Source organism: Anticarsia gemmatalis, chromosome 9 (assembly GCF_050436995.1).
Source record: "Anticarsia gemmatalis isolate Benzon Research Colony breed Stoneville strain chromosome 9, ilAntGemm2 primary, whole genome shotgun sequence".
NCBI lineage: Eukaryota > Metazoa > Arthropoda > Insecta > Lepidoptera > Erebidae > Anticarsia > Anticarsia gemmatalis.
The window spans coordinates 8,423,656-8,694,804 of record NC_134753.1 but is presented as its reverse complement, the minus strand read 5'-3'; the positions used below and the strand labels follow the sequence as shown (position 1 = coordinate 8,694,804).

The following is a 271,149-nucleotide window of genomic DNA, read 5'->3' as shown; positions in this document are numbered from 1 at the left end:
ATAACAAAGGTTAGTAAAGCTTGTAATAAGGTGATAAAATAAATATGTATTTTGTAACATATTTAATTGAAGCGAATTTGTTCAAGGTTCAAAATCTAAGAAAATTGTCGGACAGCCAACCATATGTCAGGTTTTCTCTCTATTATGTTAAAGCGCGCTTCAAGCGGAATAATTTGTAAAATTTCAGGGATTTGGGTAAATGGTTTTAGTAATAAAAAAGTTTTCAAATTGCGTTTATTTAGAAATGTTATTAGATTTTTCTATAGGTAAGCTTTGGTTTACTTGTCTCCCGTAATTTAACTTACAAAAACCATTGTTTTGCTATTTTTTCTGTAACAATAAGCTTATACATGAGTAACTTAAAATATGTATAATTTATTATTTATAGTTATAAGTTATGATTTACGAGTTTTGTAGATTTCCCCAGAAGGTTAAAACCACCCCCTGGGGGAGCTATCACACACTTTTCGAGTTATCCGTCCTTTACAAGATAAGTTTCGGGGGTCATGGTCGCGGCATTTTGTTCGAGTTGATAGATACTTATATGACATATGGGTCAGAACTCTGAAAATATTATTAACACCATATTGTTATAATATGGTAAGTTCACTATAAATGTAATTAGAAAGCATTATTGAGTCTTTAATATTTTATTCCTAGAAAGGAAATTGAGTACTAAACACTGGTCATATATTAGCCGTTAAACGCAGAGTTGACGATCGAAAGGTGTGGTAACTATTGCATTCTTATTGTTATGGCTAGATCTAGGAAAGCTAAAAATTATGAGAAGCTAGAGGTAAGTAAACATACATCCTTAATACGATTACTTTATTTTCAAGTTGGAAGAAAAAGTAGAAATAAAAAAAATAAAAATCATTTATTACCTGTCCAGAATTACAACCTGTATCGGGGCTAATTATTAATACATTCAAATCAAATTAGTACATTTTTTTTACTGAATCAATAAGCTTATCATCGGTGATGTAAAAATACATTACTGTAATAAAGCACTTTGGTTTAAAGGCAACTTGCAGGGAATCGTCGTCGTACAATAAACCTAATCTATTTTTTTTCTAATTTAAAGATCTTGTCGTCGTATATGTAATATCATGCTATATCGTTATATCAGATTTGGATTTATTTAAAACGATGTACAAGTGAAAACTTCAAGTACAGCTAAAATAAGGGTCCTAACAATGTTGAGGGGAATAGAGAATGAAGGTCGTAAGAGCTTTATAAGTTTTTTATTATTTTAACATATTATAATATAATTATATGATATATTATAAACAGTCACACGTCAGAAAGTGTCTAATTAATCTTAAGTTTATTTATATGTTAATTGTCCTCATAGCAATACAATAGTTCAACAATTAGCGCTCATCACACATCGCATGTGATGCATATCACAAAACGACTCATTGTCGCAATGCGAAAAACAGCCGCTTTAGTTATTTTTTTCATATTTTTTCTCTATTTATTTAAAGTAATTGGTTTTAAGCATGCGTTATAACAGCATTAATTACTAAAAAATTAATAAAATAAAGAATTATTGCGACATGTATCTTTCTGACTGTTATTAAGATGAAAACTGGTAAGAAAAAAATGTGGGCTGCCAAAATATTTACTGTGTCAAGAGAGAAAACGCCCTTTAAAGTCCGTTGAGTACTAAATATTTACCATTATTGTGTATTAAACAGGTATATAATAGCGCCAACAACGATAAAGTATGACATATAATCATTGACATAGGTACTGTAACGGTTATTATACTTGCATATTTTTCTTTTCCCTTCCAAGTGCTTTCTCATCAATAGAGTGTCCTTTTTAAATACATATTTGAGTAAGTAGATGAGCCCTTTTACGTGAGAAATACTTTAATCATATAGCTGCATCCCTTGGAGTGCTAGGTTATAATCCGCACGCCACTCGATTGCCCGTATTTAGACCCCACCACCAAAAGGGGTGCCCGAAGCACCTAAATTTGTTCCACATTGATGAACCGGACACAGCTCTCTGCCCATCGGCAAACATAGAGATGACCCTTTAATTAGACTACGGTGTTCTCGTAACCGCAGCCCGAAGTCCTCGCTAGGGGGGGAATGCGCCAATCTTGCTCCAGACCTTGAAGAAGACCTTGCTTAGAATATGTCTTGCAACGCATGTTAATGTCATTAATATCACTGAGTGCAGGTTGTACAGGTTTTACAACACAAAACAAAACCGAGGTGCTATCATTTTGGATGCTGAACTAGATCAATAAATTAGGCTGATTAGATAAACGATTAATCTAACTCCTTTCGTTTTGCATCACTCCACGACTTATTCAAACTTGTTATCAAGACCGGTGTTGTTCATAAACTGACTGACTATAGATTAATGAAGTAACCAAAGTATCTGAGATATTGAAGAAATTGTAGGGCAAAGAGAAATTCAATAGAAGAAATAAGTAGAAAAATAATTATTTGGTAGTTTTAGAAGAATTATAAACAAATTTGTCCTAAAGAGAGCTGATTACGAAAGTAACATTTCGTGGAGCGAGAAATCGGAGACCTGAACTAAATCCTTTTTCTGCACAAAGTGGAGCACGGGTCTTCTTTCAGTGCGAATGAGGTCAGTCAAATAAAATAGTCTGAAGCTAATTAGCAGACTAAATACGGCAGCCTCACAAAAGTCTACTTTATTTTACCGCAATTTTATTGCATAGAAAGGAAAATATTTTCCGTTCACTTGAAAGGTTTAATCCAAAGTATTATTTGTTTAGTACTTAATTATTAATTTAATGTTCTATAGAATGCGTAATGAGTTGCTACAAATGTCTTTATTGTTGATCTTTGAACCAACAATGCACTGTTCAAAGTTTAAATAAGATTTAAAACTTAAAAACATCTTATTTTAAAAAGACTTCCTGCAGTTATGTTTATGTGTTGAACATTCTCTGTTTACATACATTCAAGTTGTCTTTACAATAAATGACAAGCCATGTACATGCACACAGTACAATATTATTATTATAGTAATTTTGGACGATGTTTTTTTGTGGTCACATGTCATTCTGTAAGTATTAACTTTGCTCCAATTTTCAAAAATATGTACAGATTTTGGGTACTACCAAGTTGTTTTCACTATAAAATTATATTGACTATTGTTAGAAGACAATAAATACTGATTTTAGTGTTGTAAAATATGTCAAATCTGGATAAGGCTGATTTAAATCCACCACTTTCTACAATTTTCAACACAGTTGTGTAATCAATTGTCACTGCATTTCAGCACGCATACTCGTATGTTTGACGTTGATATAATTCAAGGTTCACGAAAACCTGTAAGGTCATCTACTTACAGAGGGGCGATTACAATCTGCTATCAAACTAGCTATCCAGTTGCTATCGTAAATTAAAAGGTATATCTATACTGATTACTTATTTACTTATTTACTTATTACTTATATAATATTATAAAGCTGAAGAGTTTGTTTGTTTGTTTGTTTGTTTGAACGCGCTAATCTCGGGAACTACTGGTCCGATTTGAAAAATTCTTTCAGTGTTAGATAACCCATATCGAGGAAGGCTATAGGTTATATATCATCACGCTACGACCAATAGGAGCAGAGTACCAGTGAAAAATGTTACAAAAACGGGGAAAATTATGACTCATTCTTTCTTATGTGACGCAAGCGAAGTTGCGCGGGTCAGCTAGTTTTAAATAAAAGCTCAATTAAATTTTAAATGTCAAGCGTCTTGCCAACAAAAGTTTAAGGATGAGCGCCTGAAAATTTAATAATATGATGCTTAGCAGCTTAGCTGATTAAAGGTATTATTTTAAAATAGTTTCTTAACGTAAATGACAACGAAAAATATTTTTACTAAATTTTTTTGCATGTTTTTGTAATGTTAGTAAGATGACTTGCATTGGCAAATCCAATTATTTATAGATACAGGTAGACTTGTCTCTAAGTGCTCGTAGCTCAATATCTTGACATATTTATTAATAGACCAATTAGATGAAAGTAAGGCCAAAAGGTGTCAAAACTATAGCTTTATACCAATCTGTAAACGAATTTCAGTGTGTCAAAATCAATTCAGCGACATATTATTTAGTAATGTGGCGAAATTTCTTAAATCACCGTGTATTGCTGACTAAGAGATATTCTACAAGCCCCTAATGACGGTGATATATTCAATTAATGCTATAACTTGATAACTTTACACACAAAAAAGCCAAATTAAACGTTACGGACGTCTGTTGCATATGTATGTATTTTTTTATTAGTCGTATGGTTAGGGGATAATCTAGTGTCGAAGCTGTTCAAGCCGCCCAAAGGCCTTTAACATTTACCGAGACCTACGACTATTTCCTGCGACTCCAGTCAGAGGCGCTGATCAGATTTTCATACAAAATTTCTCGATGACAGGACGGTTGTTGGTAGTCGATAATAGAACAGAATCGAGGTATAGGGCACAACAATTTTGATTAATAACAAACCAACATTTATTCTTAGCATTCAATTGTTTTTTCAGCAAGTATTCTAATGCCAATTATTGATTGGTTTAATATCCATACACACGTAATCACGTATAATCACTAAATAAGTATTAAACGACCGTTTAAATAGTTACTATTATAATAATGATATTCTCAGAACACGATACACGTGTCTTGTTAACATGACTTTAGCAAGAGTTACTGTTTTCTTACTCTAAAATAATATTTTATTTGTACGTAAGAATCACATAGAAATATGAAAATTCATTAAGACTTAACTAAGATTTATTAAGTAAGGCTTAACTATCACTCATTCCAATTGTGAACGTAAAAATCGTGATATACCCATTGAATTGTTAAACCATTAATGTTCCATTGCTGGGCAAGGGTCTCCTTCCGTAATGAGGGAGGGGTTAGGCCTTGAGTACACCATGCTGGCCAAGTGCGGGCCGGGGACTTGATATACCCATGCATGCGTAAAAATTGTTTAATATTCTTGTTGGCATGCGAATTCTTCAAATGCTTACATCTTACGGCGTAACTTCTCTCTCTCAATTCAGGAGAACCTTGCCCAATAGTAGTAGTTTAAAAAAATAGCAATGAAAAATGTAAGGTAAAGGCATGTGTCCAATAATCCAACAAAATATGTAATCAGTATTATAGTATTACTATTACCGTTGTACGGAGAATTGATACAATGATATAGGAAGCAAAAATTACTTGGATGTCAATGAATCGCTCAGTCACGGTTACGTCACGCTGAGACAGTGGATTATCTGATTATACATAATCTCTTCATCCAATTAGTATTGTTCCTGGCTCACTCATGACTTGTCAATAATTCACGAGTCATTGACCCTGATAAAGGATAAAGGAAGATACAGAAATATTAACTTTGAATGGTTCACAATGATGACTGAAGTATCTACTTGTAAATAATTTCGAATTTGAGTCGTACAGTTAGGTATCGGTCTCTAGGTCACAATTAAGTTTGAGTAGCTTTGTATAAGTCTTCGTCATCTCAGGTTTACTAAGAGGTCAATAAACTGCTTTACGGATGCAATATGCATCTCTATCGAAGATGTTCAGCAAAGTATTTTTCTGGTACTTTATTTTCGAAATTTGTGTGTATATGAGACGTAACAAATTTTGTACAAATTTAAAATTTGTACAAAATTTTTTATATCTCATATCTTTACAATGTAAATTTAAGCATGATTTTTGGATCAATGGAGCAATTCAAGACTATCTAGGGTTTGACATTTAAAACGCACTACTAAAATAGTTCCTAAGAAGTCCGCCAAAGGCGCTGATGAGATTTTCGTGCAAAATTTCTCGATAGCTAGCAGGTTGTTGATAGTCAATTGTGGTAGAGAATCGAGCTGCTTATGGTGAGTTATGTTTTTCTCTTACTACAGGGCATTTTTATTAAATTAGTAGGTAAATAAGAAGGCATTACCGAAACATAGGTGTATTTTATATACCACAGTTTAAAACCTTTGTATATTACAGACGTGATTTTGTAATGTTATAGAATATAAAGAATAAATAACAATGCAGATAATTGCTCAAATCATCAGAAGTTAAGTGTTGTTTATCTCCACTATATAGGTACACAAGTAAATATCTATTGATTTTATAGGCCGTAGGTCAGAACAAACACAACATTTTTCCTCGTACAGGATTAATTGTCCATTAATAACAATTATTAACATCTAATAGCTGTCGCCTGAATCGAAACACGTGTGTCCTTCTACTTCGCATGATTTGACAATCTTGTTAAGTTATGTAATCTAGTTCAGGAACACTACCTTTTATGGTTGATTACGCCTTTTGTAGAACCTACATTGAGAGTAAAGTAAAAATTCAAGCGTCTTTTAAAATTTGATGCATTTTTTTGTGTAATTGTAGATTAGTTTTTGTCATTTAACTATTTTATTTACGCAAAGAAAAAACATTTTTGTTGTATAAGAACCAAATACTTATGTTACTCCGATTTTAACGGCGCTTACGAGTCTTTCTCTTGCTGTAATCAATATAAACGTTATACATACAGACAGTATTAAAGTTACTTAGTATTTGGCTCATATAAACATACCCTAAAACCACTCAAGATTTCGAAACTCCCCTAAGAATTAGGTTCAGCGTAAACTTCAAAACAAAGATTTGGTTACACATTGCACCTCTTCGTTTTGTTTACTCGCCTTTTCATGGAAATTAGCCAGAACGCGTAAGATTCATGCGTAAATCGTCAGTAATACCATAGATTTTTATTATTTGATTCGCTTTACCTGAATACATGTTTAAGTACTAAAGTAATTTAACGTCATTATACTTGTAAATGTTAAGTTCTAGAGAGTAAAACTCTCAACAAGCTTAGGGCGAAAAGCGAAACGTTCTCTGAACAAATAATGTCTCTCGGCTTTTCACTAAATAAAGTTCACTACACTTTGGATGTTAATGAACGTGTACATCGTGTAAACAAAATGCTCTTTACGAAGCTTCTATAATTGATTACATGTCAATATTTCAGGAGCTTATGAAAAAATATTGAAAGTATATTTACTCCGTAATACTGGCAATTTATATTTCACTGGAAAAGTTTCAAATTAAAAATAATTTCTAACAAGCACTGCAGGCAGCCCTTGGATTTACAGCATGCATGTTATTTGATAGTGCTCTCACTAAACGTAGTGAAACGACACTAATGAGACTACTGGCAAGGTCGAGAAGCTCATTACTTTTACGTAGTTCGTAAGAATTGAGTATGTTTTTAAAAATTCCGAGATAGGTTAAAATAGGGGACTATAAGAAAAACAATTTTTAGTAAATTCTTGTATAGTTGTAGATTAATTTTCATAATTTTATTATTTTAATTACCCAAAAAAAACATTTTCGTTGCACAAGAACCAAATAAGTACTAACATATTGTTACTCGCTTTTCAAACGGCGCTCACGAGTCTTTCTCTCGCTACAATCAATAAACGTTATACAAACAGAATGTATATTCCGTACCAAAAAAAAATCTAAAAAAACAAATTTATTGTATGAGAAGTAATTTTTAATGGCAACGGAAATAAATCATGTGTAAAATTTTGAGTTTTCTAGCAATCACGGTTTATGAGATACAGCCTGGAGACAGTCAGACAGATGGACAGACAGTGGGGGCTTAGTAATAGGATCCCGTTTTACCCTTTGGGGTACGGAACCCTAAAAACTAGAAGAGTCTTCCTTAACAATAAATAAAAAAGTCGTTACATTTTGAGTTGAATGTCGCGTGTGTCTGAAAGTTGTACCGTGGTAACAGCAACTGAAGTCTAACTTCGCTGTTCGTAAATTCGACATGGTACAAAAAATGTGCTAGTTTGTTTCGGACGGCATGGCTCCTAATAAAAAAGTGCGGGTCGCTTCCGAGTTTCATGGACAAAAATTAATAAAAGCTTTTGTTTTCTTTTTATCTTTTGCGAAGAATATTTAGATGATTGTTACTTCGATCACATTAAAATTACTACTAAACAATTTTTGGTGAAATTCGATATATTATAATTCTTCTTCTTATCGTATGGTTAGTGGACAACCTAGTGTCAGAGTTGTTCAAGCCGCCCGAAGGCCTTTGACGTGGCTTAACGACTGTAATCTTAATTGACAACAACCGGAACCGACTTTTTACGTGCCCTCCGAAGCACGGAGACGCCCAGTTCAAATACCACTATGCGGTCACCCATCTATGGATTGACCGCGCCAAGGGTATGCTTAACTCACAGATCGTTCACCGACCGGTGAGCGCAACTGGCTATGGGCGCCTCTATTATAATATGAACAATTAATTCTTCACGCGGTCGCAGTCGCCGGCAGAGGCTAGTATGATTATATATTTTAGTACAAGAAGTTGGTTGATGACGTACGTGCCAGGTGATTATGGAATTCTTTTGTCAGCAGTTCGATTACCGAGAAGGGCAGATTGTTATTCTAATATTCTGTTCGTATGGAAATTCTTGGTAACAGCAGTTTGGTAATATAACATATTGTGGCACGCCCACGGTTATATTGAACCGGAACAGAAATGGTGAAATGTGGGAGGATAATAGCTATCTGTACTTAACCCCTTAGGGAGATAATATAAGGGCAATGTTTAGATAATCATGTTGAGGTTCTCTCCTGAAACTCTTTTTTGAGGAAAGTGAAAAACATGAATGGTTCCAAAAATATGTTAATTTTGGTGATTATGTATTATTTTATGAATGTTATCTTAGTTTAGTCACTGTCCGTCATTAATTTATGACTTTTCATAATTGACTAATTAGCTAATATGCTATTAAATATTGTATAATAATTATCGACAAATTAAGGATTAGGAGAAATCATAACGTAATGGCGTAACATAATTACAGGATATTTATTCGTCTGCAATAAATTACGCAATATAACAATAATTCAAGTCCAATGATTGATAGCTCTCTGAAAAATCAATGCCAGCAGAGAGAAAAAATAAACTCCAATACTCAAAATCACTGTGACGTAGATGAAAATCGATGGTGCTTTTCATAGAGAACGAAGCATGTTTCTGTGACATGCTTCGGGCGCAAAATACGTTCGGAATTCTAATATGTGCCCGAAACATCTATGCTAATATTATAAAGCTGAAGGGTTTGTTTGTTTGTTTGTTGGTTTGAACGCGCTAATCTCAGGAACGACTGGTGCGAATTGAAAATATATAAATTTTCCTATTCGTATACGGGATATATTTTGTCGTATTTTAGAACATGTATAACTTGCGACATTTTCTCACAACTCCTTAAGCGTTTTGTTGAATCTTTAACCACCAGTGTGTGTGCAGGAAATGGCATCTTCTCGGCCTTGCCGTACTTACGTGTTATATGCCGGGAACAAATAGCAAACATTACTTACTCGGACTAAAATGTCTATATGAACAGTTTACAGATAATATCATTTATATTTATGTACTATAACAAAAGAAGGTTGAAGTCTTTGTCCAGAAGAAAAGGTTAATCTAGATCTAAGGTTTAATTCCCGTTAATTGCGAAACGTGGTTGCATTTTATTCACATCTGTCTGCACCTTCGGGTACAAAAGGTGTAAGATACCCTAAAAGTTTAAGAATTTTACGATACCTGTTATATAGTTCCTTTAACTATACGAGGGAATTGTTACGTTACTTAGCCTCTTGAAGATACTGTAACTATGTACAAGTGTGGTGTAAGGTGAATGAACTCTAAGGGTTAGGAAATTTTCAATGACGATATATGTAAACATACATATATATGTAAGCATACATATGTGGTTGTCTATTGTGGTTTGAAATCCAATTTCACCTATAAGAATCTTCGAATTCGTTAATATGGTTGTTAAAACTAACACACCTATTGTTACACACACATCTTTTTGGTACTTTTACTAACACTTGTTGGGTAAGGATCTCTTTGCAGAATAAAATAGTTGAAGCCTTGTCTGTCAAGGCAACCAAGTACGGCTTCGAATTGTTAAAAAGGAAAGAGAATAAAGGATAAAGTATGACTCATTTCTGACTCATAGGGACGAGGTACATCCGTGCGTAGTGTCCAGGTTGTAATGTTAAGGAATTGTTACTTAAAATTGAGTTGTTACAGTAGTACGAGAAGATATAGGGGTAAAATCGAAGGTCTGTACCTTCGTCTTGTAAAGGCTTCATCAGGACCTGAACAAACATCTCCTTAAATATGTTTTTTTATACTTTAAGGTATAAAAAAACACTTTTTGACTGCCTCCGTGGCGCAGTGGTTTAGGTCACCACGCTGCAACCATTGCGCCGGGAGGTCGTGGGTTCAATTCCCACACGAGTTTCGGGTCTGGTTGTGCTTTGTGTCCGTTACTTGTATCTTAGTGCGGGAGTTGTCTTTTAAAAAAAAAGCTGAATGAGTATAGGAAGTTCATGTAGATTCTCCGTATTTGCGTAAATTACGGGGAGATATCCGTATAGGGCGACACGTGTTATCTTAGCTGAATATATCAATAGGGTTCAAAGACCCGTTCCCACCTCTTGCTTATAATATATTGGGTTCACAATCGAGTTTTGACCACAACAACGTTACGCCGCCACATACGGAAGTACTACCCGACACCAATAAATGTTATTAATCTGAACATTGCCGGAACTAACACGTTCCCAAATAAATTCGCATTCGATTTTCCTCAATCATTTCATTCAAAGATATCAATAACGTTTATATGCATATACTGTAGTTTCATATGTATATTATTAAACAGCTCTCTTTTGTCAAAAAGTTACTATAGTTGAGTATAAATAAGTAGAACATATTTATGAGCTTCGACTTATAGAAGGAAATATTAATAATGCCTTCTGTTACTCTTTGAAATCGTTTCTGAATATCGAGATTTTAGTCATCGTTATGGATAAAGTTAACCTACGAAAACTTAACTAAAGTGCCCTAGCTGTTTACAGGAGGCTCAATACAGTTTGTCTGAAGGTTACTAAAATGCAAAAGTAAAGCACAATTAAAGCTGCTATCTATATGTAATTCAATTGTATTTATCGTTTGACATTTCAATTACTTACAAAATAATGTTTAATTAAAAATACGTTAAGGACTCAATTTTCCAAACCAAAATTGTCAATAGCAAGTCAATAGTCGGCTCGTAATGTCTTTAATATAAAACTTTTGCGACTAGTGCTACAACAATAATTTCTACAGTAAACTAATAAAAATATAGTGCAGTCATGTAACATGTATATAACTCACCCAGTTACGTAGTAAGAGGTAAATCTGAAGATGTTATAACCGATGTTATCAAATTATTTTGTAGTCGTAACGCCTATTTGAAAAGTCGCTAAATTACTCAAACGTACTACTCGAACCCAATGTTTATACTTTTCTATACACTTAAATAAGTCAGTTTTTCGACGTGTTTTGACACTTAAATATTATTTACATTTAATTACCTCATGCGACAAAACATTTGTCTAAATTCTAGATTGAAAACATACCTACAGTAAAAAGAAAATTAAGCATGAAACTCATTGCTATATAAATATTTTAAGGGTAAGTAATAAACACATCAAAAACTAGATTAATATAATAATATTAGTTTGTTCAGTATGTGTTTATACTAATTTAAAGTTTCAGTTTAGCTCCAGAATAGTCTCAAGAATTGAATGATTGCCTAAGATTTATTACTGCTCATATAATTTAATTAGATCTTGTTACATTGTAACATGTACATATATTTTACAACGTGTAGTAATTAAACGAACATTTTGCTTATTAGGTTGAATCACCTGGTACTGTGGAAATGTGACGTCACATCCCTCGGGCAGCACGCGATATTGCGATCATAAAAGCAATGTAATCTCTATGGAAATCGCTCTGTCGACCTTTTCTCTTTATTGTTACTAATCTATACTAATATTATAAAGCTGAAGAGTTTGTTTGTTTGTTTGATTGTTTGTTTGTTTGTTTGTTTGTTTGTTTGAACGCGCTAATCTCAGGAACTACTGGTCCGATTTGAAAAATTCTTTCAGTGTTAGATAGTCCATTTATCGAGGAAGGCTATAGGCTATATATCATCACGCTACAACTAATAGGAGCAGAGTAGTAGCAAAAAATGTTACAGAAACGGGGAAAATTTTGACCCATTCTCTCTTATGTGACGCAAGCGAAGCTGCGCGGGTCAGCTAGTATATTATATTAGACCACAACTATCCGTAGAAGTATTGTAATTATAATGAAAAGCTATATACAATTACTTTTGTTTCACCGATAAAAAACATCCTTCTTGAGAATTTTCAATTGATTCTCATTTCATTCACAAGGTATCAATGTGACTTGGCAATGTTCCAACCTGTTATCTATTTATTATTCGAGCCCTAACCCTTTCATCATCAGTCAATTTTACGAGTCGATAAACGCCTGATAAATTCTTTTTAGCAACCGAATGGAAAGTAAATCATTTTCTCGTACATTGTATTCAATCATAAATAAAAGCTCCTATGAGATACTTATGGGAGTTTTTAGGATCGAAGCACTCTACATATCTATACTAATATTATAAAGCTGAAGAGTTTGTTTGTTTGTTTGTTTGTTTGTTTGAACGCGCTAATCTCAGAAACTACTGGTCCGATTTGAAAAATTCTTTCAGTGTTGGATAGTCCATTTATCGAGGAAGGCTTTAGGCTATATATCATCACGCCACGACCAAAAGGAGCCGAGTACCAGTGCAAAATGTTACAAAAACGGGGAAAATTTTGACCCATTGTCTCTTATGTGACGCAAGCGAAGTTGCGCGGGTCAGCTAGTCGACTATAAACTGAGGATATTTGGTCCGTGACGTAAGCGAAAATAGGAATAGATTTTTTGCTTTAGCCCCGAGGAGAGAGTTCCACTTATTTAAGATGTTTCGAAAATAAAGCGAAGCGGTTTCGATATTTTCTAGATAAATCTTTGACTAGCTGACCCGCGCAACTTCGCTTGCGTCACATAAGAGAGAATGGGTCAATTTTTTCCCCGTTTTTGTAACATTTTTTACTGGTACTCTGCTCCTACTGGTCGTAGCGTGATGATATATAGCCTAGCCTATAACCTTCCTCGATAAATGGACTATCTAACACTGAAAGAATTTTTCAAATCGGACCAGTAGTTTCTGAGATTAGCGCGTTCAAACAAACAAACAAACAAACAAACAAACAAACAAACAAACTCTTCAGCTTTATAATATTAAGTATAGATATACCTAATAACATCGTTTTGGATAGAGACCCTGCCCAACAATACGAAAGTAATAGATTATTTATTAAGAAATTGCCCTAAATAAACTTACTTAACTTGTAGCTAACCAGAAATTTCTTTGATACAATATAATATTGAATTATATACTTATAAGGAAATTTCGTACTTCCATCATTCAAAAACATGTTTTCATTTCTGACAGAATATTAATGAATACTAAAATTAATATATGCAGTAAAAACGCCTGTGAAAAATGTATAAACTAACCAATTCTCAGAATTACTACTGGCCTTATTTTGTCAGGCGCTTTATTTTAGTACAATAATTTATTAGTATTGTTCCATAAAACGAATAACCAGGTGCAGTAAAAGTAGCATTTATTTTAGAAAGTCAATTTCTTTGCTCCTGACATAAATAATAATTAAAAAATAATAAATATAATTGGACAACTCACACACGGTTATTTGATTCCAAACTAAAGCAGAGCTTGTACTATGGTCATCAATAACTGATAAACATAAACATAACATACTATATACTTTTAAATACATAGGTTAGGTTAGGTTAGGTTTCCTGGGCTTTTTCCGCACTTAGCCTCTTAAATGGGCCTTTGTGCGTGTATCTACCCTCTCTCATTGTTGCGTTGATTCACCCTCACTCCAGCCATCCTAGTTCTTCCCAGAACTTCAGTAGCTTTTTCAAGTTGCTGCAGGCTTCCTGGAGTGTTGTTGTCAATATTTTTGTTCGCGCTCGTTGGTCCGCCACGCTGTTGCATTCCACGAGTACATGTTGTGGTGTTTCCTCTGCCTCCATGCATCCTCTGCACAGGGGGCTGTCCGTCACACCTATTGTACATAGATGTTTGTTTAGGGGACAGTGGCCGGTTAGGATTCCTATTACCTTGCGTATTTTGTCCCTTTTTAGACTGATGAGGTTGCGGGCAAGATTCTTAGGTGCCACCGGAACTGCAGCCTTAGTTTGCCTGCAACCTTTGCTGTTGTTCCATTCTTTTAGGTGTTTCGCTTCGGTGTTTCTGTTCAGCCAAGATTTAATTTGTGCTTGGGGGATAGGCAGTAGTGGTTCCGGTCCAAGTACTGTTCCATTTGATCCCCTTTTAGCTAGTTCATCAGCTGCATCGTTTCCCATTGAATTGCTGTGCCCTTTGATCCATTGCAGGGTAACTGTGTTCGTACGTGCAATAGCCTGGAGCGCATTATGGCATTCCAGAACAAGGGCAGATGTTATAACGTTATTTTGTAAGGCTTGTAGCATGGATGCACTGTCCGAGACAATTTTTATTTTAAAGTCTCTGACATCTCTGGCTGCGACTGCTTGTGCTGCCTTAGTGATTCCTATACATTCTGCTTGGAAGATTGTATTTAGTTTGTCTAGGGTGGCTGATATTTTGATATTTAGATCGTTCGAGAAGACGCCGGCTCCTGTACCAAATGCGGTTTTGGATCCGTCAGTGTATATCCTAACTTCGTTGATGCCAGAGTCATCTTTAGATTCCTCTTTGAGTTGGATATTGTATCTTCTGTCAAAAACGTGGTGACATGGCGTTTTATCTGTAGGTGCATCGAGAAGTGGTATTTCCTTCAAGATACATTGCAGAATTTTGGTGTGTGTTGTTTCTGGGTTCTGCTGCCATAGCCCGTTTGCTTTTAGTCTTAAGGCAGCCGCTTGTGCCTCCTCCTGTATAACCAAATCTAAGGGCCTGAGGTTTAGGAGGTACTCAAGTGCATTTGATGGAGTGGTTTTCATGCATCCAGTGGTGGCTACACATGCTAGGCGTTGTGTGCTCTGGAGTTTTGTTTTTACCGTTGTCAGTTGTGTTCTGGGCCACCATACAACTGCTCCGTAGGTGATAGAAGGTCTGATAACTGATGTGTATAGCCAGAGTGTTATGTTTGGGTTGAGACCCCATTTGTTACCAACCATTCTTCTACACTGGCCGAACGCTATGCAGGCCTTCCTAGTTTTTGCTTCAATATGACTCGCCCAATTCAACTTGTTGTCAAGAACCATGCCCAGATATTTCACTTGAGTAGACAGGGTGAGTTTGGTGTTAAATAGTTTTGGTAGTTCGAGGTCCGGTAACTTCCTTTTGTTGGTGAAAAGGATAAGTTCTGTTTTTTTGGGGTTTACTGATAGTTGGTGTTCTTCACACCAGTTTTCTATAATCTGAAAAGCTGAGCGCATTATTTTGCATAGTACGTTTTCAGCTGTCCCATTTATCAGTATTGCTAGGTCATCTGCATATCCAATAGTAGTGTACCCTTTTTTGTTTAGACTAGTTAGGAGGCTATCCACTACTATGTTCCATAGAAGCGGTGAAAGGACGCCTCCCTGGGGGCATCCTCTGACCACTTTTGCTCTTATTGTGGTGTTTGCCACTATCTGTACCGCCCTTTTGCTGACTAGTTCAGTGATCCATCCAGTTAGGACTGGTTCTACTTTAAGTCTTTGTAGGGCATGTTTGATGCTGTTGTGCATGGTTTTGTCAAAGGCTCCTTCTATATCTATGAAGGAGGCTAGTGTTGAGGCTTTGTTTGTAAAGGCCGATTCTATTTTGTGCACAACCTTGTGCAGTGCCGACTCTGTTGATTTGCCTTTTCTATACGCATGTTGTTGGGGATGTAGTGGGTTGTTCTTTAGTACTCCATCCCTTAGGTATATGTCTACAAGTCTTTCCAGTGTTTTTAAAAGGAATGATGTAAGACTGATTGGCCTGAAAGCTTTGGCATGAGTGTAGTCCTCCTTACCCGGTTTGGGGAGGAAAACTACCTTTGCTTCTCTCCACAATTTGGGTATGTATTTGAAAGCTATACAGGCTCTGTAGATTGGTAATAGGTGTTTTATCGTCTCGTCTTTTTGCCATTGTAGTAGCGCCGGGAAAATCATGTCTAGCCCCGCTGATTTGAATGGCTGGAAGCTTTTTATGGCCCATGCCATCCTATCCGCGGTTACTATTTTGTTGGCGATTTCCCAGTCTAGGGTTGTTGGTGAGTTGTGGTGCTCGTCTGACCAATCAAGGCCTGATGTCATCAGACAGCCTGGAAAATGTGTTTCCAGCAGTATTTCACACGTTTCTTTGTCGTTATTTGTGTAGGTGCCGTCTGCTTTCTTAAGAGTGCCCAGAAGATTCGGGTTCCCTTTGGAAAGTATTTTCTTTATTCTTGCGGCTTGGTTTGTCGAGTCTATGTTGCTACAGAAGTTGTGCCAAGATTCCGTTTTTCGAAATCTGATGCGCTTCTTATAGTGTTTTTGTGCAATTTTGTATTTGTCCCAGGCCTCAGTAGTTCTGGTGTTTTTTGCATGGTTAAAAAGTGTCCTGAGACCCTTTCGTAGGCGTTCAAGTTCCGGCCCCCACCATGAACTTTTCCCGGGGTCTTTGGATATTGAAGTGGGGCATGCGGAATGATAGCTATTCAGCATGCTTTTGGTTAAAAGTGCTACGTTTAAATCTATATTATTAGTACTGAGAGTGACGTCAGTTACTGGTCCGTCACTTAGTGCTTTAGTAAGTAAGTTTGTGTACCTTGATATATCTGTTTTTCGGGGGTTGCGATATAGGTCAGGGTCTTTTTGCTTGTGTTGAATTTGAAAGCACACGCGGCGGTGGTCTGCCAGTGCTGGCTCGTTTGATACGTGCCAGCCCGCAATCAGATTTGCAGCCGCGTGTGTTGCCAATGTGATGTCTATAATGGTTTGATACCTTGAGCTTACAAAAGTGGGTTCAGTGCCCCTATTTATAATGTTTAGGTCTGTTTGGAATAGGTATTCGGCTAAAGACTCACCTCTTTTGTTGGTATCCTTACTTCCCCACAGAGGATGGTGTGCATTACAGTCTGCAGCGATGATCAGCTCCCAGTCTTGTGTTTCGCAGTGTTGTACAAGTTCGGCCAGTTCTCTTGTTGGAGTTTCGCCGTCGCTCGGCATGTACACTGAGGCTAAGACTAGGGTTGTGTTATTTTCTGTGTGGATTGTCACTGCAGTGAGGTCTCTAGAACAGAATTGGTTTAGTAGCGTGGTTGTTATGGTGTTGGGCATGAAAATGCAGGTTCTCGGTTTGTCGACTGAGGGTTTTACCAGTAACTTACCGCAGATATTGCTTAGACCGCAAATTTTGTTGTTTCTGATCCACGGCTCCTGGATCAGGGCGACGGTCTTGTTGTTAACCTCCAGTGCTCTGCGTAGAGTGGCCGCCGCTATTTGTTTGTGCTGGAGGTTGGTTTGTATAATATTTATGTTTAGGGGACTACGGGCTACGCAGGACGTCATCTTCGTCACTGGTAGTCCCCTTGTTCTGCGGCGGCGGGTCTGTCTCCATCTCGCTCGAACCCTGTTGGGGAGCAGAGGTGGACGGCTTGGGACCGGATGCGGCCCCCTCCGTTGACTCCTCCGTCGCCGTTGGTCTGCTGCTGCTCGTGGCTTGTTCCTCTGAGGTGAAGAACCTGATGTAGCCACTCCCAGACATGTGCGCTACTCGGCGATCACGGTCCAGGATGGCTTGCTTCTGGTCCTCAGGAATTCCAAGGATAAGATGCACTATCTTCTCCTTGGAGTTCACCTCTTGTGGTTTGTCATCCACCGTCATGTCGTAACACTGCCAAGAGTCTACTTTGTACCAGGGGTTCTGGGCACAAAGGACTCTCTGCAGTGTAGCAGCTTCGGTGATGCGGGTGTGGATGAGAAGCCCAGCCTTCAGCTTCTTTTTCATTTCTGACTGCTTTATGACAGTCAGAGTGGTTCCGGGGACTGGTGACGCAATGTGCCCTATTTCTTTGCCCAGCCAGTCGAGAGCATTTGTGTCCTCACACCACATCGCTAAAGCCCCGTCCAGAAGGAAAGGGCGGCCGCGGAAAGATGGAGCATGTGCACCCGGAGATGGCGGAGCCAGTACAGCTTGCAGGATGCTATCATCGATAGCTTCCCTCAGCTGATCTGCCTGGCTTTGCGAGAGGTCCCTAGGCGGGACGGTGATAATCGCTACTCGCAGATGCGATTTGTTCGCATCCGCGTAGCTCATCGCCCGCTTCGGTTTCGCGTCGGTTTTCGCGCGTTTGGCTTCCCCTCTGGGAGACTGAGTATCGTCCAGACGAGACCGCTTCGAAGAAGCGCGCTCGTCCGGACCATCCCCAGTCCCAGACTGCTCCTTTTCAGGTGCAGTGGGAGCCGTCGCAGCGTTCCGCCGACCACGAGTTCCTCTCGGTGTCCGTCTCTTACTCGACTTGCTGGGTGGTGGTGGTGGTGGTGGTGCTGGTGGTGCCGTTTTAGGCTCTCCTGAGGTGGAGGGCTGAGGGTCGCGCTGCGTTGCCGCTGCTGCGGTTGCCGTCTCGGCTTGTGTTGCGTTTTTGGGCTGAAGGTGTTCCCTTCTCGCGCGCCTGTTGGGGCGACGGCGTTCCGGTAGTTCCTTCAGCCTTTGTTTGGATTTTGCAGGGGCGGTAGGTTCCCTTTTGCAAGGTCGCTTATGAGCGGCTACCGTCCACTGCGAAGTAGTGTTTGTTCCCTTTTCGGGTGACGAGGAGATGGCCTCGGCGAGGCCAGAGAGGTCCAGGCTTCCGCCTGGTTTTGGGCACAGTTTGTCCCCCCCAGAATACGTGGGACGGACCGAGCTAGGCTCGGTGAGGGATTCTCCACTATCAGTGGTACCCTCCTGGGGTAATTTTCTATGAGACTGTGCTTTCATTATGTTTTGGTTTTTTTGTTTGGGCGAGATTGGCATAGGATGCCAGAAGAAGAGGGGAGAAAAGAAGAAGAACTCACACTACCCGCCCAAGGTAAGTGTGGTACAATTTTTTGGGGGTATTTGGTGCCCCAAGGCTCTGTGTGCCTGAGTGGATAATGCGCCGCCACGGTTCGGCTATGCGGGATTGGTTTAGGGATAAGTGGGAAAGGAAAAGGTTTGGATATAGAGTACCGGCCAGAGGTTTTTGTTGTGCCAATTACAGAGGGTAATTGGCCAATAACGGGCAGCAACCTCGGGAAGGATAGTCCACTGGCCTTGTTTAGGGGATCTTTGCGACTTGCGCTACTCCCTAAACCATTTGCTAGACCCGGCATCGGACAGATGTCGGGAGTAGGAGAATCATCAAGCATTGTGGTAATGCTTGACCATTCCCCCGCCCTAACTTTTAAATACATACTATTATAGATAAATTGAGAACCAGGCATCACACAAAGATTTGTTCCGGGTGGGTTTCGAACCCGGCGCTACGGTTATTGCGGCGAGGTACTGTAACCACTGCGCCAAACATGCAGTTAAATACATTGATACATTATTTCACGTTCATAACTTTAATCATACTACAAATCTATATTGAACCAGACATGAGTATTTTCATTGGCTACACGTGCAAACAACGGTAAGTGAATCAAGCAAGACCTTTGCCAATTTAGAATATAATATATTATTTCCCTGAAACATCTCTGGTTTAAGGAAAATTTTATTGTTACATCAATTCAGATTTATTATGATAAGGTTATCACAGTTCAAAAACGTACATAGATCACTCTATACAACCAAAAAGAACCCGTATTCCACGATTTCGTACGCACCGTGTAAGTTCTGGAGAAGAAAGCATTCCATCAAAATACAGTAGCAGAAATTTCCTGGAAAAACAAATGATACATCATAATATGTAAGCTTCTTTGGAGTTTGAAATGTTATGTCAAAAAAATATGTATTTGTGAGTTTTTGATAACTGCCAGTAACAAAGCATGTTTGTAGGAAACATGATTCCTTTTCCACGTATAGACGTTTATTACATTAGTAATGACTTGAAATGTACGTTCAACATGGCTTTTAAGTTAATGGAATTAACACGTAAACGAACGGTGAATGAACTCACTTGTCTACCTATGTGTATCACTGATGTACACTTAATTCAGTTAATGTTACATTTACTGGAATTAACATACACTTTTCAATTAAACGAGAAAGCCGGTGCCGAGCTTGGTTAGCAACAGTCACACCAAAATATTCAACAACGACATTGACAAAGTCTTAACGTATTTATATTTAATTGAAAACTTCTATATTTTCTTATTTACTCTGTAATTTATCTTTCATAATTGGATTTATACATTAGTATCAAAAGTATTGTTTGCTTATAACAATGGAAATTACTTTTTCTGTGCTACTGAATTTATTATGTGGGAAAACAACTATCATTTTAATTTAATACTTTGATGACAGTTTTATCACTTATCTAGGCAAGATATATTATGGAAAGAATGCAAATGCATTTTACATTGGGTGTCTATAACGTTACTGCGTAGGTCAATTTGTCAGTGGTCGCAGACTGGCCTGGACTGGACTGACTGTAACCTGCCCTCAACATCACAGAATCAAAATTAATGCATATTCACGTTAAATTCCTCCTTGATAAATATCATAAACATGCAACGCGAAACTTCAAATCACATTTGCAAAAAGCAGCGCATGTATACAAAAAAATGGAAACTCAATGATTGCAAGAATAGGAAAATAACGAACGATCGGGACAATATGTTTCAAAGAAGCTACTTTTAATAATGTATGACCTACATATAGTTAGTGGCACTTACACTGGACTTCTTATTAACCCCGCACGAGGACTCTTCGAATTGGTTCAATAGCTTTCATGTGATGCAATATTGATTGTCGACGCATGTATGTCAATTATTGTTCTGTTTTGTTTGTCGCGCGTCACGTTTGCTAATGTACTTATTGAGTATTGAAGATGTAGTTCAATTATGGCATAGCACGTTTTTAACATTGGTATAGAGATAAATCCAGCCAAACCTTAAATACAGCTGACTGAAAACTTAATAATGTTTAATTTTGTATAATTTAATTAGTCATGTAATTATATTAAGTAGTTTAATTTAGTATTTTTGATTATAACGCCTGTTTTTTGTAAGCGAAGGTGTAGGCAGGAAATTTACGATGTTAGTCGAATGTATTAGGGGGCGATCCTAGGGTTGAGCATGTTTTTGAACTCCAGGCTACTATGCAGAAATATTATATTAAACCTAATATAAATTAGAAATAGCCCAATAGCATGAAACCTCTCGATCAGTACTCGTATTATATAGACTACGCCCAGATAGGGGCAGTCAAATCGTACATATTAAGTTTTATTTAAAGTATGCTGCGTGAGAAATAATAACAAAGGCTCCACTTTAGGTTACCTCTATCCGTACTATCTGCAACACTTGCATTGTATGACGTGTTTACAAAATAGTTTAACATTACTTGACTATTATTTGTACTACTCTAAACTAAAGAGAATAAAAAGTATCCATGAGTACTGACTAGATAGCACTTTTATTTCCACTGTTGTATATAAAAGATGATTACTTACGTTATAATCCTACAAGTTTATCATTCTAAGACGCGAGCTAGTCCGATTTTCAGTAGAATATAATATTTTTCTTGGGAGATTGAAACTTTATTGATATTATTGCAAATTGAGATAGTGAGAGTTGTTATTTTAGTCTCTGTCTAAATGTATATTTGTTCAATAAAGTTGGGTGATAGAATACGGCCGAAGCAAACCATGTGAGTATATTTTTTCTATAAATAATGTGTCATATCTTTATCGCTAATAATAAAAGTGGATAATAATAATGCACTCTACTTAAAAGATACCGCAGCCGTATACAATCTGTAAGAATAGATAAACCGAATCCGAATATTTATTTTAAGTAGCAGCATTAAAGTACTGGTTTCCAGCTGCATCCGGTGAAACTGTAAGAAAGTGTGAGATCGGAAAAAAGGCTAAGCTGATAGATAGAATATTTCAGCGGACCCTGTTCACTGATTAAATAACTACGAAAATTTTAACATGTGTACTTCTAAGTGATATTTTATAATAGCAGTACGCATAGCTGAAAATAGATGTAATTGTAACAGAAGGCTTAAGAACAGCCATAGAGTAGGAGCCACAAACTCAGAATACCTAAGTTTTAATGTATAATAGGATACGGGAATTAACGCGAACACGCATTTTACCTCGAAACGCCTAACGTTTCGGCGCAGGTTGCACTCGCCGTGGTGGCAGCCCGCAGGCTGATTGTGACTAAATTTTAGCCAAGTTTCCACAATTTCTTAGTAGTCCCTGACAGCACTCGTAAAATCTCAATCAATGGTAGTATAACTACACACTATTTTGACGAGTCACGTGCGTCCATCTAACTCAACTTAAACAAGGAAAATCTAACGTTTTATTACTTCATCATTTTACTATAAACCTACCTATTATTCATATATCATTGATCATGACGTAATCAACCACCATGACCATGAATAAGATGTCACATAAAACTGTTCATAGAATACTAAATTTATTACTTTTGAAGTAGTATTTATAAACGACGTTATCTCTAAATACAGGGATATTCTTGATTATAACTCATAAGACTAGGTCTTTGCAGAAATGTCATAAAATATATACAATGATATGAATAGTGCGGTATTGTTGCTAAGTAGGAAAAACTTCAATATAAGGTGATTTATACAGGAATCAATTTATCCCATATACATATAAATATGATGTGATAAAAACGCTCAAAATTTAATTAACTAAAGGCTGTAAAAGAGACGCCTGTCAATTGTTGCGCCAACTCATAAGTACAACTTGAGTTCACGGAGTGTGAGAAGTTAAGTGAGTCTGACTCAAAAACGTGCCTGAAAATAGCTTAAACATTTCTACAACATCCAATTTTATTTCACTACAAAATACATTTTCACCTTTTATTATTCCTCCACTAATTCTATTTAATTGTAACCTTAAAGTAAAGGCTTTAAGAACCATTATCCAATAAATTGAAAGGAGTAATTAAGAGGTTTCAATCATTGGAGTGCATTAATCACGCGTTTATCCCTCTCTCTTTATTAAAATTATAATTAAATTTATTGTAAACTGAATATTTTTTTACCAGAAGAGCAACATCATGTTTGTTTTCAGTTAATGTGTTACCCGTTAATACGGTGCCATTGATATATGAATTAATAAAATATAAATAATAAAAGATTAAGTTATGCTAGAGCTACGTAAATGGGTCTTTTTTTAGATTAAGTTCTTGAAAGTGATAAGACAGAATTTCATTTTCAACACCGCTACGTAAAGCTTCTACACAAAATATAAATGACGAAGCAAAAGCTATCATCAAACACTCCCGAATCGTAAATTACCTTTATATAATACTAAGTCATTACCAGTGTGTTGACCGACATCAACATTGCCATAAAACTTATAATTCTGGGGGCGGCTCATTGAAACCTTTATCAATATGCGTTCAAGTAAAATCGATAGATAACAATTCTATTCGACGAGCACAAGCTTATCGATGCCCATCTAACTAGCTTAAGCACTGTAAACCGATAAAGCGTATTCATTATTTACTAGCTGACCCGCGCAACTTCGCTTGCGTCACATAAGAAAGAATGAAAAAAAAACCTCGTTTTTGTAACATTTTTCGTTGCTACTCCGCTCCTAATGGCCGTAGCGTGATGTTATATAGCCTAAAGCCTTTCTCGATAAATGGTCTATCTAACGCTGAAAGAATTTTTCAAATCGGACCAGTAGTTCCTGAGATTAGCGCGTTCAAACAAACAAACAAAGAAACTTTTCAGCTTTATAATATTAGTATAGATTTATACAGGAAAATGATAAAATTTTTGAATAACAATAAAAGTATTCACAACTTCCTTTGGTACGATTACAGTTTATATTTCCAAGGATTATTATGATGTCGAATAATGTCGACTCATAGATAATGAACGAAAATACATGTTTTATAGAGTGAGTAAACAAATACTATTGGGTAACAGGTTTATTTACAAAGCGACCACGTTATAGTACCGTTACCCACGCGGTGCTTTTATAATGCTGCTGTGAAAAGGAACATTTGTGTGTATAGAAGAGTATAAAAAAGCATGTAAATAGAAATAGTGAATGTTATCGTTATAAATCGCACGTGATTTGTTCACAAAACTCTTGTGAATTTTTGTCTATTTTGGAAAACTGCCCGCTTTGCCGCTGATGCTATGACATTGTAAAATATGGAGTTATTATGATACATTCTAGAATTATAAATGTAAAGTCTGCTTGCCTTTTTTTTATGAAATTTATTATGAATCTAGTTGAAGACCCGAGATCGCAGACAATTGTTTTATTGACGCTATCACCCTGGGGTGACAACTGGGAATTTTCTTCCTACTCTTATTCCCAGTTGTCATCCCGGGGGACAGTGTTAGAGGGAACAACTGGGTATATACAAGTATTTTGTTCCAACAATTTTTTTGTTATGGCCGAACCACACACAATTAGAGTCGGTTAGTCATTACTATGGACACTTCAAACGTGAAGTGGAAAACTAGGTACTTTCTTAAGGACGTTTTCAATAGCCTATCTGTCCACCGTTTACCTACTAAAGACAAGCACGACGTATATTACCGTAGCTCTTCGCTGTTCACAACCCATTCATGGATAGCAATCCCTACCAAACCAGTTGAACATATATTTTGATGTAATAATCTAAGACAGCTATCTATAATCTGTGTCTGAACATTGAGAATGGTCGTTAACAATCGATCTGTTACTGTAAAAGCCCGAACGGTGGTAAATCCTAAGATTTTCCGGTATAACCTAAGATTTACCAACTCGCAATGGTAAAAGTCCGAATAATTATTTTATTTCGAACTTTTACCTATATTCCCTTGATGATGTCGAGATGTCGCCGGAGCCCCGCTTCGCGGGGCTCCTCCTTCTGGGTGGTTAAAAAAAAATAACCACGAAGGCTAAGGTGGGAGCTTCGCTTCGCTCGCTCCCACCTTAGCCTTCTAACCTAACCTACCCATGTCGCTTTGCCCAAAACTCCTTCTTTATAACTATGTCACAGTTTATAGTTATACCGTGAAATAGTTATAAACATAGTTATGAAGGAGGATTTTTTTATATATCGTAACATAGTTTTTAAACTCTGGCTTGTTCGGACTTTTACCATTGAGAGTTGGTAAATCTTAGGTTTTTCCGGAAAATCTTAGGATTTACCACAGTTCGGGCTTTTACAGTAACAGATCCATCCATTGGTCAACACTCTATCACATGCTGTCGGTGCGATAAAACTAATTTCCATACATTTTATTGCTTCAGTCACGAATACATTGTAACTGTATACGTACTAGAGCTTTCCATGTAGGTATAGCTAATTGAACCCGCTATGTAGGGAGCTGCGACAATAGCTATGATGTCATACAATACTCACCAAGGATTCTGTGTGAATAAATACACCTATTGGTTTTAACATTAGTCAGTTTGAAACCTACGGTAATATCCTAGGTCGTTTCATCATTTATAATTTAATACCTACATATTTACACAAAACTTATTTTCCCTATTTCAATTACACGTGACTAAATTCTAAGTTCCCATGCACAGATTTGGGTAAGAAACATTTGGGATTTGGTGCCGTACAGTACATTTACATAGGTTGATAGCTAGTCGTAATATTCTGGTGGTTAATTCTCATAGGCAATTTCCCTTCAATTTCCATGGAATAGTGTGAGCAGATAACGCTGTAACGGATCTGCGTTGAAACGTATTATTCCCATGACATTGATCTGGGGGCACGGAAGTGCCCCCGCAAGTCGAGCAAAAAAAAAGCGGCACGGCCGTAACATCCTTTTCTCGAAGCAATTCGGGCTATTTTTGACACCCCTATAATTTCGTTGTGGATAAAACAAAAAGCCTGGATTTTCAGCAACTAATCAGTCATTGTATAAACACGGTATATTTAAAATTTCAGTCAATTTGAACCAGTAGTTTAGGAATTACAACTTGTTAAAATTTTGAATTTTGTCACTCACTGATTCACTGACTCACTGACTCACCGATCATCAAAAGTCTAAGGTACTTCTAGCAGACTTAGAAGCTTAAAATTTAGAATACAAATAGGGTTTAGTGTCTTAATCATGGGAAAATTTTAATATTTTCTAATTTCGGTCCAGTTTTCTAAATACACCAACTGCAACAATAACTTTGTAATCCCATATAAATGTATAAGATTACAAGGTTACATTTGCAGTTAATGAATTATTATTACAGTAGAAAATAAAATAAATAGGTGTAAATAGGTACCTACTATATGAGACTTAACGGGGGAGGGGTATAGGGTGGATAAGGGTGTTTAGCCCATGAAACTGAACAACATTCCCATAGGAAAATATGTTGAATTATGAAAAAAAAACGTCTTTCCATACAAATTGGACTTATGTTCGCTCTACAAAAAGAAGTGAGATGCCATCAAAAACATTCTGTAAGAACCTCAAGTCTCGCCGTAAAAAGTTGTGAGATCGATATAATACCAAGTCGATTAATCTATTTAGTCTCTACTTAAAGGACCTTCTGTCTTAAGTTATTACGTATGTTATTATCATGCCAATTTAAAAAAAAATACCTTTAAAACAATTAGATCGACTTGGTCATCGCAAGAAAACACAAATTCGCCATTAACATTTCAGGAGCATTAACTTCTCGTCGTGCTGTGTAGTGTGATACATACTAATAATTAAATCATGCGATGGCCAGGTCGGTCTATTTGTTTTAAAGGTATTTTTTTTAAATTGGCATGATAACAACATACGTAATAACTTAAGGCAGAAGGTCCTTTAAGTAGAGACTAAATAGATTAATCGACTTGGTATTATATCGATCTCACAACTTTTTACGGCGAGACTTGAGGTTCTTACAGAATGTTTTTGATGGCATAAACTCTTACGAATAACTCGAGTTTAGATAATTCCATACACACATAACATCACGACTGTTACACCCGAAAGTAAAGGCAGAGGTGTATGAAATACACCTTCTTCTCGCCATTAACAATAATAGTTCCACGGGGATGGCTTTATCGCCACTAACCGGACACGTTACCTAACTACAAGTTCCTATATTTATAAGCACTACTACAAGTTACTATATTCTAATATAAATAAGAACATATCAATAGCACTTTTTCCTGGTCCCGGAAATCGTATCCGAAACCTTATGATCAGCAGTGATATTCAATACAATCCAGACCATAGGGGCAGATAATTGCATTGCAAGAAAATCGTCTGCACAAAAATACATTTAAGTGTCAATACTGCCTCCGTGGCGCAGTGGTTTAGGTCGCCACGCCGATACCACTGCAAAAGGAGGTCGTGGGTTCGATTCCCACACGGAGCAATTATTTGTGCGATCCACAAATAATTGCTTCGGGTCTGGTTGTGCTTTGTGTCCGTTGTTTGTATGTTTGTAAAAGTCCCCGCGACACAAGAGCAATTCTTAGTGCGGGAGTTGTCTTTTAAAGAGAAAAAAAAAAAAACAATAAAACATTACATTTGATTCTGTTATGACAATAGTAAGATGTCATATTGTTGAACTCCTTGGTGTACATGACACGTAACGGCAGTAACTTTATTTTATAGTCAGTCACCATATACATAGACAATAACAATAATTACACTCATGTCTAACAATATTAAAATGTAGACGAGAATTTTATCCATGGTACAGTCGAGTTCTATAATAATAATATGTGACCGTGCTGATGAATCAAAAATATATAGGCAATGTTAAGTTTCATAAAAATCTAAACACAATACTTTGAGTCGTTGTCTGTAGCAATATTATTGATATTATGTAGTTAGTAGTTACATATTTATGATGTGACAGAATGTAAACATTTCATTACAAGGCAAAGCTGTTTAGATTTTTATGAAACTTACCGTTGCCTATATATTTTTGATTCATCAACACGGTCACATATTATAGAACTCGACTGTACAGTCAGCTCCAAAAGTAGCTGATCATACTCAATCTTTTGAAACCCTATATACTGAAGAATGCACATTATTCCATGGAAAAAACATTTGCCATTGATTGAAATATCTAATTCTAACTCTTTCTACCTTATTTCGATCAGTTATTTATTAAAGTTACGTAACACAGAGGTTTTGAAAATATGAAGTGGTTAAGCGACTTTTGAAACTGACTGTACCATAATCTCTGAACTATTTTCTGAGATAATGTTAAAATTAACGGTCTACTACAAAACTTGCAGACTAATATTGTAGATTTTATAATGAACCATTAATTTTACTTTAAGATTATCTACTGCTGACATTTCTCTGAGCTGCTTTCTGTATAAGGGGATAGTTTATATTCTAACTATAGTTGTTTCGGAACAAGTAACAAGATAGTATTATTTAAACAAACTTGACCTACATTATCAAATACTATTTTATCTTCTTCAGGAAAATCCTGTTAAAGCGATAACACATGAAATACGTACTAGGCACGTATAGGCACTAAGTGTATAATATACATTATTATTAACGGGACATTTAACTGCACGTTTGGCCCAATGGTTAACGTGGTCTCCTCGCCGCAATACCCGTAGCAACACGTGTAGCGGGTTCGAATCCCACCCAAGATAAATATTTGTATGATGAGCGCGAGTATTTGTTCTGAGCCTGGTTGTAAATGAATCTATATCAATATGTATTTAGAATAATACAAGTATGTTTATCAGTTATCTGGTGACAATAGTATAGATCTACAAGCTCTGCTTAGTTTGAAATCACATGCCCGTATGTGAGTTGTCCAATAATATATTTACATACGAAAATAGTAGTTGGTAACTAAAATAAATTCCCCGGCTTTAATAATAAATATTGTACTGCAAATAAATCCTTACCACTATGCTATCGGCACGGTCGCGGCCCTGGCCCTAAGTAAATAATGATTTCACTGGCCTTCCCATTAACTTTCATCTGAAATTCGACCAATTATGTAGGTACAAGGCTGTGGAAAAGTTACTTGATTTTGTCAGTTGTAGCTTCATTTTATAGAATATCACTAAGTAGCCTAAGATATGTACTTTAAATGTGTTCTGTATTTTGTTTTTGCTAGTGTGGTTGCACCTCACTCCTCTCGTGTCGACCAGTCTTGATTCAGTACTTAGTAAGACCCCGTAAAATATCGGTATTTTGCGGGGTTTTACTAAGTAGCTAGTATTTTCCTTACATACATTACTCATTTTTATGTTTTACAATCTATATACCTACTAATTAATATAATATTATTATTTTAACAATATCAGAGTGGAGAGCGTTGAGTGCAATGGAATTGGTTTCAAAGGCACTGAATATACCCAATAACGCAACTCGGAAATAATTTTAAAGGTTAATAAAAGGCATAAATCCTATTGATGAAGAGTTAATGTATATGAGCGTTTATCCGAGGCGCGTGAACGTCAGTGGTAAGCGGTGTGTGGCCGCTAAACGCGCGTCTGGCCCTACTCATAAGTGTGTCAAACACGTGCGAGGAAAATTACGTAGCGCCCGTCGTGTAGTGTGATGCGATGCTATGGACGCTATGCTATAATATACGTGTACTTCGTTCGGCGGTTCAGCGCACGACGCGTGGGCCGTCGCCGCGCCCCGCTGCCGCCACGATGACGCATCGCTGCCGACTCAACTGTGACCATCTATCACGATAATATGTCCCAAAATATTACTACTTCATCAAAGCTAAATAAAACCGTGTACCGAACCAGCTTTGCTGAATGCAAAGCTGGTTCGGTAATAGACATGACTCCGAAACCGAGTGCGAAATCACCCACACAACAAATATTTTCCATTAAATTCTGTGTGTAATAAATGCATCTGAACATTCCAACATAATTTTGTCACATATGAATTTGAAGATAACTTGAAAAAAAGTAGTATGTACAGCCGAAAGTGATGAAATATGTTGATAGATTTTAAATGTATACAGTAAAAATAAAGTATGGAAAAGAATTAACGAAAGTAAATAAGTCGAGCCGAGCTCGAGCGGGATTGTCCGTCCGTCGTTTACAAGGTGACGGAGACGTACTAGTTGGAATAGGTAGTGCAGTGTTAGGTCGGGCCGACCCCATCCCATCAGTGGTGTTGAGCAGCGACACCAGTCCACCATAGAACGCCGCGCGCGCCGCCTGTATCGAGCGATCACCACCACGCGCCCACCACCACAACTATTTGCCGGTTGTCGAACGTGAATTTAAGTACATTTTCTTCGCGCGAAAATCGTCAAGGTCTCTCATTACATTATTTGTGTTAAAACCGTTTCGTGTGACTGAACGTTTTAGAAACAGATTTTGCGTGAATGCGTTTTTCTTCTACAAGTGAATGTAAACAGTCGCGGAGGCGACGCTTTTCAGGTAGTGTGTCAAGGACGTCATGTGTTCATCATTACGTTTGTTCAAAACATATTAACATTTATTTATTTACAATATGCTAAAATATTGATAGCCTCGTGTTCATTATAATAAGTATTACTTACCTACATAACACTCCCAGCCAATCTCATAATACTTACACATCAAAATATTGGAAATACCCAGCATCCGGATCATAACAGATAACTCAAATTTACGAAGCAGTAGAATTCATAACGTTACATTGTCAACATATTGTATTTATGTGTGTGTGTGTGTAACATCGCCATGAGGTAACTAAAAGTGTATATTAGAGATAGTTGTCAATACATAACACTAACAAACAACAAAAGGTACATGTTTAAGGTTGTAGCGCGGAGTTGTTTGTGTTCAAAGGGCATGACGCCCCCGCGCCGTCATTTGAATTAACGCACAAAACATAGATATTTGATAAGCTTTCTCTTTTTCGTAACCACAGAGACGGGTTAGTGAGTTAGTGAGTAGGAGTTGCTACACGCAGGCGGCCAGTGACACTGTGTAGTTACATTATAGTGATCTTCATTAGTTGGGCAACGTTCGATGATCTAGCGGTTTTATCATACTTATGTAAGAACACCTGTTGAGAGATCGCTTCACTTCGAATCTGCTTACTCGGTTACACGCTGTGACGGAATGTAGTCATAATATTTGAGTCGATATAGTTAGTGTACAATTCGTCATGTTTGTACAAAAGTCGACGCTCGGCTCGTCATTAGGTATTGAATAGATTCAGACAAACGGTTTGTTTTTCTAGAAATAATGTCCAAATGTCGTGCCGGTGGCCTCGGACCATTTATGCCTGACGATAATTTTATTATGGAAGATTCTGGACTGTGAACATTGTACCTTTAAAAATGTAATTGACGTTGGTATCGTTCTCTATAATAATAAACAGAAGTAGGAAACTATTATAAATGTTTTTGTACATTTACCTCCTCCGAAGTAGTTACTTATACCGTATCTAAAAGTGTAACAAAAACTGGATATTTCCATACAAGGAACATGTTACACATGTTGTGTGACGTCATCACATGCCAACACTTTCATTCGTTGTGTAGTTACACTCGAAGTCCCATGATTATGATACACCTCTGAGAACATGAAAGATAGAAGATGTTGATATAATTCATATAAATTCGGATGACGATTCAAATAGAACGAATGTAATTCTTGCTGGCGCTACATAGTGGCATGAAACTAAAAAAATATTTTTATCTATCGCATACATTTTTATGCACAAGACAAAAATAAAAACATGCCGCCATTTCCTCTAAATAAAATTAGCATATTAACACAAGTGCGATGCTTTCTCCGCGCCCTCCACGTTCGAACGAACGGCCTTGAACGATCGCATTAATTTCTGACACAATCTAGTCAATGATGTCATTTCTGAGAAGATAGACGTGACATACTAACGCAATATATACATATGTTTAATCTACTTGTATACATTCCCACTTTAGTATACACATACTGTAAAATAATATCTCTATCATAAAATATAGTTCATTTATGTATATTACCGGAGCACTAGACTTTCATAACACAATAAATCTTGAAAATTATATACGTGTTATATAAATGCACTATAAAAGACACATTTAGATGGCTGGACGTATATTTCAGCGTCACATCTTGTTGTCAAGCAACATTTTGTGTGAAAATTTCGACTTAAAAAAGATTAGTGACACGTATTATCGGCATTCGTTACAATTAATGACATAATATATGTAAATGTTCAAGGCTAGCTTTATTACACCCACGTGATCGTAGTAACATTACATGTTATTTCCATTTTGTATATCGCAATGAAATTATGCGGTGACAATATTTCAGCAAAATACAAGTTTAGCATTGATTAATTGTTGATTAATAATAAACAATCTAACTCAGTTGCAATCGTACCACCAGTAACGAAACAAAATTATTTGATAAACCAATTTCCATAAAGTGAATAAGTATCATGTGATGCTGCATACAGATATTTTAACAAAATCATTATCTTAACTCTGACAAATATTAGCAAAGCTTTAATCTAGCCTTCAGGAGTTTCTGGTTCATAATGTTTTACACGAATGATAGCGTTTGTGTACACTCAAAAGCAAAATATGACATACATTGTTACATTGAAACATCATATTTTGTCGATGAGAAAAGTAAAATTACAACTGTTTATTAACTTCAAAGTAAGTTTCAAATCACCGTGTATTTTTATATTGACTAATAGCTATAATTTAATTGATATTTTCACACAAAAGAGTACGACTAAAATGTGGCAGCGGGCACATAATATATGTTAAGTTTTTAATGTTGTATGGTTGCTGGTTAGCCTGTAATAATATTGAGTTCTGCATATTTATAAAGCCCTACGAAGAGTTACCAAAACCCAGTATTACGAACACTCATATCAAATTAAGTCCATATTTTAGATCTTACATATTTTCGTTCGTGACTGTACAGTGTACGGCTCCACAATGTTCATGTTAATTGAACCAAGCTAAATATGCTTGTGCCAGTTAATCCAGTGGCATTGTTCATATGCACACATGATCTCATAATCACAATCTCATTTGTAACTTTAATCAAATTTCATTTAAGACTGTAGCCTACAAATACAACAGATTATACGATGATAAGATTTACCTATCAACAGAAATTACACCTCGTCAACATCGTGTAATAAACTGTTCCTTTATCATTTTACTTCGAAGATTTTGCGTTTATTTTGTTTACTAAAGAATGTTATCATAAAGTATGTTTGAGTAATATGCTTTATAATGATTATTTTACTAGTTGGCGGAATTTCATCTCTATTAATATATGCCTTGTTGAGTTCTTTTGCTTTAAAATGTCAAGGCAAGGCCCGCCAAGCGATTCTACTTCACTTTTCGTTTGCGCACTGCCAGGTTGTGGAACTCAGTGCTTGCTTCTCTGTTTCCAGATAAATATGATTATAGTCAGTGTCTCTTAAAGTCAATAGTGAAAGGTTCTTTCTAGGAAAGCGTGCTCCATCCATCTAATCACTATTCAAAAAAAGTGTTGGCTAGTACTTTTATCGGAATAACAAAAACACGCATGCATATAATTTAAATATATGCATTTAATTCGGCCTTTTACCGTAAACATATCAGTATAGTTATTTTTTGTTTAAACAAAGCACTCAGATAAAACATGCCTGATATTTTACTATGAATGAGACTAATTTTTCCTCAAAACTATGGTTTTTCCGTCCACTATAAGACGGCAAAGGAAAAAAAACTTACTTAATATAAAATAATCGTCTAAAACGATGGTGTTGTAAGTACTATAACAATATAGGTAATATTATTATACCTTTTCCCTTTGCCATGTCTTTAAGGGAAAATAAAGCGCAGTGTGTTTAACAGAACGCCACACACCTCTAGGCATGAATTAACTCCCTCGCGTATAAAGTAATTATGAACGGTATATAATATAGTACCACTAGCTCTCCGAACAAACCTACATACTTTAGGTATAATTGTAGAGAACTATTGTGTCAGATGTCAGTCAAACATTAGTCATAAGTGACAAGCACATGTCACTAGTGGTGTGTTTTTTGAATAAATGAACAAACCACGTGCTATAATTTCTGGTCTCTGTGGGACTATTTTCTAGTACTATCGACTATCGATAACTGCCTAGGTATCAACTTGTTTGAAATTTGATCAGCGTCTCTAGCGGATGTCATAGGTATGATTTTGAAGTATATTTCAAACTTCAAACATTAGTCGATACTACCGGCTGCACAAAATTGTTCTACGTACTTATATCAGTTCTAACAAGCTATTTTTCGCTTCAGTTGATGACTGTTCAAAGATAATATACAATAAAACACAATGATGATACTTAAAGCATAAATTCTAATTCATTATCTCATAAAGATATTACGTAAGTACCCAACACTCGTTGGCGTCGTCATTTGTGACTTTTTCATCGGCTTCCATCTAAGGAGTATCGTGTTTCTAATCTGTGCTTACCCTTGCGTCAGCGGGCGCGGGTAAAGTGCCTAATGGGTTATATTGCTAATTCCTTTTGTGGTGGTAAGATCACACCCTCTATCGACAAAATATTTTCAAGCACTTTAATACCGCATTTTAGTAGAGAGAATGTTACGATGGATTTTTTTAATAAAGGTTAGTAACAAACAGTATTAATTTCGGAAACTGGCAGTTACTTAATCGTATTTTAAAACACCTTTGATAGACTTGATCACAGCTGCTTAAAGAAACAAATTCCTTGGTTGTCTGAAGTGCTCTAAATACATAATTAAATATTGCTTTCGGCCTAAAATTTAACAGGCGTATGATAATACTCTTAATTTTGTGAGATCTACATTGTAACAAAGTTCTATTAAAGAGATTCTAAAAACGAAAGCGTTTGATCTTCAATTCTAGTAACACTATACCAATGTAAATTCATTGGAAGTTTGTAATTATAAACAAAATTGCTAGACATGAATTCAAGACTGGTCGTGTACAAATGCCGGTTAAAACTACACATTTTAAAACATGTATTTTAACGTAATTAAGTTGAAATAGTACGAATACGAGAACCACAGCACACCTGTTGTATAAATTATCGCATTGAGCACGACCGACTGATAAAAGTGTAGTCACAGCAAACAAGATTGCAGCGTAGACGTATAGATAACTATGCATGTGTATATTGTGTAGACATAACGAAGTTGTTACCGATAACTGGCGATAGATAGGCTCGTCTACCCGATACTGTTATCTCTAGGTGTGGGAAATAGTTAAACAAATGAACACTTCTCCTTGAAGATAATTGTGGTATATTTACTGTCTTGTCTCATAATATTCGGTTTCCATATTCTACGTCATTTATTTGTATGGAATGTGTAGTGTAAATCAATCTAATATATAAAATTCTCGCGTCACCGTTTTCGTTGCCATACTCCTCCGAAACGGCTTGACCGATTCTCATGAAATTTTGTGAGCATATTGAGTAAGTCTGAGAATCAGCTAACATCTATTTTTCATACCCATAAGTGAAACTATTTTTTTTTTATTTATATGGCAAAGCAAGGTTTCAGCTAGTATCTAATAAAATTATAGACTCTATTCGCATCGAAAAATCATTTGAAGTATGAAATATGATATTAGTTCTAGATAGTGTAAATAAAAGGAGTAATTTTAAAATATATCAATTTATTTATGCTTGACATTTTACTCTGATGGTTTATTAAATTTCTTCGAATGTAGCAATTTTAAATATTGCTTTCTAGTAAATGTATTGGAGGCTCCAGACATCGAAATTCGATAGTCAGTCACACGTTATAGAACTCGTTATAGCTTTTCAATCATTTTGTCATTAGCAAACTTACGATCTTTGTCAATAACATTGAGTATAAATACGTTATTCATATTACAGAGGTTATAGACACGCATTTACAAGTTAACCTTAAAAAAAAATCAGAAAAGGATTTAGTATAGAATCTAGCGTTTAAATTGTTCAACTCAAGCGTAGATTTTGAATTAGCTTACGATCAATTTTAGAAACTTTAAATAACTCTTTGTTACTTTGATGTGCTGTACATCGTAGCGATAGAAATACTTTTGAACATTATTTGAAATCTTTATATACATATTTCTTCTGTAAGTGTGTATGTCACTGAACTTTTCTTAAACGACTGGACCGATTTTTATGAATTTTTTTGTGTGTGTTCAAGGGGATCTGAGAATGGTTTAGATTCACAATTTTGTCCGCTGGACAATGTCTCTTTAATTAATTTTTAAGTTATTAGACAGGACAACGTCTGTCGGGTCCGCTAGTTAAATTATATTTTTTGCATTCGGCCAAAAATTTCACAACAATATTTTAACTTTAACAACGAATTCACAACAAACTTTAACAACGAATGTTTGCACGCCACAGATGTCTACTTAACCACAGTTAAAAGTTCCACAGTAATCGTTTACCAAACGTTGAGAGGAACATACGTTTGATTAGATTGTAACGTTTTCATTTGGTACAGTATCACTGATCATACGAAGCAGACTAAACAATAAGTCAGACGGGAATTGATTGAGAATAAATGTTGAAACGTGACGTACTGTGACGTAAGTACACATTACACTGCATTCGATACGAGAACCGGTAATATTATAGAGATGGAAACATTGTATATGTATGTTTGACTTCGTTAGTCTCAAGAATTACTAGGCCGATTTAAATAGTTGTTTCACTAATGAAAAGCTGCATTTACTTTGAATGATTTTTTTTTAATTTTAGTAAGGTCAAACTTATGTTACCTTTCCTCTAAGTATTTAAGTTTGTTTTTTCTTTTCCCACTTGTATTTCTTAACGTAACTTTCATTTTTTCCAGGCTATAGTTAAACATGTGCCTGAATTTCACTTAATTCGGTTAGGCCTTACAGGAGAATGCTTGTCGTTAATCTGATTACGAATTTCGTGGCGACCACAATCAACTTTGAACCGAACATGAATACTTTGTCGGAATGCTTACAACACATATTTGAAAGGTTTATTTAATATATTAATGGTATTCCAATGGCGTATTGTTAACGATAACAACGTATTTTTTATGAAGGAAAGCCTTGTAGAACATAATTGTTTATGACACCTTTTGTTTGTAAGTTTATAATTCGACTTTCTTGTTTGCTTTGGATTCAATTACTTACTTATCGAAATATTATGTTAGGTTTATCTCAAGTGGTATGAAATATGTCAAGTGTCAGCACCTGTTTCTTCACTTAGTTGAAGAGTTTTTGTATAGATTTTACGATAAACATATCAAAATATGCAAAAATCCTGCCTGCATTTCAAGGGTGGTAAAATTAAATATCTATCTACTCACTTAATCAGCCCGTTTCCACCCACTGTTGAGTCTATATTCACTTATATACTATACTATAGTATAGGCCTATGCCTATAGTATTGTATAGTATTTAAAATTACCTGCGAGTAGTTAATTTAAAACAGCTCAACGATGCATAGAAAGACAATAATAGTGGTCAAATAGAATACTAGCGATAACTTTAAATATTTTGAATTGCACACAAACCTAAATTCTAGTTTACGATCAAATGAAATTTCTCAATATTCAAGTGTGCATTCTTATCTCTGTGGCTGTCTGTAAGGCATGAAGTATGTAGGTATTTCGGACAATACAATCACAAACAATATGATTGGGAATCTGTTGGTTAAGCTGCGTGTTATCACACTTTATCTAATAGACACTGAAGGCCGTCAAAGCTACAGGTAGCAACTACTTACATATCTTAACATAGTATCACTGTACTATTTTTGTTTGGTTCGTTTGAAGAAATACATGTTTCTTATTTCGTAAATTAGCATTTCGTTTCACACGTATACGTTAAGTTTAGAACTTTTTAATAAATTCGTTAATCCTACTTTCTGATAGAATAGTTTTTTTAAGGCCAGACAATAGTTTAAAGTTTTAATAAAATAGACGCGTCGCTTATAAATTGTTTGTGAATTGTTGTGCTAGCCCTTTGCCTGGGCATATTGTTTTTTTCTTTTAAAACCCTTTCTTAATGCTCTCTTATTCGTGAAATCTTTATATACAATTTACGTTTCTCGATCCAATGGTTTCGCATTGTTATGGTATTTCAACCCAAATTATTAGTCAGTCGACTCATGTATTCAAATATAGAAATTCAACCACAAGAATACCCAAACAGTACAAAAATAGAAAGATATTTTTCCGCCCGATTAAGCGTCAGCCATCGAAATTGTTCAATTATCCTTTCCATTGTATACAGTTACGGATCATTTCAGATAGGTATTAGAACAGATGCCTTTAACGCGAAGTGGCCGAGTGGCGTAGGTAGACCTTGAACATCAAAAGACTGTTAGCAAACAAAAAACATAAACAGTAACGCGACCTCACCTGATCGCTACACAATCTTGAGATCACTAAAGTGACGATGATTTGTTTATATTTAACATCTGTAATTTAAACACAATTTTTAGATAGTTTATAGCTGTTGTACAAGCTATAGTTTTACGTTTATGCAAGGCCGTTTCGATTCTATTAGTTTATTTAATAGAGGGGTTTTGATCGGGATAGGAAGTGATTATCTTTGTTAAGCTGAAAATAGACACAAAATAAAAGAGTTAGACTCGTCGATATTATTCTTGTTGTTAAAGAAAAGACGCCTCCCGCAATACAAATAAAGGACGCAAAGAATTGTTTCCATGTGGGAATCGAACTCACGACCTCTCGACCCAATGGAAGTGGCGTGGCAACTTAAACCACTGCGCCATGGCGGCAGTCTAAAATTATAAACAGATGTTGCGTTAAAAACGAACCTAATAACTAACTAAACCAATTATTGGTGGAAATCCAATTATTTTTCACAATTTCAAAACTTGTGAAATTTCGTAACATTTGCATGTAGTGACATAATTTCGACACGAACAAAATATGTAATTATAAACGCATTATCCCGCAGCCGTAGGTGCCGTCTGACCTGAGAGGCCAATTCTTAATAGAGTGATGGAGAAAAATAATTATGTGCGCGGTTCTTAATGACGTAACCACTACAGCGTGACTCATGGCCAATTACAATTGTGTACACCGAAGTGGTACTCGAGTATATATAGGTTTCCTAGTACAAGAGCTTAAAGATAATTTTAAGTGTTGTCAGAAATTGCCTATGTTTATAGCGCAGTGGCCCAGCTAGTTTGATTCCAGCGCAGAATAAATAGTTAAATAGTCACTGCGATCCAGAGTACCTTTTGGGTATGTTTGTAAACAGTACCTATGTTTTGTTTGTATATTGTAGTTTTGAAGAAAAAATATTGTCCTTTAATTAGATAAGAAGATTAAAAAAATATGTAGATGATAAAAAATCTGTTCTAATAATTGAATTATTGCTCTTAATTAAGTATTTCGGAAAGTTCCATAAGATTTATATTAGAAGGCGTATTTTGAATTTCAAATTATCGCTCAGTAGTTTAACTTTCGAGGAAATTTGACTTGCAATGCACTACTACGAATTAAAAAAGTACTATTGTGCAACAATAATGCAGGCAACGTTTCATTACATGCATGTATATAATTACTGTATACAATGACACTGGTAATAGAGTAGTTACGAGTTAATAAATATTCATTACTGGAACAATTAACTTGCTCTGTTTATTTTGAGTCATTACCATATAGGTTCTGAATCACAAGTCACTACATATCTATACATAGAATAATGATAAAGTAACATATTAGAAAGTAAAGTCACCTAGCCACGTCTGTCTGTCTGTTAGCTTTAAATTAAAAATTTAGTGAACGGATTTTCATTCGGCTACCACCAAATCAATGCACAGCAAAAAAAACAAAGCAGTGATAACCGAGTGGTATAAGTTGACACCTCCCACGCAAGTGGTCGCAGGTTCGAACCCGAGGCAACACACCAATGACTTTTCGAAGTTATGTGTGTATTAGAAGATTTAAGTGTATAATTGGTAAGGGTTTTGTTAGAAATTACTTTTAAGGTCACTAGATTCCAATGAAGCAGAGAGATGCAGAGTTTGCAGCATGTTTTGACAGACATATTTTAGTTCAGTAGAAATGTCGTAACTCGATACGTGGGCGTTACGATAGTATCGAATATTCGTGTTCCGTTACCGGCCTTGCGGTCTGGTCGTATGCGAATGTACATCAAAAATTCTAGCTTCATAGACTTTGTCAGGAAATTCTCGGTACCAGTTTGGATGGATATGAGCCATGTCAGTGTTTCATAGAAACTAGAAATAACTAGGTAAATGTTGAAATGTACGTGTATCATATTTTATATTTTGTACTCTGGGAAAACTAGTGACGTAATAGGAACATTGTACTAACTAATGAAGATATAAAAATTCCTACTTCTATCACATAAATATAAATTAGAAAAGAGCAAATGTCGAACCGGGAGTCCAATCCGAAACCTTATGACGGTACCACACATTACTCAAAGCTTTTTTTACTAGGTAAATTAATAATTACCAATATACTTAAATAAAATCGCGTAATACCTAGTACCAACCTAATAAAAATTCCTTGCTAGCGCGGGGGCGCCGAGTAAATTATCTTAATAACATTATAATGATAAATCTGTTTATAAAGTACCTCTCTAATAATATTAACCTCTAAGTATGTCAGGAGCTAAATTTAAACAGAAAACTTCAGTGCTTACACACATAAAATTGCTTTGATAACTCTGTATAATTTATATTCATTATTTTGTCTCAAGTTTACTCGTTAATATAACGTAATATCTAATGAGCTCCCCGATGTATGTAACCGTTTGATAAACGCAATCCAAAATTACATCACTGTAGAACTAAACTAACGGCTCTACAATATTCTATACTAGCTTTTGCACGCTTTTGCTATGTACTAATCCATGTTACAAACTACCGGTTTACCAAATTTTATAAAAATCTGTTCAGGATTTTCTATGTTAAAGTGTAACAGACATCTGTAGGTAGACATTTTCGCATGTATCTTACATATAAAATTTCCATGTCACAATGTTAGTTACCGTACTCTCGAGATTCTTATGAAATTTTGTGAGCATATTGATTAGGTCTGAGAATCGGCGAACATCTATTTTTCATACCCCTGTAGTGTATAATATGTGTATAATAGTTACACAATTTTTTTTTTTATTTAAATGGCAAAACAACTTTTCCCGTGTCAGCTAGTAATATTATATATACCCTATATTACAGTCGGATAAGTAAACTAAGGATTCCATCAGCTGTTTCAATTAAGCTAAAACCCATAATGTAATCCTTGGACACAATTCGATGTGGCTAAATGATTTGATAGCTCACTGGCTCTAATGAGAAATCAGTAATTGCTCTGTAGACTGACTAGGCTTATGGCCAATACATTGTGATGATATTCTTCCGTGGCGCAGTGGTTTAGGTCGCCACGCTTTATAGCATTGAGTCGTGGGTTTAAATCCCACACGGAACAATTATTTGTGCGATCCACAAATAATTGTTTCGGGTCTGGTTGTACTTTATGTCCGTTGTTTGTATGTTTGTAAAAGTCCCCGCGACACAAGAGCATTTCTTAGTGCGAGAGTTGTCTTTTTAGCAAAAAGCCTCTGTCCAGAAACTGCAAATCACTTAATATGTTTCACTCTCCACTTCATCACCTCGTCTCTAACGGGTTGGATATCGAAACATTCATTTCCCTTCAAACCGCTGTCGGAGCACTTTTCATATAACGTCGATCCTCTTTAAAACTCAATTTCAAAGAGACTTCAGTTTGATATCGTATGATCGCAAAATGCACATTTGAAAGATGATAAATCTGTTTCACAGTGTTTGCACGGTTCTTAAACTTTAACTATTTCTATACGTTTATGAAGTGTATTCAATTCTATTATATTCAGTCAACTATGGTTTAATATAATTTGTATCACAGAAAACGATGGCAACAAGATTTTATTATGTGTATACTTGTAAAATAAGGATAGTGTTTGTGCAAAGTGCTACCGTACTACAGTTTAACCGTGTGGCTGTTTTATGAAGACCATCAATTCATTAAAACTCCGGAAAAAACTGTTCTGGAAAATAAAGTTTCATTTTTCAGAACAGCTAAATTAATTTAATATTGAAGCCGTGAACAAAAGCTCGCATTTTTAACTCGAATTCGTATTTCGTAATGGGCAGTTCATGAAAATTGTATAGTAACAATAGTAGGCACGTGAGTCTCACACCTATGATGAGTGAATATTTGAGTGTCTCGGCCACGCAAATACACTGTAATAGTAACAACTTATATTTATACGTCCGAGGCCTTTTGTAACCAACAACAATGCGAAGCCATATAAAATATTCGTTTTCAGCAATGACCATGAATATTTATTACAATATGAATTGAAACTCTTTTGACGTTCCTTTGGGAGTTGAGTTTAGCTATTCTTGGAATAAAATAATTACTTTTTCAAGAAAATATACTCAAGAAGTTCTTGACAAATATGTTTATATATATTTTGGAAAATGTAAAGATATTTTGTCAATAAACGATGTTTCACCATAAAACTTGACTGACGTGTTATTGGTAAGCACTTCAAGGCCACTTCTTGTCCCTATCTGACCTTTGACTAGAAAAACAGCTATTGAACTTGCTCGATGTTGTCATACTGAGAGTTCAAGATAAATAAATGTTTCGATATTACCTCAATACGTCGTATTTTATCCTTGACTGAAAGAAAATGGAAATACGTAATATTTAAGTTCATTGTAGCGAGGAAGATAGTCAAGGCAACTTCACACTAGTGCAGATGTAAATGGTCATAAATCTCGTAGTTTAAGAGCTAATAACAATGGCGCACGTTCATCGTACACACAGAAAAACAATGGTAATTGTATATAATTAAACTGCGTGACTTTATGATCCATTCATATCGCTGCAGTCTACAATGCAGTCGTACGAGAATCTATATGTTGAGAGACAATTACGTCTTAGGTCTCGGTGGTAATCTAAAAACCCTATTTAGGACTGGTGTGTTCATTTACTTAAATAATAGCCCTAATTGCTGCCACAAAATAATTTATATTCAGTGTATAATGGCCGCAGTCTTAAGTTTTAACACAAAATTACTATCGTAGAAATAATTCCAAATGTCCTTTAAAACTTTTTTTTACTATGTGTCAACTGCATTTTGTGGAAGACATTGTGTCTGCAATATCTTAGAATAAACCACAATGCTTTTTCAAACTATCTGAATAGTTAATATTCCAATCCAATTTCATTTTACTCAAAGCAGCTGCAGTCTTTATAATTTTGTTCGATATCGTTACACATTCAGTAAGTGCAGCGGGTACGTACAATTTATGAACTTCGTAGAATCCAATATTGGCAGCTCAATACAAGTTTAGCGAGTTTTGGATACCCTTTAGTGATATATACACTGAACAATTTGTAGGTGCTTTTCCAACGGTTTATTAAATTCTTGTAATAAAACCTCGCAAAAGCTGTTAGGCATCAACAACGGGGTTCTAAAAATAGAATTCACCGTGGAATTTGATAAACACCTGGAAATCGACGAAATAAAAAGATAATAAAGTAAAGTAGAAGGGTAATTTTTTATTCCATTCTAGAAATCTGATCTAATCCGAAGACCTAGAAAGGTCATGGCCCATTTAGTGTGAAAACTATACCTACGGCGTACAGAAATGAAATATGGCGGGTATCAAAGACAAATGATTGTACTTTTCAATGGTAACTGGCGCATTATTGTGGCTGATGGGGAACATAAAATAATAATAATAAAAAATTGTAATCTACTGTAATTGAAAACTTAACTTATAACTTGTGGTTTTAGGGAAGAGAAAATAAAATACATGTTTTTTTTTTAATGTTTATTCAGCTTCATCAATATCTATTACATTGTCCAAGAAAGCAGCAGGTGTATCAATATTTTCTTGATGTCTGGCCCAGGATAAAAAGTGTACTACGCTTGCAATATGGGCACAACTTCCTATAGTGCGGCGGCCGTGAATACATGAACAGTAGTATCCCTCGATACTCTCTCGACCATGTCGTGTTGGATTCACCAAAACATAAGTATAATATTGTTTACTCCTGACATGTCGAGACTGAATTCTCCCTCTAATTAATATTTTGTTGTCAACTAACATGCGGTGTCTGTACACTTCTAATGTGTACAGACCATTTGGTCGCATGTGCTCGTGGCAGTAAGATCTGGCTAATCTCAAGTAATTATTTCCCAATTTTTAGGGGTCTTCTGAACGATCTCTCCATGGAATATTTTTTTTATTTTTACATATAATGAAAAGTGGGTTATACCTACATTATTTACCACCATTTTCGTTTATGTACAAAAACATTTTTGAACCGGGTCGGATTATGGGCCATGACCTTTTCCAGGAATTTACCTAACAAGTACCGAACGGAATTTCAAACTATGAAGTATATTATGTTCTTGAATAAGCGAGTCCCGTAAGACGTTTTATTTGCGAAGACTTAGTACCACGAGTACCGAGAACGGATAAAAATAATGTATTGACTGTACTACAAAATCTAAGTCGCCAAACCCAAACGGTTCATTGAGTCAACTTCCTCGACGATTTGAGGAACACCTGTGTTTACTAATATTGTGATAACAAACCACTACAACTGATAATACTCAAGTAAGCTTACTCATCGGCGCTGCATTATAATCTATACTCACATTTTTTTACCTATAACACATATATGACTCAGTGTTATTGAATTTATCGGATATATAAAAGGTAAATTGTTGATATTCTACTGTCAGTCTGCTATCAGAAGGGTGTGCGTTATCGATGTGCTTCGCGGTATTGTTAGATCAAATGTTTTGATTAAAGTTTTACTAAAATAAACCTAAAATATAATAGTTAAATACTGGAAAAAATACGGTAACACACGTTTCTTTTACAACAAAAAGTTTTTGTTGAACGAAGACAGAGCATGATAAAAAAAGCTTTTACTAGTCACTGAATATTTTCCATCGGCATAAAACTTTCAGTAAGTAATCCTTTCAGTTTGAAAGGCTTAGCAAAATCTTTGTGTGTTAGTCAAACATCAGGCATCAAAATTCATTCATTCATTTCATTATTCACATTTTATTTAAGAAATAGAAATGGACGTCATTGTCCTCGTTTCCAAACGAAATGTTTGAATGCTCTAAGAATGTAATAGATGAGATGAGATTTATTCTATTTATAAATTCAATTTCGTTTTTTCGCAGTATGGCTCCGGCTCAGCAAAACGTCGAAATGTGTGGTGAACAAATGCATTCGGATTTAAAAAAGAGACCAGCTACTTACCAAAGTGATGATGTGGTGTATGAAAACAACAACACAGTGTTGCGTGATAGTGATCAAGGGAAAGTGACAAGTGACACAGACTTTGATATTAGCAAATATGAAGCGATGGAGTTCACTCCTCGCTTCAAGTGGCCAGACCTCATAGTACAAATATCTTTGCATTTAGTTACAATTGTTGGACTGTACCTGATCGTTAGTAATCAAGTTAGGATCTTCACAACACTATTTGGTAAGTTCATAAACTATTTAATTAATAAATCTACAAGCTTTTGGAATGTTACGAATTTCCTGCAAAGAGTTTCATAATCCGCGCTAAATGTTGTAACCAGAAGTGGAATTATCTAAAGTAAATGAACGGGGAATGTGAGCGTACATTCATTAATCACTGTCCAATACAAAATGCATTAGTTTTTCTGAGTTAACGTCGACTGGCACCTTGACATCATAACTTTACTAAATTATGTTTCCAGTGTGAGCGAAATTACAGGAACGCTGTTAAAATGTTAGCACCGTGGAGTATGAGAGAATGTTATTATATGTTACTGCGAACTAAATATAAGAGCATACCGTCTGAACACTGAAACATTTGAAACGAATTTTTTAAATTGTTTTGTAGATGACTTTCATAACTGCTCTTGACAACAGCATCCAATTGTATACTGTGATGTTCATCTAAATGGTTTTCTATTTACTCCCACTGTACCTCTATATAATAAACTAACCCGTTATTGTCCCACTGCTGGGCAAAGGGTTAAGTTAGTTAGGTCTCGAATACTTCATTCTGGGAAGCCTATATTATTTATATCGCCAATTCATATCAACACAAATAAATGATTTATGCCACTCATAATTCTTGTTGCGAAAATATAATACGACAACATTAGTATTCCGGACTAGTCACGAGTTGTCAAGAAAATACACACATATTTGTAGCCCCACTCAAAGATATACAATTGAATGAAGTGCCTTCATAACCGATATTGCGGGAAACCTGATAATAATAAGCCGATATTTAGATACAGTAATAATAAAACTCGTGCTTTTGATTGCGTAAATAATACGCGCTGTAAAAATATTTTTTTTATATAGGTATACCTATTTATAAGATATATTAAATTAAAAATGAAGTAAATGAAATGGAAAATATACATCACTTCATTTTTATGTTATTACTAGCTGACCCGCGCAACTTCGCTTGCGTCACATAAGAGAATCATAATTTTCCCCGTTTTTGTAACATTTTTCACTGGTACTCTGCTCCTATTGATTGTAGCGTGATGATATATGGCCTATAGCCTTCCTCGATAAATGAACTATCTAACACTGAAAGATTTTTTCAAATCGGACGAGTAGTTCCTGAGATTAGCGCGTTCAAATAAACAAACAATCAAACAAACAAACTCTTCAGCTTTATAATATTAGTATAGATATATACTGTAACCTCATCTAAATAATATGTGATATTATTCAAATTACACTAGATGCCGATCGACTATAAGGTAAACTATTAGAAGACGTAAATAGGCGGTCGATTTATGAAAAAATATGTATGTTGCCAGTTCTTTAGCTAAATGATACTTAACAAAAAGTGGTGAAATCTGCCGCATATCTTTAAATTTCACGTAATTTCTTCAGTAACTCATTATTCCCTAGAATTGGGTACCTACTATCAAAATTCAAACTATATGAAACCTTATTGTGATCGCTTCAGAATCTACGTCCTTTTAATACGTCTTCAAAAGCCTTTGATATTTAAAATTATTTCTTCAACAAAATAATATTACTCGGAAAAGGATTTTCTTCTAAAACATGTTAGAGTTTGTTAACGTAGACACTAATATATTTAACACTTCTAAGAATCAGTGAATCTTATTCATAAGCTTTTCTGATAACTTATTTGTGATCAAAAGTAAGTTCTTTTAACTTCAATTCAACATACTTAATTCAATTGAAAATAGGGGCTCAAAAGTATTGTAATTAATGTATCATAATACGACACAAATCAGTCCTCCCGACAACTTTATGATAGTTAAAATTATGCTATGGAATGGAATCATTCTTTTTTAAATTTGGTTAAAAAGAATAGCCTTGAATTTCAATCTACGCTCTACTGCTTTAATATAGTTATTATGAAACCTTTTATTATCAATATAATAAAACCCTTCCCATATAAATCCCGACCCCGAAGGAACTCCAGAATAAAAAGGAGCATATGTTTTCCTGGGCCTTCAGCTACCTATATACCAAATTTCATCGTAATCGGTTAAGTAGTATTTGCGTGAAAGAGTAACAAACATACATACATTCTCACAAACATATGCATTTATAATATTGGTAGTATTTATTTTGAAGGTGTTTGTTGTATTTTCAGCTATAGGCACAATATACACGTCCGGGTTCGGCATAACGGCGGGTGTGCACAGGCTGTGGTCGCACCGGGCGTACCGCGCGCGGTTACCGCTGCGGATAATACTGGCGCTGCTCTTTACAATCACTGGACAGGTGAGATTTATTTGTATTAGTTATTATTTAATTAAAATATACCCCAGTCTTTTGGCTATTGCTAAAGTTCGATGACCTCTAAAAACAGCTGCGAAACGAACGAGTTTTGAAAATACGCATGAAATAAACTAGTAATCTTTATATATATAATTCTTCTGTAAGTGTGTATGTCACTGAACTTCTCTTAAACGATTAGACCGATTTTGATGAAATTTTTTGTGTGTGTTCAAGGGGATCTGAGAATGGTTTAGATTCACAATTTTGTCCGCTGGACAATGTTTTTTTATTTAATTTTGATGACAAAACAACGTTTGCCGGGTCAGCTAGTTTTATTATAAGAGTCAAGTAACAACAAATTACAATACTTATTTTTTCCTTTTCTCTCGTGTCGGAGGCCAAGACACATTTTGGGTCGGTGAGCCAACGGAGTAAGTAAGGAACAATACCAAATATTTCAATAAGACTTTTATCTTCGACTGCAGATGGATAAATTGCTATGAAAAATTCGTCGCTCAGTTTTGATCCTTAGTCCCGCAATGTAGACACAGAATTTATTTATTTGTTTATGTTTATTTAGACAGACAAAAACACTTTGAAACAACTTGATACCAAAGAAATAATATATGGTTGTAAAACACAATAGTGTGGGTGTTATAACCGCTCTGGGAAATATCATTGATTACCAGTCTAGTATTACAAAAATATATAGACTAAATTGTCTGTTAATATAAAAAGCTTTAAGGCGAGTAAGCACTACGATCCAATCAAGAAGTGGTTTTCTTTTATTAAAAGTAACCAAGTTTACTTTTAGGGTTCTATATCCAAAGGGTGAAACGACACGTACAAAGACTCCGTCGTCCGTTATATGGCTGTACAGCCTCACAGCCAAATCGATTGATAGTTAGATAGTTGAAATTTTCACACGTCACGTATTTTCGCTCACGTACCGAAAAAATGCTTAAATTTTTATGTCTTTAATTTGATTCCTAATACAACATTTTAAATTTCCTTGCCTTTTTTGCTTTACCAATATCTATTGGTACTAAGCCCTAAAGGCTAGTATTACAAAAATATTTATATAGACTAAATGGTCTTTTAATACAAAACGTTAAAAGCCTTGAGGCGAGTAAGCACTAAGATCCAATCAAAAAATGGTTTTCTTTTATTAAAAGTAACCAAGTTTAGGGTTCCGTAACTAAAGGGTAAAACGATACACGTGTACAAAGACGCCGTCGTCCGTTAAAAGGATGTACGCAGCCTCACAGCTTGAATCGACTGATAGGTAGACAGTAAAAAATTTTACAGCTTATTTTCGTCGCCGTTGTACCAAAAAATACTAAAATCTGAATCAAATAAACATTTAAAAATATATCAGTATGTTTATCAGTTATTTAATTACCAAAGTACAAGCTCTGCTTAGTTTGGAATCATATAACCGGGTGTGAGTTGTCCAATGAGTTTTATTTAAGTTTAATTTGGATCCTTAACTTTAAATTTTTGCCTTTAATTTGTTTTCTTATACAACAATTTCCTTGCCTTTTTCATAGATATTGGTAGCCCTTTAGGTTAGCCCTATAGGTGCGAGTCCGATTCACACTTGGCCGGTTTTTTTTAAATATCTAGTACGAAGTTAGTTTTAAAGACATTCTAGATTTTCCAAACGAAAACGTTTTAATAAGCGCCGTATAATTGTATTACAGCAGTTGCTCATCTTATTCAATTTTATAAATGAAAATCGAATTCTGCCTCGAAATTATATTTCCTCTTTCGATTGTGGTTCCGATATGTATAATTTCAAGAGCTGGAGCATCGAATATATGACTGTATCCCATCTGGCCCGGTGACTTGGCCCGGCACCGGGCCACATGGGAAAAAAAGTTTTAACTGGCCCGGTGCTATGTATACCGGGCCAGTTGACACAAATCGAGTGCCATCGTCCCCGGTAAGGGGAGAATAGAGGATACGCCTCGTAATTTGTGAAATACTAACTACATGCATCTATGAAAGGGATTGAACTTATAAATCAAACTGTTTAGTATAAAATAATCAGATTTTATTGTGAATGACGCGATATCAACTTGTGTCATAAATCTCAACCTAAAATAGACTATTATAAGTAGTTTTTTTTTTAATTTAAACATAATAACAATATTTTTATAATACCTAATATTAAACAACGAAGTCAAAAGTAGATGTTTTTAAATTTGAACATAATAACAATGTTTTTATAATAATACTAATCAACGAAGCCAAAAGTAGATCTTTTTGAATTTGAATATAATAACAATATTTTTTAAATACCTAATATTAATCAACGAAGCCAAAATACTATGAATGCAACAAAATATTAATAAATATAAAATATTGTTATTATGTTTAAATTAAAAAAAAACTACTTATAATAGTCTATTTTAGGTTGAGATTTATGACACAAGTTGATATCGCGTCATTCACAATAAAATCTGATTATTTTATACTAAACAGTTTGATTTATAAGTTCAATCCCTTTCATAGATGCATGTAGTTAGTATTTCACAAATTACGAGGCGTATCCTCTATTCTCCCCTTACCGGGGACGATGGCACTCGATTTGTGTCAACTGGCCCGGTATACATAGCACCGGGCCAGTTAAAACTTTTTTTTCCCATGTGGCCCGGTGCCGGGCCAAGTCACCGGGCCAGATGGGATACAGTCGAATATATTTTGTGGCTACACAAAAATTACGTACAGTAAAAGAAATAAATTTGAAATCCGTCCACTGACGGCGAAGAAAATGCGTAACAAGCATATTATTATTCACAAAGACAATAAAATTGATGAACTCCTTATGAAGTCGTTTCGAAACTAATCGTGAAACTACTGGTATAAAATTAGACTTTAAAGAATAAACTTGATTTTGTCTGTGAAGTGGTTCATGACAAAGCCATTGTTCAGGGAAACTTCACGTTATACAGCATTGAAAAAGAAGCACTAAAACTGTTCCATTTATTTAATGGACAGCAAGCTTCGTACACGGCAGCCACGTGGGTGATTTTTTTACTTATTTTTTATCGGTTTATCGAATATTTCATTTTTACAAGCTTCGATATAGGATGAGCTCGTGGCTAAGTAACAACGGCCGCCCGGATCGATCTCTTGGAGTAAGCCACGCTTGTCGAGATTGGTCAGTAGAAAGGTGACCATATTATACATATCGAGTTTGTCCGTGTTTTCGGAAGGCACGTTAAATTGTGGGTCCCGCCTAGCATTTACAAAGAACTTTAGGCAGTCGCTCCGTGTTAAATACTGGTACTCAGCAGCATCCGATGAGACTGGAAACCGGCTCCAATATATTTTGTGAAGAAGGCTAGGCCGATAGTGCACTACGCTTGATATAGATATATTATAAATGTAAATTGATGTAAAGTCTAAACAGTGTGTCATGGGACTGTCAATGCGCGCACGTGTAATTCTAATGACAATACAATTGAATATTGACCTGCATAATAATATATAGAGCAATTCAAGCTTGCAATTGGTTTGTATTGTCTCAAATAATTGAATATCTATAGAATCTGCTGTGTAATCAACATCAGTCTGCTCTCGACGCAAATACCATTTTTTTTGTAAATATCAGTTTACCAAAACACTTATTTAACTATGCAATTTTTATCAACAAAATATAAATTGTACATTAATCAAGCAATTAAAAAAGTTATTCTTTTTCTTTTAGACGCTTCTTTGAGTCACCACCTCAAGCTTAAAGTTCATACAAAAATTTTGTATAAGCTTTGAGTTTTAAATAGCAATTTACTAAGAAATTAAAAATAAATTAGATGAGAATATTATCAAGGTAATTATTGTATTTAAAAATATTATAAAAATAACAGCGTATTCTAGTAAAATTTATTTTTAATTTCTTAGTAAATTAATGTAGGTATACTTGGTATTGATTGTACCGTGGCGTGTATACAAGACCGTTGGAGCACGCTATGCTATCGCCTAGACAGGCTGACCCCTCCCTCCCCTCACCTCCCCCTCGTCCGTCCACTCGGACTATACATAAATTAAATTCCCCTTACACGGTCAGTAAGTAGTTTCATTATTAACAAAGGTCGTATAAGGGCTTTACGATTGCGAAAATGTTGAAAGCTGGTATATAAATATTTATAGTTTATTATTAAACGATTTATGTGACCTATCTACAGCCTTAAAACACAGCAATTGCATTGGCACGTGCCTATCTGTGAGACGTTATTGTCTGTCAGAAAATGAATTTCGAGAACTCTCTTTACCTTCTAAGAAACTGATGGCAATATTTCTTCAACTCCCGAGCGCCCGAGTGAAATGTCACAGCATTATGATAGTATTTTAATAAATATTTCAAGAAGTAGGTACCTGATAGTAAAATTAGTCAATAACTACACTACATAATTATTATTATTACTTCTTTGTGAAAACATCTATTTAAGAGAAACTCTTTTCAAATTATGTAAAATAGTAGGTACAAAGGAGTGCAGTGTCCATAATGGAGGTACTGAAAATAGAAAAACGACTCGCTAATTATACGACCATGCTTTCTTTTACATTCTCTAAAGGAATATTATTTAGTAGCACTTTTTACTGTACTAGAATTTCACCTTCATTTTGAATAAAGTTTTTCCCACCCCATTTTCCGCGAAGTAGCGAGACGAGTTTCACACTAACTTTGTTGAGTATGCGTCACGGCACATTTAAATAGAGCCGGCATGTTGTCATTTGCGTGCACTTAGACTCTGCTAAGTGTTAACTTATGTTGAGCATTCGCATTAAGCAATTTTCCTATGATAGCATTGAAAAGATCACACAAACCTTCAAACTATTTCCGAGGTCCCCAAAGAACCACATTGACATGAAATCGCCAAGATTAGACCAAGCTCTAATTATACCGGCGTCAATCTAATAAACCTAGATAATTATCTATGTTTAAGTAAGTAATTGGATAGGCTACTTGGCCATCCTCTTAATTCCGACTGACTAAACTTATTGTGTTATAGGTACTTGGTTAGTGGAAAATTCATACTTTTTCTGTTGCTGTGTAAAGAATGTGCAGATCAAGTGTGAAATTTTGTCACATGTTGTCTTTCGCTGCGTGAAATTTTGAGAGGAAAGCTTGCCTGGAGCGACACTTTGCTGGTGACAACACATTTTGGGTTATTAGTGGAATGTGACAGAATCGTGCGGTTTCTTCGAAAAGTGAACTCTTTGGGGAATTTTTGGCATGTGCTGAAAGCCCATTCATAGCAAAGAATGGTTGAATATTTACTTCTTTTTCGTGTTCGTATCTTTGAGTAGAAAGTTGTTCAATCAGCTCAAAGGCGTTTGACGTGGTCACGTAATTGCTAGAACTAGAAGAGTAAATTTGAAAGATTTTTATTTTTTTTTTGTTTGAATATTGAGGTGTCCATTCAGCCAGCTTACAGCCACTAGTAGAAAAAATCCAAGTCCCAATCTTTTCTGTATATAGAGGCTCATGTTATGTGATTAATTAGCAACAGAACGTTACGTTTAAATGAAAGGGCACACAAAGTGTCTGAGAGATTAATTAATATACAGAGTGTTGCCAGAACACAGGATTTTACATTCATTATTTTCAGGAACTTTGATTACGAAATTTAATGCGAAGGATTGGTTTCACTTAAAATGGAAATTCGTATTACGCAGAAACTGCAACTGTGAATTCTAATGAGAATGTGCTTCCCGAAATTCCTGAACGTTAATTACTTGATTCATTGATTTAGGTAATTAGAATATTAAATTAAGATCCCATTTCGGATATCGTGCCTCTAATTTCTTTGATCCTTGGCATCCAGTGGATATCTTAATAAGCTTTAATAATTGATTTTCTACATCCTATACTCGTAGAAAGGTACTAAGTTAATTTAAGTCTAACTCCTTGAAAGGTCAAATATCATGTAGCTTCATGTTTTAGTTTCTAAGTTCAACAGTAATTGGTTGTTAGCAAACTGATTTTTGGGAAAATAGGGTTACAGGTTATGTTTGAACGTAACAATATCTTTAACGAGGACCAATCTTTAAAAAAGAGAGTTTGGAATCACGTCAAAATGAATGTCCAATGTTCATGCATTATCACTTTAAAACTGAGAACACAAAATGAAATCGACGGCATCCAAATTTCAATAGAATCAACGGGGTAATATTTTACTTATAACACGGGTGATTAATGAGATATAAAAATGAAATAATAAAAAAGGCACGTGTCACGGAAAAGAGTAAAAGAAAAAGGAAATTGGTAGAAAATGTTGTGAAAAGAACAATAGTGTCTCCATAAAAATACACTTTCTAACAAACAGATTATTCAATCGTTGTCTATTTTAAAGCAAGGTTTGAAGATTCAACAATAGAATGTATGTAACGTTTTCGCTGAAAGCCCTCGGGTACATTTGTGTACAGTCAACGTCATTATTGTATACGCTGTTACATTTTCTATTGTACTCTCGTATTAATTCGCTTCTTTTTGAATGAAATTTAAGTTTTATTTTGTCAAATGATCAAGAAACAATAAACGGTGATTGTAAATTAACCATGAACATTATACACACACAATTTCATTTATAAAACTAGATGACTCGCGCAACTTCGCTTTCGTCACATAAGAGAGAAGGGTTTAAAATTTTCCCCGTTTTTGTTACATTTTTTACCGGTACTGTGCTCCTATTGGTCGTAGCGTGATAATATATAGCCTTCCTCGGTAAATGGGATATCTAACAATGAAATATTTTTTCAAATCGGACCAGTACTTCGTGAGATTAGCGCGTACAAACAAACAAACTCTTGAGCTTTATAATGTTAGTATAGATTATTATGAAAGTTTATACATATTTTCGACGCATATTGTGCCTTTTTGTTTCGAAATCATGTTTAGAGCTCGTGCATTGCATAGTACCTACTGTATTTTTTTCTCACTCTTTGTCCTTCCTTACAAACAACGTGAAATACACATAATATAATGATTTTCCTTAACCTAGCTATTGTCCGCGAACACCTACGACTCATTTCTATGAAGTAGGTATAGGAGTCATCAAAATAAATACAATTCATATTTAATGCAAATAGGTAAATTACTTAATTTTATTATGCTAGCTATCACTCGACAACGTATTACGTTGTACCTTGTAGAGCTCTAGCAAGCACTATTAATCTAGATTTTAAAATAACAATTCTATATTTTTCTAAAATATCGTAGCTGTATCAAATAGACCACTGCCAGTTACATACGCCTCACAGATCAGTGAAACTATTAATTTTGAATCTCGTTTATATTCAACAACCGCGAGCCTTGCATACAATGTTCTCTTCTATGTTGTTGGACTATAATAATAGTGATCGCGGCTTCATTCTTTTTTTATAAATTTGGCATCTTAAGTCTGATATAATTAATCGCCCAGTAGACTTTTGTGGGTTCAGCCGTTTAAATTAACGCCGAAAAATTAACAAACAAACATACACATTCTCAGTAGTGACCTATTGAGCGCATAAAATACAATACATTCATTTATTTAAATGTAACAAATATTCGCATTCATGACCACGCGCATTTGTGTATTTGGTCTTCCGCATCACTGAATTACGATTTAACTCGTGCAATATTGAAATGCGAAACAATATTTCTTTTGTAGTTTTATTGTATCGAAATGATAAAGATTTTTTTTCATAACATCTGTTATATTCGAAGATGTAGGCGGCCGTACAGCCTCGTCTCTTCTTGCAAGGTTTCAATGTTAGTTGCGTGTAATAGCGAGCGAAGTTTTTGCCAAATACAGGGCCCTCGCTAAACTTCGGGATACTATATAGAAAATTCGAACAAAATTTCAAAATTCAAATCCTAATATCATGTTGCCTTTTCAGAGATTCAAACTCGACACTAAATGGTCTACAGTCCACAATCCTTGTATTACATACTAGCTGACCCACGCAACTTCGCTTGCGTCACATAACATTTTTTACTGGTACTGTGTTCCTATTGGTCGCAGCGTGATGATATATAGTCTTATAGCCTTCTTTGATAAATGGGCTATCTAACATTTAAATATTTTTTTCAAATCTGGCCAGTAGTTCCTGAGATTAGCACGTTCAAACAACCGAACAAACTCTCCAGCTTTATAATATTAGTATAGATTTATTACCAATTCCTCATACCCTACGTATAGTATGTTTAAATTGTTGTTACTTTCCATCAAAACAGTTTTGTAAACATCACCCAAGGGCGAATATAAGTACCGAACCATTCAGGAACCTATCAAAGTGAAGGGCGCATTAGTAATGCAGAACTAACCTAATATATGTACTATGTTCCAAGTGTTTATGTCGTTGAGTGCTAGTACTAATGTTGTTTGTGAATATTTCATTTACGAATACTTCACAAAAAAGAAACGTACCAGTTTAAATATTAACCCTCTTATTCATAAAAATATATGAAGTTATGAAAGGCTTATAAAGTGTTTTGTTTCTTTCACTCCTGAGCGAAATGAAAAAGAGAAAGCATGTAGTAGCTTTTTAACTAAAATAGGTTTATAGTGCGTTTATGAATAAGAGGCTGAATTTCTATATGAGAGCACAGCATTAGAAATATCACTATGTTTACTATAGAATAGTCCCCTGCCGGGTCTGTGTGTCTTTTTACTTCAAAATACGTAAACAGGTTTTCATGGAATTTCCACTAAAAGGTAGAGTGATTCAAAAGGAATTAAAGTGTTGTGTAAACTGGTTTAGTAACTATAATATTTCGAAAATATTCATATATAAACTTTGAATTTTCGGGAGAATTTAATTTTCCGGGTACTTGTGGGATTGATTATTTTAAACGTATCGTACTTAGCCCCGATTGCTGAGGTACATTAAACGGTAATTTATCTATTCAATAGCGTTGAAACTCAGACAATAAAACGCTATTGAATAGATAAACTACCGCTAAATGTACTCAGAAACCGGACATTAGTAAACTTCACCACAAGCTTGATACTTAAAACTAAAATGCAGAAATGTCTTCATGAAAAGCAACAGTTTTTTTTTATAATTAAATACGAAACTCGTTAGTGATGTCAGTTGACACTAAGCTCGCTCTTTCAGTGTGAAAAATGCTGCACTTGCATTTTCGTGGATATTCAGAACTAAATTTTACGTAAACCGACGTGTTTTAAACAGTAATTTTGTTACTTTTATGTTAATTATATTTATATGAACTATGTGTCTTTACTTACCGTTACACAAGGCAATGTCTTTAATTGCCTTCTTACCATTATATTATACAGAATTATTAATAATCCATAATAATATATTAGAAATCTATACTTATACTAGTTGACCTGCGCAACTTCGCTTGCGTCACATAAGAGAGAATTGGTCTTAATTTTACTAGTACTCTGCTTCTATTGGTCGTAGCGTAATGATATATATCTATAGTCTTCCTCGATAAATGAGCTATCTAACACTGAAATAATTTTTCAAATCGGACCAGTAGTTCCTGAGATTAGCGCGTTTAAACAAACAAACAAACTCAGCTTCAGCTTTATAAATATAGTATAAATTGTAGGTATAATATTAGAATAATATTTCTACAAACTTCTTTTGCTTATTTATTCACTTTTATTATAAAACTATTTTATAGCAATTATTAGCCTAAAATATTCTAAATTTGGTATCCAATTTGTGTCATGCCAAACCAATAAGTGGAACATATCGAGGTTCCTTGGTAGAATACTGAATAGTTTATAACTAATAACAAACTGTTAGCCTTACTCAACGAACTAACGCGTTTACCAACTATATGCTAACCAGTAAGCCGTTATGTCAAACGCAATTACTTAGTTTAATAACCCACGTTAGTAGATTTAGGTAGCTAGTGCAAAATAAGAGAGGAATTTTGGTTTGAATACTTGGTTATTTATCTATACTTAATATTATAAAGCTCAAGAGTTTGTTTGTTTGATTGTTTGTTTGTTTGTTTGAACGCGCTAATCTCAGGAACTACTGGTCTGATTTGAATAATTCTTTCAGTGTTAGATAGTCCATTTATCGAGAAAGGTTATAGGCTATATATCATCACGCTACTACTAATAAGAACAGAGTACCAGTGAAAAATGTTACAAAAACGGGGAAAATTATGACCCATTCTCTCTTATGAGACGCAAGCGAAGTTGCGCGGGTCAGCTAGTACTAAAATAAATATGGCACCACATTTTCTAATGTGGTGCCATATTTTTTGTTATCACTGCTGCACCGTGTGTCTTTGGTTCGATTTGGCTAGAGTAATTGATATCGGAATATAAAATTTTATTCTGATTTCTCTAGGTGGATCCCAAGACAATATTTCCTTATGTCAATTCGGACATTTATTATAAATCTATGCATATTAACTTTCTTGTATTGGAGTATGATCTTATCTCCCATGTGTAGAGAAAAAAACCATACAATGGGCCAGTAAATCAAAAGCTATGTTTTATGCAACATCTTGAAACATTTAATAGTATCGAATGATTATAAAATAAATTGAAAAGTTTGATAACATTGTGAATGCGAAAATCACCGTTTATTGTAATGTAGCATTGTGTCAGATGCTATAATGTGGCAATAAAAATACATAACAAATAAGTTAAATATTGAAACTCATGCCATAAGATTGATAAAGATACTGCATTCAATCTTATCCACACACTTGAAATTTACAAGTCCTTAGATCTAGAATATAATGCCTAAGTATTGAGTCATCATGATGCTTCTAGGCCAATCAGATAAGATAAGGGAAAAAGATGCAACGATGTTATCAGATAAAGAATAACATTCGGTAACGGAAGAGCAACTGATGATAGACAATTGACGTAAAGTTTTTTCACTTTTTAGGTCCCCCGCCACAAGCCCACACGGAATTTTTCTTGTAGTTCATACATTTTATATTACGGACTCGCTTTTGACAGTGGACGCCAGTAGCTAACACACGCTACATACATCGTCGCAAAGGGAATATACCGGTGACGGCGTTTTGTGACACGAGAATACTGAGAGCGTGACATTTAGAATGTACTGCAGATTTAGTTCCAACGCCGCCCACAAGAGGCGCTGATCAGATTTTCTTACAAAATTTCTCGATAACTGGCCGGTTGTCGATATTCCATATAGATAGAGAATCGCGCTACAGTAGCCTGCGTACCCATATTCATTTTAAAAAGTCTCAAAATCATTTAAACAGTTTAAGGATATTTAAGTAATGATCTAAACGCGTAACCGTCCATCAAGCTTAACCAAAGTAGATAATACGGCCGATTAAAACAAACCCGTCTCTTGACACGCCTTCCTATGAATTAATACTGAAGTGCGTGATACGTTGAAAACAAATAACACTTATTCTGAACAGTTGGTTTAGCTTCGTCACTTGTCAGAGGGTGAATGTGTGGCGTGACGAGGCCGCATTCAGTTTTAATTACTTACAATGGATCGGAACTAAATAAATCACGAATAAGTTTACACCGTCGCGGTTCTGGGTGTCGAATATTTCGCATAACAACGCCTAAGTATATTAATTTGGATATTGTCAACATTACTCGTTCGAAATAGGTATTCGCTAAATTAATTTGGCTGAGAAACTGCTTTGAAATAAGTTTTGTTTTAGACACAAAGTATAGAACAATATCAATCAGTATACTATTAATACTTCAATGCGATCGATAATTTTACAAATTATTCAATCGTTTTCAAAATGGGTATATTATGAGCTTGACATTTAAAATGAAGAAAGATATAACATCCTAAAAAATCATCTACAAATACCTACTTCGTTTGAAAATTGTTACATGTAAATCTGTTGTATTGTGTAATTTTAATGATGTATTTCACAATATTTTTTTCATATTCTCTACCGTACGTAGAATATTCGTCACTACAATATTACATTGTTAATAACTCAACTTGCTAGAAGTGCGTATACAAAGTAGTTGTTCTATCAACAATATTATTTATACGAGCTGTGGTGAGCAAATGAAGTCAATTGTACTCATTGACCTCTCGTCGTTCAGCCTTGACGTTCAACGAAATATCATAAAGTAGGCTGAAATTATTGCCAGTGCCACTAGTGCTACTGCGAGTGAAAACCAATAATGGAGACACGCGATCTTAGACTATCTGAAACGTGTTCGAAAATTGAGAACGAGAACGGTCTAGCTTTAGAAAATTAGAAACGTTAAGTAGGTACCTACGTCTTTATTTTTTAGCCGTGTTGTATTTGGATCGTCGTTTAAAATTTTTGTGTTTTCTATTTATATTTTAATAAAGAATTAAGACAGCAAAGTCAATTAACTTGCTGGCATTCCTAGTAATAAGATTTTCTTTTATAATGAAACTATTTTTGTTACATAAAAAAATATTCTTTAACAAAATACACGGGAGAAATTCAACAATTTATTGAGTTTGTATTGTTGTCATGAAACACCGGAACGTTTCAATCACAGCATTGCTTTGTTATGACAGCAAGTATTCATCGAAGTATGTGTTTTTAAACAACATACCTATTAATTAATTCAGAACCCACAAACGTTGGTATTTACTTGCCCTTTGCAAGTCCGCCGCGGACTTCCATTTTAATAAAGCCTTCACCAACGCAGGTTACTTCTCTAATATTAAATTTTACTGGGAAATGACTTTCAGCTTCTGAATATAAGGCTTCAAGTTAATTTAGGGTGCACATTTTTTCTTTCGTACACAGGTGGTATTTATATGTGAGAGCTAAGTCGTGTAAAATTCATTTCCCACGCAAAAATCTTTACAATAACCTAAGTTACACTTCCTATTTTGTAAAGTTATAAGCACGCTACAAATTATTTGAACCGTAAGTTCAAAAACAAACTCCACTAATCCCCGGTTTCTGAGTACATTTAACGATAGTTTATCTTTTCAATAGCGTTTAAACTCATCACACACAAAAAAAAGGCTTTTTTAGATAAACTACCGCTAAATTTACTCAGAAACCGGGGATAAGATACGTATTTTTATTGCGTATCCCGAGCTCTTTGGGGTCTTAATTGAATATCTCCAACCAGAAGTTAGCCAGCGTTGTTAACTCATTTTGAAAGTAGACGCTTGCCTAGCCGTGGGATGGTAAAGGGCTAAACGTTCCTTTGTAGTTTGAAGCAAATAAAAAAATATGTTCGTCGTCGGTAGACCGTCCGTGACCTTTACAGGTGTTGAATAGACTCTTAGCGTTAATATTGTACATATGTGCGGCCTTTAGAATGATTGATGATGCTTTCAAGTAGACACAAGTTTATAGAATAAATATTGAAGTAATATACTAATGAGTAATGGTAATATTATGTTACGTTTTTGCATAACTGTCAACTGTAGCATCTTTACTTGTTGTACTCGTTGTAACTTTACCAATACATTATTAAAGGACGGACAAGTTCTTTTTAATTGTTAATGTGCTACTGAATGCTGACTTTATTTACTGATATTCTTCTTACAGAATATGAAGTTGGATGAAAATAACTATATTACTCTGTGGATAAAGTAACTATGACGAATGCTACTGGTAACGTTATAGTAAAATTTAAAAGAGGCGAATGTATATAGTTCAGTTAAATACTTATAGAACCACATTATATACATAAATTGCATCTACAATATTTACCTACGTGTATTGTATTGCCGGCGCTGAATTAACAGGCTCGTATCTAAACAGTTATAAACTTATCAACAATATCGAACAAGAGTTTAGAAGGTATCATGTGTTTAAATTGATGTTGTTAATTTACTTGTAGTTTAAATTACCGATGTTTGGTAACAACGATAGGTTGCGTTTTGTCGAAGAGTTTCAATTGAAAATGTAATAGAGATGCCAACAAGAAACAAGACACCGTAACCTTTCTTTAGTGATAATGTGACATTGTCTTCTAGATATATTAACTCCAACATTAACCCTCTTATTCATAAAAATATATAAAGTTATGAAAGCCTTATAAAAAGTTTTGTTTCTTTCACTCCTAAGCGAAATGAAGAAGAGAAACATATTATAGTAGCTTTTTAACTAAAATAGGTTTATAGTTTGTTAATACCAAAATAAGAAAAAAAAATCATGCAGATTTATTCATACACCAATATTTTTGCCGGTCGCAAAGGTCTATGGAGTTTAACAAACTTTTTCTCCCATTGCGGAGGTTTAAGTACCCCAAGTTGATGAGTTATTGTACTTAGGAGAATAAAATGGATGTTAAGGGTTCTGTGAATTCAAATTACCGTTTTTTGATGTCCATTCTTATAATGTAATGCCAAATTATTGACTTAACTTACGTCAAAGTTATGACCTAATGAAACATAATCTACAAAACAAGTAACGAAAATGCCACGATTCTGTAGCGCGATTCTCTACCACTATCGACTATTGACAACCGTCTAGCTAATGAGAAATTTTGTATGAAAATCTAATCAGTGCCTCTAGCGAGCGTGCGTTGAACTATTTTTGCTGAAAATTCCAAACTCTTGTCACTTGAGAGTACGTTATAAAAATCAAATTTTAAAATCGCTCTTTTGTACTACACAACTATAATCAATTGTCAAAAAATATAAGTATCCAAAATATTGGTAAACTCAATAATTGTAACTTTGACTCATAAACGTCAACAGTTGACCTAAATAAATAAACAAATCCTACAAGATATATGACGCTCTTCTCCTCCAATTCTAGTCTTATTTTCACTGTTACTAAGGCACTTCTTACATTTTGTATTCACATAATAGTCGCTAACGTCTGCAAAGATATCTTCTATGTATCTAAGCCCAATAGATACCAAAACTGAATTAATGTAAAGGTGTCTATCCTTCGTCAAGCCTAATTAGTCTTGAACAACTAAGTTACCCGCTAACCACACGAGGAATAAATACTTGACACAGTTAGTCTATTATTTGACAGACATATTTACATAACCTAGGCGTTATAACATTATAGGATAGACAAGCACAAGCTGAACCGAAACTTAACACTTTTATTTATATATATTAGGTCGGGGAAAAAGTATTTTCGCATTATAGTATGTATGAACTTGTAATAACTAGTCTCTACACAAAAAAGCTCGATATTTGGGTACCTCACGAGCTCACTGAAGGAAACCTAATGAACCGTGTACTCATTTGTGATTCTTGAAGCCAAAGAGTTTTATTACAAGTTCATACATATTATAACGCGAAAAGACTTTTTCCCCGACCTAATGTTTTGTATTTTATTATTTTATTTTTCTACGCTTGCTTTACCTGCCATTCTTGCCAGTCATCACTGTTTTATGCCACTTTTATCCAGGGGGTCGATTTCCTACTACTATCGATTACCGACAACCGCTATTGACAAAATCTCGTGCGCCGTGGGAACTGTTTTAGCAGTACAGTTTAAATGTCCAATCCTCGATACTGTAACGCTTGGAAAATATAGTAAAAGGCTACGTTTTGATAAACCCATGATTCTGTCAGTTACCTAATCCATGTGCTATAACCACATCCGACCAAGTATCCTGCCCAGCCGGCGCCATTGAGTGTATACCGGCCTATATTCCGAATTCTAACGTTTAACGTCTTGTATAACGTGGACCGCTCCATGAGTAATTTAAACATAATAATATATTTTAAAGTCTACTATATTTTTTATATCTTATTAAACCATTTGACAATATTTATTGCTTCATGTGCACTCCAAGTTTTATAAGTAAATCTGGTTATTGACCTGCAAATAATTCGTCTAATCATTCAAGGATCGTAATCTGTACTATCAACAATTAAAATATTTCTTACATATTTGCTTTCGAAGATTATCACGAGATTATGGGAACATTGACAAATTAGAATACTAATAAAAGGAAATATTTACCTGAACACTCTACACACATATTAGTTTCGGCACGTTTGATTCGGCAAAATTACTGAACAGCAAAACCGACTCGACTCACTTGTTTCTGCTTGTGCCGATTGGGATCATCTACACATAATTCGGTTTTGCCGCCCGGCTTGACCGATTAATACCGAACCGAATATGTTTATACAAGCCTGAGTGACAACGTATCACGAGGAAGTAGACAATAATATCATATTATGAAGGCAAAATATAATATCGTAAGATTCAATTACATCAGTGTATATCCTATATGTTTATTTATGTACATAATACCTGATAGCAGAGCAGTAATAGCCGAGTGGTATAAGTTGACACCTTCCACGCAAGTGGTCGCAGGTTCGAACCCGAGGCAACACACCAATGACTTTTCGAAGTTATGTGTGTATTAGAAATAATTATCACATGGTCCAACGATGAAGGAAAACATCGTGAAACCTTGCATGCCTAAAATTTGTTTAATACATTTATTTAGAGCATGCAAAGTCCCCAACCCGCACATGGCCAGCGTGGTGGACTCAAGGCCTAACTCCTCCCTCATTACGGGAGGAGACCCTTGCCCAGCAGTGGGACAGTAATGGGTTAAATTTATTATACCTGATACATTATTACAAATTTTCCTTTAATTACAACTAGTGTCATTCAAATAAATCAGGTTATCTTATCACAAAGAATACCTACATTTAACACGTGTACTATCTGTTTATCTGTTTATCGCAATTATATAGTAATCAATTGATAAATGTATTATTGTTTTTTCTAAGAAGATACGTCGGTATATCATATACAAATAACTTTGCCGATCGTAATCGAACCCCTGGAATTTAAAAAATTCAAGCTCTTTGAATGTAAATTCGATTTTTTTTGTAAACGTATCTACAAAAGCGTTTGCGCTCTTTTACAAATTACACTCTTATAAACACTTATTTGTATTTCTGCGAAAAATCACGCAGTGCTCAAAAATATTCGCAATTTATTGTTGATAATACAAAATTATTCAATTTTCTAAAATAGTTTTTGCAACTATCCTTCATCGTTTACATATAAAAAAAATACAAATATTAAAATTATATTTATGTTATATTTATTTTGCAGCGCGACATTTACACATGGGCGCTGGACCACCGAGTGCACCACAAGTATTCAGAGACGGCAGCCGACCCTCATGACGTGAGGCGAGGGTTCTGGTTCGCGCACGTCGGCTGGCTGGTGCTCACGCCGCACCCAGCCGTTGAAGACCGAAGAGTGGCGCTGCGCAAGACCTCACTAGATCTCATGGCTGACCCCGTCGTGAGGTTACAGAAGCAGTAAGTAACTGGCAACATTGAATGTTTGTTCTTTTCAGAGTTGTGTGTATATTTTAATCATCACTTGTTCTAAGGGTGAATCTTTAATGAAGGGATGTCAAATACCTATTCTTGCACTTTGCTAGTATGGTGGTCTCAAAGTCTAACCTCTCTCTCGCCGGTAGTAGACTCTTTCCTGTGTGTTGTTTCTAGCGTATTTTCTGATCTCAGTTATCAATATCAACCCACAAAATTAATCCAAGTCTGCCAAAAAATATAGCTGGTTGAATGTTTTTAGCAAACTACCCTAAATACTGTAACATATCGATTTTCAATGTGTTGAAGCACGTTAGCATATTAACATATTATGGATATAGGACGCAGAGAAACTCTGGCGAAGTCTAGGCAAAACTAGGTCAAATAAAAAGCGACATTGTAATCGCGGCGTATCTTAAAATAACAACATGCTGACGTCTATGTAAGTGTCAAAACAAATACAGTATAATATGTTTGCATTTTTTTTTCACTTCTATGACGTAATATGAGAATTTCAACATCATAGAATGGCAGTCAATAATACACAAAGCTTTCTTTAACTGAATTTCTGGCGACTTCTTACAACTATCGGTTGTCGACAAATGGTAAGCATTTAAAAAAAAATGAAAACCTGATGAACGCCTCTATCGGACGCCGTAGGAACTATTTTGGCAGTACATTTGAAATGACAACTCTCGATACTTGACCGTAGGTGTATCGCGCTATAGCAAGGTTATAGTGTTTAAAAATCTTACTAACGCCTCTAGCGGGTATCTTGTGGGATTTTGAAATACATTATCAAAATATATTTAAATGAAAATAATAATGTTTAATTTCTAGTCTAATGGGCTTTGTGTAACTTGCGATATTAAGGGGAAGTTTGATATTGTAGTAGTCAATAGATTTGTTCCATACATTTATTCTAGGAAACCTTTATTGTAGTAAGATACTGGCTAAGAAAACTTGAAATAAAATCGATCTGTCACTATCAGCTTCCAGTCTCAGTTCTCTTTGAAACTTTATTTTCAAAACCACGGATACAAAGAATTTTAAGTTTGTTTGAATTACAGGGAATTTTATATATAGGTACTGAATGCACGATAGGTAACAACGTAATGATTGACAAATAATTATAGGTCAGAAAAATCATATTTGATGCTGATATTTTAAAAAATGTGTATGTATAATGTATCAATCTTCATCAACAAGCAATTTTTTATTAAATTAAACCAGTTTCATTTACTTGCTTATCTACAACTGACCATAAAACTATTTGTAAATAAAATACCGTCTCCAAAAGACCTTCCAAAATACATGGATACAATGTGTTTGAAACTTTTCTAATAACACGACACATGTAAAACAATTTCAACATCTAACACATAGAAACAGTAACATTCTAGGTCCAACTCAGACTAAATTAAATGAAGGTTACTCCCAAAGCGACAAACGGGAGGGACAACAGATTCAACAATTTGTACAACAAAGTTCGATGTTTAGGCAATCGTCATTTATTTATTTTATTTTATTTCTGCGTATTTCTGAACAAAATATTCTAAAACTAAAATTGCAATGGTTTTGTGTCTCGTTTTTTCATAGATTAATTCGATAACTATTTTTTTGTCTCCTTCAACGCCATTATATTGTAAATCGCAAAAAAATTAACGGTATCGATTCAAATGCGACCTAATGGGAAGCACTAACTTTCAAATAAAAATCTTCTTGATTGATACACCCAAAGGAAAGTTATAAAATATGACAAATTGAGAACCTCTTTTTTTCTTGTAGTCGCTTAAGATATAAGCAAGGGTCTTTGTACGGCGACCTTATTTTGTGAACATTCTAGACGTTCAGGTCATAGTTAGTTATTACTTTATTCAAAATATTCATCTAGCAGATGTGCAATTACGCCACGATCATAAAATTCACAGTAATTGACGGACAATTTCATAACGTACTGGATTAATTGTCGCAATGAAATATTGGTTTATATTATACGTTTCCTTTTATCATAATAAATTGCTGCGCTGCATCTATACTAATATTATAAAGCTGAAGAGTTTGTTTGTTTGTTTGAACACGCTAATCTCGGGAACTACTGGTCCGATTTGAAAAATTCTTTCAGTGTTAGATAGTCCATTTATCGAGGGAGGCTATAGGCTATCATCACGCTACGACCAATAGGAGCAGAGTAGCAATAAGAAATGTTACAAATGTTACAATGATCAAACGCATGTCAGCGTGACCATTACGTGACGATACACATCGATAAACAAGCCAAGGATAGTAATCTAGATTTTAGTTTGTCTACATACCTGTATGTTAGCTAACAGTATGATACAGTATTTCTAAGGGCCTCTTTTACAATTATATAATTATGGGTAAAAAAACCAATATATTTTTTTAAATAAAGTATATTTTGTCCTCTATTTCGTACCTGTATTTTCGATTTCGCACATTTGATAACAAGTCTCGATACAGCCAGAATGGTACTGAAACTAATTTGAAATTTTAGACCAACGGGGAGTTGTAATTATGTCAGAATTATATTTCTGTAGCTTAATAATTGAGTTGAATTACCGAGAAATGGTACAAGAGACCGATGGTACCGGTTGTAGTACGTATCAATTTATACTCAAACCGTTGATCCAAATCGGCACTTCATTTTGACCTACATTTTTCAATAAAATTGAGGTGCTCGCAGTAAATCAAATCCGCACATAAAACGCCCAGGATATTACATACAAATGACGGCACATTCATAAATCCAGCCGACTGTTGGATAGCTGACGCGATAATAGCCAAAAGGCAGCTTGTGAATTATTGATGGACTCGCTCCTATCAGAAACATATCCTTATATTTACACATACAATAATGAATCACTTCCTAAGGTTCCCTCCACATTGATTTTGTTAGGTTTATCTTTAAAGGACGATCTTCTTTACAAGACCAGTGACCTGTTCACGGTTTGCGTTTGTGCTTCTGTCAGCGGCATTATCCTCCGAAACTGTCATTGGAAGATTGATATAGTGCGTGATAAGGACTTAACAGGAAAATGACTGACACGCCTATGTTACATGTGATTATTGCATTTCGGCTCTTTGTTTCTCGGTTTCTTGCCACACAAATATATTATAAAACATATGTATATTATAAATATATTTTATAAAACAGCGCACTCCGATCTTTTAAGATTATTCCTCGTCAGGTGCAAAATATTCAAAAGCTATTTAATTACTCGTCTCTTCAAAGAATTTCCTGTAAATTAATGGTTTATGTTTGTTAAAGGTTCTTCATTCCATTGTTCGCGTTACTGAACATTGCACTGCCCATCTGGATTCCATGGTACTTCTGGAACGAGACGTTGGTGAACGCGTTCATCGTGAGCTTCGTGACTCGGTTCACCATCACGCTCAACATCGCCTTCTGTGTCAACAGCTTCGCTCATATGTGGGGCAACAAACCTTATGACAGGTGAGATAGCTATTAACCAGCTTTATACATACTCTCTACCGCCCGTTCTTAGGAGCGTACAGGATTATGCGCGGAAAAACCTGTTAAAAATTTTCTTCGCGGGCTTGACTGATGATCGCGGCGCGTGGTCTTTCCTTTCCCCTTGCACACCCTTTATACGCGCGCTCTTTTACGCGCGATTGTTGTTTTATGCGTGATAGAGTGTATGTGTAAAGGTGACTATTGTTTACTCTATATAGTATACTATGATGCTATATCGACTTGCAATTTCGTCCACTTAAAGATGTTTTCCGATGGTAAAAGTATTAGTAACAAACTTAACTTCCATTCTGATAAACTTTCACATAATATACATAATAGTAGGATTATTAGTTATGTATATTAAATAGAAGTACTATGTAACTAAATCACAAAACAATTTAAATAAAACATTAAAATTTCATTTGAATAATATACAATCGCAAATGGTGGGTGCAGTTGTCGGGTCGCTTCGAAATTAATGGAAAGGAAAACCGTACAAAAGTAACGAAATGTTGCCATGTTAAAAGAAAACATAAACAGAGTTCGCAAAGTGGATTTACTCGGTACTCTTATAGCGAACACTGGCATGCTAGTCATTTAATATTTATGTGAAATGCAGGGCCACGACTAGATTCCATAATATTTGCGAGCTGAATTTTGAAAGCTAAATCCATTAAAAAGCGACATAAGTCAGTACGAGTTCTACTTTTTAGTGAACAGGCTTCGAATTTGAATGAATTAGGTAGTTCATGATAATAGTTAATAAATTAATTAATTAATATTTGTAGTAGCATTACGCCAAAGACTCCATGAATCAACTATGACAGAACAATACATTGATTGTTCTATTGAGGGTACGCACCTTGTGCTAATTACACAACAAAAAACACAAAGATTTTTGTAACTATTGGCATAATCAGAAGTAACAGTAGCTCGATTCTCTGCTACTATCGACTACCGACAACCGAACTGTCATCGAGAAATTTTGTATCAAAATCTGATCAGCGCCTCTGACGGTTGTCGTAGGAAACATTTTGGCAGTACATTCTAACTGTCAAATGTCGATAGCTAGCCGGTTGTCGGTACTCGATAGTGGTAGAGAATCGAGGTACAGTAGCTCTATTCTTTACAACTATCGACTACCGACAATCGACCTGTAGCTCGATTCTCTACTACTTCTCATTTCTCGATGACAGGTCGGTTGTCGGTATTCGATAGTAATAGAGAATTGAGCTACTGTCATCGAGAAATTTTGTATGAAAATCTGATCAGCGCCTCTAACGGGTGTCGTAGGAAATATATTGGCAGTACATTCTAAATGTCAAAATTTTGATACTCGACAGTACCGATTGTACAGGATCGCGCTATTACACAAATTTAGTGGTACTTTACTAAAAGGTATTTGTTATTTGAAGTGTATTAACAGATCCTCGCGGCCTCGTTATTTCGAAAGCTGTGTTTACCGAAATCAAGGGCCTCGCGGGTTGAGTAACTTTGACCCGAAGTTAACCTGTAGTTTCTAATATTTCCATGAATTTACACGAGGATTAAACACAGTTCTAGTCCGATACGATTTGAAAAAACTCTCAACCCATTCCAACGTTTTAAGCACTACTTTAACCAATCGTAATTGCGAGAGCTTCTTAACAAAGTTAATTTTTACACTTTAACCTTGCTCGCATAGTATCGAACATATTATTATATTTTATACTGGATTTCTTGAAGTTTCGGCAGATTCCACTGGCCATAGTCGCACACTAAAGTGAAAAGACTTTTATTACTACCCTTATATTTTCTACCTCTCTAATTTAACTTAAGTTCTCGTTAATCATTTTTTATTCTCACTGTAATATGGTCTCTAATAAATGTTTTTTATTTTATTTATTTACATAAAATGTGTAAAATATACTAAAATAAATTTGTATTTGTACAGGTTCATGAAACCCGTAGAGAACAGTATGGTGAGCCTGGCGGCGCTCGGCGAGGGGTGGCACAACTACCACCACGTGTTCCCCTGGGACTACAGAACCTCGGAGCTGGGCAGGCTCAATATATCCACCAACTTTATCGACACCTTCGCCAAGATTGGATGGGCTTACGACTGTAAGTACTACCACTGTGTACGATTACTTATTGGTTTCAGGGAAGCTCGTATTTTGTCCATAAATCCCTTTTTGAAATGAACCGAAACTATCACTGGCCACAAATATGAAAGACATCATTAGCATTTGGAGACGAACTTAAGTAAATTAGTGGTTAACACATTAGGACCAGAAAAACGAACGATTTACTTTAAATATTAACTGTGACTACGACTGCCTATTTTTAAAGTGAAGCAAAAAATGTAGCTTATAATATACGGGGAAATAAATACATTAAACAGAAAAGTAAAAAGGTACATAAATCACTTCGCTGACTTCATTGGTATTCGACCAAGTAACCTAACCTAACCTAACAAGGGTCACTTTTTCTCATTCAAGTACGGAACTTTCAGACATATCCCTTAAAAAGTCATAATTTATTTTACGGTTACAATTTCGACATATCAAAAGAAAAGTGTAAAAACGTGTGTTTCAATTTCAAGCAATTAAAAGATAACAAACTCGATTACAAAGGAATGAACAAGACAAAAATGCTTTTTAATTAAAACTCTCGCAAAGTAACAATCAGTGTGTATTCATTGAAGATCAATTGAACGCTCACACTTCCTCTGTCTTGTATACAGTGTCGTTTATTTAGAAATTGATGTTGCTATTATTTTTCCTCCATAAATTTATGCAACGTTTATTTTTTAAACTGTCAAAAATGTCAATTATAAATTTGAATTAAGTAAAACTATTTGCTGCCAATGTCAAATAATTGGGGGTAAACTTATTAGTGTAATAAAATCCATTTTGTTATAGAAAGGGGAAAGGTACTTGCCATTTTTTTATTAAATTACTGAACCGATTTAGATCCATTTTGGCGAGCGCTTTTACAAATTATCTAAATGAGCGGAATCAGAAGCCTCGGAAGCAGTACCTCATAATTATATGAAACCACAATTAAACACAAAAGTTAAACTTTTTAAAATGGGTGACAAATATGGGTGGGCACGTATGTAAATTTATAACTTTCAGCAACTTTTATTTGGCCTGAACATATACTTCCTAATTATTTTGGCCTCAAGCAGAATATGTGCAGTACATTATTTTTCTTTCTGAAAATAGACCATATTATATACAAATATATAATTTGTAATAAGTTATTTCAAAAATTTTAAACAATTTTTCAGTTCAGCCATACCCACGGTTATAAATATTGAAAATCTCAAAGGAATGTTGGATTTTAATAAAAACTCAAATTGCACTGAATTTTTAAACGTTGATTTTCTTGGCCGTCCATTGGGAGTCTATTATATATTTCAAGGAAAATTTAAACGTTTAATTTTAACATTTTTATTCAGTACCTACTTACTACCACATGCTATACCGTACCTACTAAGATTATTTATAGCACATTTTGTATAAACGAAACCGTGAAATATTGTGAAATACGTGTGTAATATAGATATCTAAAGTAGAAAAATTACTAGATAAAACTATCACTACACAAACACATTTTTATATTCTATAGCCTAAAAATTAAAAGGTCTTAATGTCTGGAGTTATTTTTTACGAAAAATTCTTAAAAGGCTCACTAAAATGTTTAGTATTTAAATAAAATATAGATAGTCAGGTTTACTTTAGATCTCAAATAAATTGTAGTGGAAATGGAAATATTTGTGTTCGGCGATTTCGCTTGAGGCTCACAGGCATAGCAATAGCGTTTATTTAGTGAATATTGGTCCAGTCAACATCGCGGTCGGCGTAGTTCTGCATGTAGATATATACTAGAATACACGATATGTTTTTATTGGAATGGAATACGCAATTCCTTGATCTTAAGTAAATCTGTGCGATTTCTCGTTTTGGCTGGTTGTGAATTCATTAATATCTTTATTTAAATATTGAATTACACAATATTACATTGTTAACTATGTAGGTAATATCAGCGATATTAAAATAAAAAAAATATTTTGCTATGGAATATGACCATAAGCAAAGGTTTAATTATTTCATTAAAATTACAGGCAGTTGCCGTAGTTTTGTTTCTTATACTAAAACCGCAAACTATTGTACCCGCACTTAAGTGAAGTAAAATCTTTAAGTTAATCAATCTTACTTTAAAATCATTTATACAAGTCCTTAACTACCTATTGAATTTATGGAAGAATTAATATCGATTATATTATTATAACGAAACCCGAAAACTATTTCAATAGCAAGTGGCCTGTACCGAATCACAAAAATACCTTCAAAATAATCTCTTGTTCGTTCTTTGTGATCGTCGGGCCTTTTTCACGTGTTTTCTTTGTAAAAAAAGGTTTGTAAAGACTTATCTCCGGCTTATGTACCGCGAGACTCGTGTGTGAGGTTATTGCTCGTGTTTCACTGAATACTTCTATAAAAGATTAATTTTATATAGAAATAACTGGCTTATTGTTTGAATAATGTGATGACGATTTACCATTTCAAGTTTTGTTGAAATAGTAAATAGTAATATAACTATTGTGTTTTGTCAGATATTTTACATTGTCATTTTCAAAATGATAAAGAAACCTTGTATGTTTTTAATAATAAATTTAGTTAGTTACCTGAAAGATTTCATCTAAAATTAACTATATATACAATTGATATATAAATACTCTTAATGTCTGTTTAGGTTACTCACAAAATTTATTCTTAAAAATATCAAATATTCCGTATCAAAATAATAGTATGTCTTAGATCAATGACACCTAATACAGAAACCATAAAATAGTTCCGTCGTTTTCATTCAGACCTAACTTATGTTGTTTGTTACAGTGAAAGCAGCCACCAACTCTATGATAATCAACCGAGCAAAGAGAAGCGGTGACGGCACTTTCGGCCACACTGAGGAGCCTGACCCTTCACCAGAAACCCACACAGAATGAACCAACTAACTTCAAAACTTGTTACATCTTGTTACCGACGACAGTCGACTTAGAGTCTCCCCACATTTATCGACCCGCAATCGGCTTAAGCCGAGTGCGTATCATTTCACTATTTGGCATAACGCCGATCATCCGTTACGACGCGTCGTCCGACTCTTATTTCACAGTCATAAAGGCTCTTTTATCCAGCGTTAGCCGATTCCGCGTCTATAAGTGTGGGGAGACCCTTACTTGCGATGAGTGTTACATTAAAATAAGTGATTATTGAAATTCCTCAAACAAGCAGCGATTCTCAGAATTTTCAGACTTCATTGATACACAATGAATATATTTACGAGTTACTACAAAACCCTTTGCAAGAAAAAAATGTTATTACTTTTTGTAATAGGAAAAATTTCAAAGGATTTGTATTTTTCACGAATTAGCTTAAACTCGAATTATTATTGTTGTCTATAGATTTAATCTTCTGATGCTTAGTCGAAAAGTGTGCCTATCCTCGTAAATCGTAATTAATCTTTACAATGAATTTGTTACATAATGTTTTAATATAGCTAGCTGCCATACCCAGTGATTCGGCTATCGGTTACCATAGCAACTCACACAAAACTATTGTGTAAATAATTCTGGTCGAGACGTTACTCATATTTACTTATTTAATACAAATAAAAATAATCATTTTGACCACAAATAATTGACCTAGTTAATGAATAGAACCAATAACGCGGTTTTCTACCACTATCGATTTATCGAAAACTGTAGCTATTAAACAATGTATAAAAACCTGATCAGCGCCCCTAGCGGATATCCTAAGAACTTTTTTAAAGTACATTTTAAATGTCAAACTTTTGATACTCTATACCGACTGTAGAAAATCGCGCTACTGTAACACTTATTGTATGTAACATAATAAAGCAAAACGAACCCTTAGTTTAAGATATTAATGAACCAAATCCTTACTGTTGTATTTCATCAGTCAGTACAATGTCAGTACAATTATGCATAGAATATTACATGTAGCGTGTTTTAAACACATATTTATAAACAAATAAATAATTAATACTATTTAATGTTTTATAATGTCTATATTTATTATGTGTGTATTTTAAATACCTTTTTAAAAAATATATAAACAAATCTATGTGATAGTCCAATACTATACATGCCTTATATAAACTTAAGACAGACCATAAAGTACTTATATTTTTATTAATATTATACTATTCTAAAGGCTATGTACTTCCGATATTGCTCTTCATATATTGTATCTGTAGAATATTAATAAATAACGATTATTTGTTTTAAAGCAGTACATTTTGTTCTGCTAAAATAAGCTTCCGAATATTATTTTACGACAATGTCTGGTATGTACTCGTATGGCAGGCATATCGTAAAACGTATGAAATTAATCGACATTCCTATTTATGTGATGAAATTAAACCGGCGCGGCGTATAATGGAAAAACAAATAATAAAAACGACTTGTGTTACAACGTTATTCGATAACGCTACCTTATAACGGTTTTAGCACAGTATAGCAGTAAAAAAGCTTAATAAATTGCTATATGCGTTTATGAGTATGGTGTTGTTTTGAATCTGTAAGAAAACTATTGGTTATTTGCTAAAATAACGTACAGTTACAAGCATAAATATATTTACTCTCATTTAAGATGCTGGTATAATAACTACTGTTTTTTTATTTATGCTCGTCCCTGTACGTATAATTAGTGTAAGTTAAATTGTTTTATAAAGTGAAAGATTTATTGCTGTTTTCCTCTTAATTAACTAGCCTTTTTCTAAGCAAAGAGCCGCAATATTTTATAGTTTTTTCACTGCCTTTTAAAAACATACTAAGCTAAGAATACGCAGTGTTGAGGCTCAATGAATAAAATAATAACTAGTGAAACTAATATAATTTACTTTGTTAAGCTGGTGCAACTTTTGGGAACGTTTGTTGTTTTCTGTTGGACACAAATGTTTGTTACGAGTTTTTTTTGGTCAACACATGTTTATATTGCGATTAAATGTGAATAGAAAGAAACTCTGCGTTTTATTATTTTTACTGAAATATTTTAAAAGTTTAATATATTTTTTGTATTGAATTATTATAATGAGATTTATACTCTACTCTTCAAAAAGTCACGCAAAAGAAAATAGTTTATCTTCTTACATCCTTCATTGTAGACGAAAATCTATAAATAAATAACGAAAAACGTTGATATTATTGACCTTCTTCGTATCCTTTGCAAAAATAACGATTATTTTTTAACTTCTGCTTAACTTTATCATGAAACTTCTTGGCGAGCCTTCAAAGTTCTCCGATAAATATTTTCGTAATGTTCACCGCAGGAAGCAGGAAACTATGTGCGGACCGAGTTGTTTTATCTTTGCTCTCATATCTTCGTTTATCTATGGAGTTATGTTCCAACATTATATTTTCAAAGACGTTATACAGCTAAAATCTACCTTTTAAATTTATAATTGTATCTCTGGCACGGTCATTAAGGTATCCGACTATTGATCTTAAGGTTTTGGGTTCCGTTCCCGATTTCTACATTTTAGTATTTTTTTTAATTTATATAAGTTTATTTCCCCACAGCCCGAAGTCTGGTAACTGCCCTTTAGATATTACATGAAATTAACATTGTTAATGGCAAAATGTATTCGGGTATAACAGATATGATATTATGGATGTATTATCTTAAAACTTTACAAATAGGCTTCAAGAACCTCGTATATTAATAGCATTAAATAACGTTCTGTACGTCAGCTGAGCACGTGTCTCCTTCCGAAACGAGGGTGGTTAACCGTTAACATATTGAAGTGTACCACGCTCGCTAAGTGCGCGCACTTTGTATTACTCATCCCAAGAACAATTTATAGAACCAGTACATTATTTTCTTAAGATATTGGTACCTTAGTAAGTTTGAAATTAGAGGTCAGACACATCAGCTAGACCCTTGAAAACTTTTTTTGCGAAAGAAAGCTTCTTGTGGAATAGGGACAAGACAAAGAGTGAGTTAGAATAAAATTTAAAGGCTTCGCTATTTTCTTGCATTAATGTGCTCTGCCATTCATCTCTCTCTGATCTCTCCTCATTACTAAAATAAATTTAATGTTGACTACAAACATGGCACACCCACGCGAACCGCCAAAGGAGTTGATACAAAATTAGTGCACAATTATTGGAAATTACTTAATATGCATAATTATTTAGCAACGTTAGCACGTTATTTTAGCCGATTTCTGTGGTTTATATATTTAATCAGCTGAAAATGATGAATATTCATGCCCAAGTGAGATAACAATAATTAAAATGGACTTCCTTAGCTGTGAAAAATATAAAAATGGATATAGAACGAGGTCTACTTCTTATTTTTCATAGTTCTGTAGTGAAATGGTTCTAAAACTCTTTTGACGAAAGCAATGTATTGTCATGATGAATTAGATTGCACTATTAGAAAAAGCTGAGTTTAATTTTAGTAGTTTCGTAGTTGAGACAGTCAACTTTGCCTCGGCTGACCTGTATCACGAACCTGATAAACGTCACAGCTTTATTCGAGATTTGAACTAGTCTTGCCATAGTAAGTTCTTTGACCGTTTCGTAAAAAAATCCTGATGAATGGAAAGTACCTACATTTATTTTCCCAGGGTTGATATTTTTCCCCGAAAAATTTTCCAAGACATTTTTACAGCTACTCGATAGTAGTAAATCGTGAAAATACTAGCAATCACCATCAAACTAAATCTAGTAACTAACTGCAGCATAAAATCTTAGATTGTAGTTTATCCCAAGCTACAGAACCCTGTATTTTTCAAGTTCCGACAAACTTGATAAATTACCATTGTGTCAGCAATTAGTGGGTCATTATGGTGTGGGCGATTCATTTTGTATTAACTTCGGGAAAACCTAACAATACAGATTGTTGTTAAAATAGCTTCAAAGCGATGGCTTATAATACGGCGACGTTTTCGTAGTGTTATGAAACCATGCTATAAATAACACCTACAAATATATCAGAAAATGTTGTAACAACTTGGATTCAATGCACGATAAGCGAGGATTTTGAAAAATATAATATTCAGCAGAACGTTTCGCTACGGTCAGTACTATCGCTATCGAGTATCAAGAGTTCGACTTTAAAAATGTACTGCAAAAATAATTTGTACCTACAACGCACGCTAGACGCGCTGACAAACATATCCTACAAAAATTCTCGTCAAACGTTTGTCGTTGTAATGATTAATATGTAAATACATGATACCTCACACAATTTTAAACTCTTTTGAATTCGGCGCCTAATTTATAATTATAGCACGACGCAGAGCCACATCTTTTCGTTTCAGCAACTATTTAGAGGGTTTCGCGTAGTACTAATATTATAAATAAAACAAATTCTAGATATATCTAATATGGTTCTGTTATGTAATAAGGTATTTTATCCTACAGAGTAAGTTACTAAAGCAACGGTAGCTTGAATACAGTCAATAAAATAAACAAAAAACAAAGACTTAATTCAAGTAATTACAGTTTGCAATTCACTCAGTATCAATTTGCCGGAAATCGAGACCTATTCTGAATTGTAACAGTACGGGTACAGTCGAGAGCGGACAAAAAGCACTCACTGGAAACTTTACTTATCTACTTTTTACAATATTGTCATCGGGAACACGAACCATTGAATGAACGCTTCATTTTCAGTAAAGAAAATTGTAGTCGAAAATACAAGGCACCTAAAGCAGTAGGTAACTACTCATCTTAATTATTGTTATACCTGGAATAAAAAAAATTACCCATTACTATCCCACTGCTGGGCAAGGGTCTCCTTCCGTAATGAGGGAGGGGCTAGGCCTTGAAATATTTATTTTGCTAAGTATATAATATTATTCTTTATGGACTCAGTCCCCACTTGCACACATTACAGAACCCGTCTCATGATGGGAGAACACTTTTGTGAGTAAGGAATTAATGAGATTATTAACCACGATCATTTGCCACGCGGCCACGATGCAATTTCATTCCTTTAGCAACCGCATTAAGGACTTATAGGCGTCGTTAATACGATAATGAATACTTCTAATTTATGGTTTCGTGTAACATATCAAATTATTTTGGTACACGTAAACACACACGTGTCAGAGTCGTCGAGTTTATTGCAGTCAATGATCTGCTATCGTTGGACTACAACCACCTTTTACACAATAATATCCTAATCATGAATGTCTATTTAAATGAGAATGAATGAAAACAAATTTGCTACTTATTCGACTAAGTAACTGTTTTATACGTTTTATATAACATAACAAAGTATTTTGGACTTGTGTGGTAATAAAGTAATGCCATTACATGTTGTAATAAATAATATTTCAAACGTAATTCGTACTTCATTTAAAAATAAATTATTGAAATCTCTTTGCAGTAGGTAAACTGAATACTAAATTAAAGTTTACATATTCGTAGTGTACAAACATACAAGAAGACTTAAATTATATTCTCTAAAATGTTAAATGCACGCTTTTTAATTACACAGCATCCGAAAGGATCCGAATCCTATTTCCTACGGTTCCGAACACGAGGCTACTTCTGAGAATTCTCGGTAAACAAAGCACTCAGCAAATAAATAGAGATACACATTTCAACAAAATCTCATAACACTCGAAATTCGTTTATGAAGATGTAAATACAATCTAGTTCATGTAGATAAAGCTGGTCTCAGTACACGAGACATACAAATCTATACTAATATTATAAAGCTGAAGAGTTTGTTTGCTTGATTGTTTGTTTGTTTGAACGCGCGAATCTCAGGAACTACTGGTCTGATTTGAAAAATTCTTTCAGTGTTAGATAGTCCATTTATCGAGGAAGGTTATAGGCTGTATATCATCACGCTTCTACCAATAGGAGGAAATTTTGAGCCATTCTCTCTTATGTGACGCAAGCGAAGTTGCGCGGGTCAGCTAGTGTAGATATATTCTTGAAGACATTAATCTAATTCAATGTTAATTCTTGTACTGATATTAGGCTTTCGAGGAATCGCGGTAAGGTAACTCCATTGAGGAGGTATTCGCTTGAAGCCGAAACATTTAATCTACTGACTTATTCTAATCGAGTTTACAAACCAGATTACTCACTTACTGTTTGAACAATCAAATCTGAAATGTAAGCGACCCTATATTAATTTTCTCTGTGTATTTGATAGATAAACATTTTATTACAGTTATTAATACAGTGAGTGCCGTAGATTTCAATACTTGAAGATCAGATATCAAAAGAATGATTACCTTATTTAATAAAAGGAAACAATACTTATGATATTATAGAAAAAGAAACTTGTCAGAAATTATTTACAACTCAATAAAGTCCGAATTCATCTATAACTTATTAATTGTTCTGAAGGTACCTTTATGTGCATGTTCAAAAATTTATTTGAACCAAAAAGCTAGAAAATACTTACTCATTAATATCAAAGTTTGCAATTACACAGCGAAAATTATTCGTTAAACTACTACTTATATTTGTCTTTGACATTGACTGATCATGAAACTCGTGGAGGAAAGTGTAAGTTATAATGGCATCAAAGAAAAAAGCCGTCAATTTCCTTCCAGCAATCAAGATTTGCATCTGAATATGAAAATAAGACATTAAAATCGAAGAAAATAGAAAAAGGAAAACATAATGCGTATTTTGGCAAAGCATTAAGACATTCTATTCCTTTAAAACTCTGAGTGCCAAAGATACGTAAGATGCTTTTCTAATTCAGTAAATAATCAACACAAACCGAACCAGTTTAACGTATTTTTCGTATCGCATTTTTAGATAAACACATTATTATACGGTTCTCGTTTTGTTGATAGACTAACTTATGTGAAGCCGTCCCATATATGGAACACTTCCCGATATAAATGTGAACAACATCTTAAGATTTAACACAGAACGGATTCCCGTCACATTCAAGAAGAAGGGGAAGCGTTTATCGATATGTTACGCCCCAATTCTTCTGACTCTCGTACCCTCTGAAGCTAAGTAATGAACTCTACAAAAACTACGGACTGAAGGTACGAAATTCATTGAATTGCATAAATAAATTTTATTTAAGTTCCCTTTTGTGTTCATAAATGAATCGCGTAGTGGTTTGATTTAGAACTAACAACGATATTTTAATTTCTATCGGTGTATTATCTTTTACTAAAGTGAAAGTTTATTGTTACAACAAGAAATACTTTTTAATTTATCTGCTTTCTTCTTCATACAATAAAATTATAAAAATACATGGACATTTTTCGAACAATAACGGAAAAGTAGTCAAAACAGAATATTTCGCCTGAAAATTGACAAAATTGTCAATCAAATTCGCATACCACAAGCTTCCAGCATTGTCAATTAATAGGAACGTAGACTTCACAGAACTGACTGCACTGGCCGAATAACAAAAGTTGCCGAAAAAAACGCATTTTACCTAGCGAGAGGTAAAATACCGTTTCTAAATAGTGCAAGATTTTCCACCTTTTAAAACAGAACCTACAGGCGTTAAGAGGATGAAATGTGACTTGTGATTGACAATCATCCTGAAATTTCAGTAAAAATGTACCCTCTGGGGTACTTTCATTAAAAATGGCCCTGTTAAAATATTAAGACTTTTCCCAAGTAAAGTAAGTAGGTACACAATGTTACGTATTCATAAGTTTCGTCATATTTTTCAAAAGTCAACTTCCGCTCTGAGAATTGCTCTTTTCAGTCGTCGCGGGGACTTTTACAAACATAGAAACAACGGACACAAGGTACAACCAGTACCGAAACACCTATAGTACACTAATTATTTTTCCGTGTGAGAATCGAACCCACGACCACGACGCAATGGAACGGAAGCCATCAAATACACAGATTTCTCGGTCTAATTAAATGACCTTTAATCTCTAGTAGTTTTCAAATACAAACTCGAGCATTTTAATTCGCTGGTTGCAGCATAATATAGAAATTACTGGTCCTTATATAATACGTACCAACTCAAAGGACACTGATATTATAGCACTTACTGATAGTTAAAATTTTCCTTTATCTATTCCACGAATTAGCTATAAAGAAGTTGATATCCAATAAATTAAGATTAATCCGAAATTCTCGCAGTTGCCTCGGCCAACAATATCGCAAGCATGAATAGGCTATTACGGAATATTAATTGCACATTTTTGAAATATGGAAATTTTATATTTGTTCTTAAAAGTTGCGTTTCACTGAACTGTGGCACGAGTCTCTACGGGCGGTGCTATCCAGTATTGACAGATTGACATTTAAAATGCACTTCAAAAATAGTTCCTACATCGCCCGCTAGAGGCGGTGATCAGATTTTCATGGAAAATTTCTTGTAAGCTAGGATGTCGATGGTCGATAGTGGTCGAGAATCGCGCTAGTACTTTTAAGATGACATAATTATCCGTAAATTTTGGACACGGGTATTCTGAGGTAAACAATATAAATAGTTTTTTTTTCTAGTCTCTTCACTGACCTTTACGTATTAATTGACCAAGAAAAACAATTCAAGGTGTCAAATAGTTTAAATTTATGATAGTAATCAAAGCATGGAGTAAATTGATTAGATAACGCAAGTTTTATAAGAAAAATATGTTTTCCGATACGAGTGCAACGATACAACGAACAAGATGATAAAGCACAAGTGAGTTATTACTTTATTCTACAGAATCTACAGTCATATAGGTATAGACTATGGAGTTTTCAAGCGCTCTTACTACACGTGCTCTCGAAGCATTTGTGACATTCAATTTGCTCGAGCTTCGAGTAATTCTTAAGGTTGAAGTTATTTTTTTTTTGTATAAATATAATTTACTAATGGCGTTGTATTATATTTCAACAAATGGCTGTTGAGATCTATATTTTTTTGTAGTTCACTGAAATTTATAATTATAATGATGGAGGTTCAAAAAATAATATGAAGGCGTACGGCAGACTATGTGCTTTTGGTTTGGTTAAAATTTCACGTTTAGAGGAGACTAGACTCTCCTGACACCGCATACTTCTAAGAATTAATTTTGAGAGTCTTTGTGCGACAATTTGTGGTAAATCCGATTGCGACAATGAAATATCTTTTGTCTCAAAGCGTTGTAGAAGGTTCAAAAGGTTGCGGCCAGGAATCCGGCCATGAACATGAATGGGGTTAAAAGGTATCTTTTCTTCGAATGACCTGTGAAAAATTGTGACAAATTAAGCCTCGGTGACCTTCTAAGCGAAACGAAAGATGTAGGTATATATGATAGCTTTGAACATTGTAAAACATTTTCCTTCCGAATCACTATTGGTGCTTTATTCCGTACAAAACGAAGGAGTCATCGTCTATTAAAATCAAGTTCATGTTGGCTCAGGCTACCACAAAAACTTGCAGGGTGCCGTCTTTTTAAAGATTTCCCAAGATGATACCGTTCGCCATCAAAAAGTTAGTAGTGAAGTTTTTTATACAAACATAGTTTATTTAACGAACAAAATCAAATCCAAAAATCACTCTTCCGACAATTTAATATGCAAAATACATAAAAGCGGCATGTTTCAGAAAAAATATTTTTTAGTAAAAATGTCTGTCGCTCGATTTTAGGCCAGACACAACATTGAAACAAAGAGACGAGAATTCACCCACATTTTCTTTCACGTATAAAAAAAATAAGTAGTTACAACGCCTAATAGTCACGTTTAAGAGTAATTGTGACATAAACATAAAATCCAATAGTAACTGCTTCGGATCCTGAAATTAATGTCAGCGCAATAACATCAACAAAGTCAGAGACAGTTACTGCAACTATTAAACATAACGAAATGACAATGTCCTAGCAGTTACAATAGTAGTTGCTTCCAAATGGTACTTAGGGCTCATAAAATTGCTTAGATAAAACTTGTGTAGGTACTTAAGTTTGCTTGGATTCTGAAAAGATTTATGAAGCTGACTAATAACTTGTTTTAACTTGCAACATGCTGGCTGACTCCCGAGAGTATTCTAAATTGATCGTACTCTTAAATTCCAAAATCAGTGTGAAATCGCTTAGTATTCGTCTTTGTTTGTAGCAAGCCAGCTGGCCAAAATGTAAACAAGGCGAGGTGAATAATTGTAATCCCCGTCTAAAAGCTTAAACATTAAGATTCAAAATTATATTTAGTCAATATCTGCACAATTTTTTGTATGACGACAGATTTTACAAATAGATGCATAAAGGAGTAGAGCAACTGGGTACAAAACCAAGACCCGAAAAGGTCAAGGTCGGAAAAATTTGGAACGTGTATTTGATGAGAATTGCCTATTGTACCACACACGCCGTCAAATTGCCACAGACCACGTTATCATTGGAAGCCTTTGAACCATGAAACAAAAGACCTTTTTCAACTGCATTTTTAAATAGAGCACCACACCGTGGAGTGTAGTTCTCGGCAATTACTTCACGAATCTCGCTACACCTGCTGCTCACTTTCATTCAAATTTAAATGTAAAACTACTTATTCCATGAGCTCGTTTTATTAAGTATTTGCATAGACAAAAGATACAGAAGCTACCATAGTGCAGCTCTTTGGAAATTCATAGTTAAATGAAGTGAATTGAAGAAGATCTCGTTGCTACGGCTACAAAGTAGCCGTAGCAACGAGATCTTCTTCATAGATATGGATTGAATTAAAAAGTTTATCTGTTTGTCCTGCTTTGCTATGGAAACAGCTAAACTATTTTAAACCGACTTGAATGCTTGACATGATGATAAAATAGTTAAGTCCCTGTGAAGGCAACACGGGCAAAGCTGCGTACATAAACGACCACACAGGAATTTAATAATTTTTTCAGAGGTATAAAACAAAACTAGTGTGTATTTTTCGGACGTAATGTTGTATCAATAAAATATACCGCTTTCAGTTACCAAAAATAATAAATAAAACTTTATGAAAAGTGTCCATTTAAAAGTCTCACTTGAAGCCCCAATTTTTTCCTCTTGAGATTGCTCAAAGTAAATATAAACTAAGCAATCAAGAAATACATTTAGAAATAAGTTCTTCAACAGAACTACGAAGTTTTTAAAAAGAAAAGAAGGCTCTCGCTCCCAGCGAGCATCTACGACAAGGTGAATGTAATTGAAACCAACTAAGGTATGAATGTAAAATATACGAAAGAAGCATACACATTAGAGATCTGAACTAGAGATATTTTACTGGTAAAATTAAGGCCTGATTTGTATTTTTTATAAGTCTGGACTTGTATTTTTTGCTTTAAAGTGACTAAGTCTTTGCCCAGCAGTGGGAAAATGACTTTGACTACGTATAAATATATTTATATCAACATTCACACTGAGAATAATATAAGTAAGCAGAATATTAGATAGAATAACCTGACGAATTAGTATCGAATAGTCAATCGTGGGTATCTATTATTGACTCAAGATGCACACGATATTTCTAATGCACCATCTGTGATTCTGTTACCAAATTTTGTAATAACGTAGGCCAGGTTTCTCCAAATATTAAATTATATATTTTACTATGCAGCTATAACAAGTTAAATTTACATAACGGGCATAATGCCAACTTTGCTTCGTTTTAAAGGAAAACTAACTTGAGCGATAAAATAAAAAATATTGAACTTATAGAAAAAATATTTCAAAGGAAACGAAAAAATAATTTAATTATTCCGTCATTCAAATAATTAAATATACTGACGCCATTTTTTTTTACTTTTTAGATGGCTTATTAATGACTTAGCTTTAAGCAACATAAGTAGAGCACGCTGTAATGTCATGGCATTGTCTGTTGATAGCAAAACACAATTGATTATGTATAAAAAAACGTGTCCAATATATTTAGTTAATTTACCAAGCAGAAAAAAAAACAAGTTACATAACTTCTTCTTATACCCATATATCTATTTATAGACGCCAAAATGATTTGATTTCTTCTGAAAATGGTCCGAAATTCACGGGAAATCTTTTAACGGGAGCAAACTCGCTGTTCATGAATACAGATGTACTCATACTTATTTTTACTCTTTCATGTGCGATTTGAATCCAAATAGAAATACCCTTTAAACAACACCTACGTGTAGCCTACGTGTAGTGTGTAAAGGTTTTCTAATAAATATAAACATATCTCTCTATATTTAGAATTATGTTTATCCTGACGCCCCGAGCTAAATACGCAATTAATTTGTACGCTACTACCTTCTGCCCTCGACTACGAATGTGAAGAACCGTATTGTGATATTTTCGTTAGAACCTAAGTATAGTTTAAAAGTATTTGTTTTGTTAAGTTAGATGAAGCTTTCTACTGATAAATCAATTGAATAGATATCTAGAGTTCAGCGAAAATCCAAATATTAATTGCTCATACTCATTATGACACAAATTCAATTGTCTATGTCAATTAAAAAGAATCCATTATATTTTAACTTAGCTTCAGTAAATGAATGTTTGTGTACACCTTAGTTGAAATTTGTGTTGTAAATGTAGATTTCAAAGAAATGTTGTGCAATTTTAGGGGACAATTACGTCAGGTTCCTAACTACAAAATATTTTTATACCTACAATATAGTGGTCTAGACTACTTGTAGTGTCCTCCGAGAACCGCTTTCTTCTTTTAAGCGCGATATTATTGTAATAAAAAGTCTGGTTCTACATTTTTACGAGTATGTTTCCGATTTTTGTTACAACTTAGATGTTTTATGTATGTTTGTATAAGCTCTTTCACACTTCTAACACGTCATTGGCTAGTAAAATTAATTATAGCCTTACAATATCGCTCAAAATAGTAAATAAATACATATTTTTACTATCACAGACTTTTGATACAAATCTAACATAAGTATTTAAAAATATCTTTACAGTTTTATGTAACAGTCTCAACTCAAACACACCGGGTAAATTGAAAAGCTCCTGAAAATAAAAACTAGTGACAGCCGTCTGGATTTTGAAAAAGATGCCATTAAATAAAGAGGAAAAAAGTACATGTTTCTTTTTTTGTAACGTTTCATGGCAGGTACCTTTTTAATAATATAAAACACGTGTTTAAAAAAACGTTTTTCCAATACAAATTCAAAATAACAAATAGCAAGTTTAAAAGTTTGAACTGAAATAGACTTCATGCACACTAAATACAATTTCCAACAAGTTTTCGTGGAACTATATTTTGAACACGAGCCTCTAAACTTAGCCGTAGGGGTGAATCAGATACCTAACAGTATTCTGCAACCCACTAGTAGTGACCTTTAAAAAATACAAACATATCACACTAATAATACAATAGTGTAGTAACTCGAAATACATCGACACAACTTCAACTATTACCTCAACTATAACCATACTATAACTTCAACTATAACCATACCATGCTTATTATTATTAATTAGAAACAAAATGATCTTTTCCATTTCATTTTTAAAACGCAAAGAGCATTTCGTTTTTTTGTTCCCATAATAGGGAGTAATAAACAATTTATTCGTCGATTCTGATAAAAGTTGTATTTTGAGTTACAGCACTATTGTATTATTTGTGCGATATTTTTTTTAACCAAACACGGGTAGTACCTGTGATTGATTCCTGGGCCGAGCAAAAGCACAGATATATTCTTTAAAGAACTGTTGTTATTTGTAAAAACTCTAATAGTATAGGATCGCAATATACAACGACCTTCAACGAGCTGGATCAGAGATCAGAGATATTTTTATAAAATAAAACATGTCAATAAATATATTGCGAATGGCTTGTCTAAAAAGCAGTTCAGCCGTGCAATTCTCTACAGTCGGTACTTTCGAGAATGGAGAATGTTACTAGGTATGCCAAATCGCTTTAAATTTTGACACAGTATAGCCTGTATGTATACATATAAACTAGTTTTTGTTTTAGTCAAAAATACCAAATAGTTTTGATTTTATAAGCATTCAAAGTTTCGAAAAATATCGAGTCCCGCTAACAGCCGCGTGAGCGGCTGTGACGTCATACTACATTGCCGCGCCGCGCGGGCCGCGTCCCGCTTAGTATTTTGGTAGTCTTAGTATAGCTTGCGTAGTATTTTGTTGTGTTTTCGTCCGCTTATGTATAAAATAACTTATAATAATAGTAAATACTATTCGATTAATAAAATGGATAAAGGATTTTAAAAAGGGCAATCGGATAATCTAACTGAAATAAATTGAATAATGGTTGCGAATTATTTGTGAAACAAATAGAGGTTTTGTTGCTTCCGAAATCCTACTTAATATTATAAATGTGAAAGTTTGTGAGAATGTACATATGTACATACGTAAGTACATAAGTAATACATACAATGACATACATATGTCATTGTATGTATGTATGTATGTACGTACATATGTATGCATGTATGTATGTATGTATGTACATATGTATGTACGTATGTGTGTACGTACGTCGTATGTATGTATGTATGTATGTACGTATGTATGTATGTATGTATGTATGTATGTATGTACGTATGTGTGTACGTACGTCGTATGTATGTATATGTGTACGTACGTCGTATGTATGTATGTATACATATATGTACGTACGTATGTATGTACGTATGTATGTACGTATGTATGTACGTATGTATGTATGTAAGTATGTATGTAAGTATGTATGGATGTTTGTTACTCTTTCACGCAAATTTGACTGAACCGGTTACGATGAAATTTGATATATAGCTGAAGACCCAGAATAACACATAGACTACTTTTTATCCTCGAGTTCCCGAAGGATCGGGATTTACGCGGGAAAGGTTTTCATGCGGACGAAGTCCTGGGCGGCTTCTAGTATATTATACATAGGTGTAATAAGTAATAATGTTAGATATTTAAGATCACTGCATATTATAATGAAACAGTTTTTAACCGAAATAATCGCATACTTATCGATTTTACTTTTTTCCTGCCACAGTAAAATCAATAAACTCGCGATCAATCCGGTTAGAAATTGTTTCATTATAAGATGAAGTTATTTATTATTACTAATGTACTTACCTACATAATATTAAATTACATTTAGACACAACATATGATTTCCTAGTATTTGAATTGAACATTTTTAAAAGTATTTAGGAATAATTTCAACGCACCGAGCGCGCGACCGCAAGCGGACTGTGTGAGCCAGACTGAGCAAGTGTAGAGTGACGTCACACCGTCACCGAGAGCTAGCGTCGTGCGGTTACAACTTGTTTTACTTATAAATCGAAAACTAATTGACGTATCGAAGTAATTCTTTCACCAGTATTTTTTATTTTTAAACGACAATATGGAGTGCTAAAAATCAAAATTAGGTAACATTCTCCATTAAAAGTTTGACATTTAAAATGTACTGCCATAATAGTTTTTACGGAGCCCTATAGATTCGCTGATCAGATTTTCGTGCAAAATCAATCGAAAGCTAGCCGGTTATTGGTAGTCATTAATGCTAGAAAATTGATCTACAGATATTCATCCATTAACCAGTAGCTCGATTCTCTACTACTATCGACTACTATCAACGGACATTTCATCGAGGAATTTTGTATGAAAATCTGATCAGCGCCTCTGACGGGCGTTGTAGGAATTATTCTGTCAGTACATTCTAAATGTCAAACTTTCAATACTCGACAGTACCGACTTTACAGAATCGTGCTACAGCTCGGTAAAGGTCGTTGTATAGCGGGATCTTAGCCCGTAAATAAAAACCCAGACGCTGTTTGGTAATTAATGTGCCCTAATGGACTAAAAATAATACGTGGGCGTATCTAATACACCTCTGCCTACACCCTTCCGTATAACGACATCAGTAATCCCTACGCCGCTATAAAAAAAGGTTTTCTGAATACCATTGAACAATTATATCTTACTCTATTCATGAGGTAATTAAATCATGGCCACGAAATCAATTTTTGAGATGAAGAAAAAAAAACAGTGTTTTATACTACTTACTATCCCTTTTTGTAAAATATGCGAGGGACAGTGACTAAAGCTATAATTTCAAGCAATAAATTAGTCTATTTTTTTTTATTAACGAACAATTAATCAGTTTTAATTATTGTAAAAGGCAATGAAGATGTCCTAGATAATGATTATATTCTTTTGAACACAATAAATCAGTGGATTAATGATAATCTGTATTATTTTCTCACGCTAATCAAACATCGTAAAAAATATACAAATATATTTTTCTACTATTTTTTTGAACTAATATCATACACTAATTTTTTTATCGTCAATCTCTATCTTCAATCTCCAGATTTTCAAATTAAAAGCCCCGGCCGTGCACTGCTAATATTGTAAAAACATTCTGAGCAAAATTCTTTAAAAGTGTTATTTTATTTGGATCAGGTTACCGCCTCAGCATAAATCTTCCCTAACTAGACTAACCGAGTCTATACGATGACCATTACTTTGCCGGCTCGCATTCATCTTACGGCCCTGAAAATATATTAACCCTTACTTGTACAATTAGGTTGGAAAAATACACTAACTATAATTTAAGTTGCACGAAGAACTACAATAATTTTAATTTAGTAGTAAAAAGATTCTAATATACAAACTTTTTTTCGGCTTGTGAGTGATTTAAATAAATCCTTTGAAATGACTGCACTGTTATGTGGATTAACGTTTAGAAACGAATTGAAAGTCAATCAATCAAACTATATTTTCGTGCATTGTTTGTTTTCAGTTTCATAGGGAAACTTGCAAATAATCATTTTCACGAGCGGCGAATTTATGGCGGAAATAAGAGCGATCGCTCAGTCAACTGGATTGTACCGCGCGCGTCGCACGTGCGTGAGTGCGCCACTTGTGACCGCTATCCACGGAAACTTTGACACAGTGAAGTTCTCAACATAAAAATATGCCAAACAGTGCAATACTTGTTTCTGTTCAATACAGTGCTCTAAACATGTAAACAGTTTTGATTATCGTTTAAATTTCTTCGGTAAGTCCAACTTTAACTTAATTTTAGTTGAAAATACTGACCTCGAGTTTTAATTTGAACTATGTATGCATTACCGGCTTTCTTTTCACTTAACATGTTAATATTAAGCATAATTAATGGTATCTGATTGACCCTATATTTAAATTGTTAACATATAAATAATCGGAGAACTACCTATTTTTAAATAAGAACATGCATTATAATAAAGGTTAGTAAATGAAAACTATGCTGACTTATGAATTAGCAACGTAATACATTGCGAATAAGCATAACATAAATCTGCTAAGCCACTATTATTAATTGATGTCAGCGCTCATAATCCACTTTATTTTTTCTTGATCGTATTGCTTTTTTATCGCTAAGGCTGGGCTAAGACCCGAGGCACGAAAATGCTAAGCATCTGGTTATTGAAGTAATTATAAATCCGACCTCGGTGGTCATACTAATACTTATCGATATCGTACCACTGACTTGTAGTCACGATGAATTACTTGCTTAGTTTTCATGTTTACAGTCATTGATATTCGTGGTAGCCGGGCTAAGCGCACGGTTTTACACGCTCATCAAACCAAACGTAAGGACTATTCATAAAAAATATCCATTCAGACATTATTTAACCTTGAAGAATATGGTCTACCGCAGTTTGTATTTTAGTTTTTGTTAAGGTATATGAACGCCGGGTGCCTAGGAGCAAAAACCCGAAAAAAGCCAGTAGTGCGTTGTTACTGAAACTCGAAACGCACGGTTAACAGAAAACTTACGTTGCATCGCGTTTATCATTTGTTTTTTCTTAAAAGGGTGTGATTTTTTCCTAATTGTGACCGTCTGTGACCCCAAAAACAGCCTTTTGTTTAATTCTCATTGATGCAATTCTTCCAAACGTTTAAGAGTCGACGCAAATTCACACCTGAAATAGAATCACTTTAGTTGATTGGTTAGACGTCCTGAGACTGCTTCAAAAGAGAAAACGCTACCTCAGCGATTTATTACTAAGTTGATAGACACCTAGGACTTATATTTCGAAAAAGATAGTTCAATCTCTATGGTATATAACGAATAGAATATTACGGCAAAAAAGATGGGATATAACGAAAAAAATACGGGTTAAAAATATGACACATATTTTTAACCCGTATTTTTTTCGTTATACTTACGAATTGAAAACTCTTTTAAGACAAATATTGTCTAAAAAAACTTAGCTTATTTTCGTTTTCCTTAACCATTTTCAGTATTTCTTTTCCCAAATACACATACTCAGGTAATGGAAAAAAATACAAGTTTATTTAGCAGTTAAAGTAAACGAATAATAAATGTATCAGCTGACAGTTGCGTGAGTTAAGTACATTGTATCATTATTAAAGACTGTATGTGTGTGTGCCGATTTGTAAATAATACATTATGTATATTCTTCGCTCCAAATCAGTGATTTTTATTTAACTGGATTAATAATTGTAATTTCATTTATCGCCTTGTGAACCCGCATAATGTTTTATATACTAAGTAATTATAATTATATACGTAACCTGCTTTCTTTTTCATCTTCCCGTGTACAGTGTTCGTTTATAAAAACCACTTCACCTGACTTTCCTTTTAAACAGAAGATTCAATTAAATGAATACGGGCCAAATGTTTTTCACAAAATAAAATGTATTTCGGTAACAATCAAAATTAGGAAAATTGTTTCCCTAACAAACACATTAAGCATTGCTATCATCCCACGATTACAATTCAACTAATTATAATTCAAAGTATTATCTTTTTAATGTTAGCTCGCTCGTGCATAAAATAAAAAAAAACTGCCACAGACCTGTACATAGATAGAGAATTATCATATATTTAATTAATTCTAATTCGTATCTTTAGACACGCGTCGACAAAAATATTTTAATACAATAGTAAATGACCAGTCTGGATTTTGAAGTATCCCTGACCTAAGGTACAAGTTACAAAATGCAAATGATTCAATCCTACCTTGCCGTTCTGTTTGTTTATATCGTGTTTCTAGTAGAATAACAGCTTAAGTACAATTGTATTTGTTACGTCATAAGCTTTTCTACTGCAAATGATGCCCGATTTTCATTTATTTAAGGAACACAGCACCTACATTGTAAAAAGGCTTAAGTGATCTTTACATTTATATCGTTTATGACTATTTTCTCTTGAGCTGTGGTATAAAGACGTTATAATTTGTTCAGGGTTGTATGTGATTCAGTGACATTTGTTGCACGCAGTCAGTTCATTTACGCAGAGGAATGTTTTGCGGCTGATTCAGTTAACAATGAATTTTAAAGCCCGCAATTTATTTAATTACAACGAATAACCACTGTTTGTTGTTGTGTTTATTTACTACAAAAGTACATCGTAGATTACAGTTATTTGACTGAAAACATAAACAATTAACTATTAATCATTCGGAAACATTTTTGACTATTAATTGCCCAAATTAGCGTATGCAACCGTCAATTATTAAGCAATAATATTCGGTTATCTGCTTCAACGATTCACGTAGTTGTTGATCCTAAAAAAATAGAGAGCGAACTAAACCGTTAGCTGGAAAAACCTCTATTGCGTGTTTGTATCACGCTGTGAAAATAAATTTTCCAGAAAAATGGCTTCACGCTGCATTTCACTGTGTTTTTTTAGTTTTTTTACACTATATCCTGCATATTTTATCTTTTTGAGAGATCAGTCTTTACTATCAATGTAAGAATTGGTAGAAAACATTGGTGATAGCCTATTTCATTCACTTTTTGTTGTTATAATATTGTTTCAAGCAAATCCAACCCGCATGTAACACTAAAATCCAACGATGTAAATGATGGTCAACAAATTGTTGTTTAAACCCGAACGTATCTAAAATTCTAAGCGTACGACAACACAGACTCCTCACAATAACAATATATATAGATGTTTTTGTGAAGCACACGATTGTGATGAAGTAAATAAACAAAATATAAATAAGATATCCCGCTCAAAAGAGTTCCAAAGTCCTTATTACTAGGCCACATGTAAGCCGTTTGCAGAACAAAGGAGTACTTATTTCTTTAACAGTTTGAGTATAAGGAATAAAAATAATTCACAACCTTTTCATAGCTTTCAGCAAGACCCAAAGAAGCTATTATAGTCATCGGTGTTACAATTTTTGTGATGGAAAGGCAAGAAATTCATTTTATCGTTAATGGTGGTGTAGCTCGATTCTCTACTACTATCGACTACCGGCAACCGGCTTGTCATCGAGAAATTTTATATGAAAATCTGACGGGCGTCGTAGGAACCATTTTGGCAGTACATTCTAAATGTACAACTTTCTATACTCGACAGTACCGAGTGTACAGAATCTAGCTACAGATCCCATTAATCATACTCTAGTCATATTTGGAAACCACAAATGGATTCTGTTTATCCGAATATTCCAAGTGCAAAACAACACTACCCAACCGGAAACCGAAGTCGAGACCTCGGCAGTGGCGCTACCGCTTTTTGACCACAGAGACAGTTGAACTAACTGTTTTCTGTAAACCTTGACTGTGCTTTTTAAGTCTTAAGTTTAGTTCACTTAACGACAAACACGAGTGAATGTGCGAAACCTTGTAGTACTTAACTATATTGTTTAATGAAGTCTGGTAAGAAATTTAATTAATTACCTTGATGCCCAAGGCAGCTAGAGACAAACTCGCATACACGCTACATAATATAATTAAGAAGTAGTGTATACATAGTCCGCAGAAGGTACAAAATAAGTGAGAAAATAAAGTGTTGTGCGCAAGATGCACATGTTGTGGGGGCATGCAAGGCTTCCAAGGCTCTAAGTTGTTGGTCGAGATACACAGACATACAAAATCATAGCATTAATAACTTAACTGAATTCCTATGGTCTTGCTGGTAATTCACGATTTCTGTAGCGCGATACAGTCGGTACTATCGTGTATCGAAAGTTTGACATTTTAAATGTACTGCCAAAATAGTTCCTACGACACCCGTCAGAGGCGTTGATAGGATTTTCATACAAAATTTTTCGATGACAAGCCGGTTGTCGGTAGTCGATACTCGCTAGTAGTAGAGAATCGAGCTACTGTTCATGAGGTCTCGGGTTCGATTTCCCAGGCAGGCTAAGTGATAAAGATCTACTTCTCATTTATATTGGATTATTTAGTAGTAAACGGCGCTCGGTAACGTGCCCAGTATAAGCAATAGGCTTGCTAATACATAGGACTAACATTAACTTTCGCGTATTTCACAGACATTTATGTTACCCAAATGTGATTAGTGGTAAGCAAATTGCTGGTTTTCGGTTGAAATGATGCAAAGTGCTGTTAATTGACTAAAGTGGACCAACTTTATCACGCGTTTTGAAATGCGGAAACCGAATGCCCAATTTTACCAACTTTTAATGAACAAACACATAGTTAGGGCTAAGTACTCAAACTAACCGCAGAATCACTAAAACAACTGACGATTACGTTGCACTCCGGTCAAACGAATAACAATTAAACCGGGATAAATGTGCATGATTGCAATTAACCTACAGTACTAGTTAGAGCTAGTTAGTAGTCCTAATAGTTAAAATTTATAGAAGAAATCACTGCTTAGCGAGTTTTAAACTTTTTTGATACAGGAGATACTTATCTTAACCACTCATTACTCGTATGTGGTCACCCATCCATTTGCTGTCTTCGTCAACGTTGCTTACCTTGTATCGGTTTCAGTTCTCAAGCCACGTTAAAATGTAAACACGAGACTTATTTGTCAACCCATTGCAGGATCGGCGCAGAATTAATTTGCATTTTTCTTCATATTAATTGCCTTCATTTAAATATACTACTGAGTCAATATTATAATATTATTTTGTGATAGAATACATAATCATGAAGTATCGAGTGTAGAATTTACAAGAATTTTCACCTTCACGAATTGATATAAACGAAAATAAATTTTCGTACAACATCGTCTCTCTTATACCAATATTTGTACTCGTAGAAAGGTCAGAAAAAGTTTGATTTGATTTAGGCATTTTTTATTCTGTTATACATAAGTTTTAATATAGGTGCTGCTTGAAGTAAACTAGAATATAATCTAGAAGTTATGTTTATTCAATTTTGCATTTTGACTGTTGAATAAACGAAATATACTTTTACTTTAAATCACGTCTTTATTCCATTGGGGTTTGCAGTGACCAAATAAACATTACAAAAATAAATATGTAGTTGCAAGTCTTTAAACGAAGTTTAAAGTTGTTAGTACTTGTTAGCATTTTCATAGCGTAGCTAGGTTTTCATTTCTTACACACATTTAAGCAACGATACCGCCACTCTCCTTAAGTTTATGCAAGCATTTGTTAATCACAAAAACCAAAACCCAGTTACAAGCAGATAAGCAGGTTTTGCGGTGTTAAAACCTCCATGGGATCTGATAATTTATTAACAGTGAAAGTGTATGAGCTCGTAAGTCTTATGTACATCGAATGTTATTGATAATAAATAATTAAAACAAAATGTGTTATCTCCATACACGTGTAGTTATTACACTTTGATGTAAGAAACTGGTGGATAATACACTGAATTACTACGTGGGTTTAACTCCTTTAGAGAGAACTTTAACGTTAAACAAAGACGGTCTCTGCTAATACATGTAGGTAGTCTAGACTAAAGAAAACTCCAGGGGATATCGGATTTTAAAACATCTCATTCATCTTCATTGGAATTTTAGACGTTATTTATAGGTGTAATTGGATACCAGTGAGAAACTAGACACTTATTTATTATGAACTAGCTTTTACCTATGACTTCGTCAGCTAGGTTTGTTTAAGGGCAGAATTTTGATACAAAATTCATCCCCTCTTCTTATCCCTTCTACCCTTTTTTCGTCATAAAAAGTAGCCTGTTCTTTCTCAAGGTCAAGGTCTTTGTAACAAATGACTACCGAACCAATAAATTCAGTTCAATAGTTTAGATATGAAAGCGTTGCAGACAGACAGCTTTACTTTTGCATTAATAATATTAATATGGATTTCAATATAGCGCTGGAACTTTATCTCTAAAGCCGTACTAAACTCTGGTAAATTTTCGATATTGATGGATTATTATTAAACATATTTGAACTATGTAGTGTCAAATTGTCAGGTGCTTATTGAAACGTAAAGACGACAGTGACGATGTATCTCATTGCGTTATGTTTACCTCAATAGTTTGTCTAACAAATATCAATCCATGTTTAAGAAAGATTGAGAAGAAAATTAAATTACAAAAAGGGCACAAATCGTACTAACTTGCATGTGACTGCGCTTACAAATAAATAAGATATATGACCTTTTGATATTGTATATAAAATTATTGAAGTCACTTCTACATACTTAGTAAACATTGTACTAGTTGTTAAGTTTGGCTTGGGATTCTGAAACGTAAAAACAAACGAATAATGCTCACATTTTATTACATAAGCTTTTGATACGATCTATGTTTTGTTAAAAGTTAAAACCCGCATAGAATCGTCAAGCCATTGTATTTCAGATTTAAATCACAGCTCTCTGTACTCAAAATATTGTAATATGTTTTTAAAGTCCCATCAAGATACATCTGCCAACCGTTTTTCGAATAATTTTCCCAAAAAAATATATAATGACGTTAATGCCTAGAACAAAAATTCTAAGAATATATTTTGCAAAAGATATTTTGCACCTAAAGACTTTATTTTTTTATTTATGTCCTTCGCCATAGACGAGTCTGTCCGTAGCCTGTCTTGTAGAAATAATAATTTCATCGTACCGAGCTTAGAAGGCCCCCTACTTCTATTGACTACTAAAAACCGGCTAGTTGTAGATGTTTTTTCAATAGTCGATAGTACCGACTGAGGAAAATCGCGCTACAGAGTTTTCATACCCCTTGAAGTATCAACAATATATATCTACCGTCTTCTTCCGGGTTTACCCATTTACTTAAGGTAAACAAATGATTCATGTATTGTTTACCAAACCGCGAATAATGAATACATTCTGTCATATTATTCAGCAATTTGAATGTGAAAACATGATCGCTCCAATACACCTTTTACGATTTTAATAATAAGTGAGAGTGCGGCCTGAATCTCGGTCAGCTCCGGGATATTTCCGGGAATGGTCCGTTCCATATAATACAAGTTTAGTCGGTGTTCGACAAAAGTTCCCGGCACTTTATTGGAAATAGAGAGATCTCTGATTTCCTTTATATTGGCTTACGGTATAATCGGTACCTAAATAAACCATTGATAGTGCTCGTATATTAAACTATACTTCATACATATAAATGGAAAAGTGTGTTTGTTTGTGAGTACGTGCACGAAAAATAACTGAAACTATTGAATAAAATTGACAATACTAAATTATGTTCTGAAGAAGGACATAGGCTAATATCTTATATTAAACGCATACGTAATCTGTAGTATGGATATCAATGATTTATAACGTGAATTCTTAATTTACATATTAAAGACTCTAAACAGTGGCAGTTTTGATACCTACTTATTAATGTAAAATTAATGTGAAATGAGGTAGGCGTTTAATCTCGATGACCTTTGTCTAATGACAGTAGTCGCGATCTCGCGATTTCCAAAATGCAAAAACATTTAGATAAAATCACTGAGCGATCTGCAAATCATCGCATGAATGCATTATAAACTAAGCACTTATACTTAGGAAACCAGAGTACTGTAAAATTACTGTAAACACAATAGCTGTAATATGAAACTGAATACTGAGTGCTATTCTCTGTGAACGAAATTCTATTCGCAACAAATAAAAACCCGTTTTCCTCATTTTAGAACATTGGGCAATACGCGAGGGAGCTTTTTGTGAATCAGGGTGAGTATTTTAAAGGAATCTGGAATTTGACTTCTTTCAAAGTGGGACATTGGAGCAGACAAATCAATATTAAAAAGTCACAGCCTTTGGATTGAATCATAATGCTTTTTTGTATAGTTTGACAAAATTACGCAATTATGTTGTTGAAATAATAAAAAAAAAATTTTTTTTTTGCTTCCCCTATTATCGTAAAAAGAACATTTTATTCAGCATGAGATATAAATCTATTCGATTTTTTCTGTAACCATCTTGTTACCTGAATAAACAGTTGTCAAATCGAATGTACGCGTATGAAAGTCACGTATCTACGTACTTTATGCGAACACTAAACCACTAAGAGCTCTCAATAAAATCTACATATTTTTATACTTACCGCGCTTCCTGTGTCTACGGTAGTCTGGAGTTTAATTTCCGGCTTGGGCATTATTACACTTTCTTATGAATAACATCTTACAAGCTTTGGAAAATGTGCTTGTAATAATTGGACAATAAGATTACTTCTACGGTACGTGATTTTGTAAAAATACTATCACGAGTAACATAATCTTTTTTTCCGTGTCCTTACCTCATGTCAAGTGGGGTCGTTCCTCGAAAACATGCTGTGAAGGGATTTGGCTGTTGTTATTACAACTCTCCTTGAGAGGCTCCTCTTTAGGCCTTTAGAAATTCCCGAATATTTAGTACGTTCGGACATTTCGAAAGGTTTAGGCAATGGTTGTTATTACTATTGACTGCCTCCGTGGACAATAAATTATTTGTGCAATTCACAAATTATTGTTTGTGGTCTCGTTGTACTTTATGTCCGTTGTTTATATGTTTGTAAAAGTCCCCGCGACACAAGAGCAATTCTTAGTGCGGGAGTTGTCTTTCAGACAAGCGTCGTAAATAAAGAAATAGTTTCAAGTATTTATTTGAAGGCACTTCGAAAGTTAAATCGAAGTCAATAGATAAGTAGTTGTTTGTTTAGCTTCGATATCTTAAAGACAGTCCGGTCTCAAGATTCTTGTTCAAAAGATTTTCTAAACGTTGTTCTAGAATTTTCAAGGAAATTCAGTCAGAAATAGTTGTGAACATTTTTGCTCCAATACTCGTAGGAAACTGAAGCTTAGACAGGGAAATATTTGAACAATCTTTGCTTAAGGTAAATAGCCGTGTACAAGGCAAATTTTACGTAAATAATGCAAATATTTATCAATAAATCGTAAAAAAGGTGGAATAGCTCTAAGTTTGTTGCCTTTACGAGACATAAAAATACTTTGTATCTTTTTTAAGGTTCCGTACCCGAAAGATTAACCGGGAACATTTTACTGAAACTTCACTGTCTATCTGTCACCAGGCTGTAACTCATGAACCGTCATAGACTAGTAAAATAGTTGAAATCTTCACAGATGATGTATTTATGTTGCGGCTCGAACAACAAATACTTAATTGGCGATTAAAAAGAGTGGCTAGGAGTTTCTTGCCAGCTCTTCTCATTGGCCCTATCTTCCGAACTAGCGGTAAATTCACTCTCTGTATCATTGACTATCTTAAGTGTCTTAATAAATGTGTGTGAATAAATGATTTGATTTTGATTTTGAAATAAGAGAATGCAATAAATATTTAAAAAGGGCTTCCATACTATAAACGTGATTTTTTCGAGTTTTATATTTAACGTTAATTAACGGTACGAAACCCTTCGTGTGTGAATCCAACTCGCACTTGGCCGGTTTTAATTGTATAGCTATCAAGTACAGCATTTACTGAGTAATTGAACAATGAATTTATCACAATAGTTTTAATAGCATAACAGACATCTAAATACAATAAAATATACTTCATTTGTTTATAGTTGACTGCCTGTGCGGCGCGGTCGGTATATACGACCGCTGAACACGAGGTAGCGGGTTCAATTCCTGGTCGCAAAATACTAATTGACTTTTTATATTTACATTAGAATTAGCTAATGTGCCGGTTAAATGGCAGTAGGTCTGTTCATTAAAAGTGCTTTTTTTGGTGGGAAAACTTGGTTTTATAATATATACCTCTGCCAGCACCGTAAGGTGTAACAGGCGTGATATTATATAAGTATCACGCTTTTAGTTTAACTAAAAAACAAAATAAAGTACGAAGCAAATGTTGGTACATACTTATGTATTCACAGCCAGTCTTTTAAAATCGCTAGACTGTAAGAATTGTGATGTGTGCTTATTGCTTCAAAGCATTGCTTACAAATTGTGACAGCAGTGTGATGTAATTATTATTCTGTGTTATTATAGGCGCCATAAAGTATCCAACAAATTACATGGCTCGCGAGATAGCTATATAAAAGATAAGTGTGACTAAGGCTTGACCACGATAGGTTCTGTATATCCGTACATTATCTTTAAAAAAACTGCGAATAAATCGCGCTTGTTGTATGACAGCCCCTCTTACATTTTTATTTTATTTTGTATTTATTTGTTGTTATAGCAGCTTCAGCAATACACCATCTGTAATAAAAAATAACTGTATAACTTTCACGGTTCATGTGATACAGCCTAGTGACAGACAAACGGACACCGAAGTTTTGAGTTTTTACCCGCGAAACGGAGACCGGAGTCTTAGTAATACGGTTTTTACCCTATGAGTACGGAACTCCAAAAATCGAGACGACATGACAAATTACAAAATAAAACTTCACCCCAAAACTTGTTAACATTGATTTAATATTCGAAGTACAATTCTATCTTCCTTGTACTATCAACTCAAAGTTTAGAATAACAATACAATAGGGACAAAAACAACAAACAAACAGAATAGTTTCTTAATTCACTTTCCAAAGAAAAACAACTAAAGTTATCAAAACTGTGAAGAAACGTACAATCTATGCTAATAATGTAAACACGAAAGTTTGCATGTTTGGATGGACGTTTGTTACTCAATCACGCCTATACTACTAAACAGGTAGTGATAAACTTTAGTACATAGATAGTTTATAACCTGAATTGAAATATGGAATACGTCTTTATACCGTAAATAACCGGATTATGCTACTAGAAGAAAGTCTTCAACTAATTCTTATTCTACGAAACTCTGAGAAAGGTTTTCAAGCGGACAAAGCCGCTGGCAGTTGTAATAGTCTGACAACTTGGTAAAGAGCCTTGGTATGCGTTATTTAGCTAGATAATAACTGAATGTTTATATATATATACATATATAAAAATGAATTGCTGTTCGTTAGTCTCGCTAAAACACGTGAACGGCTGGACTGATTTGGCTAATTTTGGTCTTGAATTATTTGTGGAAGTCCAGAGAAGGTGTAAAAGGGGAATAAAAATGAAAATGCTCGAAATTAAATCAAAACAAGCAAGCGTGAGCGGAGCTGCGCGGGTTAGCTAGTTTCCAATATAAAGTTTCGGCATCACACTATAAGCTACATAATCCTGCGGGTCACTGATGTTCTACATTCTGAATTTTGTATACCTCAGCGAACCTTGCATACAAACCTCTGTAATAAATTGTGATATGGTAAACTGGGTATAGTATTGGGAATTAGGATACAAAAGGTTTAAGTAACGCTTAAACGAACTTAGCTTAGATTTTCCTTAAAACAATTCCTTTAATCTAAGTTTTACTATTTCATTCTTGTACTTGAACTGAAGGATTCTCTACACTATTTATCGAGTATATTTTCATAGAAGTATTGCAAAATTAGTTCCTTTAGCACACCCTAGAGACACGGATCAGACTTCCATGAAAAAAAATGGTACTTAATTGGAGTGGAGAACTGCGCTAAAGTAACGCGATTTTGTACAGTCGGTACCATCGAGTATCGAGAGTTTGATATTTTAAATGTGCTGCTGAAGTAGTTCTCACGGAGCCCAATAGTTGCGCTGAACAGATTTTAGTGCAAAATTTCTCGATAGCTAGCCGGTTTTTGGTAGTCGATAGTGGTGGAGAATCACTGCAGTACCTCGAGAATACTATAGTAGAGATAGTAGTAGAAAATCGAGCTATTGTAGCTCGATTCTCTGCCACTACCGACTACCGTCAACCGGCTAGCTATCGAATTTTGACATTTAGCATGTACTGCCAAAAAAGTTTTTACGCCGCCCGTCAGAGGCGCTGATCAGATTTTCATACAAAATTTCTCGATGACAGGTCGGTTGTCGGTAGTCGATAGTAGTAGAGAATTGAGCTACAGTATTGTTAACTCAAGTATCAAATGTTAATTTTCCACTAACACGACGGGTGCAATATTATAATGCAAGGTTTCATCGTCGGTAGATTCATTAATTACCTCGTCACGTTTTTGTTATAATAATGTGCCAATAGGATCGAGTTTCAACGTAGGGATTTTATATAATTAATGTTTGGATAGCGTTTTTATACAGATGGCCATATTCTCGAGCGACACTCAATTATGAGTAACACTTAAGACTCGTACTGATACTGTTAAAGTAATCAAATAAGTTATAGCGATAGATATAACTTTGAGGGTTACTCAATATTGAGTGTAGTATTTTGGTTGTTAGTGCCTTCATCCCGCACTTGGCCAGCGTGGTGGACTCAAGGCCTAACCCCTCCCTCGATCGTGAGGAGATTGCTGTCCTTCCCCTGCAGTGGGACAGTAATGGGTTAAAAAAAGAGTGTCTTTAAATATATGTAGTTTTTGTACTTAAGCAGCGAAATATTTATTTTATATTTCTGTTTACTTCTATTAATAAATTCTAAGCTGCTTAACTGAAAAGCATAATAGAGCAAAGAGACCATAGTAAAATATCTAGATTTCCTTTCAACATTACACAATAACTTTAACATTACGCCTGTTATACTCGAAGGTATAGACAAAGGTGTATGAAATACAACCTAATCCTATGTAGTAGGGAACAAACCTATTGTCATAATAATATGTTAGGTACATTACCAAATTATGGACTACTATTATACTATATATATACTATATATATTAGATTATAATATAATATATATTATAATATATATTATAATATAATATATATTATATTATAATCTAATATAAACACCTTGTACAGCCCGGGAATTAAACCTGAGACCTCCTAGTCAGTTTCACACGACATTCGTTGAATTTATAAAATGTGTAATTTTGATGAAAGGCTTTAACAACATTGACACAGTTTACAAACAGTCAATGGCACTCAATAATTAAATTAAAAATAATATCCAGTTTTGCAAAGTAGTTGTAGCGTTTTAACAAACCATGCAAAAAATATCCGGAGCGCGGAGAGCTTGTTCAAGTTATTCAAGTTCAATAAAGAAACAACTACTGGTAATTTGTTGTACAAAATAATTACTTATTTATTACTTAAAGCGCTAGTAGGTAGTATTGCGCTCGACGATCAGTAAACGATAACCAACCTTAGCGCAGACATTCTGTAGATGGGTGGCCGCAGTACTTGAACTGAGCATGTCTGTGCTTCCGAGAAGACGTAAAATGTCAGACCCGGGTTCTTGCCAATCAATTAAGATACAATCGAAAAACTCGAAAGAAATTAGGATATGTTAACGCTTTAGGGCGGCTTGAACAACTTTGACATTAGGTTGACCACTAACTATACGATGGGTGAACGAACTCATTGGAAACGATAACGCATTCTAAATTGCATAGCAACTACTCGTGTACCGACACCCAAGTTATTAAATATATTATCAAGTTATTTTCGTTCAAATTTATATTAATCGTAAAACTCTAATATCGATTTTACTTATTATCTTCGTGATATACGAATTTAAGTTAATAACAGATTTCCGAGGACTAATAACTATACTATATTCGTATATAACACGTCTGGTATGTCTATATATGGCATAACAATTAGGTACCTAATCTATACTAATATTATAAAGCTGAAGAGTTCGTTTGTTTGTTAGTTTGAACGCGCTAATCTCAGGAACTACTGGTTCAAATTGAAAAATATTTTTTGTGTTGAAGAGACCACTTATCGAGGAAGGCTATAAAACATCACGCTACGGCCATTAGGAGCAAGTAGCAATGAAAAATGTTACAAAAACGGGGAATTTTGTGACGCAAGCGAAGTTGCGCGGGTCAGCTAGTAAAACATAATAGAGCACTGAGCACGCATTATCAAAATTCTTTACATGCAATTATTGTTAAGATTAACTCAAGAAAAGCCGGGGCGTATAGCTAGCTAGTAAAAAACGAACGCATGTTTCATTCTAGTGAACTAAAGTAACTTCATTATTAAAAATAGTTTTTCCTGTAAGGCCCGTCATTTTATCCTCCCTATATAGTTCGAGTTTTTATGATTGTGAATTCTTGTGCTTTGTGAACTAGAACGACAGATGGACAGTTGAAAAGTTCGAGAATAGCTTGACGCAGACAAAGGGTTGCGTCAAACGCTTTGAAAAATTCATTTTCTCAGCAAATGTTGTTTTTTAATGTAACCTTATTTTCTTTGCTTTTTACTCGGCTGCCAACCGCTGCCCACGCACATGATCTACTAATGTCTTAACAAAATCATAAAGCGGATCCTGGAGTCACAAGTGCCATTGGCAACATTCATATTTTATAAGGATGTTCGAAAGAAACACTTCAATCTGAAATTACTTATCAATAATGGTTTTTTAAGTTATCTATTTTAGGGACGGTTCACATCTGACGGAAGATGCGTCGGGCGTAGCCGAAATACTATGGGATTCGCAACGACGCATCATCGGTTGAGTGTGAACGGTCAAGTGTTTTTCTATACATTTGTATGTTCTGGCGTTACGCGACCGATAATACGTGACCGAGTTCCATCAGATACAAACCTTCCCTTAATCTATTTTACACTCAGCTAAAGAACATAAAAACTTTAGAACATTGAATCCTAGGATAAGTACTTCAGAGCTAATATTGTAAATGAATTATTAAGCAAACTGGTTCTGAAGGCACCCTCTAATTAGCGGCGACTGCAACGCGACAGGCACGCGATTCTAATTGTATGAAGTTGCGAAGTTACGCTGCAGCAGGTTGTCGCACCGCTAATTTCAAAGCACCTTATGAAAAGACAAATCCGGTTTTGTAATACATATTCCCAGAAAGAAATGAAACTAAGAGTACTTAAGGTCGCCTAATTGTTGCCACCTTGAAATAATTGTTACATCCTGCCGGCAGCTGAGCCTGCCCGAGTTTTTTTTAATGTAATTATAAAAAAAGATGTCAATTACTCGTCTCTTTTTGTGTTGCTATCTATACTATTCAAGACTACTAACCCGTTCGTTTTACAGGTGGTTTCATTGGATGTAAGTTATTATTGATTACTACCAAGTTTTATTAGACACAAGGCAATTAATACCTACACTAGGTATTAATTGCATTGGGTGTGTGTATAAATAATAATAATTATGGTTGCTTAATCGCCTATAAATGCTATTAATGGTAAACCTAATACTCTTTAAAAGCCACAATAGGTATAAACAGTCCTAAAATTATAATGAAAGAGCGGAAGTTGAGACTAAGTAGTAATAATTAACACAGCCATTAGAATGTAATTACTTCAATTGTTTATTTGAGACCACTGAGCGAAAAAAATGTTTATCGTACAAAAAATGTATAATTGAATAAAATTATTTACGCAATAACTCGTTCTCAGCGAATAATTATAATGACAACGTTTAGGTATTGTTCACATCTAGCTCATGTAGAATTAATTGATGTGCAATGCTGATCATTTAGTCATCTTTGCGCTGACTACTCTATTTTTGCATCCAAAGTTCTTATAGTTAAAACGTTTTATCCATAGCAAAAAAAAACAGCAACAGAGGAACGTTCTTTTACAAGATGAAATTCCGAGTCTACAAATTGGATAATATCGTCTTACTAAAATTATGTACAGGCTACAAAGGTTCTGACGGCACTTTATTTTTATAAGACGACTAGCTGACCCGCGCAACTTCGCTTGCGTCAAATAAGAGAGAATGGGTGAAATATTTCCCCGTTTTTGTAACATTTTTTACTCGTTCTCTACTCCTATTGGTCGTAGCGTGATGATATATAGCCTATAACCTTCCTCGATAAATGGACTATCTAACACTCAAAGATTTTTTCAAATCGGACCAGCAGTTCCTGAGATTAGCGCGTCCAAACAAACAATCAGACAAACAAACAAACTCTTCAGCTTTATAATATTAGTATAGATGGGATAAATATGTAAAAATACACGAGCTGTGACAACAACCACTTTCAAATGTGTAAGTAAGCAAAAATCATATCTTTAAGTGTACAGTGCAGTTCCTCGATAAATGGACTATCTAACACTCAAAGATTTTTTCAAATCGGACCAGTAGTTCCTGAGATTAGCGCGTTCAAACAAACAATCAGACAAACAAACAAACTCTTCAGCTTTATAATATTAGTATAGATGGGATAAATATGTAAAAATACACGAGCTGTGACAACAACCACTTTCAAATGTGTAAGTAAGCAAAAATCATATCTTTAAGTGTACAGTGCAGTGCAGAGAGAATGTAACGGCGTCAAGTTGCATAGCTTCCGTAAGATGATTAGTACTAAGTCACTCATGCATGAGAAATAAATATACTTACGACTCGCATATTATGTCATATTATATTATTATGTAGTTAAACTGGTATTCTTACATCCAAGTCGAGGTAAATATTACTGGACCATTTGCATCTGCTGAATGCATGACAACAATCATTGTTACTGTTGCTAAGTTGACAGAAGTAAGTCGTTTATATTTACTTTTCAGTTTTAGAATGAAATATTAAATACAGCTAAGTGATAACTGACACGCATAGCCATAAGTTCTTGAGATAAACGCGTTACAATCAAAGAGATTGTATGAACGCACTACAAAGCTTTACGAAAATATCGTTTGACAACGATGAGAACTATGATGAAGTTTACAAAAACTATATTATATTAAGAACACAGATTAAACATACAAAATTTATTTTTATCCCTGAAAAACTATTATACGTAATAATAGTTTTTGGGGATAAAAATAAATAGAAAAAAATCTCCTGGCCTTAACATCACATAATTTATTTAAAAAATAACCTTAATCCTTTTAGAAGGTTTGGAATTGTGACGTTTCGGTAAAGCCTTTTGACCAACAGCATTGGACCGCAATTTGTTGAACTAATTGATTTTACGTACTGCTATATTTTCAATGCGGTTTTCAATCGGTTCCCGAAAAACCGTTTTGCTTCGACCCAATACACTACGACAACTATTAGTAGTTTTAGTTCTTTTGTGTGGTCAATAAAGTTGGTTATCCTAGTTTCAAAGTTATTTAAATCGCCTGAATCCTGCTAATGACAGGTACTTTCATTGTGGACCGCAGGTGTTTACACTACGAGTGCGGTCCGGGGTGTATTAGAGGCACCCTAAGTATCCGTGGGTTACCTGTCAAGCGGAGTAGAGAAGAAAGGCACAAAGCCTTCTCCGGGTTGAGCCTCAATAAGGCAAGATGTATGTGGGGGGCACTGGCGTGTTTTTAAGGTCCCCGAGCTCCTCCATCCAAACATCAAAGAAGGTTACCGGGGTGGATTTTTCCCCTCGAGAAGAAAAAAAAGGTACCTTCATTGACATGCTCTTCGAAAATGAAATCTCACCAGGTCACCAAACTTTTAAATGTGTATGCTGTAGCTTGCCTCACTCTCGAATGATCGACGCTGCTATAAGCGCCTTAACTACTGGAGAAAATGTGAATTCACTTGAAAGTATAAAATTTTAGTAAAATGGCGCGTTGTCGCCGACGCTAATGACTTTTATGTTCATTTATTAGCGAGCTAGATTAATAGTGAAGATACTAAGTAACGTGTGTACGTTAGAAAATGATTAGGGTTTTGAATAGCAGAAGCCTTTTTGAAAGCATTTTATGCTTTAAGGATGAAACGAAAATTGAGCGACGAAGGAAAAATGATTAAATATATTGAATCAGTTTCTTTTGCTTAAAAAAACGTATAACGTTCAACGGTTTTGGAAAATTGGAATCGGTGATAAAGCCACCAAAAGCGCAATAAAAGTTATCATAAAAAAACTATCGATACGAAACTTTCGATACAAACATTGTACCTAAAAAGTAAAGAGCTTTCCGTAATGTAGCCAATTATTTTCCACCCTTAACGGTACGGTGTGTAAACATTAAACACTGTACAGGCGCCAAGCCTTCTCAAACACGTTACATTGCTAGTGAATGCATTACTGTGTTTATATCAAGGTATTATTATTAAGACTTCAAGCCATTAATGTATTACTTAAATGGAAATAATTAAAAAATACTGACCAAAAAACTTGAAAGTAAAGTACGACCTAGATTTAATCGCACTTTTATGATGAAGTTTTCAAGGACAGAATACAGGAATTTATCTAAAGGATTAACACATACATATGCGCAATTGTTTCGTAATTGTTATTGCTCAATTTGACTTCCATTGTCCGACACCGTGATAATCTAGCGACACCTACGAGAATGCAATTGAATCTTAATGAAACACTGATTTTCAATAGCACCGTCTGTAGAACCAGCGTTTATCGTTTATACTTCAAAATATAGTTCCTTTTACATCCGCTAGAGGATCTGTCACAAAAAATATTGATTATGACTCTTTCCGAATCGATACTCGATAGTATTCTTAGTCCTTCAACTGATATTCGACTATCAATCGATTAAATATCGATGTGCACAAGTTTGGCTCTATATAAATTAACTAGCTGACTCGCGCAACTTCGTTTGCGTCACATAAGAGAGAATAGGTCATAATTTTCCCCGTTTTTGTAACATTTTTCGTTGCTACTCCGCTCCTAATGGTCGTAGCGGAATGTTATATAGCCTATAGCCTTTCTCGATAAATGGACTATCTAACACTGAAAGATTTTTTCAAATCGGACCAGTAGTTCCTGAGATTAGCGCATTCAAACAAACAAACAAAATCTTCAGCTTTATAATACTAGTATAGATTAGTATAGATGAGATTCTGATAACTAAGAACTTACCTCCCCTTCCTTAATACACGTGTACATCTAGATACGTCATTAAATATTGCCACTGAATAGATCAAATCAATTTAATATCTAGCTGTCATTAAAGGTTGTAGAACTAGTTGATTAGTAATGATTAGTGTCATTAGGTCTCGATTTGTGACATAATATCGATGTTTTTACTTAGAATTTCAATTAAGAAGTATAGAATTTAAAAGGTAAGCTGAAGGCGTATTGATGCGTCAGTCAAACATAATTTGATCGCCTTGAGATCTTTGCTATTAGGAGCTTACTTAATAATTTACCAATAATTAATTGTTGACAACCGTCAACATGGCAATAATCGCAGATGGTCGACATACTCGTTTGTGCTACTGTTTGCACGATATCCTGCACTTGGTACTATAGAGTTACCGATCGTTTTATGGAGAGAGGTCGATATAAAAAATCAACTAAAACATTGTTCGAACGAAACACGCTAGGGGCGCTGATCAAACTTTTATACAACAGTTTTATATAGCTTTCCGGTATTTTAAAGTGAATAGTGGTATGAAATCGTATCTGGGATTCTTTAAAGCTAAAATCAATACGATGACGCTTCTAAAAGTTTTGGTTTGATACAACCGTAAATCCACTAACACCCACGTGCTCAAGTTACACGAAGCAAAATATTTACTTACAAAAGTTAATTGATCGCCAATGTTCAAGCCATATCTTGGTAAATAAAATATATTCATAAAGATTCTATATCTTTTCGACCGACATAATTATGATTACTTTTCAAATAAGTACATAATCTGCCTTGTAGACAATAAAACAATAACGTGCTATTTTCATTTCAATAAATGCGACCATAAAAATGTTAAAATCTTAAATTTTTCCTGCATGGACCCTTAGTAAATATGTAAAATAGTACTGGCAGGTTTGTTTAAAACAAACAAGATGCATAAAACATGAAAGCGGTATATTAAAAAACCGAATTTTTAATTTAAATTCCTGTACATGGAACAGCAAAAGCTGTGGTCATCTTTTGATAGGTACGAAGTAAAATCGCGTGAAAAGTGCACTGCGTTCGAACATAACTGATATTGACTTTATGTTTGGGAAAATGGCTGTATAGCCACTTCCACACTATCTCTACTGCTCCACGTAGCATCGACTAAATATATATTTGTAGGATGCTGTAGTGGTGTTTGTTCTAAGTCTTGCTATAAACGTTTCACTAAGCTTATTATCAAATATTAAAGGCAAACATGTATGTTCGCGTTAATTTACGTATAGTATTAGTGTGGTATTCGATAAAAAGATTGTATATGTGTACTATAATGCTTTTCTTAAATATAAATCAAAGGATCATGTTGGAATTAACCAAAAGTATTTTTACTAACTTCTGCTCGCGACTTTGTTCACGTTTAAAGCTTTTCAGGGCCAAAAAGTATAATATGGGTTAATCGAGAATATAAATATATAGATGTGTCATTAGTTCTGCGTTGAAATGGAACAAAAAAATCCAATCATGCATCCCAATTTTTTCAATAGGACTAGGATAGGGTTACTAAAGGTTTTCTATGTGAGTAATATTGATCTCGTGACTGATTTATACAAGCGGTAGAGGGCAGTGTCACGCAAGCGTCTCGGCTTCATTGTTCGGGTGCACTATGCCAGTTCCCACCGTCGACACGCCATCTGCGTGATTATATTGACTCAGCACGTGCTTGAATTAAATCTGCGGGCTTCTTTGAAACTTGCACTTTTAAATGTACCTTAGTAGCGCGATTCTGTGCGGTCGGAATTATTGAGTACCTATTAAATGTTTGATATTTAAAATTTATTGCGAGGAGCTCGTGGCTTAGTTAACAACAGCCGCGCGGATCGATCTCTGAGGTTAAGCCATGCTTACCGAGGTTGATTTGTGGATGGGTGACCATCTTGTACATATCGAGTTCCTCCGTGTTTCGGAAGGCACGTTAAATTGTGGGTCCCGGCTGTCAATTTCGAAGATCTTTGACAGTCGTTAACAGTAGTCAGAAGCTTGAAAGTCTGACAACCAGTCTTACCGAAGGGTATCGTGTTATCCCAGGTAACTGGGTTGCGGAGGTCAGATAGGCAGTCGCTCCATGTAAAACACTGGTATTCAGCTGCATCCGGTGAGACTGGAAGCCGACTCCAACATGGCTTGGAAGAAAGGCTAAGCTGATATATAATATTTAAAATTTATTGCAGAATTAGTTCTTGCAGCGACCGCTAGAGGCGTTCATCAAGTTTTAATACAATGTTTCTTGATAGCTACACTATTTTAGTTAATATTGTGCTTAGCAACTCTAGCGCGATAACTATCGCGTTACGAACCCTTGATAATTAAAATATACTTCAAAATAAAGTATCAACGGAACACGCTAGGGGCGCTGTTTAGTTTTTCGTACAAAATATCACAGTAGACACCAGCTGTCGATGGTCGATAGATAGTAAAAGAAAATCACCCCTATGTACCACGTTACTCTAAGTGGTTTCTACATGCTTCCTCATCATCCCGGTGACAAGGATAAGCTTCCTACAAGGTCTTCTTTCTAAAAGAAAAGTCTGATACAACACGTGTATTTTACAAATGAATCTATACTAATATTATAAAGCTGAAGAGTTTGTTTGTTTGTTTGAACGCGGTAGTCTCAGGAACTACTTGTGCGAATTGAAAAAATATTGTACTGTTGGATAGCCTATTTATTGAGGAAGCCTATAGGCTATATAACATCGCGTTACAACCAACAGGAGCATAGTACCTACCCGTAAAAAATGATTAAAAATCGGGGGAAAAATATAACTCATTCTCTCTTTTTTGACGCAACTGAAGTTGCACGGGTAGGTAGGTAGGTAGTGTAAAATATTAAAGTAATTCTTAGCGCGATTATACTGCAATCTACTTTATTACAAAAGGACTTGAAACTTTGCATTGCAAGGAAATAAAGACAGCTTGAATCACGAAACAGTTTTACTATAAAATGTATAGGGAGTTTTAAATTAATTCGTGTTCATCGAGTTTATAAGTTGAGTGCTTGAGATTTTTAGATCGAAAAATATACGACTAACGCTCGTTGTTACTTGTTAATTAGTTACGCTGAAAAGTTTTTTGTTTGTAACGTATCGTGTGGTAATCTTGCAAGTTTTACTTCTCAATACTTTATGAGCGAAGCTTACTTGCAACAACCTTATTATGTAAAATTATCAAGTGTGTTTAATTAATGTTTACTAATTATTATCAATGAGAAAGTGTGGCCGTTTGTTACGTTTACCCAGAATGAAGAAGAACCCATATGGGTTGCTTTTTATTTCAAGCACAAAAAAGTGGAACGGCACTTAATTAAAAAATGTTTATGTTATTGTTAATGCAACCCTCATGTCGTGTTTAAATTTTTCTCAAAATTACACGTTAGCGAGGTTACTAATTACACAAAACATTATATACCTACTACATATATTATTACATTATAACATCGCAAAACAAAGGTTTTCCCAAAGATCCTAGTATAAAAGGTATTAACAAGTACTAAGTATCTCGGTTCCCGATGGATCGCTTACTTTCAGATTAAATAACAGCTGGAGATTATGAACCTTGTTGGAACAAAACAGCTCAGCACTACGACCGATAAGCAGATTACCCTTCCAAAGCGGAGTAAATGCAATCCCTACTAAGATTCAGTGAAACTGTGCCATAGTTTCCACTTAACCGAGTTTGGGATATCCCTTCATAATGAATCTGGTTTGACGACGAAGATCCCAATTTATGTCAATACTAGTTTCGGCCCGCGACTTCGTTCGCATGTAAATATTTTTTCGAGGTGAAAAGTATCCTATATGTTAATCCAAGTTATAAACTATCTGTGTACGAAATTTCATTAACATCCGTAGAGTAGTTTTTTCGTGAACAAGTAACAAACATCGATACATACTACAGTCTCACAAACTTTCGCATTTATACCTAATATTAGTAGGATAGACTACATGGGTATAAGCAGAGGCCAAAGAACGCCACGCGCTACATTCTTTACAAACTTCTTTTTACCTCTAAATAGATTGTTTGGTCTTTTAACTAGCTCATGCGATAAAGGTATGTGATTTTAGGTATGTCTTAATTTCTGGCACGCATTCCCAAAAGTTACAAGTTTCACTTGTATAGATAGATATCTTGTTATTCTCTGCATAAACGTGACCTATTAATTGGATTCGGAAGATATCCAGATTGCACATACAGAAATAATCAAATCCGAGACGTGACTAGTTATTTCAACTGAAATTTGTATTACCAACTGTGACTGCATAATTTATTTAAATATTATGTTCTACTACTGAAAAACACTGTAATAATTTTATCCGCTTATAATGCAATGCGTAAGGGTACATTACAGCTGGTTTTGGCACAGGACAGACAGATTTGGAAGGAAAGACATTTTAAAGACCTAACAAAAAATACATCAGTACGAATAGTTGCAAAAATACAATGATCTATTCCAAGTCAGTAAAAATAACGAGATGAATGATAATTGTATCGATAATATATTCTACCACAACACTGCGGCAGTACAAATTCTATCGGTTATTAACCACATGTATAAATTAAATGAGTAATCAGACTGGTTTAACTAGGTTTAACTGTGTACAAGCAAATTATTCTCATTCCTATGATTATAATACGTGAATGAAGGCCAGATACAGGAAATTCCCTCGTTGCATAACATATGTATGTATGTTCTTTGTGAAGATCCAAACAGCATGTCAACGTCGCATGCTTCGTAGTTAATGACCCCCTACATCTTACTCGTTATATTATGATATTATATGCTTTATTATTGTCTAAGATAGGTACTATTTGCAAAGTTTTCCTATCTATACTAATATTATAAAGCTGAAGAGTTTGTTTGTTTGAACGCACTAATCTCGGGAACTACTGATCCGATTTGAAAATTTCTTTCAGTGTTAGATAGCCCATTTATCGAGGAAGGCTATAGGCTATATATCGCCTACGACCAATAGGAGCAGAGTACCAGTGAAAAATGTTACAAAAACGGGGAAAATTATGATTCTCTTATGTGACGCAAGCGAAGTTGCGCGAGTCAGCTAGTAATTAATAATGACAGCCACTAAGGGTTCAATATAAAAAATGTTTAGTAATAACGTTGTCTGAACTATTCACCTTCGAGCAAAAAACAAAATCCTAGGAACTTTGTAAAACTAAAATGTTAATGTATTTTATTAGGCGTTTCTCTTTGGTGTATTATTACACTGTCTGCTTTTTATACTGTCTACGTTAATACTACTAAATAAATAAACATTAGTCAACATTTTCGTCTTTTATTTTCTCAGATGTCTACGAATATACCACTGTGCCGTCAAATAGTCTTTGTCATTCGTATAGTGCTAGTCGCGTTGAGTAAATTTTAGACTCGTGTTCAACGCTCTTACGAGTAGAACAAACTTGTTACTCCAGAGAATGCAACTGCACGTGTTACAAACGCTATCTGTAAACCACAAACTGAATGAGAACTACTGAACATCCTTTCAATCACGAAACCTTTGTATTTCATAGATGTTTATTTTTACTCTTACCTACTCGTGCGTATATGAATGTATTTTTTGTACAAATTTGGTACAATACAAGCAGTGAGTCATTCTCTTCCATTCAACTCATTTGCCCCGAAGCGTCGTGTCTGTACATCGCGCACGGGTACGATTTTATTACCCATTTTATCATCGCAAGAATAACTTTCGAAGAAAAGTTCTGGTTTCCAAAAGAGAGAAAATATTTACCGTACGAATAACTTTTTATCTTTTGATATTTAAGTGGTTTGATGTTAAAATAATAAGAAATATGTTTTAAAAAGTTAGATTTTAATTCTCATTTCTAGATCGCTGCGATACATTGACCTCATTTGGATCGAGTTTTATGAGTGAGGGTAAAAGCTTCTTTATTTATATTTGCTATCAAACGCAGAACTTGAAGTTTATGTAATTTATCGAGAAGTTAGAAGTCCATTGACCTGAATATTTTTTGCTACAGCCAAAGAAGTGTGTTAAAGGCTCTCTTCAAATTCGGACATCCTTTAACCCAGTTCTCTTAACGACTACGGCCCTACAACTGGCGTAGCACCAACAGTAATAGGTTCATTTTATTGTTTCTCACGAATCCATTAGCATGGAAATTTACCGAACATCAGATCACAGAGTATCTTAATCGGGTCAAGCAACCTCTTTTGTGAAAAAAAATCTACTTTTACAAAAATAAAATGAAAAGGTCAATCACGGGATTTGAATCCACCTACATCAGCCCTCAACAATTCGCAAACAAAGCCATTAGCGTAAAAATTTACATTCTGATCGTGCGTAGGCACCTTTCTGCTCTGAAAGCCTCCTTTTACCAATTTTGCCAGTAACGGATTAAAACTACAAACGAGAAAAGGTTATTAACACAGATTTAGACTAATCTTAAAACTATTCAATGTTTTATCTCTTTGTATATATAGTAAGTTTATTGTGGCTGTAAATAATTAAAAATGTAATTGTAAATATTGTGCAAATAAATATAAGAATTTTAGGTTAAAAATATTTTTTTGGCATAGATAAAAGCGATTTTACACTCGTCGTTTGGGCGATATTTTATTATACCTTATTTATAACATACCTACCTGATATGTGCGAAGAAAATTGTAAACATATTAAACACCTTATACGACATCCTACTTGCAGCGCTCGACCCCATTTCAATCATTCATGAAATCAGCTAAAAATAGAATGCAAACAGTTTGTCAAAGTATTGCAAATAGTGAATTTAAGTAGATATCATAAGAAAGGTAGGGTAATACGTCACATATACCTCTCACCGCTGCATAAAGAACACGCCAGGCCTACTAGTTAATATTAATTCCCGATAAATGTTATATAGATGAGAATATTATTGAAGAATTCTCAATGCACATATTTTACAAGTAACGTGAGATAGGGAGTGAAATTGAAAATACTTTTTATTTATTTCGAGGACGGCACACTTATCGCGTCATATAAATACATTTTCATTTCTTTTCTGCTGAAAAGTTTAGTAGATTTTAAAGGATTTTTTTACAGTAAGAATTAAAATTTTCTAACGTGACGATAAGCGCCAGAAGCATCGTAAGGTATTCCGAAACATGTTTAACAAGAAAATTAATGTTTGGTTTATACTGCGTTCACCACTTAAATCTACGCCTGAGAAATTGCTCCATTTGAGAGATACGTACAAAAATACCTCATGTTTGCTCTTACAAGAAGCTGGAGACATGTCTACAGTTTATACAATGCAATAGAAATATTGGTTACGTAAATTATACGTGTAATTTATTAATAATTAATATAAGTCTTCTCTTTTAAAAGATCGATTAAAAATGTTTCATATTCGTTAATATTTGGCCGAACATTCTATAAATTTTATGAATTTCGTTTAATAATGTCCGCTTCTGAACAAAATATGTCTATTTATAGATTTAACGGACATTAATGAATTTAAATAGTGTAAAGAACAATGTTGAAGCACTTTTGAAACAATATTTATTAGCGCGACAAACATCATAGTAGTCCTGAGGCTCTCTTGAAATATATTTTTTTGCGTTTGAAGTAAGAAGCTCTAATAAACATGAAGGGCGGAGGTCACCAAAGGCGACAAACAACAAATAATAAACAAAGACTTTAAGGTTCCACAACATCAGTCTGGTCAGACGACCTTCGATTTAAAAAAATGTGGTACCAAAAATATTTTATACCATCACAGTTTATATACCTATGTATGCCTCGAAAATTACAATTGGGAGCTCTCTACATGGTTGCAAATTGTCAAAGTTTTTGTCAGCGCTCAGTGCTCATAATTTTAATTAGTTATGTACCTATTCAAACTTTTTTAACCACGTGCTACTAACGAGCCTTAAAACACATCTATCATATTATTTTTTAATAAAATAAATCTGTACATTTACATTTATTTGTTTTGCTACGGAACCCTGTAAAGTAAGTTAAGTTACACGTGTATATTACAACAAATAATGTAATTCTCTTACAAAGTAAGTAACAATAATTGCAATGTAATTAAATGCTAAATAGAAGCCAACTTGGTGCGGGAACATTTGAACGCTTTAAAGTAGCGCAGAGCTCTAGTAAAGCATAGTTTGAGCCTAATTGTATGTAATTGTGCTTACTTTCCTCCCCTAGTCCTTGCGTGATGGAATGTGCACCCGCAAGCACCCGTAGGCACCCGTACATCGCGACTGTTCGCCAGTTTAAAGGACATCATGTACCTACAAAGGAAACGTTTAAAACGTCTTTTAGCAAGAAACATTATCCATTTACGAGATCTCTTTGTAACGTGATACATTAACGCATTTCTTATCTCCCTAGTGAGCTAAATTCTCGATTCGTACTAACATATTGTGTCGTACTAACATATATATATACATTATATGTGAACTTATTTTCACATGTGAATACAATTAGGTACATCGTATTGATTCTTATAAATAATCGGCACTAAATACATCTTTCGTTTGTTTCATTTCAATGTTTAATGCAATTATTTTTATTTATAAAAGTTAAATAATAATTTTGATAGATTGTCGTTACAGCATCACAAATAGGTACATAAAAGACTCAATTTACGCATTTAGTTAAATAAATAGTATAAATAACGTCGTCTGTAAAAAAAACTCAGGATATTCTGCCTTTCTAGACTTACATTCGCAAATATTTGTCTAGCTTTCGGTGTAGCAATGCAGGAATTTTCATTATCCGAGACATAAGAAGTAAGATTTATTCGTTCGAAGAAAAAGTATTTAATTATATTTATTTCTGTATAGGCCAAATGCCAACAGCAAAGACAGTGACGTATTTGAGCTATAAGTTATCCCACGCTTCCTTTTCTTACACACAAAGATATTTCAACACTTGATTAACTTAGAAAGGTTTAGTGTATTAAAACTGTTTTAACCTACTTCAAAAAATAGGAGGAGGTTCTCAATTCGTGGCGATATTTTTTTTTATATGTATGTTCAGCGATCATTTCTAAACGGCTGGACTAATTTGCTAAATTATTTTTTTCTATAGACACAGTGTTTATGAAACGTCAGTATTACAAACACATGTCACATTTTAAAAGCATTTTAAATTATAAAATATATATTAAAATTTTATTTAATTTGATATTTACATACAAAAAATACGATTGAAATGTTTCTGTGTATAGATCTTTGAAGCAGACTATCCTACCACGCTCAGAAAATAATAAAAAAAAACAATTTGTTGCATATATTTGAGTCTATCTGTTCGATTGTCAAAAATACGTTGTCACGTAAATTCTATATTTATACATAGTCAAAAAATTACAGTAAATCATTGAGTTGGAAGTTACAGCGTTGCTTATTTTATAGCTAAAAATAGTATCATTAAATCACTAGTCACTACCTAATTTTAATACTTTTTGTTAAGTCACCTTTTTTGTTTTAGAACCCATTTTTTTTAATTTAAAGCCATATAATTAGAAGCTCTGTTTTGTAGACGAGAATCCCTGCAGTTCTCAAATTGATATAAAATATAACAACTGTATTTACCCATAAAGAATTACAAATGTTTAGATAGAGTTGTCTAGATTATACCACATAATCAAGCGCCGAGGGAGTGGCACTATTCTTTTTAATTAGGGTTTTTTAAGCAGCAACATTATAATATTATTAGACGGGACCCGTTGCTTTTGTAGAAAATAGTCTGCTATTTTATTTTATCAAAAGTTATTTGGTACTAATACCCTAGTTCAGAGAATTTAACAAAATAATATTATTAATTCTTCGGATTTTTTACTTTAGCTGTTTCAGCTTCCCGTGACAGAAACCCAGAGTGAATTCTAATACAGAAAATACAGTTTATATTCAAATATTTTAATTCTATAAAATCTAATATAAGAAAAATAAACGTTTAATTAAATTAAAATAATGTGTAGTCATGATGTGTTTCCCACCAAAATTACAATACGAATCATTAATTTTGTTTTTATGAATTTAATGTTGAATATTTAACCTTGAGACATACGTCTAGGGCATGCTAAATATTATACCAAAAATAAATGCTATTAAAAACATCTGTGTAATGTAAGTAACTCAAGTCTAAGTGATAAAAATATTTAAATAACAAGATAATTATGAAATAGCTAGAGAAATTGTCGTTATTGTATAATTATATGCATAAGGATCAACTAATTTCTAATAATTCCTATATTTTTTTTTATAATCTGCTCAATAGGTTATCTTTAAAATTATTCTGTTCACGGTTCTCTAACGTAACAGCGCAAAGATATTGAGTTTTGCATAAATATTTTTGTTTTATTATTAAAATAAACCGTAGATCCAAAATTAATGATAGTATGAAGGTATAATATTATCATTCAACCAAATATTACGAATTGTTACATTCAGTTTAATACAATCTTGTTAAAGTATAAACCTAACAATATTTTATCATGCTCATTTAGGCAACACAAACAAAAATTACGAATAATGAAGGTAACCTTCTTAAATTACATGTTTTTTTAAATATTGTAAACAAGCGACCAGTCACATCTTCCCCCGGGTTGCACCAAATAAACCATGACAAATATAACTACAAACCGAAACCGAGAATCACTTCGCTATCTATGAGTGAAAACCGCATGAAAATATGTTCAGTCGTTTTGAGGTTATCGCAAACAGACAGACACAAACGCGGCGAAGGGACGTTATTCTATATTATTAGAAGTGATAGTGATAGGTATATGAAATTCAAGCAATCTGGCAGATATATTATAATGGCAGCTTGTTCTTAAGTATCTGTAAATATACCTAAATATAATGATTAAATATACCCGTTGTTTTGAATAGAACTCTAAATGAGATGAACGATTAATTCCGTCCTGTGAGCCATGTTAGTTCACTTAATTGTTTCATTAAAAGGACATTTAAACTTATTATCGCTATTGTGCTATTTTGTGAATATTCAAGTAAATGTAAAATGTCTATAGTTATACTAAACAACGTATGACCACGTTCAATATGTCCTGCTTTTGACCTCTCACAGGTTGTTTAATTCGAAAAGACAACTCCCGCATTAAGAATTGCTTTTGTGTCGCGGAGACTTTTACAAACATACTTATTTTTACATACGTATGTATTTGTGTGGGTTGTCTGTCCCATCGGGCTATAAGAATGAAAGAATAGAGACACATTAGAACGCTACAAACAAAATCCTGTACTGTAGTACGGTTTCCGAAATGACCACCGTAGCCGGATAACGTAGCTAGGATGACATTTTACGTATTTTCTCTAATACATAATATTTAAATCCCACTTTAAGTGGCAAACACATGGTTATATTAGTATTTATAATGGATAATACTGAGGTCGAAGAACTTTTATCAAGAAACCACTTTTTTACTAGAAACAAACCAACCTAATGAATAGTTGCCGCGTACATTTTACAAATTAGTTAACATACTAATAATGTAGAATATTCTAATTCTTACACAAACAATAAAACATGCGTGCCTAAAACTTCGGAACTCTTGTTACTCTTATACATTAATACAATTAAATATATCTTTAGAAACCTACACATTATTTAAATAATATGCTTCTCAAAACAAACATGAAGTCTTTACAAAAACCAAAGTTCGGTAACTTCAAACTGAATGCTAATTGGAATTACGTAGGTTTTGGGTTCTCCTCAAAGTTGATTCGTTTAATTTATTGTTTTGTTTTTGTTTCTGAAACATTCAAACCGCCAAAACTAATATTAAATTGTAAGAATAACTATCTATTACGCTTTCATTGCTAAACTACTGCACCGATAGAGATAAAATTGCGATATGTCTCTGAACTTGTAAGAGAACGAAGCCGTGAGGAAAAGCTTGTAGTTACATATAAAAGCAAGGCTCTATAAATAATAACACGCATAACAAATGGTGTAGGTAAATAAAGAATCTATTGTGACTCCTTTCAAGGAAATGTATTCATTTATTTGCATTTCAGTGTAATATACATGTAGGTCAACAAACAAGAAGAAGAATAACAATGACATTATATCATACTATCAGTAATTGACTATTAAACAATGTAGTTAATAAAAGTATAAATCCAAGGCTCTTTGACTAGTTAAATTGTTACGAGTGCATACTTCCTTGTTACTAATTATTATATATTTATAAGCCAGTTTAATTAACATTATATTTAGTTTCATACATACATTAAAACACTACTTATTCTGGGTAGGCAGAGACCATAATTTATTATATTAGATATTTAACATCGCAAGCAAAGATATAATGTAAATGGAAAATTTTATACCTCTTAAATTATTTAACCGAGCATATCAACCGAAAATTTCAATAACAAATAACATAACACACGTCCATCGAAACTATTGAAAATCCCTTTTGAAGAACAGAAACGATCAATCAATTTTAACCAACTTCGTTTCAAAACTGGGATTTCAGACAAACAAATCAAACTTTTATGAAGTTCTAACAAACCGCTTCAATATACGATATTTGACGACGGTCAGAACTATTGAATAAAAAACTAAATAAATATAAGCGTCGGAAGCAACAGAATACATTGTTATTTACCTAACACTGAAATAGGTTTCGGGGACGACTAGTTAGTCTATCAAATTATGCACACGTAATCTTGTTACCTGGTTAACAAACCCGTATTTACTCAGTCTTAATCAGACCACAGGCACAAACAGTCGTCTGACATATCTCTCAACGCTCCCACAATAATTTGCCAAAGAAAATTGTTGAGTTTTTATTTACATTTAAAAAAAATAAGTATAAGTGGATCGTCAAAAAAAGGTAATGGGTAGGTAAAATTTTTTGCTACTGCTCATTGACTATCAAAGAAAAAAAAACCGGCACCCCTATCGGGTTTCGCTTGATGCCGAGTGTAGAAAATCGCGCTTTAGGTATTTATAAAGTCTCGTCATAATTAAAAATTCATCTTTGAGTTGAAGACTACTAAAGTAGCTAAAGTCTCTTCTGAAATTGAAACGGAGAATTGAATAAATTACCACTTGCAAGCAAGTGCAGACAAAGAATTTGAATACAATGTACCTAGTGCTAGGCGTGAATATTCCAAATATTCGTTGTTAGCAATATAAAAGAGAATTTACTTTGTTCAAAGTTTAGACCGTAATTTCTAGGTGGGTAAACATTTGAGCTGCCATCAAAGATACGCCATGAAACATAATACGGTGACACTGAACTAACTAAATTGTTTTGAAGTGATCTGTGATCAACTTAATCGCAATAAACACGCAAGTTTTGTTTGAAAATATAGCATTTAAATTAGACGGAGATGCACAATTTGTCGTTTGAGTATACTCAATCATGTGTCATTTCAAAAAACTTATGAAAGTACATATTAATATATTTTTTAAAGGCAAACCGTCACTAGTGAAGCCAAGAACCAAACTTAGAATAGAGTTCAATTTAGGTTAAGATAATAATATATAGGTTCTAAAAGTTGTAACGTTGAAACAATATGGTATTTGAATTTTGATCACAATTCCAATTATTCCTAAAATACCAAAGTTCAATGGTCGAATCTGAGTCAAGTAGTTTTCGTACTTCATAATTTCTTTGTTCTATAATTTGAAATGAACAATGAACATGCTTCAGTAATACATGAATAAATTCACCTTTGTAATATTCAGACTTACTAAAACAGAAAAAGCAATAAGAATTTCATTCGAAGTTTACATGAAATAGAGATGAAATATTCTGTAACCATGTTTGTTTATTCTGTTATTATTTTTACGAATTCATTCCAAAATAACTTAATTGAAAATTGAAAAGCATTTTATACTTTGGCACTTAAACTTACTTGGATGTATCGAAGTTCCGATATATGTATGTCAAGAGACAAAGTTAAGCCAAACTGTAACTTCGCAACTTCCCTTACATATTTCATGTTTACTTTTGATCGCTTCTTATTCTTCAGTATTCTGACTGATAAAGTTATGTATTTTAAAATGTTATTTGTGTCTCTTAAAAACAATAATAAATATACAGCACTTGTTTTTTATTTAAATTATATCTAAATAGTGCACAAAATACCGGATTTATGTTTGAGAATATAACTTATAAAGACTTTACAGTGTAGACAGTTGAAAAAGACACTTACAGTTAACTCCGAATTACTACATATAAATTATTTTAATGTAAATCTAGACTGTAAAGTACCGAGCACCAATGTCAAATGAACGCGATACAATACTACCAATTTAACTATCGACCGGTGGCATTTCCTAGAAGCACTTTTGATTTTAAATCTTTAAATATTTTCCCCTTTCACCTTCGACGCTCGTAACGGGATATTTTGCCGTAATCACATTACCTATCAAATGAAAGGGATGGGAGTGTTATCCTATAAAACTCAACGGTATCTGACGCGCCCAAGAACGTAATAAAATTCCCTACATTCGCAATGGTGAAGGATTATGTCGGATTGATATCCATATGACATGAACGTACGTAATGATATATTGGAATCTTCCTCTCTCTCTATTTAACTTTCCAAACACGTACATTCATTTGGGTATATATTTTGTAAGACAAGAGAGACAAAATTTCTAAAATTATACGGGGTAATGTCACATTACTTCACAGTCGCATTTACACACATAATAAAGGTATTTTTTTTATTTTATTCACAGTCGCATCTATTTGCACTAATGTAAATATTCTTCGGTTTTTATTTTGTTCTATATAAATACAAATAAAATAAATTGCCTATCGATTGACTCTCGAATCCAATTTCTATATCAATGAAAGAATAAAAAAAAAGTCTATTTAAACAGTTGACACTTTTCTTTATGTGCTATTTACCAATGAGTTCAATAATAATATTAACGCGTACGGTTTGTTCAACTTATAAGCCTGCATTAGGAAATCTCTAAATTGGATCCTTTATGTAGAGTGGAATGTACACTGAAGCATTTGATTTGAACGTTTAAGTTATTTCCATGAATTTAAACCTTTGATGAACAGTTCAAATAAATAGTCGATTAATTGATTCGCGCGAATATTTGAAGTTTTGAATACGTTTACTTTTATTCAAAGAGATATAGAAGTGTTTGAACGGGTTTATGACCTTATTAAGATGAACACACGCTCAATATACTTCAATTGATTGAATATACGAGTAATATTGTTGATAAAAAATCTCCATTACGTTCTTAATTTCATTAAATTGTCTCTGTAACTTTCAATTTTACTCAATACCTAACTGAAGCAGTGGCTTAATATTTATAAATTGGATATTTGAATAACAAGTCTAAGTAACTTTAACTTTTTTAGGACATCTGTTCAATAATCTATACTAATATTATAAATATTTAATAATATTAAGTTTCTGTCCATCTCGCGTTTGATTACTGGTAAAAAATATGGTGTCTATTTTTACACATAAATTCTGTTATATTTATTTAGGCCGAATCAATAAGATGTTTTCCTCACATACTCCATCAGTGAAATCCTACGCCTCTCGTGTTTCTTCAAATATGATTTCCCATCAACTTATTTATTTTCCTTGTTATGAACACTTTTACTAGTATTAGCTGGTGCCCGGAACGGCCATTGGTGCAAATCAAGGACAAAATAGCTGAAATCTTTCCGAGCCACGTAAGGCACTGGGCATTATAAGTTAAATACGAGTAGGTTCAGATGTTTGACCATTAATGACCGCTAGAACGGCACATATTGTATCCTCTTAGTAAATGCGTTTGGAAAAGTTACCCTTATTCTAAAAGAGCTTTTCAAACCCTCGACCGTCCCACATTACGATTGCATCGTTTAACAAATTTCCAGCCAAAAACGATTAGAACAAAACAGGTCAGAACTACAGAAGCGATAAAGTCACAATTTGTTTAATTACAACACTTAAACCCTTTTAATGGCATATTATTATTGAAAGGCCGACGTGCCATCTACAAAAGGCCGTAGTTTAAAACTCCACGGAAAGTGACAAGCAAATGATAGTAATTACCTGCGGCGAGTCTTCAAATGTTGCATGCTGAAATAAATTAAGCCATTCAGTGTTAATTACTTAGGCTTCTGCGATCAGATAACATTGCGATTGCGAGTAAAAAAGCCATGGTATCTGTCTATCTGTTCGTAGTAATCTGTAAACTACTGACCGGATTTTCATGCAGTTTTCACTGCTAAATCAAGATATTTAAAATTCTTCCGTTATTGAGTGATTAATTGTCTGACTGATGGACAACGCACAGCCAAAACTACTGAGCGTAGAAAAAAGAAATTTGGTAAGCAAATTCCTTAGAAAGTGTAGAGGAGCACTTAGAATGGATTTGGAAATTCCTCTCCGAAAAGGGTGAAATTCTACGCGGCCAAAGTTGCGAACTAGTTGTATTATATATGTTACTGTAAAAGCCCGAACTGTGGTAAATCTTAAGATTTTCCGGTAAAACCTAAGATTTACCAACTCTCAATGGTAAAAGTCCGAACAAGCCAGAGTTTAAAAACTATGTTACGATATATAAAAAAATCCTCCTCCATAACTATGTTTATAACTATTTCACGGTATAATTATATACCGTGACATAGTTATAAAGAAGGAGTTTTGGGCATAGCGACATGGGTAGGTTAGGTTAGAAGGCTAAGGTGGGAGCGAGCGAAACGAAGCTCCCACCTTAGCCTTCGTGGTTATTTTTTTTTAACCACCCAGAAGGAGGAGCCCCGCGAAGCGGTGCTCCGGCGACATCTCGATATCATCAATTGAATATAGGTAAAAGTTCGAAATAAAAGAATTGTTCGGACTTTTACCATTGCGAGTTGGTAAATCTTAGGTTATACCGGAAAATCTTAGGATTTACCACCGTTCGGGCTTTTACAGTAACATATATACCTAATACGTGTTTTGAATTATAATTAGTAAAAGTAAATTGACGACTTTTGGCTATTTTGGCTCCATTTTTGGGCAGCCAATTTTTTTACTTTGTCTAAGAGTTACGAAGTAAACAATATAATGGAATAAGGCTCAAATAATCTGAGACCGTACCCAGCAATAGGACAATAACAAATTGCCATCAACAGTAAGGTTAAGGCTATGTAAATTGAAATACGTGTTCAAAGATCGACAAACTCATTAACATTGCGTTTGTTTGACACTCTCTACCTAAGAGTCAAACCAATGTTCTAGTGGATACCTAACCACATCGACACGTGTGACAAGTGAAGAAAATCATTGTTTACTACCAACAATGTAATCTTTCTTCATTTGATTTTATACTTATTTGTAGTATTTACTACCAAAATACTGGCTTTACATTAAAGAAACGCAATAATGCATTCAAAATTTTTGATAAATGTCATCACATTGTAATCAAAAACCTTTTGGTTCTTTTTTTTAGAATATTATTTTTGATTGTTATGTATTTTGTATTCTTAATAAACGTTCAAAGTTATGTGCTCAAGATATATACAAAGTAACTTAAATTAGGTGTTGTCTTTGTATAATCATCTTTTAAAGTTAATTTTGTGATGGAAAACGTTTGAAAGTTCCACAAAATTACTGTAGCAACACTCAATATTTTCTTTAATTTAAAATGGGAAACCGAATACAGACTTTAGACAACTCTATTATTTAAATTGAGTCTGCAAATAAAGAGATTACAGTGCTTAAAGTTATTAAGCATTTTTCGCATCTGAGGACATACAAACAAATTTTTATACTTATTTTTATATAAATAGTTTTATAAATGCGTTGCATTTTCCAGTTTGTATACTATAATATTTTCCTTTCGCTTCTACGGGATTCTAGAACGGCAAAAGCGAGGTCTACGATAAAAAATTCTACCTTTAAAAATGTCGCCAATGTCAAATGTAATACAGAGAAGTGTAGGCCTGAAGACCGCAAACAGAATTTAACGAATTTATAGGAGTTCTATTTTTTGCCCTTTGACTACGAAACCTTATAAAATATATCGTTTACCTTATTTGATTCATCGGCAATTTAGCTTTATGTAAAAACGATCAAAGTATTCTTAAAACGTCTATTTTATAATAAAAAATACTACCTATTAGCTAACTAGTAACTACACATTGTGTTTATAATGTTATATTTCAATCCCTGTGGAAATAAAGTTAGTCTTAAAAAGTCTTATCCAGAATATTATCTTTTCGAAATTAGATTCTTGCCATAAATTCCATTGTGCTCAACAAAACTTGAGGCACAATTAAGAGTACCTACACTTCTTTGTTGAAAAACATGATTTATTTGCTTTTTGTCTGTCAGAGGCTGGCGTTTTCAAATTTTATTACCATCTTTGAAATACTTTGGTAACTATAGCTACCTCACGTTATTCATATTATATTATCTAGACTTTTAAGCTGTGATGGATGCTATAGTATATCTAAATATAAATGACTCAATGTAGACTGACTGACTGGCATAGTGATCTATCAACGCACAGTCCAAACCACTAGACTGCTTGGGCTGAAATTTGGTATGCAGGTAGATGTTATAAAAAAAGCATCCACTAAGAAAGGATTTTGATCATATCTACCCCCAAGGTGATAAAATAGGGGATGAAAGTGTGTATGAAAATTCTGTTCTAAGTTACAAACCACGCGGACGATGTCGCAGGCGAAAGCTGGTCGCTTATGTACGCAAATACAAATTAACGTAACACAGAGTTGGATACAATTAATGTTTTCAATTACTTATATACTATAGCACATAAATAAGGTGCTATAGTACAAGTTTAGTCAGTTTCTTGTGATGGTGTCGTAATTAGTTTGCGGTGGGTGACTCTTGTTGGCAGTTCGCGTCGAAGGCGGGCGCTGGGCTGAGAGAATGTAAGCTTAATGAGCTTTTACTTGTGTTCCAATGCAATTGAATTTCGCGTGCATCACACATGACTTTGTTTTCTTTGTAAACAAAACTGTTCATTTACGATGTATTTATTTCATTCCCTTATTTGTATATTAAGGAAAGAAAACTGTAGAAGTAGAAATACTGACAATATAATTTAACTGTTAATTATAACATCAATCAAACATGATTATTTAGATGTAAGTAGAATAATGTATTGTGGGGATAATTGTCGAATAGTTTGTTTAATATTATCAATAAAAATAAATCCTTTTTATATTTAAAATTTTATTCATTTATAATTCAAAAACTGGGAGTACTACTGTATAGGTCATTGCCCTACCTTGGGTTGTATTTCATATCCACAACAAATATTTGTTTGATTCATAAACAGATAAAGGTTTTTGGGCTCTTGTACACTAGGTTCGTATTGTTTGTTTATTCTTCGACTACATAAGAATCAAATTAATGCTCAAAAACACACATGTTAAAAAATACATAAAAACGACCCAAATAAAGAATCACTACGTTCTTTGGGACAATTGAGAGCGAAACAAAAAAACAAATACAAATATTGTTACAACGAAAATACAAGAACTTAAACAACTGTATTTAAAGCCAGTATTTTTTAATAAAACGTACATGATGTCGTTTTTTAAATACTTGACGTTTTATAAATATTCCTGCTACGTGAATTTCTTTAATGTGAAATCTTAACTTCAAGTAATGTTATGTGAAATCATAAGTTTAAGTAGACGGCAAGTCATGACCTCATGAACATTATGTACGTATAAAAAACGCCACGTGTAATAATAAACGAGTAGGTAAAAAACCAAAACAGTGAATAATTATATTATTTGCTGCCTGATATTAAAATTTTGCTTGATAAGACCACATGAATTAGGAGGAGAATTTTCTTCTTTAACTGTTTATCTATGCTAATCTTATAATATTATAAAATATTAGCTGACTCGGCAAACTTTGTTTTGCCAAATAAATAAAAAAAAAATAGTGTGGCACTTAGGGTTATGAAAAATAGATGTTGGTCGATTCTCAGACCTTCTTAATATGCTCACAAAATTTCATGAGAATCGGTCAAGCCATTTCGGAGTATGGCGACGAAAACTGTGACGCGAGAATTTTATATTTTAGATTATAAACTCGAAAGTTGAATATTTGTCACTCAATGAAGCCACTATTGAACGGATTTTGGTGAAACTGGGTCACAAAAAGTTGATAATTTGAATTATCACACACAATTTACGCTATCAATTTTTTTCCTAGGAGAGCCTTTGACGCGGACAAAGTCGCAGCTAAAACCTAATTAAGACTACATTCATACCTACAACATTAACAGACAGACATGGTTGCATGTAGGCAAGAAAAAAATGGATCGCGGCCCGTCTATCCATTCGTTACGTCCCTGAAACAGAAAAGCTGAAATAGAATACTCTCTTTTTTAACTTTCAATGGCCAGTGATTGGAGATACCAATTTGTGTTTTGAAATAAAGCTAAAAAATATGAAATAAGTTACCAAGCTAAGTTTGTTTACATTTTCGCATATCCGACAAAAAATAAAATAAGTAATAAAGGACCATTTCGTAAAAATAAATAATTTAAATAGTGTTTTTTTGGGGCAGTGGAACGATTCGTGGTAACCTTGGTTGGCTGTGTGAATCTGTATTTAGGAACTTAAAATAAAGCCACGAAAAACTAAATTATAATTAATACACACACCTGTTACGCGTGGCGGTATAAGCAGAAGTGTATGGAGAACAACCACGTTTGGTCCGCCGTTTACAATGTTAACCCCTTAATACGAGGCGAGCCTTTTGCCGTATACCCTGCACGTTACCCAAAATCCGGACGATTGTTAAGATAATATAATGTATATACTTAAAAAAAGGCACTTAGTTTAACCCGTTAATGAAATCGGGGCCTCGTGATTAGCCACACAGTAGACACACAGTACTGTCGAGACCACAGAGGTAGAAAGAAATGTTCTAATGAAATTGTTTTATTTGTTTTATATTTACACGAATTATTCTAGGCTTATTACATTCCCTTGTAATGCTTATCTAATTAATTGTACGGTGTGACAGATGTTAAAACGTATTATGTCGGCCTTTAACCCGATGTCGCTGTGAGAAGGGTTTCTAAGCAGATTACCATTACCCCTGAACTTTGTTGACGATCATCTTGTAAGGCCGGCGGGATAAACCAATCAGTTAATACATTAAAGCATATTAAAGTAGTTAGTCACTAGATCTAGGATCAAATTAAAACTTTGTTAATACAATAAAAATGAATGAATAAAAAAGAAAAGACATCTATGCATTTAAATTATAATTTCAAGGCATTGTAGCTAAAACAGAAATAAAGCTTTACACTACAATACATTTTAGGCAAAACAGTTTTACCCTACCTATTTCATGTTAGATACCTACACCTACCTAGTTGCATATTTAAAACCGTAATAAGTGTCCTAAAACCATCACGTCATGTATAAACATAAAATAATTTTAAATGATTTAAGATCAATCTCGTGTAAAAATATGTCACTTTAAATTCCGTCCGCCGAATACTTATCTGTGATCTTAATATTTTTCCATCAAGTTATCTCTAAAAGAGACACAATTGCAGAAATGTGGGAAGAACCATTAATAAAAACGAATTCGTTTGTTTTCTTAAGTGGACATAATACCATTTCCATTAAAATATCATTATTCCTATCCAAAAATATGTATTGTTACATCTTACTGTGTTTTAAATTCACTCAAGCGATACACAAAGACAGATTGAACGTTTTGAATTTAACTGAATTCTAAATATGTACTCATTCAACAGCTCAAGCTATTACGCAATTTTCGGAATTAATTTCAAAGCATCAGCTTAATAACTCTGAGATTGGCATTCCTGAAGCTATAGATGCAAGACTCAATTTAATATTCACTACACTGAAGGCGCAAGGCGGAAATTCGTAGAAGTCTCAATGATAACCGGAGCTTAGAAATATTTTCTAAAGAAAACGTTTACCAAAGACCGAACTCACAAGTTCACAGTTTCTAAATTCTAGTAGATATTTGATATTTACGCCGATCACGTTTATATTCAATATAGACTTCGAATATGAGAATATATCTCAAAGACGTGTAGCATTTCCACATTGTATCTGACGTAATATTCAGCTAACTTATCTTCAAATAGAAACGTACCAAACTCTAGCAAAAACCGTAGTATTGGCATGAACCTATAATTTCTGCTTAGAGCAAAATAAAGTATAAAAACTACGTCTAAACGTTTCTACGAGCTTTTACTTTACCTACAATATTTGTATATTTGCAATCTCTTTACATTCGCTTCTTAATATCCAATTGAGCTGAAAAGCAAACTTCCGTAAGTAACATGCTACGTTTCTAAACCAAATACAAGAACGCTACAAAAATCCTCTTAAAACGATAATACCAATACATCTACAGATAAATAAACAAAGGCCAATGTTTACAATAGGAAAAAACCTTCGGGAAGACAGGAAGCAAAAGGATCGTGGTAATAACGAATTCCGCAGCTCCTCATCCTGACAGGGCAATATGTTAGGGACAGTATGGACAGCGGGCGTGACGTGTTGAGCTCCTTCCGCCGTGTCCACAAATCACATGACACTCGGACAAGTGGCTTTGCGTACTCGAAAAGAAATGAGTTTGTTTGTTTTCTGTCGAGTTCGAAACAACTTTTTTTGTAGAATACAGCAAAAAAAGTTAGCCAATACTTTTTTGTCTTCATTTCAGATGAGGGATGACGGATTGCGGCTGTCTTATTGATTTGCTATCGACAAATTCGTACGAAAAACTGATTACTGCTACTAGCGTGACTTGTTTAATGAACTTTTTTGTCAACTCAGTCTAACACTTCACGCTTTAGTTTTAATAAACTAAGAGGTTAATCAACTAGGTGCGAGTCATCGTGTTCTCGTTACATAAATCGTAGATAAAAAATAAGAGAGAATATTTTTAGAGCATTTGTCACATATAAACCATGGTCGAAATTGAAACACAAACTTTTAAGCATAACTACCATGAATTGTATGCTTATCAATGGTTTTCAATCATACGAAATTTCAGATCAAGCATGCACGTAATAACAACACAATTATATAATGAATTTTGCGGTTTAATGCTACAAAACATTTTCATTTTACGAAAGATAGGTGTCGACCGGCATTGAATAATGTATTGAAATATTGCCAAGTTGTAATTAAAAATACAGAATATTTGAATATTGATGAGTGATTGTCTCTAACTTATAAAATCAATGATGTAAATGTTATGCCGTGGTGCTATCACAGAATACTTGGTAGTAAACGTCCGGTAATGGTGACAACGTCCCACTAAACTTTTAATGAGAGACTGAATGTTAATACCATGCTTATCTCCGACGCGTTATTACACTCTCACGCCGGTAATGGCCTGTTATTGTTGTAATTCTAGGTGAAGGTCCGTCTTGAAGGCCTACACGTAATTAATTATCAGTTCAGGACTCATCTACCTGCTGAATGACTAGCGCATCCAGCACCATGTTGATGAATATTTAAAAGTATGTAAAGATGAACGAATTAATGTTGACACGATGTTATCAAAAATGTATGACCGCACTACAAAAATGTTGTCTATGGAGAGCAATAAAAGTAAGTGCTCCCGAAAATTCCTGTAGGTGTTCGAAATAAGGTATATTCATGTCCCTTAATAGTATTTGTAATTGGCATTTTAGTACACAGTATGCGTGATAAAATGACATTAATCTTTGCAATTAACACTTTCAGTTTGGCGTGATGCCATGAGTAATAATAACACGACAAAAAATTAATCTTGATAAGAATTATGGTCCTTATAGTCAAATTGTAATCAGCAATCAATTTCTTTAGATAATTCATGCCTTGCAAAGGGCATTTGCGATACTGTCAATAACTCTGTTCTTGTAGCTAATTACCCATGATAATTTATGAAAAGCAAATCAATGGCAGTCGAAGGCTGTAATAAAACATAATCAATAAAACGACAAATAGAAACAATTTTTCCTCATGACAGTTTGAAATGAAAACGGTACAATTTCATAATCATATTAGAATCGTGCCCTTTTCAACATTTTGTTTCATGGTATGACAACAATTTGAGATTTAATTGGTTTCATCATTCTGAAGATCGTTTGTAACATGAGACTGAATGAGATTTATTTGCTGATGAATGTCTATGAATTTATGTTGATAAAACAATAAAATATTCAAGCTAAATATAGTAGTTTGTCTATTGAAGAAAGAACAATCAATAACTTTGAGACTACACACTTTTTCATAGCTATGACAAAAAGTTTACAGCGTGTAGATTTAGGTTTTAGTGTATAAAACATTTTATGACTTGAATAAACAACATAGCGAACATCTCGCCGAGCTAGGAAGATTTAGGCCAACGTTTTTCTTACAAAAATATCCTATAATTGACCTAACGCGTCGCGAGTCGCCATTCTAAAAGCCATTACATTTTATTGTCCATAAAATGAATGTTGCTGAAAGACAAGGTTCCCCTGGCCTCACGACGGCCACGTATTTCGTGAACACTAAATACGCACATGTTCCACGAAAAATAAACTTTCATTTACCCTACCTGTGAAACTGACTAAATTAAATATAGTGACGCAGTCTGTCTAACTCAGGCAGTAGACGTATTTTGTATCCGTAGTGCTGAATAGTAAAGAAGTAAAACTACAAATACGTACGTGGTTACAGAATTCTGCTTGTACTTTTAAGCATTTTTTTAGTGAAAGGTAATGTATTATGCTAACTTTGTTTGCTATTTAGAATTTTCCAAAATAAATACTAGGCACCGGAATCAGAAATGAAATTTACCGCGATCTGCAAAAGCATACAAACTTTAACCACGCTTTCCAGCATTTCCAATTTAATCTAGATATCACTTCATAAACGTTCTATGAACGATATTGAACCTACATACTATGGACCTACGTTATAATGCTTCGAATTAATCTGTAGATGCCATCAAAAACATCCTGTAAAAAACCTCAAGTCTCGCAGCGTAAAAAGTGGTGAGATCTATGTAATACCAAGTCGATTAATCTGTTTAGTCTCTACTGAAAGGACCTTCTGTCTTAAGTTATTACATAAGTTATTATCATGCCAATATTAAAAATATTTCACGTTTAAAACAAATAAATCGACCTGGCCATCGCATGATTTGATTATTAGTATGTACCACACTGCACAGCACGACGGGCCAGCAACCGAATTCCTCACTAGGGTCCTTCCGAATATAATGATTGAGATGAGTATCTTAAAGAAATTAATGCTCCTGAAATTTAATGGCGAATTTGTGTTTTCATGCGATGACCAAGTCGATTTATTTGTTTTAAACGTGAAATATTTTTAATATTGGCATGATAATAACTTATGTAATAACTTAAGACAGAAGGTCCTTTCAGTAGAGACTAAACAGATTAATCGACTTGGTATTACATAGATCTCACCACTTTTTACGCTGCGAGACTTGAGGTTTTTTACAGGATGTTTTTGATGGCATCTCACTTCTTTTTGTAAAGCGAACATAAGTCCAATTTGTATGGAAAGACGGTTATTTTTTTCATAATTCAACATATTTTCCTATTGAAATGTTGTTCAGTTTCATAGGCTAAACACCCTTAAGTTATGCCTCATACAGTAGGTACCTATGTACACCTATTATTTTCTATTATACTACAGTAATAATTAATTCATTAACTGCAAATGTAACCTTGTAATCCTATATAAATGTATAAGATTACAAAGTTATTCTTGCAGTTAATGTATTTAGAAAACTGGACTGAAATTAGAAAATATTGAAATTTTCCCATGATTAAGATACTAAATTCTATTTGTATTCTAAATTTGAAGCTTCTAAGTCTGCTAGAAATGCCTTAGACTTTTGATGATCGGTGAGTCAGTGAGTCAGTGAATCAGTGAGTGACAAAATTCAAAACTTTAACAAGTTGTCATTCTTAAAGTACTGGTTCAAATTGACTGAAATTTTCAATATACCGTGTTCATACAATGACTGATAAGTCGCTAAAAATTCAGGCTTCTTGTTTTATCCACAACGAAATTATAGGGGGTCGAAAATGGCCTGAATTGCTTCGAGAAAAGATGGTACGGCCGTGCCGCTTTTTTTTGCTCGACTTGCGGGGGCACTGCCGTGCCCCCAGATATTGTTCTGCAGTCTCTACGTAATGAAGTGTGTCTGTTGCAGGCGTAAAATGAAATGTAATCGAAATATTGCATTTTATTTTTCAATGCGCAGTTCAGTATCTCCTCGGTAATGACGATTAAATTCACGAAATCATTCAGCATATTTCTTTTCATACGTGTTATTAAAATTAAATATTAAACATGTAAATTGAACTGCCTTTTAATACACGATCGATTTTAATTTAATAATATGAACTTTTATGACCTTTTCAGGAAAATTCTTCTCGTATATACGTGTTTTAAAAATCTACGTAATTGCATTTCTGATCAGCGACACTAAAAGTCGTAGTTGGTCGTAGTGCCATCGTGTTTCTGAACTGTAAATTATTCAGGACTTGTGTTTTGGTTTGCAAATGTACGAATGAACGTAAAAAGGAAAGGAGAATGAAACGTGTAACGAAAATTCGTTTCGAAATGCTTATTGTTCCTGAAACACTTACAGGGGTTCACGTTCTAGCCAAACAATGAAAGTTGTTAGCAAACATTTCATAATAAATGTATGCCACAACAAACAATTACTTTGAAATCGCTTAAGTAATTTTGTAAGGTTTGGTATTGCTGTATTCAATCGCATCATCTTTGAAGCTTTTGTAAGTGTTTAGACAATAAGTTGGCTTGTTGACTAGATTATATTAAAAATTAAATATTATACTAACATCTGTGAGGAACTCGTGGCTTAGTTAACAACAGCCGCCCGAATCTTTCTCTGAGGTTAGGCTACGCTTGCCGAGGTTGTTTTGTGAGTCCTCGTGTTTCGGAAAGTACGTTAAATTGTGAGTCCCAACTGTCATTTTCGAAGATCTTTAACAGTCGTTAACAGTAGTGTGAAGGTTGAAAAACTGACAACCAGTCGTACCGGGTTTTTGGAGGTCCGAGAGGCAGTCGCTCGATGTAAAATACTGATATCCAGATGCATATAGTGAGGCTGGAAGCCGACTCCAACATAGTTGGAAGAAAGGCTAGGCTGATATATTGTTATACTAACATCTATGTGTACTTTAGAGCACGTGAAATGTTGTTACGTAGCATTCACGGCGTAACAGAAACACACAGAATATATCAATAAACACAAGAACATTCTGTCTATGCACTATACAAGAGTAAACACTATACAGTAAAACATATCAGGACATATTCCCAAACTTCAGTCTTAGATAGGGAATATACATACATATGTATATGTGCTATAATGTTGTACGTACCTAACAATAAGACGAAAAGTGTATACAGTTTCATTTGAAGTACAGATACAATTTAAAAATGCGCACCAGTAGTTCAAAAAGGGATTATTTCAAAGCAATTTTTATACACACGACCACGGCGAGTGCTACCTGCGCCGAAACGTTAGGCATTTTAAGGTAAATTGCGTGTTCGCGTTAATTCCCGTATTCCATTATACATTAAACAGGCAACGCGAGAGTTTAAAAGTTATAATTTTTATACACATCTATTTCTATTCAAAATACGTTACAGGATATCTTCCCACGCAGGCAAAATTGTGGTAAAGATAAATATTAAATGTTGTGTATAAAGTAAGTGGTGTTATAACCGTCTCGTGAATAGGAGTTCGTTCGGTATCGAGTTCGGAACATAATCTGTGGGTACACACCAGGCTCCTATTACAGCCACGTTAAAACCGTGATGAAGCATTAAAAATGTTTACTTTCATAACAACGTTTTAACCACGATTTTGGGATCAGGGGTTTTATTTTAATATTATTTTGTACGATGTTAGGTTTTTTTTAAATATTATATGTGTAGCTATATTTTTTTATTTCATACTTTAGGAAATAAAGTTCTTTCAGTTCCTATTTCTGTACTAAAATGTGAGCGTGCGTTTTTGTTAAATTGTTTGTCCTTCTAATCTATAAAAATAGCAGAACCTATATCGATCAAATTTGGCATGGCGATAGATTATGCCTTAGCCAGGAAGGACAGAGATCAGATATTTTACGAGCCGTCATACTCAGAAGTTAGTAAACGCAATATTTGCTTATTTTAAGTACTTTGACTTTTATGTATGTGCTTGTATATTCTTTACATAAGAAAGACGAAAATTCACTACAGTTTTCCACGTGGAAGTGTACAATTACGTAACTTGAAAAACGAAATGAGCTCTGAACAAGCAATGTCAGTTGAAATATTTCGTAGAAACAGGTAATTAACTTTAAGATTGTGGCTGAAGGCACTAAAAGCATACCTTACAACTCGTATGTACAGCTAATTATAATAACGAGTCAAATATATTAACTTTTGGTAGGTAAACAAATTTAGCTTACTACAGAAGCCACTATAGTATGAATATGCTGGTAAAAAATGGAAGATAAAATTTAAACAATTAATGGCCTACTGCTAAGCAAGGGTCTCCACCCAGAATGAGAGAAGAATCCACCACACTGACCAAGTGTGGGTTTCCAAAATATTGTTAGTCGGTAATAAAATCTACTCGTTATATGGATTAATTTAGTAAACAGCAGTATTATAATACTTAGCTTATTGAGAGCGACAAAAAAAGAAAAATAAAATCTTCAAAAGACTTAAGTAGCTAAAAATATATTTAGTTGAATGTAAAAAGGAACTGCAATTATGTTCATAAAATAATTAGCTTGTCGTCTTTTTTATTATTTTTACAAACTTAGTCACGAGGTAAAAATTTAAATATATTTTACCTACTACATTTAAGAAACGTAACCTCGAAAATTCCAAACAATGATACTTCATTATTTTCATGAATAATTGCATCGTCAAACCTTGTTAAAATATACATAAGTATTTTGGTGAATTTTATTATTTTACATAATTTTGTCAATTTTATTTAACGGTTAATTACATTAATAACCTTCAGATTAACTTACCTTAGCTATACTACCTTTATTGATCTTTAACGATTTGCGAAAAGTGAGCAATAAATGTCATTTCAATTTTTTAATGATCTAAAAAAAAATTTTTTTAAGTAGCTCTTTAGCATTGAAATTAAACATTTTCTATTTTTTATTTTCTACTGCTGGGAAAGAGTCTCCTCCTGAGCGAGGGAGGGGTTAGGCCATTTAAAAATGTATATAGTTACCAACAAAATAAAGATGCCACGGTTGCCTGTATTCTAATATCAGTTTGAAATGTACGCAGTAAAGTAACGACTAGCAACCATCAATTAGCATTAAAACAATAAACATATGCCTACACTCTCTTCCATTTCCCACTCGAGTAAGCTTCTTCGAAAATGTTCCCTTGTTTAATTTGAGATAATATTAATAGGTATTTGTATTACGTGCTGTGAATCTGTAAAACCCTCTGTTTTGCGATCGATATGTAACTAAGTATGAATACCATATAAGTACCTATATCAGAAGAAAGCGAAGATTTTGTCAATGTGTGTATATCATATAATTATATGGAGAACAATTTCAAATAAACATAAATGAATTTTACTATCGGCCAGCTATTGACAAATTTTGTATGAAAACCCGATCAGCGCCTCTAGCGGGTGCTGTAGGAACTAATCTTACAGCACATTTTAAATGTCAAACTGTCGATACGTGATGTGACTGTAAAAAAAACACTCCCGAATTTGGTTTGGATCGCTACTAAACACTATTTAGATAAAATTGTGTTTTAATAAGGACCTGTAATATAAAACTGTTTAAAGTAAGATGCCAGAAATTAAACAAGTCTATAAGTGTGTCTGCTGGAATTCCAAACTTTACAATTTAATATAAATGCGAACGTTTATGATTTCAAAGTCTATTAAAGTTATCTAGATCGAGAACTAAGTTATATTTAGATTTGTAATGCATCCGTAGCCGCTTAAAACTTTTATTAACTGGATAACTCTGTGAAAACTAAGTGCAAGTCAAACTTGTGTAATTAATATCCTTACCGTGATTAATTCAGGTACTAACTTCAAGACCAAGTTTGTGATATTGATGGACGTAGTTTATTTTTTATCTGCCTTTTAATGAGATTTTATAGTAATAAAAATCTAGGAAAGGAATTAATTGGAATAATCTTCTTATCTTTAGCTTCTTACCTGTTAAAGGCAGCAAGCAAATGAATTACACAATACAGTATATTCAATACTGTATTGTTTAATGCATTTGCTTGCTCTGTTACTCCTCCCCAATTTAACAGTTGCTCAGGCTTTGATGGGATAAACAGAGTGATTATGAATCTACCAGGAAAATACATAGGCGTACATTTCTATGTTTAAAAAATAACACGTAGTAGAGTGCGCGGGCAAAAACGAATTATTCTGATAACGAGTACATGAATTACCTACCTACCTGACTAATTGTTTTATCAACGTTCACAGGAAGAATTAATTAAATAGCTTAATTAACTGAATAGCTAGGGAAATTAGCGTGGCTAAACAAATAAACAGGGAACGTGACATTGTTTCAAATTGGTCTGAAAGTATACGTTGTATCCGTTGAATTTAAACTGCAACGAGTTTTATAAAGGTTTTGTTGGATTTTCTACAAGAGTGATGCTAACGAGGGAGGAACTGACAAAGCTCAGTCAAGCGTGAACAGAACTGAACAGAGCTGTTTGGATTACAATGGAAGCTTCGGCTTGTTCCAGAATATAATACATAATAGCAAATTTAAGCCTATCTCGTTCTTTATTTTGAACTTAATTCACCAATAACATAGAGTTTTTAACGGGGGGAACTTTAAGGAGCCGTAAATGAGATAACCACTCTTCATAGAAACTTGGGCCTAAAGAGTACAGAGCTGAATTTTTTACATAATTTAGAAGATATCAATATAATAATACTGAGCCATTTTTTACGTCGATTTATAATGGCCAAATCGATAAAATAAATCATTAAAAATATTTGAGGTTATCTCAATTATTTACGTTCCCAGTACATTATTCGACTGAAATCTATTTATTTAAGGTTATTAATGAAGTCATTACATTAATGGTATGCTCTAACAACCACAGAACTCTGCAGAACACATAAATGCTTCAAGGTTATGTACCTACCTGCTTTTACAACGCAGAGTATGTAGGTACCTATTGCGACATTTTAGCACTTTTGTTTTTGTCAAACAGGTAAATGATTTTTCTTTCACTAACATGTTGTCCGGCTGGGAGTGGTCTTAAACATAAAAGTAGCACCATCCATAATATAGCCATTATAGCAAAACTTTCGTTTGAAATGTCGAGATATCAGAAAATATAAGGATGAAAGAACAATGCATGAGACAGTAAATGTGTGTGAAAAGTCAGATGACTTGAAAAAAAAACACCATGAGAAGAATCATAACTTTGAAACTCTCGCGTTGCATGTTTGGCGAGTGCAACCTGTGCCGGAACGTTAGGCATTTTAAGGTAAAACGCGTGTTCGCGTTAATTCCTGTATTCTATTATACATTATTCATGAGAAGAAAATGTTAAATAATATATACCTGGACGTTGGTCTTTCATTAAAACAAAATAGATCCGAATTGAGTTCATTTATTAAAGTTGTTCCAAAGTTACAAATAAATAAACAGTAATTCAATCATATTAAAGACTTAAGCCTTCAACAATTATGAATATGGATTATGTAATCTTACATAACGTTTGTGTAAAATATTTCAAATGTGATTATAGTTAATGGTGCTCACAACTTGTAAGGGTCAGATCCCTCACGGAAATGAAGGGACGACTAAACGTCAACTGTTGTTTGTAGCCATTTATCTTCGTCTAGTTACACAGTACAAAGTATTTAGCCGGTAGCGTTCAAGGAAACTAACGCTTCATATTCATATAACTATACTTACAAATAATTTTCTTCAATATATTTAGTTCACAATATTCAACTTCAGGTTTTTAGTTTCATATTTTTTTGACCACAATACACGATATACCACTCATACAATAAAAGAAAAAAAATCCGTTTCAAAAATATCACTCTCAAAATAACTGAATTGATTTGTAACAAATCTTTCCGAAGTTTACTGAAAAGGTTTAAAATACTTTTTGAAACAGTCACGCCTAATCATATACATATATCATTATAACATTCACAGTTCATAGACTGCTTAATAGAATATTCTTCAGAATACGGCTCAACCTAAGTCTTAAGTCTTACGTACGCTGTTATAATATTGATATGCACTAATGTAAGTTTCACGAATATTTAACTTTCGCGTTGTTTATTATATAATAGTATACGGGAATAAGCGCTAGCACGCATTTTACGATTGAAATGCCTGACGTTTCGACACAGGTTACACTGCAGACTGGATGGTTAGCCTGCGACCACGACCACGTTTGTGTTAATGGCCGTACCCTATTATATAATTTTAATCCAATCCGTTTCAACCCAACTGCCTGTGACACAGGATTATGTCTTAATACAGGCTCCCTAACTTTATGTGTACTATACATAATAATATGATGAAATTATAAGACGTAACTTAAGCATTGTATTCCTATTTATTTTGAATACATTGATCGATTCATAAAATAAGCATATACGCACCACTATTCAATATAATATCTAAGTCTCAAAAAAAAACAACCCTGAAACGAAGCTTTTACCTTCGTTATATGTATACAGCAATACTCGACGTCACTACGCTAAGTTAGTTAGTTAAGTTACCTAATGAATATATTGCCTACAGCTGCCTGAAGTAAAACGTGCCTATCAACTTATATGTGTACTTGGACGATTGTTCGAAGTAACACAACTCGTGCTTCGTACTAAACTCACGTTGGCCATATTTTCCTGGATTCTCAAAATATTTTGATAATATCTAAGTGGTTTTGAGTTCAAGGATAAACTTGCTTCATACATACATAAAATCAAGCCTGCTATACGCGAAAATGTATAAAATACACCCGCGTTTCGCCATGAACAATGTTAGTTCCATGTTGAAGATCAAGCCTATTGCTTTCTACCAGGCATATTACCAAACTCCAGACTACTATTGAGATTAACTTAACTTAATGAATTAGATTAACTTTTCATTGAATTAATATAATATAGGTATGTAAATTAGAAAAAGACCAACATCTTGTCCAACCTTGTAATCCATCCCGGTATCTCGTGGGCAGCAATACAGTGCACGACCCACCCACAGGGGCAGCCTTGCATCAAATTTCTAAATATTCAGGATGTGCACAGCGCAGTTTTTCTTTAAACCTACAATGGGTGAACTTTGTTGTCCTGGCAACGCTGACCGCTCGAAATCTTACGGTCGGGTTATTTCTTTGCATACCGTCCCGGTTCTTTGCACAGCTTTGAATACCCAAAATTACGTATATTTAAAATTGAAAAAGTTTACCTGATATTCAGTACGACATCGTATTCCGCAAACCAAAAGATAAGACCCTAACATAATAAGATTTAAAATATATCAACCAAAATATTTGGCATATCTTAAACCATCTCATTTATGTTAAACCACTCCTAAGATTTTAAGAACTCAACCTATATCTTAAAACTTTAGAAAGTTGAGCCTGTTTATAGTTACGAATCATAACATCATCAATACAAAGTACTCAAAAAATATTGACGTAATTATTTAACAATATTGAGAAAGAAATTACAATCTATATTAATAAAGACATCACTATGTATTCTGAAGACTAATCTTTACATAATATAGTCTGTAATGCGGCAAGGCTTAGTACCCGCCAGTGTTGCTCTTCGTAAACAAATCGGTACACACAATACACTTTGAGCTACGATGCTACGTTAAAACCCAGTTGCTAGACAGCTTCATGCTTTATTAGAGCTTACATTGTTCTTCGTTATTTTATGAGCTACTTTTATTCATAAAGATGTAGTAACTTGAAGCTTATTTATAAGTACACTAGCTGACTCGCGCAACTTCGCTTGCGTCACATAAGAGAGAATGGGTCAAATTTTTTCCCGTTTTTGTAACATTTTTTTGGTTGCTACTCCGCTCCTATTGGTCGTAGCGTAATGAAATAGCCTATAGCTTTCCTCGATAAATGTACTATCTAACACTGAAAGAATTTTTCAAATCGGACCAGTTGTTCCTGAGATTAGCGCGTTCAAACAAACAAACAAACTCTTCAGCTTTATAATATTAGTATAGAAGTATAGATTCTAATGCTAGTAGTACGCTTATGTTAACTATGTTGATCACCAACAATGTATAATTGGAGTAGGTACTTATTTAATGCCCAGTTTCTGAGGTACATTTAGCGACAGTTTATCCATTTAAACTAATTTTCTTATATGAACTTAAACGCTATTGAATATATAAACTACCGCTGAATGTACCTCAGAAACTGGGGGTAAGTGATTTTATTTTATAGCGCGATTCTTTACCAATAGCGACTTTCGACAACCGGCTAAATATCGACAAAGATGAAATGAAAATTCTGACCAGCATTTCTAGCGAGTGCTGTAGGAACTATTTTTGCAGTACATTTGAAATGTCAAACTCTCGATACTCGCTAATGCCGACTATTGAGAATGGTGCTATAGTTCACTAAATCCGCAAGAATCGATTAGCTAACTTATCAGATGGAATTTTGACTGTAAGTAGTTTTCATACATTTGCTGTCACTTTATCTGTCAAATGTCTGACACTCATTAATAATTGTTCTTTATTGAACCCTACCTCATTTCTAAAGGAGTTTCTAGCCTAAATTTGGGCAAATGGTTATTTTTTTTTTATTTGATACTTCCAAAACGTTCATGAAGAAAAGCCATATGCTTCCTTAAAATGAGTTGTTTGTACAGAGTACATAATGAAATATATAATGTAAATAAGAGACATGCATACTTGCATTATAATGTTAGTATTGGAAATATGCAAGTCACTTGAAGAATTAACTGTCTTTTAATTACACTTGCCGCTCGTTCTTATTGTTGAATATTTTTAATTGATTTGAAATATCTAAAGGACAATTACGAGGAAATATCATATTATCTACCTATGTACTATCAGATTGTTAGTCACGCCTTTTCATACACGAAACAGTAAAACTGGGCTTAAATAACTTAAAAATATTTTCAAAGTCATTATTTCATAAATATAATGTATTTAAATTATAGTGACGATTCGAATAGAAGGTATGAATTTCCAAATGTGACATTGCATACATATTTTTATCCGATATTTTTTGCTCATGGCTGTACCTAGTTTTTGCTATTTCGTGTTAAATGTGTTACCTAAGATGAGTTTTAATTACAACAATTAATGATATTTTTCCTCGGTAAGTGAACTTTTTAAGAATTTTAAACAATGTCTTAATAAATTTCGGCGTAATAGGTATATTATGTAATCAAATATAACTTCACAGTTAGCGAGACGTAAGCAGCAAACTTTATGTTAACTACTACTGAAATACAATGACTTGCATATTAAAATAATGATCTATATTAATATTATAAATGTGAACGTTTGGATGTGTAGATGGGTGTTTTTACGCACATAATATGTAGTTAAAAAATTAAACATGGATTACCACTTACCACACATAGGGTAAGGTTGCTACTAATTTTGGACGGCCATGAAATCAAAACGTTAGTAGAAGGCTATATATTATTAAAGAAATTAGTTATATGAATTGTAGTTTCATAGCAGTATCGGCAATATTCTTATTTTCTTTTTTAAATCAAGCGTCAAGTGCCAAAATGGCAAAATAATTATTCAAGTTTAAATGTATACAGTATTTTAAATGAGCAATAAAACTTATTTAAATAAATTACGTTTGTAACTCGTCTCATTCCTTTAATAATAGTGCCCTCTTTTCGCCATTCTAAAAAAAAATACTCAAAAATGTCAATTCGCGAATTCGCCAATATTGGACCGGTTCAATCAAAGAGCCATGCACTGGTCCATTGGTGGCAACACATTTAATGTTTGTTAACAGTCTTTTTTTATAATTAGGCACACCAATAATTACACAACGTTATCAAACAATAATACTAATATTTATGTAATACGCCATATAACGTTTGTGCGGATGAATTTGTGGGCAAGAGTTAGTGCTATATAAATAAAACAATAGCTGTGTCGCTAAATTAAATAGTCTCATTTCAAATTTCAGTATTTATAATGAAACATAGAAATGTTAAACCACCTGTAATTAATGTGTTTGGAAGTGTGAATAATATTACAGTCCTAATTAACTGGTATACAAGCTGAAAACAAATTGTTTAGTGTCGAATATCGCGTCAGTTATCATTTTATATGTATAATATTTTATTGATATTTGCTGTTATAATGTGACCAAAATATTGTTCTCTGGTCTTACACCGACTTATAGCGACTGCAAGCTTTTATTCCGCGTATATAATTAACTAGCTTTTACCCGCGACTTCGTCCCATGGGAATGCGTCATTTTCCCGGGGTAAAAAGTAGCTTATGTCCTTTCTCGGGTATCAAAATATCTCCATAACAAATTTCATGTAAATTGGTTCTGTAGTTTAGGCGTGATTGAGTAACAGACAGAGTTACTTTCACATTCATAATATTAGTATGGATGGTATGATACATACATTGTCATACATATCGCGCCCGATGTACTCAAAGGTGTGTTCGTAGGAGTATGAAATACAGTAACGTTTCGCCAATAACAAATATTAGCTCGATGTAATAGAGGCGAACCTAGTGCCACACGTTAATAAGCTTCGAGCTACTGGTGAGAATAATCGAAATTTAATTATACCTGTTCTAATTACTCTGACCAGTAGCTCGATTCTCTACTAGTACCGACTATCAACAACCGGCTAGCTATCGAGAAATTTTACACGAAAACCTGTTTAGCGCCTCTACCGGGCTCCGTAAGAACTATTTTGGCAATACATTGAAAATGTCAATCTCTCGATACTCGATAGTACCGACTGTAGAGAATTGCGCTACAGTATGTTCAATTCAGGAACCGAAGTTATATCGAGATAAGCAGTCATATACAATGCCACCCAGACTTCAGAGACAGGATAAATGTACAGTTATAATAAAAAATATACACAAATAGGGATTGGGTTAATATTTGGTAGTTGATTTATTGAGTCTACATATGTCCATTCCTGGTTATTTCTTTTTCTTTACAAATAATATTTTCACTTGTGCCGTAGTAGTAAGAATATACCGAAGCACTTGTCACCACCAGCAAAGCATAATTATATTAGTATCCAGCACAACTTTCGTTATAAATATATGCAAAGTACGAAATGGCATACCTAACCAAAAACATATTAATAATCTTTGATCAAGAACGGCAAATACACGGCATGCATACGGGATTCGAATATTAATTACATTGTGGAGAGTCGTATAGAGATGTAGTTAACAAGCCAGATGCATTAGTAAATACATTACCGTTGAAAATGATTGCCTGCGAAATTATACTCACTCGTAATAACTCAAAATTGCATATGCAAATGATAATCTCTCAAATCAGGCCATATTGGATTCTCTCACTACTTGCGTGGGATCAGAGCGGTATTAATTATATTTATTTAACCTTCACAAACGCTTCCTACCCAAATTTGATTACATTTGAACGTGAACTCAGTGTTTTCTAAGGAAATTAGTCGATTATAACAACTTCTCGGAATTCATTCATCCGTTTTGTATAACAGTTCCGCAATTCCAACAAATAGTTCGGTTTCCAAATGAAAACGTCGACAAAAGTCGAGTGAAATTGAAATCAGTATTGGAATCCTTACTAGTGCAATTCTATAAAATCGGTACTATCGAAACTTTGACATCTATACTAATCTATACTAATATTATAAAGCTGAAGAGTTTGTTTGTTTGTTTGAACGCGCTAATCTCAGGAACTACTGGTCCGATTTTAAAAAAATATTTCAGTGTTAGAAAGCCCATTTATCGAGGAAGGCTATAGGCTATATATCATCACGCTATGACTAATAGGAGCAGAGTACCAGTAAAGAATGTTACAAAAACGGGGGAAATTATGACCGATTCTCTCTTATGTGACGCAAGCGAAGTTGCGCGGGTCATTTAAAATATACGGTAAATTAGTTCCAACGACGCCCGCTAGAGGCGCTGTTCAGATTTTTATACAAAATTTATGTAGTCGATAGAGTCGTAGTAGAGAATATTATTTCAACTAGATATTCCTTTGATAGTTCCGTGGTTTAGTATTTTAGATTCAAAAGCATTTCTTAAAGTGTAATATGTTTGATCTCGTTTTCGTTGCAATGTTATGTGCATATTTTGTCTTCAGCGTAGAACACAGCTTAGTGTAAGCGCTATTCCTTTTCAGTAAGTGCATTTTGCAGAATGGGAATAAAGTGTTTGAACTGTAAATTGTATAACAATGGATGCGTTTATTATGTGAACGAATGTACAGTTTAGAGAATTCAGCTTGAGATTTGATTATACACATAGTAAAGACGGCATGAAATACTATTGAGTTAGTTATTCGATAATGTCTACATGAAATTTATATAAATTTAAACTCCACACTTAGATTCTAGACATAAATAAAAACTAATTCCCACCTAAACCAAATAAACGCAATAAATAACAAAGATACTAAATAACCTACAACATTTTCTCCTAAACCGATGCTTTTAGGATAAAACTATAAAATACGAGCAGGATTCCCAGTGATATAATTCACCAACCAATATGCTATTTATTTACATGATTTGATTTGGATAGCGATTGTCGCCCGCATCTTCAATGATTAAATATAATGTTTTACTTATCTATATAAGTCCCACAATAACCTGTAGATATCTAAGGTACCTGCGGGTATTAAGGCCTGTCGGGTAATAAGGCCTAAATCAGAAAAAACGTACGAAATACAGTAGTTGACGATCAAGATTACTGTCACACAAGCTCAGAGCGTATACAAGTCGCTGCAAAGTGGCGGACGCACTCTAGCACTTCTCCTCCCGCAAATATCGTCGAAATCATTCAGAAGTGCGGTTCAGCAGCACGAATTATAAAAATTGACTCTAGTAAAACGTAAGTTGTTTAGAAAATATCATATTTACAAACCTGTATTGACTGTCCGCTTATTAATTAATGTATGCTTGTCCGTAAATTACCGTTTTAAGAGACTTGTTGTTATAAAAATTATATTATTATTCTTTTCTGTAAATAGGTGGTTGGCGGATATTAAGGCCTATAAAATTTTACAATAGGCCTTATTATACTCCTATTTTTTTAACTGCTATATAAGTAGGAGCGTGTTTTTAAAATGTTTTTTAGTGGTAGTAGATACGTAGTTTATATTTTCAATTTATATATTATTGTTTTTAGTGCTTACAGTCACGATGCCTCCCAAACGAGCATTGTGGTCAGAAGGCGATCTGACAAAAATAAATCACAAAAAAAAAATTATCGGTACTGTCATGCTTGCAAATAAGATAGAATGGATGATGCTATGAGGCAATTTTCGCGATGCTCTAAGTGGTACCACGAAGAATGTGTCGGTTTGACTGCAGAATATACTGATGATTTTCAATGTCCTGATGGATGCGAATAAGGACATTTTTTTAATTTATTAAGACTACTATGCTTTCTATTGCCTTATGTTAATGATCATTGAAGTCAAGAATACTAATTTACTTAGTTTAAGTTGATTTTTGAATAGTTTATAGTATAGGCCTTTTTACCCTACCCTATTATAATAAGGCCTAAAGACAGCGTTTTTTTAAAAGTGATATAATGTTTTAGTTTTAAGCTTTAGAAGCTATTTTTTGTTTAAACTCGGTAGTAATATAAGTACATGACTGATTATTATAAAAACTGGTTGATAATATTGGATATTCTTCATTTCATTACAAATCTCCCTTAGCTAGGCCTTAATACCCGCGGGTACCTTACCGCTCTCAAAACAAATACGGATGCGTACTCTTTACTTTTCAGCTTTAGTTCCCAATCGGCTTACTATAAAAAGCGGCCGCATTTCTGCCATTCTACTTTTAATAACGTATAGAAAAGTATTGTGAAACTGAGTAGGAAAAAAACAATTAAAAATACGGTCATATGAGGTCATGTGCAATTAGTATTATTTATTTCCCTCATATTTTTAAGCCATAAACCAGTTTCTCCATGCCTTTTTCTATAACAATAGAGGTTGATTAAAGTTCTCGCTTACTTTATATTCGTATTCGATAAATGCAATGTATTACCGACATGAACAACAGAATAATATTTTTATTTTCCCTTATTGTAATATTTTACCGCGTTGCAGAGCAATGGTTGTTCTCTCATTTAAAATGAGAAATGTATTCGTAGTTAATTAATAACAAAAATAACAAGAAATCGGAGATTCTCGATCATTTCCGTAGCGAAGGTTGTGGACTCAGCTCGACCGTGTTCCATTATTGAATAAAATTACGAAAGTGCCGGTTTTATGCCTGATTACGAGAAATCAGAACAATGCGCAATTCGAGAATTGGAGTCCAGTCAGTATTGATTTTTTATTTCTAGAAATAGGTCATAGTGTACGAATTTCTGCTATTTTGAGTTATAGATAAGTAATTTATATGCATACCTAGAATAAAATTCAAGTTAAATTAAATCAAACCAGAGCTAGCTGACTTTAATTGCTAAGTAAATAAATTGAAATGAATGAATACAAAAGGTTTTGTACGATGAGAATATTCTATAAAGTAAAATATTTCGACTAATTGTTACAATCAATTTATTATAGTTATAATATGAGAAGCTGCGTTGGAGGATCTAAAAATAAGCGTTTTCATCACAATATGAAAGCTACCTCGACAACTACTAAAATGAAACAATTTATCTACGTGTACGTGCAGTACTACATACATTTAAAAGAAATCTTTTTGCAATATGTGTCACAGAGTTCAAATAAAGATACGCAAATCAAATTTTGGTGGAGAAAAGGTTAAACGTCGCTTAGTACATTATCATTTATTGATAACTAGCTGACCCGCACAACTTCGCTTGCGTCACATAAGAGAGAATGGGTCAAAATTATCCCCGTTTTTGTAACATTTTTCACTGGTACTCTGTTCTTATTGGTAGTAGCGTGATGATATATAGCTTATAACCTTCCTCAATAAATGGACTATCTAACACTGAAATATTTTTTCAAATCGGACCAGTAGTTCCTGAGATTAGCGCGTTCAAACAAACAAACTCTTCAGCTTTATAATATTAGTATAGATTATAATATTAGTATAGATTAATGGTGTATATAAAAACTAAATCACTGCATGACCAGAAAATCTGCTCAAACAGGAACTGGTGGAAAGTCAAGTAACCACTCGCAAAAATATTATAATTATGTTCACATTTATTCCACTTTATGACTGCTATTAAGAGAAAACTTAACCCCGTATATATATTTGTATATATAGTTATATAACAACTTACAGTTGTAATTACAATTCTAGCTAACGCGTTTGACGATGTTTCTCTTTATGAAATCCATAATCAAAAATATTTGTTACCAAACATATGAGCTTAGACTTTTCTCCAACTATGTTAGGCTTCCAGTGTTACTCGATGCAAGTGAACATCGGTATTTTACATGGCGACTAAAACCGAAGACTAAGCCACTACCGACTTTTACAACCTAGTTACCTGGGTTTAAATAATACCTTTCGGTAAGACGGGGTGCCAGACATTTAAGCTTTTAGCTACTAGTAACGACTGTCAAAGATCTTTGAACAGCCAAGACTAAGAACTTAACATGCCTTACAAAACACAGAGGAACTCGATATGTATAATATGGGCACCCATCTATTATCAGAACTCCGAGATATAGATAAAAAATCGCTCGAGTGAACTGACGACATAAACTACTTTCCTATAAAATTAGGCAGTCGCATGACACATATCTGACACGTGAAACTGCAGACAAAAAAAAATTAAATTGCTCGAGTTCTCTTAAAATTGTTCAATTCAAACGTGTTCCTGATTCTTTGCTCGAGTCCTGTTGACATCGACCGGTCGCCACTCGCTACGGTCTTTCAGTAAGAGAATCGGTAATTGAATACAAATTGTAATGTTATAGAAGCTTTTACGTCGCAGGGATCTCTTTCCCTCCAGACTTGGCACTCGTCTGGTAATTACAGTATCATTATATTCAATTCCCGCCGCTACAATTAAGCTATCTGCAAAGAAAATTAAAAACAAACTGAGTTTTCTTTCTTGCCTTAGTTCTTGTCAACTTTGATTTTACTAACGTGGGTGAAAGCAGAGATTGGACGTTTATGACGGCTTACAGTTTAATATAAAATTTTAATTTTATACTAAATAGGCTTTATTTGGACACCTACAAAACATTTTTAATTTAATAGATGTTGTATGGATGTAAATGAGGCAAGGGAAGTGCGTAAGGATCGTACAAAATGGTGATCTTTCTTCTTCAAGTCATGATATTATATGCATGTTTATTTTGTCTGCCTAAACAGAAAAATGAATTATTCACCTGCGTGTAAAGTCTCAAACCTCCCCTATGTTATATCCCCAAGACTTCATAACCTTTCTTCTTGAACGCTGTTACAAGAGCGACCTGAAACTTCACGGATTTGGAACACATCAATCAGTCAATCTACACGATCAATATTTTTTTCATTGATAGAAGTTACAAATAAAACATAGAAAGTACAAATAGAAATCCTAAATACTAAAACAAGCAGTGTCGTGGACGTTTCGCGAAATTGTTGTTCATATTTTATATTGATGTTCTGGACCGTATTTCGTGGAAATCAAGATGAACAACTTTAACTCGCCGCTTTAATACAAATAAATATGAAACATTTCCACAGAAACTGTTATTACTTGTTTCTGTTTGTTTAATTCTGATTTACATACACGAGATTCAAATGTTTTCATTCACAACTAAGGCAGTCATATTTTTCCTTATTTACTAGGTTTGAGATACCCATAGGTACAAGATTCGGGTTGTCATTTCATTGTCTTTAAATTAACTGTTAACAATTAATTTGATGACAATGAAACTCAATTTATTCGGGAAAACTTTCTAATATAATTATACTATAACATAACATCACATTATACTATAACATCATTTAAAACTGTAAAAAAATATGATAGCTTAAAACAAATCTCGGAACAATTAGTGAAAATTACATCTATGATGTAAAGTCAAATCAGGTTAATGGTATGAAAGAGGAATGCGTGTCACGGGCGCGTCGTAAACATGATTCCTTAGAAACATTTTGTACATTCATCTTATGAAAACCACCCTTTATTCACACTAAACAAATGTTACCAACTTAAACGGTAGTCGGTAAGGCAACTCACGCTTAAAATATCAATGTATATTTTTTACATACATACATAAAATCACCAATTTTTCCCATAGGAGTAGGCAGAGACCACAGAAACTAATAGAACTTAATAATTCTATACGTTTCAGTGCCCTAGATTAGCCTCACTTGCCTCCTGAGCGAACGTCGGTGATGCGAACGAATAAACACATTTTTTATAAGAAACTGCATAACGACGTTTACCGAGGTGCACATCCAAAAACCGTCAGTGTAGGCATACTTACGTCTAAGTCACAAAAACAAACTATCACGAAACAAAAATGTACAAGTAATTTGAAAATGCACTAATAGGTACTCATTTTGCGTTAGGTCTTGCAAACACGACACACGCTACTACCACAAAGTTATGCTGATTAATATGCATCTTGTTCACACCTCAACTCGGATTATTAATTAAAGTTGTCTAGCTGAAACATTTCCCCGCACAAATCTTAACTCCGCCTCACTATTCCGAGAACTTGCCTTACATTTTGAATTATGTTACTTGGAATCAAACCTGAAGGCTCGTGTTATGCGTGTTAAAGCGAAGATACTGGTATTACATAGAACTAGTACGTATTACTACTTCTAGAGAATAAGGCTTCAGAACAGAAACACAATATACCTATATGCCTATATCGTGGCGTAAATATTGAACTGAAATGGACAAACCATAGTTATTCATATTTTAACGGCACAAAACGAATTACTTACTGAAAGTATTTATCTCGTCACACCGCAGGCTATAATGAAAACAGAATTAATTCTCGCTGCACCAAAATATTTCAAAAATTTTATTCTTCATCGGACGCATGGCCCGATAATGAAGTATAATAATGATCCATAATTTGATATTTCATGTAATTATTTCAGATAGCGAGGTTCTCGTAAACCACAGTGGTGCTCGATCTCTCTTCCATTATCCTCTGTCAATCGTCAATCTCTCTACCGACAGATTATCGACATTCCCGTCTCCATTAGAGCGCTCTTTTTTCCATGTTCATATAACAAGTGATATGACTCAATTCTGAAATATGACAACAGCAATCGAATTCGACATTTGTTATGATCTCTCCTACAGGATATTGGGTGAACTTTTTTTATGAACAAGCAAGGAACGTCTAAGGTTTTGTTCAAAGAAACGATTACATTATGTTCTTAAGATCAAACGCCTTCATATTTAATGTCAATAACGAATATACGTCTTGTTTTCGTAAACAGTATTACTCACTACACGTGTAAGGGTTGCTAATGCCTAAGCTAACACAGCTGAAGCTGTTTTTGTGCACTGGCATACTGGGACGGTCTTGTGGATTTACAGGGAAACAGAGTATGCGTTAAAATGACAAATAACTGGAGCTACACGGGATTATGAAGCTGCAATTAACGCAGCGGACATCGAGTCATCCCGGGATTTCCCAGTATTACTTATGTTAACATCTGATGATAATCTTGCTCAATTACGTCCCCATAAATGTCTAGCATGTGATGTTATGGCGGCATAACGTGTTTCAATGTCGCAGTCGGCACGCAATTACGGGACAGATTGATAATTGCGCTGCAATTTATCCGATATACTCAGTTTACCGCACTAAGTGCATAAACAACACATATGACCACTCGCTATGCACATCGCACATAACTACTGTTACTTATCTGTGTACTGTTGTTATTGTGTGTAATGAAATATTAACGTGCGTTTGAAATTAACATCAGGAAGTTTTAATAAAAATGTAGAACAGTTGCATGTCTACGGTGTTGTTAATGCGTCCACTGTCTCCTGTAGTAATTTATTTGAATCCACTAGAACAAAAAAAAGGTTCTAGGTCTCGATAAGAGAAATATCTATGTATGATTTTTTATGTGTATGTTGTCTCTTTACGGTACAACCAAAGTACACACAAGCTAACAGAGAACCATTTTTAAGCTGTCCAGAGATGTTTATAAAAAATATAATAATAGAAATATCAGGTGAAGAAATAGATACAAGGAAACGTTCGTCCACCTTTTTCGTTTAACGAAATTAAACAGAATTAGTAATTTAATCACATCCAATTACCTATTTATAGTCCCTGTTTATTAAAAGAGGCTTTGAAAACCGGAAAACATGTTGTTTGTTATGTCCGACATTCTTATTTAATGTGTTCGGTGGATATTACACGTAAGAATCCTCCTTTATACGTCTGGAACATGCCAAGCAGATATTAGTAAAAGTCTACAAATGTATCTCTATTCCCGCCCACTCTTGAAAACCTGTTTGTTTTTTCTTCACGTTTCTATACGTTTTATTCGAAGAGAAGAGGTCTTGAAAATACGATTAGAAAACCTAAGGTCAGACACAACAATACGATAACTAAATATAGAAGTGAAATCTGACAGGAAAAGGTCATAAGGCCTTTTTCCCTAGAAATTTCATAACTCGTGTACGAACAATATTATATTCAAACTGAATAAACTATTTTCGGTGTGAAAACTAAACTAATATAGCATTACATCTAGTGCTAACTAATGTTAGTAATTTTTTACCATGATGAGGAAGCTATTTTTGGCATTCAAAGATTTGATATGAAATTACTTGAAAAATATTATTTGTTTTCATAAAAACATTTTACGACAGTTGGTAGTTAGTAGTGTTATTAAATTGCTTACAATACGATAGTAGAAGAGTCATACAGAAATCGAAATGAAATTGCTTAGTAACGCTCAACTCTTTAGCTTATTAGTTTAAAAATAAGCAATACATAGTGAACTTTTACAAACCAGCCGAAAAAAATACAATATTAGGTAAAGTAGTTTTTTTTTTTTTAATGTCTACAATTTGGACAATTTCAACCTCAATTTATATTCAATAGTTTATTTCCTTACTTGAACAAGGGTAAGTTTTAATCAAGTTTACAATACAAATTGTGTGTAGTGAAGTTTCAAACCCAATTAGTTTCAATATCTATCACTCTGCATCATGTTGTCTACCGTTATAGAGTGCATGTTTCTCCAGACTTCATTAAACAAAGTCGTCTTTACTCAGACTAATATATTAAACCCTAATTCTCTTCCGATAGTAATAGTAGATTATGATATTTACTGGCGAAAACCTTTAAATAAATATATATAAATATAATATATCTATACTAATCTATACTTAATATTATAAAGCTGAAGAGTTTGTTTGTTTGTTTGTTTGTTTGATTGTTTGTTTGTTCGTTTGTTTGTTTGAACGCGCTAATCTCAGAAACTACTGGTCCGATTTGAAAAAATCTTTTAGTGTTAGGTAGCCCATTTATCGAGGAAGGTTATAGGCTATATATCATCACGCTACGACCAGCAGGAGCCGAGTACCAGTAAAAAATGTTACCAAAACGGGGAAAAATTTGACCCATTCTCTCTTATGTGACGCAAGCGAAGTTGGGCGGGTCAGCTAATGTAATAATATGTATGTAGCTACCGCGATTCTCTACGACTATCGACTACCGACAACCGGTTAGCTATCAAAAATGTTGTATGACAATCAGTTCAGCGCCTCTAGCGGGCGTCATAAAAACTATTTTACCAGTAAATTTTAAATGTCAAAACTCTCGATACTCATTACTAATAGTGCTACGGATTGGTATTTGTAATCCGGAATTGGGTAATTGCCTGGGTTATTAAACACGTACTCGTAAAAGGTTCATCTGAAATGCTCGGACTATGTAGCTTTTTTCGTAAATAATGTTGAAATTGTAATTATTACAGACTGAAACATTTTATAACACACTCATTCGATACCAACAAAAATATGACATAGTGACGTTACTACGACGTATTTCTATACATAAATGTGTTTTTGACATTTCATAAAGAGTAGCTGATTTGTATACCCTATTACGTAAATATTCAGTTTATCCCATCAATAAATTACAAGGGGTTAAGGTAAAGGAAAATCACTAGCGATTGTTTTGCCTAGATTAATGACTTGTTAAATTAACTAGATCCGTAATGATTTCCGATTCTTTTTTCCGTAGGCCATTGTGAAAAATGTGATTGCTTTTAATGGGTCCTTCTGGAAGCAATAAAACTTTTTATTCGATTTAATTGCTTCGTCTCGTCTCTTAATCTTCAATAAACTACAAATGATGAACTATTTTTCCAACAATCTTTCTCTCTAACAATAAATTTTCTCTGTATTTTGTTTTTTGTTGTCTCACAGTATTTAATATTGCATATCATACAGAATATCAATAGCTCGACGATATTATTTCTATTGGTTCTAGCAATAGTTAATTACTTTCAATAAAAATAGAGAATGTTTAAAAATTCATTTGAGTTCTATATTTGCAATGTTCACAAACTTATGTAGTTTGTGAACATTGCAAATATAGAACTCTGTGTTTTCATATTTTATTGTATTCTATTTTTTATGTGTGGTACAATTTCGGCCTCAAAAAAAGTAATGTTAAATTGTCGTTTCATCCGATCCATTGGGTTGCGCAACAAATCCTCCACGAGGCAAATGAAGCACAATAATTTATGAACTGTGTTGTTTAGTTGTTCAAACGGTTAAACAATAGTGATCGATGACCTCCAATCGCTAGGCAAGTTTATTATAGTAAGAGTAAAATCAAAAACTTTATGTTGTACCTGCCATTTCTCAGTAACCTGCGCGAGCAAAAATTGTATTTATTTAGTTCCTTAGGTTTAATAACGAAATTGAAAAATATTTAAACGCTGACGATGATTCTGTTTTTCACTACTACACTTTAGTGTCGTTTTAATCGAATTTTAATGTCTAAAAATAAAACTGTCGAAATCGTGCTCACGACTTGTGCCGTAACACTGTGTTATCATACAGGCATTGTTGATCCTACTATTATAAATGCGAAAGTTCGTGAATATGTATGGATGTTTGTTACTCTTTCACGCAAATACTACTAAACCGATTACAAAGAAATTTGGTATATAGTTGGCTGAAGATCGAGAATAACACACAGGCTACTTTTTATCCCGGAGTTCCCTAGGGAACGGGATTTACACGGGAAGCGTTTCTACGCGGATGATGTCACGGGCGGCCTCTAGTAGTAAATAAAATTGTACAACGCCCCTAATGAATAGGAAAAACCCTATTTTGTCTGGTATCCGAATGCCAAGCTCATAAAGTTTATCATTTATACGAGTATCTCGATAATAATGGATCAAAAGTTTGCAATCGCGCGCGAGACATACCTCCCTACATACGTGAGCAATTTTTACCCTTTATGTCTATTAAAGTCGCTTATTCTGAAATTAGTCTGGAAAATTTAAAAAAAACTCTTCGCTTTTTAGCATTTAATTAAAATTGTTTTAACTAAAAGATCTTTCATCAAAACGTTAGACGAAACGTCGCTCCAGACGTGTTTTTTGGCTCGACTAGTTTTTACGAAAACTTATTAATAAAATATCTTCATACGAGTATGACCTGATATTTCAATGCTCTAAGATATTCTGAAATATATATTCTAATGAACTTGAATGTTTGTCTTGATAACATTATAAGCAAGTACATGTGCCATGTAATTAATATGGTAATTACGTTTTATATTATACGTACCTACAATAAGTTAATGCTTACTTTGTTTTGAAGTGTAGACACAAAAACTTAATATAACAATACAAATTTATTTTTAGATGCTTAATCACAATAATTTAAATCAATTCGTAATAATAAAACAAAATTTATGCACACTAAAAAAACAGCCTAAGAAAATAAGATAAGCAGGTACACCGCTAGGTTAGAAATATGTGTAGATTGTTTTATTGCTAATAATTAATTGATTGTAATAACAAGAGTGATTTCATTATCACAATCCTGACTAACCAAGGTTCACAATTAAAAAAATTAACAAACCATTATTTTCTAACCTCTTTTTTCCTATGGTTATTATCTACAGTTGTATATTAATGATTTATGCAAACTTGTAGTTTATAAACACATGAATAAATTATTTTACATTATTTAAGTATATTATTATATTTAATCGGTTATCCATCAAACTGAGAAGAAAACAACCGTTTTGCAATTTAAATTGAACTCTAAAGGGTCACGAGACTAAGATTTATGTAGAAATAAATAGCTTTCATGTGGTTTAAATCTTCAATTTTCCAATTAAATAAGCTAACTGAGTTTTCTTTGTGCATCTTCACCGTAAATATACCCTGTACGAATAGTCTATTCTCATGGCTGATATTTTAATTAAAATAAATATTGTTGGCTTGATGACTTAGGTGTTTTAATTAAATTTAAATCTACGGCTAAGGGAATATATTGTTTGATGAAGGTTGACTTGAGAGGAGACGTTGACACTTCGTCCGTCGTTATGACCGAATCAATTTCCTGACCATGTTGATCGAAATGCTTATCGAATAGTTAAGTTATTGCCGCTTTTGTCTTTATATTACCCATAAATTATTACAACGGTTTTATTCAGAAATATTTAAATAGAAATTGTATGATTAAAATACCAACTTAATAACACAGGCCACGTGTAACCAAGTGTCATCCTTAATGGTATCAATGAATAATAATTTCATAGACTCAAGACACTAGCAGTCGCTGTTCGCATACATTATATTACACGAACAGTTCAGCATAGTTATTCCGCTTACACCCTTTGTGAGTCTATTATAACAGGGTTAAAGCCTTTGAGGCCAGGATACCTATTTATACTGAACAATAAAGCAACGATAAAAGATACCTATATAAGATATTAAACCACAATTATTTGTACAGTATTTATGTAATATTAAATAAATATTACGAATGTTATTTTTTATCTCTTGTTTTCATGGTTTATTATTATTATATTATTAATTTCGATGTTTATGGTAAAGTTTGTACCCATTTTTATATATAACGAGTTTTCCTAGTTACGATATTAATTGGTTGCTACTTAGTGCCTAAGTTAAAACTAGAAAAAATCTAGCAAAACTATAATTTACTACTATATTTAATTTTCAGAAAAGTTGTCGTGGTCACTCCGCGCTTTAAGAGTGCAAAAGAAACTATTTCGAGATGGAAAACAATGTTTGGTTATTAAGTATCTAAACGTAAAAAAATAGCATTCACCTTCATTTATACATTTTCTTGAGAGCTCTATTGAACCTAAATCTTGTGTCATTTATGTTTATGGCGTTGATCAATGGACGAGAGACCCTATTCTCACGTTTAATTCAATATCCGCCCTAAATTCTAGATATTCATAGATTTCCGGTCATATTATTTGTATTTCTCGGTAACTGTAAGCAAAATTAGAAATCTTGAAGTCTTCTCTTAAATTTATATTTTGCTGTAGGCAAATTTCCCTAGCCGTTGTTTTCGGAACAAACTACCAAACTTTTAACATTTTGTTTACCGAAATAGCGAGGTCATTATGTAACTTATTTCTATTATATTATTTGATTCAGGGCTAAGGTTCGTTAAATGTAGTATTCAACGTCAATGTAAACTCAATTAGTGTAAGTTTCGCTTTTGTTCGCGAACTGTTGTTGGTGATCCACTTAAAACCTTTCCTTTCTGAATTTAAGTTCAGTAAAACGAAACGGTTTTGAGGCAGTTTGATGTTTTGTTTTTCAGACAATCTTCTTTACCGAATTTATAAGACAATTAATATCAATTAAAATAACTATTCTTAAGTGTCGCCTGAGCAATCCGGCAAGATTATAACTTTTGTATTCAGCTTTAGGATTCAAGATTTCGTTTGTCAGGCGGCTACAACTTAAAATAAATGTGATGCCTAAGCTAATGCGGCTTAGATTTTAGTTAAAGCAGAAAAGTTTTTACACAGCGGAATTTGAAATTTTGCCAGCCAAAGTCAAAACACAAATGTCGCTACAAACTAAACTCAAGCCTTCAAATGGGAATTTCATTTAACTGTGTATAAAATGTACAAACGTCTACGCATAATTTGAATTGAAAACGCTATACATAAAGCTTTAAGAACATTCCCGTTGCTGTATTTTGTTTACATACTTGAGGCACTTTTCTAAGTCTAATATCTGCCCAATTTCTCATTTTCTGTAAAGAATGTTAAGTACTGTTAGATATTGGATGAAGCAACCTCTAATGATGTCTTTCTATTATAATTTACGATGAATTAAGTAACGTAAACAATCCACGTTTATTGAGATTGAAGTAAAAAACTAATCATTCTGGAAATGGAAATTGATAGTTGTTACTTTTCTCTAATAGTCGTTAGGTAAGTAAGTAACTTCTTTTAAAAGTACATTTTGTTGTATCCTGTGTTATGAAAAGTCATACACGTATTTGATTTTACTTAGGTATAACGCGGATTATCTTCATATCAGGGATTGCCCACTATAAGCTATTCTTTAAAAAGAAGTCGAATAATTAAGGAGATTTATAAGAGAAGAGTATTAATTGAACACCATTCCGAAAGGTGATTGACAGAGATTTTACTACTAAATATTTAATTAATATTCAAACCATTTGTTGTACAAAGATTCAAAGTGACAAAAGAATAGTCATAAGTAATACATGTTTATCGAATGTTATATTATAAATAGCATGATAGCATTCGGCAGACGAGAGCTTTTATTGTCTCTGAAATTGATTTCTTAAGTACGCAATAAAATCTTGGTAGTTGAAACAAGTATGGAATAATGTTTATAGATGTATGCAAGCCCTCCACGGTTCGTTAGACTTGTCGTCAACACACTTGAACTAAGATTAATCATTTGAGCTCTCCTTGTGAGCTTGCACGACGGGGTGCTGTTATGACATCATACAATTTATTCCGAGATACTGTAAGTTTATAGGGGTTACTGTATTACTCGTGCCATTGATAAAGGGACTAGATTAAGGCTGAGATCTTATAGAACAAGTAACACGACGTCTTCACGGCATAATTGATGTTGTTTACTAAAACGTGTAATTCAAAGTCACGGTTCATTGTAACTAATTTACTTTTATCAAAGCTCAACCGCCTAAATGTTGTTTTATAATTTTCACGCATTTTTGCTACAGAGCTTCGGTATGTAGATAATATGTTTACTTATCCACTTATTCGCAGACTTAACAGAAGGTTAAGAGAAGGAAAAGAACTGTTAAAATTTGTGTTTTATCGTGTTATTTTACGGATTTATAAAATAATCTCGAAAATAAGAATAATCCGCTTATTGTAATTATACTCGGCCTTACACACGTTCCCACATAAATTCATGTTTTCATGATTATTTTTCTAAATATCATTGTTTTTTAAGAACTAATCTCAAGAATAAGAATTATGAATATACATAGTCAGTCGTTGGGAAAAAATCTAATATAAATTGACACGAACATTCATAAAACGACCTTCGCAGAATATTTCAACTCGTTTACATTAACATTACATGGTATTTTCTTTACATTTTCCTTAGAAGTGCCATAATAATATTTTCCCTCTTGCGCTCTTTTATACTTTCGACTTTTTATTCTTTGTGACAATGTTTGGACGGGTTGTCACATTCAGAGAGTGATACAATTTTATGACCAAAATTACGCATTGATGTTCAACATCGTACGAACAAATTCTTTTGATAGGCTTGGATCATTCTGACAGCAGTGAACTGCAAAAAAATGCTTAATATATAGTGAGTACTTTTCTACATTCGTACTATAAATACTGTTTTAAAGAGCTTGAAATTGCTACGCGTATCTTTCGCGTACGTAGACGCAATGGAAATTGCAGTGGAGTATTTCCTTGCAGAAGGTATTATATAATTTCACTAGATTCAGTTTCACAAGCTACACGACCATCGGAGTGCCGCAAGCGTAGCGGCCTTAATGAACTAGTATTCAACTAAGATTCTAGACCTCAAGATTTCAGAAGGGGTTTGTACTACACAAGATTAACACCACAGCTGCTTATTCAATTTGCCACGGAGAAAATAATATGTTTCTTTTTATTTATTTATAACGCCTGACATTCCCGTAGGTGTAGGCAAAGGTGTTTAAACTACACCCACGTTTTACCATTTACGACGTTAGTTCTACGTAATAGGGGGCGATACCGGGCGGGCCTATTGTCATTTTGCCGAAAGCTTGTCAATAAATTCCATCGTACCATGCACACGTGTCAAAAAATCCCTTGAATTTATTCAACTTCTACATTCAGTAGCATATTTCTAAAAACCCAAAACTCAATCTTAGTTATTGTGAATGTTAGGCAAATGCATACTTTTATTCCTTTCCTGGAAGTCTTCAATCAATTCAACGTCACAGCTCATCTCTTCAATCTTATGCTCCATCATCCGTACATTTTTCTTTCGGTATAAACACAAAGATAAATTATTTATTTGTTTGTCGGACTGTAGGTATGTGTGCCACGCGTCTGTGTATTAAGCTCAGGCATGATTAGTTATTATATTAATTAATAATGTCATTTGTGGTACAACTCGCGCTTCGAGATATGGGTTTCCACTGCCACGTAGCCAGATGTTATAAAGTATTGAGTAAATTATAAACAAATTACTTGGTATATATTTGGATCTTATTTGGTATATTTGTGTGAAATTTATTTACTGTAACTTACTTCGATTTCCTTTTTTAATGCCTGCTAGTTAAAATTGGTTAAATAATATCATGGAAATCAATGTCTCAGTGTTTTTGCTCCTGATTTATGACGCATAAATTACGCACTGCGGTTTTAATTTTTATAATACTTATATATTTTTTTTCAATAAGCATCATTAAATACAATAATACTTTCCCCATTTATTCATAAAAATATATGAAGTTATGAAAGGATTATAAATAGTTTTGTTTCTTTCACTCCTTAGCGAAATGAAAAAGAGAAAGCATATTATAGTCGTTTTTTAACTAAAATAGGTTTATAGTGTGTTTATGAATAAAAGGGTAATAATTCATCTTGTTTTTAAAGAAAGGAACCTTTCAGTTTCAGCTAATAAGCTATGCACAAATGCACATATATTGTAAGTAATTATAATTTCCCTCAAAATGAGTTTATTTCGTTTCCTTACATATTGTTTGTTCAATTTGATGAATATTCAGTCGTGCATATTAATTTTAATGACGATCTTAATAAACAAGGTATCATATTTTTGTATCAAAGAAACGATGAAAGTAGTATGTTGTTATTTTATATAGCAACATTTGTTTTTTTTCTTTGAAAATTAAATAAATAATCATCGAGAAATAAATGAATAATTGTACATACATAAATAAAATCACGCTTTTTCCCACAGGGGTAGGCAGAGACCAAATAACATTTTCTTTATATGTTCAATTATTTAATTACAATCGTATTATGTACTAATCAAGATTTTTTTATAGAAACAACAGGTACAGACCGCAGCAGAAATGACTACAAAACAAACATTTCCGAAGCCATAAAACCTTTCTTAAAATCTGAAGAGTCATTTCCTAAAATATAAATTACATAAATAAGGTACATTTTTTGTGGTCATTTGTCTACCGAGGAAGACAAATTAGGGATAAAAGCTCTGCTTCACGACAAAGGCTACAAAAAGCCTTTACTCGGAATTTAGAAGGCGCCGCAAAATACGACTCCGAGATGACAGAGATACGTTTGTTTTATAGTTTTACTAGTTTTTGTCAGCGGCTTTGCTCGCGAAATATCTATACTAATACTATAAAGCTGAAGAGTTTGTTTGTTTGTTTGAACGCGCTAATCTCAAGAACTACTGGTACGATTTGAAAAATTCTTTCAGTGTTAGATGGCCCATTTATTGAGGAAGGCTAAAGGCTATATATCTTCACGCTACGACCAATAGGAGCAATGTACCAGTAAAAAATGTTACAAACACGAGGGAAAAAAACACAAAACACCTAAGAGTATGAGTCAAATTTTTCCCCGTTTTTGAAACATTTTTCGTTGCTACTCCGCTCCTAATGACCGTAGCTTGATGTTATATAGCCTATAGCCTTCCTGGATAAATGGGCTATCTAACACTGAAATCGAACCAGTAGTTCCTGAGATTAGCGCGTTCAAACAAACAAACAATCAAACAAACAAACTCTTCAGCTTTATAATATTAGTATAGATGTATTAAAAGTGGTCATAATTATTGTGATCCTCAATATTTAAACCAACAATCCAACATAAAATTCCAATTTAATATTTGTTAGTAAGTACTCACACAAAATATAAAAAATCGACATTTACATAATGTTTCAACAAAACACGGTATCAAAATTACTGAAGACATAAAATAATACCAGTTTGTTATTACTGTTATGCTTACACAAATACCAGTAATATAATTATTCTATCGATAGACTGTTTACATATTAAACTAATGCACGGTCAAAGTACGCTTTATAGGTAAGTACTAACTAATACATAAGTCAGCAATTATTCACGTTGCAATCAAGTAATGTGAAATTAACTGAATGAACAATAAGCAAACATTTTTACAAAGTCTATTGACCGTGACGCTGAGAAAAATCTCCACAATTTGACCAATTTGTCGTATACAATGTGCTTTGAATAAAGTCGAGGCGCGCCACTTTCATCTGAACTTTTATACGAACAGAAATTTCTAACGATTAGCGCCTCTTGCGGCCGCTGTAGAAACTATTTTTGCAGTACATTTTAAATGTCAAACTTTCGATACCCGTATGTAATGGCTAAAAAAAATCGCGCTACTGTGCTCACCCTTCGTCCTTTCCGTCTGACTTGCACTCATAGACTATGTGGAGGCTATTATATTTCTTATCCATATCCGTCTTTTCATACTATTTTATTAGCGTGTAGACATGTAGATGCCAAGTCATGCATTTTGTTAATATTTTTGATTACTTTGTAATATCTAACGCTCTCGAATATATGCAAATAGCATACGCGAGGTTATAATATATAAAATCCACTGGAATATATTCCTTTGTATACGCGTATCAGCGGGAAAGCAATATTCTGTTATGACATTTCTGTAGGAACCCTCCAAGATACTGAGATTGCTTGCACACAAATATAAACCACATACTACATGTATGTCTCCAATAAAATATTACTCAACTTCTTTTCCATAAGAGGTATATAGGTTTATATACATATATAAAATCACGCCTTTCTCCCACAGGAGTAGACAAAGACCAGGAACCGCCACTTAGTAAGTAAGATGCTTACAAACTTTCCTCGCTTCAATCACATACTTTATTTTGTCAGACAGGATTTATTATACAAAAGTGTAATCAGGTTTTAAACATAGCTGAATCTCTAAACTGTAACTAATTGGATGGTCGGTAAACTAAAATGAGGTTATTCAAATTAGCCTACATTTTTTCCTACTCAATCATACCATACCTATTGGGTAACACCTAAACAGAAAGTGAATCTCTGTAGGTTATTGTCTCATACATCTTATTAAATCTGTTATGCAGATATGAGATATAATTTAAAGATAAATGCTTTATTGCCATCCCTCGTGTATTCAATCCACAAAGTATTAACTTATTATTCCAACGATCGAATTCTCCAGATTGGTGTGGAAGATAGGACGCAATCCAATTACAGAGAAAATACGCATAATCTATTCAAATGCACCCCCACGGATATTACCCTGTTTGTTCCAATTCTAATACATTTACAATTATAATTATGTGTCGTTTCGTAAACTCTGTTTTGGTTAAACGCAGATTGTTTACTATCCTAATATGAGGTTTATTATTCAACACTCGTAAACAAACTTAATATTATGCCATGTGAGAGTGATTACATAGATCTCCAGTCTCCATACCTACAGTCTAATAGACCATTATGTCGTGGTTAGTAGAAAATGAGAAGCGTATAGTGTCCGTCAATATGGAAGACATATCTGTGAAGCATTCATCCGTGTTCTAAATGTATTGATGCTAATGAACCAACAGCTCTCCATTAGCTAGTGATTGATCTAGCATTGTTTTATCAATTAAACATACAATGTATGTAATGTTATATGAAAGTTTTAATTTATTCATTATTTCCACAGTGCACTTATAAAGCAAAATTCTACGAAAACGTCAAAATCTGTGAACTCATAATATTATGAAATAACAACAACATATATTATTATTGCAATGCCTCTTATGGAGAGCGTTCTGGTGAATCTATTTTGAGTTATAGTGTTGATTTAATTATATTATGCCATTATTCAATTTACTTGATATACGTGGATGAAATAATACAATCGTTTTTTTTGTATAAATTTTGCGCCAATTGAAATAGGCCTTTCTTTATTTTCAGATGTGCTACCATCATGGGGAAATAGAAGATAAATGCGAATAAAACTGTGAACAAAGAAAGTGGCTCGATTCAAGATGAGTCTAGTTACCGACGACTTGGTGAACTCTACTTCAGACAATGCATCGCTCCCGTCGGATCCGACTGATATATTCGGTCCACAGAGAGACTCGTTGTTCATAGTTCTGCCGATAACTATTGTATATTCGTTAATATTTATAACCGGGCTACTGGGTAACATATTTACATGTTTAGTGATAGTACGGAACAAGAGTATGCACACGGCAACAAATTATTATTTATTTAGTTTAGCGATATCAGATCTCCTTTTACTTATAAGTGGAATGCCTCAGGAGATGTATTCTATTTGGTCGAAGTGGCCGTATGTTTTTGGACAAAGTTTTTGTGTAATAAGAGGACTAGCTGCTGAAGCTTCGACGAATGCGAGTGTTTTAACAATAACGTTATTTACTGTAGAGAGGTATTTAGCTATATGTCACCCGTTTGTTTCGCATAAAATGTCGAAACTGTCACGAGCAACGAAGCATGTGATTCTGCTGTGGGTGGTAGCAGTGGGCCTGGCTCTACCTCAAGCACTACAGTTCGGAATCAAGGAGCACAGTGGTGTGACTATGTGCTTACAAACACGAGTCATTATAGAACATTCCTTTGAAATTTCTACGTTCTTTTTCTTCTTTGCACCGATGGTACTAATAACAGTGCTTTATGCACTAATTGGACTGAAACTAAGAGAAACTAACATTAGCAAAGAACAAAGCCAAAAAGACTTTGACAGGAGCATAAGATGCACACATAAAATACGACGGAAACACAGCCAGTCTACCAGGAGGGTCGTCAAGATGTTAGGTGAGCATTAAGATAACTATATGTTACTACGAGTATGTTTCAACATAATGAGCTTGTGCGTTTTCTAAACCTACCTATATTACAAAATATACAAATGTCTAACTACGTCGTCCTATGGTTAAGCGATCTAATAGGCCAGTAAACAGATTCTATTCAGCGGCTATCTAATAAATATTTACTTTTCCACTATGGCGCAACTTATTTATATGCTAAATATAAATACAATTTTCATTTCCTCCAGCCGCAATTATCAAATTAAACTCGGTTGTTATTCATTTTGCACCAGATGCTACAGAATTTACAATCATAATAACATTCAATTGAAATGTTAGCTTTAAGGAATTTCACATCAATTGCTACAAAACAAATCTGATAAAAGCCTCAAAAGTTGGCATATAATGGGAGGATAAAATTATCATGATTTGTTACATTTACACCATCGGATATTTTGTTAAAAAAGCCATATAAATACTCGTCTACCGTCATATTTTTATTACTCCTGAAAGCTAAAAATGTCTTTAATTGACGGCCCAAAGAAACTTTTAATGACATATTAAATGTATAATACATATTTAGCATATATAGATGACACTTAGTCGAGCAAACCTATCGAGATTCAACTTTAAATATAAAGATGTAATTATTATAATTGTATTTAAAAACCGTAACTAAGACTGTGTGAATTATAACATTAACATTTTATTATGTGTAGGTAGTTACATTTATGAATAAATTGTATGAAGATTTGTTTAAATGTTGCTTTAGAAACGTTATTCAAATATCCTCAAAACATTCAGAGAACTTAAATTATGTTGTTCCTTATAACGTTTCTAAAGCAACATTTAAACAAATATACATATGTACGTAATTAGATTGTCGTTTGTAGGTTAAAGGACAAAAAAATATTATCATGTCACTTTATCAATAATTTTAAACCATCTTTCGGCCAACGTAAATATTATTTGTCGTATTCGAGTCAATAAAGTTATACATGACCAAGTTTCCGTGACTAAAGCCGCTATAAACTCCACAATTTATCTTTTAATTTGTTGAAATAGACATTACAAGCGATTGTGTGAATATATTATTGTTTAGTAAATGCAAATATTTAGGGGAATGGCCTTTAAATTAATTGTTATTTTATTTACAGTTGCTGTGGTGGTCGCGTTTTTTATCTGTTGGGCGCCTTTCCATGCGCAGCGACTTGTAGCGATCTATGGTACAGACGAACATCACTTGGCGAGGTCACCCATCCTCCTGTCGGTGTATTCGTTCTTGACGTACATCTCTGGAGTGTTTTACTACATGTCAACGTGCATCAACCCGATATTCTACCACATAATGTCCAACAAATTTAGAGATGCTTTCAAGGTAACTATTTAATTTAGTTCACAAATTATAAAAGTAAAGCATGGAATTAATATCTAGAGCAGATACGCTCAGTGAAGAAATGATTAGTTATACCGAACCATAAGCCAAAGTTTTGGAAATAGATTTGCTGTTCACACTAAGAGGCTATAGCAGCGGTTGAGATGGTAGTGACAGAATACATTTTAAGAAAGTCACATAAAAAAGCCTATGATTCTTCTTCGAAGAGTCTTCAGTAAACCTCTTAACAGGCTTGAAATATTAGTACCCCGTTTATTCGGTTCTAGAATTCACTTTTGAGATAACATGACAATAGTCGATAAACGAGGCCTTAGCGTGATCATCATGATTCATGTTTCCAAGTACTTATAGTGCATCCAAGTCGCTAGTTGTGATTGCTAATGAGCTGCCTAGTGACACGGCCACAACAGGGATCAATCAAACTTAATTATTATTCATATCATATAATAGTAGGCTTCCGTTAACTTCCGGCTACTATTAAGTTTTGCCATAAGTGCATGCTGTTTGCATTTAAACAATGTAGCGTAGGTTGACTGCATATTGTAGGCAAGCTGCAACAAAGTAGGGACATAAGAGACGTAGTAGAAAAGTACTCACTCCTTACCTTCGTCTCTTGATTTTTATTAAATTAGTATAAATTATAGCCTTCCTCGCAATGGCTTGCTGCTATATTCGTGTTGCCGAGGTACATTTAGCGGTAGTTTATCTATTAAATCTGTCATTTTAATAGTTAAACTACCGCTTAATGTACCTCAAAAACCGGGGGTCAGACACACGTATACATTTGAAGCCTTGTAAACAGTTCACCAGCGATTTCTTTAATTGATACAGATGATAACGCCTCTTGTTCGCCGAAGGCTTACTTAAGTAAAGTTTAAATGAGTGCAGGGGCAAGCTCGTCAAAGTTAAAGTAAGCAGATGCTCTGTTGCAGAACACAATGATGCAGTGGTGCTGCCGCTCGAGTGAGCGAGCCGCCGCCAAACGTTGCTCCTACACCGCCATGGCCTTCGCGAGGAACCCCACCTCCAGCGGTACTGTCAATTCAGGTTATATTTCAACACACGTCATTTATTTATGCATGTTTTTTGGTGGAGGGAATTAAAAAACAGTAAATGGTATTAGTATTTAAATAAGTTGGTACCAATGCAAATTTCCTATTTAATTCATTTCGAAATATTTCTAATTGCTACCAATTCCGGCAATAATTCGGCGCGGAATGTTTACCTTCTTCAAAAACAGCTTCTACTGAATATTCTAGAATGCTGCCCCGTTCAGTAATAACTTGTTAATACCTAGCTGAAATTACTCGACGTCCGGCGTCCGGTATGACTTTGGTGCCGTAAATTTTATGATATAGATATTCAGTGAACAATGTGGAGTATCTCTAAAACACTTACCTATTTAATGAATCAATCGACAGTAAAAAATAAATTGTAACTAGTATGCTTATCTGCAAAGATCTACTCTTTATGTTTAAACTGAGCTATATTTACAATGAATATAAATGCAATTCGTTTACAGGCAATTCCCTGAGAAACTCTTTGCGACAAGACACGAGTCTGCGCTACAAGATGAGAGGCCACGACAGCAAGGAGAGAAGTATCCCGACGGTGCACGTGTGTCACAACGGGAAGACGATCGTAACGCCCCCTATACATGACTATAGGAACACATACAACCACCATTACCAACATGCCATGAAACAAGAACTTAGAAATACCAGAACCCATTACCTCGATACATCGATGTGTATGACGCATGGCAAGCACACAGCTTGTTCGCCAGTCTGTTGCCCTTATCACTCCTCACCTACTGAAACTATAACTGTCACCCCGGACGCCATAGTTTGTGAAGACAAAAAAGAATACATAAGTGACGAACCCGAAAAATATCTTAAGGAAATTAAACTAAGGATCATACAACGAGAGAAGGAGTATGGATAAAAGTGGATCAGAAAAAGAAAACGATCAATTCAGTGATTCTTCACGTCTGAAAACTGTAAATAAGGACTGTAATAAAGACGTGCAAGAATTTTATAATAATATAATTACTGTAAAATTGGCGTGGTTTGTCGCTGACGTCCAAAAATCATAAATCTTTTTTAAATAACTGTTACCACAAGTTTCCCTTCATATTTTATTAAGAGAATATTTTTGTACAAAATAACATAAGAGTGAGTGAGGTTTATTGACATTGGTTCTAAATTTCAATATGCCAAAGTTTAAAAAATATCTTATTAATTGAAAGTAAAAACAGTAAATAATATTTTGTATTCACATTTTGTTATTATTTTTATGGTAGACAATGTAAGTCACTTGAAGTTATATATTATTACTGTACATGATTGCAATATTAACTATTATAATAAAAAAAATATTTATATTTGTACATTACAATACATACCAACAATAGCCAATAATAACAGAAAGTTATAATGATGTAATTTTCATATTTTCCGCAGCTTTACATTGCGGACTCCTGTAATAATTTGGTTAAAAAACTTCCTCCCTTCCTTTTTGTTTGCACTTTTACTTGATATTAAGCTTATGTTTATTTTTAGGAATCCCGTTCGCGGATGTTTTGTTATTTAAAATAGGTATTCATTTATTTGTCCAATATATTTTTTTTATAATTATAATTTTGGACGTACATTGCTCTCTTACTCAATAAGTTGCTCAGGGAAGTTTTAGGACGATATATAATATACATTTAATTTAATAATAATGTACAACGAAAATTTCTGACTGTGAAAATTTAATAACAGGAAGTTTCTTTGAGATAAAAGAGTAATTTGTCACGCATTTTCATTTGTTGATAAATAAAAATAAATAATCTAACGTATCTTAAAATTGTCTTTGTGACTTTCATAAAGAACGATTCTATTTAAATATATAACAATGGATTCTTCTTTGTAAATTGATTTAAAGCTAAATTTTACCTAAGTGAATGCAGATGTTGACTGCAAGTTCAAAGAGTAAGACTGAGATTAAAAATACCTAACGTTTCATCAAAAACGATGAACAAAACGTTTTTCCTTTAGGTTTGTCACTTATTAAAAGCTTAAAGTATTCTTATTTATCTCTATACTGCAATATATGTCATTTATACGCAATATAATATGTATTACAATAAACTGTATTACAATTCAATAACAAATAAATCTATAGTGTACATATTTAAAAGTTGTTTATAAGGTTCAGTGTTTATTCACGCACGCTAAGAAATAAACCATTTACTTCGCCAAATTGTCAACATTTTATGTATATGTGCTGTACTTAATACAAAAACTGTCCTTATTGTATGTACCCTCTGAGTACGACCCGGCCCTCGCCCGGCCCCGGTAAGGTGACGGAAGGTGTCATTCCCCGTTGCCAATGAGATTAATGTTCGCAGTATAGTGTTACTAGCTTACATGTCAAAACCTTTTGTTGTCATTTCCTTTAGGACGATCTTCCCAATCCGTCCTAGTTTGATAAGTATGTATTGTTAAACTACTGAATTATAATACAATGTATAAAGTCTCCGATAGTCAAAACAAGCGCGTTTGTTTTGCGCTCTTTCATTCTAAAAGTGTGTAAAAACCAGAAATTATATTTGTTACATAAAACTTATATATTATTGTGTGTCACGGAATAAAAATAAAAAGGGTAGACATGTTCCATGTTTATGTATATTTAATTTTCACCAACCCTTGATCCCTTTGTTGAAGATTCTACTTCTGTTATGATTTACGAAATCGTGATAAATATCGGCTTTTAACGCGAGAATTCTGGACCTTTTTAGGACCCAGATCTTTTCAAGATGTTTTTTTTTTGACTACCTATTTGTTGTTGTTATACAAGAACGAGAACGGTATTGACGAAATTCCCTAAAAGATAGAGACCCGACTGTAATGCGGAATTTGGCATGTTTTACTTTTGTTCATCGACCCAACTTATAACAATTAAGTCATGCCTCATCAAAAATTATGTTTTTCCTGGTTCTATGAATCATCGCCTATCTGATTTATTACAGATTTATTTCAAGCCAATATTGGGGCAGTGAAAGCTTTGCAACATTGTTACTCATTTAATCAGAGTAAAATATGGTCGTGAATTTGGAATAATGCCAACTAGAGTAATTAATCGTATTTACTTTACAGTATTAACTTTTCCACGATTGCCTAATGTTGTTTTGTAATTTTTCTAACTAGGTATTCATAGCACAGAGGGGAGCGTAAGTATTTCGTGCTAATTCTTTAATGGTGATAACACATTAATTGATTTTATTTGAAACGTGGATATCAGAAAACATTTCATTAAAAACGCAAAACTATTGTTAAAAATATTCTATGGTAAATCACAGTGTAATATTTTTCTGACCTTTATCGCATATCTTGTAACATCGTAAGTAAAATTGTGTTTGTAATTATTTTCGCCATGGCCGTACAATAATTATATGCAGTCCGCCGGTCGCCGTGCTCTACCAATTGAACAAGCTCTTGAACATTACAACTGCTATGTAATAACGTCTCACTGCTCTGCGTGTAACAGAGCACTAAACACTGCTAATTAATCAACAATTATCTTCATTCAGTCAGGTTCATCTTCTAGTCGTTTAATGTGAGACAATTATAAATTATCACAATTATAGTTCCGATTAAGAGTTACATGACATGTCAGTAGATTACTTTGATTCGGGTTCGATTCCCACTGTTTTGCAACTAACATGATTGCACTGTATGACTTTTGAACGCCTCAAGTCGAATTAAAAGACTACTGGAACCCTGAAACACACAATGCCATATATATCGTAAGAAAAGATACTTAAATGTAGTTTTTTATGCCTTAATAAGACTCTTTTTTATTTGCCACATCCTTGGTTAAACTCGTACCTACACACTTACAGTATTTTTTATAAAATTGCTTAAAAGTACTGTGTAAAAACACCACAAAAATCAATATACCAACATTGTCTTCTTTGGAAGTGGAATACCATACCTAGGTCAAAAGGATAAAGTAAAAAAAGACATTTATTTCAAAGGATTCTGAACTCGAATTATGAGTTCAAAAAGGCAGACGGAAAGAAAGTAGATGATGATTAGACTAGACTAATTAGATATCCTATACTAGACAAGTTTATGGGCTGTATTTAATTATTTTTTATTATTGATATAGCAATACGTTTAACGGGAATTCGTTTACAATAAAGAAATATAAGTATGTTAACGCACCCAATTTCAAACTTACTTATGTTTTAACTATGTGCAGTATATAGAGAGTAGTATACGTAGAGTAAAATAGGATATGCCAGAGAGTATGTACATGTACTCAGTACGTACTGGCTGTTTATAAAGATAAGTTTCTTTGTAATATTAAATAGAAGCAGCGCAGTGCGGCGCCTGATAGCAACCTGCTGCAATGCATGTTAAGAACATTTTGACACGTTGCTGGTCGATAGAACTGACTCCACTCGTGCATAAGAAAGTGGTTTGACTTCGAGGCAACAACTATGTCAAAGCTATTTAAAAACCTAATTCTTTTGTTGATGGTTGGTGTGTTGCCTAAGTCTCTCACTATTGCCTTAACAGTATATAGCGTTAGTGGCAAAGACTATCATTATTTTCAATTAAACAGAAATGCTTACAGAAGTGAGGTTTAATAATGTATAAGTCTATAAGTTCGAAGGGCGAACAATGAACATCTTTTTGAAGTGAACCTTACCATGTAGTGGTCTTGCCTGGGAATATTGAATATTCGCTACTACTTGCTGAAGAATAATATATTATTGCGGAATATTGCGTATCGAGGTCCAATGATATTGTAGTAAGGTTATAGATTTTTACAATACTGCTAATCGTCGCACTCTCATCCCGCTGACTAAGAATTCATTGATTATATGCTGATAAAACAAACTTTTCTGAAATTCGATACATCTAGAACATTTCACAGAAACGCTTTACTTAGTAAAAAGTAGGAAACTACTTACGTTAGTAAATTTATTTGGTCTGATCGAAAGGAATTCCGTTTAGTTATTCATAAACGATAGTATTTGTAAAACTATAGGTATTGTTCGTAATTAAAAACGTCACTTAACGTATGTCTCGTGAATGTATAATGATGTGAGTAGCTGTTGTGCCTTGTCACTGTGTAGTGTTCATTGTATACGAGTGCCTGTCCGCAAGGTAAGCTAATTCCTTTACACATTTCTAAACCGTTTCATTTAACTTAATCGTACTTATTCAGAAATGTGATTACAAATTGTACGGATTTTTGAGTGTATAGTTTTAGTTTTTCTCTTTCTGCTGTTAATATATAAATACGTATACCTACAATTATTTAAAAACATTATTTTTGAATTAATGAATATACCTTTCTAGTATCATTCTAGAAGTAGGTACTTACATAATATTATGTACCTATATCATTACTAGTATCGAAAGTAAGTATTTAACATTTAAAGGTTTATTAAACTAAACTGATTAGTTTACACGTATAAAACCGAATATTGTACATTTCTATATATTCCAACGTGGGCCTTATTCTTCAATATTCAGTATTTTATAAGTGCAGTGACGTACGCGGTGCAACATAACATTAGCGGGTTAGCGCTTATTGTACGCAAACAATTTGCTGAAACGCGATGACAACGCGCGAATGCACTGCAAACAACGATGTTGAATATTATATTACTAAACTCAATCTGAGTTGTCGACGAAATTGTTCTGTTATTAAATATTAAGAACATAAATACAGCTTAATCCCGAAATAACTGAACTTTCACGAATTTTATTAAAGTTTGTAAACTCTACCGCGATACGAACGTCAGTATTTTTCAGAATAAGTAAATAAAACGCGTTCACATGTTCAGATATGAGAAATGACTAAAAGGACAAATCTCGGATCAATCAATTAATATTTTGGTAGAAGTATCAGTTTTTGTTTTAAGTTATTTCCATTCCCTCAATCGGGTTAGATTAGAGCAGACTTAAACAGATTTAGTTTAGTCCCTGGTAATTAACTTTAGTAACTTTTCAAAGGCAGTTTTTAAGAGATAAACACAATGGAATTGAATTTCTAAAAATAACGGTTATCATATAAACTGGTACTATAATATGTTGGTACTTTCTTTGATACTCCGATAGGTCAAACTATATCTTTCTATGTGGATAACCGTATCGATACCCAGTACTCTACGGATATGGCGTGAAACTAAGTCTTCAGAATCATCCCGCGTTCTCTCTTCGCGTATAGTTTCAGTATTTAATAGAAACAGTTTTCTAAACATTTGTTAAGTAATTATAATAAATTCGACTTTGATCACTACCCCGCACACTTCTGGAAAATACTCTTCAACTATAATTTTGAGGTTAAAACGGATTCTATGTTTATAAATCGTATTGCGGAACCGCGTGGCTGTAAGAGTGGGTTACTTAAGAATTTAAACAAATGGTTGACTGTTTAAAGTCACTCGTACGATTTTCAATCGTACAATTTAATTCAAAGTGGTGTTTACAATAGGTGTTGCCACATGTCTTGAACACAAATTGTACACACGTGCAGTCAACAAGAATGTAGACACAGTGCAGAGGGCACCCAGTTGACCGATTTACAAATTCGACATATATTATATAGACATTATGTACATTTATTGCATCATAAAACATTGACATTTGAAGCACAGTAGCCCTAAGCGTCGCGCCTGCACGTCTTTCCTAAAGTATCTCACAATTATTAACTACGATCTAGAGCACTAACCCCCGGTTTCTGAGTACATTTAGCGGTAGTTTATCTATTCAATAGCGTTATTTTTGATATGAGTTTTGACGATATTTAATAAATAAACTACCGTTAAATGTTTCTCAGAAACCGGGGGTGAGACTTGTAGGAGTACTTAAGCGTGACCTATGCCAAGTAACGAATAATTGATTTTGTCACTACATTAATCTTATCGAGCGTTCTTCAGTTATTTCAATATTTACGATACCATGATAATCCCAAATTTTCCTAAAGTCACCCTGATCTACGGTACTCAATTTGTATTTTTTTACTTTCATGGACCATGGGGAAAGGAATTTTATTTCAAGGTTCATTATGTGACGTATATTGATGATATAGCTACGTCATAATGATATACACAGACAATCAATAACATGGTCTCTACATAGCTGCGTAATACATACCTGCCTGAAATATATTATATTATGTTCTTCTCTTTCTTATTTAAGCTTTTAAATACTTAGATTATGCGGATTACATCGAATATTATTTTTACGTAAAGTGAAGAAGACTTCTTCTGTAAAAGAAAAGAGTGCGTGATCACATAAAATAGGAGCTAGCAGCGATCTGCAATAGAATTATGCAGATGAAAAATAACTTCATTAATAATGAATATAATTTTTATTGCAATTTAAATTACAAACGGTCGTAATAAAAAAACCGGGATTATAATGCGTTTGAACTTTGTTATTGCGCTATACATATTCTATTATTTTAAATCAGGCGTTGTCAGTATTATAAACACCGACTGCACATAACGACTTGTATTGCCGTTGAAGTGAAAAAGATCGTGTTGACGTGCTCTCCTACAGAGATGTAAAATAGAAACGTAACTTTATGTAAACGGATAAAGATCTAGGACTTGACCTCGCCAAAGTTGCTTAATCTTGTCGTACAAATTCGTCGATCACCAGTTCCTTCCTACATTATAAAATTTATATAAAACTAGCTGACCCGGCAGACGTTGTTCTGCCATATAAAAAAAAGTGTCACTTAGGGGTATAAAATATAGATGTTGGCCGATTCTCAGACCTACTCAATATGCTCACAAAATTTCATGATCGGCCAAGCCGTTACGGAGGAGTATGGTAACGAAAACTGTGACGCGAGAATTTTATATATTAGATTACCCCTAAATATTTATAAAGTGTACATTAATTTACAAAATATATATTTATAGGCGCTGATACGTTAAGATTGCTGTTGAAGGAATACAAAGACTGACTGTCGATATACGGGTCGACAGGTTAGAAAAATGTATTGTATGCTAATAAAAGTGTGAACTTTCCAAAAAGTCATTTAAAATTAAAATCCAACACGAATGGATCGCCAGTCACTGTTTTTCAAATGTACGAAGTTTTATTATAATTTTACACAATCACCAAAAATGTATAGGTAGGTAACCTTTAGGTTTAGTGTTTTTTCAGTAAATAACTGTTTTAATTGTTAATTACTATGTAAATTGTTTAAATTAATGCGGCAAGTATGCAACTTTTTTAATGAATCGAAAAGGAAAATATGTTTATGTGAAAATTGTTATATTACGACTTAACTTACTACTTATTGATATGTAGGAAATCAACTATTTCAATAATTAAATTTAAAACTTTAGTTGAGTAACAATACTATTACCATTACATGCCATAATTTGGTTATAGTAAATCATTTATAATCTGAGGATTAAATAATCAAAAGACTGTACAAATACAGTACATTTCGATAGGTCGTAGACATCCTCAGATTCGCCTTGTAACTTATACGATATTACATGCTCGTGACTCTCAAGCTATAACGTGCAATACACAAAGCAACAGGCACTCTGAGCATCGTTGTATTTGACCTGAATTGTATTTAACTTTAGTGTATTAGATAACATGCAGCAGATTAGTCTTGATTTAATAAAGAACCTTCCGATCAGTGCAATATCAACAAGACTAGTCTAGCGAGAGGTCGTTGCAGTATTTAGCTCCGATACAAAAATAATATAAATATTAATGAATATTTCGCGTGTGAAAGTATTGTGGTCAAACGACTGTGTGTGCAGTACAAAGGAGACACGTCTAGGACTTTAAGGAATAGGCGGCTTCTTACGATAGCCCCTGGGCCCTTCTATTATTTAGTGATCAGTGCAATAACTTACATTACTGGTGACAGAAGATGACATCAGCTAAGTTAATAAAAAATGGAACCAATGGATCGTACAAAGCTCTCCCGAGTTACAAGGTATCCAATATCTTCAATTTATTACGTTTTTACAATAGCTTACTAAACTTATAATTGTAAGGGCCGCACAGGACAGCTGTATTGAGCACATTTCTCGCACTTACACTTTCTTAGATGTTAGGTTTTTCCAGATTAATTGGGGAGCGGAAAGAAATAAACTTATCTTATTTGGACCTAATTTTCTAAAATACTGACTCTGTTCGCTAATGTGTGGCGTACTTTGTATAAAAATACAGTATCTGCTGACTTATGTAGTTTACAATGCTAAAACCCTCAAGAGTGGTAGGATTTTTTTTAAGAATTGTCATAGACAATAGACATCTCAGGTTTATATCAAACAATAGTTTTATTTAAAGACAAATTTAATGCTGAAACCATTTCACGTCTTGCGTAATATCATGTTATAAGTACATAGTATAAATCTAAAGTAGGTATTTATTTTGTATTTTTGATCCTTATTACTACAAATTATTATAAAATGTTAACAAAGTCCCCTCGCCGCATGACTGCCTGTCTGTCTGCAATAGACTTAAAAATACTGAACAGATATTCATACGGTTTTCGAAAATACAAAGATCTCTAGAAAGGGTTTTAGTGTAGAATTCGTAAGGTTAACCTGGTTTAACTCGAGCTAAGTCCAAATGGGCCTCTTATAAATTACTAGCTGACCCGCGCAACTTCGCTTGCGTCACATAAGAGAAAATGGGTCATAATTTTCCCCGTTTTTGTAACATTTTTCATTGCTACTCCGCTCCTGATGGCCAAACAATCAAACAAACAAACAAACAAACCCTTCAGCTTTATAATATTAGTATAGATAAGAAGCAAACCATGTCAGCGATTTTTGAAGCTCGGGCTATTCAATGACCTACCGATGTTAAATAAAAAACAAAAGTTAGTTAAAAATATCTGTTGATGTTTGTTACGAAAAAATTAAGACTACCTGTAGACCACGATTTATTATTAAAAATAAGAGAGGCTTCGTAAAAAAACTATATTATTATGGTTATCGTAAGGTTATTTTTTCTGTACACAGAAAAAGAGAAACATTACTATAACATTGCTGTATAGGTACTTTAACTAATTGAGGCAATATTTCAATCGTTATTTTAAAACAAATTAATTGCCAATAGGGTACAGTTTTCTTATTTAATTTGAATAAGAAACAATTAACAGACTTAAATAAATAAATACTTATTAATAATTCTATAATTCTGCAACATTTTTGATAAATAAATGACTATTTATTTATTTATTAAAATTTAGCGAACCATTTAGGTTAGATACATTGAACTCGATTGAATGTAACTTAGAATTATCGCAAGAGCAAGCTAATTACAATTACCTAATGATTAGTCCCCTTTCTAACAAGATTGACTTCTCAAAAATACATAACTACTGGTATTCAAAATTCAATTCACAATTATGTAACGATCTGTTACGCATTCATATAAAATGAATACTTGTATGGACCGAGTTACTATTTAGTGACATAATAAAATTAAATAATATCTAGGGGGCTATCTCAGTTGACTACTATTTGAAAGCCATTATGCTGTACATTGTTCTTTCCCTTAGATAATAGTGAATAACATGATACGTCAAAGTGGCAATGTACTGAATAGTGGCCATAAATTTGACGTAGACTAGATTTCATCTTAAATACCTGATACGGATAATCTATACAAATATTATAAAGCTAAAGAGTTTGTTTGTTCGTTTGAACGTGCTAATCTCAGGAACTACTAGTCCGATTTGAAAAATAATCGAGGAAGGCTATAGGCTAATTTAACATCACGCTACGGCCATTAGGAGCGGAGTAGCAACGAAAAATGTAACAAAAACGGGGAACATTATGACCCATTCTCTCTTCGGTGACGCAAGCGAAATTGCGCGGGTCAGCTAGTGGATAATATGTATCATTTAATTAATGTATCATATTGACAATCATTTGATGGCAAGTCGTTGTTTTCCAGAACGGCAACGGCACAAAGATGGTCGACATTTCGGAGGCCTCTTCTGCGAAGGAAGAGCCTACACTCAGCAAGAGCCGTGAAGCCAACTGGCCGGCTGTACTGTTCTTCATTCACATACATCTGCTTTCCCTGTACGGAATATGGCTGCTATTCTTCGAAGTTAAACTGCTCACCTTTATATTATGTAAGTTTACGTTGAAAATATCTCCAGTATTATTAGGTCGGGGAAAAAATCTTTTCGCATTATAGTATGTATGAACTTGTAATAAAATCTTTTCTCTACACATTTAAGCTCGATATTTGGGTACCTCACGAGCTCACTGAAAGAAACCTAATGAACCGTGTACTCATTTGTGATTGTTGATGCCACAGAGATTTTATTGCAAGTTCATACATACTATTAGCTAGATTTCTTTCATCACACGAACTCAATAATGTAAAGAAAACTTTTTCGTAACCTTATTTAGAATATCGCTTTGTCATAGCCTACTTTCGTCATCCTTTTCCTTCTAGAACCCTAATCGCGATTCGGTCATTGTAATTTTTAATTAAACTTCACTGAATCTGCTGTACATAATAAGTTCTATAGTTAATAATGTTATCCATGTTTTAGTTATTACCCTAACATCAGTGGCAATATTGGGTATGACGACCGGTGCGCATCGCTTATGGGCACATCAAGCATATCAGGCTAGCACCGGACTACGAATCACGTTGATGCTGTTTCAAACATTAGCTGGGGTTGTAAGTAGCATGCAAATTTACCATTATCTATAGTATACTAATATTATAAAGCTGAAGAGTTTGTTTGTTTGTTTGAACGCGCTAATCTCAGGAACTACTAGTAATCTATACTAATATTATAAACCTGAAGAGTTTGTTTATTTGAACGCGCTAATCTCAGGAACTACTGGTCCGATTTGAATTTTTTTTTTTCAGTGTTAGATAGTCCATTTATCGAGAAAGGCTATAGGCTATATATCATCACGCTGCAACTAATAGGAGCAGAGTAACAGTAAAAAATGTTAAAAAACGGGGAAAATTTTGACCTATTCTCTCTTATGCGACGCAAGCGAAGTTGCGCGGGTCAGCTAGTTTATAAAATAATTGTCTGTTCATAAAATAATGAAATAAAGATTGTACCGGAAACAATAAATGAGAGTGATCTAGATAAAATAGTTGGCCAATCAAAATCACGTACAGTATCTATTACATGTTAGCAAGGCATTATTGGTTTGACCGCTAAGTTCATCATAGCAAATAATTGTAAATTAATCGTATGTTGAAGGTTTATTATTTTTATAATTGTGTACAATCTTTATATCTATAAGAAGTTAAAAACACCGATACAAAAACTTATATCTAAAATTAATTACATACGCATACATTACGTACTTTATTCACTTTCCCGCTTTTGTTCCCAGGGACCGATATACGACTGGGTACAATACCACAGGCTACACCATGCCCACTTCGCCACAGATAACGACCCCTTCGATTACAACAGAGGCTTCCTGTACTCACACTTCGTGACTCGCCTCCGCAAGCTGAGTCCACATCAAGAGAAATTAAAGAATTCCATTGACATGTCTGATATCGAGAAAGATACCGTTGTCATGGTTCAGAAAAAGTAAGTTGTTTATACTGCAAGTCTTATTACTGGCCTAAAAATGTCGAAATACCTTTAAATAAAAAAATATTTGTGTTGGAAGAGTTCATTCTTCTCATTTAATTTTAGTATTTTATTTGTAAACGTTTTCTTAGTGTTCATAATACTAAGGGCTGGCTTCTTAAACCCTTGATTAACAAGTTGACAGTATTCTCAAAACTCAAAGGTTTCTAATACATCTTCCAATTACTGAACTAATTTCCATTTCAGATTATACTGGGTGCTATATGGGATCCTGTTCGCATTACTGCCTCTAAATGCGCCGCTCGAGTACTGGGATGATTCAGTTCTAAGCTCGGTGTTCGTCATTGGATTCCTGCGTTACTTGATCGTACTACACGCTTCATGGCTCATAGACAGCGCTATCTGTGTGTGGGGACTGAGGCCCGGAGAGAAGTAAGTGCTTGCTAGATTAAGATTCTCGTAGAAAACGGTAAGAACACATACACGAAATGGCATTATGAATGTAATTATGAGTATCTTGTTCATGTTTCTTCGAAAAACTACTACCTGGTTAGGAAACCTTAAGCTTGAAAAACTCCAATATAATCTTGAATTGATAATAATAACAGGCGAATAAATAGACTCCTACACTTATACTATACAACTACGTCTGTAATAATTGGGACATTGCACAACAATAAACGAGTATTCTGTTTCAAAATATTTATCGGTCTCTCACAAACATAATTATAGAATTATGGAAAAAATGCGGGGTTTTTAGTCTGAGGCAAATAATAAAAATCTTAAATAGGTATAAATTATTAAAATATATTGACAGCCTAGACTTACGTATAAATACTATACAGAGTGTGTCAATCTACAAGACAAAATATCATCATAAGGATCAAACTTAAAATTAAATTGAAATGAAAAGTCTTAAAATACATTTCTACATACGTTACAGCGAGTGCCTATCAATCGAGTTATTGAGGATTTTATAAATTAAATTTATTCGACACACAAATTAGTAAACACTCTGTATATATTAGGCATCCGTTTGTAAAAAGCATCTTATTTTGGATGTATGCAACAGTGCGAGACAAATATGATGTAACACCTTCTATTTTAGGAAATCAATTGAGGATAAAACATTGGATATGTGTTAATCATAGAGACTAAATTAAGCGCAATTATTGTTAAAATCCGCAATATTGCATTACCCACGGTAATATTTGCTCTACATTGTAACGAGTTTGTAATTAATCATTATCTTCCTTAATCGCATTTAGACTGGATGTTTTGAAAGCATCAATAATAGGTATAGTTAACGCAATTAATTGTTTTTCGACTAACCACATTCAGAAATGCAAAAGTATTGAAGAATACCAAATATAACACTGTAAAAAAAGAAATAATAAAAATAAATTTAATCCATTATGTTCCACTGCTGGGCAAGGGTCTCCTCCGGGAATGGGAGAGGGAACTAAGATCATATTGAGTTCAACGACCTAAAAATGTATTCGTTACGCACTTTAATAACCTGCAGGTCTATTTTTTTATTACCTTTAAGTTTGGTTGACTTACAATAAAGGTTAAGCATATATTATTAGTATTTTTTATACTACGTTGTGTGCTATTTTTATTTATTTCGTTAGGTAGGACATAAAAGGTGATTAACATAATTCGATATTAGTCGAATATACGAAATAAATTTAATACGTAATTGGTCAGTAATGATTCAAGCTAATATGCAATTGACCCACTCATTTGAAACAAACAGATTGATAGTTGGGTTAATACGTTGATAACTGGTTTCTATTGGTATGATAACTGTTGTTTAACTACATTTAAATCTGTAACACGGATTAGGGAAGACACATAAAGAGCATAATGTCCTTTAAAAAGTAAATATCTCTCTATTGACGATTCCAGCGCATGGAATCAGAATGAACTGGACTCGCGGTGCTAGTAGCTGGATATATTTTTTTTATTCTTGTGTCCGGTATCTGCGACCTATCTACTAGGATATCTAAGGTCTATCAAGAACATAATGTAATCAATTAATTTTTTTTTTTCTACAGATCTCCACCTGACTCCAACACTGTTTTCATAATCACGAAAACCTTCTGGCCTCACTACCATTACCTAGTGCCATACGATTACAAGTCAGGAGAGTACGGAACATATGGTGAGCTCACTTCTTTACTATATTTGCCAAAAGCAATTCTAGAGAAAGCTAAGATAAAAAAAAATCCCCATATGAATTTTAGAATAGTTTATTCATTTTTCACTATTAAATATCTATGATATTGCCAGATTGCTTCCATGCTAAATAGCAAGCTAATCCTAACACGAAGAGTACACATTCTAATTAAAATAACATTGACAAACATGTCAATAACATTTAATATATTATTTTACAAATAAAGTATGACGACCTCTAAAGTACTGGCCATGTATCATTTTTTACAGATTGTGGATGTTCCTCTGCGTTTATCCGAGTGTGGGCGGCTCTAGGGCTCGCTACTAACTTGCGCACCGTAGAAACAACCACCATACAAAAGGCATTGGCTCTAGCTGCCAAGACTAATAAGGACTTGAAAACGTGCTTAGACGCTGCTGTCAAGAATCAGCAACTGTCTGAAGAACACTACCTCCATCGAGGATAACATTTGTTGTCATATATTTTAGTTGCTTTGTTTTGTTAATACAATGTATTTTATATTAATATAAATAAATACTTTAATACTATTAACGTGAATCACGTACGTGCAAACTACTACATACTACGAAAACATCTCTAGGTTTTGACGAAACTATTTAATTAAAGTTCCTTGTAAATTCCACCTTATAGGAATGTGTTGGATCACTACATATTTGAAAATACTTGCAATTTACACGTTCAAATACATATTCACGAATAAATGTCCAATTTAGATATTCATGACATCACTGGCATGGCACCTTCATTTCTAGGTGCCATACATAAACGTAGACGAATCCAATCACGCCTAGGTTTCTCATATAAATATCTATCTCATCTACTAACAGGTTTTGCATATATTTATTTATGAAACACCAGCTGATTATATAACAACGGTTACTTAAGTATACATAGTTGATCTAACTTTGCCAGACAGATTACCCTCAATCTGTGATAGACAAGAAGGAAATTAAAAGCTCTGAACTAAATGAAACCGACTTAGAACGTAATGCTACCAAGTGTGTCATACGTAACAACTCGTTCGGAATTCGACACCCGGTGTATGTAAAAAAGTTTGCTAAATAGCCACTATCTAATAATTATATCATAACTTGTTTGGTGAGTCACGATGGTCGGCTAATCAGGACTCGTTTTTATGAGAAGATATTTTGTGAACACTTTATTTGTGAGATACTTTTCGAGAATAAATAAAAAAAAGATAAAAGATAAAAATATTTATTTCTGTCCAAGTTTACAATGTTTTTGAGAACAATGATAGCCACACTAGGCGTTGCCTGTATCGTGGTATCAATGCAATTGATTACCAGATAGGACTAGTAATAGAGGTACAATAATTATATAATATAATTATTATAATACCTGCATTCATGCTACCGCTGATGTCATTGTAATTTAGTTTGTCATAATTTTTACGCCCACTAAGTACAAAAGCATTGAAGTTCATGTTTCAAGACCGTGAAATGCAATACATATACGAATAATGCTATCATGTTCACGCACAACGGACCTTTACCTAAATTGTTTCGCAAATACGGTTCTCAAATAAGGTACGTCTAGAAGAGATAGCTCATAACACCCATAAATCAATTTTATGATGTAATCTATCAGACCTACCGAATAACTCGTCATACAAACAAGTAATGAACGGCAACTTCCACGGAAATGTTAGAACTAGGCCGTAAGCGAAATTAAACTTATATGTGTTGACGCTTCAAACTATGTGTAAGTTAACTACAGATACATTTAATTTGTATGTGCTCTAACAATATAATTTATTTATTGCATAATTAAATGTATCAGCCGGCCGTAACATGTCTTTAATAAAGATTTCAATTTCTGACGATTTTTCCAGCAATACTCTCCAACACCTGAAATGGCATTAATTGCGTACATATCAATAAAAAGGTTTAGTAAGGCCTAATTAGTAAAACCAGAATAATTTTATTTTCAAAAAAAAGTGGACCCTTAAATCGAATTTGGTGATGTTAAAGGGCACTTCGCACCTAACCTTGACCCGACCAATTTATTGTTAGTAATCAAACAAGGCGAGCTCGAAGCCGGTTCCATACCATATCGCGTGGATCACCTTGTGATGCTTTACCACATTCAATTTCGAGAAATTCGAATATGACGCGAGACAGCAGATGGTCGACCTGTCAACTGCCCTTACGGAAACCCTGACATTAAGAACTAGATCGAAAGTTAAAAAAGGTTAAATAAAGGGTCAAAAAGCCTGCCATCCGACTTCAATCATGGCGACGATAAAAATTCTTGTACATATTTTGCACCGTGAACTTATTATACAAAATTAAGGAGTTACGATAGAGTTAACGAGTTAATTGGCTGTAAACAAGGTGCCTTGTGTTTTATGACTTAACTTTTCATCAGCATATATAATTTCTTATATCTGAAGATTTTTTTGCTAGTTTTCATTTCTTAACTAAAGATACTTCCGGCAAACTACCGGTATAATTGAATAGGGTAATTTGCTTGAACTTGAAACTTTAACTACTGTTTCTAGTACGTACCTAATATGAGAGAGGATATGAGACCAACGGTGAGTAAGATCAGTGCAGAGCGAACGTCAGTAGCTCGGGCAGAGGCAAACCCTGGCGGCGGGGCGCATTGAGGCATGTCAGGGACCAAGGCTGCTTCTAACCTGGCCAGGGCACCACCACTGCGCAACTGCAACAGACTGCCGCAAACAGCTTAAAATAACATACCAAATTCTATCAATAACATAATTTAATTATATACGTCTATTTTATAATTTACTAGCTGACTCGGAAAACGTTGCTTTGCCATTTTAAAAAAAATTGTGTCACTTAGGTGTATGAAAAATAGATGTTGGCCGATTCTCAGACCTAGTCAATATGCTTACAAAATTTCATGAGATTCGTCAAGCCGTTTCGGAGGAGTATGGCAACGAAAACTGTGACGCGAGAATTTTATATATTAGATTAATATAGTTTTACAGTGGTTCCGCAATTACCAAGCATTCTGGCTTGGGCCAAATATTAAGTAATTATCTGTGGTGGTAACAGAATAAATTCCAAATATGTTTTTATGTATTTTATGTCCCTTTTTACGTGTATAAGATTACTCAAGGCATAATATTATATGAGGCATATAAAGGCATGAGTTATCTTTTGTTAAATTTACAAGAGCCCTTGAACTAAGAACATTAAAAACTAAAAAAAATCATAACAAACAGTTGATCGAAGCAAACGATCGCAGTTAATGATTGTTGTTTGCTGTTTAATAAATACAAGGTATCTGAGTGAAACTACATAATGATACATAATGGTACATACATATAACCTTTGTTAAATATTATCGTAAGAATCTAAACTGCACTACAGCACTGTTATGCTCTAGTACTATTTTTAAGAGTAATATATTAGTATCGACTATATAGTTTTACAATTATTAATAACAACCAATAATACCGTTTCATACTCTTTACATCATTTAGGATATTTATTTTAAACGTTACGTATTGATACTGTACAAATCGCTTCTATGCGGAAAAAGTTGCTAATAATAAATGTGTAGGAACATTCTAACTCATTAATTATGAAACTATGAATGTATTGTTAAAAGACACTAGGTAAGTATATTAACAAATTATAAACTGGATCATATATAACCAAGGCAGGAAAGTAGGCAAAAAGGGATTTAGATACATATCGAAATTATCTTAGAAACAAAAATGAATTAGAAAAATATTTACTTAACATATGAAAGCAGTTTAACGATAGTTACTCCTAACTGTTCTTTCAAAAAAATGTTTCTGTTTATTCAATATTTCAGGCAAGAACCTATTATATGTTTTCTTATATTGCCAGCTTTATGGTAACTAAAATACAAAAACAACGCAATCGTCATATTTTCATCTTGTCGATTTTTTAGGACAATATCGATTAATAATTTTGGGTCAAAATTAACAGTTATAAATTTACCTACATAATTTATAAAGTCATATTCTAAAACCACTGCAATATTTTCTTAAATTAGGAGCAACCTCGAAGTTAACAGTAGGTATGTTTATATTGTCAGTTTTAGAAGAAAATAATATGTATAAAAAGTCACGTAGATAATTCGATCAAGATGAATAAACGTTTTATATCAGTGTATTCTGCTACCTGCTTATTGGCACGTAGACAGAACTGTATCTAATATTGGACATTATGTTAATTTATTTTAGCTCCAATATGATTATATCCTGCTTTGTTTATACTCAGGTATTATGAGATAAAGCCCCGTAATCCCATATTTTTGACATTAATATGTTTCATGCTTTACATGTTTTTAAATGCGTTAAATAATGAATAATGTTTTAGTAATGTCAGTAAGTCATAATTGTGTTACTATAACACAATTATGACTTAATACATTAAAAAAGTATGGTAATTATCCTAAAAAACCCTAATAAATTCCGCGTAATGTTACCTCAACTATGATAACTCAAAAAAGAAGAAAATCATTTCCTGATTTTCCGACGCGAAAAATAACTTGCATTTATTTTTTAACGAAGAGTAAACAGTTTTTATCAAAAACATAGGCTTTGAATGCATAATAGTAATATTTCTAATTTACTATGGTTTGCAACTTGACCCTTGACCCGTTCAATACAAAATAATTACCTTGGTAATTTATCATTGAAATGAAAATAATTGTTTGTTTGTTTAATTAATGTTTTGATTATTGATAATAGTGATTGCATGACATATGCCTTGCCTTGGCCGTTAACGCATTTAAATTCTACCTAGAAATTAAGCCTCTAACGTAGGCGTCGTGACAAAACCGTATTTCCTGAGATCTTACATATTTTTCGAACAATAGTAGTGTTTTATATTGCTGTATGCGAAGTAATTAAGTGTTAAAGTTGGTTAGGATTTTATTTTATTCTTAGTATTGTGTAATACAATAATAATGTTATTCAATGATAATTTTAGAAGGCGCTTAAGAATGATACAATTTTGATGCTACGCTGCGAAAGTCACGTATGCGATGTCATGAGGAAAACGAAATATGTATAAATGTAATTTAAATCTCAAAAGCTGTCCAAAGGTTCTCATGATTCTAATAGTGCGTTTGTATTATGTAGATACATACATATGTATATGTGTATGCGTTCGATACGGTTTCAGCATCTTCATATAGAGATAGGTAGGATTCCGATTTAGATAGGTTAGGATTTAGTTTCTGAGTAATATCCGTTACTTCAATTAATATTGGTCTATCGCTATCTGAAAATATGAAATTCAGGCTAGTCGGCTGTAATATCAAAGTATCGTTAAATTTTATAAAATACTAGCTTTTACCCGCGACTTCGTCTGCTACCTGAATATTCCCATGGGAATGTGTCATTTTCCCGAGGTAAAAAGTAGTCTATATCCCTTCTCGTTTATCAAAATATCTCCATACCAAATTTCATGCAAATTGGTTCAGTAGTTTAGGCGTGATTGAGTAACAGACAGACAGACAGACATACAGAGTTACTTTCGCATTTATAATATTAAGTATGGATTATTCGTACTGATGATACATGATTACCAATGTGATTTTAAAGGCATTAAGTATTCAAGAAGGTATACTTACGAGACAAGAGTAGGTCTGGCATACGGGGAATGTCTTGGTAATGGGAAAGCAAGATGAGCTCGCGTCGAATGGACCGGCAGTTCCCTCACTGCACATCGACCACGTGCCTGGCTGAGCGACCTTAGTTATAAATTGTACAAAACATTTATTAAGAAAATAATCAGTAGTAAAAGAACCGGCCAAATGAGAGTCAGACTCGCGCACGAAGGATTCCATACCATAATTATCATAAAACACGTTTATTGTATGGGGAAACACCCTAATATATTTTTTTTTATTATTAGTATTTGTTGTTATAGCGGCAACGGAAATACATAATTTGTGAAAATTTCAGCTTTCTAGTTATCACGGTTCAAAAGATACAGCCTGGAGACAGACAGGCTGTTTTATCCTTTAGGTACGGAACCTCAAAAAGTACAATTAAAAAGATGTGTATTGATATGAAAACAACAGCACGTGTTTGGATATGGAGGTCACGGCAACGACATAGTAATTAAGGGTAAGAGTACAATAGGACACGCAGTATTATTATTAAAATTAAAATCATAAATATAATTTAAATTTCTTGATTTTTTTAAAGATAACAATATGAGTATTAATATTAAAAACATTTTACGATAACACAGGACTGACCTTAATGTAGATCGCGCGACTCGTTGGCCTGCAAAGAAAGCGTAATCTTGCCTAGCTGCACGAGCCAGTCCTTCTTCAGCAGACGACACCAGGTTATCCGCGTCTGAATACCCTCGGATGTAGAAAGCGTTTAACTGCACGTCTTTTGTTGACTGCAAGACAAACAATCTAGTTATAGATAAAGCAACTGCAAAAGTACAAAGTGCATCTTCATGACTAAGCTCAGTCATAACTCTTGTTTAATTTGTCTCACTTGTGCCTCATATCTATACTAATCTATAAAGCTGAAGAGTTTGTTTGTTTGATTGTTTGTTTGTTTGAACGCGCTAATCTCGGGAATCTATACTAATATTATAAAGCTGAAGAGTTTGTTTGTTTGTTTGAACGCGCTAATCTCAGGAACTACTAGTTCGATTTAAAAAAATATTTTAGTGTTAGATAGCCCATTTATCGAGGAAGGCTATAGGCTATATATCATCACGCTACGACCAACAGGAGCAGAGTACCAGTAAAAAATGTTACAAAAACGGGGAAAATTATGACCCATTCTCTCTTATGTAACGCAAGGGAAGTTACGCGGGTCAGCTAGTCTCTGCATAAAATGTTTAATTATATCAATTCTTTGACTGAAGCTCACTTATAAGCTCAGTTGCGCTTTCGCAGTCAAACCGTGCCGTTTAGGCTGTTTACTTTACCGTAGTTCAATGTATATAATAGAGTTCCATTTCATATGTTAACTATATACATGTATGTATACTGTTAAATGCTTAGGCAAACAGCAATATGCGGTAATAATTTTTGCTTATTGACTTGTCTTTGAAGAACGTGACTTATTCCCGTTGTATTCTATTCCCTCTACGATATATTAGGTCGGGGAAAAAGTCTTTTCGCATTATAGTATGTATGAACTTGTAATAGAATCTCTTTGGCTTCAAGAATCACAAATGAGTACACGTTTCATTAGGTTTCTTTCAGTGAGCTCATGAGGTACCCAAATATCGAGCTTTTTTGTGTAGATAAAAGATTTTATTACAAGTTCCTACATACTATAACGCGAAAAGACTTTTTCCCCGTCCTAATATTTTCACTTACACTCTGATCGGAAATTGCGATAACCACGTGTACTTTGCAACACTTCGTGCATGGCCGAGCTGTTCCGACTTTGACCGTGGCATTCGAACAACCTCGCTATTACGCATTTTCATACGAACGTTTCAATAACACGTCCTTGGCGACATATCCTCATAATCTAATTAAACCCATTCTAAATAGTAATAATATTTGAAGACCAAATTATATACAGGTACTAAGTAATATTTTGATTATTTGTACAACGAATTATTATATCCTATTATATATAAGTGACTTGTTCGGTGTATCGCTAAATATGTTTCTGTAGTAACAGAATACTAATAGAAAACAGAATACCTAAGAAAATAAGGATGTATTAATTTGTACTTGTGTATAATTCGAGATAGAATTGTTGAAAAGTCAAAAGCAATAATAAAAATGCCCTTAAAAGTATTCTAATAAAACTTTTCGTGTTATTAATAAGTGTTTTATTAATCATTGGTCTAAGGATTTCCACTGACTTATTTTTCAGATATCTTTGGAGTGTAATTTTTTTTTTTATTATACTTGAACTTAACCTAATGAATGCAATCTTCAATCAATTAACTAATATTTTATTCACTGTCGAATCCAAAAAATAATTTTGACATTATTGTCGGATTCAGCACAATATTATATTGATGACTCAGCACAATATTCATAATGGATTAATTTATGATAGTTAATCAAAAATGTTGCTCCTATAATAAAAAACAATTAAAGCGGCAAATGTATATCAAAATGTTATAATTGAACATTATAAAGATATGCGTACGTAAGGACGTATAATAGTCACAGTCATTGAGTACCGAAATTGCTTAAAAACAACGTTTAATTACATTACAGACATAAAAACGTAATTTAAAATAACTAATTTGCTTATGTAAGTATGTATTATGAGATCAATATGGTTAAGCTGAGGAGGTCATAAAGATGTTATTCTAGTTATGGACTAGAGATGCTACTGAAATCGTTTTATAAATACAGATACGGTTATGAAACTAGCGGTGCGGCTTAATACTAAGTTAGCTGCTGCTAACTACTATTTTCTTTCAAATTTCCACTATCCCGACAATCCGTCTTGCAGTTACCCTACTAATATACAATTTATTACTTTTGTTTCTATGACATTCCACTCCAACTACTCAATAAATCCTGACTCTATGTTGTCAATATAGCGTCGTTCATTTGCTCGGACCTTTTCCTTCAGGTTAAATTGCGACGGCAATCTTCGACGCCAATGTAACAATCCTACCGCAAATCTAAACTAAATCGATGTGGTTAGTAAAAGGACAAGGAAAATCGGATATACGAGTTTGTGAAGAACACTCGAATCACAAGTAACCGTCATAAGTAAGGGACTGCAAACGGAAGCCTTTGCGTGTTTTATCATCTTCCTGGTCCCTATCCACACTGAACAAATATACTTAAAAATACCGATTGATATTTTTGCCCTAGGATCGTGGATCAATGGTATATGCCGTGTTGTGAATAAACAGCGAGTGCTGTTTCCCTTCGGTTTTTTAGTGATTATTTACGCACAGAGCAAGCTATTCCTTCGATTATTATCTTTTTAAGGAAATCTACGCGTATAAAGTGTAAGAAAAAAAGCTTGTAAACAAAATTAAATATCAATTAGCATGTATATGCAAAACATTTACCATTAGATACATCTGATCAGCTCCATTCCTTATATATCCGATTTTGAAGTTAGGTGAATGCAGTACAGCGGCGATGGTGTCCACACTTGCTACACGAACGGACAAGACTGATGTTATGAAGGCTGCATAGGCATTGTATGTGACTACAGCGAAGAACAGACACACGATGAGCAGCACACTCGCAGCGGGGTTTGATGGCGTCCATGTTCCACCTACGAAAAGTAAGTTAAGTTAGTATGTTTAATCCTCAACGCGCATTAGGCCAGCGTGGTGGATTCAAGGCCTAACCCCCCTTCCTTCATAACGGATGAGACTCTTGCCCGGGACTGGGAAATTAATGGGTTAATTTATTTATATATTTAATCCAAACTAGACTGGTTTTTCCCTGACCGCTGACCTAACCATATATACATAACATCACGCGTGTAAAAGAAATAGACCGTAAAATTGGAAAAGACCAATAGCACTTTGCCAGTCCCGAGAATCGAACCCAAGACCGCGTGGTCGGCAGCCATAAACACTGTCGCCCAAACTTAAACATTCATCTTACCAATGACTAAGTTCATGAGACTACCTATGCTCGTTTACCGACGCGTGAATGTCGCGTGACTGTATTTTTTAACCTTATTTTAAAACTAGCTGACCCGCGCATCTTTGCTTGCGACCCATAAGAGAGAATGGGTCATAATTTTCCCCGTTTTTGTAACATTTTTTAATGGTACTCTGCTCCTATTGGTCGTGCCGTGATGATATATAGCTACATATAGCCTTCCTCGATAAATGGGCTATCTAACACTAAAAGATTTTTTCAAATTGGACCAGTAGTTCCTGAGATTAGCGCGTTCAAACAAACAAACTCTTCAGCTTTATAATATTAGTATTATATTTTTGTTCACACTTTACTAAAGACGACCAGAGTAAAATATTTACAATATCAAGGTCCCATTGTAATTTTTCGCTTCGTAACTCCATATACGTCATTTTTGGTGTAAGAATAATCCTATACCGCGCAATATTATTTAAGCTCTCAGGATATAACACGTCAAACAGTAAAGTGAGAATATATACTCACTTACATAACTTAACGAATATCCTCAAACCCTCGCGATCTCGGAAGCTAGAGGTCCTTTAAAGTCAATTAATATTTACAGCTGTTTATAAGTAGACATTTTTAAAACAGCTACTTTACAAAATCTTTTCTTTATTGATTTATCAGAATATTTGTAAAAACTCACCCCAGTTGTAGAATATAAAGACAAAGTGATCTCCATTAAAAATAATTGTGTAGTCTAAGGCTTTGAGGCTGAAAATTCTTAGTTAAAGAAGCTACACAAAAAACTGCATTCTCAATAAGCCGTGTGGCCTGCATTGCTAAGTTGCACGCTTCATTGCAGCTAAGGGGGTTTTTTAACTAAAATAAAGGTTAGAATTTAGAATGTAATTAATTACATGATACCACACTTACCCCCGTTTTTGTTTTTATATGAGTATAAACGCTATTCAATAGATAAACTACCGCTAAATGTACTCAGAAATCGGGCATTAGATTAAGTTTGAGTTATTATTTTGTCTATTATGTTTAGTTTTGTATCAAAAATGACAGATGACGACAAATACAGGACATATCTATTAAAAGCAATAAAGCTATTTTCGATTATGGAAAATTCCATACTCGTGAAACCGCGAGTACAGTCATAATTACGGTAAAATGTATATTGAGGAAAAGAACGTTCCAATCGATCCTAAAAGGATAGTGAACGATACCAATTAGCGATACAAAATTAAATAGATATGAAGCTAAATTGTATGGCGTACATCTATACAAATATTATAAAGCTGAAGAGTTTGTTTGTTTGTTTGAACGCGCTAATCTCAGGAACTACTAATCCGATTTGAAAAATTTTTTCAGTGTTAAATAGCCCATTTATCGAGGAAGGCTATATATTATCACGCTACGACCAATAGGAGCCGAGTACCAGTAAAAAATGTTACGAAAACGGGGACAATTTTGACCCATTTTCTCTTATGTGACGCAAGCGAAGTTGCGCGGGTCAGCTAGTACCTAACTAAATATGACAAGTCATCATGAATGTTCCAAACCTTGTTGACACAGAATGCCTGTAGACCAAATTAAAGCTTCAGTGTAACCCATCTTCCTGGTACTTTCTCGTAGTGATGACGTCATTCTACTGATGATCACAATGGCTAAGGCTGCTACTAAGGCCACTGCTACCACACATAAGACCAGTCGGACGCTGAACGGCGCTAGAAATATGTCGCGAACCGTAGATGTCTCTTGTTGACGAATGTAAATGTTACACCTAGAATTATAGTTTTATTTACCAATAATATTAGCATAGATAAAATCATAATTTCAGCCACTAGTTCCCCTTCAAAAACAAGAAAATGAATTAATAACTAGTAACTGCACGTTTGGCGCAGTGGTTTAAGCGGTCACCTCGCCGCAACAACTGTAGCGCCGCGTGTGGTGGGTTCGAATCCCACCCGGGACAAATCTTTGTGTGATGAGCACGAGTATTTGTTCTGAGCCTGGATGTTAATGTATCTAAATAAGTATGTATTTAGAAGTATATAAGTATGTTTATCAGTTATTTGGTTACCATAGTACAAGCTCTGCTTAGTTTGGAATCAAATGACCGTGTGTGAGTTGTCCAATAATATTTAATATAATATTTAATAAATAATGGAAGAAAACTATAGTCTCAATTATTTACCCCCGGTTACTGAGGCACATTTGTCGGTAGTTTATCTATTCAAGCTGTCATGTTTATATAAGCTTAAACACCATTGCATAAACTACTGCTATATGAACCTCAGACACCAAGGGTAAATGAGGAAATCTTGTCTGAATTATCTGCATTAAAACGAACACATGGTGCATATTTCAAAGACAATACTCACATGGTCTCTGCAATAGGAAATATGAAGTCCATATCTTGGCGTCGAGTTGCATGCACCGTAACGGGTTCCAAAGCCATATCCACTGAATGGTCCATTAGAGCCCCCAATAATCCTGTCCAAGTGCCCTCATACGTACGGAACCCTAACTTACCGTAATACCGGATCAAGGACCTGAGCCAAAGAGATAATGGATTTTAAATCATATTGATCTACATCTATACTAATATTATAAAGCTGAAGAGTTTGTTTGTTTGTTTGTTTGAACGCGCTAATCTCGGGAACTACTGGTCCGATTTGAAAAAATATTTCAGTGTTACATAGCCCATTTATCAAGGAAGACTATATATCATCACGCTACGGCCAATAGGAGCAGAGTACCAGTGAAAAATGTTACAAAAACGGGGAAAATTATGATTCTCTTATGTGACGCAAGCGAAGTTGCGCGGGTCAGCTAGTTAATAATAAATCAGGCTCGTGTCAATTCCAATGACTAATTGGTTTATTCACACTTTTCTTTGACCATTAGGCCTAATTATTTTTCCAATATCATTTAATTTACTTAGACATTATCGTAATCCATTCGGGTTTTTAGTGTGATCGTGGATTCTGAGTGTTTAAGGAAAACCCTATAGCAGAAATAGATGTCATTATATTCATATTAACTATATTAGTAACAGTAATATCAGCACATCGCGTGTTCAGTTGATGACTAATACTATCAATGATATTATTAAACGTGTGATATTTTACTTTTTATTTCGTATAAGGCACTCAATCTTTACATTTCGTACAAAATTTTAACAAGGCTGGTGAAAACAATGTAGAAACATTACAAATCTGGGTAGGCAATCGATCGTTTAACGTTGAGATTAAGATTTCAATCAGTATTATCATTCTGCATGAATAATTCTTTACTTTATTCTGTTTCAAATTAATTGGTTCATCTTTAGAGAGAGAAATATGCAAATATCATTGTATTTTCGACTTAAAAACAGATATAAAACTTACGTTGTATTCAATCGCACTGTTAAGAAATGAAGGATATCATCAAGCATGGGTCCCGCTGGAGGCCCATCATCATCTAACGAGGGGCTCCCATCCATTGTAGAATTACATCTTCCAATTATCAATTTCTCGCCCAAGAAATTCCTAGCTTCAACCGGGTACGGTGCTTCTACCGCTGACATAGAGTCCTGCTGATTCCAATTTCCTAAAAGATAAAATAATAATCAGAACACTTAAACTTTACAGTCATACTTAATATGAAAATTACTTTCCACGCAGAACAATTTGCTGTCTCTTCGAAGTAAGTATATTTTTATCCAACCAAAATATACAACAACAAAATTATAACGCACCCAAAAAATAAGCATACAACGTTGAATTTGTTCGCACTTTGAAGTACTGGATCATGCTAATTATTCTCAACTTTGGGTCTAGTTTGTTGGTTACGCCGTGTTTCTTCAGCCGATTGTTGAGTGAAAACTTGCTCACATTCACCATATTGTACATTCTTGAATAATTATAATTAGTTACTCCTGAGTGGAACAGTGGTAGAACACTGCCATCGCTTTTATAAGTTTTTTGCCTCGTGAGGTTTCTAAACCTTTCCGAAGTACGGTAGTAATTCCTTTCATATTCAGTTTTCTGGTTATTACGCATATACCGAAAATCGTTCTGGTAATGGTTGCGTCGACGTTGAGTATGCAAATCTCGGTTGATCTTATAAATAAAATTTGTATCACAAAGGCCGGCCAGGGGCTTCCTTTCATACCCTGGTTTACTGGGTCTACTGTAGGTGTAACCGACGACAATGTTTTGATCAAAGCGAATAGATGTAGCATTCAGTATTTCATTGATTAATGCATAATCTTGATTCGATCTTGCCGCTATTAGCCAGTCGAATGCTGAAGTATCCATTTGTAATTCATGCAACTATAAAAATAAAAACGCACATATTATCTGTTTATGGGATTTTTACGAAATGAAAACTACTTGAAATTATGATGACTCTACCTTCTTTATAAGCTTGGTAATGTTGCCTGTAGCATTTCTTTTGAGACGGGGAGTTAAGATGATAATACCAAGATGTGCATGCAATCGAACATTGTCCAGTGAATTCAAAGCTGAAGCCACACCATTGATGCTGAGGCATTTCATCAAACGAACAGTAGCCCATTGACAACCTGCAGAAAACACTAACTATTGAATCTTTTTTATTTCCCTTTTATTCAAGCAAGTCTAACCTCCGGTTTCTGAGGTACATTTAGCGGCAGTTTATCTATTCAATAGCGTTAAAACTTATACAAAAAAACGCTAGTAAATAGATAAACTACCGCTTAATGTACTCAGAAACCGGGGGTAAATGCTGCTTTTACATAATCAACTCAGTTGAAGTTAAACAATACAGTTTACAAATAACATTACAATTTGTTTGGCAATAAAGAATATTCTTCTATTTAGAGCTATCACTATTGACGTTACACGATCAGTTAATATATCGAGTGTCCCAAAAACCCAATATTACTATTATAAATAACGTATTGACTAAAACGGCAATCGGGCTTAAATAAATAACAACGCAATTGTGATGTTCTCAAAGTTGTAATAACACTAATGACTCAGTATAGCAATTTAATAAGATACCTACTCGATAATGTCCCCAGCGAAAGTACGTGACGAAGGTTTACAGTGAACACATTTTAAGCACTATCGCAGACACGTAGGATAAACAAACGTGATCGGCGGCCGCCACGCGCAGAAGCCGCAAATACTTTTAAGCACAATACAGACTTTACTGCGCTCGTGGATTGACTTGTTGTGATGTGTGTGAACTACCCATAGTGATAATATATTTTATTATTGATTTATTACTCTAAAATGTGAGTATTTATTTTAAATTATTTTGAATACTTTGGTAATCTACAAACAAGTAATGATATTTTTTTTTTTATAAATTTCATATGTTATAAATAATTTAAAATTTATTTTATATACACAATATTGGTATAAAAATAAAATACCGTAATAATCGCGTCAAATAATAAACAAAAACAACAAAAAGGTACCAAGGCTAAAAATAGCGTACTTTTAATATAATAAAAAAATATAAAATTCCGGCCCGCCCTAGCAAATTTTTTATTTTTTAGTTTTTCTATAAAATATTTCTTTCCAATAACTCATTTATAGTATAAATATATGTTTCCGTATAACCAAAACCCCGCACAGAAATTGCAATTTATCAACATTTGCGTGATTTTTGGTTAACCGTGAAACATAAAATAATTGCCTAATGACTAATTACTTTCTGCAGTTATTAAAGTGCTCATCACTATAATTATACTGAGTGACGCGAATTGCACACACTCGTACTTTACACGTTTTCGGAAAAAGTTAAAAAATATGATAAGTTGGTCAAGCATTTACATAAACAAAAATATCATTCAATCCATTTTTTAAATCGCTTAGAAATATGGAAGCGATTTAAAAAATGAATTAATTATTGCTTCATATCTTCAGCCACATTATAAGTTCCTAGTTCCAATGTAAATAATGATTATGTTGTGGAAACTCTTCTCTACTTTTTCAAATATGGAAATGGATTGTAATGTGGTAATGCGTATTTTTTAAATTTATTGATAAGTCTAGCAAAAAATCTGCAATAATCAGATATAATAAACAATACATAATATGCTGCAACCAAAAGCATTTGAGTTAATAACAATGTTAATCAGATTACTTCATATTTTTAAAGGCAAAGTATAAAACATTTACGTTCGGTAGTGATAGTGCATTTGAGTCATAGAAATAGGCAAATCGAGACTATCGCGTAATTTTATATCTGTAAACGCATACCAAGAGAACCACAGCAACCCTGGACAATAGTAAAATAATAAATCGCAATTCGCCTGCAAAAGTTTCTATTAGTTGCATAGTTTAAAGCACGTTCTATAATATCATTTCTACGATGGAAATAATTGTGTCAGCATTTAAAAATTCAGCTACCATCGAGATTTTACCGCGGAAAATATAGTTTTTAGTTGCACTCGCTAAAAAGTAAAAAGGATGAAATGCAATATTGTAGCGCTAATGATTAACACGGATGTTCCCTTGGCCCATTACGACATCCGCGAAAGGTTGTCTCAAGATATTGGGTCAAGAATAACTCAAAGAACTCCTCCGAACATCAATCTAAACTTATTGGCTAATATTGGACGTCGGACACTTAGGTGTTAATTGGTAAACGTGTACATTTAACTGACAATCCACCTTGACATCTTTAACACCAGTGACAAGATTGACAAGATTCGATAGGGTAGATTAATATTATAGTCGTAAATCAACAACCCTACATTAATAATTCACGTGACTTAATAAACGGGATCTCAGCAAATGCTTCTACGCTTCTTATCTCGATGACAATCAATAACAAATGTTAGGAATGTCGCATTTGTCAGTATAAAGTAGAAAACGCTTCATCATCTAAATTGAAGCTAAGCGAGCGCACAGTACTTGAACAAACTAGCGTTATTAGTCAGAATCACAACAGTATGCAAAAAATACTTTCGATTTTGTCTCTACAGAGCATCATGTACATACGATGTACATTAATGTTGTAAAAAATAATGTGCTATTTTGACCTATTTACATTATGATTCTAGAGGCATAAGCATCATAAACTTACTTTTTTAACTGAGAAGAAAGACATCGGATGAGCAGTTATTTTTATTATATTGTATAAACCATATTAAGCTATTCCAATATACGATACAAATTTTATTCTCCGACTATGTAGACGATAACTAATCCAAACGTGCCGAGGAAACATCCTTAAAATTGAATCAATTGTTACCCCTTAAGTGCCATTGACAGAGGATGCCTTGATGCTCCTTATTTTGTATTTATAACAAGCATAATATTAATAACTTCTGTAAAAGCACCTCATTAACCAGTGTGAATATATTTATGTGTTTTACCTTCCTGAAAAGCACGCTTTTAAAACGACAATCATTACTGAATATCATAATTATTCACACCTGTACATTTATTTATAAACGTTTATAACTGACCCTAAATTGTAAATATAATTCACCGATGCACGACGAATTCGGAGAAGCAATACAGCACAGTGTATAACCACGAAATTAATGTATTTTTTTTTTATTTGAATACAAAAATATAAGTAAGTACCTTAATTCAGCGTTTTTATTAAATACTAACTAAAATATGACCCACACCTCGAACTGTATTGTAATGTAATCCTTGCCTTAAACACATATTAGGTAAGGATTTCATGACTGCGTATTGTACCCACTTCCAATCGTATTTCTTTTATTTGCATGTGAACTTGACTTTCAGCGAAAATGTTTATTATTTAATAGTCGTGTAAGGCGAATCAAGGTTTCTGAAGACAAGTTAATCGTCGTAGTTTACAATTCTGATGGACTGAATTTAGGCCACTTATGATCAATAAAACTTTTTACACCTACTACTGGTCATTATTTACGCATTATGTCATACGAATCAAGAATACGAAACAATAACTTTGCTTGCAATTTACGCTTAAATCACCGGTTAACATAATTTACATTTTAGGAACTTATTTCATGGAATTACGATTCCTAATTCGTGCTTCAACTAAGTATAAATTATTACTTAATTACTATTGAGTATAATTATAAACATAGGGCTTACTTTAAATGCTGCCCTTATTATTGCAAATGCATATTGCTTCTCAATAAATAAACAAATTGAACTCTCCCCATCATCCCCTATGTTAACTAAGGCCATTTCCAAGTAAAATAAATCACAAGGACTCAGGTACTACAGTTTACTTGAGAAATATTGTTGCTGTTATTATAAGGTCGGAGAAAAAGTCTTTTCGCATTAAAGTATGTATGAACTTGGTTGATTGGCTTCACGAATCACAAATGAGTACACGAGAAGTAGGTTTCTTTCAGTGAGCTCGTGAAGTACCCAAATATCGAGCTTTTTTGTGTAGAGAAAAGATTTTATTGCAAGTTCATACATACTATTATGCGAATAGACTTTTTCCCCGACCTAATATATCGGGCTCCCACATTTTAAGTGATAAGCTCCCCATAACCAACCGATGAGCTCGTGGCTTAAGTTACTTTGAAGATCGATCGATATAAACGACAAAGTTATTAAGTCCATAAGTCGACCCAGCTTAGCTTTCAATAAATGACGGATATTAACATACCAAGACTCTACCCCTCCTTTAGAAGCACGTAACCGTACTACTGAAATACAAACTGAAACTGAAGCTATACGTACCCACGCTTGATACTAAAGAATACTATCTCAACAAGTACCTATGAGTATAAATAAAATAAGTAATTTAACGATTTTAAACTGTCGCGACTTGTACACATAATATTATAATGTAACAGGTCTTAATCGCGATTGAAAATTAAAGGTTAGAATACCTTATATGTTCACCCGACGTTTCGATCGCATTACAACGACCGTGGTCACGAGCTGACTGATGTGGCTGCTAAGCGTCGTCTCCTTGCGGCCCGAGTTTCGATGCCTACCCTCACTTGGTTTTCACTGAGTGTACATTGTTCGGAATTGTCGGTACTTCGACACACAACACTAACGACGTCTTTACACTGGCGCGTTACGTCATGCCGGCGACGGCTGCACTTGCTGATGACAGGATTCCACGTAGATGATAAACGGTATCCATCTTCACGGTTGAAATTAGAGTGTTTTTTGATTTCAACCGCTTCTCGTACTATCCTGGAGTAATAGTGACGATCTGTGGAGAGGACCCGGGGTTGATGTAGTTCGATCCAGTGATTGGTTCCTGCTTCCAACAAGTGCTCAGCTATCGCGGATTTGTTGACTTGCCGGTTCTTGACAGCTGCGATATGTTCCTTGACCCTTTCAGCTATTGTTCTTTTGGTCTGTCCGATGTATGAACTACCGCAGCTACAATCCACCTTGTAAACGCCAGGTGTCTGAAGAGGAATTACATCCTTTGGCGTGCGCAAATGGTTAGCTACTTTGGAGAACGGACTATATACAGTCTTTATGGAGTATTTCTTCAGTACTGTTCCAACTTTATCCGTTACTCCTTTTATGTAGGGCATAAAAGCTGGTACTCTGCTTACACCAGTCTGATATTCTTGCCTCTTCAGACGCCGTTCGGTCCTCCTGTATCCGTTCCGCTTAAGTACCTCCTGAACGTGTGAGAGTTCACCGTCTAGGTGTTCAGGGTCACATAGGTCGTATGCTCTATTTGTTAGCGATGTCACGACGGATTGCAGGTGTCGCGGATGGTGATGCGAATCTGCGTGAAGATACCTATCGGTGTGTGTCGGTTTTCGGTAAACAGTGTGGCCCAAGGTACCATCTGTTCTCACCTTTACTTCGACATCGAGAAAGGCCAACGATCTGTCTGTCTCCATTTCATATGTGAAGTTGATATTAGGATGAATGGAGTTCAGGGTGTTCAACAGCCGTTCTACGTCCTGTTTATCTCCTCTCATGATACAATACACATCGTCAACATACCTTTTCCATAGCTTCACATTGTATGCCTGCATGTCTATGGATTGTTCGAAGTGTTCCATCCAGATGTTGGCCATAACCGGTGCCACTGGGCTACCCATGGCCACTCCGTCGGTCTGGAGGTAGTATTGTCCACGATAGAGAAAGTAGTTTCCTTCTAAGCAGTTCTTCAGTAAAACGACGTACTCACTAGACAGACCGGTTTCCCTCAACTTCATCTCGACGACATCAAGACAGTCCTGAATGGGAACGTTGGTGAACAGTGACTCCACATCAAAACTCACCATAACCTCATCCGGTTCCACTCTCATGGTCTTGATGATATCAACAAAGTGACGTGAGTCTTTTACGAAGGATGCAGTTTTACCTGTTAACGGTTGCAATACTGACGCGATGTGTTTCGCCAAATCATAGGTGGGAGAATCGATTTGACTCACTATAGGGCGCAGCGGTACACTCTCCTTATGTACTTTAGGCAAACCGTATAACTTCGGCGGCTGAACGCACTTGGGTCTTGCGAGACGCTGAAACACATCCTCCGCGAAAAGGTCTTCATGGTCCCTGATGAGTGAACGTATACGTTTCGTCACTCTGGCAGTAGGGTTATATGACACTGATTTGTAAACAGAAGTGTCACTCAACAGACTCCGTATTTTTCTGTCATAGTCCTCTGAGTCCATTACTACGGTGGCGTTTCCTTTATCAGCCTTAAGCACTAAGACGTCACGATTAGCCCGCAGTTTCGATAGTGCTTGACGCTCTTCCATAGTAACATTCGATTTCGGCAACTTGGATTTTCGTAGAATAACGGCAACATCCTGTCTAAGTGTATCCGCATCGTTAGACGGCACCTTGTTACGCGTTATTACTTCCTCAACACCACTTATGACATTTTCGTACGGAATCCGTTTCGGAGTTACTGCATAATTTAACCCCTTGCTCAGTACACTGTGTGTGGCATTATCAATCGGCGAACTTGACAAATTAATTACCGTATCACGCTGGGACGTGGCCGGTGTTCGGGTTTTACCGATTACCTTCCCGCAACGGTTAATTAACCTATTAAACTTTGCATCGTGACGGGCAATGCACAAATCGTAAATACGAGACGCCTGGTTGTAAGTTACACGATCACAAATGTTAAAGTCATCCACTGATAATACCGCACTGCATTCCGTATGTAGGTCATAAAGTTCACTCACCACACTATTCACGTTATACCGACAATTCCGTATTAATTGTCTTAAGAGACGAACACTTGCGTTTTGTAGAATCCCATCCGAGTGTGGAATGTCCTTACGCGGCTTGATACGCACTCCCGAGGGTACTAAATCCGCGTCACGACACCTTACTAGAAACCTGAGCGATGTTTCCAAACGCACACGTTTTACTCGAAGGAATTCAAGTTGTTTTATTTTTGTTACAAACTCCGGCCCGTAGCGGTTTGCAATTAACGATTTTAAACTGTCGCGACTTGTACACATAATATTATAATGTAACGGGTCTTAATCGCGATTGAAAATTAAAGGTTAGAATACCTTATATGTTCACCCGACGTTTCGATCGCATTACAACGACCGTGGTCACGAGCTGACTGATGTGGCTGCTAAGCGTCGTCTCCTTGCGGCCCGAGTTTCGATGCCTGTAATGCCGGTAATTAATTTGTCAAGTTCGCCGATTGATAATGCCACACACAGTGTACTGAGCAAGGGGTTAAATTATGCAGTAACTCCGAAACGGATTCCGTACGAAAATGTCATAAGTGGTGTTGAGGAAGTAATAACGCGTAACAAGGTGCCGTCTAACGATGCGGATACACTTAGACAGGATGTTGCCGTTATTCTACGAAAATCCAAGTTGCCGAAATCGAATGTTACTATGGAAGAGCGTCAAGCACTATCGAAACTGCGGGCTAATCGTGACGTCTTAGTGCTTAAGGCTGATAAAGGAAACGCCACCGTAGTAATGGACTCAGAGGACTATGACAGAAAAATACGGAGTCTGTTGAGTGACACTTCTGTTTACAAATCAGTGTCATATAACCCTACTGCCAGAGTGACGAAACGTATACGTTCACTCATCAGGGACCATGAAGACCTTTTCGCGGAGGATGTGTTTCAGCGTCTCGCAAGACCCAAGTGCGTTCAGCCGCCGAAGTTATACGGTTTGCCTAAAGTACATAAGGAGAGTGTACCGCTGCGCCCTATAGTGAGTCAAATCGATTCTCCCACCTATGATTTGGCGAAACACATCGCGTCAGTATTGCAACCGTTAACAGGTAAAACTGCATCCTTCGTAAAAGACTCACGTCACTTTGTTGATATCATCAAGACCATGAGAGTGGAACCGGATGAGGTTATGGTGAGTTTTGATGTGGAGTCACTGTTCACCAACGTTCCCATTCAGGACTGTCTTGATGTCGTCGAGATGAAGTTGAGGGAAACCGGTCTGTCTAGTGAGTACGTCGTTTTACTGAAGAACTGCTTAGAAGGAAACTACTTTCTCTATCGTGGACAATACTACCTCCAGACCGACGGAGTGGCCATGGGTAGCCCAGTGGCACCGGTTATGGCCAACATCTGGATGGAACACTTCGAACAATCCATAGACATGCAGGCATACAATGTGAAGCTATGGAAAAGGTATGTTGACGATGTGTATTGTATCATGAGAGGAGATAAACAGGACGTAGAACGGCTGTTGAACACCCTGAACTCCATTCATCCTAATATCAACTTCACATATGAAATGGAGACAGACAGATCGTTGGCCTTTCTCGATGTCGAAGTAAAGGTGAGAACAGATGGTACCTTGGGCCACACTGTTTACCGAAAACCGACACACACCGATAGGTATCTTCACGCAGATTCGCATCACCATCCGCGACACCTGCAATCCGTCGTGACATCGCTAACAAATAGAGCATACGACCTATGTGACCCTGAACACCTAGACGGTGAACTCTCACACGTTCAGGAGGTACTTAAGCGGAACGGATACAGGAGGACCGAACGGCGTCTGAAGAGGCAAGAATATCAGACTGGTGTAAGCAGAGTACCAGCTTTTATGCCCTACATAAAAGGAGTAACGGATAAAGTTGGAACAGTACTGAAGAAATACTCCATAAAGACTGTATATAGTCCGTTCTCCAAAGTAGCTAACCATTTGCGCACGCCAAAGGATGTAATTCCTCTTCAGACACCTGGCGTTTACAAGGTGGATTGTAGCTGCGGTAGTTCATACATCGGACAGACCAAAAGAACAATAGCTGAAAGGGTCAAGGAACATATCGCAGCTGTCAAGAACCGGCAAGTCAACAAATCCGCGATAGCTGAGCACTTGTTGGAAGCAGGAACCAATCACTGGATCGAACTACATCAACCCCGGGTCCTCTCCACAGATCGTCACTATTACTCCAGGATAGTACGAGAAGCGGTTGAAATCAAAAAACACTCTAATTTCAACCGTGAAGATGGATACCGTTTATCATCTACGTGGAATCCTGTCATCAGCAAGTGCAGCCGTCGCCGGCATGACGTAACGCGCCAGTGTAAAGACGTCGTTAGTGTTGTGTGTCGAAGTACCGACAATTCCGAACAATGTACACTCAGTGAAAACCAAGTGAGGGTAGGCATCGAAACTCGGGCCGCAAGGAGACGACGCTTAGCAGCCACATCAGTCAGCTCGTGACCACGGTCGTTGTAATGCGATCGAAACGTCGGGTGAACATATAAGGTATTCTAACCTTTAATTTTCAATCGCGATTAAGACCCGTTACATTATAATATTATAAGTAATTTAAGTTACGTTTTTAAGGCAACATATTATTGCGTAGAGTTATGTTAAGATACTTTATTCGGAGAAAAAATCAAATTGAGTCGTAAATTTTACATTCGTGTAAAATCCATCAAATCTACAGATACGTCGTCTGATTGTAAAGACACGTGTTAAGATTATTCTAGTATTGCATTCCGAAATGTCTTTTCTTTTATGAATAAAACGCAAATGAAATATCGCAAATAAGTACTTATCAACCCTTAAAATAAAAATATGCTACGAATTTAATAAATAAATAAATGTAACCCATTAATGTTGGCCAAGGGTCTCCTCCCGTAATGAGGGAGTGGTTAGGCCTTGAATCCACCACGCTGGCCAAGTGCGTGTTGGGGACTTAATAATTTAAGAATATAAATATTTACCTTGTTCTCGATCGGGTGTATAGATGATAGCTTGGTGCCATCCGCGCCATACAGCATACTCTAGCACAAAAGGCAAAGGCACCAACGCTGTTTCAGGGCAATAAGCATTTATTTCACCCACTATCATCAACAGTAAGACGCCTGAAATAATCCTGTAAAAGTAAACTAAAAACCTGTATTATGAAAAGTCAATGAGTGAGTGTTAAGTTTATTCTTGTCGATTTAGCGGGCAACTGTTTATTGAAAATATGGGTGACTATTGCAAAATAATTTTTGCCGGGAATTAATACAGTGATTCAATTTAAGATTACCTCATTTTTCAGTTTTTAATTAAAAATAAGAACGAAATATGCAGATTATATTTTTAGAGCCATATTTTAATTTAATGTTTTACTGCGTATGAAACAATACTATACTAAAATATATTTTCCCTTGATAAAGCAAATTAATAGTAAGAAGTGCTTCAACGCAGCTATACACACCACGATAAACTATTAACTACGAGGTTTGTGCTATGGCATACTTCAAACAGTGTTCGGTAGAATCATAAATCAAAATTACTATAACTGAATTCCAAAACGATCAATCATTGTAATAAATAGATATATTTTGTTTGAGGTGATTGATGTGTTCATTGAGTAGCACCAACCACGTGACACAAATTAATTTTAACTTATACAATAAGTACTTATAAGGTTAATGCTTACCTAAAATAAATAAAATACCTAATTGACCTAAAATAATAAAATATTACCGAATTTAAAATAGAATTAGAATGATAAAGATTAAAATTAATTAATTAAAACCATTCCCATCGTTAATAATAAAGAAATGCAAAAAAATGCAAAGATTTTTTTTGTAAGCTTTTTTAAGGCAATTTCAGTAATATTACGTGGGTAGGTTATATTAATATTATTGTATTTTTTATATTTTCCCTCAAACTTAAGAATAAAATTAAGTATAACAACGTAGGTTAAATTTGTGTCTATTTTAAAGTCATAGGCACCAAATAATGGGAAGAAAAATCACGGGGACAGACAAAAAATAATTATAACGAGTATTTGTTCTGAGCCTGGGTGTTAATTTACCTATATAAGTATGTATTTAGAAGTATATAAGTATGTTTATCAGTTGTCTGGTTACCATAGTACAAGCTCTGTTTAGTTTGGAATCAGATGACCGTGTGTGAGTTGTCCAAAAATATTTATTTTATTTATTTAATTATCCTTGGAATGAAATTTATTATTATATTTTATTTATTGCAGGCAGTAATATGCACTTTGTGGTCATGCCATACTTTCTGATTTTTAGCAATACAAATATATCAGAACAGTGTTATACTACGAGTACAAGAACCCATCTGAACCCATTCCAAACTTGGATCTAATTAGTACACTAATGTGAAATCCGAGTATGTTTAGCAGCCAGTGCGTGTTTATTTATTGAATAGCTTCCTTCATCTACCTTTAATATATTTTCATCAATTAGCACAAACATAATTTTAAACGCACGGTCATGCTGAAGTATCATATTTTTAAAATGTTCTATAAAATCTTATACTATTCATTTTTTTACTGTTTAAGCCAAGAAAAGCGATCGGATCGATTGTCGCTATTACATTAAATATGACTGTTATACTTTCTCTCTCTGTCTCTTCCCTATTTTATATGATAGTTGTGATCTTTCATAATTTTTTTTCTCCATTTCGCTCTGTGCTCGACTTTTGAAACGATCATATGTTTTAGAAGTATTGATTTATCGTATCGATGATACGTATGAAATAAGGTAAAACGGAGATGGACACATAAATCATATCTACCTACCATATCTTTGTTTTCCTCTTCGTATGATCAGGCGATGTTATATATAAACAGTAGAGTCAATTACTGCCAGTAATTATGCCAATATATTAATAACTATTTTCATTTGCAGAAAAGAAAAATGGCTCCCATCACTGTTACTGAGACAGAACTAGAACACCCCCTTCGTACCAATGACTGGCTAGAGAGCAAACTCACTCACCGTTCTAAAGAAACTTATCAGAATGGAAGCACTACCAAAACTCTTACAGTCGACACTTATGATAAAATGTTACGACCTGAACCAAGCTTTTTGAAACCCATCAGACGGCTAGAGAAGAAAATTGGGTTTACAACGCCTCTTCGATGGATGAACCTTTTACCTATTATTGGCATCCATATTGTTGCTGTCGTGTGGGGTCTACACTTTTTATTTTCTGGTAAACCTGTACATTGGGCTACGGCAGTATTTGGTAAGTTTCAACTTATTTTTGTGAGGGGTGTGAGCAATGAGTGGACGATTACTTATTTATTCAAATGTCTTAATAAAAGTCTATACTGATGGTATGCAAACACGCGATGGTCAATTCGCTGCGGGTTCGAATTACAACCAATTTAATAACATTTGTACATAAACGCTACAAGTATTTATTACTTGGGTAATACTTATTATTTTAAATTTTATAATTTATTTTATTTTAGGATACTTGGTCGGTCAACTGGCAGGCTTCGGTGTAACAGCAGGAGTTCATCGAATGTGGTGTCATCGTTCCTACAAAGCTAAATTACCGCTACAGTGGATTTTAATCATATGCTACTCCATTGCTGGTCAAGTAAGAATTCAACTTCTGTTTGAATATATAAATATACTCACATGATTATACGATACGCATACTAATTTGTTTTTTTTTTGTTATTGTATAGAACACAATTTACGAATGGGTCCGGGACCACAGGGTGCACCACAAATTCTCGGAGACCACTGCGGACCCACACGATGCTAACCGCGGTTTCTTCTACGCCCATGTTGGATGGCTTATGATGAAGAAACATCCTGATGTTGTGGAGAAAGGCTCCAAGCTCGACCTCAGTGATATCGTCAATGATCCTCTCATTCAATTCCACACCAAGTGAGTTTCAATTCCACCTATAATTATATTTCCTCATAATTTACTCTCTGGACTTCTAAACCTCCTTAATAGATTTCAGATTAAAATGAAAACAAAATTATATTATAGTACCTTCAAGCCAAACCATATATACCTAAAGTACTCGGTGCGGTAAACTTATTTTATGTCCTCATCGACAAAAAATCTAAATATTGCCTTGCCCGGATCCTAACCTGGGACACGCGCGTTGGTCACCAATAAGCCACGGAATAGACATAATTTGAATAAAAACTGTCTTATTATAAATATTCTGAACGTTACAGGTACTTTTGGGTATTCAAGATAGCGTTCTGCTGGGTCATACCGTCGATTATACCTCCACTGGTGTGGGGCGAGACCTGGGAACTCTCCATTCTGTCTCAATGTGTACTGCGTTACGTTGCCAGCCTCAACTTCACCTGGTCGGTAAACAGCTTCGCACATCTATGGGGCAACAAGCCATATGATAAGTAAGCATTACTCCATCACTCACATCGATTATTCCTTTTACTTACTTTTTATTCGTAGTTATTAGACACTAGCCGACCCGCGCAACTTCGCTTGCGTCACATAAGAGAGAATGGGTCATCATTTTCTCCTTTTTTGTAACATTTTGCATTGCTACTCCGCTCCTAATGGCCGTAGCGTGATGTTATATAAAGGAGGCCTAAAGCCTTCCTCGATAAATGGTCAATTCAACACAAAAATATTTGTTCAATTCGAACCAGTAGTTCCTGAGATTAGCGCGTTCAAACAAACAAATAAACAAACTCTTCAGCTTTATAATATTTCGATTTGTGATGAAAACTTTAACAAAATGTAACAAACAGTTCGGTCAATATTTTCTAATGTTCTTCTTTCAGAAACATAATGCCAGTAGAGAACTGGGGTGTATCCGCTGTGGCTCTGGGAGAAGGGTGGCACAATTACCACCACACATTTCCCTTCGACTACAAAGCATCAGAACTGGGCATGTCACTCAACCTCACGACGACGATACTGAATTACTTCGCTAAGATCGGATGGGCCTACGACATGAAGGAAGCCTCGCCGTCTCTTGTTCGGTCTGTTGCTGAAGCTCGAGGTGACCCAGAACACCGTCATCACCACCATCACTAAACCAGCTCGAATCTTATGATATTTAAGTAACACGTTATTGCTTGCACGATCCAGAAAAACATCTTGTAGGTACCAAAATACACAATGTTACTCTTTTTTGTAAGTACTTAAAAAAACCTACCTAAGTAGTACATAGCTAATTAAAAATATATATCTAGGTATAATATGCATTTCGCCCTATAATGGCATTCGTGATCTTAGACTAGATAATTTATTTGTAATAATCTTTTTGAATTAAACCTTATTCATTTAGTAATAAATATTGTTACACAAGTATTAACAACTGCGTACTCCATTTGATTCCATAGTAATTTAAGTAAAAGTTAAATAAACTTTGAACTTTAAAAACTTATAACGCCTGTAGGATCCATTCGAATAGATCAATACGTTACGCTTATACCTATTTTCTATTAACGGATGCTCGTTTACTAACTTTACATAGTGTCAAGGAATGATAGTGAAAATTAAAGTACTATAAATAACAAAAAAATTATAAAGCTTGAATTTTATATTTATTTTGAACAGTTATCTAAATATCTACTTACACGATTACAAAATGTAACAAACAGTTCGAACGTTATTTTTAAAGTTGATCTAAGGTACATTTAACTACCCGTACTTAGGTAGATAGTATTTTAATTTATATTAAATATTGTACCGTTTAAATGTATTCATAATCCCGTGACTACATGTCGGTAGGTATGGGGATTGGGCAAAGGTATATAAATACACAATACTAAGTAGTAATTCGAAAACAAATTGTTATCTATTAGGTATAATATTGGTGAAAGATAACCTACGAACTATTTCTTGTTTCATTTTCAGCGTTATAGTCGCCTTAGTGAAAACTTTGTTTAAATTCTGTGTACAACGAATGCCGACAGATAGAGTGGGATAGATCATAGAAGTAAGTCCACAGTCGTGTGACTATTTCCAATAATACCAATCTTCGAAGGGTTTAGTTACTGAACACAAAAAAGAACAGAAATTAATGAGAAAACGTAAGCAATTTATCTGTACATATCGGGTCTTTCCCTTAATAGAGATAATCCATTCAGAACGGCCGTTACCCCGCAGTTACCCAGATAATAACACAAAGAGCGGCTTATCGATAAACATGTGCGAATCTAATTTCCTCCCGTAGGAACCACTACTCCGTTCGTCGGTGATTCTTGACTGCAGAATTTAAAGCAGTAGTACATTAAGTCAACGCTTATTGCTTTATATATCTTATCTCGCAGCAACTAGGTGAGATGATTCTGACCGCAATTTTAACCAAAATCCTTGTGTAATGCGGTCCATTTCGCCCGTGTCATACAGAAACTGTATGATCCATTTCTCCTTTAGGTATTCTTATTTTATTTTGCAATGCTGTTTCATTATTATTAAATATGCTGTATTATGAAAATCAGGATTTCTTATTTTATATAATAAGGGTTGTACATGACCTAAGTGACCATCAGCTTACCTACCTATGCAAGTGTTTGTGGTGTATATTAAATTAAGCATATCTTTATCAATAAAATGCGATGGCATTTTATTCTTAACTACCGTATCTGTATTAACCGCCTATTCCTTTTAGATTGGTTAAATAACTATTAAATTATGTGCAGAGGTATATTCACTCAATATGATAATAATATGTAATCATTAAGGAATATTTTGTATAGAAAATAATTTTGTTATAAAACGAAAATAAATAAAAAATATACCGAAGTATATAAATATTTAGCCAGGATGTAGTCAAGTGCTTGTTAACATCTAATTCTCACGATGATGGCCATATGTTCAGTGAGTAGACAAACATACATTACATATTATGCCAATTGTCTTTAATAAGCAAGCCGCATTTGTATTGTACATTTAAATGATAAGCAACCATAATACTATTTACTCATACATGAATAATAGATCATTTATTTTAAATCAATTAACACAATTGACATTGTTATATTTTATGATGTTTTATTTTTGTAACACATGTGCTTTAGCAACATAATTTCTTACAATCCCAGAAATTCAAGCTTCATTCCTTATAAAAATCCAGTCTCAAGTTATTGCTCACATTATACATGCTAAATAAAATGGAAATATGTAACATCTTTTATTACAATAAAACTAAGTTTGTATCTAATTATAAATAAATTAAAACTAGGTATGTGGAAATAATGTATGGTTTAATTTAAGAGAGCTCCCTACATACACCTAGGAGATGATGACTATGGTAATAAACAATCACAACTGTAGCATATTAGCAGTTGGGATGTCTTATCACATATAACATATTTTTCACTACAGGCCCTACTTTATTAAAAACTTAAAATATAAATAAAATCACAAGCACAGCACCAACACACCATTAAAGTAACATAACATCACTCTACACTGATCATGATTTGATGAATATACTGTTATAACAATCATCAAGGATTAAAGTAATTGTGACATGGGAATGAACATGATAAATAGCTACACAGATTTTACATTATATTTATATGTGTAAGGGAACCCTGTAGAGTATAAGGCTTTGAGACATTTTTCTATTTGTCATTCTTTTTAGCCATTACATAGGATTCCAAAATAAAAATAGATACAGGTGCATATGTTGCAAATCATATGGTATAGGATTTTTAGTGTGTTATAAAAAGTTGTGTTATTAAGGTTCTCATGACACCTGCTTTTAAGAATCCTACAGGGTTCCCTATACACAGTACATAAATAGTTATAAGTGTGTTACACTCTATACTCAAGATAATTTAAAAAATTCTGGCACTAAGATACAAAGGTGGGTAATTATTTTCAGTCTTCAATTAATGTAAAGAGGTCTTTCTTAGGCTTCACATGGTTTTCTGCAGCAACCTCTATTTTATTATCTGTACTTATTTTTGCTTCTTTCACTGGCCTATTATTGTCATCTTTAGCTGGTTTTCTTTTTAAACTCAGAACTTTATTAGTGTAAACTCCATCACTGCCATTATGATCACTTGATGATATCTTTCTTTTTTTAGTTTTAGCTACAACAAAATCTAAATCTGATGAATCATCATCAAAGTCTGCATAGACAGGTACAGATCTCCCACTCCTAGTTGATCTAACGGGTTGCACTCTTGTTGTCTCTTCAAATATTTGTATTGGTGGGGGCCAGGCAGCAAAGATAGAAGATTGCCGTGCTTGGCGATAAGTATGTATCGACATAAGTTTTATGTATACAGCAAGTGTTCTGGCTTTCTCTGCTTGTGTTAAAGTATTGGGTAATAAGCTCCATGGCATACGCCTATCTTTAACATTTAAATAACGCCTTTTCATAGACTTGGAATTATTTGAAACAGGATTAGATGCATTACTTTCAGTCTGAAACAGTAATGGGGTAAGCATTATCTACATTGAAACGACTACGTAAATATCTAATATAGGGGACTATCCGATTTGAATAATAAATACTAACTTTTACACGAGAAACTTCTTCATCTTTTTCAGTGCATTTAGAATTTTTCAGAGCCTTTAGAAGATCTCTCATTTCTTCTTTGCTCAAGCGCTCATCTTCTAAACCAAAATCTGTAAATTAAAAAGAATTTTCACATATCTTACTGCTAATACATAGATTTTTGTAAAGGTAAATGAGACTCGACCGTGTCCACAGACAAACTGTTCAAACAGTTTTGTGGGCCATAAGTATAAGTTTCATGTAAGAAACACTGTTTTAATAATAATAAATAAATAAATAAATAATAATACATAAAATAGTATATTTCTTAACAACGAAAATGTCTAAATAATAACAATTTGTAAACATTAATAATACACAAGCAAATATGTGTGCTTATATTATTTACAATAATTTATTCTATCTTACCAGTCAATTCAGTTTTCATTGATTTCATTTCAGAATCACAACTATCGTCAGAAGAAAGAATCGCGGGATCCATTTTTATTTTAAATTTGGGCTCAGTGATAATATGAACTGTCTTTACCCTACATCATCTTATATTTTACACAATAACTAGACAACATTCTAACAAGATAAAGTAAAACATTAATTTCTATTAAGAATTTTATTTTTCACAATCAAAATAATAGCCGTCCTATTTACTAACTGTCAATGTCAAGTTGACAATAGAAAATAGATGCAAAATGCAATGCAAATTAGATTTTAGTTGGTGCTGTTGGTAGCAATGGAAAATGGCAAGCTTTAGGGTTGTACATATGTAGCACTAACACGTCACTTTCCAATAACTTCTATATTTATATGATTTATAATTCTCGTGTTTCCAAGTGTATGTATTCATTGTTCTTTTACACATACCTTATAACAATAGAAATAAATTAAACTATCAAAAATCTTTTATGATGTCGATGAAAAATTCTATCGATTACGCAAAAAGATACTCGATTCCTATATAGGTACATCAATTTATATTAAGTATCTGTAACATTCCAGTTTGGATGTCACATCACTTCTATCAACTTTATAACAGTGCTCTTTGGTGTTGCAATGCATTGCAGTAATTTTTATTGTTGATTAGAATTATCACTGACATAGTTTATATTAAAACAATGTAATGTATTAAATATTATCAAAACATGTGATGTGACCTAAAGTTTCAGGTTTTGGCTCTGTGATTATTATCTAGTTACGAAAAATGGAAGAAGAAATTAGGTGTTTTGTTTGTAAAGAATTCTACAGAGAACCCGTACTTCTACCTTGCGGTCATGCACTTTGTCGAGTATGTGCAGTAAACTTACAAACCCACATACATGAAGCGGACAATTCGGCAGTATCTAATGATTATCAAGAGGCAGACAAAGCTTCAGTGTCCAGTGAAACTGACAGCGGTGTAGTATGTGGATCAAGGCCTAATAGTTACGCAGGAACTCCGGCAGCGCCAGCATACTCTGGTGCAGCGTTCACAATAACATGTCCATCGTGTAGTAAATTAGTATACTTAGACGATAATGGAGCCGAAGGCCTACCACCGTTTCGCGTTATGCGAACAATCGTGGAACGATTTGGTGGAATCACTGGCGCGCCGCCCGCCGAAGAAGCTTGTCAGATGTGTGAAGGAGAGCGTCGAGCTGCTGTGGTAAGATGCGAGCAGTGCTCAGTGCGCTACTGCGCCGGGTGTCGCGACGCCTGGCATCCTACGCGAGGCCCACTAGCACAGCACGAGCTTCGGGCGCTGGGTACTACGTGCTCAGATCATGGATCACCACCTGTTCTCTACTGCAATACATGTTTAGTACCAATCTGCCAGCGCTGCCTTGCTGAAAGACATTCAACACACGAAACACAAGCTTTGTCAACAGCTGCTAGGGCTCATAAGGTATATACAGTTGTAGAACTGTAGTTATATTGCATATTTTATAACAAGAGAGATCTTACCTTAATGCATATTGTTTCATTACAGACTGAATTATCTCAATCACTACAACATTTATCTGAACAAGCCAAAGCAATGACAGAATATATACAGCTAGTCAAAGGGTCAGGAGAAAAAATCAATGTAAGCCTATTTAAATAAATAATATTTTGTGTCAGTCCAATTTGTACACAAATAATTATACATTAAATAAACAATTTGTGAATGAACAGGAATCATGTGAAGAGTTGGAAAAGCAGATAGACCATGCTTGTGCAGAAGTAACTCGTGCCATAGACAGGAGACGTGATGAGCTTGTCCGTGCTGCCCGCAACACACGGTCACAGGCAATAACAAATATGCGGTCCCTCACATCACATGCTGCTCAGAAGTTGAGGGAAGCAACTGCATTACTCCATTTTTCAATAGAAGCTTTAAAGGAATCAGATCATGCAGCTTTTCTACAGGTATTTTTTTTATTTGTTTATTATTGGCTACAGACAATACCAAGAAATTCAGCCACAATGGAAAATATTGCATCAAGTGAAGGACATAACAATACATTCCTTTACAAGTTTGAAGCATACATCCTGTAGTTTCAACTATACTTTCCATTGTACTATTCAGGTAATCTAATGCCAGGATGTTACATACAGTATGATTAATGTTAAAACTGACCTGATTTCAAATGCTATCAACTATCAGCCCACTTTATTTATTACTTGCTGATAAAATGGTTTATCATTTCTGTTGTTTGGTTAAATATGTACATGTTATAGGTAATATTCTATTACAACAAATAGTTATTTTGTACTGATATATATTTTATCTATAACAACAAAAAATATACACACAATACAACAAGTTATGATGATTAAAACCTTGATGGATTTATTAATGAATCCAACCAAAAACTATTATTGGAAAAGATAACTTAAAAAGTCTTAAAATCTGTGATTTGGGGTATGGCATGTAGTAAGTACATGATACTGATATTACTATTGTATGTACACCATGCCTAAAATTCTATTGTGATTTGCCATTGTGATAAAAAACAATGGTCATCATTTGGGTACATTAATATTTGTATAGCTCATTGCTGTCCTATTTATGGACACACAAGCACTCCCTTGGTTCAAAACTATAACTGTGGAATGGGTCTTATACAATTAACGTAAAAAGACTTTGTAGAACTGGAAAAATAAGGGCTAGCCTCCCAGAATGACTTTGCCTCCAGTTCGGACGGTAGCGCCAATGAGAAGATCTGGCTAGAAACTCCTGGCCACTCATTTTAACCACCAAATGGTTTAAAAAGAGATAAAATAACAAAGGAGAGAGAGAGAGAGATGCAACTTAACTATTAATTGCTTTAGGTGGGCAGCATATTATCTGCTCGTGCTCAGGAAACCGCGTCCAACCTGTGCTCCTCGCTGGACTCGCCGCCCACACCACCCGCACTCACCCTTGACATCGAACCCGTTATACGCACAGTCAGGAGTATGAACTTCGTCGAATGCATACGTAAGTGCTTTTCCTATGACAGCCCAACACCTTATTTATGTATTTTCTTGACTTTGGAATTAATCGTTTGTTCTAAATTAATTTTTGCTATCATGGAATACAGCGGCAGATCGAATAATGCAGTCACCAGGTAAACAGTTGTAATATTTTTTGTGAAATTAATTGAATCAAATCAAATTAAATCATTTATTTACTAGAATGTAGTACAAAAATCGGTCGGATGTTGGTCGAAATCGATATGTCGTCCGATTTCGACCGACTACGAGTATACAGCCTCATTTTCAGAATACGAAAATGCCGTGAACTAATCGTCATCGACATACATTCGGTTAGATAGATCTTTAAAAAATAATTAAGTACTTTTTCCAAAACAACGGACAGCATGTCTTACTAGCAGAAAACTGAATCTATAAATCTAAGTATTATTTATCTACTACTAATATTAATCATACGTTACCAAAGGGTGCTATACCGTCCTCTAGTGACTGCTTAAGATTATGTATTATGTAAAAGGGTGGGATTTGCTTGTTTAGGGGGCGGTATCTATTTCATCAAAGGTTGAAAACCTATACTATAGATCCAGGTATATAATATGTGTGCGTAAGTGAAGTTATTTGTGTTGGGCAGCGCCGGGCGCGCCGGAGATGGCGGTGGAGGCGTGCGCGGCGCGCGGCTGCTCGTGCACGCTGGCGTGGCGCGCGCCCGCCGCGCCCGCCGCCGTGCGCGGCTACGTGCTCGAGCTGGACGACGGGCTCGGCGGACCCTTCCGGGTAACTAACACTACCTGTCTATACTAATATTATAAAGCTGAAGAGTTTGTTTGTTTGTTTGTTTGAACTCGCTAATCTCGGGAAATACTGGTCCGAGTCAAATCAAATTAATAAATATTTAATAAATTCACTGATGGGGTAACTTTACGAATTGTAAGTGTCAGCATTTGACCTAATTTATTTATTTTATCACCCATATCATTTTTAAATCACTAACCATCGAGACGAAAGCAGTTAGTTTTTAAAGACTTGTTCGGTCTGATTTTTCCCTTATATCATGATGTCTTACCATCATAATAATATTCGTAAATCTCTTCTTTACATAATACTGCATCTATTTTTTTTTGTTAATATTACGACATTACATATCGTATAACTTCTACTTTACTGAATTTTTGCAAGTAAATTATGAGCTATTTCGGCATGTTTATCATCTTTTGTAACGCAACCAAGTCCGACCTTGTGAAATACTAATAGAACGTTAAACAGTTTCATAATTTTGTTTGTGTAGATAGCGTAGCGAACTATCTAACGAACATGTTTACTGTATTATCTGATCGTGGATTATCACTGATAAGAATATAGGTAATACCATGGTTATAAACACTTCCTATATTTAGCATTCGTTATTCACAAACGTTGTTTTTCAGATACTGATAAATTTCTAATCCGTAATATGTCCAATCTAAAGATATGTTCTTCTATCGTTAAATTCTATGCGTTATCGTATGTAACTGCTGATTTATAGTTCCGAGGTAATGCGAAGTCAATGAATTCGCAATAGCGGTTGAGATTTTTTCTAAGAAATACTTTCAAGTTTTAGAAAACACACCTAAAACATAAATAAATCAACAGAACGTACACCACACGGAATAAGATCATTACATGCATTGTGGCTGTAAAAAATCTGAAGAGGAAAAACTAAATTTAATACTTTACTAGCTTTGCAATCTATGCCAAAACATCTTGGCTAAGCTATTGCTCGAGTTTTTGCTTAATAGATATTTGACCGCGTTTACAGGAAGTATACTGCGGTCGTGAAACAGTGTGCACTATCGACGGGTTGCACTACGCGTCGCTGTACAGCGCTCGAGTCAAGGCGTTCAACGGCGCTGGAGAGGGACCCTACAGTGAAGTCATCGGACTACAAACATCGCCAGGTACATAGAAAATGGTTACAATAACAAGGACCTTATATAAGAATCTGTTGTTGAGTACTAATACAGGGTGTAAACGACGGTTAACCGAAAACTTCAGTGTTAATTTTGTGACACTAAATGCGCGAAATTTACTTCAACCATTTTTCTCGGAAATGATTGGTTCCCGAGTTAGTCATTTTTGAGCATTCAATGTATAGTGAACAACGCGATATATCTCCGCGCATGCCTACGAGATTTCTGGCGGCGGCGGCGCGCTGAGCGACGACATGTCGCGACGCGTCGTAGGTATCAAAATCAAAATCAAATCATTTATTCATTTAGGTCAAATGTTGACACTTACGATAGTCATTACAATTACTGAATCTACCACTAGCTCGGAAAGGGGCTAGAGCCTTATGAGAAGAGCTAGCGAGAAACTCACGGCCACTCTTTTCAATCGCCAAAAGTTTTACAATGTGGTTGATACAATAATTGATCATGCGAGGAGCTGCCAACAATCAGCGGTACGTACGCGTACCACCACGTCTATGCGCTCACTAGTATGTATTATTAGATAACAATCTCATGTATCGTTTATGGTAGGTATCGTAAGTACGCTCGTATGTTACAATAGCTCATAGTAAAATTGTAAGTAGGTAGATACCTACTTGGCTTACGTGAAATCAAACAATAATAGCAAAATGTAACCAATAATAAGAAAGTGCTAAAACGAATTGTTATCAATGTCTATCAACACGCAATTACCTGGTGTATGGCGAGAGTTTGAGTTGGTACCTTTGGATCCGGACGTACAGGTGCAGAGCACGCCGTGCACTTCCACGTGCTTCACCATACATAGCACATCAACATTTCTTCCTATTTACGAACACAACTGCACTTCGAAAACAATAACAACAAAAATAATAACAATAAAAACAGTAACAGCTCAAAACCGAAACAATAACAAGTAATAATAAACAACAGTTCACACACGACACGACGAATAGGACATAACGAACGACACCGGTGAAGAGCTTCCGTCTTCCGCGAGCGAATTGCTCGAACTATCAAAGAGAGCCGCCGGCGCGGGCGCCTCTCCGCTCACTCGCGTCGCCCCTCGCCCGCGCCACCCGCTCCCTCCGCGCCGTCCGTGCGCGCGCCGCCGATTTGGTGACGAGCGACGAGTTAGGATCCCAGCGAGATTAGATTGAATAAAATATTGATGTGGCATTAGGTACTATTTTTACTTGTCACAGTTGTTACTCGTTGCATTGTAGTTTTATTCAAATACCGAATAACATTACAAACATTATTGATGTAAGTTTAAAATACCTACTTTGATATTTAATAACATAAAATCAGATTAAAGTAAATAAAATAAACACGAAACGTTTATTTAATTAAACCATAAAAAATGTAGGTACATAACAATGATAACAATCAATATCCATTAATATTCTTATCAGAGAAACTAACTTATCATAATTCATTATCCCCGGAGAATTACTTAGCATTCATTTTGTCGCATCCCATCTATGTAACATCCACGCGCGGTCGCGGCTTCACGCGTCACTACGGCCATCTACTTTTCGAGTCGCACCGCGCTTGTATGAAGTATGAATGAGCGTGTAAGTATCGAATAGAATAATAAGTTTGCAAGAACAAATAGAACAAAGCGACAATACTTGTTAAATTGTTTATTAGAGATTTTTATAGCGCTAAAGAATATCAATAGTATTTTTTGTCGTTCTGTATGTATTTGTACGTGTAATAATAATAAGATATCACACATTTTAAATCTTATTAATGTACCTTTTATCGGAAAGCGGGATAATTATGTCATTTTCATTTTTAACATAGAAGAACAAATACTAAGTAACGCTGCATACTAGTGAGAGTGAGGCTGACAGCTGTGTGCGTAATCGTGTCTGTGTGGCGCGCGTAGGTACGTCGACCGTCGCGGCCGGCCGCCGCCGGCGCGGTGTCGTTGGCCGCGGACAGCTGATAGCGAATTTATACGTTGTTTTAATCCATTGCTGTTTTTTGTGAAAAACAGTAATATGACGGATTTTTTCTCATATTCATGTTGCACTGTGTAGTATTAACGAAATAATACCGAAAAAAAATAAAAAAAACGCATAAAAAATCGGAAAAATCATGAAAAAAGCGATGAAAATTTTCAACGCCATAAGCACCAGAATCATGTCTAGAATCTTTTTTTTTTTCGTTTTCGGTAGCCTGTCTGTTACACCCTGTATAGCGTTTCATATTCCGATATACTCGGGTTCACTATTCTTTAGCTGTTACTCGTCGTCAATTTTGGTCTGGGTTTGGGACTATAAGGGTTTCTTCAAATTATACTTATTCAATAGGTATCATTTTAATATAATATTTCATAAGGTTTCGCATAATTTTAATCAGTACATTGTCATAAACTCATAATGCGTGCGATGCGTGTCCAGTGGCGTGGTTCTCGTGGGACGCGCGGTGCGCGGACGCGGAGGGCGGCGTGACGCTGAGCGCGGACGGGCTGAGCGCGGCGGCGGGCGGCTGGCAGCCGCGCGTGGCGCTCGCCGACCAGCCGCTGGCGCGCGGCCTGCACTACTGGCGCCTGCGCATCGACCGCTACGACGGCGACGCCGACCCCGCCTTCGGCGTCGCCCGGGCCGACGTCGCCCGAGATAAGATGCTCGGTGAGTTCGCTATCGAAAACTGCGGGACTCGTTATCCGTGCGACGATGTATCATAATAAATGACTCGTTCGCGTGCGGTCCGCAGGCAGCGACGCGCTGGGCTGGGCGATGTACATCGACGGCTCGCGCTCGTGGTTCGTGCACGGCGGCGCGCACGGCGGCCGCGCGGCGGGCGGCGTGGCGCGCGGCGCCGCGGTCGGCGTGCTGCTCGACCTCACGCGCGGCACGCTGCGCTTCACCGTCGACGACCGCCCGCAGGTCACACATACGTGCACTATATCTAGAGCTGAGCTTAATATTTATACAGTCGTAACTCGATCCCTAAAAGATTCTTATTTTGTTTGTCCTCTACTAAAATCTGCAATCTTAAGGACTTTTTGACCGTACGAGTCGAGTCCGATGACCTACCGTCCGCGATAAATAAATTTAGATTAGGAGTGAATAGATTGCGATTTGTTAAGCGTATTTATTCGATTGCAGGGTGATATAGCGTTCACGGGTCTCCGCGGGGCGTTTTACCCGGCGGTGTCGCTGAACCGCGGCGTAGCGGTGACTCTGCAGCCGGGCCTGCCGCCCCCGCCCGACCTGCTCATGTCGCAACTCACCATCGAGTGAACCGCACCGCTCGCCCTTTACGCACCCAATTATACGACCATACTCACGAATATGTTAAACATGTCTTATATTATTTCAAACTTAAGTTTATGTATAAACAAAAACATTTAAATAACTGTTGTCGATTGTGATTGTGATTTGATTACACAGTAATCAGTTTATTTATGTGATGGAGGCATGCCGCAGTTGTCCTAATGTTTTCGTTCATCTAAATGAGTTTGAAATTGTGACAATGTAAGTAAGTATACAAATGTTTGCTCTCGACAATGCACACTATGAACTCTCGATAAAGTACAGCAATGTTCTTTATTCATCCTACGAAGGCAGCTCAAATGTGAGAATTTGACATCGACGAATACTTAATATTATAACGTCAATATTATACGATCACTTCGCACGTTGTAATACGTTTTAATTTCGTATGAACTGAGGTGATTTAAACAGATAAATCGATACAATCGATCAATGTATTCAATGCACAAGTTTCTGTCTAACCGCATTAATCCTTACTACTTATATAAAGTAAGGGAGTATATTCGACAGCGTGATCACATATCTTGGATTTATGGCTATAACTATTTTAAGTGACAAGTATCTATTATTAAAATTAAAAGCACAATATTCGTTAATATAATGAAATATATTTATACTTAGAATAAGTATCCTTATTCAATCAATATAATCTTTTTTAAGAAGTTGAAGACAGCAGAAGCTAAAAAAAACTACAAAATCTTTGTATTTCGAAAGGCTACGTAATGTAAATTAGGACTCAGACTTCGTAAAACAGGAATAATAATGGAGGTCTGGTAAAATAGTAATATCTTTCTTGTGGCGCCTAATAATCAAGTCCTGAGTGATCTGTGGATGTGATGATCACCCTGTCTATGCGTATAGTACAATGACATTTCAAAACGCACAGTAATACTATTATATCTATGAATCACAAAAAACTGATATCGATAAAGTAAGTAAATATTAATTATGTTATGGTTTGTTTAGTATGTAACGGATCGCTACATACAGCGACATCTACTGGGACGAGCGTACAACCACCACTGGATCTCATGCAAACTACTTTCATACAATGCGACTCATATTAAAGTTCATTGGGAGAAGTCCTACAGTTGTGCTTGCTGCGTTAAGCATTCCCATCAACATTCCTGGACTAGAATAGAAGTATTTTCTGTCCTCGGTGATTTTGTGTCTGAGCTTCAAATACCATTCTTTAGTGTTTTCATTCATTGATGGTATGTGTTCATCCTTCCACTCTAACCTCGAGTAGTAATTTGTATTTTTTGCAATAGGACCTGGTCCAATTTGAATTGTTTTCCATGCTTGGAATAAATGGCCATATTTGCAGATGAGACTAAACAATTGCCCATTTCTGCTCGGAGGTACAGCTCATCATCCTTAGCATTGGATGAAACAGGTAATGGTGCATTAGATAAAAGATGGCTGGTGACAAACACTCATTCCACTTAGTAGCGTCTTCAGTTCCCTGCGAGACGTGGGTTGCAAGGTCAGTATCTAATGTGGCTATTTCCATGTTAGATGTTATCCTGGCTTTTTTCTCTTCTCCACCTATTGAAATAGTTGAACCAGGCAGGTCCTTAGACAGTTCCAAATGAAAAGTTTGAATGATATGTAGAAATGGTCCCAGCATGGTTGCTGAAGCTATCGCACGCCTATCTTTCTTTCCTCTTTCCTTATGCTTAATGTATGAGGCAAAACTACATGTCAGTTTTTGCATTAGATAGAAGATGGCTGGTGACAAACACTCATTCCACTTAGTAGCGTCTTCAGTTCCCTGCGAGACGTGGGTTGCAAGGTCAGTAGCTAATGTGGCTATTTCCATGTTAGGTGTTATCTTGGCTTTTTTCTCTTCTCCACCTATTGAAATAGTTGAACCAGGCAGGTCCTTAGACAGTTCCAAATGAAAAGTTTCAATGATATGTAGAAATGGTCCCAGCATGGTTGCTGAAGCTATCGCACGTCTATCTTTCTTTCCTCTTTCCTTATGCTTAATGTATGAGGCAAAACTACATGTCAGTTTTTGCATTAGATAGAAGATGGCTGGTGACAAACACTCATTCCACTTAGTAGCGTCTTCAGTTCCCTGCGAGACGTGGGTTGCAAGGTCAGTAGCTAATGTGGCTATTTCCATGTTAGGTGTTATCTTGGCTTTTTTCTCTTCTCCACCTATTGAAATAGTTGAACCAGGCAGGTCCTTAGACAGTTCCAAATGAAAAGTTTCAATGATATGTAGAAATGGTCCCAGCATGGTTGCTGAAGCTATCGCACGCCTATCTTTCTTTCCTCTTTCCTTATGCTTAATGTATGAGGCAAAACTACATGTCAGTTTTTGCATTAGATAGAAGATGGCTGGTGACAAACACTCATTCCACTTAGTAGCGTCTTCAGTTCCCTGCGAGACGTGGGTTGCAAGGTCAGTATCTAATGTGGCTATTTCCATGTTAGATGTTATCTTGGCTTTTTTCTCTTCTCCACCTATTGAAATAGTTGAACCAGGCAGGTCCTTAGACAGTTCCAAATGAAAAGTTTCAATGATATGTAGAAATGGTCCCAGCATAGTTGCTGAAGCTATCGCACGTCTATCATTCTTTCCTCTTTCCTTATGCTTGATGTTAGATGTGATCGCATTAACTTTTTTATGTTTTCTCGACCCGATACGAATTAACTTCTATATCTTGCTCGATACATTTGTATACAACTAAGGTCTCCTTTTCAAAGCACTCCATGATTGCTTGTATCCAATCCAACAAACTGAAACAATCTCTGTTTGTATTCTCATTTAGAAAATTGAAAGCAGTCTCATACGCTTGCGCAGCAGTAACACTCTGTTCTTTGAATAGGCAAAAGGTCTCCCCTGTGTAAGAATGTCTGAACTTTGGTTGAGTATCTTGTCCTTATTTTTGTTTATAACGGTATCAATCTGCTTAGAGTGATCCATAAGCATTGTTTGGCACATTCCCCGAACTACTGATGTTATGTAATTACCATATACTGTGTCGAAGGGAAAACTCCATCTTCACGCTCCCATTGTAACCTCTCTATCTCTATCCCACCTATTATCGTTTTGCCCTCAGGTCTCTTTTTCCTGTTGTACTCAAGTGCTCGGCTTACAGTCTCCGCAACTTTTGGGACTTGGCTACCGTATCCATGTGGTGGTGTTCCTGTGTATATGTATAATGCGCTTATAGTGGATCAATTTCTCGTGAGGTCTGGGTTGAATTTTCTTTCATATGAAGTGTTTCCGTCTTTTTCACCGTCAGTATCGGGAAATAGAGTCTACATGAGAAACGTATTGAACTTCCTTCTGAACATTTTTAATGGGTTAAAGAAAATCTACAAGTAGAAGAACTAATTTAGCATGCTCAAACTGCAGTATCTAAGAATATAATTCGTTCTTTGAGCTGAAACAATAATTTATTTTATTGTACATTAACCAATATATAAAAGTGTTAACACTATTATTGTATTAAATATCGTCTTCAACAGATGTGAGACATTTTAACATTAATATATCATTGTAACGTTCGCGATGTCCAAGACGGTTATGTTATTAACCGTCTAATTTAAGTACGCAATAGAATATCGAATTTACATTGATTGTTATTAAATAAATATTTTGTAATGGCCCCTCTAGATGTAAAATGTGTTTAAAATTTAACATAATATATTCATGTCATATTTAGATAGGTCTAATAAATATATTGTGTGTGATTTCGATTTGTTTGGATTGTTTAAGAGTTTTCGAACAACATGCCATAAAATGCTATTAATTATAATAGTGAGTAAATAATGATTATGAACTGAAGGAAATTATGACTTTTTGATTTTTTTATTTGTACTTAAGATCTCTTGGATTATTAGAATGAAATAAGATGACTTAAGTAATATTAATCATGTTTCGACGCAAGAAAAACATGACATTATTATAAGATTGTATTTATTACTTAACAGTGTTTTATGATTTTATTTGATTAACTCTTTATATTAATCATATCTGGGGACCTGAATTGTAACTAAAATATTCCATAACCCACCAGAATGTTGCGTCAATTGATTATTGAAATGTAAGACAACTATATTTTTATTTATTTATTTAAATAATCTTAATTTTTATTTCAATTGAAAATGTATGTGTTCATTTATTTTGTACTTTTGAGTCAAAATTGTTTATTTATGAAAAAATATCAAAATGTCATAGATATAAATACAAATTGTATCTATGATAATTTGTAAAAAAAATAAAAAACATATCTTAAAAAGATTATTAACAGTTACTGGGTTTCTTTTGTTAAGCTATGATCGGGTGGAAATTTACAGAAACCGCCTAATATCGGTAAAATTAGACATGCAGCAATAACTATGAACCTACCAGTGCTAATTGATCGAATAAGAATATGTACCACTTATAGTTTAATGTTACACATTTACAACCTATTCACAGCTTAGCAAAGACCTCCTTTGTTAGTTCTTGTTCTTATTATTATTTATTACACATAAATAACGTAAGTGAAAGTTACAATTATTATTATAATGACGTAATTAATCATAGACTTATTTAACAATTAAAAAGTGCTACGACATCCATTACATAATAATATACCATACCATGTACTTAATTATGACTGATTTTCATTAAATACTTTTATTATATAAATTTGTTTTTTATTAAGCACCAAGTAATGTTACCTACTGTTATTTTTATATATTTACCTCCTAATATCGAATTGTTAGCGTTCATAGTTTGTGATTAATATTCGGCTCTGCAAATTCACCGGTCGGATAAATGGATCAGATTCTTTTAGTATTATTTTTGTAAAAGTTAAAAAAATCGTGTCCAGTTTTCAAATGCTGCGAAGATGTCGCAAATACTTATTTCGTTAATCTTAATAATATACGACTAACTAGGGAATACGGTACCTACCAACGTGCTTTTACTACTTTTTAATATACGACATTTAATATGACTGAAGTACTATTTCCGAATGACAAATGTAGGTACTAACGTAAAAAATAGAAGAGACGGACGAAGTTTGTTTTCAGTACCTTGTGTTTCGACTGTAATCTGGACTAAAGTTGCAATAGACGAGCGAGATGAGTTGTAGTGTTTTTATTCGCGTGAGGCCGGACCTAAAACGCTGGGTTTCAGGTTAAATAGATACTGATAATAAATATGTTTGTCTCTGATAGGGGCAGGCTCCAGTAAGGTGCAAATAGTATTATCAGTTTTTCTATTACAAATCATCGATGGTAGCTATGTAAGGCGCTACAGCCCATTATCGATCAAGACTTCATGTAGATAACTAGTTCATAGAACATTCATAATGTACTTATGAATGTTCCTTCTGCCGTTACTTTATTTTTTCGGTTGTTTGGTCCCTGCACTAGATTACTGTAGCTATGAGAACCTTACACGCTAATCATCTTTACACACAGCACAGCTCAGTTTAGCCACTGCTGCGAGTGATTTTGACATTTCGTAATATCATCCATCCAACGTGTTAAATTAAAATAATTAAGTGGGTACGATGTAAACAAATTACTATTCCATTCTGGGCAAGTGTCTCCTCCCGTGATTTAGGTTAGGTTAGAACTTTGAGTCTAAGGCTCGTGTACGGACTGCTTTTCTTAAAAACCCCTTAGTATGCAAGGTTTAATAAAGATGATCTTCGTCGCTAAAACATGTGATAATTTTACCTATTTATTATACATAACCACCACTCAGATGCAACGTATGGGCACCTAGCCGGCTCGCGGCGAATTCGCCCCTTCTGGATACGGCCTAGGGTAGCGTAAGCAATTAGGTAATTAACTACATACTCACTGTTAAGAATAAATTGGTGCGTGGTTCAGTAATAAATTAATGGTCGTTAAGTAAATTTAAGCATGCTGCAACTTACGCCGCCCTCTTGTTTGCTGTTTGACCTTTGCATTGGTTCTGACAAGGCGAGCGTTGATCTATACTAAGTGCACAATAAGTTGCCGGTGCTCTACGCAGCGTAATTTCTAAATTCGAGCAGCGAGAATTCGCGTGTAATTTAAATAAAATTACTATAGATAAAGTATTGGCTTAAGTCTGGAATTGACAGTCAAACGAGCGAAAATGAATAAGTGATGAAAAGTCATCGTTTTAAAGCATTGGTTTATAAATGAAAAAAATAAATGGCGTGAAGAGTTTATTTTTGGCCCTTTTTTAACAACAATATATTTCTGAAATAGGTAAAACAAGATAAATAATTAGTAATTACAGAATAATATGCCACTGCCAATATAAGTCATTTTATAATGTATACTATATTAGACACGTTTGTATAGAGCATGATTTATTGAAACTATAATATCTTTATAAAATCTTAGTTGATATGCTTTCTATTTCGGGTTTCAAAGAATCTGGTGTGTTTAACATCAACCTATTATTCCTGCTTTAGGACATTGATTCAAGGTATTATCATCTATATTTTGTACACAGCAACAGGCACTTACTTTGGGTCTGTCACTCTTATACACTATTCATTTTAGTAAACTGAAAATAGGAGATCATTCAAGCACACAAGAGTTTTACACAATCGGAATAAAGTTATGTTGCAGTCTATAGGTGATAATAAAATCTAACAACATGCCAAGTCCACATATCAGACTGTAGCATTACCCAAGAATCAATGTCAACTATTTGAAGATTTAATCAGAATATTGCCCCTTTATTTTATTAACCTGCGTCATATTGTAAATCAATGGTCAGTACATATTATACATAACTTCAAGATTATCGGAAGACTAAATAATTAAATATATTATGTATAGTTAGTAGGTACACACACAAATCTAATCTTAACCCATTTACTTAGCATCAGCAACACAGAAGATTACATTTTTCATATTACATTCAATTATTCAGTATATTTTAATTACTATAAACATAGTCACTGTGTTGCTGGGTGTACCATGAAACCATCATCAATCTATATCACAGATAATATATTTTGTCAAAATCATTCCTGACTCAACATTGGTCTGCAATTTCCTCCAAACATTATTCAAATTTTCAAGCTTCCATGTTCCAAAACAACCCTTATTTCTAATACAGTCTGCAAAATCAATCTTCCCTAACAATTTCAGCATAGTTCTCCAACCATTTTAATTGCTAACACACATTTGCGCAATAACGTTTTTACGATTGAGTTTTGACAGGCTAATAAAATATTTGACATTTGGGAAGTACCTAATAAAATGTGAAACACCAAATTTTCTTTTCACCTTTGAGATCAAAAAATATCGAGTTTACGAATAATGACCAATTCTTTTTAGTATACCTATTTCGCTTTGAAATTAAATACAAATTGACAGTAGGACACATTTTTTGGGTTTCAATTCAGTTTAGAAAAATTTAAAATAAGATAAACTTAAATATTGGACTTCAATTGTACTGTAAACTTATCAAGGTTTGATAACCAAATTATTATTAACTCTTCACTTGACATCCCGAATTGTTTATATCCCCAGAGAGCAGATGTTATTTTCGTAACAAGAAACGAAGCTCTCAAAATTAATGAACACCCCAGTATGAGCAATGAGCCATAACTGCAAGCCGCTTCAGAATGGTTCATCCCCCAACTTTTATAGTCACAGAATATTCAATGTTAATTTGTAGGGCAATTAATTACATGCCATTTACTTTACCAGTTAGGCACATGGAAGGCAACTGAAGAATACATGCTCTTTTATGTGATGAACAAGAGCTCTATGATGTATGTTGACATAAATTTTATAAGTCCAAATTGCCTTCCACTTCCTGTAGAACCTGTATACTAAAGTCTGTGACAAAACCGCTTAACAAAAAATAAAATTAAAACAAGATGACAACAAATCAATAAAGCTAAATCAAAATGATATTACACCCTGACCAAAAATATACTGACAAATATTTTTGATTATACTCAATTTTGAAAATCAGCTAAGGTTGGTCTTGAAGATTCATATCATAATGATTTGCTTTTACAAATAACGGCTTGATGATTATGTTGCTTCAAGCGGTCAGAAACAACATTTCTTACACTGAAAACATTCTTCTTTCGATAATATATGCCGTTTGAGCCAGTCTTAATTACCTACCCACCACACAGTATCTGAAGACTTTTGAATTGTAAACGAAACATGGCGCTAGCTCAAACATTAAATGGTGTGGGTAGGTATTCGTGATATCAGCAGAAAGTCAACCACAATTTATGTTAGATGTTGACAAATCTAGGTAGACTCTCACAGATGATGCTCAAATAAATATTTTTTATATTTTAACAATGTAGGAATTCGCACACGATATCCAATATGGACAAAGTACGCAAGATACCTTTTTGTTTCAATTGTCCTGATGTACGGTTGTATTTACACTTTAAAAAAGTAACCCACTCAAGGGCAAAGTCTTATCACGATAAACTATTTACACTCACATTTTGTTACAATAAATTCATTACACTTTTTTACAAATAAGTTTTTTGTTTTTAAAGATTTAAACTATGTAGTTCCATTCACCAGTCAGCAAGTCCAGTTAGTTGCGGCGTACGCTCGGAGCGAGCGCGCGGCGGGAGCGACGGCACGGCGTTACTTGTCGGCCGAGTCGTCGTCGTCCGGGCGCGCCACGTACAGCGCCGGGTCGATCACCTTGGGGATCGGCTTGATCTCCGTGCCCAGCTCCTGCTCAATGCGGTGCAGAGCGAAGCGGTCCTCGTATGTGATTAGATTGATCGCGATACCCAGGTGACCGAAACGGCCCGAACGACCGATGCGATGTAGATACGTTTCCGCCATGCGAGGGAAATCAAAGTTGATGACGACGTTGACGGCCTGCACGTCGATACCTCTGGTGAAGAGGTCGGAACATACCAGGTTGCGGCACAGCCCCGCGCGGAAATCGTGGAATACGCGATTGCGGTGTGCCTGCGCCATACGCGCGTGTATGTAGTAACAGCAGTAACCCAACTCTGTTATCTTCTTTGCGAGTAGTTCCACACGTTGGGTTGAGTTACAGAAAATTATAGACTGGTTTATTTGCAACTGTAACAGAAAAAATAATCATGTTAAAATAGATCCCATTTACTTCATTAGTAAATGACTTGAATATATTTATCATTGCAAAATGTTCACCTTTGAAAAAAGTGTATTTAGGCAATGCACTTTTTGTCTCTCTTGTACAAATGCATAGTACTGTGTGACACCTTTCAATGTAAGCTCCTCCATAAGATTAATCTCATAGGGCTCTCTTAAGTGCTTTTCCATGAATTGTTTCACACTCAGTGGGAAGGTGGCCGAGAAAAGCAAGATCTGGCGTTCTTTGGGTAATCTGTAAATATTATGACATTTTAGTTTGAATGGTGGTTTATAGTAGACAAGACTGGCGCAAACTTTCGATTTCTAATTTAATGGCGTTAATTTGGCACGACATAATTTTAATAAGATTAAAATGCATCAAATTCCATTGTCCTCTCTACTAGAGCTAAATTAAAATATCACATACCTTGAAATAACCATATCCAGCATGCCTTTGAAGTCTTGAGAAAGAAGTTTATCTGCCTCATCAAGAACCAGCATCCGGCACTGGTCCATCTTGGCAACTTGTTTATCCATGAGATCAATCATACGACCTGGCGTTGCAATTATTACTTGAACTGAAATAAAAAAATGTTTTAATGACAAAATACCAACGAGATTAAATGTGATACGGATAATAAAGGGGTAGATATTTACCATTCTGATATATACGCATAATATCATCCCGGAGATTAGTACCACCTGTGGTTACCATTACGCGAATATCTGTGTGCTTGGCCAGTTCAATGCAAATTTGTGATGTCTGGAGTGCTAACTCCCTAGTTGGTACCACAATTAAAGCTTGAATAGCATCTTTTTTGGGATCCACCTAAAAAGTATTGCAAATACATAATTATTAAACAGGATCATTCAATGAAATACATTTAATGTTAAGTTTATTCCTAAATCAGAAGATACGGGTTTTGTCACTTATAAGCAAGTGAAGGGGAATCCAAAAATATCATCATTTAATTAGTTCATACAATATTGACAAATAAATATTACTGGATTAGCAATAAGAACAAACCTGTTCTAAAACTGGAATACAATAAGCGCCAGTTTTGCCAGTTCCATTTTTAGCTCTTGCAAGGACATCTTTACCACTAAGTGCGATAGGAATAGAAGCCTCTTGAATGGGAGAAGGTTTTTCCCACCCTTTCTCAAAAATGCCCATCAGTAGTTCTCGTTTTAGGCAAAACTCTTCAAACTCATTACCTCTTGTGTCTGTTACATCCTATAAATGTAACCCAAAATTAGAATAGAATAGCAAATCAACTATGATCCAATCCTCAAACCACATAAAAGAATATACAGGGAAGTTTATGTAATACATATTCATAGATAATTATTGAGTCATTTGTTAAATGAATATTATTAATAAAAACTTTAGTAAACAATATTATCATATAGTAAACATTTTATCATATTATGAAATATTTAATTACATCAGCCAAAAAACTATTTCTGCATAGACATAATAATTATGACTTATGGAGAAACAGTTTTACTACTTCTTTACTATTTGATCAACTTGGTAGCATAAAACGAATATCTTAAAAGTTCTACAACTCATCTAGATGTAAGTGGTAAACAAGATATAAATTCAATTGTTATGGATTATAATAATTAATTTACAGTTTCAGCACCATAAAATGCATAATCATATAAATCAAAGACTGTAGATATTTCTGAGATAAGGATGTAAAATGTGTAAGTGTTTCTTTTACATCAAAATAGCAGAAAATCTTTGATGTTAATGATATATTAAAAATAAATATTGTTGAATGTAGAGCTAGGAGAAAAGCTATCATAGTTCACATTGAATAAACAATAAAAGTAAATTTATAAAGATGATATTAGTATCAAATCCCTGATTTGTAATAACAGCTACAGTATCCATAATAACCACATAAAGAGCTATATGTGCTCAAAGGGGGAAGTACCTTATCAATAAAATGAGTACAACATTAAATTATAATGATAGAAAGTAATCTAATACTCATAAAATATTTCATTTAATTTTGAAGTGATTTTCTTAACAATTTCTCCTATCTTAAGTGTAGTTTAAACACTAAGGTTGTCTTGAGAATAGAAAATTAATATGCAAAAATCATCTGAACTTGTACAAAATCATAAAAGTAGGTACCTGCAATTTGCAGAAGGAATAATAGTAACTATTTCAGCCACCTACAAAATTATATCAACAAAATAAAATACTTTTATTAATAAAATACTTTTATTAATAAAATACTTCTATCACTACTAGAAATTATTATCATTAAACATACTAATGATTTTTAAAATGTCTGTGCTTATTCTGCATATAGTTAGGTAACTGTAAATATATAATGTAAACATGAGATATATGTATACATATAAATAAATACTGAGGATTTATCAGTACCGATAAAAAAGTCACAACAACTACAAAAAGATAACTAAAATTGGTCTTATTCCAATTTATTAAAAAGAGGGTATCATAAAATACTCACACTAGTCTTTATTCTCCTGTCTTTCGGGGGTATTTTTAATTTTGATTTCCAACCGATGTCGTCGATACTTTTATCGACATCTCTGTAAAAATGTACATCCATTTATAAAACGGCGTCCAAACGGCTTCGAAAAAGAAACAAAAGAAGTTATACAAACCCCTTATTCTGACTGGTCATACTGTTTCCGACGTGATTACTTGAACTAATTCTATTTTCGGTCATCATTTTGCCAAATAATCCCACTAGGGACACGACTAAAATTAGAAACTTAGAATCACAATTCTTTGTCCAAGTCCAACACTAAATAAATTTTACGAAAAGTCACTTTTAGACACATAAGCTATTTAGAAGTTTATCACGTTCACCAACTTAGTCAGGGGATATCTGAAACAACAAACAGATCAAAGTCAATTATCATCTCACTTGGAGATACGCTAAAGCGAGATATAGGTAAACGAGATTACAAGACGCGTCAACAAGCACCAAAATAAGTACAAATAAATATAAAACAGACAATTCGGACTATCGGCCAAACACTTACCACAACTAAGGGAATTTCAGTAAAGCTTACATCTTAAAAGAGTATATCGTATGTTATTTAACTGTAAACATATTACGATTATAAAGATTATGCGGGATAAAACGAAGTCGTAGTGTTATCTTCAAATTTTAATATGGCCGCCAAGAAATATATAGATGACAAGTTGGTAAAAACATACAACGTAATGAACAAAACGAGTAATAACTATCATAAATGGAACTTCACGCAAACCGAATAAAAATAATATGGATAAATATCACAAATAAACATTACCTTGATAAAATTCTACAAAAGACGACGACACTCGATACTCGACGACGACATCACAATGTAACCAAAACAGTGTTGCCAAATCAAACTAACTACAAACATGATAATTAGGCAGAGAGATGCGTAGTTTATACTTTGACAAAAGATATAGAAAAAAATACGTCTTCTTTTATTTTAACCAAAAACAAATAAATAAAAACCCTTTTTGATTCGTTTTTTGCTACTTACTATAGGGTTAATAACTGATTAAGTTATTAATTTTGTATGTGCTAGTGATATATTAATTGGCAATATTATAAACCCTATACAGCTCTCTCCGTACGAGAAATATTACAAATGTTTAATGATTAATTATCAAAATGTTCATTTTAATATTGTATTAAAATAAGCATTTTGATAATTAATCATTAATATTAACATTCAACAAATAATTTGTAAAATCTAAGCACTTTCGAACCTGTGTTGATTTTTTCGTTTATAAACGCAGCCGAAGTATTAGAAAGCTGATCAAATATATTATAACCGTGTACTGGTGGTTCTAAGTATCTGATAATGATGAATTAAAGATGATGATTAAAATTCGATACTGATAATTTTATTTATACTGATGTTGATGTTAGACGTTTTGAACGAAAACGAATTTTTTGAACGAATCCTTAAACGTCATGGTTACTGTTGACATATGTGACGTTTCAGTTGACACTGTTGACAGATACGTAAATGACATTTGACAATATTTTAGGGCTGGCTTGATCATAACCTCTTTCCCCATAAAAACGATAATTTTAAGTTAAATACGAAATGAGTATATAATAGCTTTACTTTATATTACTATAAGTAATTTTCACAAATTTAAATTTCATACATTCAAACAACAGTGACAGTGACTTGTAGATAAACCAAAAACACTTAGATGTAAACAAGGATATATACTTTTATGTTAGGCTTTACTACACCCAAAAATATTAAATAATTAAGGGTGTTCTATTGTTTACAGCGTACTGTTTATTGATTAGTTTCTTAAAAGTAGATTACTTGAATCTGCTACCATGTAAGTAAATTGTATTACTAACAGGTTTACACAATTTTATTATGATTAATCAAAAATAAAAATCTTTATTATTCTTCCAGGACTGAGTATTGGAAGTCTCAAGCTAGAAAATATTGTGAATTCTGTAAATGTTGGTATGCTGACAACAAAGTTGTAAGTAAAATAGCTCATCACAATACACATTATTTCCATCATTAAGAAACAATGTTAAGACAATAGTTCATGTGAACTTTTCATCTTTATGTTAGTTAAATGAGTATTCTTGTATCATAATTATTTGCTTGCAAGTTGAACATGGTCTTGGATTACATTAAAACATATGTCATTTGTGAAATGACTTGGTCTTAAGTAGTCTTAACTCTTCTTTCTATTACAGTCAATATCATTTCACGAGAATGGCAAAAGGCACAAGGAAAATGTACAAAAGCACATATCAACACTCAGTAAAAAGAGTGCAAAGGAACTCAAACAGAAAGAGAAAATGGATGACGATATTAAGAAAATGGAGGCAGCAGCAATGGCCGCATACTTGAAAGATGTACAGAACAATGCAGATCTTACATCACAGGTGCTTGGTCCTGAATTATAAATTTTATATAAGATTAATATTTAGGAATAAAGTAAATTTAAACCTTTACTGTTGCAATGTTTGGTAAAGGTATTGAAAGAAATCCCTCATTAGAATAAAATATTTTTTTATTTACCCAAGAGTTGCAGGATGCATTTGAGAAGGACTGGCTGGTGATTTGGAAGGAAAGGGGGAGGCCTTTGCCCAGCAGTGGGACAGTTGGATCAAATCAATCATGTATAAAGAAAATAAAGACAGAACTGACACCACCACTAACAAATGAAAGGAGCTGTGAGATAGTTCACTTATGTTAAGTGGTTGTTAAAGATAATTTCTTATTATTTCCAGAGCATCAATGACATGGTTGGACAGAGTATGGGGGGAGAAAGCAACACACCTGTAGTAGTGGCCAGTCAGTCTACTAAGAAAACACCTCCTGTTTGGAATGAAGTCAAGAATGATGATGGCAGCTCATACTTCTGGAACACTGTCACTAATGGTATAATACTAGTTATGTTCTAATATGTCACACCATTTATAGTAGTGGTTCCCAATCGGTGGTCCATGGAAGTCAAAATATGGTTGGCGTATGATTTAAAAATTTTCAGTATGATTGTTACACTTTATTTTTAATATACTTACATAGTGGTCCCTGCTAAAAAGAATAATATTAAAGTGGTCCAGGTCGAAGAAATGGTTGGGAACCCCTCATTTATAGTGATAATTTCTTAATATTATGTATTATTGCTATGCAGTGTGTGTGGGTTTAGGATCCCCCCAGAACAATTATTTGTGTGATGAGTCTATTCTATGCCATTATTAAACTATTTTCAGAAACTACATGGGACACTCCAGATGAGTATTTATCAGTTGCAGACCAAGAAAAAGATAAATTAAAGGAAGGACAGCAAGAAAAAAAGAAACAGAAACTAAAGTCAGTATAAAGTATTTAATAGATTTCAAAATGTGTTTATTCAAATGACTGGGATGTATTTAATATCTATGTAATATATATTTTTTACATATTTAGAAAACAAAAGCAGAAAGAAGCACAAAAGGAAGTTTTTAAAGAAGTGAATGCACACTTGGCAAGAGAAAAGATGAGAGAGTTAGCTGTAAACAAGGATGACCCTCCTCCTGTGAAAGTGGTGGCTAACTTTGGACCAGCACCAAGAGCTACCAAACCCTACGGCTCATGGACACCTGTTGTTAATGAGTAAGTTTTCTATATTTATTCTTAGAATCAAATGTTCATTTTTATCTTAAGTATTGAGTCACTATTGGTGGAGTGTTCTGATAACAAGTTTATTACCATTTCAATTTGGAGGACTAAATAACTGATTAACCATTATTGCTTTTAGTCAAACAAAATGAATATTAATTAGATAACCACATGTATGTATTATAGCTAACAGTTTAGCTACCCATATTACAAATATTGTGAAATTCTCGACGAACTTAATTTCTTATTAAATCGTTCATAGTATTGTAATAATTTCAATCACAAAGATTGTCAAAGCTAGTGGATTGGAACCTCTGCGCGTGTTGTAATCGATCTTGACCGGCGCCGCGCTGCAATATTTTTTTAATGAGAGTGAAGCAATAATAAATAAAAAGTGATCACTGATCAGCAATCGGGTATCTTACTCAGTTAACAAATTAAATTAAAAACGCAATATTTGCATCATCATATGCACTGATCATAGTTGAATACTTGCTAACTCGCGCAACTTTGCTTGCATCACGTAAGAGAGAATGGGTCAAACTTTTCCACGTTATTGTATCATTTTCGAAATCGGACCAGTAGTTTCCGAGATTAACGCGTTCAAACAAACAAACAAACTCTTCAGCTTTATAATATTAGTATAGATTAGGAAGAACATATTGTCGAACAAAAGCGGCATGTATGTTTTAATATTATTGTGTTATTACTTTTCCAGGCCAGTTGAAAACATCGATCTTCAGTTACCAAAGCCCGAGAAAGAGCTACCACCGCCTCCCGTCATTGTTCAACCTGAGATCGTTCAGTTTAAAGAGAAGCGAGTGCAGTCCCTCGGCGATGACGATGAACCTGTTGAGTTTAAGAAGCGCAAGTTCAATAACCCCAAGAGAAACATGCGACAGAAAACAAACGATGACTGACTTTGTGTTTTTAATAAAATTGTACATAGAAATCTTTGTTGTATTATTTTTATATTTGTTTTTGAATTAGTATTGCTTACCCCCGGTTTCTGAGGTGCATTTAGCGGTAGTTTATCTATTCAATAGTGTCAAAACCCATATAAAAAAACGCTTTTGAATAGATGAACTGCCGTTAAATGTATTCAGAAACCGGGGGTTAATCGGATAGTTTAATGTTCTCCGTCTTCAAAGTAATTACACATGACGCCTTTTGATTCGCAAATGAGCTTGGGTTATAGATTTGAACTCCGGCCCAAATAATACTTTGTTTATACAAATGTTCTTTGGAAAAAGAGTCGCATAGTGAATAAAGCATTCTGAGATCTAAGATTCAGTACCCCTGATCTTTTTGATTTAGAGATCTACTTTTAGCTCAGCTTGATCATCACACTGTTTTTTCCCGATTTCCGACAATGACAGGGTTGGTTCACGTTTACTGGGGCAACAATATAAATAATATTAGACTTCAGACTTGTATTTTTTTTTAACTAAGTTGCTTTTTAGTAACCACAATGGGGTAGGTCTCCTTCCACGGTTACCTCCATAGAATCACGACAATAAAATAACTTTCATTTTTAGAATTAAAAGATATAAACAATCTTGGAGGTCCTCAATAAAATCTGATGAACGTAATTACCTAGGTAGATTATATAAATATTTTGCGTTATAAGGTTGTAGTATGCATTCCTAGATGGAAGGAATATTCATATCATGTTTGCAAAATCTTATTTCGGGATAAAATTTATTGATATTTGATCTTAACTTACTGAAAACCAGCAACAATCACATCACGCAACAATGGACAGCAGTGGAGTTAGTGGTTTCCGCTATTCAATAAGAGATGGCGCTACCTGTTAAAATCTTTCGGATACGACTACTCAGTTGTCAACTATGAATGCGGTCGGACAGAGAAAATAACACAAGCATTTAAAAACTACGACATTGGTAGTTTCGTTTATCTTAATTAGTTAAAGGTTCTTAGTTAAAATGATTTGTCAACATCAGTTGCACAATGGATACTGCACCGACCATAGTTGTAAGCACACGAGTGCAATATTACAATATACCTAGGAGTTGCATCCATGGTCTGATTGCTTAAGTTATAATACTTAATAAACATGAAGCAAAACTACTGATACTTACATAGGGTTCTTTGAATAATATGTAGATTGCAGGTGTGTGCGTAAAATACGTAGGTATGTAAGCATTGAGTGTAAGTTAATCCATGACAACACAAGGTAAAGTTTTTTTTAAAGTGTCGTCTCCTTATATCAGTATGTACCTATACGATTAGATTTCTAATTAGATCCTAACTTTGGACGAATGTTAGTGCACATATGGGCATTACTACATGGGCAATGATACTATAGAGTTGTAATGGAATTGTAAAAAAAGTTAGATACGACATTAGATTATAAAACTTCATACTGAATCATAAAACAGTCGACATATTATTATATGTATATAACCTATCTTCACAATAAACTATAATATGGAATTTTAGAGTATGTTTTTAACCCAATACATCGTTGTTAATTAAAACTTGTTAACTTTATTATCATTCTACCAAGCTCTATTTTCGTTTGCTTACAATAGTTGATTTATTGAAATAATAATTCTCATTTTCTTGATAATTAATGTAAAGCTTAGTATTTCGGAATAATTATTTCTTTGTTATATTCGTCTTCAAGAAATTAAACTAAGTACTTAAGTTTCTGGGGGCAATACTAATCAGGTATTTGAAAATTTAATGACTGTAAACTTACAAAAACAATTCATTGGTCTGGCACGAATTCGAAATCAAGTCCTCTAAATAATGGCAGTAGAGCACTTAAGTACTACTACTACTATTTTGCTGCCGGGGCAGTAACAAGACAAGTTGATGAATAATGGCGAAGAGTTCGTCCATCGCGTGAAGTTAAGTTAAAGTTATACTGTGTCGCAATAAGTCACCATAAGCTACATTTTAGAAATACCAATACGATTGACCTATGATTTTGCATGTCAACTTTAATCGTAAACCGATTCATCGTAGCAAACCAACATGGCGAAATAACTAAATTGTATATTTTATTGATTCTGAAAGGATACCTAGCTGGTTTACTTTCCTTAAAGTTACCATTTATGGCCAGATTAATCATACGCCTATATAACAATAAATAAATTATTTTACTATACAGCTCAACTTAAAGAAATCGAAGCCGTAGCAGCTCGTAAATTACTCACCTTCGTAAGTCTTCACTTCGATAACAATGGACTCCCCTAATTTGAAAAATGTTTTCAATCACTTGTTTGCCGGGATTGTTGATAATTATCACAGATTTGAATTAGGTGAGCCATTTAGGGTCAGTGAATTGGAAGAAAGTAAACATTAATTTAATAATGGCTAGATTGGCTAGGTTCTTATATACCTATATAGTTACGACGAACGCTAGTGATACTACCTACATAGGTCTTAAATTGTACATCGTTGTTTTCCTTTGCATCTTTTCATTGACTTGTTGAACAAAATTATATAAGTGGATAAGTAGTAACTTTTCCACTTGGTAGTTAGGTAGATATTTTGTAATTTGATCTCATTGGAGTTTACGAAATGCCATTTCTTACAAAAGTATTATTTAAAAAATGGGGGACTGGAAACAAAGACGTCACCATCTCTCTCAACCCTATCGATATTCTTAATCTAGATTTTATATTTAGCATACTCTTATTTAAGTGGTAGGAGTGTTATTTTCCTGTTTAAAATTCACTTAAATGATTTAAGTTCAATTGTTTTTATTATAAATGCCGTTAAACATATAAAATGTGATTAATTTCGTATTAATTATCCAAAAATAATGGACTGTGTACTGTGTAGAGTCAATGTTGAGCGACAAGAGTGGCTCACGCATATGTAATGATCAGAATTACCCATAACAAAAACATTGTGAGCATTGGTATTCAGCCTACGACGTATTTTTTTTAGGATGCGGATCTTAGAATTTAAAAGAATTTATGAATATACCTACCGACTTCTTTATCGATTACCTACAGTACTTATATGAATACAATTCCCATAAGAATGTAAATAAGTATGAGTATTATGATTCATATTGGAAATGTGTCATTTGGATGATCACAGCCTTATAAACTACCCAGGGGCTCTCTTAAAATACGTATATTTTGGTCAAAGCATGTTTAAGCCGTATTCTACCCAAGCTAAGCTTTGCTTCAAGGTAGTCGAAAATAGGAGGATAGCATATCTACTCAATATGAAAAGAAGGTTTCTATTGTTAATCTTCTCTGTTAATAATAAGCGTACTTATAATACACAAACTCTTAATCAATGGACATGATAAATAGAGTACCTGTATTAAATTGCCTGGTAACAACTACATAATCGATGCTATAGATAGAAATAATTAGAAGAAAAAATCTTTGTAAGACGAGGATCTACTTGGGTCTATTTTTTGCAGCCATTAATCAGTCGTCGAATCTTCCACGCGTCTATTGTCGCGATCATGATCCGGCTTCATATGGAAATGAAGTACTATTAACTGTTAATGCGACATTGTGTATAACATTTTTTACATCCTATATATCGCTGCATGTTGAGGTCGGTCCGAGGATCATTAGATTTTCCAATCACGGACTGGACGACGGACCTCGGGCTCCGTATATAAGGTGTACCGCCACAGGACTTGGTATGACACATATCGTCGCAGCGATCGACAACACTCCCGTCTAGTACACACGCTAGATCCAGTTGGTGCTGTTTCTCGGAGCCACTTACAAACCTAGCAACATGTTCAAATTGGTAAGTTTTTATCATTAAAATAATAAATAACTGCTAGGTACTGCTTTTAGATCCCAAGTTATCAAGCCTTAGCCCATCAGGCAGACCAAGCCCTTTGTATTCCCTAAAAAGTTTAGAGATTAAAATATTCTCCTCATCCTTATGCCTACCTTAATACAATTTTTTACCTAAACCCTTATATCTTAGATTGATTTTTTAGTAATTAATTTATCAATTTTAACAGATATTGTGATAAGTTTCATCTCACATTATCTCTATTCCTAGTTTACCTACTTTTGTCGATTTGAAAAATAAATCTAGTTGTGAACAACGTGACAGTAACATAAAACATGAAATAACTATTGCAGAGTTCAGCAATTTACGATAATCTTGACGTGACTGTGATACGTTTTTGTTGTTGTAGATGATGCTGATTGCTTTCGCGGCTGCGATGCTGGTGAGCCCTGCTGTGGCGAAGCCTCAGGTGCTGCTGGACTACGGGTACTACGCGCCGGCGGCATACGTCTCGTCTTACAGCACTCCGCTCGCTTACTCGTACTCATACCCTTACGCGTACTCTTACAGTTACCCATTAGCCTACTATTAGCATGGATAGTATAGTATTAGCTCACCAAAGTCACTGATGATTATGTGTTACTCATTTGAAATATATTTCACTAAATCATATGAAGGTTCGTGTTAAGCATCAGTATTTAATGGTATGATATCCATTCCTTACGATTATGTGATAATGTGTCTGTATATTATGTTGTATTAAATAAATGTATTATTATTAAACTGTGTTTTAAATATTTACATTTTTAATAACCCTAACGACTCTACTACTGTAAAGCTGAAGCTGCTTTATCTTACAGTGAATAATATGTTATAATCTAATTTCATTTCAATCAAATTTGTTTACTCTCAATGGAGTCTGAAAACTTTTTATTATCAGAATAGGTAAGTAGTCTCGACGTTTTTCTCAGGTTGATAACGTTTAAAATGTTCCTCAGCAGTGAAATCAACATAACTTTTTAATTGACTTCGCAACTTCTTTACGCACTTTAAATAAACACCTATGAACCTTCACGTCTAGGTATTAAATCAACAAAATACCCATTGAATGACACCTATTTCAGTCTAACTCATCTGAATGACGGCGGTGATGATAAAAATAATAAACAATGAATGAACCTGATTACCATAACAATTATGTTCAATGAATCACGTGGCACTACGTGCAGATGTGATTAAAATAAACTTGAAGCATCGAGAACTAGCACAGAATCAACACCTGCTAACAGTGGTCGTAGAATATCAATTAATAATTTATTATGCATCTGTCTGCAACTTAGTTACCTAAGATTTGTCCTTGTTACTATTAGAAAAAGCTTATAAATAAAAAGAAATGTAATCAGTCATCTGTAGGAAGATGAGGATCTCTTATATTCTACTTATATACTTTAGACAATTCTTTTGTGACAATATTAGGTATTGATATCATACAATAATGCTGCTCTAACGTAACACAATATGTTTGGATTACTTAATCCAAAACTGTGGATCAATCGAATCCGGGTAGAGTTAGGGCCCGGTGACTCTTGAATAATAGACTAAGTTGGAGGTAACTACTTAAGCAGGCATGTTTGTGCAGGGTTTAATTATGGACGAGGACCCGATTGATCGTAACATTTCCGATTAATCGCCTCTGCGAGCTGTTCGTAATCGGAAAACTAGCTACGAAAGCTCTACGTTACTCGATAAGTAGTTTTATTCCGCAGCTTTTCTCAATATAGTATTTTTGGTGCCAATACTTATTTTTTAAAGACTGAAAAAATATATTATTATACCTAGTTACGATAAATGAGTATAAAAGGAGAAATCATATTCACCACGAAATTTTAATGACTTCATGATAAAACCTTTTATAGCTATAGAGAGACCTACAAAGAAGTGAGAAGAATATTATACAGTTATTCGTAATAAAAAAGTTAACTTTTACTAAGAAATATTAAGTACTTAAATAGAGTGCACGATTTGTTAAGGCAAGAAAATGATAATGTTGTTCTCTGTTAGAACATCCGTGCAGTTCTCTATCTTAACCAACATCTAATCCGCTTATCAATAAATAATTTACGCTGCTTCTGATAACCAAATATAGTAAACATATAGTAGACTTTGTCATTGGATAAAAATAAAAGTCCGTCATTGGGCTCACATGTGTACCAGCACGTATTGTGCGTACATTATTGATTAAGATGACATAGTCAATGACAGAATAATCGTGGCATGCACAAGGCCGTACTTACATTAGTTCAGATACTCATTGGTATGCTGCAGTGGCCCGCCATACTTTGACAACACAATGCTATACCTAATCCGCCTTTGGGAACTCCATTAAAGTTATCTTCGTTGTCATCGATTAAGGAAAATACGTAGCTTATTTATGAAAATACGTGTTACTGGACGTGTAAATAATTATCACTTGCTCCTAGGGTGAAGGAAAAAATCGTGATGCAACCTTGCAACAGTTCTTGAAGGTATGCAAAGTTACCAAGCCGCTCTTGGACAGCCTGGTGGACTAAAGGCCTACTCCCTCTCTCATTACAAGAGAGGGAGCAGGCCTTGAGTCTATTGAGATTTATTAGATCTTGAGATTTATTATTTTTTATTATTTTACGTGTTAATGTGCTGATTACCAAACCCAGTACTGCAGGTTTTAGCAATTAAATGAAATAGTGCCAGTCTCTGAAGCATTTCTATAGAAAAATCTAGATAATATAATTTACTGGACATCCGATGAGCGTAAGTACTAGGCCTGACAATTTATACCTGCTTGCTTACGACAGACACGCGGCGAAGGGGACTACTGCTCCTGTATTCCTAAAGATGCAAATTATCTAGAAAATTCATGAAATTATAAGAGTAGGTAGTAAAGTAAAATATGCATTTTAGATTAGGCATATTATGTATTTAGGGATTCAATTATCATGTTTTATTTATATGACCAATACGTTACATACTATTGCATAACAATTGTTTTGTTATCCTGGAGTGAATATCAACATCAAGTAATTGCCTAGTTGATTCAAATTCATCAAGTTTATAATTAATACTCGTGTTAAATGACAGCTAACATTATTTTATAAATTTCCTATAAGAGTTTACGTGTTGTTTAACTAATAATAAGTGTATAAATATGTACAGATATAAATGAAATCAATGTAGAGTAAATAAACAATAAAGTAGTCAGAAGAATAGTTACTTAGTATGTAAGGAGAACAGCGTTAGGATGAAAGCTTTCAAAATTGTTACAGCTATTTTAAGAGCTTTTACATTTAGGTACTTGTTACTAAAATACAGTCATCTAATTACACAACTTTTAAAAGCGGAATATCTAATCACTTTTCATTTCATCTAATAATGGTACATTGATTCCTCTAATGAACATATTATTATATGCTTGTTGCATATACTCACGTTATATTCAATAGAAATGTAATTTTCTAGATTTAAATAAATCGTTTACTGGAACAAGAATTGATAAGCATTAATAACTATACTACATACGTACATATATTATATACCTCTAAACATTATACATTCTTAGTACACGATAAGTTACGATTTTCCTAGATATAGGCAAATAAGTTGAGTTAAATATAATTCACAATTTAGATATCTACCAGTCAAGACAATATAACCAGTTTAAATAAATCACTGTCATAATCGTTCGATAACGTTCTCGCACTGACTTTTCAAATGGCACATAACAGTTATAGTTCAATCACTTTAGCACAACACCTTCACACGTATGTTTCCTTTCAGTCTGTATGAAGTAGAGTCTATGAGGGGCTAGCGTAGTAAGTAAGCACAGGTATAGTTCAAGCGACTTCTAGGTCAGAGTCGGAGTCGTCGGTGTAGTGACGCGGCGTAGGTGGTGCGGGCGGCGCCAGCGCCGGCGGCGAGTGCGCGGGCGAGAGCGGCGGCCGCGCCAGCAGAGGCGCGCGACCACACGCTCGCTCCTCCTGCAGCTTCCGTAACCGCTCCTGCTCCTCGCGCTTCTGCTTGCGCCATTTCGCCCGACGGTTTTTAAACCAAACCTAGAAACAATATTGTCATGTAACCAGTATGTTTAAATGGAATCAAATGAGATGCAAAATTTTTAGACTTATGGTTAGTAACAGCCAAGAAAGGTCGTTGCATGAAAGTTTACTTGAGGTCTAAATATTTGTTGTAAAATGGTTTCTAAAATATGATAAGCACAGGTGCACTTCTAAAGTTCTAACAGATCGGATTTAACGCACAAACACACAACTTTCCGATGTTATCCATTGGAATTCAATAGGATGCTATGAGGAAGATCTAAATTCATAAATACTTTTCTCTCTATACAACAAAAAGACCCAAAATCTTCGGTGTGATATCACAATTTAAACATTTCTTAAATATTAAACGATTCAGCAGTCAATATCTGTTATTGTTACACACCGTGTTATCTACGGACAATTGGTACGACCCAATTTTGTAACAAACATTGACCGAGCTACTGAACACCAAAAAAACCTCAAAAAGGACTATTGTCGTGTTTGGCAATCATTGATATTTCCCGGTAGGTAGGGGTCCGAGGCTTCCACTCGAGTGGTGGAACACACAAGTGCGCGGAGATGTTCCCAGACTGCGGGTGGTCGGCTAGTAAGCCATTGTAGCACCTCGCCGTCACAACACTGGCCCAACCGGGCGGCCTCCTTTCCAATCATGTAAATGCATATCAATTCATCTTTAATCCCCTATCTTCTTTACAATATGTTGTCATACAATCATGTTGCACCTATTTAAGCGTAAATAAAATTGTATTCTAATAGGAAAAACCAATCATACATAACGATTAAACTTTTATACATTTTGATAGGATTTCTGTAGGTAGATCTAATAATACCTTAGGAATTTTTCTAAATTTTTATATTAATGTACCTATTGAAATATTAATAATAATGAATGATATACATATAATATCTACTCAACAAAATAGGTAGGTAGGAACCATGCTCTACCACAAAATGTATCTGGAAACCAATTCGCTTTGTTTTAGATATCGTTTCTGAAATTGAAGCTGTACGCAAACTTCAAAGTTTAAATATTATTCATTCACATCCTAAATCTCTACAACTAAGTACTTTCTTCCAGCAGATATATTATTATCTGGTAACGAATAATGGTACACGACAAAATCTACATTAAAAAAGGGAACCTTATAAGCTTATTCAGCAGGAACCTTTAAAATTAATTCGTTAACGATAGCACCATTGTCGGAGTTAATTGCATTACAAGAGTCGGTCGGCGTCCCGACAAAGGTCCCATTAACTTTCGATGAAAGAGTGACGGGGTTTTCGCGTTCGGCGTCCGCCCGCGCCGGCTCCCCCGCCGCCCATTGAGCGCCACTCGAGCGGCAAATATGGCCGCTGCCATCGCCAGACTCCGGGGCGACTCCTTACACCCGCTGTTCGCACCCAACTACTTTGTCATTCCTCGCCCACAATAAGATTAGCCCGATGTTCTTTTGTGTACTGATTGTGTTTGGTTTAACTCGTTTGCTGTTTTCATTGCAGTCAATGAGTTCATTTTCTATAATAAAAGCACCCCTGTTTTCTGCGTATCAATAAGTGCCTCGCTTATCCCTTTCCGTAATATACACAACGTCGGAATATATCGGTCTCTATTATGTGGATTCAATCTCTATTAAGTTTTATTCGTTTTGAAGATATGATAATATTTTCATTGAACTTAAGTTGTTGATTAATAAAATCATTTAGTTTTAATCAGGTCTTCAGCAGTTAACTTATGTGTTGTTATTGCAGGTATATTCTGTATTCTATTCTTCACTGACATAACCTCGGTGTAAGTACTTAAAGATGTGACTATTCTTATTTAATCGAACATAAATAAGAAAACATAATCTGATATTTGAGTGCTCTTGCTAATCATTGGCAACGGATATCTCCACAGAAAAAATAAAATGCCATATGCCACAACAGAAACCGTTCACAGGTAAAATAAAAGCTATATTAATTCAAGATCCCATACTTAAAATAGATTAACTTGGCAAGACCAAGTTGGAACTCCAGAGCTTACAGGCATAGCTTATATTAGAAGTTACAATATTCCCCATTGTTTTAATGCCATTGAGAGCTTGGGGAATTCCCAAATTCTATTGTAGGTCCTGGTGCAGCGCAGCAGTATCATGCATGCATAATTTCAATGCGGTAATGTTCATTCTGCTCAAGACAAACACAGTATTGAAGAGCTAAACGACCAGGATTGCTGCATTGAAAATGTGATAACTAACCATAATATTATTTCATCGCATTCTATCCCGAAATATATTAAACGTTATTATCTATTGACCTAGTTCATAGACGGGGTTACCATGTTTAAACGTTATTCGAGCTGAACGACCCCGTGCTTAGTGGCTCTGCTAACTGCTTACTTTATTCTTGTGAGCACCATGAATAATTATATTATTTGTGAAACGTCATATATTCGAGTTCCAAATCTCTGTAGCTTTATAAAAAGAGGTGAAACGGGCGGTGCACTCTCTGAAATTGCATACGTACAAGATAAAAAGATAAATATACAAGAGATAATGGCGAGCCGTCCTTTGTGTGGGACACATCACACATATGATATCGATTCGCTAATGAATAAGTGTTCTGAAAGGTGGGTAAGTAATGTAGTTTGGTTTATCCGGGAATGTGTTGGGTGGGAAGACAAGCAGATGAGGTTGTGTAGGGCGGGGCGTGTGGCCGCCGGCGATACGTACCACGCCTCGACGCCTGCCGACCTCGTACACCCTTAACACTACGCAACAGGACAATAATCAACACCAACAGCCATTATATCCTCACTCCAGGCCACGCTTATTATACTGTAATGCTTGAACCAACAACCGCATTAATTAATGTTCACTACTGTTTATAACCCCGCCTAAATGTATTACATTAGAATGATCTAAAATTCACAGCGCCTCTATGTCAGCTGGATTAATATAAGCCGTAGTTAAGTAATAAAGCTACAAAAGTTATACTAAAAATACTTAAAGCTTACTAGCTTACGGTAAAGTATTTAAGAGTGATCGATATCGTATTGTAGAGATACTACCTAGAATTCTACAATACATGTACATAAACGAAAATCATAACAATCATTGAACAAACCGGAGTAGGAGCCAAACAAAAAGAAACAGCTACTTAAAACTTGGGACGAAATTTAATTAACATTATTATTGACATCTATATTAACATTTATCTTGACGTAACTAACCAGGACCATAACCCCCTAGGTAAAACACGAAGGTGGGTTAGGTAACTTTAATTATGAAAGCTGTGTGATTTTATTTTAAACTATGCTGAACGTCTGACATATTAATTAATATTTTTGTTCAATGAAGTCATGATAATATCACTGCTTTTGTAGAGTTAGTTTTTCGGTAATTGTAAATGGAGGTAACTAGAATAAAAATATGATGTTTTGACAGCAGTGAAATGATTAGATATCCACTTGAATGTTGTTTATTGATATAAATATGTAACGTATGGGTGAGGGATTGCAAGAGAACACCGCGGCACCGCACACACCGCGAGCACTACGTACACCGTGTGAACCTTTCGGATGAAGGGGGCTTGCGCTCGCGAGGCGGGCAGCGAGTGCGGCGGCGGCGAACCGAACCCAAACTTATTGTAATAATGTTGTTAGAACAAACACCGAGCTCCCTCCGCCTTGTTTGAGATTACAATTACGGTTTTAGCGAACTGATTTATTAATGGACCGCCTGATCCGCCCTTGATACTTTAATGTCGATTTAATTTGCATACTCTAGGTAAGTACACGATTATTACTAAGATCGATCGTCCTGATAGTTTGTTTTATGACAACGAGAAGCTATATTCGGTATGTACTTAATACAATTCGTAACAATCATTTATTTCTAACCTGTTTAACTTTGTTTGAACTTAAAGTGTGGACAAACGTGTCACACACCTAATGTTTTTTTTTTTTTAGAATTTATGTCAACTGCTTTACTCCAAATCTAACTCTTAAACTGTACTTGACAATCGTAACTGTAATTTATAGAATTCATTGAATACTAAATTAAAATTCAGATTTATGATTCAGATGTCAGTACAGATCTGTCGAAATAATATATTTTTGTATTATAACATAATGTCGTTATGATAAAATAACGGAAGCAATCAGTCAATTATGAAAAGACCTACTTTATTTAATTTTATCCGATTCTCAACTCAGCATATTCTATCGACCTAGGCGGGCTTAATCCCTCCTTTAAAACTCTAATGAAATGACAATACGCAACACAAATACAATAGTGAATTTCTTGTTTTTTTAATCCTACGCGTCCCTAAAACCCTCGCACCTGTCGTATTCCATTTCCCCATTAGCGGCGAAATGCATTAGTCAATATTAAAGACGCCATCCGCGACTATAATTCCACAAAGGGCACTTCAAATCACACCCATCTCTTTTCGGTTCATGTCAAAACATTACTCCTCTCTACGGCCGGAGGCTGAAAAAGTATCCCCTCGTGTCTGTCACTTCGTATCAATTACCGCACGCAAACACCCATGCTCTCTCCCAGTGCCATAAAGTCGTATCTGCACACTGCGCGCCACTCGAATCGAAATTCAATTGTCAAAAGATTGCTTTAATAGTACCACAATAGCGTCGCGAAACGAAAAAGTATTCGGTGTCCGGGGATCGCCGAACAAAATAACACTTAAAGCTACACGGGTAAACGTTAAATTCGTTGAGCCACACTAGTCCGAAGGGAGTCCCCGAGGGTCGTTCTGCAAACAACGCGCTCCCCTAAACGTTATACTTTGAAAACAATAATTTGTATTGCGTATCGAACGCGTCTATAAATAATAGAGTGATACTCCTCTCGGTGATGTGACCACGCTCGTTATATTGCCTCGTTCACTTTAATTATTTAATTGACAACAGTTTTATGGACTTTATTCACACCTTGTTAGGCACGTTCTTGGTAATATTGTACACAGCCATTGAAGTCGTAGGTTTAACAGAATTATTATGATGGTATTATTTCAGTCTTTATTTATTAGTGATTCTATGTTTATGCCCTATGCACTATTCATGCTATACAATAAAGTCTAGGCGCTTTTTGTGCTCCTGTATTTTTTCTCTTTGGTATCTTCGTAGCCCTAACTTACACGATTAACCGAATAATCAGAAAGATAATTTAGATATTCTGATCGGTTCTTTTCTCTCTGCATTTTAATTACGATGCACAATATAGATCATAATCAAAAGCATTTGTTGTTTGTTACCCATATACAATAATTTGAGGAAAACCTTTAAAACACAAAAACTGGCAGTTGTTTTGGTGCAACATCAATACGTAGAAAATGGTAACGAATATTAGCCAAAAAAATATAGATTGATCCAAAAAATAATAATTGATCATATACAAAATCCGCAAAGATGATTTTTTCCGCTCAATTTGTCAGGATAGCATGCAAAGTTCATCAAAGTTGCATATAATAGACACAGATATACTGGGTAAACCCATGTTTTAGAATAATATAACGAAATGTTACACTTAACGAACAGTTTCTTTAGTAATTATTTCAGCATTTGACTAATCCCCATGGTTTACTGGGGAAGTTATCATAGTAAATTGTAACAAAATCCTTAAGGTTTAACCCAACTATCCGAGAAATATAAAAGAGGAACGGCTCGGATTTTTATCACACATGTTTTTTAATTTATTCCTACTTCCTATGTAAGAAGATATTTTGACTATACATAATGTAGGCATCTCATTACATATTACAAAACAAGAGTTTATTTGAACACGATAGCTACAACAAAGAATTGAAAGATTGTGTTATCAACGTTTCGTTTGACAATGAAAGAAAAGCAACGAGCGTAAAATGAAACAGAGGCGAGCTCTTTGATCACTTCATGCCGGATCGCTGCTCAACTCATAAAGGCGTTATTGCTTTCAGTCGACACGGAAGCATAGGACAAAATGGCGCTGCTTTATTACTTAGTAACACATTGCTAGCGTATCTGTTTTATTATAGCTACCTATTAGGAGATAAATCCTGCCGGGGGAGGCTGCAGGATGACAAGAAAGCGCGGCCGGGGGCTGGGCGGAGCGACACGCCCACTTTTTCTTGTTCATCGCTGTGTATAGAGATGTTCTTCCATTTGTGTCATCTGCTCGCTGGGTCGCTGCCTCGCTGTTCGTACACAACCATCGCCAATACAATTAACGATGCTGTACTTATTGCAGACTTTGATGCAGACGCTTTTCACATAACGAATACAATTTCAATACTCGTTATTCACAATTATGGATCTCTTTCATTGATTGTTATGATAGAGTCGGGTTCAACCCTCCTGTTATGTTATCCGTAATATTAACTTGAGAGATAATTAAGCCATTTTTACACAAGTTTGATAATGTAAATTTTTAAGGATTTCGCTGTTTAATTATTCTATCTATAAGTTAAATATTAATACATATTTAAACTTAATATTCTTATTTAGGTACCTAACAGCATGTAAATTGTTCTCAATCATGGTAGCAATTTAATGTAATGGAAGCAATTTGGGAAGTTGCCAAACAAATAGGTTCTCAGTACGACATACTCAATGTTTGGTAATCAATCGAAACGACATAGAGCAAAGTTCTTATTAATGAGTACACAATCAAAGAAACCTTAAATCTCAATATCTTCATAATATGCTTTAAAATAATAATAAGTGCCTACTTACTTATTGCAAAAAAGTCACACGGAGCCATCAGCGGCGCGACGGCGACGGCAGCCCGTTTTCAGGCGTTTTAAAGACAACTTATTGTTAGTTTCTATCAATAAACTTATCCTAAAAGGACAATAATAAATTGTACAAGTATTACGCTTAATAATTGATAACAAACAAGTTTTTAAGGGAAAATGAACTATATTCTACCAAGAACGCGTTTTATATCAAGAGATCTATGAATTCTGTATAATTTGTCCATAGATTTCGGAGTCGAATGAATTGGAAAGACCGTAGATTTTAATTATGTCAATTATTTATAGTAATGGCGTCTGACTCTGTAGTCATGAAATAACAAAACATTACATATCGTAGAAGAAAGCTGATTAAATGCAAGTTTTTTGTTTAAAAACTCTACAAACACAAAAAAACAATAAATATGTCAAATAGTATTTTCCATCGTGATTTTCTTATGAAAAGTATTTTACCTGAGTAATTATAAAATAGTCAGTTGAAAAGCTCATCATAAGACCCGATTAAATCTACCGTCGGTAACAAACTTATAAGGAAAAGTAGAGTCTCACTAAGAATATTTTAATATATCTTTTACATTTTTTATATAAGCTATCTTCTTTTTAAACAACACTCTTACAATGGTCCTTAAGTAAACTAGTTTTTAGACTATGAAGTCAAAAAATATGTAAATGAGCCGTTATTAGAAAGTAATCGCACTCCTACTTATTATGTTTTTTGCAGTAGGTAAAAGGCGAATGTTATTTAATGTTTTTATAGGGAACATCATGATACTTCTTCATACATTCTTAACTTAAGTGGTTATTATGTAAATATACATTGTAGAAAGTTAGTTGCGTGTAACTCTGATCTTTAGTGTAGTTTAGTCGGCTTAATGATTATTTTTTCTTTTCTGCTAAACAGCACGGATCTTTATAGTATAATTAGTTAATTTTTTAATGCGTTTTTTTTCATATTATGATGAAGAAAATTGCTAGCACGCATGTCCAAATAAATTAAGTTATTGTCTATTAAATATTAATTAAGTGAAAACTTATTGTTTATTTTTTTTTTGTTTAATTCTATGGCAATTTAAACAAGAAGACTTATCACGAAGTGGCTAAGAGTTAAAAGTAATTTATGAAAGAATGTTTTGAACAATACTCTGCTTTTAGATAGAGTCGGAACGAATCTCCAAAACTTAACATGAAATTCATATTTATGTCGTTCTAAGAAATTGCTCGTGTCTTCAACTAGGTTTATTAAAGTTATCTAACCTACTTCTTCATATTTGTATATATTTAGATCCAGTATAGTGGATAACCCTGTGCGTACCTGAAGTTAACGACAGCCTTAAAAAGAATTGTAGCTAATAATAACCTTACTTCCGTTTTTTCCTCGTCTTTTGTCCCTCTCATGGACTTTAGTATTTTTGTGTTATTAAGGGAAATACAGCGTGTCATTCGATTTAACACGAATAAGTTTTACTTACTTTTACTGGCACAGTTCAAAATGTCAATTGCAATCTTCTTATTTAAAAAATAATATAGAATATGTATGTTTCTTCAAATAGGAGAAGAAGAAGAATCTATGATCTACATTTAAAGGCGACATTTTTGCAGAGAACACCACAAAAAAGTCCTTGTCTGAAAGATATCTCAAAGATTGAAAAATTTTTGAGCATCATTGAAGTTATAATACGTCACAGTTTTCATTGCTAGTGATTTAAATGTATTTACTGTTATAAATATAACTAAACTTTATAATATGCATAAGCCAGTGAATAAATATCTATCAGGTATATTCCAAGTGGATTAGAGGCGGCTCTACACTTCCCTTCTCTTCACTTTATTTATGCAATGGCGCGTAGCCGTCGGATGGCTGTGCCAACACATCTTCGCTTGAGTTCCCAGCCACGTTGCTACACCACGGCTCATGCAACAATGTGCTGTGCAACTCACTCACCAAATCCTTGACAAAATGTTCAATATTGTACGTATTTATGCTCTACTTCCCACATCCAAGAATACCCAAAAATACTGAGATATAATCCCATCCAGTTTTTTTGTTCCCAATAGCTTTATATTAGAAAACTATGAGACAGTATGCTGATCAACGTACTACTACTAGATACTAAATTAATGTATGTAAGCATATTATTATCAAATGTACACACACAATAAATAGTCATAACAAAGATACTCGTATTGTTTTATTGAAACAACGCAACGATGTGCATTATTATCGTTTAATTATGAATATGATTGAAAAACATAAATTCAGGAGAGTCATAAATGAATATAAGCCATTCAGTTAATCAGACAGTGGTGGCATAAGATCAACATGAGAGGGCGGCGGGGCCCGCGGCGCTCGCGAGCTCTCGGAGACAACTAGATTACACCTCACTTAATAATTAATTTGTGTAAAGAGTTGAACGTCTACCGCACAATGGAACATTGCAAACCGTTTTCTTTTCGTTTACACAGTCGACGTTCTCCGCGTTAAATATTGACACAGAGACTTTTTATTTCAACATCCTATTTTATGCATAGGATCGAGATAGATGTCAAGACTAACCACTGTGTTTATAATTGTATCCACTTGAATTGCGAGGATTGCTTAGGAATACCAAGTTTCTTTTAATTATAAAAAGAGTGAATAAAGGAATATTGTAGGATATATTGACTACCTAACTGGATTCTATTTACTACTCTTGATAGATTTTTCTATATCATAACAACAGAACCTTTTTGATTAATAATGGAATCAATCGCAAACCTTAATTGGTATCCTCACCACATCACAATGCACTGATTTCCATTGCTTGTGCGTTTGCCATTTGACTTCAAAGTTTTAAACAAAATGAATGCAATATATAAAAAATAAAAAAAGGTTGAATCGAATACAGAAACAAAGCGATACCGGTGAACGAGCTCGATTTTGGGCAAGTGTTGTGATGCCTAAACAAAAGCGTTTTAATAATGCAATTTCCAATTGCCGCTGCGCAAATAACAGGGGCAACAACGAAACGAGTGTATTGCCTCGAAAACATACACTTTTGTTGTATCTACAATATACCTTCTCCACAACGCAAAGTCGCTACTAAATTATAAATCATTCTGTTCGTTCTTTTAAATTGTAAAAATAGTTTTAATTTTAAACAGACTGTTGTAAATGTATTTAACAAAACTCTGTAGTGGCTTATTGAGTTAACTAAAATTTAACCACTTTTTAAATGATTCTTAATTTAAAATAATCTCAATTCAATATTATGTTACAAAATTGTAGAGTTAGGTGTAAGTGATATCAAGATAAAACAACAATAATCATAAGAATCAATGTTTCTGGCAGGATACTTATTTACGTTGAAGATAAGAATATAAAATTAAGTGTCCAATACCAAACTTAACCCTTACAACACCTAACCCTCTTATTCATAAAAATATATGAGTTTATGAAAGGCTTATAAAGTGTTTTGTTTCATTCACTCCTTAGCGAAATGAAGAAGAGAAAACATATTATAGTAGTTACTTTAACTAAAATAGATGAGAGGGTAAGACTATATCTTGATTGTCGCACAAAGACCATATCTTCACTTGGCACATATTTCTAGCATCGTCATTGTAGCTCAATCTCATTTAATTCAATGTAAAACAAAGCAAGTAGCCACTTCAATAATCGTAAGGTTTCAATAAAAGTTTGAATAAGAGAACAATAAAATTTATCCTTCGTCAAATTAAACCTGGCCAATGATAAACGAAAACAACGGCTTCGCATAAAGAATAACTTTGGTTGATTACTCAAGCTGTAAGTTACGCAAATCGGAAAAACTCTGTTATCCGGGAAAAAGCCGTAAAAGTGACCCTCATTAGTCGTATTGTTGTGCTTTTATCGTTCCCTCCGCTCGGGGCCGGGGCAGCATAAATAAATCAAATTTAATTAACTCAGATTAATTTTCGCGGCGCCCGTCTCACCCGCGCCGAGCGTCCCTTTTTATTTGCCCTGAGGCAAAATTCTACTCGGTTGAAAACTCTACCCGCCCGCGGTGATTTACTATGGATTCCTTAATAAAAAGTTTACACTAAAGCAAAATTCACATGTCGACCGCTGCTCTCAGCCTCAGCTAGACAAGCCATAGAAGTCATTTAAATTACTTATATTTATTACGAACATACATTGATCTTTTACTTGTTTGACTTCATTTTACCAATTTGTTATAGCAAATTAACATCAGAACGTGTGGGTATCACTCGTCACATATTAGTCGTTTATTTTTTCTTAATTAAAAACGCAATAAACATTTGTTTAATTAAATGTCATAATATACTCTGTCTAACATGTACTTATATAAAATTGTACTTAACGCTAGACACATTCAATTAGTTTATCAATCAACGCGAGAATAGATTTAAGAATTGTGCTTCTGGCGGAGGTTTAACCTTTACTTGCTTTAAAACAAAATTACAATTAAATGTCAGTGAAAACCTACTTTTACTCAGGGCGAGAAATATGTCGTACTTGATATATTAGGTAACTTTAAAACATATGTAACTATCATTAAAAAATACGTAATGTGATTCTGATTTGCGCAGTTAGGGCGGCGGATAAGATAAGTGGGCGTGTAAACAGTGCGAGCCGGTGTCGCTGCCCGCTGGGTGGCACGGCCTCAAGTGGTCAGCACACACTACACTTCTCAACACCGGTAGCCCACAAACATATCCCGACTTACTTTCAACATCCCAAATTCTATCGAGAGCACTCACTCGCCATGTTTATAGCTACGCATTTTTAAGTCCGATGTGACCTACGCTCAATGTATTGAAACGAATCGTCTCTCTTTGTGAAGATGCGAAACTTTGAGTAACGTCAAAAATAAACGAAATATACTCGATATATCTTACCGTCGATGTCAATATCAACATTCACCTACATTTAGGCGCTAAATGTTCACATGCTTTTTTATTTTATGATGACAAGTGTGCTGCTTAAAAACTCTTTTTTTTTAAAAGACCCCATTTTTTTTACTTTAAGTTCAAGTCTGAAGTAATAGAAATTTCCAATAAAATAATGCATCGAATGCACCTTTCATGTTTATTACATTAGCATTATCAGCATATAATAATGTGACATATTATTAAGAGTGACATATTAATGTTGAAAGATGGACAAAATAGGCAGACTGTAGTACAAATTGTTCCTATTTTACCAAGTCAAATCACGATGTGTAAAAAACAGTATTTATTAAGTTAGTGTATGTGTTTTCTTCGAACAGCGAGATTTCTTATACCATAAAGACTGACAACTTATTAAAAACACACTTGCTATGAAAAAACACGATGTTCCCGTAAGTTATAACGGCGGGCCACCCACATAGGTAGACGAGTATAAAATATGTCGCGTCAGCGTTGTTGACACATTGGCCCTTCGCTACTTCTACACGTTACGCTCCGTTAATCTAATCACATACTTCACTGTTGGCACCGTACCTTGCTTCATTCTTTGCAAACTTATGACGTTTTAAAATTTAGATGTTGTGTATAAAAAGTACAAAAATGTTGTTTCTTTTTTAACTAAATTCGTAATTATCCAATCACGTCATTAGATGGCTTCCGTAAAATTGTATTGAAAGATAATATCGATCAATTATACTTATTCAATCATATAGATTATTTATTTATTATCATGTCAATCACAAAGACATCTCATATTTGTCAAACAAAAGATATAAACGCGTAAAATACTTAAGTGGGTAAGCAATCAGTTGAGGGTCGGCGGACAAAAGACCCAATCAAAATTAAGTTATAGAGATTCCTATAACATTGGTGACCCTACAATATGATCGTGGCGTGGCTAACCAGAACATACATATTAAAGTGTTAATAAAGTTACACGAATTATAAATTGCGAACCCGATAATTGTATAAAATGAATTTAATTCTGTTCCAAGCCGGTTATAACTAGTATGAAAAGCTGATAATCATGGAACAATAAAGTTCATTTACGCTGTCGATGTGGGTCAGCTAAAATATTTATTTCAGAAAAAATTAATTATTGAGGCGACGCAACGGTTAATGCAACTTTTATGTCTAAAAATACTCAACTTAAATGAATGTCGCACAAAACGAATGTTCTATTGATAGTTCTAGGCAAGGATTATCAAGCTTTATCATTAAATTGGCCAACAGCCTAAATCTTGGTTGTTTCATATTATTGTAAGACTGTGCCGTGCCTGGTTTAAATAATTACAGAGCAATTACTTTACTAGTAGTTTTGCATGACTACGAAATTCAGAACATGAGCATTTAAGGAATAAGACAGAGATATTGATACAAAACGCAGAAATTTGGAATAGTATAATTATTTTACAGTCGTTAATAGTCGTTATCTACAGAATATTTAGTTCTAAGAGAGAGTTGCTCGTTTTAAATTCTATTAACGCGAGGGTAGTTAAACCGTGTAAAAACACTAACTCCTCATTTTATGTGGTAAAAGCTTAATCACAGATTAACCACTCAAATGGAGGGCTTAATCTTAAAACAATATATTATGTGTATTTAAAAATTAAAGGTACGCTGTAATTACCGAGTATAATTATGATTATAGGATTAACAATAACACCGCTAAATATGTGAAGCTCTTGAATATGAGAAAACATGAGCATTAAGTATTTTTTGTACACAGTTCTAAAACATGCTAGTATCTCACCGTATCAAGATTCCAAAATAATTAGTGATATAATCCATGCTTTAGTGAAAAAAATACATTTGATGACCCTCCAATTTCTCCCTTTTACACAAATATGGTTTTAAAGACTCAGTGAAATACATTTACTTTATTCTTCAACTAGGTACATTATTTGTAGCAAAAAAGCAGATTCGTTTATTGTAGAGTTCCGTAGACTGTCTTGAAGCTCATCATCAGATATTGTAACTATTTTGGTGCTCCCACATTGCCGTTAGAAAATTTTTAATAACGTTAGTAAACATTTGTTAGCAAACATTTAATCACAAATAAATTTTCATGTTAGAAAATGTTTAGTAATGTTAGTAAACATTTTATAACAAAACAAATTATAAAAAAATCAAATTCGGACCTGTTCATTCTTATAAAATCTTTTAAGCAACCGTCAATACCCAAATCCTTGAGATAGTCTGTGGCACTATATTTTCCTCTAGCTTTTAGCGTTTGGCGCATCCAATAAGAGCGCTTTCTCTTCTTTTTTAAACAAAAAATAAAAGCTATTCCAATGAGCAAATCTTCTTCCATTTTCGTGTAGACGTCCTCGGCCCTCAGAACACGAAACCAAACTGCGAGCCAATACTAGATGTTATAAAATGTTTGAACATTTTCCATCAATGTAGGAGCACTTATAACATGTAACAGTTTCTAACAAAGTGCAACAATTGTTAACATTTGTTAGTAAATGTTTTGGTGTTATAAAATGTTTACAAACATTTTCTAACGGCAATGTGGGAGCACCATTTCGGCGGAATAAACCTCTTTCAAATCAAGAACTTGATAAATCCAAATATATTCGACGCATAAAAAATATATAAATATTCGATTAAAATTGGGTTCATATAGACGGTTACTTTTTTGCCAAAGAATGTTTTGTTTAACAGATTTTGCTGTACTATGATGCGTTGCTGCTCTATTCGTATCATGAGATAAGTAATTCTTATAGCTTCCCAATAACTATGCCCACAGAGTAAATATAAAATATTTATTGTCTAGAATTCGATAAAGCAATGTCTTCAATGCGGTAAAATGTTTTTCTTTCCGCGAAACTTGGAAACCTCACAACGTCAAAGAGCAAAAAATCAGTTTTTTGTTGGTATTATGAATTAAGGAGATTTCCTATTTAACACTTTTATAAATAATTCTATTGAAATAAAATGTTCTTAGGTTATATTTTCTTATAAGTTGAAGAATGTGGGTCGTGTTTACCCAGATAACGTTAATCACACACATCGGTGAAATCTATCAATATCATAATAGTTTTAGTTCTGAATACCACCTCGTCTAAACTCTTTCAAACAAAATTGAACAATTATCAAAACTCGAAAGATTTAGTTTATGGTGGCATTTGTTTCGTTCGATCCATCGCAAACCACATAAAAAGAATTAACTAATTGGAAAAATTTTACATAAATAACTGACCTCTACTCGTTCCTCCTTGAGGTCGACCCTCAAGGCGAGTTGTTCTCTGAGCACGACGTCGGGGTAGTGTGTCTTGTCGAAGGTGCTTTCGAGTTGTTCGAGCTGCTCCTCGGTGAAGATGGTGCGATGTCGCCGCTTGCGCTTGGGCGGCGGGCCCGCGAGCCCGGCCAGCGCCGCCGCCGCGTACCCGCCGTACAGACCCGCGTAGCTGCCGGCGCCAGACACCGCGCTGCCCACGCCGCTTACCCCTGACACAAGTGAAATATATTTGAAACAAGCCAAAATTACATACTTATTTTGAAAATTACATTTGATTGAAAATTAAATAAAGAAGTATAATTCTCATCAAATTTTCGATGAAGAGACATTTTTATAATTAGCTAAGTACATATGTATTGACGACGAAAATTCTAAATAATAATATATTTATCTACCTTTTTTTTACTTATTTGGTAAAAAAATTTAATCATTATTTGAGATCTATGATATTTCGAGACAGAAGAATTACTTGTTTTGGGAGAGCTCTACATTTATAACACTCTAACCTTTCACTGTCGCTGACCATATTTTCATGTCAAACAGCCTCTCTTTGTTTTGTAGGGAAAAACGCAAGTGCTTCTTCAACTATATGTAGTGTTATGTTAATACTATAATTATTTCTATACATTAGAGAGTCTACTTTTTGACAAAACGAGACAAACCTAAGAACGGCTCGCCAGTGGCCAATATTAGATTTTTATTATGATTTTCTAGCACTGTTGAAATAAAAAAAAGTCGCCAAAAATGTGCCTAATATTAAAACGAAAAATTTAAAAATAGAACACGTCACCTCGTGTCGGTATTAATACGCATCGAGTGAGACGATGCGTGAAGATCTGAGCTCCGAACCCCATGAGCTCACGCCGCACTCCATAAGCGAACCGTTCAAAATATTAACGCTACGAATAAAAATTTGTATACTGTCGGAAACGCGAGAGGCATTACACTGTATTATTTCTTAAAGAAATATAAAAGCTTTTAAGGCCGGCGGCACGTTGCTAAGGCGCTATCGGCGGCTTTCCACACGCGCCACCTCTGCACCTCCGAGCGCGCGCCTAAGCCCTATCGATTTTGAATACAATAACAACCCGCGGTATATAAAATGTTTGTGTGTACGTAACGGATAGCTGTGCCTTGTGCTGCAAATACGATCAAATACCCGCTTAGATAATATATGTTATAGATGTGATATAATAATGGCATTTTTGCCTAAATTTAACTATAGTAAAATATTTATTTGTGTGATATTTTTTGACCGTTATATGTATGCGGCTCAGATATTTGACGTGTGAGTTAAAGATTTCTTAGTTCTTTGGTTAATCAACAGAACCTCCAACAAGCAGGCAAAAGTTGATTCAATCGGAATAAAGTAGTAGTTGTAAGATAATAACACTCTTTATCGGTTGCAAGTTAACAAAGAATTTTGCCTACAGGAAGTTTCTAAGTAATTAACTATGTATACACAGTTACCATAGACATTATATCGAAGTATCTTAAAGCATAAATCGCATAAGTAACAGTCAGCTAAAAAGTATCTCCCTGGACTTGGAGAGCACTTAGGGAAGATTAAAAAAAATGTATACAAATGATTCTAAAGTAGGAGGTTGTCATATTCACCTTCAAAGAATCTTTAGGCTTTACGTGATATACTACTTACTATATCAGACAAACAAATTAATTGATTAAGAGAGTTCAGTAATTTAATATAATGATCACGATGAATAATATTTATATTTTTAACTAGCTTCCACTGGTAACTTAGTTATACATCTAGGCTATTGATCCAACAGTTTGTAGTTTCACTTTAACACATTATTTAATTAACAGAGGAAAATCTATATTTGGGTACTTATTACTTAAGTTTGCAAGTAACGTTTTTATCGGATAAAATTGGTTATGATTTACGTAATTATTCTGTTTACAGAATGACCGCTTAAACAGCCTTAATAAGTAAGACTTTGATTGAGTTATTCCAAAATAGATATTTAGTCTAAACATTGAAAATTACTTGCGAACTCAATAAAAGAAAATAAAAGTTTGTTTTTGTTATGGCAACGATTCACAAAGCCCGGGGGATATTTTGAAATTTTAAAACGTTCGCTTGGATAAGAGGAAAAAAGATTTTAATTGAGATAAGCCGTCTTCGGCGGCGGCCGGCGCCCCTCGGTGCGGCTCCTAGTGAGCGAGGGATCGCCCGCGGCTCTCCACGCCACCGTGTCTAGCACTAAACCACTAAAATACTTATAATATGTCGCTCATTCAAGTTTCTTTACTTACATATTAAATTGTGAGAACTGTGTTACGAAATAAATGTGGATTTATAACTCTACAATTAAAAACGAAGCTGTAAAAAGTTATGCCAAGTATGTAGTCACGATAGACGCTCAGTATAGCCAAAACTTTAAAACAGACAAACAATTTTTTTCGCTCACTGTATCTCAGAATTATAAGGACATGCGTTCATAAAAGCCAATTAATCACGTCATACCACTTATAGTTTATTAATTTGACTTTATAAGTGGTACAATTTATTATATTTACCAGTTACTTACAAACTTAAGTTACAGTCCGTAGTTTGTAAATGTTAGGCTTCTCTTATTACATTGAACCTTGAACTTGCGAAACATACCTTTGTTTAATCCATTTGGGATACGTTTAAGTACAGGTGTCCATATTCTATTCATGCATAATGTTACAGAAATGATGTAACGTACATTTATTGCAAGTTGAAACAGGAAACATAATCATGATCAAGAAGTTTTTACTTTATTTTGTCACTCGCAGCTTAATGCCTCAGAGTATACAAAATTCTCGTTAGTAAAGCCACGATTCTGTAAATTTAATTTTATATTACGTACGAGTTCAAAGTTCATAATTAAAAATGTTACCATGTGAAATTGAAATTGCACAGAGCCTTCTGGAATTCCTTTTAGTCACTACCTTATCCGAACATCCCGAAAGGTTCACATTATTTATTTTATGATATAACTAATACTTTTCATATGAAAAGATTGTTTATATTCTAGGAAAGAACATAAGCTGCTTCATTTCACTGAAATAAAATAAGAGAGTGGTAAGAACGTCTAAAAACAATAGTTATTTACAGAAATGTGCCATAAATGTGGTATCAATGTCTACTTGGTTCGATTCCTAGTAAATCTTTCAAAACTACTCACACATTTCTAAGATTGATCTTACTAATACAATTTAATAAATTCGTATTATCCCTAATTAACATGTGTAATTTTGCGAAAATTTGTAACGTTAAATTGGAGATAGCTGTTTTTTACTCTTTCTCTAAGCGACGAATATTGAAAAATCTTTAAACATTAGAATAACCAATATTTTGGTTTTTTAAAGAGATAATGACGCCGCTTACATCAGCTAGTTTTTTTATACGAATACATGGAACCATTACCACCATTAACTTTTAGCTATTTATTTGAGTGTATCTTAATGATCAGTTACAGTTTCTATGAAAGAATCAGTGCCTATCTTAAAGTAGCAACTTTACTTATTATAACCAATACATTATTTAATAGAATCCACATTTCATTTCATCGATTTTGCGGAACTTAATCTTAATTTCCACAAAAAACGGATTTGTAAAACTTAATAATACATACATGAAGTTATTATATACCAGTGAAATTATCTTTTTAGTAGGTAAAGTTACCATGAAAAAGTAACGCGAACTTGTTAAATTGATTTATTTATTTTTATTTTAAATCTGATCATAGCAAACAAAAAAATACTTACCGTTTAATTTTTATAGTTTTTAAATTTCTTAGTTTCCGCGTTGGTTATGCAAATTTTACATGTAATTAAGTGTCTCACTCACCTAAATAAACATGTGAAAAGATGATAGAATGTTATCTACAGTACGCAAATGTAATATTGTTTTGCGTTATTGGTTACAAACAATAAACATTTCTATGCAATAAAGTATGTATTTAAAAATAATTGTAACTCTCATGTCTATAAGTAGTTTATTTTCAATTTTATTAACCCATTTTATTCACCCTCTGAGTATTGCTAATAACGATTTGTGGGTATGTTAAACTAGCTAACTTCTGCTTCTTTAGCATTAAAAGGTTTCCTAGGGTGAATGGTATCCAGGTTATAAACTATCTATATGCGAAATTTCATCGAAATCCACTTAGTCGTTCTTTACCTAGTTCGTATTAGGCTCTTTTTGCATATCCTTAGAAATACATATATCCTGCAGATATTATAAATGCGAAAATTTGTGAGAAAGGATGTATATATGTTCACTCTTTCACGAAAGAACTACTGACCGTAGTTAGCACATGAGATACTTTTTACCACGAAAGATGATTTCACGCGGACAAAGTAGCGGGCGGAAGCTAGTTTTGCATTAAGTGAATTAATTTATTCACATCATTGTTTTAACACAATTGTAGTCGCCACGATACAGAAACCTAATGAGATATATACATATACTAGCGGACCCGACAGACGTTGTCCTGTCTAATCAATTAAAAAAACGTTTTGTCCAGCGGACAAAATTGTGAATCTAAACCATTCTCAGATCCCCTTGAACACACACAAAAAATTTCATCAAAATCGGTCCAGTCGTTTAAGAGAAGTTCAGTGACATACACACTTACAGAAGAATTATATATATAAAGATTACCTTGGTAGGTATAATCGGTCCCTGCGGACAGTAATTTATTTATTGAAACTTCATCTCCAGGAGTGGGTCATAGGCGGACTACGGATATTCATTACAATGACATGTTATTTATTGTCGTCGTTATAGTGGTTATCTTAAGATAATAGTAGTATTAGATTGGTTAATCTACTGTTTTAGTTATATAATACGACACGAGTCGAGCCTCTACTTGTGTAGAATATCAGTTCTCTGTACTTCAATTGAATAATGGTTGAGATAAAGACATCTAATCTCGTTTCCGCAATAACTTTCTACTACTTAAATCCTTTAAGCAATCGAGCAGAAAATACTAGTGTAAAATATTATTTAATGTTTAATATTCCAGACAATACTTAACTTGTGTCTACGGCGTAGCCGTATCGTAGCACGCTACGAACGTAGCGCTAATTTTTTTCTAACATAAACCTTGGAAAACTTGTCATAAAAACGACCTAGTTTCTGATAAATTAGTAATATACTAATATTATAAAGCTGAAGAGTTTGTTTGTTTGTTTGTTTGTTTGAACGCGCTAATCTCAGGAACTATTAGTCCGATTTGAAAAAATTTTTCAGTGTTAAATAACCCATTTATCGAGGAAGGCTATAGGCTATATATCATCACGCTACGACCAATAGGAGCAGAGTAGCAATAAAAAATGTTACAAAAACGGGGAAAATTTTGAACCATTCTCTCTCTGTGACGCAAGCGAAGTTGCGCGGGTCAGCTAGTTAGTAATATTATTTGTGTTGTTTATAGTTGTGTAGTTTGTTTGATATAACATGAATACAAAACATAATATTAATGATTGTAAGATACTGAATACACAGAAGAGCTATTGAATCCAGAAAAAAAATATGAATAGTCTAGAACAAAAAATTCACGATTTAAGGCCTCTTACTAAGTATTTGTATTGAAGTATACTTATGAGACTAATGTAATAAACATATAATGCACATTATACCCTTTGTAAAGCGTAAAAGCACTGTATCGTTATTTCTACTGACTGAGAATCTAACTAATATCTTAGTCATTCATTGTCAGTTGCACATACCGGCCAGCCGGTATAGTACTTATTGAAAGCAAGAATAAGTTGCAATGGTACCTAAATATGGCAGCGCCATAGCGATTGGAACTTTTTACACCAGATTAACCTAACCAAGTTATGGATACACATATTTTGCTGTTCATCTGTTGTATCGCATACAACGTAAAGTTACAGATAAAGTTTGCGTGTATCATAATAAAATTGATCTGTCTTCATGCATTATAATGTGATTCAAAATAGAATGTTATGATTACCTAAACTGTTGGCAAACGTACCAAAGAGGTCATGTGCTCTATGGAACGGCGAGTGCGCCAGGTGCTGGAGCTGCAGCTGCGGCAGCGGCGGGTGCGGGCGCGGCGCCAGGATGCTGTCGATGGTGAAGAGCGGCGCCGGCGGGCGCTCGGGCAGCGCGCCGCCCAGCAGCAGCGCCGTGCTGAGCAGCGCGGGCGCGTCGCGCGCCCAGCCGCCGCCCGCGCCGCCCATGCCGCCCTCGCCGCCGCACGCGCCCGGCCCCGCCGCCACGCTGACCGACCGCAGCGCCACTTTCACCGTCCGACACCACCGTCGCACACGCGAACACACAACATTATTCTTAAACCGATATCGTTTTTCTTCTTATCATGCCGGGCACAGTCACTTAATATTTTTCGACACTAATTTTCAACTCGAACTTAGTCCGTGATTTGTTTAAATAATCAGTAAACGAAGTCGACGCATCGAAATCAGTAAATCGTATATTTTTGGTATGTAACGAGGGGATAATGCGATGCGTGATGCGATTGCTCGTAAATCGTTTTAGTGAGTATGGTGTGCCGGCCGGAGCGGCGGGCGGTGTGGCGGTGGCGCGTGTGGGGTGCAGGGCGTGCGCCGGGGCGTGGCGCGCCTCGCTCCGCCCCTCGCACAGCTTAATGGATGTGACAATACGACGCTCCCAAACAGTTCATATAATAGTAATCTCTGTATCCCTCCCTATAACTTGTAATCTGTTATAATGAAATGCGTAGGCATGTCGTGTGTTCAGAGCGCGCGCTACGTCGCGTTCAATTAGCCGCTTCCTAGTTCTGTCATACATATAAGCACATATTGTAACTTATATCATAAAGTAAACATATTTTAAATTATAGAAGGTAGTTTAATTAATACCTTCGTCATTATAAGTAAAGAGTAAAATTTTATAGAGGTTATTATTTAGCAACTGCACTGTTGTATACATTTATCAACAATATTGAACATAGAATTCTATTATGATCTCTTTGAATTATACATCTAGAATTATAATAATAAAATGGGGTAACTTTGAATAAAGCTGCTTAAATGGTTGTAGAACTAAGTTACTTCTAAGTTTATTCCAAACTATTTAATAGGTTAATTATACCTAATGGAAAAACAAAATATAATAACTACTCACTTCATGATAAGTTGGAAATCTAAATAATTTTGCCTGATTTAATTTATTTAGTACATACTCGTTAGTATCAACTCTCTATCAACAAGGGATACTGATTTTGTTCTACGGTCTGTGTGGACTTAAAGTTAATTTTCCTACTTCCTGGATTAAGAAATGCCATCAACTAAGGGATATGTCACAGAAACCTTTTAAAAAAGTCCTGTAAATAACGCGTCAAACAGATGTAGAGATGTAAGGTATATTACATGATCTCAAC

The 271,149-nt window shown here is 34.4% G+C and overlaps 10 protein-coding genes and 1 pseudogene across 20 annotated transcripts; 7 read left to right on the top strand and 4 right to left on the bottom strand.

Moving 5' to 3' along the window:
- Positions 1-30,183: 30,183 nt before the first annotated feature.
- Positions 30,184-75,594, top strand: LOC142975340 (acyl-CoA Delta-9 desaturase-like; annotated as a pseudogene).
- Positions 75,595-90,306: 14,712 nt separating this feature from the next.
- LOC142975683 (pyrokinin-1 receptor-like) lies at positions 90,307-172,803 on the top strand. Of its 2 annotated transcripts, none has more exons than XM_076118674.1 (5): positions 90,307-90,470; positions 166,887-167,750; positions 168,901-169,121; positions 170,072-170,171; positions 170,662-172,803. In XM_076118674.1, the coding sequence occupies exons 2-5, from the start codon at positions 166,961-166,963 to the stop codon at positions 171,081-171,083; spliced, it is 1,533 nt and encodes a 510-aa protein (XP_075974789.1). In that variant the 5' UTR covers positions 90,307-90,470; positions 166,887-166,960; the 3' UTR covers positions 171,084-172,803. The 2 variants fall into 2 exon arrangements, with proteins under 2 accessions (XP_075974789.1, XP_075974788.1); XM_076118673.1 differs by having other exon boundaries at positions 170,072-170,186.
- A 2,342-nt stretch (positions 172,804-175,145) lies between these two features.
- On the top strand, positions 175,146-185,469 carry LOC142975786 (acyl-CoA Delta-9 desaturase). 2 transcript variants are annotated; one of them, XM_076118862.1, is made up of 7 exons: positions 175,146-175,303; positions 181,097-181,280; positions 181,710-181,840; positions 182,521-182,726; positions 182,976-183,161; positions 184,790-184,896; positions 185,181-185,469. In XM_076118862.1, the coding sequence occupies exons 1-7, from the start codon at positions 175,229-175,231 to the stop codon at positions 185,375-185,377; spliced, it is 1,086 nt and encodes a 361-aa protein (XP_075974977.1). In that variant the 5' UTR covers positions 175,146-175,228; the 3' UTR covers positions 185,378-185,469. The 2 variants fall into 2 exon arrangements, with proteins under 2 accessions (XP_075974977.1, XP_075974978.1); XM_076118863.1 differs by lacking the exon at positions 175,146-175,303 and adding an exon at positions 178,802-179,120.
- A 793-nt stretch (positions 185,470-186,262) lies between these two features.
- On the bottom strand, positions 186,263-208,742 carry LOC142975783 (putative glutamate receptor). Of its 5 annotated transcripts, none has more exons than XM_076118853.1 (11): positions 208,601-208,742; positions 198,879-199,048; positions 198,221-198,797; positions 197,871-198,072; positions 196,863-197,033; positions 196,041-196,261; positions 193,941-194,152; positions 191,170-191,321; positions 190,537-190,656; positions 187,461-187,627; positions 186,263-186,800 (listed from the first exon to the last, which is right to left on the bottom strand). In XM_076118853.1, exons 1-11 carry the CDS (start codon positions 208,725-208,727, stop codon positions 186,709-186,711), a joined length of 2,211 nt encoding a protein of 736 aa, XP_075974968.1. In that variant the 5' UTR covers positions 208,728-208,742; the 3' UTR covers positions 186,263-186,708. The 5 variants fall into 5 exon arrangements, with proteins under 5 accessions (XP_075974968.1, XP_075974969.1, XP_075974970.1 ...); XM_076118854.1 differs by lacking the exon at positions 208,601-208,742 and adding an exon at positions 203,312-203,445; XM_076118855.1 differs by lacking the exon at positions 208,601-208,742 and adding an exon at positions 203,160-203,353.
- LOC142975785 (acyl-CoA Delta-9 desaturase-like) lies at positions 199,595-214,823 on the top strand. 4 transcript variants are annotated; one of them, XM_076118859.1, is made up of 6 exons: positions 199,595-199,744; positions 210,533-210,872; positions 211,102-211,232; positions 211,324-211,529; positions 211,832-212,017; positions 212,411-214,823. In XM_076118859.1, exons 2-6 carry the CDS (start codon positions 210,542-210,544, stop codon positions 212,664-212,666), a joined length of 1,110 nt encoding a protein of 369 aa, XP_075974974.1. In that variant the 5' UTR covers positions 199,595-199,744; positions 210,533-210,541; the 3' UTR covers positions 212,667-214,823. The 4 variants fall into 4 exon arrangements, with proteins under 4 accessions (XP_075974974.1, XP_075974973.1, XP_075974975.1 ...); XM_076118860.1 differs by lacking the exon at positions 199,595-199,744 and adding an exon at positions 208,006-208,136; XM_076118861.1 differs by lacking the exon at positions 199,595-199,744 and adding an exon at positions 209,767-209,785.
- Positions 214,824-214,826: 3 nt separating this feature from the next.
- On the bottom strand, positions 214,827-216,767 carry LOC142975787 (uncharacterized). The gene is made up of 3 exons (XM_076118864.1): positions 216,520-216,767; positions 216,112-216,221; positions 214,827-216,017 (listed from the first exon to the last, which is right to left on the bottom strand). The coding sequence occupies exons 1-3, from the start codon at positions 216,590-216,592 to the stop codon at positions 215,466-215,468; spliced, it is 735 nt and encodes a 244-aa protein (XP_075974979.1). The 5' UTR covers positions 216,593-216,767; the 3' UTR covers positions 214,827-215,465.
- Positions 216,768-217,116: 349 nt separating this feature from the next.
- Trim9 (E3 ubiquitin-protein ligase Trim9) lies at positions 217,117-229,442 on the top strand. Its single transcript, XM_076118095.1, has 9 exons — positions 217,117-217,987; positions 218,072-218,167; positions 218,257-218,490; positions 219,397-219,544; positions 220,172-220,314; positions 221,336-221,474; positions 223,916-224,146; positions 224,232-224,404; positions 224,627-229,442. Exons 1-9 carry the CDS (start codon positions 217,307-217,309, stop codon positions 224,759-224,761), a joined length of 1,980 nt encoding a protein of 659 aa, XP_075974210.1. The 5' UTR covers positions 217,117-217,306; the 3' UTR covers positions 224,762-229,442.
- Positions 229,443-230,954: 1,512 nt separating this feature from the next.
- Positions 230,955-237,278, bottom strand: me31B (ATP-dependent RNA helicase me31b). Of its 2 annotated transcripts, none has more exons than XM_076118808.1 (8): positions 237,179-237,278; positions 236,522-236,748; positions 236,365-236,446; positions 234,900-235,106; positions 234,530-234,701; positions 234,300-234,450; positions 233,930-234,125; positions 230,955-233,839 (listed from the first exon to the last, which is right to left on the bottom strand). In XM_076118808.1, the coding sequence occupies exons 2-8, from the start codon at positions 236,587-236,589 to the stop codon at positions 233,387-233,389; spliced, it is 1,329 nt and encodes a 442-aa protein (XP_075974923.1). In that variant the 5' UTR covers positions 236,590-236,748; positions 237,179-237,278; the 3' UTR covers positions 230,955-233,386. The 2 variants fall into 2 exon arrangements, with proteins under 2 accessions (XP_075974923.1, XP_075974924.1); XM_076118809.1 differs by lacking the exon at positions 237,179-237,278 and adding an exon at positions 236,906-237,053.
- Positions 237,279-237,897: 619 nt separating this feature from the next.
- On the top strand, positions 237,898-240,968 carry LOC142975369 (WW domain-binding protein 4). Its single transcript, XM_076118159.1, has 8 exons — positions 237,898-238,090; positions 238,173-238,226; positions 238,307-238,379; positions 238,603-238,794; positions 239,143-239,293; positions 239,629-239,728; positions 239,825-240,010; positions 240,735-240,968. Coding segments are annotated over exons 2-8 (906 nt in total). The 5' UTR covers positions 237,898-238,090; positions 238,173-238,224; the 3' UTR covers positions 240,937-240,968.
- A 3,645-nt stretch (positions 240,969-244,613) lies between these two features.
- On the top strand, positions 244,614-245,548 carry LOC142975446 (uncharacterized). The gene is made up of 2 exons (XM_076118279.1): positions 244,614-244,771; positions 245,175-245,548. Exons 1-2 carry the CDS (start codon positions 244,760-244,762, stop codon positions 245,355-245,357), a joined length of 195 nt encoding a protein of 64 aa, XP_075974394.1. The 5' UTR covers positions 244,614-244,759; the 3' UTR covers positions 245,358-245,548.
- A 2,165-nt stretch (positions 245,549-247,713) lies between these two features.
- LOC142975568 (uncharacterized) lies at positions 247,714-269,968 on the bottom strand. Its single transcript, XM_076118502.1, has 3 exons — positions 269,761-269,968; positions 263,726-263,973; positions 247,714-248,853 (listed from the first exon to the last, which is right to left on the bottom strand). Exons 1-3 carry the CDS (start codon positions 269,966-269,968, stop codon positions 248,635-248,637), a joined length of 675 nt encoding a protein of 224 aa, XP_075974617.1. The 3' UTR covers positions 247,714-248,634.
- Between the last annotated feature and the right edge of the window lie 1,181 nt (positions 269,969-271,149).

Coding starts and splice junctions, on each gene's coding strand:
- LOC142975683 (XM_076118673.1), top strand. CDS start 166,961: ATGAGTCTAGTTACCGACGACTTGGTGAACTCTACTTCAGACAATGCA. Junction 167,751..168,900: donor GAGGGTCGTCAAGATGTTAG/GTGAGCATTAAG, acceptor TTTTATTTACAG/TTGCTGTGGTGGTCGCGTTT. Junction 170,187..170,661: donor CAGCGGTACTGTCAATTCAG/GTTATATTTCAA, acceptor ATTCGTTTACAG/GCAATTCCCTGAGAAACTCT.
- LOC142975786 (XM_076118862.1), top strand. CDS start 175,229: ATGTATAATGATGTGAGTAGCTGTTGTGCCTTGTCACTGTGTAGTGTT. Junction 175,304..181,096: donor TACGAGTGCCTGTCCGCAAG/GTAAGCTAATTC, acceptor GTTGTTTTCCAG/AACGGCAACGGCACAAAGAT. Junction 182,727..182,975: donor GTTGTCATGGTTCAGAAAAA/GTAAGTTGTTTA, acceptor TTTCCATTTCAG/ATTATACTGGGTGCTATATG.
- LOC142975783 (XM_076118852.1), bottom strand. CDS start 205,885: ATGTGTACAAGTCGCGACAGTTTAAAATCGTTAATTGCAAACCGCTAC.
- LOC142975785 (XM_076118858.1), top strand. CDS start 206,280: ATGGAAGAGCGTCAAGCACTATCGAAACTGCGGGCTAATCGTGACGTC.
- LOC142975787 (XM_076118864.1), bottom strand. CDS start 216,592: ATGGATCCCGCGATTCTTTCTTCTGACGATAGTTGTGATTCTGAAATG. Junction 216,222..216,519: donor AATGAAAACTGAATTGACTG/GTAAGATAGAAT, acceptor TTTAATTTACAG/ATTTTGGTTTAGAAGATGAG. Junction 216,018..216,111: donor AAGAAGTTTCTCGTGTAAAA/GTTAGTATTTAT, acceptor TTACTGTTTCAG/ACTGAAAGTAATGCATCTAA.
- Trim9 (XM_076118095.1), top strand. CDS start 217,307: ATGGAAGAAGAAATTAGGTGTTTTGTTTGTAAAGAATTCTACAGAGAA. Junction 217,988..218,071: donor CAGCTGCTAGGGCTCATAAG/GTATATACAGTT, acceptor GTTTCATTACAG/ACTGAATTATCTCAATCACT. Junction 218,491..219,396: donor ATCATGCAGCTTTTCTACAG/GTATTTTTTTTA, acceptor TAATTGCTTTAG/GTGGGCAGCATATTATCTGC.
- me31B (XM_076118808.1), bottom strand. CDS start 236,589: ATGATGACCGAAAATAGAATTAGTTCAAGTAATCACGTCGGAAACAGT. Junction 235,107..236,364: donor ACAGGAGAATAAAGACTAGT/GTGAGTATTTTA, acceptor TTACATTTATAG/GATGTAACAGACACAAGAGG. Junction 234,451..234,529: donor TATGCGTATATATCAGAATG/GTAAATATCTAC, acceptor TTTTTATTTCAG/TTCAAGTAATAATTGCAACG.
- LOC142975369 (XM_076118159.1), top strand. Junction 239,294..239,628: donor CTGGAACACTGTCACTAATG/GTATAATACTAG, acceptor AACTATTTTCAG/AAACTACATGGGACACTCCA. Junction 240,011..240,734: donor TGGACACCTGTTGTTAATGA/GTAAGTTTTCTA, acceptor TTACTTTTCCAG/GCCAGTTGAAAACATCGATC.
- LOC142975568 (XM_076118502.1), bottom strand. CDS start 269,968: ATGGGCGGCGCGGGCGGCGGCTGGGCGCGCGACGCGCCCGCGCTGCTC. Junction 263,974..269,760: donor TAGAGCACATGACCTCTTTG/GTACGTTTGCCA, acceptor CACTTGTGTCAG/GGGTAAGCGGCGTGGGCAGC. Junction 248,854..263,725: donor TCAAGGAGGAACGAGTAGAG/GTCAGTTATTTA, acceptor TATTGTTTCTAG/GTTTGGTTTAAAAACCGTCG.